The 241,308-nt window shown below is 40.2% G+C and overlaps 3 protein-coding genes, 1 non-coding gene and 1 pseudogene across 14 annotated transcripts; 2 read left to right on the top strand and 3 right to left on the bottom strand.

Moving 5' to 3' along the window:
- Positions 1 to 6,660: 6,660 nt before the first annotated feature.
- Positions 6,661 to 144,542, bottom strand: FBXO34 (F-box protein 34). Of its 8 annotated transcripts, XM_057318739.1 has the most exons (4): positions 73,601 to 88,613; positions 46,768 to 46,884; positions 33,505 to 33,578; positions 6,661 to 9,888 (listed from the first exon to the last, which is right to left on the bottom strand). In XM_057318739.1, exons 3-4 carry the CDS (start codon positions 33,519 to 33,521, stop codon positions 7,758 to 7,760), a joined length of 2,148 nt encoding a protein of 715 aa, XP_057174722.1. In that variant the 5' UTR covers positions 33,522 to 33,578; positions 46,768 to 46,884; positions 73,601 to 88,613; the 3' UTR covers positions 6,661 to 7,757. The 8 variants fall into 8 exon arrangements, with proteins under 8 accessions (XP_057174722.1, XP_057174721.1, XP_044233587.3 ...); XM_057318738.1 differs by lacking the exons at positions 33,505 to 33,578; positions 46,768 to 46,884; positions 73,601 to 88,613 and adding exons at positions 140,170 to 140,295; positions 144,477 to 144,542; XM_044377652.3 differs by lacking the exon at positions 33,505 to 33,578.
- An 11,054-nt stretch (positions 144,543 to 155,596) lies between these two features.
- On the top strand, positions 155,597 to 193,105 carry DLGAP5 (DLG associated protein 5). Its single transcript, XM_048220154.2, has 19 exons — positions 155,597 to 155,734; positions 157,045 to 157,283; positions 160,955 to 161,148; positions 163,819 to 163,881; positions 165,345 to 165,429; positions 165,574 to 165,696; positions 166,463 to 166,533; positions 168,657 to 168,931; positions 170,014 to 170,141; positions 170,487 to 170,610; positions 173,203 to 173,288; positions 174,015 to 174,175; positions 178,886 to 178,978; positions 181,756 to 181,975; positions 185,827 to 186,016; positions 187,976 to 188,033; positions 188,850 to 189,099; positions 190,429 to 190,472; positions 192,632 to 193,105. The coding sequence occupies exons 2-19, from the start codon at positions 157,046 to 157,048 to the stop codon at positions 192,770 to 192,772; spliced, it is 2,544 nt and encodes an 847-aa protein (XP_048076111.2). The 5' UTR covers positions 155,597 to 155,734; position 157,045; the 3' UTR covers positions 192,773 to 193,105.
- LOC113242418 (U6 spliceosomal RNA) lies at positions 164,919 to 165,026 on the top strand. The gene has a single exon (XR_003311913.1). It is a non-coding gene; the product is annotated as a U6 spliceosomal RNA (small nuclear RNA).
- A 3,047-nt stretch (positions 193,106 to 196,152) lies between the features above and the next one.
- Positions 196,153 to 213,942, bottom strand: LGALS3 (galectin 3). 4 transcript variants are annotated; one of them, XM_026480341.4, is made up of 6 exons: positions 213,855 to 213,942; positions 206,900 to 206,921; positions 204,788 to 205,207; positions 202,380 to 202,468; positions 199,398 to 199,563; positions 196,153 to 196,454 (listed from the first exon to the last, which is right to left on the bottom strand). In XM_026480341.4, the coding sequence occupies exons 2-6, from the start codon at positions 206,915 to 206,917 to the stop codon at positions 196,299 to 196,301; spliced, it is 849 nt and encodes a 282-aa protein (XP_026336126.1). In that variant the 5' UTR covers positions 206,918 to 206,921; positions 213,855 to 213,942; the 3' UTR covers positions 196,153 to 196,298. The 4 variants fall into 4 exon arrangements, with proteins under 4 accessions (XP_026336126.1, XP_057174707.1, XP_057174705.1 ...); XM_057318724.1 differs by lacking the exon at positions 213,855 to 213,942 and adding an exon at positions 213,099 to 213,372; XM_057318722.1 differs by having other exon boundaries at positions 196,153 to 199,563.
- A 2,779-nt stretch (positions 213,943 to 216,721) lies between these two features.
- LOC113242345 (heterogeneous nuclear ribonucleoprotein A1-like) lies at positions 216,722 to 217,934 on the bottom strand (annotated as a pseudogene).
- Positions 217,935 to 241,308: the final 23,374 nt, after the last annotated feature.

Below are 241,308 nucleotides of genomic sequence, written 5' to 3'. Positions count from 1 at the left end.
ATGCATTTTTCTTCTGTAGCCATCATATGATGCGTGTGTCCTACAGTGACTTGGTGTCTCACAGCAGCTCCATGGGGAGGTTGCCCGTTTGGAACCTGCCCAGACTTCTCAGGACAAGAGAGAAAGCAAAGTATCAGAGGTTAGAGGGGATCTGTAAATTGAGGGAAAACCAAGTAGTTTGGAGAATCACTCCCCCTACTTCCCCCCAACCCCTTTCAGGTTATAGAGAGTGGGTCACTTGCAGGTAGATGGGGACACCAGGAGTGATTTCGGCAGAACTGTTGCCTGCAGAAAGCTACCCAAGGGTTCCCGACTAGGGCATGTGCTTCAGGACTAGTGCCCTTCTGCGTCCTTAGATAACACTTAAAAACACACTCCTATCTAGTGCAGACCCCAGAGTTACATCATGACTGCTGCAGGAATCGGGGGGAGCACATGGGAAGCACTAAGGGCAGCTTTGTCTTTAGTGGATGGGTGGTCATTAAAAGTTACAGCAACAAAATGGAGTAGGCTTTGGGCAAGTCCTCTAAACTTCAGTTGTGAAATATCAATGAGAGAAAGCCACCACCAGCACACTCCAAGGATCTGGTGAGAAAATACCCTGGAAAAAAAAAAGCAAATAATCCTAAAATTTGTGTAGACCACAAAAGACCCCAAATAGCCAAAGCAGTCTTGAGACAAGAAGAACAAAGCTGAAGGTATCATAAACCTCAGATTTCAAGATAGATACACTCCCATGGTGCAGTACTCAAAACATGATGGTTCTGGCACAGTAACAGAGAAAGAGATCAGTGAAACAGAACACAGCCCAGAAATAGACCACATGTATATGGTCAATTAATCTACGTTACAAAGGAGGCAAGGATATACGATGTGGAAAGACAGTCTCTAAATGGGAAAACTGGACCACTTTCTTATACCATACACACACAGAAAAACTCAAAATGGAGTTAAGACCTAAATGCAAGACTTGAAACCATAAAACTCCTCACAGAACACATACACAGTATGGGATTTGGGGACGACACCAAAATAAAAAGCTTTTGTGTAGCAAAGGAAACCATTAAGAAACATAAAGGCAACCTATTGATTGGAGAAGACATTTGCAAATGATATATCCAATAAGGGGTTAATATCCAAAAAATATATATGTACTTCATACAGCTCACAAAAAAAAAAAAAAAAAAAATCCAAGTCCTAACCTAAATAGACATTTTTTCTAAAGACAGAGAGAGGGGTCCCTGGCTGGCTCAGTCAGCGGAGCATGCAACTCTTAATCTCTGGGTTGGGAGTCTCCCACATTGGGTTAGAGGTTACTTAAAATCTTAAGACAGATGACCAACAGACACATGAAAAAGCTCAACATGACATCTCAGAGAAATGCACATCAAAACCACAGTGAGCTGTCACCTCACGCCGGTCATAATGGCTAGTATCAAAGACAAGAAGTAAGTGCTGGTGAGGATGCGGAGAAAAGGGAACCCTTAAGCACTGTTTGGTGGGAATGTAAAATGGTACAACCGCTGTGGAAAGCAGTATGGAGGTTCCTCAAAAAGTAAAAATAGAATTACCGTATGACCCAGTAATTCCACTACTGGGTATTTACCCAAAGAAAATGAAAACACTAATCTCAAAAAGACTTATGTACCCTATGTTTATGGCGGTGTTATTTACAATAGCCAACATATGGAAGCAATTCAAATGTCCATCGATAGATGAATAGAGAAGATATGGTGTATATACACAATGGAATATTGATTACTCAGCCATAAAAAGAACAAGATTCTTGCCTTTTGTGACATGGATGGACCTAGAAGGTGTTACGTTAAGTGAAATAATTCAGAGAAATACCATGATTTCACTTATATGTGGAATCTGAAAAAAAAAGAACACACTCATAGAGAAATGGTGGTTGACAGAGGGGTACGGGGTGGGGGGATGGATGAGACAGGTGAAGGTGATCAAGAGGTACAAACTTTCAGTTATAAAGTAAGTCACAGGGGTGCCTGGCTCACTGAGTAGAGCATACAGCTCACTCGGGATCGTGAGTTCAAGCCCCACACTGGGCGTAGAGCTTACTTAAAAAATAGAGGAGTGGAAAGTACAGCATAGGGAGGAGTATTGCAACAACACTTGAAGTGACAGATGGTAACTATACTTACTGTGGGGAGACTGATTATAGAATTGTTGAATCACTATGATGCATACCTGAAACTAATAAAACATTGTCAAATACACTCCAATCAACATTTTTTAAAAGATGAGATTATAAATGAGTGTAAGTGTATTAAAAATGCAGGATTTTGGGCACCACTGAATCAGAATCAGCACTGTCCAGTGGAAATAATGGAATTTGCACATGTGACTAAATTTTGTTAGTCTCATTAAAAAGGTAACAGGTAAAAAATTTTATATTTTATTCAAAATGCCCAAAAATATTTCAACGTGTAAACAATGTGAAAAAAATAATAAGATGGGCCAGAGAAGAGGGGGCCCGCAGAAGGGTCACACTTGTATTCTTGCCCTGAACCACAAAAATACTAGGGAAGGCTTGCCCCTATACCTACACCTTTATACTAACTCCTCCTTGAATTCGTTCATTTTGGGTGTGCCCCCAGTTTCCTATTGAGACCCTGTGCAATGAAGAACCTCTGCAGAGCACAGACCAGACAGATTAAGGGGCCTTAAGCCAAGACTACTGGCCATGGAAAAGAAAGAGGGAACGGGAGAGGTCCGGCCTGTGTACTGGGGCAGCCGCGTCCCCATCTCTACTTAGGGGGGGTCAGGGCTGCAGTGAAAGAACTGCTGGCGGCAGGCTACGTGCCCTGCAGGAGAATCCCGCTCAACTGCCTCCAGAAAGGAGGCTTAATGAGGAAGAGCAGACTGAAGGCCAACAGCCGAGTCCCAGAATGGGGAAGGCCAGTGGGTCAGGCCTGGCTGGCCCCACCCCTACTCCCTCTGGACTGCAAACAGTTGTGCAAATGGGGATCTAACCTCACAACAGATGGGGACTGACACAAGTACGCTCTACGTTTTACTGACTGGCAACGTAGTTGGAATTTGGTTTTTGAAGAACCGCAGCATACTCTTCATACTACTTAACAGACGCCTGAAAATGCCAGTTCGTACATCAACGGGGGGGGGGGGGGGGGGGCAGAAAGGAAGGAATTTAAATAGCACAGGTGATACTGCCCTGATTAACCGGGAGATGGGCTGTGCCATTCCTCAAGTCTCACTTTCTGCTGTGCACAGCTCATCCCTCAGCAAGAGCACCTCCTCTTTCGTGCCTGACACACTTCCCACCACTATGCGTGGCACAGGTCGTGCTCTACTGTGTGACGGACACAAAGGATTTCCAAGAGTAATTTCAGCTGTACGCCATTTCTCCCCTAAATGCCAACTTTAGAAACTAATTCCTGCTGTGTTTCATTGTTCCAAAGCGAATTTGACACAAAGGGTCTCCGTACTCATTCGTCCTGAGGTCTTTTCTCTGCTAACTGAAGAGTGGATGGGAGGGCCTCTGGGGAGGTGGAAGGGTTCATTCTGCGTTTTTAGAGGAACATCACGTCTCACAAGGCTTGCTGCGGCGCAGAAGACCGTCCCCTCTCTGTCCTGACCCCCAGCTACCAACACTAGTGGCTGTGCTGCTCTAAGACACCACCAAGGTCACATGAGCCACCGAGAATGGGGTGCCGCCTGACCGGTTTTGCTTAGGCATAGATACACTGGAAGTCACCCAAGGGAGCATGACCGCGATGATGTTTGCTCTGCCCATGAGATTGTGCAAACCCCAGCTATGGCCACAAACTCAGGAACAGCATGAACGTCAACAGAAGGGCCTGCACGTTTCTCACAGAGGTACTCTTACCAACTCACAAAGATTGCAACACTAGCTTGTTTGAACCCAGAGGAAGAACAGGGCTAGAAAGGGTCGGCTTCCCCCAGTGCCAGGCGATGTGCACGGCAGAGAACGCATCTCAGTGCCACGGTACCTCTCAGGAGGAGCTCTTGCTACGAGTGCAGTCTGCAGTGTACGGCAAGAAGTCTGGGGCAGACCGGCTTCATTCTGATCTTGAGGCAGGCTGGCTTCTTTTTGTGGGAAAAAGGAGAGGACGAATGGCCAGCCTGCTGAGTGAAGAATGAAGGTGGTGAAAGCTGTGAAAAATGCCTGGGCATACCCACGTCATAGAAAGTCTCTGAGGCCAGTCCACACAGGTAGGCGGGGACGCCCTGACCAGGTTAGAAGGGACAGCTGGCCAGAGCCCAGAAGGGGAGTTCCTAGATATGCCTAACCATCAGCGCACAGCCTTCTGCAGCCACAAGGCCCAGAGCAGCCTGTGGGCAGGAGAGCCACCAGCAACAGAGCCCAGATCATACCAAGTGCACAACGGACAGTTACCCAGCAAACTCAGAGGGCTGCTGTGGGAACATCCCTAACCGAGAATGCCCCCATGGGACCAGATCATCCTCCTCCCCACTTTGGGTTTCTCTTACTTCAGATGGACAATGACAGCATAGCCCAGGGCCATCAGACTGCGCCAGCACCCCCACATTAAGATGGTCACTAGCAGCATGTACTGTGTGAGGCACTGAGCGGATGGCACGACCAAGCTACTCGCTCGGAAGCTAGAGTGGTGGGGGAGCGAGACCAATCTGTAAAATGGGACGGTGGCAGTAGACAGCAGCTAAATGAGGTGGGTGGGACAGGGCAGGGTGGTCCCAAAGGAGGTGACCCCGAGCACAGAGCTAGCAGTATGCTCAGGCAGGGTACACGGTCTGTTTTGAAAGATCTTTCCCATGGCCATTTTAACGCCAGAGTCATTTTGATAAGGCCTGAAAACAAATTTTTTCTCTTTGCCCCTTTCCCATTTCCAGTTCATTCCTGCCTTGGATATCTGGTGTCATCTGTTGAGGAGGGGACAAAGCCAAACTGCCCCAGAGATGGGGGCAGAGGGCTCTCAGAATCCCAGATTTCTGATTCTGATTTTTTTCTAACAGTGGGAAAGGAAAACTAGGCCAGGCACATCAAGGCCTCTAAACAAAAGTCAAAAGGTGGAAGTCTTCTTTATTTGGGTCCCCACGGCAGGGAGGAGGCTAGAGTCCTGGTGTCCACATTGTTATTTCCTTTCTTATGAGTACAATACTACAGCAGTGCAGGAAAGCAGGGAGTGCTGCACTGTTCCAAGAAATTTAAACTGGGCTGTTTTCACCAGCTTGGCACTAGGGGGCTCTGAAGCACAGCATCTTTCCCCTAAGAGGAAAGCTACACTCCTCTAAAGCAACAGCAGGGAGGGGGTGCCCTCTGATGCCACCTGCTAAATCCTCTATCATTCACACAGCACTGGGAACAGGGTCTGGCCACAGTGTTCAAAAGGGGTCATCCGTGATTTCCGACGCCCCCGAGAAACACACGCCAAGATGGGGTTGGGGCAGTCTTACCTTGTCCTCTGCTCTCCATCAGCCCGAGTCACGGCTTTGTGTCCCATGAGAAAACCAGATCCGGAATGGCTGACTTGGGAAAACCAACCAAAACAACCGTTTATCCTGTGCGTCCACCTGGACAAATGCAGAACCAACAGCTAGTAACGACAACAGCTATGTTTTCCAGGCACTCTCCACACGCCCAGCTGTACTCTAAATCCTGTGTGCAGATCTGCTGTATTCCTAAATCATGAGCCATGACAAAGCTCTCAGGAAGGCGTGCTGAGACTGCCATCTAAAGCAACCACAGGGGAGGAGGGCAAGCACTGGAACCTTCAGCCCAGCGCGCTCGAACTGAAAAGTATTTCCAACGTACCTGCACTGGGGCAAGTCACGAGGCAGGGCAGAGATCCCACGAAGGAAAGGTAAGCTTTCTCAGCCTCTCCTTGTCCTGTGTCACAGGCCCAGGCCAAGTGTGGTCAGAGGTATCATCATCATTGCCTGACAGGCACAGACTTGCTCAGCTCTGAGAGACACTTTCCAGTTTTAGTATCCTGCCTTTTCAGGGAGGAGCAGCTTGCCTACCGGTAAGGGGCAGAAGAACCCAAGGCCGATTCCAGTGTGGAAGCCGCTCCACGGCCACCCACCGCCTCTGCCACAGTGACCCTAGCTCCCCCTGGCTCCAGTCCTGTCCCACTCTGCTTGGCTGACGTAGCCGAAGTCTACTCAACCTTTACCTCTACTCTCCTTCGGGGCCATCACCGCCTGCACTCATCAGTCCCCAGCAGCTCCTCCCTGAACATTCATCATGCTTCTCCACAGCGCGAAGCAGACGGGTTCGGGTGATTTCAAACCAACCTAGTTTTTAGGTCCTTCACAGCAGCTTTTTGGGGCCCAATACCCTCCAGCCGCACCCAGCATTACATGACCACAGAATATATCCTCACCGACTTCTTAACCATTAACTAGTTAGCCCAGACAAGCTTGAGAACGTCCTCCGACAGGAGCTGCAGGAGGTATGGGAAGACGACAAATTCAAGATGAGCGTAGAGTGTTGCAAAAATGTAAGCTCATGATGTTAACTGAAGATGCTCTCTTTTCCCAGGCAGAAAAAAAATTTTCTCTCCCTCACCCCCTAACAACTCGAAAAAACTTTTAAATTCTTACGATTCAATTCACAACATAATTCTTCATTATTAATTACCTCAAAGAAGGAGGGGAAAAAATTAGCAACTCAGGTTCCATTTAAGATGCATGTTTTTATTGAATTAAAAAAAAAAATTTGTAACCAGACAGAAAGAGTAAAGTAGACAAGAATGTTATAATCTGACTATATAGTATCTTCTCATTCTTGGTGGATCACTAAAATATAACAAAGGATTGTTCTCTATGCTAATTATAAGGTTGTCCAGTTAAACCATTATTTGGTATCTTCAACAGGTTAACCACTTTTAACTATTTAGAGTTTCTTCTCAGAAACATTCATATATTATACAGGAAACATTCATAGTTTATTTGGGAAACATTCATATTTTATACAGGATGTACAAATTTAAGACGAGACAATTAAAAAAAAACACACACACAATTGTAGCCGCAACACTATCCTAGCTGCATTGTGGGGATTATGTTCAGTCTGCTGTCCACACTATATACAACTGGATTTAATAGTGTTATTTACAGAGGGGCCAAAAGCACTCATCTAAGGTAAAGGCGCTCGGGTTTAATGTGCACTTTCACAGCCCTATGAAAACACAACCATTATGTACACTGTAAACACCACAGGGCATGAAACCCATCTCCAACCACAAACTTCAATCTCACAGATCAAGCATACAAGGGCTAAGGTAAGGTGCCTGACTTTTCCTGTGTAAGCATACTTTTCATCCAAGAGTGCTGCTATTCTTTCCATAGGACACTATTCACTTATTTCAAATATGGTGCCAGTGCTTAAAACATTTCTGGAACCCCTTTTTGGGGATTGCCTGCATAGTCTGCAATGAACTCTTCTGAACGTCCTTGATGGTGGCAAGTCTTCGTCCTTTGAGGATGGATTTGATGTGGGAGGACAGGCATATTCACAGCCAAGTGAATCCAATTGTGGGGTACCACCCTGGACCAGACGGGAGGCGCCACTCTAGAACGACGAGACCAGTTTCCTCGTACAGCTCATAAAGCAAGAGGTTACAAAAATGCCTGAGCAACGGCAGTCCTGATGGAGTAAGTACAGACTCCCCCAGAGTGAGGGCTCTCAGAGGCAACATTCACTTGAACGGTAGAGCTAGGTGCTGTTTTGCAATTTTAAAAACCAGTCCTTTTGTCGCCTCTCACACAGACTAGAATTCCTCTTCAGTTTCGGTTCCCTTTGCTTTCTTATGGATTGCCCGATTGAAGCTGTGGCACGCAGGGACCCAGTGATTGTCATGAAGCCCCAGCTTGCAGCCAGGGAAGCCCTTCTGAGACCGGTGGCAGCACATCCAGTATCCTGGCCCGTAGGGCAACGCCTGGCAATAGGGCTTGGGGTGCCACCGGCACAGGGACACGTCCCCTTTCACGTACTTCTTCTTGCACTGCTTGCACGGGTCCTCTCTATACCGTGGGTCCCGCACCCAGCGCGAATCCGCCGGCCTGATGTTGTAGTATTCAATGATGAACTTGAAATAGCAGCAGGTGCATTTGAGAGCCACTAAGCTCTTGGTGGGCAGTAACCTGAAGATTTTCACCATGAGGTGGTGGGGCAGGAACGCCATGTACTGCTGAGGCTCCAAGAGCTGCTGGATTTTAAACCTGGTCTCCAGAAAGTCATGAGACACCTGCTTCTTCCAACTGGACGTCTCAAGCACCGGTGACGTACCGTCCACAGGAGAGGCTGGCGGGACAAACGCATCCGCGGACACACTTTTTTCCTCAGATGCACTGTCACGCTCAGCAGCATCTTGACGCCGGCTGGCCTGAGAAGACTCCCTTGTGCTTTCACTCAACTGGGGACAGGCTGACTCGTGCTGACCAGGCGGCAAAAAAAACAACATCCCTGGAAGTGGGTCTTCACAGGACTTTAAACTAGAAGGCTGGCCTTGCTCGACCTCGGACACAGTGATACGAATGCACGAAGATTCCGTTCTTCTCTGATCAGGGTTCTGGCCGGTGAGTGGCGCGAGCTCTCTACTCATACAATCAACAGCATCCGTGGGCAATTCGATGGCTGGAGAGCAGGTGTGAGGAGGAAAAGGTGACCCGGCAAGTTCCTCTGTCATTTCCACATCGTATCTATTGCCATTTTTCATAGTGCGCTGATCCGGCTCAAATTTTGTGCTGTCCGTGAGGAAATTCACACTTGCTGGCAATGGGGGACAGCCCCGAGGAGCACTGTCCCAGGACTCCTTCCCCTTAGGAGAACAATGGTCAGCTCCCGAGGGGCCACAGTCCACAGGATTCACCTGAGTGTCTGGGGCCTCCAAGGCGCCTTTGTTTGTTTTGCCTTCATCAGCCTGAGTGCCATCTGCAAGCAACACCCGGCCCACATTTCGACGGAAGCTGTTATTCCTCGAGAGGCTCCCGGGCTCTCGCTGGCTCTGCCGCTTCAGGCACTCAGACTCCAGCCTGGCTACCATGTCAAGGACACGGACTGGCTCACTCTGCGGTTCGCCAACCTCAGGATTTCCTCTTTCCGAGGATTCTTCACAAGCTCCTGGAGCCGAAAAGGGCTCGGAAGCTGGGAGCACACCTCTGGACTGCCCAGGAAACCTCACCACGGCAGGTGAGTTAGTGCAGTTTTTCGTACAAGTAGCTAGCAGGGCACTGGCTCTCTGCTCAAGGAAGGCGACCATCTGTATGACCGACAGAGGCCTCCCGGCATAGATGCCATCACCACTGTCACTCACGTAATGCACAGAGCAGTGCTCGATGCCACACGCGAAGGGCTCAGGCGGGTAGCACCTGCTGTTGACTTCCCTCATCCTTTCTAACTGTATTTTGGCTTTTTTAAGATCCCCTGACTTTTTCCTTCTTTTAATAGCTCTCCCATCGATATCCCAGGAGCTTTTTACTTTCATCGATCCTATCCTGTTGCTACACTGGTGGGCTGCAAAGAATGCAATTTTCTCCTTGGTATTTCCCGGTTTCACAACAGCCCAGATATCAAGAGGCCCTTCCCCTTCTTCGCCCTGGTGGATTGTTGCAGATGGTGCATTCTTCTTGGTTTTAACACTCAAGCTGCTCTCTACAGGGCTCTTCCCACTCATGCTGCACAGGACATTTGGAGAAAGAATCCCACAAGGCTTTCGAGATGATGCTTTACCAAGAGAGGGTGAAGGAAAGACACGTGGTCTCATGTAGCTAGCTTTGCATTCTTCATCATTTATAGCTTCTTGGTGGCTCAGAGGTGTTCTCAGAGTTTCCTTGCTGATTTCCAGAGGTCGCACTTTCTTCGGGAGTTTCCAGTATGGCTTTAGGTGCATAACAGAGGCTCTGCAGGAAAGAAATACATATTTGATTAAAACGTACTTTTGTTTTTAGAAAAGTTCTGATAGTTCTGACAGTTCTAGCAAGTAACAGAAACATTTTGTCAGTTCATTAAATCTTTACCATACCAACTCTCACTTCGGCTAGTTTTTAATGTACAGATCAAGAATGACGAGAGCAAAACAACCACTTTCCGTGGGGTATAGGCCAGAAAATAAACTGGCAAAGTGGAGGCTGAACAGACAGTGAATTTCAGAAACATTAGTTAGCATTCTACACATAAAATCTTAAAAAAAAAAAATTTAAAGGACTAATTTTATCTATTTATTTGATGGAGAGAGAGGCAGCGAGAGAGGGAACACAAGGAGAAGGAGTGGGAGAGGGAGAAGCAGGCTTCCCGCTGAGCAGGGAGTCCGACTCAGGGCTTGATCCCAGGACCCTGAGATCATGACCCGAGACAAAGGCAGACAAGCTTAACCAATTGAGGCACCCGGGTGCCCCAAATGTTAAAAATAAATAAATAAATAACTTACTGAAAACTTCCAAATAGAAGGGACAGCATAGAAGGAAATGAAAAGAACTGGCCAGAATCCCGAGTAGACTGACACTATTTCTAAGTCATCACAGCTAGCATTTTATTGGCTGCAGTCTATCAAAATGTTGTACTGCTTTCTAAGCTATTCTCTTACTGTTGAACATTTTAGATGTTTATAATTTTTTACCTGTTTGCTTATGTACTTTGCCCATCTACTACTCTTGATTTTTTTTTTAAGACTTTATTTGAGAGAGCAAGAGAGAGTGTGCGCACATGTGTGGGAAGGGTGGAGGGAGGGGGGAGAGAGAATTTCAAGTAGACTCACACCAAGCAGGGAACCCGACACAGGATTCGCTCTCATGACCCTGAGGTCATGACCTGAGCTGAAATCCAGAGTCGGCCGCTTAACCAGCTGAGCCACCCAGGTGCCTCCAGTCTTGATTTTCTAAATCATCTATTTGTATAAGCTCTTAATAAGCTCTTAACTGCCAAATTTCCTCCAAATACCTTAAATCAAATACAGAACCCATAATCCTTATTAAGTCTAAAAACCATTTTGAACTAGTTCAGAAAAAGCAATGCCCTGTTTTGTTCCCTGACCAAGGCTGGAAGAAATGGGAGCCATCTTAGAAATTAGAAAGACGTTTACATGCGATTAAACACATTACATGTATGTTTTAGTCTTTGCTGTATCATTAATTAGCTAGACTCATTGAGTTTACCCTTGGACAAGTCACTTCCTCTCTGGGTCTGACTTGAAATGTTGACTGAGGGGTTGGAATATTAAACTATCTAATGATCTCATCCATTTTTACATTAAAATAGCCATTCTTACCAGAACACTGTGCATTGAGAAAAAGTGTTTTGTAGGAATGCCTGGTCTCCTACAAAATAAACCTACAGACAAAAATAAACATCTGCAATCAAGAGGTTGGTGGCAAGAGCCCCCACAAGTCTAAGCCCATGGAGTTTCCCTACTGTCATTCACGGGCACAACAGTTTGGGACACACATACTCATCATCTTCCTCTATCATTCACCTTATAATATTTAGTGAGGCCTGCAATGTGTCAGCCTCTATGATAACTGCTTTCAGATATTAATTTTAATTGTCAAGGATGAAAGTGATCATCCAGAACAAGTCTGTTCACCCTTCAACTCTTGATTCCTTGAGTCTGGGCTCAGCTAAAAGAAGAAACCGGAATATGAGTATCTTCTAGCTAGGTGAAGAGAAATCTTGCATTTAAGAGAAAGTATCTTTTCAAAGATATCCCTGAAATAGATCAGAGACTGGTTTGTTGATGATCTTTGTCAATTTCTATCCTAAATCTGTGATGTCCCCCCTTTCCTGCACTATAGCATTTTTAATAGTTTTCTATCATTTATATATTTAGTCTTACAAAAAGAACCACTGAGAATTCTTCAAGAACAAGATGAATATATATGAATAAAATAGATAAATGAATAAAAAGAGACACACATCTAGAGCTCTGTCGACGATTTTCTGGTTTTTCATATTCCCTTCAACCCTTCTCTTAAGTGAAATGAAAGAAATGGAGGTTGTTGAAAAATCCAATAAATTCTCACATAATGATCTCATTACAGAGCGTCTGTGAATAAATTTAAACTTCAGCAACGTGTGTGCCATTCTGCATTGCACAATATGTTCTCTTTGCCTTCTTCCCCCACACATTATTTTAGGTGCTGTTACTGATAGGCAGGGACATTAAGAAGAACTAATGTCATTATGGAAGGCTTTTGTTTGCATTTATTAACCTGTGAAGTCAGCTCAACTGACACATTGCTAGTGGACAGGGTTTTTAGCAGGATTAAAACAGGAAATGATTCCAGGGAACAGAAGTGAGGGAAGGTGCAACGGGGAAGGAGAAAAGCCAGTGAGGTCTTTCTATGCAATCAGGGTGACTGCTGGAGGGTGGGGGATGAGGCTGTGGGACCCCTGAAGGAAGCACAACTATTAGGCATGGGCTCTTGTCCCCTACTTAATTACAGGTTGCCCAGGATATCAACCTCCCTCCTTCCTTTGCTGGGCTTGAAGGTCCTGAGGCAGAAAACAAAAGCGTTGGCAAGACTTAGAGTGAAGTGAGAAACTGGTAATCTGGGTCTGGGTTGAAATCCGTGGTAGGCCACGAGGATATGACGCAGGGCACCAGGGGCATCTGCCACAGAACCTGTAAGATAGCAACTCTACATCTCTAACACGTGACACCAGATGGTGGCGCTTTGCCCACCCCCACTCACCCCCACAAACACAGGCCGGCACTGTGGAAAGCTCCAGGCAGGTTTCCATGGTTGCCAATCTCTTCATCACAATTGTCCTTTCAAGTTCACCATAATAAAGTCCTGCTCTCTTGCAATTAAATAAAATGAAGGACTCTAGCACCTACCTACCCATGAGTGTTCCTTAGAAAATCAGAAATATCTTTGTAAAAACTTAAGATCCCTGGGCCCAATGAATCAGAATTTCTGGGACTGGATCCAGAATTTCTGCAATCTGTTTTTAACCTTTAGATTTAACTTGGAAGGGATTAAAGGTCATGTGTTAGATCTGCTGTAAGAATGTCAGCGGGGCTCTGGATTGGGCTGAGGGGGGAGGTGGAACTGCCCAACAGAAAGCCCTGCAGGTAGTCCGGAATGAAGCATCTACTAGCTAGTTGAAGACCCATTTTCTTCCTTCTTATTTTCTCCCTACGCACAGAAAAGGTCAATGGCCTTTTTATTGCCAAATTTCCTCCTCAACTCCAACTCCTCAGTTTGACACTGCTTTTTCCCAGCTCTCTTCTCTTCTTCGCCAGCCTTAAACATCCGTGTTCCTCAGAGTTCCTTCTTTTTCTAGACCATTATTACTCAGGCCACATATGTAAGTGCTGTCTTGCAGTCCTACCAAGCACACACTGCTGACTCTCCAGTGGTGTGCTCCCCCAACTTCATATCCTACTGCCTGCCTAGCTGCCTGTCAGAAAGAATCTCAAAAATCAATACAACTAGTTAATGAAAGCATCAAGTACCTAGCCAATCAAGCCAGAAAGCTGGGTCACTTAAAGATTCCTCCTCGCTCACCCATAACCAGTCACTAAGTCACTAAAATGCTCCCGCTTCATTTCTGGCACAGGTGCCCTGGTTTAAGCAGCCATCTTCTCTCTGCTACATGATGTTACCTGTAAGAAAGCCTAACCTCATTATCAATGGAATGCAAAGTGGAGCCCACCCAGCCAACCTATCAGTTTCATTCCTGCTTTGCCCTACCATACTTCACACTTAGGGAGCTTATGCACACTACAGGACCCGGCAGTAGATAAAGGCCAATCATAGCACTTAAGATGCAAATTTTAAAGCAACCAGAACCATAAAACTAACATAAAAGCTTCAACATTGTTTTCATACTAATCACCACCCATTTCCTACTATCTATTTATTATCAGAAATTTACTTAACACTCTGGACTGGCTGGATATTACTGCTGCAATTACGAGTAAGACATAGTCGGCTGCCCTTAAGGAGACAGAAAAGTTAATAAGCAATTACAACCGAATGTGATGTGTGTTTACAAAGAGAGTATGGAGACTGGGAGAGCCCATGCAAGGGAGTGGGGGAGGACAACACACAGAAGGAAGGGGTGTAGGAAAGGACGAGAGGGAACTACCAGCACCAAGCTTAGTCTTGACGGTACAGAAAAAGGTCAGAGAACCCTGATTTTCTAAGCTAAGCCCTAAAGGAAGCTACACAAAGTCCTAAGAGGTTCAAAAGTAGATGATGCTTTCAGGACACTGAGGTTAAGTGAGAAATAGTCAGTCTAGCTAAGCTGTGAGCTTAGAGAGACAACAAGTAAGTGGATTAATAAGCAACAATAGACAGGAATGTTAGCTGCTGATTGTAAGTGGAGGTTGAGGGAGAGGCGTCAAGGATGGGTCCTCAGCTTATGGCTTCGGCAGCTGGATGAAGAGTGGTACCTTTTAGTGAGATAGTGAAAAAGGTGGCTAAGCAGATCTGGAGCAGGCGAAGAGGAGTAAGTTCGGTTTTAAAAAGTGTTGCCTGCAAGACAGATATCTAGTAGGCGGACTGACACAGGTCTGGCCAAGAAAAACTGAAGGAGATCCCTGGTGACCCCACTGTAAAAACTGCAGTGGGTGAGTAGGGCAGAGCCAGAAGTTAATGGTAAAGGAATGACTGGAAGGTAGGTGATAAAGTGAATCTTAGCAACTCCTTCACAAAGCACGGCTGTGAAGGAGAAAGTCATTGCATGTACCTGTCACCTTAATCCTTTCCAGGAATAAGGTGAGATACAACAATGCATCAGTTAAAACCTGAACAACTTTCCTTCACTGAAGCCAAAATTGTTTTCAAATAATTCCAGTATTCCTTTTGGACTCTAGCTTCTGTTTTCAGCTTTAAAAAGCTGGAAAAACTCTCACCTTTAAACAAAGTATACAATCCCAAAAATGGAGCCATGGAAGAGAATTTAACTTCACTTAGGAAAAAGAAGTGCTTGGATAAATCCCGCAGTTGAAAGAGTCATACTAACTTTGGTCTATGGGGCCATAAACTTGATCAATGACAACTGATCAGAAGAGGAGAAAGGATGAGATTTCTCTTAGTGCTAATAATAGGCTTAGTGCATTATAATAGGAAGGCTAAAAATCAAAAGCAGATGCCTGTTTTCTAAACTTGTCACTCTTAGTCTATGGCCTTGCCTATCAAAACAGTTGAGAAGTTATTTCCTGTTTCTTTGTGCTTCATCAAAGGTACAGGAATGCACTTCAAAAAGGAGTCAACTTTTATTAGAATAGTAAGGGGGGTGCCTGGGTGGCTCAGTCCATTAAGCGTTTGGCTCAGGTCATGATTGGCTCAGGTCATGATCTCAGGGTTGTGAGACCAAGTCCCACGTCGTGCTCCATGTTCAGCACGGAATCTGCTTGAGATTCTCTCCCTTTCCTTCTCCTTCCCCCTCTGCCCCTCTCTCCACGCACCCATGTTCTTTCTCTCTCTCCCTCTCAAATAAATAAAATCTTAAAAAAAAAAAAAAAAAAAAGAATAGTAAGAGCCACTCGTCCTTTACAAAAGGCCAGAGGCGGGGCACCTGGCTGACTCAATTGGCAGAGTATGCAACTCTTGATCTCAGGGTCATGAGTTCAAGCCCCACATTGGGTGTGGAGCCTACTTAAAAAGGCCAGAGGAATTAAAATAGACTAGTCCTTGAGAGACCATTCCCATGATACATTTAGAGGGGATAAAAGTATACAGTGAATACATTCACCGTTTCTTTAAAAATGTAAAAGCTTCCAGAGAGGGGTGCCTGGGTGGCTCAAATAGTTAAGCATCTGCCTTTGGCTCAGGTCATGACCTCTGAGTCCTAGGATGGAAACCCCTCCCACACCTCAATTGGGCTCCCTGCTCAGCAGGGAGTCTGCTTCTCCCTCTCCCTCCACCTCTCCCCCTGGTTCCTGCTCTCTCTCTCAAATGAATAAAGTCTTAAAAAAAAAAAAAAAAGCTTCAGAGAACATCTTAAAACCACCTTCTTTTTATGATTAGCAGCTCCAGCAGAATATTGCATGTATACATAATGAAATCTTTGTTTTTGCAAATGAAGCAATAAAGCTAATGCCTTTTGAAGCCCCGCAGCTAGGTAGTGGTAGAATTAGGGTGAGAATTACGTAAGAGTCTCCTGGGTCCCTTTTCCTTGCTACAAAACAAACAAAAAAATATAAAAAACCTAGGTCCATTTATGACACAAATAAAATTAATTCTGACAGCATCTATTCAAAGAGCTTTTTATCTTTCAAATTAGGTCAGTTTTTCTTCAGTGCCACATAAAACCTCTACAAAGAACTGTGATGAATTAAAGCAGACATACCATATCACATAAGCCGCCATATAATCTCAAAGTATGTAGAAACTACGTCCATGGCTGTTAAAACAGAGAAAGTGCCAAGACCAGGAGGATGTGAATACAGGTGGAGGCATAAGAAAGGACTTCTGCCGTCATAAGGCTCGAACATCGACACATGCATCCAACTCCCAGAGCGCCTTAACCAAAAAAACCCTGAACGAACTAAGCCGGAAAGGACAGTAATTCTCAAACTGAGTTCCAAAATATTGGGGGCGGGAGGGGGGGGCAACATTCTGGGGGGAGGGAGTTCACTCCCTTTTTTCGAGGAACATTCTCCGAAGCCATTTCATGGGACCTTTGAACTTTGCCTTGGGAGGGCTGGATGGCTAACAGTGCACAATTTAATGGAAAAATCCTTTACTGTCTAAAGATACCGAGCAAACCAGAGATTAGCCTATGGAAGCACAGTTTTCCAGAACTCACTGCTCACAGCTTTCATCATTTAGAATTCACACCTTTCCCCCCCAGTTTGAAAGTCAGTTGAATTTCTGATGGAGTTTCCTTACAATAGGGTGGCTGGGCAGGGGGTAGCCAGACTGTCTGGGGTTCCAGGGTACGAACAGAAACAAAGTTGAAGGCTGAGGTTGCTGCTATGTCCTGGATGTAAGAACCTGGAAAATCATGTTAATCAAGGAAACAAAAATCCCTCTAAACTCTGGTACTGCTCTCAAAAAAAAAAAAAAAAATTAAATGAACAAAACTAAGATGCCCAAGCCACAGCTCTGCGGAGGATGGGCCCTGCCCACTGCACAGTGTTGCTGTCCTCAGGAGTCCTCGGTCAGCCCCGGACTCAGACGGAACAGGACCTCTCGCTGGGTTCCCCCATCCTTCCTTCGTGTGGGTTCCAGTGATGTCCCTGGGGGGTGGCAAGGGCTAAAGCACTCAACGAGGAGGAACGGGAAATACAGAATATACATGCTTAATGGTTATCTAATATACATTGTGTATCGTGATTAAAGACCAAACAAAGCCAACTTCCCAAGGGGACGCCTGGGTGGCTCAGTCAGTTAAGTGGCTGCCTTCAGCTCAAGTCATGATCTCAGGCTCCTGCCTGCTCAGTGGGGGAGTCTGCTTCTCCCTCTCCCTCTGACCCTTCTCCCTGCTTGTGCTTTCTCTGTCTCAAATAAATAAATGAAATATGAAAAAACAAAACAAAAAACAAAACTAACTTCCCCAAAACAAAAGTGTATGATAAGCCTGATGGGACAATAAAGTACCTAAAACATACCGAAAAGGAGTATTACAAGTTGGGAAGGGTAGCCCCTACTTTGCTCTTCTACTCTGACTGCAATAGAAACAACACCTAACAGTTTTACAGTATTGCAAAATACTGAATGCCTGATCAGTTTACATGGATCCTCCTTTCCCCCTTTTCTTGGAGCAGGGAAGAAGGGGGAGAGGAGGCTAGAGGAAAAACACTTGCTCAGGCTATTCTGAATTATTAAATAACAGTGGGGTGAGAGGCGAACTGAAGTATTAGGTTTTGTTAAATTCACCATGTTTACGTTAATCTAGTCAACAGTTTACAAAGTTATTTCCTATTGTTCCTGTGACATAATGCCAAACACCTAACTCCGGCACGCTACAATTCCTTGTTACCTGAACTGATGAGAAATCTACAGTTTGGTAGCTCCCACTAGAATGAACATCAAAATCCAATGAAACCCAATAAAAAGTTTAGTCCCCCACAAATCATTGATATACATATTGAAAATACATTGAACATTAGCAAGAAAATTTCGCCTCCACAGATTTTCAGATATTTAGCTCCCCTGTTAAAACCCTCTTACTTTTCTCTACCCTCTCGCATACCAAAATGTTATTCCTCGAGTGATCTGATGCTTTTATTTTACTTTGAAACCAGTCCTTCTTCCATATATACATTTTATATAAATTTAACATATTTTTAACGCAGTACTTTGAAAGTAACACAGTACTTTCAAAGAACCAATCAGAGCTTTAACATATATTCTCTTTGACCAAATATAACTTGGACATAAAGATGTCATCTCTCCTAGGAAGTAAATGTTAAAGATTCTAAGGCCAGCCACAAACACAGTTCAAAAATCCATTAGGTGCCAAATGACGTCTGATATGAAAAATCAGAGAACACAAAATCTAGAGAGTACAGGCAACACCGCACCACAAGTCTGCCAGCATACACATCCCCGTGCTGGGCCTTGATCTTGAACAAAGGACCTTAACAACCAGCTGGGCACAGGCTCGCCCATCATGGGCAACTGAATTTAAAAATGGTTTATCCTATGGACTATGAGAAACAAACTGAGGACTTCAGAGGGGAGGGGGGTGGGGGAATGGGATAGACCGGTGATGGGTAGTAAGGAGGGCACGTATTGCATGGTGCACTGGGTGTTATACACAACTAATGAATCATCGAGCCTTACATCGGAAACCGGGGATGTACTGTATGGTGACTAACATAATATAATAAAAAATCATAAAAAAAAATAAAATAAAATAAAATAAAATAAAATAAAAATGGTTTATCCCTCAGCAAAGAAAAAAAGGCAAAAAAGTGAAAATTCAGGGTAACAAATATTAATGCACCAAGCAAAACTGTTTGCAGTATCAAAGCAGACAAAAGATCTGGCAAATTAAGACTTCTGTCAGCAATCCTGGGTGGGGGTGGAAGGGGTGGGGGAATTACTTCAGAAATAGGACCCATGGTATTTACCAAAGAAATAAAGCCGAAGCCACAGTCCTGTGCCCAACTGTTTAGTAACTACTCCTTTTTCTATCACACTCCCCTAGGATGTGTTGAACCAAGACTGAAGTAGCAGTCTACGCACTGGCTGTTCAGGGTCCATTTTGTGAAGAATTACCACTTGCAAAGAAATGAGGCTTATGGTCAAAAGAACACTGAAAAGTTGCTGTTCTAGGGCCTGTTTTTTGCCCTTACCAAAGCCAAGTTAAATCCCGGTGTTAAAAAGGAGTATTCCCAAGAAGTAAATGTGAGAAATCTACACTACACTACACACACACACACACACACACACACACACACAATTATTAGGCACCAAGGAGCCCAAATTGTCTTATTATTGGACAAAAATCACATAGTGGGGTTTATGTACTTGTCTTAAATCTCATAAAACTATTCCTTGAGTACACAGAGGGTCTGTCTTCACCTTTATATCCCCATGGCCATCCAATTCTGCAGAATTTGACTAAGTCTGGAATTGCTAAAGCCAAACAGGAAAGATGACGGTTTACAAACAGGGTATATAGAACTCTCAATTACAGGGTAAATGTTGGGCCTTCAGGACCAGCTTTACATAAATCCAGAATCTGACAAGTCGAGGGTTAAAGTCTTATCCTCTGAAATTCCTAGAAGTATGTATTTACTTAACATGGCTGTAATCATATTACACATAAAATGTTATATTTCCATCACAAGTATTTTCCATGTTATTACATGGTCTTGAAACCCATCAATTGTTAAACGTGTACGTGCCAGAATTTAATAAACTACTCCGTCCAACCCTGGAGGTTATAATGTAAACTTCATGGATGCACTCTCTTATGCATAGAAGATTCCCAGAAGTGGAATTCCTGAGTCAGAGTGTGAGTATTTTTATGACTGGGTATACCTTGCCCAACCACTCTCCAAAGGGTGAAGCTAATTTATGCTGCCACTACCAAGAAAATCATGCCAGTTTCACGGGCAAAAGTTTTGTTGTTTAAAGTGAAAGAAAGCAAGCACTGCAGACCTAGAGACAAAAGATACAAATACGTGAGATGAGAATAATCTGTTTTCACTTCTAGAATAATAGCTCTAACAGCTCTAAAATGATTACTATGTGCCAAACACTGTTCAAAGCTCACAATCCCCCTAAAACCCTAAGAAGTGCATACTCCTACTATCTCTAATTGTAGAAGAAAAAACAAAAGCAGAGGGAGGTTAAAAAACCTGCAGCAAGCACATCAAGGAGTCTGGATGTTCACAGTTAGGAATCAAAAGCTATGCTCTTACCTACCACCTTATGAAAAGAGGAGGGAGAGCAAATGAGGAACACACAGATGGGGTACTCAATAAGCTTATTCTCAATGTCATAGAGGAAGACTGAGAAGTCTAACTGTGAGAAGAAAAAGAATTTGGGTTATGGGTTCAGTTTTGGATGCCTGAATTTGATAACCTACTTAAAATTAATCTATTTATTACAATATTTAACTTCCCTTTAAGTGTTAGATTAGACCTTAGGGCTTCGGCATGAAAAAACAAGACGGAATCCCTGACCTCCTGGCAAACTTGAGAAACATACATGGATCCTTCAGCTTTTCGTTAATTTGCAAATTTAAAAATTTGCAAATTTTATTTTTGGCAAAGAGAAACTTCAAAAAGTGAATGCAAATACAATAGTCTGGAACAGAGGTCTGAGGACAGATGATACTATCAGAGAAGAAGACTGGGTTGGAATGACTGTACAGAAAACACAGAGGAGAATACACACAGATACTACTCTGGTATTGATTTATAACAGACTTATTTATAAAAATTAGTTCCAAAGAACGAAAAATGGTAGAGAATAGAAGAGATGACATTAAAATATAACCAGAGGCATATGGGAAACTATAAAATGATCAAGAATAAGGCCACTATGACTAGGGATATTAATATCTAGTGGATTTAGATTTCACAAGTCCTACCATCTCGTTCCAGTACTATTTATGTGAAGCTATGCACAACACTTCATCATTGCCCCAAAATGCACTGCGGCAAAGAGAAACAGTAACCTTGCTGTACTTTTTATTGACACTAACTACTACCTCACCATGAGTGTGTCCGGTTGTTTGAGCTGTGATACAAAATACCACAGACTGCAGGGCTTACACAACAGAAAAGTTACTTTTCATAGTTCTGGAGGCTAAAAGTCCAAGATCAAGGTGACAGTGGTTTTGGGTTTTGTTTTTTTGTTTTTTTTCCCCTGAGGCCTTTCTCCTTGGCTTGCAGATGGCTGCCCTTTTCACTGTTTCCTGGTCTTTCCTCTTACACATGCCTTTGGTCTTTCTCTTGTGTTCAAAATACCTCTTTTTCTAAAGACACCAGTTAGATTAGATTAGGGCCCAACCTGTCTACCTTCTTTTAAACTTAATCACTTAAAAAAAAAAAAAAAAAAAAGGTAGGCTCCACACGCAGCGAGGAACCCAACAGTGGGCTTGAACTCAGAACTCCCAGATCAAGACCTGAGCTGAGATCAAGAATCAGACACTTAACCGACTGAGCCACCCAGGTGCCCCCTTAATCACCTCTTTCAAAGCCCTCTCCCCTGGGGCACCTGGGTGGCTCAGTCGGTTAAGCTTCTGCCTTCTTTCAGCTCAGGTCATGATCTCAGGGTCCTGGGATCAAGCCCCGCATCACATTGGGGCTCCCTGGTTGGTGGGGAGCCTGCTTTTCCTTCTGCCCCTCCCCCTGGCTCGTGCTTTCTTTCTCTCTTTATCAAATAAATAAGATCTTAAAAAAAAAAAACATAAATAAATAAAAAAAATAAAAGCCCCCTCTCCAAATTCAGTCACATTCCCAGGTACTGGGGATTAGCACTTCAACATGTGAAAATGGGAGCAGCTCGCAATTCAGCCTGTAACACTGGGGTAAATATAAGAAACTCAGGGGTTAGGGCTTGATGTTTTAAAATCACATAAAAGAAAAATAACAAACTATCTCCATACAATCCAAGTTTTTTTAAGAGAACACTTCAAATCATTCAAAAACTCACTGCTCCAATAATTAATACCTGGACAATCATCTTTCTGCAAAATATATCTGGAAGGGAAAAAATGTTACCACTCTTATTAATTCAAATCTCATTTGCACAAAAGGTTATTAATCTTTTTTGCAGGCACTAGAAGCCCTTTAAGATTCTGATGAAAGCACATGGATCCTCCCGGAGGAGAGGGCACACACATATCCACAAAGTCTGGCATGACGGCTGTTCCAGGAGATTCATAAACCACCTCCCTAAAGCTCAGCAGGGTCCACGGACTCAGGTTCAAGAGCACTGACCTAAAGGACCATTTATTATTTAAATTAAAAACTAAGTCTGGGAAGCCTGGGCCGGTCAAGCATCTGCCTTTGGCTCAGGTCCTGATCTTAGGGTCCGGGGACGGAGTCCCATGTCAGGCTCCCCGCTCAGCAGGAAGTCTGCTTCTCCCTCTTTCTCTGCCTGCCACTCCCTCTGCTTGTGCACTTTCTCTCTCACCCTCTTTTTTCTCTCTCTCAAATAAACTAAGTCTATCCAAAAATGGACCAAAATACTTGAAATTGAGATTATCCTGAAAAATACAGGGTAGACAGTAACCATGTTTATATTTAGCTACTTACCAAAGGACTGGAGATAATGAATGATCAACCAAATAATAACAGAATAAATTTTAATCCTATTAGCCAACACTACAGGTGGGCAGAGGGGAGAAGAAACATTACTTCAGAAAATCTAAACTAAGAAAACCTATTGCAATTCAGCACAAAATCTTAGAATAAAAAAAGAGAAAAGCAAGTTTCTTGTTTACTGAAAGAAGATCCATTATTTTCTACATCCCAAACTCACAAAGATAACATCATGTTGTGAAATTTTAAAACCTGGCTTGTCTTCTACTCTTCTCTGTGCAAAGGTACTCTCTGACTTCCCTCAGACAGCAGCTCAGACAATTGAGCAAAAGAGAAACTTACGTAGAATTCACTATTCCACCCGAGAAAACAATTTTACTTAATTATTTCACTAAGATGTAAACTCCCAAGGACGGGGACCCCGTCTGCCTGATTTACCACTGCTGCCTCTGAAGCCTCACTCAAAAATCGTTTGTTGAACTTGAATGGATGCTGTATTCTAGAGGAGACAGCCTGAATCTGGAAAACGGGGTGAGCCTGTAAAACCCATCTCTGCGGCACAAGCACCTCGACGAGATCACTATAGCTTTGTGTTGGATCCACCACGGTAGTAGTGGCAAGACGGAGCCCAGAAAACAAGACTGCTATCCATTAAAGAGATTTACTGTACCATTATTTTCTAGAGAGATACCAAAAAATAACTTGCTAAAGCTCCAGCTGGCAAACTGCTGAAAAACTTTAATTTTATTTCCTGGTCTATTACTTTAATTTCCCTTCTGTGTCCATTTACATGATCAAAAGTCCAAGTTCATCTGTAAAGCGAGCTCACAAAATCCCCCAAGGAAAAGTGAACATCAGGTTTATTCCACTGTAGATTTATCTGAAGAATAAATTCAACAACTTCTTAGCTCTGGTAGTAAGACAGAAGTCAGCTCACCTCAAGAGCACTGAACTTAAACATCTGAAGAGAATAAAGAAGAAAGGCAGTAAAATGTATGAGGGGAAGAAGTTAATTATCTGGTCACTTTCTGATTTATTGAAGAAAACCTCCTCTATTAACCTCACCAGATATTCTTATGAGCTTCATTGACCTGGCAAAACCACTAGGCTTTCAACTACTTTCTAGTCCACGAGCTTTAGATGCTTGCTTTAAATGAAATACCAATGAAGTGACTGTTTTTTTTCCTAAACAAATTCTTTCCAGAAACAGAACTATTGTCATATTATAAATATTAATAGAGCACTATTTGGAAAATCCTCAAAGACACCAAGTGGGCCCCAGACCATCTGATAACAGTCAAATGTAAAATGTGACCATTATGAAATGAGAAAACTGAACAAAATCAGGTTACGTCCCAAGCCTTCCTCCTACAACTATACAAAAGAAAACTGCACAATTCAAAAACCAAGGTTTTTAATGAGTAATACCAAAGTTAACTGTACTAACCAGACATATTTTAGACTTTATTGCTCCTGATTCCAAATCAAGCCTAGAAATGATTTTTAGAAAATTAAGCACTTAAGCTCTTTAAAAAGAAAAACTTACACAAGCAGGTAAGATTTTAAAACAGCAATTTCTAGTACAGGACAGTAGGGGAGTACACACTAACTAGAATGCATATTTATCCCTCATAATTCTCTCTAGCTGGGAAGAACTACCAGTGAGCACTGTAAGACAACTTCCTAACCAGGTGAATGAAGCACAGGGCCGGAGTCGCTCCGAGGTGGCCAGCTACCTGGTGCGCTGTACTGCACGTCTCAGCACCGAGTCATGCACTATATTTTAATCACTGCTACAAGTCAGAAAAAAACACTAAATCAAAACAAAATACACTTAAAGCCATTAAAAGCCTTAAATTAAAATTTTATTTCCTCATAGGTTTTGATTCAAAATAAATGGAAGGAATGACAGAAACAGATGTTACCATTTTCCAACTTTTACTGAATTAATGATCTAGGCATTGATCATTGGTAGCTGTTAACATCACAAACCTGGAACACAGCACATGCTCCCGAAGAAGGGAAAGTAGACATTAAAAAAAAAAAAATTCTAATCTTGACCAGATTGATCCTTTGGAGTCAGCTACCAATTTATAGGAAACACAGGAGACGGAAATACGTTAAACATCTGAGGAATACAAAATAGTAAAACCTAGACTGCAGGAAAACAGAACAAAATAAGGCTAGTTTCTTCAAGCAAATTCTGAGTTAGACTGAAACAGACTGGCAGGGGCGGGGGGGAACTATACATTAAAAGAAACTTAGTAAGGGGCACCTGGCTGGCTCAGTCAGTAGAGCGCGCAACTCTTGATCTCTGGGTCGTGAGTTCAAGCCCTGTGCTGGGCGTGGAGCCTACTTAAAAACAAAATCAAAACAAAAAAACTGCTAAAAGAAACCTAAGAAACCAACTAAATATATGGATGCTGAACCAAATAGACATATTATAAAAATTAATATATACATGTGTATGTATGTACTTTTAAGCCCTCATCTCTTAGATATATACATCTCAAAATCTTTTTAGATGAAGTAATAGGTTGAGATTTCCTTCAAAACAATATGGGAGAGAAGAAATGATTGGGAGTATAGACCAAACAAGACTGGTCATGAGATGATAAATTGGTGAAGCTGGGTATAGGGAAGTGCAGGTTTATGACTCTGTACAGTTCCTTCAGTGGTTCCTGGGTGAAACAGCTCCGCATGACTCATTTTAAGTCCCTCTCCACTAAGCCCCAGGTTATCTGATGTATCACTCCTTCCTGGTTCAGCCACGGACCAATATAAATTCTACTCCACAGCAGTTACTGAAAACTGAACAGGAAATAAATCAGAAAGCAACAAAAAAGATAAAAAGAAAAGCAGACAAACACAGAGTCAAATAAAAAAGAATTGAAAGACAACAATGATCAAGACCAATCATTCCCCTCCCCTCCCCCGCAAAAAAGACTAATCAATCCATTTCTTATTTCAACAGACACAGCTTTCAATTCCCTCATTCTATAACCTAAATGAGCAGTCTAATACCCAAATCAGCCTTATGTATAAATGCACTTAGCTTCCATAACTTTAAAGATAAATATAAATTAAACATTTCAATAAATGCATAGGAAAGTTTGTTATTTAAAGATATCTCATTATAAATGCAATGATAGTATTAAAATATTAATATTATTAATAATATAGCCATTGATATTTACTAAGCACGTATGTGCATTATTTTCATCTTCAGGACAACTCTATAAGACACATACTACTACTACTACTACTACTACTACTACTACTACTACTATTATTAATTCCCATTTCACAAACATGGAAACTGATCAATTAAAATGTAATGAATATTTTTAAATATTTAATTATACAAATAGTTCATCTTAGAATATTAGGGGATGAATCATTTTTTAAAATGTGCTTTATGGGGGTGCCTGGGTGGCTCAGATGGTTAAGCGTCTGCCTTTGGCTCAGGTCGTGATATCCAGGTCTTGGGATTGAGCCCCATGTCAGGCTCCCAACTCAACTGGGAGTCTGCTTCTTCCTCTCCCTCTGCCTCTCTCCTGGCTTGTGTTCTCTCTGTCCCTCTCTCTCTCTCTCAAATGAATAAATAAAATCTTTTAAAAAAATTTAAAGTAAAATATGCTTTATAACATTTTAAAGCTGTGTGTATACATGTGTGTATACGCACATACTGATATAAAAATTAACAGTAAGAAGAGTCAAATGATTTGCTCAAAGTCACCAAATCAGCTGTACAGAGCTTCCTAATTACGAGTACAGTACTTTTATGATGGTATTTCCTAAACCCTTAAATCCCAGTGGTTCTCCATTCTTTAAAAGGAAAATTAAGTCACAGACCAAAGTCATTTTGAGTTCATTTTAAAAGAAATGTTTCTTTTACCCAGGAAATGATCAAAGACTCAAAGATTAACTGAACATACACAGATCCAAGCTGAACAAAAAGCCAAAAGGAGAGCATTACATACCATCAACTCCTTAAGGGCAGGGTCCCTATATGGTATTTTACACATCTCCCCAAGGGATCAAGCACAGAACATCTTACACATAAGAAGAGCTCCATGAAAAGTAAATACTGGGAACTGTTCTACAAGAGAATCCCGGTAGCCCACATCTTCATCAAGCTGGCCTCCAAATAAAGGGGGGGAAATAATGCTTACGAAACTCCTTTGACTCCAAACACCTACCCTTCATTGTCATGTAATCTACTAATGGATCCACCAAACTTGCTGGGTCAGACACCCAGTTTGACAAGGCAATCCCTGCCCTGCTCCAGAGACAATTTCATAAACTCGGTTCTCCAAATCCTACCTCCCACAAGAAAAAATTGTACTACCCATGACTTAATTTCTATACAAAGCCTCAATATCTTCTGTCATCAAAGGTTGATAACTTAGCAGTGGTTCTCCCTTTTTTGATTGTGGACACTTCAGAATCTGAAAAAAAGTCAAAGTTCTCTGCCCAAGAAAAAAGGCCAGAGCACATAAACAATTCTACACAGAATTTTGGGAAATCTCAGGGCTTCTAATTAACAGCTCCTGCTTTAGTTCTTCCTTGCATTTTTCCCTTCACCTTCACAGTGGCCATTTGGCCCTTTTTCCCCTACCTCGTACCACCATCTTTTTCATTCTTTACCCACTGGAACTACTGAATCTGCTCTCCCAGCTGGGCCCCTCCCTGCCCAGGTCTCATGCACTGCCCCACCCTCACCCATTAATATTACGTAACGGCTACTACATGTCTCCCCTGGGACACTTACCATCGTCTATCTTGTCTTCCTCTCCCCTACCATTCTGTAAACTGAAAGGTATGAGTAATCATACTCCTTTCTGTAGCTCTCACAGAGCATGCAGCACAGTGCCTTGTACTTGGCAAGCGTTCATTAGAGTGAATCAATGTCAAACCTAAGGATTTGAAGGAAACCAGCCAATCAGCAACAATCTTTTAAATGGAGCATATGAGTAACCAATTCTTGGGCAGCCCAGGAAGTTGATGCAATTAAGCAACTCCACCCACCGCTTCCTGACCTAGTGCACTGCTAGCTCGGAGATGGGAGGTGGATGAGGTGGAGACACAGAGGCTACTCTCCAGGTCCTGGTCACTTTTAATCTTGCTTACTCTTCTGCAAAGCAAAAAGTAGTTTGGCTTGAGTGGCAGCTTTTTTCCAGCACCCTAGTTACCTAAAACATTCCTATGCTATGTCAGATTTTAAAGAAAATCCTACTCGCCAGCGATGTGCAAATACTTCCACAAAAGGTTTCTAACTTAATACTGTCAGTTTCACTAGAGTAAAAACAACTTTCATGTTGCTAATCACCTCTAGGACAGAACAATCTAGATACGCAGGCATTCAGCTTTGAGTTAGGCAACCTCCGTCTCATTTTCAAAGCCCCAAACCACATCCTTTAAATACTAAAATACACATACACTAAGTCTCAACAAGACACACTGTAAAGTCTCCCCATGATTCTTTACTATATTAAACACAGCTGTCTAGGGTCATGTTTACATAGATTAAAAAAAAATGCCAAACCAACATCAGCACTAAAATATTTCTGATAAATAGACTCTTACACACCCAAACTAGCAAGAAAAAGGTCACCAAGAAGTTTAAAAATACTTTCATCTTTAAGGGCACTAAAAACATAAACTATGTCCTATTACCATGTTTTGGTTATTTTGGTGTAACAGTTAAACATACATTAATTTTAAAGCCACAATGTGTTACTAATTACTTCAACAGAAAATCCTAACTTCCCTGGTTCTAAATTAATTATAAAGTATGCAGAGTTCACACCCAGAACCTTTAGGTACTTCAATTATTAACAAACCAAACCACAAAGAACAACCTGATACCCAAGATCAGACTTCATCGCTGGGTTAATAGGTGGCAAAACTATACATACCAAAGAGCAAAGCCAAATATAATAAAAATTAGAAATGATACAAAACTCCTTCACCCCCAAATTTCTAGCAATAAGCCCATTCCTCTCTTTCCTACTGCCAATCTTATAGGAAACAAACTATTAGTACAAATAACTAATCGTAATTCACAAACTGTTAGCATTTGTGACTCATGGGTCCAACTCTTGTCAGCCTCAAAGCAGAATCCTACACCCTAAGCAAGATGGTCTTATAAGCTAACAAACAGTAGCCCACTGGAAAAAGGAAACAAACATCCTCGCTAAAGATACCAGCACCTGAGCTGTAAGAATTGTTTTGTATCTACAAAGCACTTTTGCAAACATCTCATCTGGCCCTCTTTCTGTTCCTCAGATCATTTGCATCTTGGGTCCTTTGTGCCAGCTGCTCCCCCTTTCCTTTCTTCCCAGTCTCTGTATACCTATCCCCTATGGTCCTCATTATTACCACAAACCTATAACCTTCAGTGTTTTTGTATTGCAGTCTGTAACCACTGTCAGAAAAGAAGATAATAGCTCAGAAACTGAAACTTGCAAAAAATCAGGTAGTGATGTAGCCGTAACTTCAAAGGTCAACATTTTCTGATACACTACAAACTCAAAACACTACATTTTAAGTTATAAAAGATTCAAATAAAGAGGTACACCAAGTTCTCCCTATGAAAACACTCTGCAATATGTTTTACTTCAGGAACCGACACTCAGTCCCATCTAATTTTAAACATTTCCCTCCAACCTTTAGAAAGCAAAGTAAAAGACAATGTGAAAGAGCTTTGTATCCAAAAAGCCTTCTACAGTCATTAGCAGAGAACCAAACATCACCCAGAGGCAAACCAGAAGCTAACCTGTATTAACTGGAATCTAATGGAGAGGTGACAGTGCTAAACCCAGGTTCTTGCGTAAGCAGACCCTTTAAATCAGTTCATTCAGTGTTTTCATAAGACAATGCCCTCCAGGAGAATAACATTTACTATAATTCTTATCTCTACTCTGAGTGAAATGTATAGGTGAGAAAAATATTAAATACCCAAGAATAGTCAAATAGGATATTCTTCTTCAGTTCCTGAATTCAATTGGAAAATAATTATTTAACACCTACATATATGTTCCAATGTGCTTGAAACCCTGATTTAGGGGCACCTGGGTGGTACAGTCGTTAAGCGTCTGCCTTCAGCTCAGGGCGTGATCCCAGCATTCTGGGATCGAGCCCCGTATCAGGCTCCTTTGCTGGGAGCCTGCTTCTTCCTCTCCCACTCCCCCTGCTTGTGTTCCCTTTCTCGCTGGCTGTCTCTCTCTCTCTGTCAAATAAATAAATAAAATCTTAAAAAAAAAAAAAAAAAGAAACAAACAAACCAACCAACCCTGATTTAATGAAGGCAAAATGAAAGCCAGTGTGTGAACAAAGGTTTCAGCAGCAGCCCAAAGGAGAAAAGTAGAGAAGATGAGTTATCACAGTATCTTTAAAATACGACAAACACAAAAGAATTTGCAGAGTGGATGTCAGCATTTATACTGTAATCAATTTAGTTTTTCAAACTTTATTCAAAATAGTGTCAAAAGAACATTAAAGTATTATATATGTTATGTATTTGTTTTCTCTTTTTAGTTGCATAAGACCTAGAAGCATACAGGGTTCACTAGTAACTACATAATAATGCAACATAAAAACTTTAAAATTCTATTATATTAAAGGGTTTCAATAAATTTCTTCTTTTGGATGGGATTCACATGTTATTCAAATTTTCAAAATACTGCTCCAGACCAGAAATTATTCGGTGCAAGAGAGGATGAGAGTAGCATAGGAAAAACTATTAATATATTTATAATATGAGTGTATACCACAGAGATTTGATTAAAACTACATAGAAGGTAGAGATCTCTAAACTCACCCTCATCCAAATCTGCAACACTAACATTGCACTCAAATTGCAACTATTGGGGCACCTGTCTGGCTCCGTCAGTAGAGGCTGCAATTCTTTTTTTTTTTTTTTTTAAGATTTAATTTATTTATTTGTCAGAGAGAGAGAGAGAGCACAAGCAGGGGGAGCAGCAGGTGAGGTTCTCAAGAAGCAGGCTCTCCTCTGAGCAAGGAGTCCGATCAGGACTCGATCCCAGGACCCTGGGATCATGACCTGAGTCGAAGGCACACGCTTAACCAACTGAGCCACCGAGGCGACCCGAGCATGCAATTCTTGATCTGATCTCATGAGTTCAAGCCACATGTTGGGCACAGAGCCTACTTAATTTAAAAAAAAAAAAAAAAAAAAAAAAAAAAAGGCAAGCAACTATCCTGTGGTGCCTAAAGAGATTAGGCCTTTCTTATCCCTGGGAATTTACACCAATCCTTAAAGTTGGTGAATTTTCTTCCATTCCAAATCACAAGTATAAAATAATTTCTAGTCTCTAATTTGAACATTCAAGCAATCATTTCTCCTTCTATTCGAATCTCAGTTTGGGAGTTAAGATACTAAATTAGATCTTTCATTGACTCATTCATTATTTGCTGAGCATCTACTATGTACCAGGCACTCTTCCAAAGACCAGGGATATAGTAGTGAACAAAATATAAAAATACGCATCCTCATTAAATAAACATTCTAGCTGGAAGATAAACAAATAAAGCATACGTACATAAAAGGTCTTTATGGAAAGAAAAGGAAGTACTGAGCATGTGTAACATACATAAATAATATATTTAATGCGTAAGATTTCAGAAAGCTATTTTACAGTCAACCGTATCATGAAATGAAAAAATTCTTAATAAATAGAACTCATTAGAAAGAATATGAATTTACATGACAAATCTAGAAATGGGATAAGAACATCATGATAATAGAAACAAAATGACACATTAAGCAAGGTCTTTTTTGGAACTGAATCTGATCCTGGTCTATGCTCAAACCATCCCTGAAATACTCTAGGTTTAAAACAAACTGTACAAGATTTACGGAGAGACACACGCACAAAAAACTTCAAAGAGATTTTGAGATAACATAAGGGAAAGGAAGAACACCTAGGAATCACATTAAAAAACAAGAGATTATTCTTTAGGTCACTCACTGTGAGCAAAAGAGTACAGTATTTCCTAAGTTTTAAACACTAAAACGAAATTTGATGGAAAGAGAAGACTGATGTCATAGCTATCTGATGCTGAGAACTCAGCTCTAAATTTCTTGCATGATTACAGGAAACACGCAAATCAAAACTACAGATAAGCGCCTTCTATAGGTTCTCATTTGGGAAGACGGCAAGGGGAAAGAGACACATCAATAGAGGAACAAAAAGCAGGCAAATCAAACAGGAAAAGCGTTATCTTTGAACTTAACATGAAAATAAAGGCTAGCCATAAGGTAAAGAAAAAGCTGTACTAAAATTAACATTTTTCCTAGCATGGCCCTAAAAAAAAGGAAATGGGAAGGCTCAAAAGGCAAATTTTATAAGAAAAATCAAATCACTGTGAAATTTTCTTTTTGTTCTTAAACAAATACCAAACGCCTTAAATCCCAAAATGCCTTTTCTAAAAAAAAGGTTGCACAAGTATTTTAATTCTATCCCACTATCACATCTCTACCCACATCCCACAAATCCAGTAAAAGAAAATTCAGTGACTCTCCAAAATAATATTGAATAGAATTCTAGTTAAAATTTTAGAAAGGGAATGAGTCAAAGGCATCAAGAAATATAAAACTTGGTTAAACATCCTTTAAAATCATCCAATCTTATAATTTCATGCTCAAAACAAAACAGAAACAAAGAAAGTGTAATGTTTACTTGGTTTCCTGAACAGAACCCTCCTTACTGTGGGAATTATAAATCAAAGAACCATGAGATGACCACCTAGCCAGGTCTTCATACACTGATACGGGACCAGAAAACCCACTTTTATCACTGTACTCTTGAGCCGACAAGGCTCCAAAGGCTAGCTTACGCTAAAAATTAGTGTTGATTTATTAAGTCATAATGGGGATCAAAATTCCAATTTCAGAAACTGAAGTACCGGAGTCCTCCACTCATATTTGTTTCCTCTCCTGGAACCAATATTATCAAACCAGAAGATTTGGGTTACACGTGAAAAAAGCGAAGAAAGAAAAATAACCTAAGGAGTAATTCAACCAAGCTATGATGAATTCTAACGTACAGTTCTTGACCCACAGCTAATTATACCCCCTTAAAAACCAAAGAACTTGGGATGCCTGGGTGGCTCAGTCAGTTAGGTGTCTGCCTTCAGCTCAGGTCATGATCCCAGGGTCCTGGGATGAGTCTTGCAGCGGGCTCCCTGCTCAGCGGGAAATCTGCTTCTCTCTCTGCCTGCTGCTCCCTCTGCTTGTGTCTCGCTTGTGCAGTCTCTGACAAAGAAATAAAATCTTGAAAAATTTTTAGAAAGAACCAAAGAACCTGCTCAATACAACAAAATTCAGCACCCCCACCCCTTCCTAAAGACAGAACAAGCATAGCTTATAATTTTTTAAGCTCTTCCTTAAAGCCTAATCAACTTCGGTTTATTATATACTTTCTTCAGTGATACAGCAAATGGATTTTAACTTACTAGGTATTCATACTCTTCTGAGCTTGAGCTAATTCCCTTAATTGTTCTAAATCTCTCCAGCTGCTCACTTAACCGTGTTCCTTCAATTTTTTTTTTTTTTAATTTGAGAGAGAAGGAGCAGGAGAGGCAACAAAGAGGGAGAAAGAGAATCTCAAGCAGACTCCCTGCTGAGCACAGAGCCCAAGAGGGCTGAGATCATGACCTGAGCCGAAACCAAGAGCTGGACACTTAACCGACTGAGCCACCCAGGCACCCCTAGATCACGTTCCTTCTAAAGATGCCTGACTACATCCATTACTACCCACCTCTCCCAAATTTTGAGTCTTCACATCTCAAAGCTGAATAGAATACTCACTTTAAAGAGAAGAACATACTGAAGCATTCATTCTTGCAGCAAATGTTATTCCATGGAATTAATTTTAACCATTTCTAAGGTTAAGAATGGGAAGAGAATATTAGAGAAAAATTCAAGATATGCATCAATTTTAGAAATAAACTGCTTTTTAAAGACATTGTGCACAAATTTCCATCAGCCCTTTCCTTGGCCTCCAGGCAGCAATTCTCTATAGTTTTCAGGGCAAATTCTCTACCCCACACTCCAGGAACTTCTAATTAAGTACAATCACAGTCCACTATATGGAGTTGATTGATATATTGGGAAACAATTTTAATGAAAGATTAATCTTGTGTTTGCTTTTGTTAGAAACATTAAGTGTACATTCAAAACTGCACTCAGAGGGTACCTGGGTGCCTCAGTCGGTTAAGCGTCTGCCTTCAGCTCATGATCTGGGGTCCTGGGATCAAGCCCTGCATCGGGCTTCCTGCTCAGTGGGGCATCTGCTTCTCCCTCTCCTTCTATCCCTCCCCTCACTGTGCTGGCTCTTTCTCTCTCTCAAATAAGTAAATAAGATCTTAAAAAAAAAAAAAAAAAACTGCATTCAGCTTATACAGAAATACAGAAATATAAGAAACACAAGCACACATCTCAAACATTTAAAAAAAAAAGTTGGTTTTTTTTTTTTAATGCATGTTAAAGTCCACACACCATCATACTGTTTTCCATGCTGTATTTTAAAATACGTTGCAGCAACACATGTGAATTCACTGAGACGTCGCAGGGCTCCTTAGACAGACTGGAAACTGGCTAAGTGCTCCAACCAAGTCTAATGGCTCGAAGTATAACCTACATGCTGCACCAAGTGGCCAGGCGAACCTCTCTCCAGGCCTCCAGCTTTGCATACTATTCAAAATCTCCACCTGGATGTCTAATAAGAATCTCAAACTCAACATGTCCAAAATCAAAATCCTGATTCCTTGTGCACATGTTCCACCGCCACCCTCCCACAATCTTCCCCATTTTAGTAAACAGCAACCCTATTTTTCCAATTTCCAAAGCCAAAATCCTTGAGTCATCCTTGACCACATTTTTCTCTCACAAACCACATCAGGAATCCCCATTGGCTCTACCTTCAAAATATACTCAGACTCCAACTACAGCTGACCCTTGAACAATGAGGGGGATTAAGGGCACAGATACCTCCCCACCCCTATGCAGTCAAAAATCCAAGTATAACTTCTGACTCCCCCACGACTTAACAGCCTACTGTTGACCAGAAGCCTTACCAATAACACAAACAGCTGTTTAACACATAATTTGTGTATGTATTACATACCATATTCTTACAATAAAACTAAAGAAAAGAAAATATAAAGAAAATCATAAGGAAAATACATCTACAGTACTGTACTATAAAAAATGCGCATATAAGTAGACCCATGCAGTTCAAACCCATGTTGCTCAAGGGTCGACTTGCACCACCCACCACCTCCACTATCACTCTGTTCTAAGCCACCATGGTTTCTCACCTGCATTAGTTCTCTCAATTCTACTCTTGCTTTCCATATGGTCTACTCCCAAACTCAGCAGCCAGTGTAATCCCATAAGGAAAAAGGGAAATTCCATCTATCATTTTCTTCTGTACCACACCCTTGTTAAAAAGAAAACCACAGGCCCAAAATAGCATCACTTGGGCCAGGCAAAGCCACCAAAGGAGGGCTTAATACCTACCCTAACTGCAGTATCAACCTCCCCCAGAAATGCAGTCTTAATGGGTCAGACAGGAATTTTCTAGTTAGCAGAAATGAGGTAATCTGTCACAAGAGCCCACTCCATCCCCCAAAGGAAGACAGAGTAATCAGCATAATCAGACCTCCAGCCCTTCCCTTTAAGGGAAGGGGATCCAGCCCCAAACCTTTTCTTTTGCTAATAGCCTTCTTGCCCCACACTTCTTCCTATAAAAACCTTCTATTTTGTACATATCCTTGGAGCTTTCCTTTACTTGCTAGGTGGGATGCTGCAGATTCATGAATCACTTAATAAAGCCAATTAGTTCAGATGAATTTTGTTTTTTAACACCCAGATATTTACTGTATCACTGACTATTTCCATCTTTCTGCTCAAATGTTATCTTCTCAGAGAGGCACCCCTTGACTATCCACATAAAGGAGTACTATACCCCACTTCCCCTATTCCTTTTATCCTTTCTTTACCTTCCCTGCCACAATTGCTCCCTCCCTCCTGACATGTACCCATGTTGGTGCATCTTCCTCTCGCTGAACATCAGCTCAAGGAGAAGACTTTTGTTCACTGCTCTATGAGGCCCGAAAGAGTATATTATGGACAATATTTGTTGAATAAAAATTATACCATTTCATGAGGATTTCGAAGTTCTAAATGTCAAAAATGCCCCCAGAGTTTGTATTATTGGGAGTTTTTCTATTCTGAATCTCAAACTCTCCTGTTTTCCTGATAATAATTAAGCTTAGGCTTTTTTAGGGGCACTGACTGGCTCAGTCAGTAGAGCATGTGACTCTTGATCTCAGGGTCATGAGGTCAGGCCCCATGATGGGCATAGAGGTTACTTTTTAAAAAATGCTTTTTTTGGGTCATCATTATCCATATTATTTGGCTAGTCCAAAATGGATTTTTTTTTTAAGATTTTATTCTTGGGTAATCTCTACACCCAACGTGGAGCTCAAACTCACAACCCCAAGATCAAGAGTCACATGCTATACCGACTGAACCAGCCAGGCTCCCTTAAATAGATCATATTTTGATTTTCCTAAACTCTTTAATTCTATTCATAAACTAAAAGATTAGATAGCCCTCTATATTTTACTAGGTACCTGAAAATTTGGGGGGGTTTTTTTGTTTGGGTTTTTTTTTTTTTTTTACATCCTCCAAAAATCATGGTAGATGTTTCAGGCGACAAATCTCAAATCCTGATCTATTTTTTTCTCTCTCCACCAACCCTTCTCCCCAGAACTTAGCTTTAAATACAGTTTTAGACACATGTAAGGAAAATCTCTGCGATTTAGGTCCCAAACAACCTTGTTTGGTAGCAAGATCTAACACAAAGCAATTCAAAATCTAACCATGTATTTAAACCAAAGATTACCTGTGACCTTTGCCCACACAATCTGGGCCGAATCTAAAAATCACTTTTTACCTTTACTTCATTTAATTCCCTAGTCCCCCTGACCTTCTCCACCAGTTGTCTTCAACATATATGGCGTGGGTGTGAGGGGTGAATTAATGAGCCTTAATAGGGAGCTACTTGATTATTCTCAGGCAGAAAGTAAAGCCCATCTAGATTTGTTTTGGAGTCTCTGTAATGTGACAGAACCTCAAATGGGGATTTTACCACCTCTCCAAACTATTTCATCTGTGACTTGTATATGCTGAAGATGTTTAGGCCTGTTGTCTAATCTACAAAAAGGTATTTGGATTGTCTTAGGTCCTTCTGAAAAGCAATGGACCAGCATCCTGCCCCACTTCAAAAATGAGTTGGCTCCTTGTTACTATGGTGATGAGCACCCTGTGAACAGAGATAATTTGCCACTTGCTTAAAATTCAAAGCATTTTGTAGCTTTGTTTTTTATCAGGAACAAGGTGGGAGGAGCAGCAGAACCAATTATGGAGTATATTTATAAACACTTAAAGGAGTATGTTTCTTGATTCCGAATAACAAGATTTTAAATTGTTTCGTTTACAGGAAAAAATGAAGGAAATGAGAGGACTGAAGAAAACACGCATGTTGTACTATATTCTAACATGTACAGCTCTACACCATTGCTGAACTTGTCGCTACAGATTTTCCAGAACGGATGTTCTTAGATTGGTTTTCAGATTGGTCACACATACACAAAACACATTAGTTTTCTCACCTGCATTAGTCTTTTACTAGTCTCCTGCCAATATGTTTTGTGTGTGTGTGACCAACCACCAGCCTGGAAGGGAAGAAAAATCCACTCAAGTAACAAGGTAGCAACGAAGTCGTGCAAGCCCAATGCTCCGGAAACATTAACAGTTTGAAGGAAAGATGCCATATCACAATAAATACTTAAGAGGAAATAATGTTCAGCATCTATTCCTGATTTTCAAAAAAATTCTTACCAAACTAAGGATACAGGAAAACCTGACCTTAATAAGAGGAAGCAGAAATTTATAGAATATAGCATGCCCAGTAGCAAAATATTAAAAACAGTCCTATCCTTATAGCCAGGAATAAAAAAAGATGCCAGCCATCACATTACCAAAAAACAAGCACTAAAATATTCAAAGGGAAGAGACAAAAATCTCTCATTATTTACAAATTACAAGCTATGGGGCTTTCCTGTTAAAAATCAAATTAAATATTACTTGGTCTAATAGTTCAAAAACTTACCATACAAAAGATCAAAATATAAAATCAAACAAAAAACACTAAACAAAGAATTACCACATGACCCGGCAACTCTATTCCTAGGGATATACCCCCAAAGAACTGAAAACAGGATATTCAAAGTTGCACACAAAATTTTATAGTAGCACTATTTAAAACAGATGAAAGGTGAAAACAAACCAGATGTCCATCAGTGGATGAACGGATAAACAAACTGTGGTATATACATACAATGAATTAATGAAGTAATGGTACAAATACTTGTAGAGAGCAAGAGGGGGACACCTGGGTGGCTCAGTCACTTAAGAGTCCAACTCTTGATATTGACTCAGGTCATGATCTCAGGGCAGTGAGACCAAGCCCTGTGTTGGGCTCTGCATTCAGCGGGGACTCTGCTTGAGATTCTCTCTCTGCCCCTTCCCCCAAGAGAAAGCAAGATGGAGTCACTTGTGTCAAGCAGGGACCTGTGTCAAAATGACAAAAGCAGTTAAAGGTACTGCAGTTATGATGTATCACGAAGACCAGTACCAGTTAACAACACCCAGAACCGATAACAAGCAGAAGCAGAGGAGATCTGCAGGGCCCAAGACTGATTAAATCCCTTTAAAAAGAGAGAATTTTTGCAGCAAACTGTCAGACTCTTCAGACATTGACCCTTCTACGTCTGATCACTTAAAAAAGGCAGTTGCCACCAAAGGCTCTGCCTGATTGATCTCCAAACAGAACTGAGATCATTCACTCCTTGAACATGGTAAGCAGTAAGTGCTGAGAGCTGACCCAGACAGGACAGAGGCCTCATCTCAACTGCACGCTCATAGACTGCTCAGACTGACTTCTCATTTGGTTCCTTAACTTTCTACTCCCTGTTATCTTGTTTGTTGTGTGATTTGTGTTCTGCTTTGTGCGCCCTGTAAGAAGCCAAGTTAATTATGTGATGAAATGTCACAGAGTTTGGAATCCTGAACCTGCTTTATAATTATGTTAACCTTGCTTCATGAATGAATAAAGCTGACATTGTGGAAAGACACAACTTGTGAGTGCACCTTCATAGCATGCTCATGACAGTACTAAAACATGAATGAACTTTGAAAACATTATGTTAAGTGAAAGAATCCAGACACAAAAGGTCCTCTATTTTATGATCCATCTGTAGGAAATGTCCAGAACAGGCAAACCTATAGAGACATATAGTAGATTAATGGTTGCCTAGGGCCTGTGAGAGAGTTGGGGAGTAAGGGCGGGCGGGGGGGGGGGGGGGGTTCTTTTAGGGGGTGACGAAAATGAGGTGATGGTTGCACAACTTTGTGACTATACCAAACACCAGTGAACTGTCTACTCTTAAAAGGTGAATCTTATGGCATGTAATTTATATCTAAGTTTAAAAAAAGAGAACAGTCAATAAGATTTGTGGTGGGAAAAATAAAACTCCCAAAACATACATAAAAACTAGAGTAATCAAAACAGTATGGCAAGAGAGCAGAAATAAATAGTTCAAGAGAACAACATCTTAAATGATCAAAGTAGGATGTTTGAATAAACTGAGAAAACTGGATATTTGAGTGAAAGGTAGATGCCTACTTCATCATAAAAACTTAAAAGTGCCAGATTGAGTAAAATGTAAAATCCAAGGGCGCCTGGGTGGGTCAGTCAGATAAGTGTCCAACTCTTGATCTCAGCTCAGGTCTCCATCTCAGGATTGTGAGTTCAAGCCTGGCATGGAGCCTACTTAAAAAAAAAAAAGTAAAATCCAATTCTGTCAAATATGAATGATTTCAAAATTTTAGTGGGAAGTAACTCCTCCTTCCTTAAGCAAAATATACAAAATACTGACATATCTGACTAAATACAAATTCTTAACATCAATTTGGGGAAAAGACACCATAAAGTTAAAAGATAAGAAAAAGACTGGGAGAACAGTATTTGCAATATATACAAAGGATTAGTTTCCATGATATTAAAAACTTCACCCAATCCAATGGAAAGGGAGTAAGAGAGAGGGGACGGTACTATAGTATAATACTATTAGTGTAAAACAAAACTGAAAAGACATGTGTAGTTTGCAGATACACAGAAAAATACAATAATGTCCAGCAAACTGGTCAGTTGGGAGGAGAGTTAGGGACTTTTTTTTTTTTTAATCTATTTTCAATGTTTGGATTTCTGACCACAGTATATATATTAATTTTATAATACCAAAAACAATTTAAGAAGAAAAAAGTCTGAGAGGCATTTTTAAGTAGCTGAGAGACACTAAAGGATTTTTAAGGGGAAGTAGCATGGTTGGTTCAGTATTTTTGACAGATCCCTGGAGTAGCTTTATACAGAATGGATGGGAGAGGCACCAGTTTGGAATCAGTATTGATTCACTTCATTCAACAAATGTTAAACACCTACTGGGTCTTGGCACTGAGCTAAGCATGGGACCAGTTAGAAATGTCACAAGTTGTCTCTCCAAAAGGTCATATATACCTACTTTGGTCAATGGTGCAAAGGAAATAAAGGAAAACACCTATTCTTCCTTTTTTTAGTGGGGGCAGAAGTGAGGGATGTAAGTAAAACCTTTACCATTTTAAGACATCTGTGGATAACATCCTTCTGATATTCCTTGTAATACAAGAGGACCAGGTATTTCTGATAAGTATAACCCATATTTTGACAACTCACGGAAGAAAAAAAGCAAAAAAACCCAGTATCAGCCTTGCTCTTATAAGTAACTGTCTTATTGTCAAGATTCTTTGACTTTGGAAAGTCCAAGTCCTAAAAATCTCTAAAAGAAGAAATTTCAAAGCCATCGTTAGTCATTTTCTGCCCTTTTTAAAATTCTTTGGTTTTGTCAAAAGATGAATAAAAAGAGGACACAATATTAACAGCCCAAAAGAAAAACATTTTAGTGAATCATATTAAAGATATTTTAAATTATGATTTAATCTGCATTGGTTTCTTTTTAGACATGTTCCCATTTTATCACAGCCATCTGCTATTTCAACAGCAAGCCAGTTTTAACAAGTTTTAATAAAGACCATGACTGTACATAAAAATTTTTAAAACTTTTTCACCTTAAAACTTACTTAAATGTCCCCTAAGTGAAAGGAGGCAGGAAAAAGAAACTGCTGATAGGGGCGCCTGGGTGGCTCAGTCCTTAAGCGTCTGCCTTCGGCTCAGGGCATGATCCCGGCGTTCTGGGATCGAGCCCCACATCAGGCTCCCCCGCTGGGAGCCTGCTTCTTCCTCTCCCACTCCCCCTGCCTGTGTTCCCTCTCTCGCTGGCTGTCTCTCTCTGTCAAATAAATAAATAAAGTCTTAAAAAAGAAAGAAAAGAAAAGAAAAGAAAAGAAAAGAAAAGAAAAGAAAAGAAAAGAAAAGAAAAGGAAGGAAGAAAAAAGAAAAGAAACTGCTGATAAATTTGGTGAAAAGTTCACCCTACCATTTGGCCTAGGACATTTCAAAATCTGAGGGGTGCGGCAGCAGCTCCTGGTTATACCATTTAGGGCTGAGAAAAGGAGCTCTTCTGAGATTGCTGGTCAGCAGGCAATCACGGTCATCTTGACAAAGCCAACTGCCTGAGTGAACTTTTCTTAAACCTACCACAATGCTACCATAATTCTCCCCAAACCATGCAGACAAGGTCCCTCATGTATAGATTTCCTATTTCATACGCATGATGTGGGCAACAGCAAGCCAAGTGCAAGTCTGTTTCTGAGGAAAAGAGTACGGCAAGCATAGGACCTACATATCTCAAGACAGTTCCAATTTCACAGCATTCTACTGTTTTCACATGAGGTGATTTTTTAAATATGTGATTCAAGATGATTTAACAGTTAGACTCATGAAAGTTTTTTTAAGTGAATAAAGTTCCAAACACGGAAAAAAATCTTTTCAGGCTCTCCACAGCATTTTGGTCCTGAGCACATAATCATATGGAAAAAAAACCTAGCCTAATCCTCCCAACCAATCCTGAGAAAGAAAAGTATTTCTTCCCAGGCAGGAAGGAGATCACCAGAAATTACAAATGATTTTTAAAAATCCAACCAAACAAAAAGAAAAATCCATTAGCATATACAAAGAGTCTAACCTGGATGTATAAACCAAAAACGAAAATCCTCTAATAAAAACACAAAGATGGTGAGAAAAGGAGAGACGAGAAAAAGGAACAATAAGCAGTGGTTGCCAGAAATCCTTTTTGCAGAAATGTTTAATTTACTTAAGATTTTATTTATTTGAGAGAGTGAGCAAGACAGCAAGCGAGAACAAAGCAGGGTGGAGGGGCAGGGGAAGAGAGAGCAGCAGACTCCCCGCTGAGCAGGAAGCCCAAAGCAGGACTGGATCCCAGGACCCTGAGATCATGACCTGAGCCGAAGGCAACCACTTAACCAACTGAACCACCCAGGTGCCCCAGAAATGTTTAATTTAATTTAGCAACTGGATATTGCTGTACATATATCCTGTCAGATATTTATTCTTTTTTTTTTTTTTTAAGATACAAACCCAAAGGGACAAAGAGAACTAGAGATTACAGCCACAAATTTTGGAAAGCTGAAATATAAATGGGTAAAAGGTAAAGGACTCAAATACCCAAGAAAACTGAATCCTAAGGTAAGCATTAGGGAATATCCCCCCAAAAGGATAAGCAGAGATGAAATGGGAAGGGTTAACAGAAAATCTTTCTGAAATGAAATTCTCAGATCCAGTCCTTCAGACAGGCAGATAAATGCCCTTCCCTCACTCTTACAGAAAGCTGAAGGGAACCTAAAGAGGGTTAAACAAGGGGTTATATGGACTAAGGAATCATCAGATAAGACAAGGCAGTTTAAGTTAATGTATGTACTAGATCCCCATCCATGGTGTGTTGGTAAATATAAATGTTTGACAACTATCTGGGGGAAGTGGGGTTGGAGGGGGAGGAACAAGGGTAGTTATTTGTAACATTTGCTAAGATTTTTATGGTATAAATACTCTTACCAGGTTGCTTCAAGCTAAAAAATGATATCACTGTATGCAGAGTTCACAGAAGACATGCATGGTAACCCATCATTAAATAGTATTTCCACCATATAAATTAGATGTAAATAATATCAAGAGCTTCCATAATTAAAAAAATGTAGTAAAATAATTAGGGGGTGGTAAATTTTTAGTGTTATTGATTTATTTTTAATATAATATTTCATTATAAGTTTGTTTAATCTTTAGTAACTGTTATATTTAGTAAATGGCTCACAAAGTTCCTAAAAATTTAAAAATTGTCTCTGATGTGCCAATACTAGTCACCAACCCCAGCCCCCTCTAGCAATAACCTTTCCCAAAAGGCTGGCAGTCAGGTCTTCACTTCCAGGCAGGGGAGATTAGAAGAGACTTCTCAGGAGAATATTATCGATTAGTCTAGGAAAAATATAATGACAAATTCTCAAACAAATTCGGTGGCTCAGTTAGTTAAGTGTCTGCCTTCAGCTCAGGTCATGATCCCAGGGTCCTGGTATCAAGTCCCGCACTGGGCTCCCTGCTCAGTGAGGAGCCTGCTTCGCCCTCTGCCTGCTGATCCCCCTGCTTGCGCACATATATGCGCTCTCTCTCTCTTTCTCTGAAAATAAATAAAATCTAAAAAAATAAATAAATAACTTTTTAAAAAATTCATTCACCCAGATCTTCCTATGGTAAAGTTAACAATTGTTAAGTTCTACTGCATATTCAGAGCTTCTAATCAGCTTTCTAGGATCCCACTATTAAATATCAGCAAGTAGTCAAGAATTGTTAGCCTCTCCAGCATAAAAAAAATGAAAGAGAAAAAACAAGCTGGAAAGGAGAGCAGAGTCAGCTTCACAGGCATGTGACCTAGGCAGTCACAGAGTGCCCTGCACTTAAAAGAGCTCTGTGTTAAGTTTAATGCTCTGTTGTTGTTGTCTTCAAATTCTTCAATAAATGACCCACACTGCCATTCTGTATTCGGCCCTGCAAATTACGGAGCTAGTCCTTACAGAGATTATGCAGACAGAAGAAAACTCTGGGGAAAAAGATACCATGAATATTTTCAGAAACATAAAAGAAAATATGGCAAACATGAAGAACAGTGAGCTTAAAAAAAAGAAAGAAAAACTAAGTGGAAAAACTAAGTGAAAGTGAGCAAAACCATGCCTTATTGGTAATCAAAAAATGCAACAGCCAAAATGAAAAACTCATTAGAATAACATAAGAAGACTGGAAGATCAATCCAGGAATTCCAATATCTGAGTAACAAGAGTTCAGGAGAAAGCTAAGAGGGGAAAAAAAGGAAAAAGGAAGGGAGAAAGTCGGGGTATCTGGCTGGCTCAGTTGGAAGAGCACGCGATTCTTGATTTCAGGGTCATAAGTTTGAGCCCCACGTTGGGTGTAGAAATTAATTAAATGGACTTTAAAAAAAAAAAGGGAAGAAAGTCATCAACAAAATAGTTTCCAGATTTAAAGGCTTCATCAAGTACTCAGCACAATGGACGGAACCAAACCCACACCTTACTATGCAATTTCCAACATTGAGGAACAAAGAAAAGAACCAATCACATAAATAATCAGGAACCTAATGTATTTTCTGCCAAAATAAAAGCATAAACCAATAAGCAAGAAAATAGGAGATCTAGAAAACAAGAAATCCAACACAAAGAAGCAAGAAGTATCCCGAAGAGACTGGTGAAGGGAAGTCCCAGGATAAGAGCTGTGCATAAAAATAGTGGCAACCAGTCCAGATGGAAGCACATTTTTAAAAATATAGGAAACTAAGAGAATACCTGAGTGTCAGAACTTCCTGAAAGGAAATATAGACAAGATACGATCTGAACTACATTAGTGAGTAGTTTCAAGTTGAAAGTAAATAATAACAATGAAAAATAAGAATTTCAGGGAAAACCAAATTGTATAGAAAAGTACAAGTGTTCATAGACTACTCCGCGGCTTAACTGGGAATAGCATGGTCTTTTTTTTTTTTTAAGATTTTATTCATTTGAGAGAGGGAGTATGTGTGCATGAGCTGGGGGTGGGGGTGGGGGTAGGGGCAGAGGGAGAAGGAGAGGGAGAGGGAGAAGCAGACGCCCTGCTGAGCAGGGAGCCCAATGAGGGGCTTGATCCCAGGACCCTAGGATCATGACCTGAGCTGAAGGCAGATGCTTAATGAACTGAGCCACCCAGGCACCCCGCATGTTCCGTCCTAACTGTTTAAACACTGAATATCAATCTACTAAGCAAAGTTATGAACAACTACACTGCGATTGGAGAAGAAGAAGTAAAAAGGGTACCTGGGGAAGCCGAGAAAGAACTAAACCCTGACATAATGGGAAATCAAGAAATACAGCCTGAAGCTGAAAATCAAAAAATCAGAATACAAATATGCTGTTAAGAATGACGGTGTTCAGAACTTGCTACCCCAAAATATGGTGCCTTGGCATATTGAGTATAAACTGAAAAAATTTGAGAAACAGGAGGTGCAGGAAGGACTTTCTGACCTTCCCTTCTCTCCTGAAGTAGGTCCTAAGACCTTCATGTAAGAGATGTCCTTCCTATAGCTAGAGGAAAGGAACATCCTTTTCTGTGAAGATGGAGGGATACAGAGAGAAATCCAAAGGAAATGGCTTTGCTAAGTTTCTCCAGTTTAATACCTTTAGTTTATACTCTCTAATACGATCACATCCTTCTATGACATTCCACTCTTCCATCAAATCTAGTATAAAAATACTAGGCTTAACCATTTCTTTAGGTCTTCATTTCCTTATGAAGCCTCCTGTGTCACATAAACCTTTTATTAAATAAATTTGCATGCTTTTCTCTTGTTATTCTGTCTTTTGTCAGTTCAATTTACAGGGCCCAGCTGGAAAACCTAGAAGGATAGTAGGAAAAAATTTTTTCCTCCCCTACAAGAACACAGATAAATGCAAAAAGAATCAGCTCTAAGAAATTAAAATGTTTGCCTCTAGAGAGGGACAAGTGGGAGAACTGCTGCTTTTCAAAATACATCTTATAGAGCTATTAAATCTTTATGCACATTCAAAACTTTGATAAAAAATACAAAATAAAAACATGAGAAAAACTAGCAGAAAAACTTCAGAATGTTTTAGTTCATGATTCGTCTTTGAGATTATAAGTTTTCTCAACAAGAAATTTTTCCTTCCATTTGTTGTAGTTTTTCCAAATTTTCTACAAAAATGTATTACTTGTATAATAAAAAGTTAAGCATCTTACTACTGTCTAATGATGGAGGAAAGATGTTAGGGTTCGGAACCAATGGCCAAGAAAGAATTCCTGAGATGTCTTTGGTGCAAAAAAGGTGGTTTTATTAAAGCACGGGGACAGGACCCTCGGGCAGGAAGAGCGGCACTTCGGTCAGGAGGCTGATTATATACTTTCAAGTTGGGAGGGGGTTAGGGATAGCTTAAGTCTCTAAGGAATTTCAGAAGCAAGGTTTCCAGGACCTTGAGGTAGCTAGCTGTTGTTAGGAAAAGGTCATGTATTGCTGTCTAATAAAACTTTAGTCATGAGACCCTTCAGATGTAGATCAGTGGGTCATATGCTTGGGGGATGACCACCAACATATATCTTGGGGTGGGGGGAGTAGAGATAACGGAAGTTCCCAAAGGAATTTTTATATGTTAAAGTAGAATTCCAAGATCCTGGGGCGTCAAGCTAAGATTAAGATTCCATTTTGCCCTTAGCAAAGTATTAACATCAAGGCAGCTGAGTTCCTAGAGGACTGTCACTCTGCCTGTTTCAAGAACTCATCAACGGGCTGTAAGTAGTATGGAAATTTAATTTTTCTTTTGCTTTTGTTTCCCACCTCACCTAATATTCAAAATCATCTGTAACTCTAACCATTAGTTAGGGATATTGCTGTGTCATATGATACCTAATATGGCCCAACTCGGGAAAAGGTGATGGCTTACCTTCCAGAAGGTAGTTAGCTCAGCAGTTTATACCAAATGACTCCATATCTCACACTGGGTTTCCCTCTGCAAGCCTACATTCCTTCCAAACTCTATAAAGAGACTTTCCATTTAGCTCTGAAAAATTCAAATAAAATAATTAACTCTAGAATGTGCCTTTAAGAGAGCAACAAATTCAATTTCTTTCATACCTTGACTATTCCTGACACTAAGTTAAAAGCTGTCAGTACACAGAAATTGTAATATACCATATGTTATTTGAACACAACTGGAGAGCATTTGTTTTTATTCTGTCTTTATACAGCTGTCAGGTCAGCTATTAGCTGTTAGCTGTCTAGCTAGCTAGAAGAGTTAGGTCAGAGTTTGCAAAACCCAGTTCAGATAAATAAATGTCACATCCTCTGTTCACCTTCACAATGGATGATGCTGACGGTCATGGTCATCATAGGACGTTTAAGAAGGAATTTGCTTAGCACAGAGAACTGAGCCAATCTGCAAATATATGTAGGCCAGCCAAGGCAGCCAAGTTACACATGTTTTCACTTATTCCCTTAAGAGTGATTTGGTTTGTTTGGATTTGGTATAGAATCATTTCTGGACTTAAGGGAAACTAAACAAGGTTTTACAGCTTGTTATGTTGGCAGGCAGGCAGCCATGAAGAAATCCTAATCTAAAAAAGATTCCTTTTGCGCTTAAAATTAGGGTAGCCTAGACACATATGAAGACATGTTCTACATTTCTCGTCTTCATCCCATCTAATCATGGCAAAGATCATCTTGTCTTCATTATTAATTAGTAAACCCTGGCATGCCAGTGTGGCCTTGCAGGATCATGAAGACCCCCTCACACAGACACAAACCCCTAACACTAGTAAAATACCAAATGTTTCTCAAACTGGCAACCAGAACAAGCTGCTACCAGAAGAATTTTTTTTCCTCAAAGTCAAATTAAATTTTGCCAATGTACACAGAGAATATTCCAGATTAGTGGCTGTTAACCACTTTAACCTTATGAGATTCGAAATTTCTTGTTCACACTAGAGTGCTTTAGGTAAATAATACTAATCTCTTCCGGCTTCTAGAGAGCTTGCAGACTTAGGAAAGTTCATCTGGTTTCTTGCCACCTCCATCCACCCTAGGTCACTGTCTCCAAAAAAGCTGCTTGAGTTTTTTGTTTTGTTTTTGAAACAGCTTGCATCCTGAGTTTTCCCAAACTATTTCAGGGTCCTGACAATTTTGCCAATGACTAAGTCTCCTCCTGGGAATAGCTGCCTCATTATCACTATTAAAAACAGTCACTCCTAATACTGACTGATAAGGATCTGGAAACTCATTGTAACTTCGAGAATGCAAATCCCACCCAACCCAATCCAAAGACAAATGCATTTTAAATGGAATAACAGACTCACCACAGGACAGTACTCCAGCAGGCTCTGTGTTCCAATTAAACTAGTGAGTTTTGTGCATATTCCTAATTCTTACTAATATGAAGAATGTGTTGCCATTTCCTTCCTCATAACTGATTAATACATACATTACTAAGAGCCAAACAAAACAAACAAGGCGAGCAAAATACACACGCAATCTCACACACAAAAACTCAACAGCAAATGTCCTAATCCTAACGTTTTTAAGGTAAATACAGCCTTCCAACTCATCTTCTGTTTCAGAAGTATTTTGTGTAGTACATGTGCTGTGTGGGTAACTTGTTCTTGGCAAGCTAGTCCTCCCGGCTTGGAATATCAACAGCAGATAACCTCAAATAAGAGGTCTTTTCCTATATCCCTCAAATGGAACAACTACTTAAAGACTTAATTCTTGCAAAATGAATATCCAAAATAGAGACGATCATAACTTCATTTCTGACGTCGCCATTTTGGATCTATCTAGCTTCCTTGTGTTACTGAAAAATCACATAATCATAATCCATCATTCTGGAAACCTGAGAGAGTGATATAGAGATGACTCTCCCCTCTATCCACAGTCCCCCATAAAGCAGTATCCAAAAGATCATCAACCACATCCCTCCTGCAGTCACTGAGGAGAACATGCAGTTCAAGGGTACTTCAACCTTTTCATGCCATTCCCTTGGCAGTATGTGAAAACTATCCACTTTTTTTTTTTTGAAAGATTTATTTATTTGAGAGAGAGCGAGAGTGACAGAGCACAAGCAGGAGGGGAGGAGCAGAGGGAAAAGGAGAAGCAGGCTCCTCACTGAACAGGATGCCCCACGTGGGGCTCAATCCCAGTGACCTGAGCTGAAGGCAGACACTTAACCGACTGAGCCACCCAGGCACCCCTATAAACTTTTTTAAAGCAAAAACACACAAACATATACACACCAAGAAAGCCAATTATATTAAAATAGTTATCAAAATATTTTTTTTAAATTCATACAGTATAAAATACATTTACTTTTGTAATATACAAAAAAACAAGCTAATGACAAGTCTATTAACTACCATAATTTCCAAATTATGACCTACATAAATGATATTTTCAAGATATCTGCAATAACTGCAATATGATAAAAGTATCTGTGATTTCACAAAAGTCACAGGGACTGCCTAATAATTTGCTGTGGTTTAAAGGAAATGGTAAATTTAAGTTACGGATTAGTAAAAACAAGTATTTAATATTTTTTTCATTCACACTCATGGACCCTGAAGCTTTTAAAACATAATTATTCTGGAGCATTTAAAGAGGCATTTAGAGATCACCTGGTTCAACCTTTTCATTTTAAAGATAGGGAACTAAGGAGAAATTGATGGTACTACTGCCTGAAGTATCTTAATTCCGAATCACTGGGTTCTGTTTATAGTAAATCACTATTTTCTTCTGAAAACCTGAACTTCACATCTAGCAATACTTATTAGCACTTACCTCAAGCTTGCATCTCAGTTTCAGCATTTATAAAATGAAGATAATAATCCAAATATGGAAGAATCTTAACGTAAAAATCAAATGTAAAAATCCATGTTAAAATACTATAGCAGTACCTTTAAAGGTAAGGCCATTACCAATGAATTCCGTAAGAAATCAAAGACAAGTTATTCTTGTTTCTTAGTATACCTCAAGCATCACTGAATTCTAATTTATTTAAACACATTAAATATTTTATGCTACTAAGTGGATCTCCCAAAGGATAAAACTGATCCTAAAAATAAGCCACTTGAAGTAGAAAATGATATGCTTAGAACAAAAGTTTTGGCTTTGGAGTTGCATTACTAGAAGTTATATGCCTGTAATTCTAGGTAAAATACTTATTTTCTCTGATCCTCCATTTCTGAATCAGCAAAACAGGAATAAATGCTAACAACCATATATGATTGCCATGAAGATCATTAAATGTCAGTCTTCTTCTCTTAAAGGGGCCAATAAGGAATACAAGATTCAAAGATAACATTGCAACATAGTAAGCAAGCTTTTCTGACTTCTGCATTATGGATATTGTTTTCTCCTTACTCATCACTTCATACAGTTATTTAACATAGGATAAAGTACAGCAGAAATAATATCCTTCCTTAATGGTCAATACAGAATCTCTCAGCAATCTAAAACAGAGCTATTCGAATAGCCAGCAATTTTTTCCATAGAAAATCCTTGTTTAAAAATAAATTACACCGTACAGACAGTATTACTCTGCATTGAAAAAGGAAAAGGATTAAAACTAAAGACCATTCCCAAATTTCTAAACAGATCAAAGTAAACAAAGGTGTGGAGGACAAGAGTCACCCGGAATAATTTAGACATGTAAGTATTTAAACATGCAAGCGAAAAAATAAATTCCAAGAGAGGCAAGGCTACTCAACTTCTTTCCACACATTTTGTTTTGCTTGCCTCCACAAAAAAAAAAAAATCAAAGTGGTCGACTGCAGACTTGTCAAAGTTATAGTGACAAATATGCAAACATTTCAGTTGACTAGAAACAATATACAGAAAATACAGTAGGTAGTCCAAGGGCACACAAAAGGCTCATAGTACAAAGCAGATTTGTTAAACACTTGGTGCGGAAAAAAGAATCATTATCTGCCATGCCCTCCTGTCGCACCCTTTTATTTGTAGTCATAACTGCAAGCTGTTTTAAAGACAATGACTACGTTATTAAGGGTACCTTCATGCTGTGCCAAAGCACATATACATAGCAATTCAGAACAATCAGCCTTACTTTCATGAGAGCAAAAGTTGCAGCCAAATGAAATGGGTGGATACCATATTAAACAATCTTGGAATTAGCTAATAGGATATAGGAAAAAATGATCCTAATGCAGATGCTAAATTCTCTTCCTCCTTTACACAATAAAAATTTTTATTATCTGAAAAGCACTAGTGGAGGAAGGTTCCATTTAGTAAGACCTAAATATGGCCTGGGTTTTTTGTTTTTTTTTTTAACGATTTTATTTATTTGAGATAGAGAGAGGGAAAGAGAGCACACAAGCTGGGGGGGAAAGGGGGGAGGGAGAGGGAGAAGCATACTTCCCACTAAGCAAGGAGCCTGACATAGGTGGGGCTCCATCCCAGGACCCAGGGATCATGACCTAAGGTCAAGGCAGAAGCCCAACTGACTGAGTCACCCAGGTGCCCCTAAATATGGACTGTTTTTAAGCACAAAATGATTATTTCCTTGTATAATCTATAAACGTAAAATACATGTGGTGGATACTAGATGTGACATCATATAGTTTTCAAAAGGATGTTATGTAGAAACAACTAAGTAGAAACATTTAAATATAAGCACTGCAACTCTATAGAAAACCATGTGTTTCACAAACACTTAAGTGGAAATTCACTGCAGGCAATAAGTAGCAAAATACAGTTTGGTTTGTAGGAGTAGTCTACTGTTCTTATACAGGTTTAAAATGTGCACTTTATCTGTCACTGTGGTTTGTCAATATTTTATTCAATTTAGATTAATTACATTAATGCTTTACTAACTGACTTCAAGGCAAAAATCAGAAAAGGTATGAAAAAGACATTTAATAATGATATGACTTTATAATCACATCAACGTGGCCTTGTACATACACACAGTACTTCTACTAAGGTGGAGGAAAAATAGGGAATAAAATTCAGGTCTTGGGAGAAATTCCACCATTGAGCTGATTCAATGAAAATTTTTACAAAACAATTTTTAATAGCTTGTTTTTAAAAGTTCTATTTTTGAAACCTTTTTTCCAGATGCAATGCTAATGTATTAACTAGACCTATATTTTAGGTCATTAATTGCTACTGTGAGAGAAATCTATCGCTCAAACTAAAATGAAAGGGGAGTATCTTCTCAGATCGGCTCATCTTACAAGAATCCTAACCCAAGGGTTTAAGCTCTTCTTGGGCACTCCCTCGGCAGAAACAGCATCTACTGCCTTGGTGTGCCAGCAACCAGTCATCATCACTTTGGCCACAAAGAACAAAAACAAAGTAGGTAAAATCCATATTTTTAAAAAATCTTTAAAATGTATTTTGAAAAACAAACCAGTCTCACACAGAGCTCCAAACCTAGAAAGATGATTACAATAAAAATGGGCTGGCCACCTAAATTATTTGCAATTTAATACAGTGACTTTAAACAAAATGGTTTATCATTATTTAAGACTGAGGTCACGTTTTTATTTTATTTTATATTTTTTAAGTTTTTATTTTAATTTCAGTTAGTTAACATAATAGTGTTACATTAGTTTCAGGTATACAGCGTAGTAATTCAACAGTTCCATACATCATCCTGTGCTCATCACAACAAATGCACTCCTCAATTTCTGAGGCCATACTTTTAAACATATCTGGCAAACTAGGTGAGAGTGAGGCAAGAAAGCACTACAAAAAATGGCATTACCAAAAAACTGCCCAAATCGAATTTTTGTAAATTGGCTTCTATCTTCCTCTTCATCTCTAAAAAGAGAACTGTGTAATACCCCCTGCTTTGGGGGGATGGCATATGGACATACATAATAAAGAAAAATATGTACAGTGCTATAAACCTTTTCTAAATTGTATAAGCAATAAATTATTTTTAAAACAAAATAAGATGTAAATGAGAAAATTCAATCTGTTTTAGGTATTTGGAACCTACTTAAAGGTCAAAAAAAAAAAAGAGCTTAACTGAATAGAACATTGAAGACTAATAAATCATTCATTTCAATCAAACCCCCACACCTCACCCACCCTCACTACTCTGAAGTACAGGAACTCTGGTATTCTCTTGACATTTGTAGAAGCTGCAGTTTGGTGTATTTTGTTTGTTGCTTTTGTTTTGCAACTAACTGCTATGGATCAAAGAAAAAAATCATTCAAAAACAAAATTATTCAACTTCACAATAAAATAAAGTGGTGGATGAGAATGGGAGACTGAAATATAGAAAATTCATTGAAAGTTTCCACACTACCTCACCAACACCAAATGATTCAGGATTATGTCTAATCAGTACCCAAACTTATATATTCTGTAAGATATTTTCATGGACAAGAATGGTAGTGATGGTGTTGAGGAGACTGGGGCTGGTGCTTTAAGCATTAGAGAGAATCTATTCCCAACATAAAAAATAAGCACTCAATGCTGGCAGATTTTTTTTTTAAGTTTTTAAGAACAGAATGAGGTTACCATTGTAAAAATTAAATTCACAAGCATAAACACAGACTTAAAGGCAATTGCATCAGAATTGAGACATATACTAACCCATATTAAACAATTTCATCACTTTAGCAGCTGATGTGTCACTATAATTAATAAATAAACCCAAATATTATTCTTTTCCTTGTATATCCTTACAAGTACCAGATTGCTTGACTAATTTTTCTGATGTAAAATTCTAAGTTTAATATACACAAACACATACACATTCTTTATAAATATCTGTTACTGAGGCCTTCTTAAACCCACTTTTTTTTTTAAGTGTTAAATGAGGTGGTATCCCCCCCTCTCATAATTTAGCTTAATCCTAAAAATTTTCCCCCAGGATTGTCTGAAATCTAGCAAGGTACCAACATTTGGTTATTGCACTAGTTTATGGTACTTCTCATACTGAAATTTTAGCATCAATCCACTAAAAAACAAAAACAAAAAGCTGACTCCTAGTCAGGTACAAAATCACTCATTATCAAAATGCCAGTTCTTCTCCTCAAAAGATTAAGCATTCATTTACAGTGACAAAGTCTATGCTATTCAGGGAAGTCACAGTAGTTCAATTTAATATATGTCAAAGCCCTCATTTCAGATGCCACCTTAACTCCAAATCTAGTATTACAGGAAGGGGAACATCACTTAGTAGGAAAAACTCACAAAATCCTCCTTACTGTGGAAATAACCAAAAACAAAAACAAAAACAGGTTCTGTCTTTCAACACCTACTGAGGCTGGCATCAGATTCCCAGAGAGTGGCGTAAATTTTTTGTTTATCAGAAAGAAATACAGAGGTTTAGAAACATGGGACTTGTTCACTGGTTTATTCTTTAAGAATCAATAATGATGTTTTCAAACAGAGTAAACAAACAAAATTCTCCAAGTCTAAAAGCAAATGCATTAAATACTCAGCTACAGAAGCCCAGTTTTGTAATGCTAAACAGACAAGTCTGAGAACTAGGGAAGTCAATCATAATAAACAAACTTATTTAAAGTCTCCTAAACCTAATCTGAGACACTAATTTAACTCCTGGCACATTAACAAAATATTTCAGTTCCCAGCTTTAAAAGAAAAACAAAAAAACTAAAAAGTGTTTCAAGTTAGGTGTTTTAATGCATTTTGATAATAGCTCCTTGAAGTCTGTCTTTCCAAAATCATTAACAATCATCATTAAACACTTAGTACTTCCCAAACCTTAAATGAGACCCAAACAACAAATAAGACAAACAGCACCCCAGCCCTCCTATGGTGCTGACATTCTAACAGAGAAGACAGAAAAATAGTTGGATAACATCTAAGAGCTAAAACTATAAAACTCTTAGAAGAAACTGGGCAATAAATCTTTGATTAGGCAATGGTTTCTTAGATATGACACCCAAAGTACAAGCAACAGAAGATAAAATAGACAAAATGAAAAACTCTGAATTTTAACTATCAAGAAAGTGAAAAACACAACCTCCCACAAGGGGAGAAAATACTTGCAAATCATGTATCTAATAAGGGATTTGTATCTAAAATATATACTGAATTCTTGTAACTCAGTAATAAAAAGACAACCCAATTAAAAAATGAGAAAAGGATATGGATAATTTCTCAAAGGATATACTTGTAACTAATAAACACATGAAAAGATGTCCAACAGGGAAGCCTGGCAGGCTAGGGTCATGATCTCCAGGTCCTGAGACTAAGCCCCACATGGGGCTCCCTGTTCAGTGGCGAATCTCTTCTCCCTCTCCCTCTGCTGCTCCCCCTGCTTGTGCTCTCTCACTTGCTCTCTAATTAGTTAACCAATTAATTAATTTTAAAAAGATGCCCAACACCATGAGCTATCTGGAAAATGCAAATCAGAATCACAATGAGATTACCACTTCACACCCTCTAGGATGGCTAGAATCTAAAAGAGATAAGTATTGACAAGGATATGGATAAACTGGAATTTTCATACACTGGTGTTAGAAATGTAAAACACGCAGCAACTGTGGAAGACAATCTGGCAGTTCTTCAAAAAGGCTAACGTAGAGTTACCACATGATCCAGCAGTTCCACTCCTAGATACGTATATACTCAAGAGAAATGAAAACATACATCCACATAAAAACTTGTACATGGATGTTCACAACAGCATTATTCCTAACAGCCAAAAAGTGGAAACAACCTAAATGCCCTTCTATTGATGAATGAATAAACAAACTGTTTATATCCATATAATGGAAAATCATTCAGCCATTGAAAGAAATGATGTACTGGTATGTACTAAAACATGGATGAACCTTGAAAACATTAGCTAAGTGAAAGAAACCAAACACAAAAGACCACATATATGATTCTATTTATATGAAGTGTCCAGAAAAGAAAAACCAGAGAGACAGAAAGTAGATTTAGTGCTTGGCAGTGGCTGGAAGAAGTGAAGAGTGTACGAAGTGACTGCTAAGGAGTACAGGGAATCCTTCTGCTATCTTCATAATAGCAAGTGACTATGGCTTCTTATGACTTGAGTCAAATGCTCTAAAATACATTTGTGGATAGTTCCACAACTCTGTGAATAGCATTGAGCTATACACTTTAAATGGATTAATTGTGTGGTATGTGAATTATATTTCAATAAAGCTATTACAAAAAATGTTTACAAAGCACTGTGAAGAAGTACAGGGTATTTTTTTTTTTTTTTTTTTTAGATTTACTTTATTTGAGAGAGAGAGTATGCACGGGGCTGGAGGGAACAGTGGGAGAGGGAGATAATCTCAAGCAGAATCCACACTGAGCACAGAGCCCAATGCACGGCTCGATCTCATGACCCTGAGATCAGGACCTGAACTGAAACCAAGAGACAGAAGCTTAAGCAACTGTGCCAACCAGGTGCCCCAAAAAGTACAGGGTATTAAGGAAACATATAAAAGGATCCCTAATCTAATCTGAGGAAACAGAAGAAGATTAAATGAAGACCTGAATGGATAAGCATTTTAAAGATTTTATTTATTTATCTGATGGGACGCCTGGGTGGCTCAGTCAGTTAAGCGTCTGCCTTCAGCTGAGGTAATGATCCCAGGGTCCTGGGATCCAGTCCCACACCAGGCTCCTTGCTCAACAGGGAGCCTGTTTCTCCCTCTGCCTGCCACTCCCCCTGCTTGTTCTGACAATTAATTAATTAATGTTTAAAAAGATTTTATTTATTTGACAGGGCGCCTGGGTGGCACAGCGGTTAAGCGTCTACCTTCGGCTCAGGGCATGATCCCGGTGTTGTGGGATCGAGCCCCACATCAGGCTCCTCTGCTATGAGCCTGCTTCTTCCTCTCCCACTCCCCCTGCTTGTGTTCCCTCTCTCGCTGGCTGTCTCTATCCTGTCAAATAAATAAATAAAATCTTTAAAAAAAAAAAGAGAGATTTTATTTATTTGAGATAGAGAAAGGGCACGAGCACAAGCAGTGGGGGGTGGGTTGGGGACCAGAGGGAGAAGCAGGCTCTCCGCTGAACAGGGAGCTGACACAGGCCTCAATCCCAGGACTTCTGGGATCACGACCTGAACCAAAGGCAGACACTTAACCGACTGAGCCAACCAGGCGCACCTGCATAAGCATTTTAAAGCATCCAAGTAGTGCAATTGCTGGATCACAGGGTAGCTCAATTTTTAACTTTTTAAGGGACCTCCACTCTGTTTTCCAAAGTGGCTGTACCAACTTGCATTCCCACCCTATTATCCAGCAATTGCACCACTGGGTATTTACCCCAAAGATACAGACGTAGTGAAGAGAAGGGCCATATGCACCCCAATGTTCACAGCAGCATTGTCCACAATAGCTAAATTGTGGAAGGAGCCGAGATGCCCCTCAACAGATGACTGGATTAAGAAGATGTGGTCCATATATACAATGGAATATTACTCAGCTATCAGAAAGAACGATTACACAACATTTGCAGCAACATGGAGGGGACTGGAGGAGATTATGCTAAATGAAATAAGTCAACAGAGAAAGACAATTATCATATGGTTTCACTCATTTATGGAACATAAGAAATAGGAAGATCGGTAGGAGAAGGAAGGGAAGAATAAAGGGGCGTAAACAGAAGGGGGAATGAACCACAAGAGACTGTGGACTCTGGGGAACAAACTGGGGGCTTCAGAGGGGAAGGGTTGGGGGATTGGGATAGGCCAGTGATGGGTATTGAGGAGGGCACATATTGCATGGTGCAATATATGCAAATAATGAAACATGGAACATTGCATCAAAAACTGGGGATGTACTGTATGGTGACTAATATAACAATAAAAATTATAAAAAATAAAATAAAATAAAGCATCCAAGTACATGTCTGAATAGCTACCAGTAGCTAAGATAAATTAAGACTGGCTGGAGTAGAGGGATGAAGTGGAAGAGACAGTAATAACACAGCTTACATTTATTGAACCTTTACCTATGTGCCAGGCACTGCTTACTCCAAAGTCTCAAATATATTAGTTTACTTGCCCAAGGTCACAGCAAGTGGTGATACCATGACTTGAACCAAAACATTCAGGCACCAGAGTCCTACACAGTAACACTTCACAACTCATCTTTTCCTGGAAATTGTCTGGATTACAACAGGCATAGCTTTCAATTTTGTAACAGTATATTGAATCCTGTAACAGTAACCAGATACATTATACTTTTATACATAAGTTTATTTGGTTGAGCACAAGATGAATACCTGAGTTTAGAGTCCATGTTTTATAAGAGTAACTAACCTTTAAACTCTGGAATCACACTCAGCAAGGCAGGCTGATTGATCACTTAGCAGCAGCTCTGAGAATTGACATTTCCTAAAAGACTGTCTTACACTTAACTTGGGGGACACTTATTCATTATCACTATTTCGTTTGTGTGTGTGTGTGTGTGTGTGTGTGTGTGTGTGTCCCCTAAACCAGTATAGTGGAATGTTTACAAATACTTGTTAGTATTTGTGTTAGAAAGTGAATCAAGCTTAAGTTTCTAGCATGAACATATGCATGGATGACAGTGCCTATTACTGAGCCCGGGAAAAGATGGTTGGGAGAAAAATTCTGAGTTCAGTTTTCAACAAGTTGAGCTGGAGGAACTGTGAGATAGCCAAGTCAAAATGAATAACAGAAAACTGGATCTGTGGACCTGAAAACTGGATCTTTTGGTCAAAAGAACTAGACCAAAGAGGTAAATTTGGAAGTCTGGGCACAAAGCATGGCAACTTAGGCCATAATAATATAAATGCCTAAGAAGAAAACACAGACAGAGAAAAGGTCTTAAAACACTGGTTTTCAAATATGAGCAACATAATCACATGGAAGGCTTGTTAAAGTACAAATGGCTGGAAGCCATCCCCACAGTTTCCGATTCAGTAGGTCTGGGTAGGGACTGAGGATTTTCATGTCTAACAAGTTCCCAGATAATGCTGATGCTTCTGATGTGGGGAGCCATACCTGGAGAACCAATGGCCTACAACAAAGCCCTACAAGACTCTGATAGTTAAAGCAGAGAATAAGGAACTTACAAAGGCGAACAATATGAGCCTAGAGCAAGGTAGGAGAAATACTACTACAATTAAATTACCACCAAGGTCACCAGTAACCACCAGTGGAAACCTACGACTTCTAAAACTAAATTCTACTTGCAACAAGTATTTATTAAGCACCCACCATATACCAGGCACCTGTTCTCTGTAACCTGACACTATCATCTCTCTTGGCCTCTGAAACACCATTCACTCCTTCTTCATTGTTCCTGCTTCTTTTCTGAACACCTACATACATATCTGTTCTCTTGTTCCTCTCCTTCCACCCACTCAAAACATTTCAAGATTCTCCAGGATTCTGGGTCTTCTCCATCACGCAAGCTCTCCCAGGGCAATTTTACCTAATCCTATAACTCTGAATACCATCTTGTTGCCAATAATTCTCCCGTACCTCATTCTCTAGAACTGACTGCCTCTAGGCCTCAGATCATATTTCCAACTGCCAGCCCAATCAGACATTTATACACTAAGCCCCTTTCTTCCCATATTTTCTCTCCAAGAAGCATAACCATTCATCCAGAGACCCAAACCAGCTACCTGTGAATCTTTCTAAAGTAGTTTTTCTCAACTTTAGCTGCAGATTAGAACCTCCTGGGGAGTGCTGTTTGTTTTTTAAACACCGCACTTGTCGGTCTAATAATATGACAACAGTAATTTTGTGTCCTTAACATATATGCATGTAAAATGCTTAGCAAAAAATGCTTTGAGCACTCAAAAACAGGGAACTATCTTTATAAACACTTCAAATTTCAGCTCATCTGAGGTCTTTTCTGAACAGAATCAAAATTACTTTAAACTATTTCACTAACAACAAAAATTTTAAAAAACTGTTTATAAGTCTCTCTAACGTAAACTTACAAAACTTAGGTTCAAAGTCATATTCCTACTTTTGCCCAATATCCTTTGGTATAGATCCTTATAGCTGGTTCCCAAAGGGAATAGTATAAGTTGTTAAATAGTAATATCACTGGAATCACAGATCTGTATTTGAAATTTGGCCCATGGATAAGACAACATAAACCAGTTAGGTCTATTGCTCATAGAATCATTCACAGAGACACTGGTGAGCCAACCATAAATGGAAAAAAAGAAACACCAATATATTCAAACAAGCTAATAAGAGAAGCCCATTATATGATACAATGTTACTTACAAGTGTTTGCAAATTAGACATTCGATTCCACAGTGATATCAAAGCAACCTTGCACCTCTCCTTAGTGCTATTTTGTATTCTGAGTATTTTCAAAAGAGAATGACGAAGATTTAAAACAGTCGTTATCTTCCAAAGTATAATGCTTTGTTTGTATCCCTTGCCCAATGATCTTAACAAATCTGTTACTTTTTCTTGAAAAGATGTGCAGGGATGGGCAAATGATGAGTCATTAAGTTCATTTAAGGCTGTAGAATTCTGCCACTTTCATCTAAGATGGTCAGTTTCTTATAACCTGAGCATAACAGGAAAGCTCGAAAATAATCTGGAATATGTGAGAAAACCAAGGAATAAAAGCTACCAAAAACTGCGACCAGAATAAAGTACAAAGATTCTTTTTATTTGGTTGTTTGTTTGCTTTAGCTGAACGAATTAGTTTGTCTTATAAATGAATTAAGTTACATATTTTAAAAATAAAATGTGTATGCAAATACCACTTGAGTATATAAACACACTAAAAACAACAACAACAACAAAAAACCACCAACCTTTTCAAAAAATTGACTGCCTGGTAAGTGGAGAGGGACTTAAAGCTGTTTGCTAAAATGGAATCAATGGAGATAAGCTTTATTTACATTTATGATACAGTTAAAAAGGTATTTGGATTGTGGAAAGCAGAGGAAATTTGAAAACCACCCCCTCATTTTTTTAAATAACTCTTATGTATGAAGTAACCATATTTCCAAATAGGAGGAAAACACAGATACTAATTAGAGCTATGAAAACCTAATAATGTGGGTGAGGAATAAAGAAAGAAGAAATTTAAAATCTTTTTCCAGTTTTATTTTTCTAGTTGGGAAAATCTTTAACTTTCACATTTTATAAATGAACAAAATGTGTATATAATCTAAAGGTTACCTATTTCCAATATGACATTTGAGTCCTTTTAATAACCCGGCCCCTAAGAGGTCACACAGCCTCAACCTCTCCTATGGCAGAGAAGACATTCCACCAACAAAGACTGTTCAAATTCATACACCTTAGCCAAAGAACAAATAGCATGCTTTTCAAACTTCGAAACCTAAATGCAAAAGGAGGAAGTTTGTTTAATACCATCATAGTATTAGATCCTGGTACATTCAGGGTCACAAGTTCATGAGGGTATATGAAGCACATCTCAAGTGTTTTTTAGCAGATCACCAAGCCAGGCAACATAACCAAGAACCTTTCTCAAGAATTCACCTGGATTCCCAGTAGGGAAAGGAACTGTCAGAGCTGTAATAGCAACCAAGGAAAAACTTACTAGCTCAATTCACTTATGAATAAATTTACTATTATACATGGATCTCCAAACTGCAGAAATTTAAGGAACTGAGAATTATTCTGCTTTTGTTGTTCTCCTCTATTATATCCAAAGAGTGGTATTCTATTGTATCAGCACCACCCAGGCCACTGAGGGTGCTTTCTACTCCAGGCAATGAATGCACAATGCCCTTGACCGTTTCCTATACTCTGCTTCGCACCAATGTGCTCAACAGACCCCTCACTATAGTTCAAAAAGAAAATACCTCTCACCCACTTGGACACAGAACAAGGGTCTTCCATCAGGTCCAGTGAAACAACTCTTCTTTATATCAGCACCACAGGATCCATATAAATGAACAGTCTTCAAGGGGAACTGAAATTGTCCATCTCTTTACTACCCTTGCACCCAGATTCTCTCTTCTCTAAGGGTATACTTCTTCTCAGGCAGTAACCTGGTCCTGGTAAACACAGCTTCCTGCCCTCCACACTTAATCTAGTTCACAATACCCTTTGCCCTCTTTCACAAATAGGATTACTTTTATCCCAGGAATGGGAATCAAGATGAGGGAGAAAGAAATTAAGGGGACTTTTTTTTTTTTAAAGTTCCCATGGCTTCAAAAGTTCCAGCAACTTTACCACCTTAGAAATAGATAACAGAATCCAAATTCTTACCTTCCCAACAGCTCCCCACAAGCTAACACCTATGAAATGGGAGACCCCAATCCTAGTTTTAGCTCCTACAGGAGGGGGTCAAGGGGAGGTCCCCAGTTATCAAATCCTAATATGTGATATCTGGTAAAAATTAGTAATTTATGATATCACAGCCTATTTAGATAGAGTAATTTACATAAAAGACATCCCCCTCCAATTTTTAAGCAAAATACCACTTCATTTCCTGTAAAGCTTGGATTCTACTCTAAGAGTAGTCATTTTTTCTTCATTCCATAACCTTGGTGAATCACTACTTCTGAGCCTGATATTTCAGAGTTGTGGTGAGGATCAGATCCCTTAGCACAATATTCAGTCAATACTATAATTATGCAGAAAGGTCCTGTCTACTTTGTTCAAAGCAAACCAAAATTAGTGCTCACTCTTGTATAATCATTTTTCAACAGCTGAGTTAGTTCTTGTAATGGTGTTAAGACATAGCTGGTATTCAACATTTCACTGAAAGAATGAATAGTCTGTCCTTAAAAGGGCAGGGGAGGGTCTGTAAAGAGCCCTAGAAATTAATGGATATTAAAACATTTTATCTGTTTATCGAGGTTGTTCTATTGTATCAAAATAACATAGGCCACTGTGGGTACCTTCTACTCAATGAATGCACACTGTCCTTGACTAGTTCTCATATTTCACTCTGCTCCAATATGCTCAACATATTTGTTTGCAGAGATTATTCCGGAACGGGAACATGAAATTATCTTTGCTTAAATTAAGGAACATTAGGAGCAAACACTGGTGGCAAGATTTATTTGCCTCAGAATCTCTCCACAAACTCTGACAACTTAGCTTCCTTACTGCTATTATTCACCAGAAAGAGACACAGATCTAGTTCAAATCACAAGCAAGTCCTTATACTTTGATGTATTTGCCCAAAGACCAGCTAGATTAGATTTAGAAAGAACCCAGTCAATGGAGGAAAAACAATTTCTTAGACTTTAATCAATTCTTCTTTAAACCCAGGAAACACCACACAATTTGTTCCCCATAGCTAATAAGTAACTTAACACTACTTTCTAATTATAAAGCCTATTCTACCCAGAGTATTCCAATCAGCTGCTAGCTATGAGAAAAATAACTACTAAAGGGGTTTCCTTAAGAAGATTCCTCTATCCCTACACATTCCCCCAAACAAGATATGACAGAATCACTTGACGTGAGCCAGGGCATTTACTATTCTTCTTTTTCAACCAGGGCCTGGCAGAACAGCTCCTGCAAAGAGGGTGACAAGAAGATGGGCCATTCTGCCATCATCAAGGTAGTAACCAAAGTATACACCAACAACATTCACACGCACATCCATGGAGTGGGTCTCAAGAAGCGTGCCCCTCAGGCACTCGAAGACATCCGGTATTCACCATGAAGGAGATGAAAACTCCAAATGTGCGCACTGACACCGGGCTCAACAACACTGTCAGGGCCAAAGGAATAAGGAAGGTTCCACACCATATACGTGTGCAGTTGTCCAGAAAACTTAACAAGGATGAAGACTCACCAAACCAGCTTTATACACTGGTCACCTATCTACCTGTCACCACTTTCAAAAATCTACAGACGGATGATGTGGGTGAGAACTAACCACTGGCTGTCAAATAACGGTATAAAACTGTAAAAAATAATAATAATAATAATAATGATTTCTATACTATTAACTAGCCTAATTAACATCATACAAATTTCCTACACAACCAAGCAGAGGCAAGCAAATGGTCATTATCCCAGGTTCTAATGTCTAGTTCTATGAGATACGAAGAAATAAATTCCAAAAGTCCTCTCCATTTGATGTTCTGTTATTCAAACACAGAGGCTTAGCTGGAATGCTCTTACCAATAAACTGTTTCAAGGCCTCATGAAAGAAACCATCATTTAAGGAGCCAGAAATTGCTCCTTCACTTTTGTTCTCAGACTTTCTGCACGTTTCTCCGCAACCAGCTTGTCCTTCCTTGCTGCTGGAACTGTATCTACATCTTTCGGCCACTCTGCTTGCTTGATCCCTAGCTCCCCATGGCCACATCTGCTGCTCTGTCTTCCTAGTAATCCAATCACTGTTTTTCTTGTACTCCTAGAACTGATCTAATGCCCACCTTCTAAACCGTACAATCCGTCAAACAGCAACCAAAGAAGTTGGGGAAAGAGGGAACAGTGAACCATGGGTACATGTAACATGACCTATCTGTTCTAACCAGCTACTCCATAACCTGTCCTAAGTGGCTCGGAGTGTACACCCTGGTTCACTCGGACAGACCTGTTGTTGACCCAACCTAACCCTTTAGACTAGGTATGGTTTCCGTGGCCACCAGCCTTATACCTAAAACTTTCGACTGAAGACAGAAGAGTCTCACAATTATGGCCATGCTTACAGAAAAGGAAATAAACATTCAAAGGTCTCTTCCACACTTCATACTGTGCTAGATGCTTTCTCTCTCAAGACCCACCAAAGGCCACTGAAATACATATTGCCCTCATTTTACATGAGGAAATGGTGTAACTCCAGTATCTGCATATTTAAGAAGATAAGGCTAAGTGTACAAGATATTGCATAACATTAGTAAACAAAATTCTTTTTGATGTTGTCCTTACAGGGCTGCTTTTCATATTGTTCATTATGTGAAGAGTAGCCCACTGCAGTGCCAAGGAATCTGGCTTACAGCTTCTAATTAGCTATCAACTCACTTTACAAATGCTGTTTCACCAAAAAGAGAAGGCCACGCTTTAAACGACTGGTATTATATAGTATTTAAATCAAACTCTAAGATTTACAAAATAATAACATTTGTATCTTCAGATTACAAGAATATTTAGTATGCTCAACGGTGAAAAAAGAACACGTTAAACTAAGCCACATGGATGTAAGCATTAAAATCCAGACTCAGAAACTCTAAAGGACCAATAACCTGGTGTCTCTAATAAATAAATTACAAGGGAAAGGAAAAAAGAGAGGTAGTGAGGGGGAACCTCTAGATTAAAAAGGACTTAGAAGTCATTATCAACCAGCAGGAAGGCAGTGACCTTATGTGGATCCTATTAAAACTATGAAGTTTGAAAAATAAATAATGACATCTGAAATAATTGGAAATTTGAATACTGGATAGTTGATGATATTAAGGAATTGTGGAGGTAAATACATATATACATATATACATTTTTAAGAGTCATTATATTTTTTTAAAAATATTATTTATTTATTTATTTATTTGAGAGCGAGCGAGCACAAGCAAGGGGAGCAAGCACAAGCAAGGGGAGCAGCAGGCAGAGGGAGAGGGAAAAGCACACTGCATACTGAGCAGGGAGTGGGACAGGGGGCGTGATCCCAGGATCCCGGGATCATGACCTGAGCCCAAGGCAGATGCTTAACCAACTGAAACACAAAGGTGCCCCAAGAGTCATTATCTTTTAAAGATACGCTAACTAGACTACAAGTGAAATGATATCTGGGATGTGTTTCAAAATAACCCAGGAGGAAGAAAGTGGAAGAACAGATGAAAGAAAACTGGGCATTGAGTTGGTGATAATTGCCAAAGCGGAGTCATAGGTACATGGGGGTTTATTGCACGGATTTCATCTACTTTTATGTGTTTCAAAATTTCTGTGTTAAGTTAAATTCAAGCACTTGCAAATACAAATATGTTTACGTAAATTTAAAAAAAACAGGTCACTTAAAAATGATACCAATAACTTGAATATAACTGGGTTTTAGATGACATAAAGGAATTTGATAATACTAATATGGAGAATAAAATTCAGAAGCTAAGCATCACAGCAATCTGTTAATTTGTTAGGTAAAATAATGGCATTGTGGTTATGGGGAAAATGTCTCTTTAAAAGACATATTGAGGTATTTAGGGCTAACATAACATGATGTCTAGAATTTGGTTTAAAATTGTTTTTAAACGGGGACAAGAATAAACAACTACGGCAAAATGTTGAAACTAACTGGTAATATATAGGGGCTCACTGACACTACTTATGTGTGTGTTTGCATTTTAAAAAGTAAATAATAACAGGAACAGTAATACATTCCAAGGACTTCCTTCACTATGTGGGAAAAGAAAAAAAGCAACATAAATAATTCAAACTAAAAACCCCCTAGTTCAAATAAGGGTCAAGTTTGGAGGGCGGAGGGAGACAGGAACCACCATACAAGAGTTTTTCTCTTATTTAATTCACCCGAATTTCACAAATAGTCAGCAGAGTGTGGTGAGGAAAGTCTCAGAGTGTTCCAACATAATGGGGAGTACTCGAAAAATATTTTTTTTCAAGAATTATTTCCTCCCGCCAGTCCTGCCCTAGACATCCATTTATAAAGAAACTTTCAATATTTTCTGAAGTCCAAAAAGTAGGATTGTCAGTGTGTTCTGTATGGGAACAAGCTTCCCTAACATCCTGAGCACATATGATTTTGATTGTACATAGAGGTTTCTGGGCATGAAAATAGTATTTTTTCATTCCTAGTTTTCTGGCTGTGTTCCAAGACTACTTTTCTTATCAAGTTATCTTTAGTAAGATTCTTTGTAGGGGGGGAACCTTTCAGAGACTTTTATGAAAACATTTGCACATACACATTTCAGCTCTTCAAGTAATGACACCAAGTGTTTTTTGAGGTTCTAAAGAGAAAAACACATTCTAAAATTACCTAATCCTACCAAAATTTCTGCTGTGGGCAATAACCACCATACCTAAATTACATAATTATTATTGGCAGAGCAAAAAGTAAAATTAACACCTTCTGAGAATTCACTATATGCTAAGTATTTAAGATGTATTTTTTAACTAAATCCTCATAACAACCTTAGTGTTTTTTTTTTTTTTAAGATTTATTTATTTCAGGGGTGGGAAGGGGCAGAGGGAGAGGGAGAGAATCCCCAAGCACACTTCCCACAGAACACGGAGCCCAACACAGGGCTTGATCTCAAGACCCCAAGATCATGACCTGAGCTAAAACCAAGAGTCAGCCACCCAACCAACTGAGCCACCCAGGTGCTCCAGGTGAGTATCAGTATTGTCTGAATACTACAGATGAGGAAAGTGGAGCACTGAGAGGCTAAGTAACTTGTAACTAAGTGGCAGAACCAGATTTGAATCCAACCAGTCAAGCTCCAACATGGGGGCTGCTGTCTGCTATCCTACTCTATACCGTAAAACTTCCTACCGTAAAACATAGGAAAGAGGACTATTTGAACATTTCTAGACCCTAGATCATTGACTCTCTTCATAATCCTAATAATCTTTGAGATTTTACGTTATTAAAAAAAATTTTAACTGGCAGATCCTTCTTTAATAAAATTAAACTGTCGGAAGAGAATTAATAGCAGCTATTATAGGCCTTAGCACCACTCGTCAAGAATACTGAAGCCCCTAACTGCTCACCCTAATGCAAAGCTCACCAGTTGACAGACCCTAGGTAGGTACAGAGATCCCAACCATTTTCTATTGCTTCATTCTTCCATTTGTTTGTTAAATCAGAATCAAACATCTGTATCATGAAAGAGATAAGGAAACACAAAGTTAAAGAAATGTGACAAAGGTAGAAATAGAATTCGTAAAACAGAATAGATCTTGTTAAAAGCCTTCTAAGATCCTCAGAAACAGTTAAGATTTTGCACACATAATGCAAGACAGGATGCTGTGAAAAGGCAAAACAGAATGAGAAAAGACTCTTGGAAATAAAAAATAAATTTAAAAAGGCAATATAAGGTTTGAAGTTGTGAAGATGAAATTTAAAAAGTAGACAAAAACACAAAAAATTATCAAAGGAGACACAGCAACAGTCCAGGAGGTCAGCATATGATCAATAAGAATTCCAGAAAGAACAGGGAATACAGTCAATGGTACTGTAACAGCGCTGTATGGAGAAAGAGGGTAGCCGCACTTGTGAGGAGCACAGCATTACATACAGAGATGCTGCATCATTGTGTTGTACACTTGAAACTAATGTAACATTGTGTGTCAACTATGCTTCAATAAAAAATTAAAAATTAAAAAGAATTCTGGCATGAAAAGAAAAAAATTTGGAGGAAGTTTCTGAAGAAATATAAACTTTCCACAAAAGATGAATAAGTTAATAGATTTATAGAAGTCTTCCAATTAATAGGGCCCACTCAGTGCTCAAATGAATAAAAGCCCAAACCAAGACATATCACTGGAGAATTTGAGACAACAGAGATAAAAAAGATACTACAAGATTTCAGAGAAAAAACAGCTCATCTACAAAGGAACAAGAATCAAACTGGCCTAGGACTTTTCATCAATAATGAAGGATACTAACAGTCAAGCAATGGCTTTAAAATTCTGACAGAAAATTATGTTCAACCTAGACTTCCATTCCCAGCCACACTAACAATCCAGTTTAAGAACAGAATAAAAACCTTTTCAGACAAGGAATTGCTCAAAATTTACCTCCCACACATCTTACCTTAGTATGTACCCTAGCAAAACAAGGCAATAAAACCAAGAGAGATGAATATATGGGAAACAGGAGCATAATGAAGGCAAGTCACAAGATGCCAGTTGAGCAGCAATTCTAAACAAAGCACACAGAACAGAGCAGGAGGATAGAGGGTATCTAGGATGGTAACTATGAAAAAGAGAGATACTAGAAATTTGATACTATCTTTAAAAAATGGAAAAATTGGGCACCTGGGTGGCTCAGCCGGTTAGGCATCTGTCTTCAGCTCAGGTCCTGATCCCAGGGTCCTGCGATCAAGTCCCCTATTGGGCTCCCAGTTCAGTGGGGAGCCTGCCACTCCCCCTGCTTGTGCTCTCTCTCTCTCAGTCAAATAAATAAATAAAATCTTTAAAAACAATAAAAACAAAAAGATAAATTTTTAAAAATGGAAAAATTAAAGGAAGCTATAAAAGCAAATAATACCCCAAAAAAGAATACAACTGGAAATTCTGATACGGGGAGAACATCCTGTTTTATCTTTGGAGAATTACCTTCTCCCCACCCCTAATACATGTGATTCATACAGGGCTGACCCCATTCCCATCTGTAAAAAAAGTATGCATGTTGACCAGGCTCTTAAGTATTCTAACCCATTCTCTCTGCTTTGCCATAACTTGTTTGGAAATAAACACAAAGCCTAGAATCTGTACAGGTGGGTAAGGGGTGGGAAGGGTGTGGAGCATCCTGAAAATAAAGCTAAAAGGAGGAAATCAGACGGGTAACAGCAAGAGAGCAACTCTTCAAAGCAAGGTTTGAGCTCCTGGATCCAATCCTACTCTATCCTCCTGGGCTCTCAGGTCTGGAAACCAATTTGTTTTTTTCACTTAAGTTATGGTTGCGCTGGTTTTCTAACATACAAGGATCCCAGCCTTAAATACTCCTCTTTCAAAGCAGGAAGTCAAAAGATATCACCTACTGTTAGTGTAATAAAAACAAATAGATAGTATTTACCAAGGTGACCAAAGAGCTTAAAATGATGACAGAACTATAGCAGAAAGAAGATGGGAAATGGGGTATAGTCGTGTTGGGAAATAATTCGTAATGGGTCTCTATGTCTTTCAGGCAAGATGCTGTCTGCTCATTGTTCTAGACTGTATTTTCAAGAATGTTCATATAGCAAACAGCCTTGCAAAACAAAATGTTTTCTTCAAGAACAAAAAGCAGGCATGCTTACTGTCTCCCTCTGGAACAAAGGGCAGGCATGCTTACTGCCTGTAATAAAATATTTGAAATCTCTAAGCTCAGAGTTTTCTCCAGTAACAAAACCCACTATGTGGGTATAATAGGTATTATGTGGCCCTCTCTGCAGTATCCTGTGGGAACTGAGGCTCAGGACACGGGCACAAATGAATGCTGATATTCTGACTACTGCTACTGTTATGAGTAATAAACTGTACTTCATCTCTAACACTGTGTCTTCCACCAGCATCCACGAAACTGTGGCAGGCTAACTTGTTAGCTTCAAGTAGGGGAAAATCTCAGATCCCCTGTAATTCTTGACACGTGGTAAATGAGAGCTAAATCTTGACTCTCACCACAGAAAGTCAATAGATAATGCTTAAAATTGGCAAATCAAGAAAACAAAAAAGCATATTAACATGGGGAAATATGAATCAATCATAGAAACAACTGAAGTGGTTCCACTGGAGAGGGAACTAGGTGGGGAGGGGTAAGGAAAAGGAATTACTGTTTTCATCATAAACTCTTCTGAACCATTACATTTTTTCCCTCCACCATGAACATGCATTTGAGAAAGAAGCCTCTGCTGGCCACTTCAAAGGGGCAAAAAGAAGTATTAAGAAAAAGCTTTTGTCAGTATTTTATCCCACTAAAACTGAATGGGGCATCAAGAAAAGCACCTCATTCAGTAGGATGTTCTCATCACAGTGAGAACTCTTCCCAGTGATCATCTCAGGCCAAAAAAGTCTCAACGTATCTCCAAAAGTAGTACCTCATGTCTTGCTCTGGAGCGTTATTTTTAAAATAGAATGATTCTATCTACACAATAATGTCCTACAACTTTTCCTATACACATTACTGGCTTCAGCATATAAATACGTATCCTTAAGCATAATTTCCTGCAACTGTAGATTCTAATTCACACTCCACAAATCACCATTGTTTTTAAAACAAATTAAAATTAATTGTTCTTGAGCTAAACCAAATTCAAGTAATAGGAGATCTGGTTAGGAGCCAGTTCTGGTTTTATTTAAAATATACTTTATTTAAGTTGCATTAGTTAACTTTAACATAATATTACTGTTTCAATCACAGTGGCCTCATTCAATCAACTGAAGTCATGCGAAGCTGGAGCAAATAATGATAAAAGTCTCTGTGACATCAGGTACTAACTTGTTTCTAATTTCTTTTTCACTTCTAGGTGCTCTTCACCAGGAAAACATTTTGGGTAGTGAATTCCGCTACAAGTTTTACTGCTTGGATTTGAATTCCAGCTTCAACACACTTACTGGCTAAGCAAACCGCTTGACCTCTAAAACCTCTTAAGTTTTCCCCAAGAAACAGGGGACAAGAACCCATTCGTCATAGGGTTTTAATAAAGATTAGTATAAGACCTAGTCCAAAGAAAGAAGGAAGCTCTTACTATTGTCATTCCTCACTTTGTGGAAAGCCACCTCCAGCGGGAAATAGGTGTTCCATGCGCACACAGTGGAACACACTCAAACCTAGCAACTTTGTCTTAACTAAACCCACCACTGAAGGCTACGACAAGCAACTTCACCAAAACAGATGCCAGAGGTTTGAAGCAGATGATGTATTTCATCGAAGCTAAAACTCAGTCCCTTTTCCACCAAGAGAATATAGTCCCTAACCTTGCACAGGTGTTGCCTTGGTATCATAATGGAGCACAGTGGTCTCCAAAAGCAAAACTTTTTAAATAATGGATATCTACTTTTAAATAGAAATTTTCAAAATAAGAATTATTTTATAACTTACTTTCTCACATGTTACCTTGTTCCTGTCTTCATTCATTCAACAAATGCTTGCCCAGCATCTATGACTCACTTGAAATACAGTGAATAGTCTAAAGCCCCTAAAGGAACGAACACTGGTGGCGAGAGAGACAGTAATAATCTTAGGTAAATTATATAGTATATGTTTCAAGGAGGTAATTGCTATGGGGAAAACCAGATTAGGATAAGGAAACTCGGAAATACAGGGAGAGGGGAGCAGATGCCATTTTAAACAGAGAGGTCAATACAGTCTTCTTGAGAAGGTGATATATATATATATATGAGATATATATATATATATATATATATATATATGAGATTCAGAGGAGGGGAGGAAGTTAGGCATATATATATATATGAGATTCAGAGGAGGGGAGGAAGTTAGGGAGATTCAGAGGAGGGGAGGAAGTTAGGCATATATATATATGAGATTCAGAGGAGGGGAGGAAGTTAGGCATGAAGATTTATCTAAGAGAATAGTGTTCTAGGCACAGAAAAAAGCCAATACAAATCCTAAGGCAAGCACATACCTAATTACCACCACCACTACCTAACAAACAAGCAAAAACGTCAGCTGGTATAATTTGTCTCTCAACAGTATCTCCCTCTCCACCCAAAAAATGTGCTAGCAAAACCAAAAGAAAGAAATCAATTTATAAATAGTCATTCGTTCAACAAATGTTTACTGAACATCAACCATGTGCTAGACACCACTTTCGTGCTAAGGACACAGGTAAAACATGAGACACACTACTTTCTGTTCTAAATTATGAAGCCCTCAGGAAGGGGCCTGAGGATGACTACAAAACCCATTTATTAAGTACAGGAAATGTTTTTTTTTCCTGTTCTTTGGCTTATTAGGGCCTCATTGCTTAAAAAAAAAAAAAGAGAGAGAGAGAGAGAGAGTTACAAAAACTTGACCTCCAGATATAATGGGATACTACACTGAAAGTATCTTAAAAGTCTCTATCTTTAGAGCACAGGTATTAGCTCATTAAGTTTCTTTACCTAAATAGATGATAATTTCAAAAGTACTAACAATAACATTACATAGGGTGCCTAGGTGGGCAGTCGGTTAAGTGTCCGCCTTCAGCTTACATCATGATCCTAGGGTCCTGGGATCAAGCCCCCCATCAGGCTCCCTGCTCAGCAGAAGAGTCTGCTTCTCCCTCTCCCTCTGCTCCTGCTCATGTGCTCTTTTTCTCACTCACTCACTCTCAAATAAAATAAAATCTTTTAAAAAAATGACATTATATAAATAGCTTCTCCCCCCCTGCCCCTGAAGGACCAATACATTGCTACTTGGAGTCTAATCATTTTTCTACCACTTTCCCAAGATTCACTTCAGTTAAAGAAAAAATGCAATCTACCAAGAGAAAGATTCAATACTGTGTGCTACAGTAGCTCTGCTCTCTAAGATATCATGTAATTTGGGAAAACATATGTATACATCCTTTTTTGAATGCTATTTCCTATTTCAAAAGTGAGTACAGCTCATAATACCACCTGATTGTATGGGAAATTACTATGATTTTTTTACCTCAAGTTCCAACCAAAAGTTTATTTTATAGAGTTAAAAACATATTTTAAAAACACATTATTCTGGGGCGTCTGGGTGGCTCAGTCAGTTGACCGTCCAACTATTGGTTTCAGCTCAGGTCACTATCTCAGGGTCATAGGATAGAGCCCCTCCTCCCTCCTCCTGCTCTGTGCTCAGCAGGGAATCTGCTGGAGAGTCTCTCCCTCTCCCCCACCACTTGTGGGCACTAACAAATAAATAAAATCTTTAAAAAAAAAACCCATTTATTATTCTATAAAAACTACAATTTAGAATATATTTTACATAATTTATCTGAGCCCACAGAGCAACTGGAAAATAAAAGGTTAGAAGAGAAACACAAGAAATATTATAGAAAAGGAACGAAATTGAATATATTTGTTGATTACTTTCTTTTTTCCGAATTAAGTTAAAAGGTAAAGATTGGCTGGAACATGTTTCTACATGTTAAGAAATGTATGTGAGAAAGGGAAAAAAAAAATTACCGCATTTTAACCTTGTGCCCTAATCTACATTTTAAGAGAGCAACTCCTGAAAAACACATTACTCACCTGTCTTCCTGTCAGTTTACTGTGAAGTAGGGGCACATCTCAGAGATATTGCAGGTTCAGCTCAGACCACCAGAATAAAGCAAATACTACAACAAAGTGAGTCAAATTAGTTTTTTCTTTTCCAGTACATATAAAAGTTATGTTTACACTATACTGTAGTCTATTAAGTATGTAACAGCATTAGGTCTAAAAAAAGCAATGTATAGGGACATTTGGGTGGCTCAGTCCGTTAAGCGTCTGCCTTCAGCTCAGGTCATGATCCCAGAGTCCTGGGATTGAGCCCCGCATCGGACTCCCTGCTCAGTAGGAAACTTGCTTCTCCCTCTGCCTGGCACTCCCCCTCCTTTGTGTGTTCGCTCTTGCTCTCTAACAAATAAATAAAATCTTTAAAATAAATAAATAAGCAACATACATACCTTAATTTCAAAATACTTTATTACTAAAAAATGCTAACCATCATCTGAGCTTTCAGCGAGTCTTAATTTTTTTGCTGGTGGAGGTCTTAACCTCTATGTTGATGGCCGCTAACTAATCAGGTTGCTGTGGCAATTTCTTAAAATAAGACAACAATGAAGTTTGCCACACTGACTCTTCCTTTCACAAACAAGTTCTCTGCAGCATGTAATGCTGTTTGATAGCATTTTACCAACAGAATTCCTTTACAAATTGGAGTCAATCCTCCCAAGCCCTACTGCTGCCTTATCAACTAAGTTAATGTAATATTCTAAATCCTTTGTTATTTCAACAATCCACATCTTCACTAGGAGCTGACTCTTCAAGAAACCATTCTTTTGCTCATGCATAAGAAGCAACTCTTTATCTGTTCAAGTCTGACTATGAGATTGCAGCAACTCAGTCCCATATTCAGGCTCCACTTTTTTTTTTTTGAGATTTTATTTATTTATTTGTCAGAGAGAGAGCACAAGCGGGGGGGGGGGGGGGGGCAGGTAGAAGAGAAGCAGGCTCCCCGTTGAGCAAGGAGCCTGATGTGGAACTCAATCCCAGGATCCTGGGATCATGACCGGAGTCGAAGGCAGCCACTTAACCAACTGAGCTACCCAGGTACCCCTTTGGGCTCCACTTCTAATTCTAGTTCTCTTGCTGTTTCCACCACATCTGCAGTTACTTCCTCTGAAGTCTTGAACACCTTAAAGTCATCCATGAGAGTTAAAATCAACTTCTTCCAGATTCCAGTTAATGTTGATAATTTGACCTCTTCCCAGGAACCACAAATGTTCTTAATGACATCCTAGAATGATGCATCCTTTCCAGAAGGTTTTCAGTTTACGTTGCCCAGGAACAACAACCTATTGCAGCTACAGCCTTACAAAATGGATTTCTTAAATAGAGACCTGAAAGTCAAAATGACTCCCTGATCCATGGGCCACAGAACGGATACTGTGTTAGCAATCATGAAAACAACATGCCCATTACAGCTCTCGGGTGGCCAATGAGCAGTGACATTTCAATATCTGACACGTAGGTCTCACTCAATAGCAGGCTTAAAATACTGGGTAAACCATGTCGTAAACAGATGTGCCGTCATCCAGGCTTTGTTGCTGCATTTATAGAGCACAGGCAGAGTAGAGTTAGCATAATTCTTAAGGACCTTGGGATTTTTGAATCGTTAATAGGCATTGGCTTCAATTTAAAGTCATCATTAGCATTAGCCCCTTAACAAGAGAGTCAACCTGTCCTTTAAAGACTTGAAACCAGGCATGGACTTCTCCTCTCTAGCCTACAAGGCATCTTCTTCCAATATAATGCTATTTTATTTACACTGAAAATCTGCTGTTGAGTGTAAGCCACCTTCACTAATCACCTGGGTACTGGCTGCAGCTTCTACATCAACACGTGTTGCTTCACTTTACACTTTTTAGGTTATTGAGATGGCTTCTTAAACCTCATAAACCAACCTCTGCTAGTTTCAAGCTTTTCTTCTGCAGCTTCCTCACCTCCTTCGGGCTTCACAAAATTGAAGAGAGTGAGGGCCTTGCTCTGGATTAGGCTTAAGGGAATGTTGTAGTTGGTTTGATCTCCTATCCAGACCACTAAAACTTTCTTCATATCAGCATTAAGGTTGTTTTGTTTTCTCTTCATTCGTATATTCACTGGAGTAGCACTTTCAATTTCCTTCAAGAACTTGTCTTTTGTATTCATAGCTTGGCTATGCGGCACAAGAGGTCTAGCTTTCAGCCTGTCTCAGCTTTGGACGTGTCTTCTTCACTAAGCTTAATCATTTCTAGCCTTGATTTCAAAGTGATAGATGTGCAACTCTTCCTTTCACTTGAACACTGAGAGGCCACTGTAGGTTTATTAATTGGCCTAATTTCAGTGTATTGTGTCTCGGGCAATAAGGAGACCCCCAAGAAGTGGGAGAGACAGAGGAACAGCTGGTCAGTGGAACAGTCAGAACACACATTTATTGAGTTCACCATCTTATATGGACACAGTTTGTGGCACCCCAAAACAATTAATCAAAGATCACTCATTGCAAATCACCCAAAGAGAATAATGAAAAAGTCTGAAATATTGAAGAATTACCAAAATGTGACACAGACACACAAACTGACCAAATGCTGTTGGAAAAATGGCACCGACAGACTTGCTCAACAGGGTTACCACAAACACTCACTTTGTAAAAAACGCAAAATCTGTAAAGCGCAATAAAGTGAAATGCAATAAAACAAGGTATGCCTGTATTTATGAGTATGGCTAATGAAACATGACTGGAAACGTAGTGAAATGGCAGCTTCTAAAAATCTTCCTATAAAAAGGCTGCCACGTAACCTTTACCCCTTCTTGCATCCTGCAGTGTGAAAGAGGCTCCAATAGCTGGAGATCCAGCTAGGTCAATGAAGACACAGGCAACAAACAGTGGAGCAGTAATAGTATGGAAAGAGCCAAGGGGTGGGGTAAGGAATGAAGATAGGCTAGAGGGCTGGCTCTCGACTGCAGGGTTTGTTATATACAATTGTCAAAACTCATCAAACTGTCTGCTTAATATCTGTGCATTTTACTGTATTCATCATGCCTCAAAACAAGAGAGATACCATGAGTGCTATACCAGCCCTAGACCACATATCTGAACTTTTGTAAGAGAAGTATTTTGTTGTTTAACCCACTATTAGTTTAGATTTTCTATCACTAATACACTCTTCATATTACAATATGTAAAGGACAAAAATCAAGTGAAAAAGGCAAGATAATAGTATGTAGAATCTACTACCACTTATGTTTTTTTAAAAGGTAGGGCAAATAGAATTGTTGCCTCCAGTGAGGGGAAAAGTGTGCCCAACAGAGAGAAGAGAGACAAAAACTCATTTTTTGCACCTTTTGGTATTTTGACCATGTGAACACATTACCTATCCAAAAAATAAATGCTCTTTAATCCTATTAAATATTCCATTTAAATGTTCTGAAATTTTGGTATATGCAGATTTTAATGATTTGAAGACTTATATTGACTTTAGTTTCAACATGATCTCATATTGGACTAATTACCCAGAAAACCACTAGACACAAAAATGACAAAAGAATATGTTGCAAGGAGGAAAAACGCAAGGCGAGTACTGAGAACTCTTCTTTCGAGGAAAAAAGGCAAGAAAACATTTTAATCCAAAGGAGAGGCACTGGGATCATTCTACTGCTGGAAATATATTATTTATCTTTTAATTTCTCATTATTTCCTTTCAGTAAGAACAAACAAAGGCAGCTAACAAAATCAAAAAGGCCAACAGGGTTTTTCTCTGATTAACTGAAACAATCATACAAAAGGTTCTTTCTTGTTAGGCAAGTATAGATTATGAAGAGTTACAAATAGTAACTGTGAAAGTCTGTGAATCAGATTAGAAATTGAAATAAAATGAGGATTTCTGAGAAATTTATCAAACTGACCTTCCCTGGTTTTCTTATCTCAACACTTCTAAAATTTGCACTTTTTCTCAGTATAAACAATGTTACAAATTTTTACCTGATGCTACAGAAAACAAAGATTAGTAATTGTCAGACTAGTCCTTAAGGGATTTACACAAGAAACCAATTAAGACTTTTAAAGGAATTCCCACTGAATTAGATTACTGTGGTCAAGAGGCAACATGTATTTAAACTACAGCCTTTAAACAAGAGAAAAATGCAACAATTGTTCGGTAAAAGAAATCCTTAGAAACACTGGGGGGGCACCCAAACAGACCTTTAATAACATAAAATCATATTTAAGTAGTCCAAAACATGAATTGGCAAGCAGATTTTAATCTTCAAAATTAATTATATCTATTAAAGAAGCATGCTGTCCTTGTTTTTCTGTCCCTTAAAAGAAGAGGAAATCCACGAGATATTCATAATGCAACAATTCTTAAAAGCTTTACAACTCCTCATTCTCTACTAAAAGGGGATAATTAAAATTTAAACAGGATACACAAGGTAGATTCACAAAACAAGGTAGAAACTACAGTAAGAATCACATTAATTTTTTTGGTACTATACTCAATAATATTTTGGGTTATCGAAAAAATCTGTAATGCAAAAGCTAAGCACCTAGACCAAATAAAGAAGAGAGAAAATAATTCATTTTTTCAATTCAGATATAAAACAGTTACTAACATGGCTTAAGTTTTCACTTAAATTTCAAGACCATCAATTTTTTTAAAAAATCAGTAGCTCTAAAATGTTTCATAACCGTAATTTTCAAGTGTAAAAATATTTTATACTACAGTCTTACAAATATATGCAACTTGAATGTAAAGTTATGTTTTAATTTGAAGAAAACTTATAACCTCTTGCTAATTAAAAAAAAAAGTGAACTTTCCAGAAGTTAATATATTTTAATAAATAAATACCCAAACAAAAACAATTTTACTTAATGATATTTGCCAAAAAGAGAGGAAAACCCACAAGGTGTTAAATAATAAGACAAAAGAATATATTCTTAAAGACTGCTATTTGCCAGGGACACCTGGGTGGGTCAGCTGGTTAAGCATCTGCCTTTGGCTCAGGTCCTGATCCCAAGCTCCTTGCTCAGTGGGGAGCCTGCTTCTCCCTCTGCCTGATGCTCCCCTGCTTGTACTCTCTCTCTCTCAGGTAGGTAGGAAGGTAGGTAGGTAGGTAGATAGATAGATAGGTAAATAAATAAATAAATAAATAAATAAATAAATAAATAAATAAAATCTTTTTTAAAAAAGACTGCTATTTGCCAAAGAGTATATAGATCCGTAAAATAGTGCTAAAAGAAAAAGTGACAGACGTTAACTAATGCACTTAACATAATGCCTGGCATCTAAACCATACTGCACTTTTTTTAGTAAATAGTAAACAAGGAGGCCTTGAAATTCCACAAGTTAAAAATGTTGGTATATAGCTATTTTACCAAGATAACCATATAACATGTTAAATATAACACAGCAAAGAAAATATCAAATGAAAGATAGGATTCGTAAAACATAAAGCTATATATGATCTTCTTCAGACTTTTTTCAGGATCCATTTTCGTCATCCTTTTTGTAGTATTCCAAATGAGCTAAAACATTGTAATGGACGGTAGAGCTCTTCAACTACTGCCTGAACTAGAGAAACCTATCCCCTAGGGCTAAAGTGACTAGTGTGCAGAAAGTACCACAAACCTCCAGAGAATAATCCTGATGACTGAACTTGAAATAAAATCTCTTGGCCTACTTAGGAAACAAGTTTGCCACTCTTGGCTCCTGGACAATAGAGCAAATGTGTCCTTTGAGACTTCCTTATCAAACCCAAATTTCATCTTCGGAAACTCCAGCTAATCAATAATTCCCTACTGTAGTACTAAGAGTGATCCTACAGCTTCAAGTAGACTACTTTATAAACAAAATTAAATTCTTTCATTTTCAAGAACCAAATGAATACTTCATTACACAAACTCCTACAACTGAATTTGCTAGAAGGTGTCCAAGTTAACCAGCAGAGAAGCAAACAATTTCAAAAAATTTAAAGGTACAAATTTAAATCCCCCCTTAAAGATGAGGGGGAAAAGGGGCACCTGGCTGGCTCAGAGGAACATCCGACTCTTGATCTCAGGGTTATGGGCTCGAGCCCTACATTGGGTGGAGATATAAATAAATAAACTTAAAAAAAAAGACGAGGAGGGAAAAAGCTAAGCCTTTAACTATGTATCTACAATTTGGAGACATATGATATGAAGCTTAGCATTTAGTAAGGGAGATAAGACTAATAACATTTATGAAACAATAACAATGAACAATGGTAAATGATGAAGTGCTAAGGTGAGGCTGAGTACTCAATATACACAGTGGGAGCTCCGGAAATAGATTATAGAGAGGGACTGGAGAGTCCAAGGAGATTTTATGGGAACAGGCTCCTCATAATGGATGATTACATCTGCAGAAATGGAAAAGGAAGGCACAGCTGGGGAAACTACCTAACTGAACCCCAGGTTTGTTGCAGGCAGGCCCAGAAACATGGGAGGAAGAAAGATGGGATGAACCACCTTATGAAAAGTCTTAAAAGCTACTTTTAAATGTGATTCAGGAAAGTAAAATCCCAGTGGGATTTTTGTTCAATTAACCCAACAAGTGTACAAAAAGACTGAAGAGAGTAAATAACGGATTTATGAAAACTACAGCGACAATTACAGAAATCTAAACCCAGAATGATCATTGGTCTAACTCTGTGCTATCCAATACAGAAGGCACTAGCCACATCTCGTTTTTGAGCATCTGAAATATCACTTGTCTTAACAGAGATGATATTTACATCTATATTACATTTATATTACATGTAAACTATCTCAGTAATTTTTTATATTGACTACGTGTTGAAATCATGCTGTTTGGGATTTATTATGTTAAATAACATTATTAAAATTATTTTCAGCTGTTTCTTTTCACCATTTTTAATGTGGTAATCTAGAAAATTTTAAATTACGTATGGCTCACATTATATTTCTACTGAATAGCACTGCTCTATGGTTAGCTTAACTTTTCTGACACTCCCACTCCCATGATTTGAAGAATTTTAACATGCACCCAACATAAATGTATATTTTTCTAAATTTTACATATATGCATGTACTACCAAACTTCTGTATTTTATATACCGTGTAAAACAAACACAAAAATAAATACTAAAAGGATGTAAAAAATAACTAGAAGTTCTAATACTTTTCTTTTTGCAACCCAATGGACCATCCCATATGCTCCATACTGGAGGCTTAGGATATTAGCAGAGACACTGATCAAGGGAAAGACAAATCCAACTGAAAGATTCACTAAAATTTAATGACTGGTCGACTATGGAAGCAAAGGAGAGGGGATGGCATAATGGACATCTACTATTTGCTAGTAGATGGGCTCAGCATCCAGTAGCCCCCGAATTTCCCTCAGGAAAAAAAAGCTAAGCCACCATGCTGTTTAGGTAGCAATGACCCCAACCTCAGCTCCAGGGGTAGGCCCAGGCTGGCTAAACCAGTTACCAAATCTTATCTGGCCTTACTCATTGGTTCAGAAATGTCAATTTAACCCAAAGTCAATGAGATACGCAAAACATTTGCTGGGGCCCCTGGGAAGAGAGACTCTCTCCTACCTATACTTCTTAAGCTGAAGTGCAAAGATCCCCCAAAACGTTTAAGTATAGAACTCAGGGTGTCTATAAGCTCAGATGAGGGGGTGAAAGACATCTTTAACTTCACTGAACTTAAAAGAAATTTAGCATGTCCTTCTTTTGTGAATCTAGTCAACAGACCTCAATATTAGTAATACCAGTCACTTTATCACCAGCAGAAGTCACAGATAGTTTCCTATCACATTATCACTGGTTGCAGACACCTACAAATAGTGACAATATTCACCACTACTCGGAAATTATTAGAACCATACTAAATCTTATTATAACAAAGAAGCACATACTATCTTACAATTTTTAAAAAACATTTTAATAACAGTATTTTAATATAGCTGCTCTTTGCTAGACCTATGTACTTTATTTAAAATAATTGCGAAGGCCCTTGGCGGGTATTGACATGATTTCTGGTCAGTGCTCTAAATGTCAAAGTGAAGAAATTCAATGAAGCCTGGGTAAATCGTGGGAGTAACTATGACTCTCTTAAGGAAGCCAAATTCCTCGTCATCTAATTAGTGATGCACAGGAATAAGATCTCCACTGTCCCAACCTACTATCCGGCAAAACCAGAGCCAAGGGAACATGGAAAGATGACCCTGTTGAGCTTGACTCTAGTCTGGCATGGTGAAGGGACATGAGAGGTGTAGGATGAGTGGGAGGCCACTGGTGCCCCACCCCTCCACGAGGTGGGATGAGGTTGGCCAGCCTTGAGGGCCACTGGTGAATACTGTTACTCTTAACCGTTTTTTAAAAAATAATAATAAAATAAATAAATAACCGAGGAAAGGACTCCTACAGGCTTCAGACTGCCGAAGGAGTGGAGGAAGGAACAAAGGTCAAGAGCCCTGCCCTACAGCTTCTTCTGAAGCACTCATCCCTCCCGTCTGGATCTGAGGGCATGAGGACCTAGAGCCTGAGCTGCTGACGAACATCCTGGGACCCCAAAGGGACAGACACATCAGAAGCAGAGCTCATTAAAAAAAGGAAAAAGAAAGAAAGATGAGATTCTGATCACATAGTACAAGTGTACCAAGCTTTGCCTTTGGACTTTCCAATATTGTGAGCTAGTAAATTTGAGTTGGTTTTCTGTTATACCCAGAATATAAAAATCGAAATGATACAATTGATTTCAATAGTTTCTATCTCAGGAAACTAGGACAAAACCTATGGTCTTGCACAGAAACAGCAAAATTATAAAAAACTTGACTTTTATAATACACTGAGGGAATCTGGGGAAAATGAGTTTAGTTTTTCACAAACTGAGTGTCACTCGGTACTTACTCCAATCCATTCTCACATAGACTTCCTGTTTTATAGAGACTGAACAACTAAAAACTACATTTTCCAGTTGCCCTTGAAACTAAGGTTTCACATTTGACCTAAGTGCAGCTAAGCAGACATACCTGCATAAGATATGCAGGGCAAAAAAATAACACGTAATGATAGTTCTGCCCAAGGAAGTTAAACCACCTTTTTTTTGTAGGAAGTTAAACTTCTGTCAAGTATGATGGCAGCAGCTTTCTGATTCAACAACATGGTCCCCAATGGCAGTAGCTCCCTTAGCAGGCAAATTCTGCAGTGTCATTCCGGGGTTTATTCCTACAAGCTCTACCTAGTCTGTTCACTCAGCCCAAAGGTACATCTTTCTTTCTTAAATCCTATTTGCTACAAGTATTTAAATGCTCTTGCTACAGACTCTTGAACAAGTACAAAGTAAACAGGGTCATACAAAAAGCAGCATCCTATTAGCAGTTAGAAACCTAACAAGGGTTAACAGCTAAAGAATACAGATGTAGCCATGACCTGGAAAGAATTATAATTGAGAAGCCCTAACAGCTAAGGGTCAGATAACAAAGAGCACAATAAAGAGTCAAGACAAAGCTTTCAATAGTTTAAATCTGGAAGAGAAAGAAATGCCAGCATAGCTGAGAAACCAGATAGGCAAAGAACCAAGAAAGGAGAGAACTCAAAAAAATGAAGAAGTCATCTACACAATTAAATACCAGAGATAACAAACAAGATAAGAATTTAATCAGTTTTTCAAAAGATTTTTATTTATTCAATTGAGAAAGAGAGAGAGAAAGGGCGCATGAGTGTGGGGGGGGAGGGCAGAGGGAGAAGGAGACTCCCCACTGAGCAGGGAGCCCTACTCAGGACTAGATCCCAGAATTCTGGGATCAGACCTGAGCTGAAGGCAGACACTTAACCAAGTGAGCCCCCAGGCGCCCCTAATCTGTTTGTTTGTTTTTTTTTTTTACATTACTTCCTTCTTCAAAAATTATCACTGGGTATAAAATGTTTATACTCATTCCAAAACTGGGTCCCAACCACACTTGTCTACTACTGTTCTTTAATATAATAACTTCTAACTTCAAATCATACAGTTTATTTAAATAAAAAACAAACCAAAACTCAACTCTTCCCTGGATTCTAAAATAGAGGCCCAATTCAAGACCCATACCTAGGAAGCTTTCTCTGGCAGTCCCAGATGCCTCCTCTGAATTCAAATAACATTTACTTATCTCTTTTCAGACACCAACACCTAACTAAAACCCAAAATGAATTATAAGCTTAAAGAAAATAGAAGCTATGTTCTTCATTTCTTTATATTCTGAACACCTACCACGATGCTACTCAAATATGCTAACAAACTAGGACCTTTGAACAGGTAGTTTCAGAAGAAACTGAAGACTGCAGATTAAAAAATTAATCAAATTGACTTGGAAGGTACATGAAGGAATTTTCTCTAGTGATAGTAATGTTTAATATCTTGACAGGGTTATAGGTTACAAAGATGTATGAACTCAAACTAAGGGTACATAAGATTTGTACATTTTACTGTATATAAATTTTACCTTAAAAACAAGTAAACTGGGGCACCTGGGTGGCTCAGTCAGTTAAGTGTCCGACTCTTGATTTGAGCTTAGGTCATGATCTTGGGGTCCTGAGATCAAACCCTGTGTGGGGCTTAAGATTCTCACTCTCTTCCTCTGCCTGCAACCCCCTCCCCAGCTTGTGCACTCTCTCTCCCTTAAAAAAACAAAACAAAAAACAAGTAAACAAATAGTTCATGATGGGCACACTGAAGTATTTGGGGGTAAAAATACAACTAAATAGAAGATGGACTGATGAAAGGATACAGGGAGAGAGAGGAGGGTAGGATGGATGGACAGGTAAGTACATATGGCAAAGTCCGAATTACAAATTACAGAATCTAGGTTTGTTGGTACTTATATATTCAATTGTTCAACAAACAGTTCTTGCAACAATTCTTTTCTGTGTTAAAATTTTTCATAATAAAATGTCAGGGAAGGGACGCCTAGGTGGTTCAGTCATTAAGTGTCTGCCTTCGGCTCAGGTCATGATCCCAGGGTCCTGGGATAAAGCCCTGCGTGGGGCTCCCTGCTCAGTGGGGAGCCTGCTTCTCCCTTTCCCCCTGCCACTCCCCCTGCTTGTGCTCTCTCGCTTGCTCTAATAAATAAGATCTTTAAAAAAATAAAGTGGAAATGAAGGCTGTGAGAGGCTCACGTATTTTGCAGGTTTGTCAAGAAAAGGAATGAAAACAATTAAAAAATAAAAGGAACAGGGGCACCTGGGTGGCACAGCGGTTAAGCGTCTGCCTTCGCCTCAGGGCGTGATCCTGGCGTTATAGGATCGAGCCCCACATCGGGCTCCTCCGCTATGAGCCTGCTTCTTCCTCTCCCACTCCCCCTGCTTGTGTTCCCTCTCTCACTGGCTGTCTCTATCTCTGTCGAATAAATAAATAAAATCTTTAAAAAAAATAAAATAAAAGGAACGGCCTTAGAGAAGAAAGAACGTACATACATGCCTCAGGGTGGGATGTCTGGATTCTACCTCTTCGCTCTAGCTCTAATTTTACACTGCCTACACAGACTATTTCTGGCCTTGTGCTCTTGTTCTTGACTCAAAGAAAGTGCTCACTCACTAAGCTCCATTCATTTTAGAATAATCAATATTTGTGGAGTCTAGACCCTTTGCCTGTATAATAATCCATTCCCCATTCTTTTCACCTGAGTTTCTAAATACCTCCTTAAACTGACCTTAAGATGAGACCTCTGGCCAATCTTGGCATCACATAAATGGTTCGTCCTCTTGGTCCAATTCTGGCTCCTCAAACCCATGGCCCTCCATGGCAAGGGAATATTAAAACAAAGGTCAAGGATCCTTGCAGCAAGGACAATTCATCTCCATGTCACAGTCCCTGGCTGAACACTTGGTATAGAGGTACTCAAAAAATGTTTGTTGGATGAATGAAACCCATGCCTTATAATAATATTTAATCACACATATTAATGCTTATTAGTTTCATATTTATACCTACATTGTCCTGACAGTAGGAAATGTATGTGCTAAAATTCCGAAGTTGAATACTTAAAAGGAGAAGATCTGGAGTCTCCTCTGTGGAGAGCTAACCAGAAGATGGGAGTTGGAAATGGTAGGTTGATAAACTCTCTCAGCTAATGTTAAGAAACACCTACATTTTAACCATTAGTAATGTCCTACATAATATAGTACATCAGCTTCAGAATACCATAAACGTCAACAAAAAAGAAGTTAAATTATACAAAGATAAAGAATGACAGGAATTCAATTTCCAGATAACCTAAATGCATTTGGAGTTAATCTGCTCTTTCTTGTTGTTGCTTCCCAAGGACTGTAGATTATGCACTTGCTGAATTTTGCCTTTGTCACACATGACTTAACAAGGAAGGCATTCATTATACCATAGTAGTGTCCCTCAAGTATCTGGTTCTAAACAGCTGCAAATTTTGGAAGGTAACACTAAATGATGTCTCTAATGATTAGTATGTCCTCCCCCAACAAATATTAAAACGAGATTACGGCTTACTAGATTATCACAACTGTCCAAACTAAACTGAGCATAAATTTAAGTTCAAAAAATAAAGTAGGAATTTTGCATATGAATTTAAATTCTATGTGTTAAAAGAATTGATCCAATAAACATATCCAAAGAATTTGGAAAATTCACAAAGTACAGCACTTTCATTCTTCATATTTGCTTTACCTGTCCAAAAGATGCCATAGTCACAAATGAATGAATGACTTAGTCCTTTCAAATGCAGTAACCGAGTAAGATAACAAAACATTTTAAAATAATAAATCCGATTTCAAATAAATTCCCATTTATAAAAAGTAAAAGCTACTTCCTAGACCCAAATTCAAGGCCTGGGTAGAAAAACATCCTGCCAAAGGTAGAAACAAGCTGCAAAAATGTTTCAGAATAGTTATACAACTCTATACATAAGCTGGCTTTTTTATACCTGTCATTGCTCCACGATCACATCAGAATGCACTAAAGACATTATTCTCCACCTATTATCTCATTTTCCATTAGGAAAAAAAAAGTTATAACTACTAAATACGATAGAGGGAAAACAGCACTGCCAGAGAGGGGCTATTTTATTATCATCATTTATATGTCTTTCAATTTACATTTAACTTGACTTTCATCCCTTCCCATATATACAAGTACACTTAATTTACACAGAGCTACATAGCCTGCCCCAGAAAGGTTACTTGGAAAAAGACACAAGCAAAGTGTCCTTCTGAACTTCCTTCAATTTCATTACATAGTATCTTGCCATGATCCTTTCATCTTAGAGTAGGTTAACACCCTCACTACCAGCAGTTTCACCTTAACTCTATCAGTCTTGAGGATCCAAAGGCTCAAATTTTGTCTTCAGGGCCTTCGATCAACACTGTTAACATATAATTCCTAATTTCTTAAAAGAAAAAAATAACTCTCAGTAGTACACACAATGCTGTCAAATTTCCAAGGTATGGCGAGTGAGGATCAAAATGAGATTTACAAGAAAGCCTCCTTTTGTGAACTTCAGTCAAATCCAACAGTATTTAATGAGGGTAATTTTTGCTTTCATTTCCTGTGTTAATGTACACAGCATAACTTCCACCAGCATGTTGGTGTAAAATCCAGAGAGACAATCCCTTATCAATCACTCTTAAAGAGCAAATGGAGAACAGTAAGTATTAACAACAAAAAACTACCATTACAAATCAAGGTCAATAAGGAAGGACTGAGGAGTTCTACCCAAGCATCCGCTGAAAACCCTAAATTGTAATAACGCTTTAATTTTAAGGCAGCTACCTTTCAAACTAGATTCTATTTAAATGATCCTATAGAGAGGAAGAAATTATATCGATATGCTGAAATACCTGAAAAGGGTCAGTAATGGCAAGTGACTAGCTTATTTTCTGGTCTGGCCTGATCTCGTTTGAAAGCTCTGGAAGAAAAACAGTATTCAGAGACAAGGCACTTAAATGAAATTCTGTCAGTTTCATATTTGAAAGCAATACACACAAAATTTCTTACTTGTCCAGACAAGTCGTCTTGGGATATGTTATTGTCATAACCCAGTCTTAGTAGGAAAGCAAGAAAACGGCTTGCTGATAAGTTATAGCCATAGGAAACCCTTAATTATCCATGATAGCGCAGGACAAAGACAACCTAGATAAATTAAATCGTCAGGTAATTATTATTTAAAAAGAATGTTGGATTAATTCAAACCTCCCTTCCCGCCCCTCCACAACAGAAAAAGTTCATGATCTGCTCTCCCTCTTCCTAGCCACTCTCTAACAAAAATGCAAACAAGCAAATACCGTATATAATTTCAAGACTGTGTAGCAAAAAAGAGTAAGAAATTTAATTATCAGTACTCTAACCGGTTCTATTTCTTCAGCAATTGCAATCACAAACCATCAAACTAGGGGCTCCTGGGTGGCACAGCGGTTAAGCGTCTGCCTTCGGCTCAGGGCGTGATCCCGGCGTTATGGGATCGAGCCCCACATCAGGCTCCTCCGCTAGGAGCCTGCTTCTTCCTCTCCCACTCCCCCTGCTTGTGTTCCCTCTCTCGCTGGCTGTCTCTCTCTCTGTCGAATAAATAAAATCTTAAAAAAAAAAAAAAAAAACATCAAACTAGGAGTTCACCTTCCTGAAAGGCATTTACATTAAACACTCAATCCCCCCCCCCAAACCTCCAGACTTAGATTTTTCTAAATCAAAAGTCTTATATTGAACTGTACTAACAATGCTTGCTTGAAATGTTAAAGAACTTGACAACTATTACAACTGTAAAATGCTGGTACTGAACCGCTTTCGATTCAAATCCGCTGTGATTCCAGTCGTCGGCAGAAGACTGAACTTCCTTTTTCTCCCCTCCCGGTCTTCCCCGCCCTTCCGCGCGCCAAGGTCCTAGCCGGGGGCCTGCTGTGACATCACAGCCCATCTCTTGGAAACCCCTGACGTCACAGACACGAGGACCCAGAGCACTATGACCTCATCGCTGACTGGGGCCGACCGCAGTCGACTTGCGCCTGCCCCGAGGCGAGAGAAGCTTCCGATCCCCTGTCCTGGCCAGCCCCCGAGAAAGCTTAAGGGCAGGCGTCAGCTCACCTGTGCTGGGGCGGAAAGGACACGGTGGCCGAGCCCAGGCGGGCGCGACCAGGCGAGGCGACCCCCACCCAGAGTCCGACTTCCTCGCCGGCCGCGGGTCACGGAGGTTGAGAGAGCCGGTCCAGTGCCTCCTCACGGCCTATCCGTGATCTCCTTAGCTTCAGCCCAGACTGGGGACCCGGCCCGGCCCGCTCGACCTTCCGTGGCCCGCGGGGGCGCTCCGCGCCTGGCCAGTGCGCCGGCTGAGGCCGCCCGGGAGGAGGCGCGGGCCACCGGACCCCTGTCCCAGACGCGCCGAGCGCGCCGCGAGCGGCGCCCCCGCCCCCACCCTCCCCGCGCCCCGGGAGCGCAGGCAGACGGCGGGAGGGGGCGGGGAGCGGCCACCGTGGCCGCCGCCGCAGGACCCCGACCGCGCTGCCCTCACGCCACGCCCCACCGCGGCCCCAACCCACCTGCGCTCCTGCCCCGGCCGGGGCTGCACACCCCGATGCGGCGGCGGCGGCGGCAGCGGCGGGAGGCCTGGCTCGCTCCCCACCGCTGAGGCGGACCGAGCGCCCAGCGCGGCGCGGCGGAACCCAACGCTCGCCCCGAAACCCATTTGTTTGGCTAAAACGGCGTGACGTCACGCGCCGGCCCAATCGACGGTTGGCCAGGGGAGGGGCCGCGGTACCAGAGGGGGTTGCAGCGACTCCTGCCGGGCGTTCTGCGATACTTCGGACGCTGGGGACGGAAAGAGTGAGGGACTTAAAAACGGTGAAGTATTGCGGGCCCCCAAGTGGTGGAGAAGAGCGAAGGCTCTCGAGGACGAGCTGTAGCGAAAGGAATCAAACCCGCAGGCCAGCCAGAAGGGTAGCGACGCCAATGTTTGTTCGGTCAGTAGACACGACCAGTTTATTAGCACTCATAGGTGGATCTGGAGCTACGAACGGTATTAGATACTATTAGATATCCTCGTAGACTTGGGTTCCACTTTTGGTTCTGCTACCAGCTTGGAAGGCTGGATTTCAGAGTTCTCATTTGTAAGAGGAGAGAATCCCTTCTGTCATTCGTTTTTATGCAAATCATGGCAGGACTACCGCACAGAGTTAAACTTTTCTCAAAATGTGGTCTGTAGAAACTTAAGGAATATATAGAATAGGTTTTTAATACTTTTTAAATTTAGTATTTTCAAATCAGAGTGCCAGTGAGGAAACTTTTTATACCCAGGCTTTAAAATAATCGCTTTCATGGGGCGCCTGGGTGGCACAGCGGTTAAAGCGTCTGCCTTCGGCTCAGGGCGTGATCCTGGCGTTATGGGATCGAGCCCCACATCAGGCTCCTCCACTATGAGCCTGCTTCTTCCTCTCCCACTCCCCCTGCTTGTGTTCCCTCTCTCACTGGCTGTCTCTATCTCTGTCAAATAAATAAAAATAAAATCTTTAAAAAAAAAATAAAATAATCGCTTTCATTGTAAAAATAATTTTAACTGCATGGTAGAACATGAGCACAATAAAGAAAAATTCCTTCACACAAACATGGCCACTCTCAGCATCTAGTGTATTTTCTTAAATTTTTTTTGTCCTGTGCATATTTCTTTTACAATGTTGTTATCATAGAGTGCACACAGTTTTGGGGTCCTGTATTTTCACGTTTAAGTATTTTTCATATTTCACCTAAGCTTCATCAGCATTTTAACAGCTGAATAAAATTATATTAAGTGGACATGGAAAATTTACTTAATTCTCTATTCTTGGACACAACTTATTCCCTTCTCTCTTTGCCATTACAAAGAAATCACAGGACATTCATGAATGTAGATTTTTTAAGATAAATACCCAGAAATGGAATCATTAGGTAAAAGTGTATCCACACATTTATAGTTACTAGTAAAACTGTGAAAATGATTTTTTAAAGGTTGTACCAAGTTATACTTAAATTAGCAGCTTTGATTTGAGCCAGCCCTTTAAAAAGTAGTTTTGTAAAAAATAAAAGAAAAAATAAAAAGCAGTTTTGTCCAATTATAAAACTACTCTGGTAAAATACATATTTATAAATAATATATAATATATAAAATAATATAATCTCACCACCAAGAAATAATCATTTAATTTCTCCATCTAGGCCTTTATATAAATAATTTTAATAAAAATTGGGGACGGAATCATACTGTACATATTGACATCAAACAGCATGTCTGATTTAATATCTGATCAATATTAGCTTAATGTATCATGATCATTTGAAACTTCTCTGTGTCATATTTCTTTCAAAGTTCTAAAATGTCAATCCATCCTTTCAGGTTCATCTCAAACACTGTCCTCTTTAAAACCTCTTGCTTCCTTGGAGGAATCAAGAAAATTGATCTACCTCATTTTTTCCTCCAATGGCCTTGATTTTACTCCACACACATCTTCCATGTGTGTATTTAATATCCTCTGCTAGATTCTAAACTGCTAGAGGACAAAGATTATATCCTAGTATCCACCAAAAGGTCTTGTACTTGATACTGCATAAACGTTTAACGGGTAATTATAACATGTTAATCTGTACTTTTCTCCTGGTAGATAAGTATGATCTCCATTTTATAACAGTGTTACTGCAGCTCATTAATATCCAACATTTATTGCATTTACAATGTTTGATCAAGACACTATTCTGTGTATTACATACATTCTTTCATTTAATCAGAAGAACAACTCTCTGAGGTGAGTACTGTTGTTATTACAGATGAGGAGGCTGGGGCTCGAAGACTTAAAACATTTGGCCAGGATTGTAGGTGTCATAGAGACAAACTTAGCAAAGACTCCAGCATTTTTACCATGTCACTGTATCGTTTGGGGGAATTTCAGATCAGTTAAAGACATTGAAACTACAAAGCATAACAGAGATATCATTAAACTAAAATGACAATGGTTTGCATGTGGATAGCACATCTTCATTTTCAAAAGTCCTATTAGAGTCTCTGTGGTCTAATTCAGTGTTTCTCAAACTGTCTGTGGTTAAGGACCAGTTTGTTTTTTCTCTCAATACATTGTGAACTGATTGTTTTGTAAAATATGATAAAACCACAAAACTATTAGAAAAATGAAAATTAGGGGCGCCTGGGTGGCACAGCGGTTGGGCGTCTGCCTTCGGCTCAGGGCGTGATCCCGGCGTTATGGGATTGAGCCCCACATCAGGCTCCTCCGCTATGAGCCTGCTTCTTCCTCTCCCACTCCCCCTGCTTGTGTTCCCTCTCTCGCTGGCTGTCTCTATCTCTGTCAAATAAATAAATAAAATCTTAAAAAAAAAAGAAAAAGAAAAAAGAAAAATTAAAATTAAAAAAGACAAAATAAAAGCCCAAATTCTTTACTATTAAACTCAGCACACATAAAATTACTCATAAAATTTCTAAAACTCTTACTCTCAATTTCTGTTCTTCAAAGATTTTTAAAAAATTTTTTTAAAGATTATATTTATTAGAGAGGCACAGAGATAGCAAGAGAGAGCACAAGTGGGGAGGAGAGGGAGAAACAGGTTCCCCCTCAGCAGGGAGCTTGATATGGGGCTTGATCCCAGGACTCTGGGATCATGACCTGAGTGGAAGGCAGACACTCAACCAACCAAGTGAGGCACCCAGGCGCCCTGAATTTTTTTTTAAGTAGTCTCCGTACCCAGCATGGAGCCAACGTGGGGCTGGAACTCGTGACCCTGAGATCAATACCTGAGCTGAGATCAAGAGCTGGACATTTAACCAACTGAGCCACCAAGGCACCCCTTCTTAATTTCTGTTCTTATCACAGACTCATCATAAGCTGGCCAGTGGGCCATGCTTTGAATATCACTAGTTTGGGAGAAATAAGATTAGGTGAAGAGGCAGTGAAACCATTTTAGGCAAGTTGCTCCTTTGAGTCTATTTCTCCATTTACACAATAGGAAAGATCAAAAAAAAAAAAAAAAAAAAAAACAAAGCTACCAGAGCCAGTGCAGTGGTCAGGCCACAGACCCTGTGACAGGCTCTCAGGAGGGAGCTCCCCAAAAAAGGTGTCAGTGTGGCACAGTGAGGCCACAGGACTGATAAGGAGCTGAAAAGAGGAACAAGATTAAGATGACCTGAGATGGCACAGCAGCAGGAAAGTCCTAAATATAGGTCATATACAACTTCGGTTATTCCATCAAAGATTAAAACTTAATTACCTCAAACCAGCAAACATTAAATGAAATGGGCCTGTTTGTATAGATTTGGTTTCATCACTCCTCTCTGCTCAGAAAACAACAAACAAAACTAAGAACCTTCCACTCATTAGTAAGCTCACTCCCACCTCCAAAGGAAAAATACCATCTCATCTTCCTCCACACCCCCAAACTCTTCATCCTTTAGATGAACTAACTTTATGGTGACCCGCATGCTTATAAAGGAAGTAAAAGAAATGCAGGGTGAGGAGTGACAGCCTCCTCCAGTGAAATGCCATGGCAAAACCCAATCAAGGTCCCAAGTTCTTTCCCTGTGCTAGAGCTCTTAGAAGCTCCCATTGTTTTCAGTGCCACTTGACATTTCAGATGATGGTTTCTACAACACCAACCCAATGGTCCACAGCAATTTCTATGTGTATCCCACTTCCCGATGCATATAAAATAGGCAACCCCCCCCCCAATTCTTCACATTCTGATCATCATAATTAACATTTGGGTAGATTGGATACCTGGCCATAATGGTTTCTAAGTCCCTTCTTAATGTTTGACTTTTTACTAGAAATCTGTACATAAGCAACAGTGTACATTCCTGCTGTTCCTCTACGTAAAATCTCTCTGTAGTCCACAGGATCCAAGTACTGCATTGCAGCAGGAAACAAGGAAAGCATTCTGTTAGCTCCTCTATCAAGTCGGGCAATCTCTGTTCCATCTACTCATCCCTCAGCCTAGAAGGTTCCTCTCCCCTCTCTGCTACTGGTTAGCCCTGATGCAATCTTAGATACTGGCTTAAAGTCTCCACAGAGCACTGGAAGCACCAGAATTTATATTCAGGAGGGTCTTGGGAGGAGGAAGGAGGTAAGCTAGGGAAGCATTTGCCTAACAAGTCTAGTTTTTACTTAGATTTTATTTTCCTTTGGGGTGACATGAAGAGGTGGGTAGAGCCTCTTCAAACCAGGACTCCCCTAGCCATCCTTTCACAAAATTTTGTAATATTAATTACACCAGTTATTTATTTATGTATTTATGTATTTATTTAACCTCCTGCAGAGGGGCAGCTTCAAAATAATGGAGACTAGACTTTATTCATTACTATATCCTACTGCCAAGCCCAGTGTCTGACACTTAGAAGTTACTCAGTAAGTAATGGTTCAATGATCTCCTTTAAATCCTAGAAATACTTTTCTGCAAGGGCAGCAGTGATCTATATTAAGAGTGGTTTAATTCCTGCAGTTATGGGAGATGGAAGATGTTTTTGAAAGTGGGGCAGAAAAAATAGAGGGATCTCACTGCTCCTGGAAGAATTTTCCTAGTGGATTTTCCCCAAGAGATGTTCTCTCCATAGCCAGTGGAGTAATACCAAAAACAATGGTCCAGATAAGGTCAAAGACCTATAGCCTGAAAGCCACTCATGTGGGAACATTAGGTCTAAAGCTAGAGGCTGGGGCTTCTTAGAGAACCAGGAGGTCTAAGCTGTGCTTGAGACACTGAAAGCCAAGTAACAATGCTGCCTTAAGAAACGGAAAGGGGGAAAAATCACAAAAGGAGAATGAAGGTTTACATATCCCACAAATTGTTATAGCACAGAAGAAATTAAACTCAGCCGAGAATTAGAATTATACTACATTCCAAGTACAAAACACAACAGACAAAAGGAAAGCAGTTCAACACACACACACACACACACACACACACACACACACACCATCCCCAAGTCCATCAGTTCTTTTTCCTGATCTTAGCATAAAATCGGAACTCCTTACTACAGCCGTTATATAATCAGACATGTTCCCTCCCTCAATCTCTCTCCATTCACCCCCTTTTCTTGGCTGAAATGTTACTTCCTCAGAGAGCTTTTTCTCTAGTCTCCAATGTAATATTTCAGCCATGTCACTTTCCTTCATAGTACCCATGCCTGATGAAAGCTACTCAATAGATGGCCGTTGAATTAGTAAAAACTTCATACTTTTTCTCACCAAATGATTTAATCCAGGATGCAAGTGTTCAACACCAATGGGTGACAAAAACGACAAGAGTAGAAAGTCTTACACATTATAAACAGGACCCGAGTTAAGGGAGAATCTAAGGTTGTGCTGCAAGAGCAGGACCAAAAGTAGGGACACCAGAGCCCTACGAGCCCAACCAACCTACCAGTCATGATTTGGGTGCTTCAACGCACATTAGCCTTGGTTATATCTTCTAGATTACCAATTGGATGTAAGAATATTTGTATTATCCACTTGGCAGTTAGATAGGAACTAGCATTCTTTGGGTAATACCAGGTAACTCATTCTTATAGCTTTCATATTTCCAATAAGTCCCTGATCTGTTTGTTGAAAAATGGCAAGAAAGAAAAGGGGGGGTGACCCTGCCCACTGACTACCTCTCAAATAGCAATTCCCTTTTTCTTCCTTGTTAACAGAATCCTGATCTCGGGCCTTCTTTGTGCTTCAGGGGAGGGGAGCCTAACCCTTGGAGTGAATTATGATTGATCTAAGCCAGTGGTTCTCAATGGGGTGGTTGATTGACTTTGTTCCCCAGGGTGCATTCAGCACTGTCTGGACAACTGCTGATGCTCGCATCTTGGGAGAAGTGCTATTGGCACCAGTAGGGAAAGACCAGTGATGCTGCTCAACAGCCTCTAAGGTACATTCAGCTGCCCCACAACAGAGAATTATGTCTCTCAAAATGCCGACAGTGCCGAGGTTGAGAGACCATGCTCTGAGGTCATCAGTGTGGTCCCAATCTCCTTGTCAACGACTGGTTCAGGCGTGGGTGTGTGATGCAAATCTAGCTCACAAAATGCAATGGGAAATCAACTGATATACTTCTGCAAAAGGCTTTTCTTACCCTTAAAGGAAGATATTCATTTTCTGTTGCAATGCATTACTTTCCTAAGTAGAACCATATTTACCAACAATGGGAGACAGAAACATACAAAAAGAAATAGTCCCTCATGTGCTGCTAGATGTCACTGTGTCTGTGTTTAGTGTCTGGAACTGCAATTGCTATCTTGGGGACCATGAGGGTTGTTAGCTGAAGAGAGCAGAAGAGAATGGCCAAGCAGTAAGGTGGAAGTAACCCGCATCCTTGATGTCATCATTGCACCGCTGACTTACCCAATCCTTGAGTCTTGTTACATAAGATAATCAACGCTACAACTATTTAAGTCATTTATTTTATAGGAAAGTAGCTGGAAACATCTTCATTCACACTATATATATATTTGGGGAGGTTGTATAGGAAATAAAATGGGTAGGTGGAGACACTAACCTGTTTCTTTGGGAGCAAGCTCTACAATAGACTGTTATAAAATAATTTTGTTTTACCATGCTCTCAGAATAATCAAACTCATGATATCAGCAGTAGATATAAATCAGTGGGAATAGAATCTTCATTAATGAATATGTTTGTATTCTTTGAAATCTTTAAGAAAATTACATTTTCCAACCACTGAAATTTAATTTGAGGGAGACTGTCTGCATAAAACTAGCCAGTCTGTCCTTATTCTCCCTAAGTTCTATATACCTAATTCACGGGCACCTGCTACAGCAGAGGAGACACAGCCTGGCTAAAATAACCTAGTTACATCAGCTTGCTAACATCGTCCAGGGGATAGATTTTGCTCAGAATTGAGTTCCTTTAAAAAGCCGCTAACTTATTCTGCAGTTTTAAGATTTGCTGACATTCTCTACCAAGTATAGCTATGCTTTTAATGCCTAGCCTTGTTTTGAAATACCAAAGTACAGAGCTGTTACCAGCATTTCCTTGCAAAAATCATTTGTTTTATCAATTAAGTAGTGTACTCGAACTAGATTTTCCTTGGAAACGTGTACAGTGGTTGGGCTTCTTTTGACTGCCCACCGTGTGCATTCTGTCCCACCACTCTACAGTTTACTGTTGCTCTAACAGAATCCCACTGATTTCTCACCACACCTCTCCTCTTGCCCCTTTCTGAGACTGTGAAGCTATGTGTAATTTGTGAGTGTGCGTACCTTCAGCAAGACACCTTCAGCAAGATCTGAAAAGTAATATATACATGTATTATTAAAGTAAATTGGGGCACCTGGGTGGTTCAGTTGGTTAATCATCTGCCTTCGGCTCAGGTCATGATCCCAGGGTCCTGGGATGAAGTCCCGCATTGGGCTCCCTGCTTGGCAACGAGTCGGCTTCTCCCTCTGCCCCTCTCCCCTGCTCATGATCTCTTTCTCTCATGCTCACTCTCAAATAATTTTTTTTAAAAAGTAAATTGAGCCTGTTTTGTCCTTTTTCTAGATGTCCCTCCCCTCAACAAAGCCAAAGTGTGCCTTCAAAGTGGTATAGTGATGACCTTATAAAAGGAAGGGGCATCTGATTGTTCCTCCTTGTTCAGAGCTACTCCAGAGCCAACATTTCCACATCCTGACTACATGCTCCTTAAGGCTTCATGGCTCCCATGGCTTTTGCCATATGTTGCTTTTGCCGTTGCTACACCTCTCTAGCTTTCTGTATGCTTTCCTTCTCTCCTCTACTATACCTCCCATGTTTCTTGACTTTCTTACCAAACAGCTTGACTTTGACAGGCATCCCTAGCTGAAGACAAGACTCCTCTTGGTGAGACTCCCTTCAATCCATATGTACAATCACTCAAGCCTCTGCATCCTGAGTGTAGGTTTGAACCCTCTCCCCTTGTGAGTCATTTCCTTCATTCTCTGCTACGCAGAGGCTATTTTCACAGGGCAGCATGCATTGTCTTTTTTTACATTTCTAGTCTCAGCAAGGCTCTAAAGCTCCACTCTGAATAAAATCCATGTGTGATTAATATGTGTGGTAACAGTCCTGTTCTTAAGTTCACTAAATATGTCTCAAAAATGTCCTCAATATGTTTTCACATATGTGTTATTCTGGATATTGTCATATCTGATTCCCAATTTCCTGTGTTGAGGAGGAAGCTGTGCTCTGATAATAGAAGCCCTGTTGGAACATCACAGAAAAAAATGTTTTCCAAGCTCCAAAATTATTGGCTAAGCCTGCCTTCCTTCAAAAAGCTGCACAAACCACAAAATGAATGAAATTGGTAATTTTCATTTTTTATGTTTCCACCATTGTTCTTATATATGGGTAGTTCTCAAGCCGTCCAGAGAAGAGGCAAGCACCATAGTTCACACAAACATGTTATCCACCTACCACAATATCATCGCCCTTATGACTTCTTCCCTAAAAGTAAATAAAATTACTCATCCCCATCACATATGATCTCATGGTACTTTGTTCCACTTTTGCTATTAAACTTCAGACATTTTATTTTATTTTTTATTTTATTTTTTTTTAAGATTTTATTTATTCATTTGAGACAGAGAGCCTGAGTGGGGGAGGGGGAGGGGCAGAAGGAGAGAGACAAGCAGACTCCCTGCTGAGCACAGAGCCCAAAGAGGGGCTCTATCCCAGGACCCTGAGGTCATGACCTGAGCCAAAGTCAGATGCTTAACCGAGTGGTCATCCAGGCACCCCAATTTTATTTTTTTTTTAAGATTTTATTTTTAAGTAATCTCTTATACCCAACATGGGGCTTGAACTCACAGCCTCGAGATCAAAAGTCACATGTTCCTTTGGGTGCCTGGGTGGCAAAGTCCGTTAAGTGTTTAACTCTTGGTTTCAGCTCAGGTTGTGAACTCAGGTCATGGGATTGAGCCCCACATCAGCTGGCTCTGTGCTCAGAATGGAGTCTGCTTAAAGACCCTTTCTCCCTCTCTCTTAGCCCCTCTCCCCTGTTCTTGCTCTCTCTCTCACTTTCTCTCTCTCTCAAGTAAATAAATCCTAAAAAAAGAGTTCCATCAACTGAACCAGCCATCTCGCACTTGAAACATTTTAATGTAATTTATGTCTAGAGATTACCTTCTCCCTCTGTGAGCTCTTTAAGGACACATACTAAAGATTTATTGAATCAGAGAATAGATGAACGGGAACAATTTCATTTACTATATCAAAATATTCAGAGGGAAAATGCCTTTTCATCGAGTGCAATGATATTTGAATCACTGAACTTGTCGATTTTAATAACAAATTAATATAAAGCACATGACACTCTTCAGTGGTCATAGCTCTGTGATCCTTTTCTGAGTAGTTAACTAGTCTTTGTGGCTGGAATGTTGCTGGAGTGAATCTTGCTGGTCTTTCCAAAGGCTCACGTTTTCCTCAGTGCCTTCTCAAAGGTTCTCTCTAGAGAGCTTGATGTCCTACGTTAACACATTGGGCCTTATACTGGACTGGACTGCAATTTGGCACACTGTTGTCAAAGATAAATAATGTGAATCTTCTTAAAAATTAGTAAATTACATTAATGAATTTGTGGTTGGCTCCATACCCTCCAGATCTGTACACAGAACAAGCACGGAAAGATATAGCTAGCCTATTACAGAGAAGTACCACTCAATGACTAAGCACAGTGGAGGATGGTAGGAGCCCAGGCATGCATATAGAGAAACCCACATAATTCCATTATGTGTCTGATGGAGCTGTGGCAAAGCCATTGTCTGACTACCACACCAAATACCCAGGTCTTAACCCCTATGCTTCATATAAATTTCAAACATACTGTTACTCTACGTTTACTCAGCAAAGCTCTAAATAAAGAACTGAATGATAATTAAAACCTTTTATTTTGCCTAGGTTTAAAAATCTTATGAAAAAAATAGTCACCACTTATTTAAAATGAGTTAGTGCCAGAGACCTATGTCAAAAGGAGCATCCAACATAAAGAGAGCATTCTGTGATCATTATTAGGTATCCCATGGTAAGGAGACCTAGTAACACCCAAATATACTCAGGAGGGATTTCCAGCTGTGAAAAAGCCTGTAGCTCTGTGCAAGACAGTCTGTAATCTTTTTCACATACTGTTGCTTACTGCCTGGGGGGGCGGGGGGAGAGAAGTCCCAGAAGATAAGAACTCAGAACTTGATGAGGTCGATGTGTTTTTCCTTAAATAATTATTAAGGTGACATCTAAAAGTCTCTTCCACAATAAACAGATCAAAGTCTGATTGAAAGTATTTACATGCAGTGGTTCTGAACCTTAGCTACACATTTAAATCATTTAGAAAGCTTTCGAAAAGTTGGATGTCTAGGTATCACCCCAGACCCACCGAAACATGGTCTCTGGGAAGAGGACCCGGGGCATTTGTGATCCTGACACACAGGGGAGGTTAAGAATTACTGCCCTAGGGCCGGGGATATGTTGGTAAACTGACTCTTGGGGATGAGGCTCGATTATTCCAGGGAGCTCTGTCTGGAAGCTAGTGTGTGCCTGTGTTGTGGTGCAAATACTCCCACCAAGGCCAAGTTTAAGTTACTGCTGTGGAGCTAATGGGAACAGGTGTGTACAATTAGCTCTCAGGAGCTTCTGGGTATCCATTCCAGCACTACCTTTAGGGGTTCTTGTTGAGGAGGTTATAGTTAGGGGTAAGAAAGCAATATATTATATCCCTAGGCTTTTTACATACCACACATTCAAGTCCTCAGAGAATATAAGGAAAAACTCACATCAATAATTTATTTATCATTCATCAGTTTTTGCTTGTTCCACTGCTTGTAAAGATCAAAATTTATTTTAAAATATCAGTCTTATAAAGAGAATTACTATCTTTTTCTACTTTGCTAATAATTAATATTTGAAATTACCTAATTTTTGAAATAAAAATTTACTTAGACATATCAGTCTTATAACTAGAGTAAATTCAGTCTTTGGTATACAGAAATAAACTTTGAGTTTCAAATGTCTCTGGTTGTGACCACTGTTATAAGAGTACATGTTATGGGGGGCTTTTTAAACAGAAACAACTGAATTATTATCCTAACATCATCTGGAAATAGAAGGAAAAAATTCACTTGTGAAAGTCATTTTTAAATAAACTACATTTACAAAACACCATCCTTTGAATTATAATACTATTGAGCTTATATCTAAGCAATTGTATAATCACTTAACACAGAGCAGAGAAGGTGAATGAGAGAAAATTCAAAATCATTTTATGAGAGACCAAAAAATGCTGTTTCTGGATCAAAAGAGGACACTTGTTAAATAGCAATACAAACTATGATACATTATCTAGAAATCAAAGAAGATGGAAATAGTTTACTAACAAGATTCATGCCTTTTGTTTTTTGGAAGGGTGGGGGCAAATGGAAGGGGGGGAGAGAGAATCTTGAGCAGGCTCACTGCCCAGTGCAAGCCAGATGTGGGGCTCAATCACACAACCCTGAGATCATGAACTGAGTCAACATCAGGAGTCAGACGCTTAACCAACTGAGCCACACAAGCGCCCCAACAAGGTTCACACCTTATGTAGTGTGCATTTACAAAACCTAAGAATTATACCTATCTAGAAAACCTATCTAAGAATAACTTTCCATTTGAGTTATTGTTTAATCAAGTAAGCAATAAAACCAAAAGAGGAAAAAATTTTATTTTATTTAAAGATTTTATTTATTTATTTGAGAGAAAGAGAGTGCGCATGCGAGCACATGCGCACAAACCAGGGAAGGAGCAGAGGAGGAGAGGGAGGGAGGGGCGAAATCTCAAGCAGATTCTAACTGAGCAGGGAACCTTAGGCAGGTGAGATCGCATGACCCCAAGATCATGACCTGAGCTGAAACCAAGAGTCTGACGCCCAACCAACTGAGCCACCCAGGTGCCCCAAAAGAAGTTTATTTTAGAAGATAAAACTTCATGTGTTTCTGATTTATTTTACTGAACTTATTAATAAAAACAAAAATACTGGACTACTAACTATGCAATTAATTTTCAAGATCACATTTGAAATATAGTCGTAAAACATTATCCTAAAAATTTATAATCCTATCAAGTTCCCATTTGAGTCACTGTATAATCACGTAAAAGAAAAAAAAATCTAATTTACTGTCATAGAGTGAAAAAAAGTAACCTGCTGTAGGCTTGGGCCTTCAGAAGTAGACTCCTGGAAAGTGGTTCATTTCAGAAGGTGATTCATTGTTTTCAGGCTATGTAGACAAGAGACTGAGTCTAGCCTTGGCATAGGCACTTCCTGTTGCCAGCAGAGAATGTGCTGGGTCAGAAGGCCCTAGGAGGAGGGGAGAAGGGATTCCTGAGGACCTTCAGCCTCACTTTCCAGAATGAGGGAAAAATAGGGAGACCTACTTCTCAAGAATTTCCCTCTGTCCCCTCTGCAACAGCCCATCCCTGACAGGAGGATGAGAGAGAAATTGCGTGGGCCAGATGCTCCCAGTTCAGGTGGGATGTTGAATTACAAAAGATCCTGAGCATCTGTCAGTGTGAGGAACACAAGGTCAAGCTCTGTCTTGCTCCTGTAGGGGGATCTGTGTCGATGGAATTGGCCTGATTGGAGGGACCCTTTTTCTGGGATCCTGACCCAACGGGACTGGCATCTGGTCCATATACGACATGGGATCCTGGATCTCCACAACATCACAGATGGTTCTTCTTCCTAAGGAACCTGGTCATCCAGAGGATTCCCTAGTGGTCTCAGACCTCTCCAAATATCTCATTTGGAATGTGAGGAACATAAAGATTTCCCCCAAAATTTCTCAATGCATGTATTTTCTCTTCTTAAATTATCAAGGTTTGATCTCAGCCAACAGAGCTCTCAACAACCATTAGTATGAGCCTTTCTTTCATGGGGAAATTAACTTCGATAAATCAGAAGTTTTCTTGAATTTTTCTGGAAGAATTTTTGTTTCTATTTTATAGGTGTTCACTCTTCACACACATGGGTGATCTTCACATCTGCTTTTAAAAGATTCTCCTCTATCTTCGCAGGGTAAATTCTCTCCACATTGGTCATTTGGTGAAAATTCATTTCTTTTTCTTTTTTTTTGTTTTGTTTTTTTTGTTTTGTTTTGTTTTTTTGAAGATTTTATTTATTTATTTGACAGAGAGAGAGACAGCAAGAGAAGGAACACAAGCAGGGGGAGTGGGAGAAGGAGAAGCAGGCTTCCCACTGAGCAAGTAGTCCAATGCAGGGCTCGACCCCAGTCCTGGGATCATGACCTGAGCTGAAGACAGACGCATAACGACTGAGCCACCCAGGTGCCCCCATTTCTTTTTCTTGGTGCAACTCAGAAAGAAATTTCTGCCAGAGCTTTGACCTCTCCCTTTCAGTGTTTTTTTCTAAATGCAATGACACTCATTTGGAGACTTCTAATATGATCTTTCAATGCATCAATTCTTTTCTCTATTTAATTTAGTGGACATTTGGGTTTTTTTTTTCTTTGAGAGATTTTAAATAAGTATTTAACTCAGCTGTTTCAATCCATTTCTTCAAAACTCCTTTCATTCATCTTTCAGGAAGTGGTCATTTTCTAATGGAGTCACTATATCCAGGTTCAAGTTCCCACCATCTCTGCTGTCTTCTCCAAGAAGGGCCATCTTGAGCACATGTCCCATCTTCAGCACATGCTCACCAGAGGCTTACTCCAACATTCTCTACCATTTAGCACCTGTCCCATGTGCACTTGAGCATTTTCTAACTTTTTCTTTCTGTTGGATTCATTTGTTCACTCTTCTTTTTCTTTCCTTTTCTTTCTTTTTCTTTCTTTCCTTCCTTCCTTCTTTTTTTTTTTTTTTAAGATTTTAATTTTTTTGACAGAAAGAGACAGCCAGAGAGGGAACTCAAGCAGGGACAGTGGGAGTGGGAGAAGCAGGCTTCCTGCCAAGCAGGGAGCCCGATTCAGGGCTCAATCCTCAGGTCCCTGGGATCATGACCTGAGCCGAAGGCAGACACTTAAGAACTGAGCCACCCAGGCGCCCGCATTTGGTCACTCTTCTGTTCTTCAATTTTTCTGTGAGTGCAGTTCTATGCTCCCCCGAAAATCAGATCTCTCATTCAAAGCATTTTTTAGTGTTTCTGAAGTTGATTTTCACTCTTGTCATGTATTTTGAAGGCTGTTTTGGTTGTAGTTACTTGCAATTTTATATGTTTTGATGCAACTTCTAAAGAATGAATCTTTCTTATAATGTCAGTCATCAGCTTGACTGGTTTTAAACAGTTAGCTTTTTCTTCTTTTAGTTCTTTTCTCAGAATCTTTATTTTAAGCCCAAGGAAAGAGATGGAAATTTTCAGCTCTTTATTAACGGCCTCCAGTTTTTATATTTCTGATATTTCTGATTATTTTTCCTCAAATGTGACATCCATCGAAATTGACTCAAGGCCTCTAAATTCTTTTTTTTTCCCCTTTTCCTGAATTGTATCCTTTATTTTGTTGTAAAGGATATTACTGGGACAACTGATAAAATTTCATGGGATCTCAGGATTTGGTAGTATTATCAATGTTAATTTCCTGATTTTGATGGTGATATCAGGATTTTATAGAAGAATGTCCTACATATATCCCCTAAAGCATTCAGGGGTGATGGGGCACCAGGTTGGCAACGTGCTCTTAAACAGTTCAAGATCAAATGCTACCTGCATTGTATTTGCAACTTTTCTATAGGTTTAAGATTTTTTAAAAATTAATATACTTTATTTTTTAGATCAGTTGTAGGTTCAGAGCAAAATCAAACAGAAAATACAGAAAGCTCCCATATACCCCATATTCTTACACATATACAACTGCCTCATTATTAACATGGGACACCAAAGTGGTACATCTATTACAAGTGATGAACCTCCATGGACATATCATCACCCAGAGTCCATAACTCACATCTGGGTTCACTCTTGGTGTTGTAGGTTCTATGGGTTTTGACAAAGTATAATAACATGTATCCACCATTGTAGTATATATAGAATAGTTTCATAGCTCTAAAAATCCTCTCTGCTCCACCTATCCTTCCCTTCCCCCAGCCCCTAGCAACCGCTGATCTTTTCGTCGTATCCAGTTTTGCCTTTTCCAGAATGTCCTGTGGCTGAAATCATACAGCATGTAGGCTTTTCTATTCTTATTGAACCAGGTTAAGCTTGTCAAAAACTTGATATCTTTCTACAGAAGGGCACAAACCCCAGTGGCCAATTCGTTGTCTCTGTCTAAAGTAAGCTTTTAATAATTAAAAATATGACTACGAATATAAATACATCATTTCCCACAGCAATCCGGGAATATCTGGGTCTGGTCTGCCATCTCCTGTTTGTGCTGCCACCTCTTGGCACAGTGTCTCCAGGACCAATGTGACATGAAGCATCGGGGCTGTCACTTTGACCCCTTCGAGATGCCAGGACCCTGGGGCGCCTGGGTGGCTCAGTCAGTCAAGCGTCTGCCTTCGGCTCAGGTCATGATCCCAGGGGCCTAGGATCAAGCCCTGCATCAGGCTCCTTGCTTGGTGGGGAGCCTGCTTCTCCTTCTCCTCCCTGCTTGTTCTCTCTCTCTCTCTCTCTCTCTCTCTGTTGCTATGTCTCTCTCTTAAATAAATAAATAAATAAAACCTAAAAAAAAAAAAATGCCAGGACCCTGCTGGTTACCTCAGATTGCAGGGAACACTGGTGAGCATCTAGCCCAGAACCAAAGAGTTGCTAGCAATAGGCACAGACCTCAGTGGAGATGGGGGAGGAGAGACCATAAGACCCTGGTCAATGATGCTCCCTTTCTTGAATAAACATTTTATTCTGAGACTCTAGAGGCCTTGTCCTGCCCACAAAGTTCACAGAAAACTCCCTATTCTCACCTCCCCTTCCTGATTTATATCTGGCTGGCCTTGGCATGTGTGTGGCGGTGGGGGAGAGGGGATGCTAAAGGGGTTATAGAAGGCCCCACAAAGGGTTTCAATTTACTTTGCTAATTTTATCTTTAAAAACTAAGGAAGAAGCAAGTGGTATTTTCAAGGTCTTCACCTTTCAAGACTGTGAAGCCCCCCTGTGAGCAAAGAAAGCATGATATTCAAACTATTCCTACACATAGTGGTGAAATGTTGGATGACACAGAAGCCCTTCAGGGTGCTGTTGTTCAGAATGAGAATCTTAGGGGATATTGGGTGCTGACGGAGCTTTCCTCACTATGGCAGGAGTATTGGGCCATGTGAGCATATCCTCAATATAGAGCCTGGCTCTTGAGCCATAGATGTGGGGATGGGGGGTGGGTAGAGATCCAGGCCTTGTCCAGCTGAATCTTGTTGACAATTAAACTGTGGGTCAGCTGGGAATTAGCTGATTTTAACAGGGAGGCAATGAGTAGATCTGCTGACCCAGCTGGCTTTGCTCACATGTCTCAAGGTTACCTAGAGGTCAGCTGATCTGGCCGGTGTTACTGACCTTGCCTAGATTTGCTCATGTGCTTTGGGGTCAGCTGATGTAGGCTGAACTGGGCTAGACTAGCTCAAAGTATCTCGGGGTCGTCTGGGAATCAGCTGAGGAAGATTGGACCCAGCTGTGCACTGGGCTCTCCCTACCCGTCTCTCCTCTTCCTCCCAGGACAGCAGAAAAGCCCAGTCATGTCTTCCCTTGGCAATGGCAGAGGCACAAGAGAGCCTTTGCATTTTATAAAAAGTTTGCCTTGGCTGTTAGATGTCCACAACTGTCTTGATGGCCTTCTCTTTTCTGCCTATGAAGTCCTCATCCTCAGGGAGACTAAAGGCTGTTTGGAACTGGGATATAGAGTAAGAGCAGATGTGCGTGCTCATTTCTTCTGTTTCTCTGGTTCACTTCACCAGCTCCAGAACCATACCATCTTTGCCAGGATCTGCGCCTGCGAAAAGCGTACCCTGAATTCTTCCTCTTCCCCTCCAGTCTGTAACAAGGTCTTAAATCTGATGAACAGACTCCACATCACATGTCTGCACCCTAACAAGAAGGAAAGCTGAGGAAAGGAAATGGTTCTACATGGGGAAGCAGGATTTCCACTGTGAAGAACTATGATTTGGGGGAGAGAATGTTCAGAAGATTTGGGGTAGCCATGAATGACGGTTGCTCAGTACAGTTGCCATACTTGTGTTGTGTGACCTGGCTATTCAGGACATAACTCTGCATCTATATACTAAGCATAATAAAAAGTTACCCTTTGAAGTGGCTTATAGATGAACCCTTTCTCATAGGGACAGAGAAGGACAAACTGGCCCAATTTATATTCTCTCAGAGTATCTGAGAGTGAGACATAGAGAGAGGTCAACAGTTAGCAGAGAAAGTGGGGTTACAAGAATGGAGAGTGACAAGAGCAGGGAACAAAGAACCACAACTACCTGACTCAGAGACAATTCTCACAAGAGCCACTGGTTTGCCACTAGATCTGCCGCAGTATCTGGACCAAGAGTCTAGTTTTATATGGAACCTGATACAGAAATCACATCATAAGAAAGGCCCTGAACACATCTCTGCACCTGCAATGTGAAAACATGCAGCACCCACCGAAAGCATAGCAAACCCTGTGTCCAGTGGTTGCCCACCAGATTTGAGCTCCTAAAGGGACCTGGGTTTGGTTAATCTGTGTACCATCCCAAAGCACTTTTGGAAAGCACTCAGGAGATGTTTGTTGGAAACTGAAATGAGAGTATAAGCAGTAAATGCTATGGGATTCAGAAGACAGAACAAACAGTTATAAGTCCAGTGTGCTAGGTGTTCTGGGTTTGTCCTCTCACCACAGATCCTATTGTCTACTATTCTCTGTCCTGCTTTCTGTGCCCTAGAAGGATGACTCCAAGAACTGCATGCCCTGTCCTCCCTTGTCCTGTGGCTTTCCACTGGGAATAGTCCCTTTTTAAACTCTTCAGTTACACCCATTGAGTATGCCTTTTAATTCCATCTGGCACTCTGATACATTATACTCATATTCTAGAAAGGAGAAGATGGTACTGTACTTGTCCCCAAGCAGTCTTGCCACTTGGAGGCAGGTCAAGTTCACACGGTCTGAAAGAATATATGAAATAACTGTTTACCTCTAGCATTGGAGATACGAGTGACTCCTCTGTTTTCTTTTTCTTTTCTTTTTTTAAAGACTTATTTATTTAATTGAGAGACAGATCACGAGCTGGGGGAAGGGCAGAGGGAGAGAGAGAATCTCAAGCAGACTCCCTGCTGAGCACAGAGCCCAGAGCCCAGAGCCCCGAGCCCCAAGCAGGGCTCCATCTCATGACCCTGAGATCATGACCTGAGCCAAAATCAAGAGTTGGATGCTTAACCCACTGAACCACCCAGGCGCCCCTCCTCTGTTTTCTTTTATCAGTTTCTACTCCTCAAATTCCTTCACTGGGGCCAGACCTCAACCTCTCTCTCATCCACCTTCTTATCAGAGAAGCCTCTTCCCCTGTAGCTACAGAGTTTTGTTTTATTTTGTTTTAATCTCCCTTTCTCCTGACTCCAGGAGCCCATTGCTACTTGTGACAATTGTTAGTCTTTTGATGCAGTCCGGTTTCTTGCCAGATGGGGTTGGGGTTCAACCCTGGAGGCTTGAGACAGAAAGAGAAAAAACAGGCCTTCTTAGTGGTCTGCCCTCAGGTTTTGGTATCTATACAATAATTACATAGTGCAGGGGTAAGGTCAAACATCTTGCAGGTGTTTCCTGCACTTGCTGAAAGGTTTGCTAAAGGCTAGATGTCCTCTGTTTAGCTGGCCAGACATGTATCTGACTCTGGGAAAGAAAGAAAGAGAGAAAGAAAAGAAAGAAAAGAAAGAAAAGAAAGAAAAGAAAGAAAGAAAGAAAGAAAGAAAGAAGGTGAAAGGCACCCTCCATCCACCTTAGAAACTATTTCTTTGAGGAAGCAGAACTTGATAGCTTTAAGGAAGAAATGAGATTAAACAACAGATAAGAAGGAAGAGGGCATTTCAGGAAGTGGAGGATGTGAGCAAAGAAGAAAGAAACATGGCTGTTGGGAAGATATGAGTGTACCTACCATTTTGCTGATTGATGTGAGCAATAGAGGGATATGGGTTTGGAGAGCTGAGTAAAGAACCAATCCAGAGGCCTGAATACTGGGAATTAAGGTTTTAAGGAGTCTTTAAAGGTTCTTAGCAAGACAGTGCTTCAGAATTCACATATAAAGCAGATTGGAGCGTTAGAGACAGAATGACAAATTAGAACATAGGTGTAGTTATGCAGATATGAAATTGTGAAGATCCGTGCCACAGTAGTGTTCCTTGAAAACATCACAAAGGAAGAAATTACACGTTGGTTATAGAGTAAACATGGTAGAAAGTAGAAGATAAGGATGGACTTCAAAGTTTTGAGATTGTGAGACCAAGAGAATGATGGGGATGGAGGGTGCAGCATAGAGGATACAGTCAGTGGTGTTCTAATAGCGTTGTATGATGACAGATGGCAGCCACACCTGTGGTGACCATAGCATAACGTATACACTTGTCAAATCACTACGTTGTACACCTGAAGCTAGCGCAACATTGTATGTCAACTATACCTCAAAAAAAAAAAAAAAAGAAAGAAAGAAAGAAAAGAAAAAAGAAAGCGTTCTTAGAGAGCAGTAGTTTTAGATGAGAGATAAGTTTGGTTTTAGGTATACTGCATTTAGGTGGTGACCGTGCCTCCAGGCAAAGGTAGAAATGGAGGCATGAAATGCAAAGAGAGGGCTGGAGACATGAGTTGGAAAGGTAACTATTTGAAGTCAGAAGAGTGAGCGTCTTTCTCTGAGAAAGACATTACATCAAGGGGTCAAGGACCAAGCCTAAGACATGTATGTCTACCTTTAGGGGCTAGAGGAGAAAATGGAGAAAAGAAAATAAAGGGGCCAGTATGGAAATAATCTGAGAAATGGGTAAATAAGCACAGAAATGAAACAGCATAAGAAAACCAGAGTGTTGGGGTGCCTGGGTGGCTCAGTTGGTTAAGCATCTGCCTTTGGCTCAGGTCATGATCTCAGGGTCCTGGGATGGAGCCTGTGTCGGGCTCTCTCCTCAGTGGGGAGCCTGCTTCTCCCTCTCCCTCTGCCCACCTGCTTGTATGCACTCGCACTCTCTTTCTCAAATAGATGAATAAAATCTTAAAAACAAAACAAAACAGAGTGTTTCCAGAAAGAATAAGCTGTACATTTGATTTTTAATCATACTCGTTAGCCTTTCCGAGATTATCCTTCAAAGACTCTGAAAGTAAAATAAGAGAATAAAGCAACAGAGTTAATGGTGTGAAAAAGTTGTGTTAAATCAGGACTTCCTGTCAAAAAGACTTCTCCAGAAATGTTGATCTACATTATTGGATATTGATATAATCCTGAAGCCACTGGAAGGTATACCAGTTAAGACGTCTTTGGGTGCAGTTAAGAGAAAACCCAATTCAAATTAGCTTTAAATATATAACAGGAAGTTTGTTGGCTGGCTTTCCTGAGAAGACTACAAGTTGGCCAGGCTTTGGGGTTGGTCCAATCTGATGGAAAGCACCATTTCCCCACAATTTTCTTTGTTCTACCTTCCTCCACAAGCCAGCTATATCTTCAGCCTGGTTTCTCTAAAGCTATATGCTTTACATCTAGGGTCACATCTCTGGGAAGTTCTCTTCCCAAGACTCCCAAGCCTCACACTATTGGTATCACAACTGAAACAACCACTGGGGCCAGAGGAAGGCTAGAAGCTGTTTCGTTTGTTTGTTTATTATGTTCAATTAGCCAACATATAGTACATCATTAGTTTTTGGTGTAGTGTTTAAAGATTCATCAGCTGTGTATAACATTTGACTGCACTCATGACAAAACCAATCACTACCACATGTTGAAATTACCCAGACTGGCCTTTAATCAGACAAGGCGCCCTCTAGATGTCAGGTGTGTGGGCAATCTCACTCAACCACCAGGCTGCTTCATAATAGGAGAAGTTTAAATGAATGTTGAGAAGACAACTAGAATTCTACAGATGGGTACTGAATGTATACATTAGGACATGATTGAGCAAGTCAAAATATCAATGGCTTAAACAAAGTAGAAGCTCTCTGTCTTGAACTTGGCAGTACAGGATTGGTACAGCTGCTCTGTTGCATAAAGTCCTTGGGACCCAGGAGTCTCCTTCTAGCTCACCACCCTGGTGACATTTCTAGGGTGTAGCCCTAATTTTCATTATCCAAGGGAGGATCTCTGCTCCAGGGAACAAGATGGAGGAAGTGACAAAGAAGAAGGGGCAAAGGAACACATTTGGAGCAAGAATGAACTTTATACTGGGTGACCATTTTCCTGGCTAGCCATTCCATTACTGAGGAATGAGGGGAAAATAAATATTGGGGACAAGCACTCTCTGCTACTCTGAAGAAATAAGATCTGTTAGAGTTGACTGAATGATCTCAGGCTGTATGACTAATGAATAAATTATTCGAGAAAGTAGTTATCCATGTGTAATCTGGCAAACAGGACAGGAGTGAGAAGAGGGGGGAAATTCTAATTCAGAGGATTGAAATAGTGAAAAGGAAACAATAAATTATGCATTAAAAGAACTGTGTTTACACCCCATTTTGGCCACCCAGCTGTTGCACAATCATCGACACGTTGCACAACCTCTATAAGACTGTGATGTTATCTGTAAAATGGAGATTAAATCAACTAATTCACAGAGCTGGAAAAAGATGAACAGAAATAATAGTTGTTAAGTGTTTTGTGAGCAATAATGCTCATTCAGATAAAACATTGTTATTAATTATAACAAAGCTTACAATAACATGGTTAATATTGTAGAAACACATTAATTGAGTTAAAAATGAGATGTGAGACTTTCATTAGCTTTTTAAGAACACTTTTTAAACGCCACAAACTGATTTTTGTGGTTAATTGAATTTTTAAAAATTCTCGCTTTTTTTTTCCCCTGCTAGGCAGGTCTTATTTATCAAATTGTTAGATATACATCCAGAAAGTAGTTGAGCAAATATTCCCACTGTGCCTTAACAAACTCCTAAACACAAAGACAGAGATTTCACATAAAAATTCCAGTTATAATACTTATGGCATTAATTTCTACAGTAAAATAAATTTTTCAAAATTATAATAAATTACATACATGGAGTCTCAAATTTCATATATACTCTCTTTTGCATAAAGAATAGAAATGAGTTTTTTGAAAGTATCTCGTCTTTGGATGATGCAATTTATAAGTTATAATGGCAAGAGCAATGGAGCTGGACAACTGAGAAAGTCCTCATTTCCACCACACAGTAGCCTCAGTGGGGAGGGGTTGGAGGGGTGGGTGTCTTGATCTGCAAGGCAACCATTAGGTCAGGGGATTGGTTACAAATAGGAAGATGAAGTAAGTACACTGAGATAATGGGAGCCGGACTTCTCACTGTCAATTATCAGTGTGGAAAGGGAGAAAACTAGACCCAAAAGAAGTGATCCCCTAGTAGCAATGAGCACACCTACACCCAGATGGTAACTTCTGAATATCATTCTCCACTAAAAGAATCTAGAATTCCTTGGAGAAATAGTTGAATTTAGAATCGGGACAGGGAAAGTACAACATGTTCCTGGAACATCTTGTTGAGTATGAAAGTAAGGAAGTACTCAAAGAACAATGAGGACATGTTAGAAGGACAAGAGCCAGATTGAAGGGCTCCATTGGCTAAATCTGGGGCAATTTAAACATAAAATGAAAAATGACAACAACAGATTATGGCCCATTGAATAAAATAGGAATCCATGAATCCATCTTGATATAAATATATGTGAATAGATAAAAAAAGAGAGAAAAATAGAAAGCTTTACCTTATAGTACAATGCCAACCAATGACTGTAGAATGAATGGTGGACTTAGAATATCACCCTTTGTCAGCCATTATAGTAATAATTGATTCAGAGAAGAACCAACAATGGACACTAAAACTATGAGTGAAAATGTGACGAGAAACAAGATATTAAAAAAATATCAAAGTAGCTCTCCAAAAAGTACATATTAATAACTCATTGATTAATAAGTATATAATACTTACTAATTTTACAACTAATTTTACATCTTAACAAAGTGATGGGAGTCAACACTGACAGAAATAGGACTGGGGTGCTTGGGTGGTGCAGTCGTTAAGCGTCTGCCTTCGGCTCAGGGCGTGATCCCGGCGTTATGGGATCGAACCCCACATCGGGCTCTTCCACTATGAGCCTGCTTCTTCCTCTCCCACTCCCCCTGCTTGTGTTCCCTCTCTCGCTGGCTGTCTCTATCTCTGTCGAATAAATAAATAAATAAAAAATATTAAAAAAAAAAAGAAATAGGACAAATTAACATTTGTTAATTTGCTTCCTGATGATACACTGAGAAGAACATAGCATCATGTCTACAGTATCCCTCCCAAACAATGAATAACCTGAATCTAATCAGAATAAGTATAAAGTAAACTCAAATTGAGAATATTCTGCAAAGTAACTAGCCTATTATCTTCCCAAAAAGTCAATGTCATGAGAGACATGGAAAAACTGAGCAATTGCTCCAAAGAGACTAAAGACATATAACAACTAAATACAACACATTACCCTCTATTGGATCCTGCATTAGAAAGGAAAGAGTGATTATACGGTATATTATCACCAAAATTTGAATGCAGCTGATAGATTGGATGGTAGTATTTTAACAATTTTAATTTTTTTATTTTAATGATTTTACCAATTTCTTGATTTTAATGATTTTATTATATACTATTCAAAATAATTGAGAGAGAAAAAGAGAAAGAAAGATAAGACAAATATGATAAAATGTTAATAACCAATTAGAGAATCTGGCTAAGGTTAAACTAAAATCCTACATATTGTTCTTGCAATTTTCTCCAAGGTTGGAATCATTTTTTTTTATTTTAAAGATTTTATTTATTTATCTGACAGAGAGATAGAGAGCACAAGTAGGCAGAGTGCCAGGCAGAGGGAGAGGGAGAAGCAGGCTCTCCACTGAGCAGGGAGCCCAATGCGGGGCTTGATCCCAGGACCCTGAGATCACGACCTGAGCCGAAGGCAGATGCTTAACCGACTGAGCCACCCAGGTGCCCCGACAATCACTTTTAAAAGAGCATTTTTGGGGTGCCTGCGTGGCTCAGTTGGTTAAGCATCTGCCTTTGGCTCGGGTTATGATCCCAGGGTCGTGATCCCAGGGTCCTGTGATCCAGCCCCACATCAGGCTCCCTGCTTCTCCCTCTCCCTCTGCCTGCTGCTTCCCCTGCTTGTGCTCTCTGTCAAATAAATAAAATCTTTAAAAATAAATACATAGGGGCACCTGAGTGGCTCAGTTAAGTGTCTGCCTTCAGCTCAGGTCATGATCTTGGGGTCCTGGGATCGAGTCCCACACTGGGTTCTCTGCTTAGCATGGAGCCTGCTTCTCCTTCTCCCTTTGCCCACCCCCATTCATGCTGTCTCTCTTGCTCTCAAATAAATAAATAAATAAATAAATAAATAAATAAATAAAAATAAATAAATAAAAGTGAATTTTGAAAAAGCATAATGTATACTATAAAAATAATCAAACTTCAGTTCATCGAAGATTTTGTCAGCATCTAAAAAGTGACAACATAGTGTTTGCATCTTCTCAAATTCCTACATATAAACAAAGAAATAGGGGGGCGCCCAGGTGGCTCAGTTGTTAAGCGTCTGCCTTTGGCTCAGGGCGTGATCCCAATGTCCTGGGATCGAGCCCCGCGTCAGGCTCCCTGCTCTGCTGGGAGCCTGCTTCTTCCTCTCCCACTCCCCCTGCTTGTGTTCCCTCTCTCTCTGGCTGTCTCTCTCTCTGTCAAATAAACAAATAAAATCTTTAAAAAAAAACAAAACAAAACAAAAAAAAAGAAATAGGAAAGTAAAATAAAAAAACCCATGGATAACATTTACAACAAAACAAGATATCTGTAAGGTGTCTCCACAAACCACAAAATATAAGCAGGTAGAGGAAAATCACTAACAACAACTATGATACTAGAGTTTATGCAAGACAGAAGAGAGGGAATCAATGGGATACTTGATGGACCTGAGAACAGAAGAATCTCAAAGAGAAACAGATATTTACTAGAAAATACATTGGGTCAATCTGAGAATGACAACAGTAACTGGGAGGGGTTTTGCCCATTCCAATAATAGATAGGTCCACAGGGGCTCTGGTAAGACCCAAAAGGGTAGGAACAGTCTTGTCCCTATGAATTCTCAATACTGACCAGCCAAAGCTCCCTTCTAGGACATTAGCTCTGAGAAGAAACCACTGGTCATAGATAAAAATTGATCAGGGCAGGGGCGCCTGGGTGGCACAGCGGTTAAGCGTCTGCCTTCGGCTCAGGGCGTGATCCCAGTGTTATGGGATCGAGCCCCACATCAGGCTCTTCCGCTATGAGCCTGCCTCTTCCTCTCCCACTCCCCCTGCTTGTGTTCCCTCTCTCGCTGGCTGTCTCTATCTCTGTCGAATAAATAAATAAAATCTTAAAAAAAAAAATTGATCAGGGCAGGGACAATATAGAAGTAAAGAGAAGATCCATAGCAAAAGTGGTTGAGGAGGGGGAAAAAGTAGTTGAAGGAAATGGTCAGAAAATCTCAGAAAGTGGGGCACCTGGGTGGCTTAGTCAGTTAAGTGGCTGCCTTTGGCTCAGGTCATGATCTCGGGGTCCTCGGATCGAGCCCTGAGTTGGGCTCTCTGTTCAGCAGAGTCTGCTTCTCCCTCTCCCTCTCCCTCTGTGCTCTCGCTCTCTCACTGTCACTCTCTCACTCTTGCTCTATCTCAAGTAAATAAACAAAATCTTTAAAAAAGTCTTCAAAAAAATAAAAATTAAAAATTAAATCTCAGAAATCAAGCAGTCCTGTTTTTCAAACATTACACAAAAACATGAAGTAGCATCACTGTTGAGTTTTAAAAAGCTATTGGAACCAAGCCTCCTGCAGAAAGTTCAAGAAAATTCATTTTACTTAAGAACAAGCAATAGAGAAGTACCAAGGTCAAGGTTACTACCACCCCCACCCTTGGCAAAGATAAGTAAAGTAAGGAGCAGACTAACATCCTTACAAAGAAACAAAAGCATATCAGAAAGACATACTCGAGAAACAGCTAAAAATTGTACTATTTAAAAATGAATTTTAATAAATTAAAGAAATGATTCAAGACATGAGAAAACAACATAATTCAGCATTAGAAAAATTCATAAATTAGGTAATAATTCTCCAAGGAGAATTTGAAAAGAACTCATTTTAGAAATAAACGCTAAATTAGGGGGCGCCTGGGTAGCGCAGTCGTTAAGGCGTCTGCCTTCGGCTCAGGGCGTGATCCCGGCGTTCCGGGATCGAGTCCCACATCGGGCTCCTCTGCTGGGAGCCTGCTTCTTCCTCTCTCACTCGCCTGCTGTGTTCCCTCTCTATCTGGCTGTCTCTCTGTCACATAAATAAATAAAATCTTTAAAAAAAAAAAAAAGAAAAAAAAAAAAGAAATAAACGCTAAATTAGAAGAAAAAAAGAGCAAAACACACACACACACACACACACACACACACACACACACACACTGCCAAATAATGCCTTACAAGAAATAAAGATGAAAAGGACAATTTTAGGGGCACCTGGGTGGCACAGCGGTTAAGCGTCTGCCTTCGGCTCAGGGCGTGATCCCGGCGTTATGGGATCGAGCCCCACATCAGGCTCCTCTGCTATGAGCCTGCTTCTTCCTCTCCCACTCCCCCTGCTGTGTTCCCTCTCTCACTGGCTATCTCTCTCTCTGTCGAATAAATAAATAAAATCTTAAAAAAAAAAAAAAAAAGAAAAGGACAATTTTAAAACTAAAAATAATGAATGCTTTTTAAATAAGAAAAGAGACTAAAAAGGATTCAAAAGCTGTCAATATGGAAGATTGTCAAAGAAGACCAACATGCAGACAAAGGGGGTCCAAAGAAGAAAACCAACAGAAAGAACAAAACAAATACTGTAATTGAGGACAAGTTTTCTGAAATAAAAGACTTGAAATTAATATCAAAGTAATACCTTACGCACCTGAGAATGTTGATCAGAACAACCAAAACCAAGATATATTCTGCTAAAATTACTGGACTTTAAAGAAAATAAAATTTTTGGTACTGAGGCAAAAAGAGCATGACTTATGATAAAGGAGAAATAACTAAGTTGTCATCAAACTTTTCAACAGCAGCCATTACGCCAGAAGAAAATTGAGTGTGGGCTGTTTTTTACGAGATTCAGAAAAACAATTATTAGCCAAACATTTATATCCTGCAAAACTGACTTGCAAGTATAAAAGGTACAAATTATTTTTGGTAAATCTCAAAAAAATATTGTTCCTATGTTCTCTTCCTAAGAAACTGCATAGAGAGTGAATTTTAGTCAACCAAAATGACTGCAGATATATTAACATACGGACAAGAGGTGATTATTAAATATATAGTTGTTTGCAGAACTAAGACAAGATAACAGTTAGGGAGGAGATTCTAGTATAATGCTAGATGATCTCACCATGTAGGTCATACATGGAATGATACAAATATGCCACAACAATTTTTTTTTTTTTAAGATTTTATTTATTTATTTATTCAACAGAGATAGAGACAGCTAGCGAGAGAGGGAACACAAGCAGGGGGAGTGGGAGAGGAAGAAGCAGGCTCCTAGCGGAGGAGCCTGATGTGGGGCTCGATCCCATAATGCCGGGATCACGCCCTGAGCGGAAGGCAGACGCTTAACCGCTGTGCCACCCAGGCGCCCCAGCCACAACAATTTTTAAAATGGGGGGAGAGTGGAGATAGCATATACTCATTTTAATTTTTTTTAGTAATTGGTGGTGATATTAGTAATATTAATCATCAGTAGTAGTATTAGTACTGTAATTCTGGGACTGTTTTGGGGGTCATGTGGAAAGAAGTAAATGAAAAATATGGAATATTCTATCATTCCCTGTTACTTTGAGAAACAGGGTTACTGGTGTGAAAGACAGGAGATGAAGATATAACACAAAAGAGGTGAAGTAAAAACCTTGTGGTTCTGATTTTAAAACAGAAATATTAGTATGAACTCATCAGGTAATATATATATCCACTTCCATTAAAGAGGCTCAGACGCAGCAACCACATTGTGAGCTTGAAATATTTCCCATTGAAAGAGATCAGGGTCCTTAGAGAAATGGCTGATTCCAGGAACTGAGGTCTGGAGTGGAAAATTGACTATTTTGACATATCAGCTATCAAGAAAGCTATAAAAAACTATTAGGATCAAGTCCAAGGAGGCAATTTGAAGAGTACCCATGGCTGCAGATGAGACAGTTGGAGCTTCAATAATGGTAACAATTGCAGTGGATTGAAATCCCTCAAATATGTTTAAGTCCTTGAGTTCACTGTAATAGTTTAAAAATCTAAACTTATGAAAGATGACAGGGAATCAATTTGTTGCATCAAAAACTGGAGAGAGGTGCCTCGGTGGCACAGTCGGTTGAGGGTCAGACTCTTGGTTTCAGCTCAGGTCATGATCTCAGGGTTGTGAGATTGAGCCCTGCCTCAGGTTCCGTGCTCAGTGTAGAGTCTGCTTGAGATTCTCTCTCCCTCTGCCCCATTCTTTCTCTTTCTCTTTCCCTCTCTCTCTCCCTCTCTCTCTCTCTCTCTCTCTCTCTCTCTCTCTCTCCCAAATAAATCTTTTTAAAAACCTGGGGAAATAAAAGGGAAAAACTCAAACATTCCTGTCTTTTCTGTAATAAAGTGTTTCATTGGATAACCAAAAAGAAGACAAAGGGATGTATCTCATTATACAATCGTTCAAAGTAATAGATGAAAGTAAAATGGTAGAAATAGAATATCATCCTTTTGCAAGCTCCAATTAATAAACCTAAATATTAAGCATCAATGGCCGCCAACATGACAAAGAAAAAAAAAATGAGCGGAAAACCAGATTTCTGAAAAAAGAACACAAAGGGATGGAATCTGAACTTGATGAAACGTCTAGATCCACCCACCAATTTCTAAAAACACAAAAGACCCGGGACCATGTTAAACTATACCATGAGGGTGCACTCAGCAAAACCCAGACTGTAAGATACTCTGTGTGTCAGACTTAGTCTACAACAGATAAAGCATAAGGAAAAGAAAGGGTGGAGGAGAACCTGGAGATTAAAGGAAATGTAAAAAAGTAACAAGGTGCTTTCTTTTCAACTGGCAAGACTAAACTGTAGCCTGAGGAAATGCAAGACAGTGATTGCTATGAGTCAGGATATTGGTTATTTTGGAGGAAAAGGGGTGGCTGTGAATTGTCTGGGGCTTTTGGGGGGCTTCTGAGATGACTGGAAAAGTTCTGTTTCTTGACACGGGTTGTGGCTACAAGGGTATTCACCATACAATTATTCACTAAGCTCTACATTTGTCTTGCTTAGCTTTCTGTTTATGTATGTTTCTATTTATTTTGTTAATTTAAAAGTTTTAAAAAGTTTTAGTGGTTTACAGAGATAAATCGACCTGGAAATGGTAAGAAAAAAAGTATGTGCAATAGGCCCTTATTATAATAGAGTTATTGTTATGTATTTAAGCTAGTGCAGGTCCATTTGCGTCTTCGAAAATGTAACCATATAAAATAAGAACTACAACTGATATAAAATCATAGAACATATATAAAAACAGAACAACACAAAGAGCTCTTACAGTTTGGTATTTTCTAAAACTGGCTTCTTGGGAATATTAATTCCACAAGAGGTTAATAGGTGTTATCCCAAAAATGAAAAAGAAAGAAAGAAAGAAAGAAAGAAAGAAAGAAAGAAAGAAAGAAAGAAAGAAAGAAAGAAAAGTTTAAATGGTCAAGTCAGGAAAATACTGTTAAGCAGAAATTTTTATTGTCTAATATCATTTTTGGATCCTTAATAAGCGTGTGTAATTTCAAGCAATAAGAAGAACTATCGTTGCATTGTTTTCCAAATTTGACCACTGTGTTTTTCTCTTTTCTAAAAACACAAATACAGCAACTTCATTAAGTAAAGTTATGCCTATCTCTAACAGCGGCACAGAAAGGATGTTATTGTTTTATAATGCCCTCTGCTCAATGGGATCAGGAACTTAGTTCTATTTATAACTCTACCTTCAGTCCGTAAAACAGTGTCTGATACACAGCAGACGCTCACGAACTGCTTGATGAACGAATGAATGATTTCTCAATGTGGAAACATAGGAGAGATCTCTTTGTAGAAAATTAAAGTCAAATTCATTTGTAGATTTTGCAGAAAATCGAACAGTAATGGCCTGATTAATAAAGAGCATCTGCTGTTATTTTGGTGATTTAATGTGTATCTTTCACATTATTGCATTTCCACCAATACATTTACAGGGACGATTATTTAAAGAAAGCTCTAATAGCCAAGTGTTTATTTCTATTACTTTCACGAATGACATAAATTAACTGCATTTAGAATTCACCTAAACTTTCATTTTATTGTCCAAACACTTGCCTTTGTACCTTACAGATCTGGGGAGGCAGTAAACATCATGGTTAATTAAGGTCACAGGCTTTGGAGTTAGGCAGTAACACCCCATTCTACTTACTTCCTTCTATTCTTTCAGGAGGAAATTTTAATACCATAACATATTATGACATCATGCTAGAAAAGGAACCAGAGATCATCAGTTGAATTAACATGTGAACCATAGACTCGGCCACAGCGATTGTGTTTCCACGATGTACCAGTGTTCCATTTATTTCCGTTTGGCATTTTGACAGAAAAAATGATCTCATCAGCACAGCCTTGAACTAAAATTAGAGGGGTATTTTTCATTTCCAGTGCTACCTCTGATAAGCCCTATTACCACGGGAAAATTATTTAACTTAATTGCATTTATTTCTTCATCTATTGCAATGACAAAATTCTGATCTTCGGGAAAGCAGATGATAAAAATTTTTTTATCTCAGCATATTAAGGAAGCAACAGGGTGTGGTGGTAAGTGTGGCAGGCTGAAGAAAACTGGATTCTAGTTCTGATATGTCACTAGATGACTGGGTAGTCTTGTACACATTACTTAATCTCTGGGGGTTAGAATCTAGCTGCTAAATGATCTCTAGGATCCTTTCCAACTTTTAAAATAAGTCTAAGATTCTTTTTTTTTTTTTAAAGATTTTATTTATTTATTTGACAGAAATAGAGACAGCCAGCGAGAGAGGGAACACAAGCAGGGGAGTGGGAGAGGAAGAAGCAGGCTCATAGCGGAGGAGCCTGATGTGGGGCTCGATCCCATAATGCCGGGATCACGCCCTGAGCCGAAGGCAGATGCTTACCTGCTGTGCCACCCAGGCGCCCCTTAAAATAAGTCTAAGATTCTAATCATTACTGTAGGGATTACTATTGTGCATATCTAAAACTTCAATAGATTATTCCTTCTATTGCCTCATGCTGGAGTCTTTGAGGGGGCCAACAACTACCATCCCTCTCTCATGCCCTAATCCTGAATCAACTGAGAATATAGAGTATAAGGCCTTTAGGGACCAGCGGGAGGCAAAATATCACCTCTAAATATTTTTATTTTTACTTTTAATTTGTTGTTGTATTTTTTTAAGATGTATTTATTTATTTTAGAGAGAGCGAGTGCAAGAGTGGGAGGAGGGGCAGAAGAAGAGTATCTTCAAGCAGACTTCCCGCTGAGTACAGAGCACGTCGTGGGGCCTGATTCCACACCCACGAGATCATGACCTGAGCTGAAACCAAGAGTCAGATGCCCACCAGACTGAGCCACCCAGGCACCCCTATATTTTAAGTAAGCTCTACATCCAACATGGGACTTGAACTCATGATCCAAGATCAAGAGTCGTATGCTCCACCGACTGAGCCAGCAAAGTATCCCCTTTATTATTAATAAATACTATAGTAGATAATATGGCATATACCTGTGAGCAGGTGGACTTCTTAAAACTGAACCCCACTAAGAAGATAGTTTCACCTGTCCAGGCCCAGATACTGGGCTATCCCAAACCTCCCCACCTTCCCCTCTGAGAAAGCATGAGTTCCCTAGAGAAAGTTTTTTGTTGATATCTTCTACTAGGCTGAGGAAGATTCCTTCTATTCCTGGTTTATTGATTGTTTTTAGGATAAATCGATGAATTCTATCAAATGCTTTCCCTATATCTATTGAAATAGTTATGTGGTTTTGCCCTTTATTCTATTAATAGTATGTTCATTTTGGATACTAAAGTGACCTTGCATTTCTGGGAGAAAGCTCTCTTGGTCATGGTATATAATCCTTTTTATATGTTGCTAGATTCAGTTTGCTAGATTTGTTAAGGATTTTTATATCTATACTCATTAGAGATACTGTTTTCTAATTTTGTTTTCTTGTGATGTCTTTGGTTTTGGCATCTAACACTGGCCTTATAGAATAAGTTGCAAAGTTCTCTCCTCTTCCATATTTTAGAAGAGTTTGTGCAAAATCAGTATTAATTTTTCTTTAAATGTTTGCTAGAATTCACCAGTGACGCCAGCTTGGCCTGGACTAAGCCCTACACCCTCTTATAAAGGCCTTCCAATTGATTTAAGTCGGGGCTACCCAGGATAATCTCCCTTTTAATTTAAGGTCAACTAACTAGGGGTTTTAATTACAAGGACACAATCTCTTTACAAGTAACACCTAACGTATGTTGGACTGAATAACTGGGAGAAGATATGTGCATGTTACAAAATGGCTGCTGCCTCCCTTCCCTCCTCCAGTTCTTTCAGGAGACGATCTCTTATCATCCACTCTAACAGGAAGCATACTAGAACAGAAATTCTGGGGACTGAAATTCAGCCTGGTCAAGCTGACAGATCACAAAGCCATCAGTTTCTAAAGCCATAACTTCATCAGAATCATCAAGAACTTATTACAAATACTGATTTTTGGGGGGACCACATTGAAACATCCTGAACTAAAATTTCTAGAACCTTTTTTTTTAAGTTTATAGAGTATTTTGATGCAGCCAATGCATGCACTAATATTTGAGAATCACTGATTAATAAGTATAATAACACAATAATATATGTTTAATCCATACTACGTGCCATGCACCAGGCTGAGCACTTCATATCAATTATCTCATTTAATCCTCACAACTGCCCTTCAGCATAGGCACTACTAGCATTCACATTTTTATATATGAGGGAACTGATATTTACATAGGTCAAATTATGTGCTCAAGGTCACACAGTTGAACTTGAGCTCACAAACCAGGTGAACAACTTTTCAGTCACTAGCTCTAACCATCAATTATATACAGAGGACTGAGGAACACGTGAAATGACACCAGGGGAATTCAATGAAAGAATCCAGAGTGTGGGAAATTCTGTAAGACAAATGACTTGGGTTTTTTTTAAACAATTAAATTTTAAAGAATGAAACAGAGGGAAAAGAGATTCTTAGACCGGCACTGCCCCATAATATGGTGTGCAGTGGTGCAAATGTTCTGTATCTGCACTCTCCATGTGGCTATTGCAACCGAGGAACTGAATTTTTAATTTTATTCACTCTTCATTTATGTTTAAATTTAGTTGCATGTGGCCAGTGGCTACCATATCAAACAGGGCAACTGTAGATTAGACTAAAGAGATCCCAGGACTCAAATGCTAGATGGAGACTTACGTAGATCCTGAGTCGAATAAAACAATGGTAAAAAAAAAAAATGTATGAGATAATTGGGGAAATGGACACTGACTGGATATTTGTTAATTTTTAAATATGATAACAATTTTACAGTCATGTTTAAAAAAATAATTTAAACATTTTTGGGGTTCCTGGCTGGCTCAGTCAGAAGACCATGTGACTCTTGATCTCAGGGTTGAGAGTTCAAGGCCCATGCTGGGTGCAGAGATTACTTAAATGAATAAATAAATAAAAACTTTAAAAAAATAACTTACCTTTTAGAGACATGTACTTAAATATTTAAGGATGGAAATGATATCTGGAAATTGTTATTCACTATCCCTTTTGGAGGTGGGGGAGCTCCAAGTGGAGTATAGATGAACATCATTGACCATGAGTGGATGATTGTTGAAGTTGAGTCATAGGTAATGATTGGTACAACCCTTCTGTCAGTCTTTGAATACATTTGAAGTGTTTAATAATTAAAAGTTTTTAAAAGATATTTTTGTGGTGCCACGGGGGGCCTGGATGGCTCAGTCCTTAAGCATCTGCCTTCGGCTCAGGGCGTGATCCCAGAGTCCTGGGATCAAGCCCCACATCAGGCTCCTCCACTGGGAGTCTGCTTCTTCCTCTCCCACTCCCCCTGCCTGTGTTCCCTCTCTTGTTGGCTGTCTCTCTCTCTCTGTCAAATAAATAAATAAAATCTTTAAAAAAAAAAGATATTTTTGTGGTTCTTGTCCCCCCATGTATTATTTCATCTAATCATTGTAACTGTCTTGGGAGGTAACTGGAATGACTCTATTTACAGATGAAGAATTTGAGGCTCAGAGAGATCAGATAACATGCCAGAAGTGACACAGCTAGTTAGAGGCCTAGACTCAAATCCAAGCAATAGACCTCCAATTCCCATGTTATTCTATCACCCCATACTCTGTATGATAAGTTGCATAATCATCAGGGGTTGCTTAATAGACAAAGCAAGAAGGATCAGAGAAACAGATTAAACAGCTTTGCTCTCATTCAGAATGATAAATTTATAGCATGTGCTTCTCTAATTAGGAAGAGATTAAAACCAAGCACCAGCTGCTAGGAGCTCCTAGCGAGTACAGAGAGATGCATACTACTGCATAGGACTGATCTGTAAGTTCCAGATGTGAAAGTGAGGATCTATTAACTTTTTTACTTTTTTCTGTATACCATTAAAGATGATAGTACAAGCAGCTTAGGCATTAAATGCATTGACCAAAATCACTCTTCTCGGGACTCAAAGGTTATGTTACACTCCTTTTCCTTCAAAATACAGTTAATACACACCAAAAAAAACCAAAAAAAAAACAAAAAAAAAAACAAAAAAAAAACTATTCAAGGTAGTTTCTGAAACAGGGACAAGTAATTAATTCAATTTGCATCTTAATACATATAGTGTCATAGTAAATGACTTTTATCTTTTTTTTAAATTTCTTTTTTTTATTTGAGAGAGAGAGTGTGAGCAAGAGAGAGAGCACAAGCCAGGGGGAGAGGCAGAAGGAGAAGCAGACTCCCCAGTGTTCAGGGAGCCCCATGTGGGACTCAATCCCAGGACTCTGGAATTGATCCCAGGACTCTAGAATCATGACCTGAGCCAAAGCAGACACTTAGCTGACTGAGCCACCCAGGTGCCCTGTTTTTTGTCTTTGATCCCTAGTGAGTTCCTAAAAGGCCTTGTGCCTATTCGATATGATAGGACAGTACCCTTATGTTTCATACATAGAAGATTTCACAGCAGGCACACAGCTCAGCCAGTGCTCCCAGCCAACATTTTCACTCCTTGACAGTTATAATGCAGTGAAGTATCTTAAGCTAAGAAATTAACCACTTGACATCCAGTAGGAACTACAAACAAGAGACATGACTATACCGATTGCTGCTCTTTGAATCCAGATCTTTGGTCTAGGCTTCACTACTTATAAAGTAGTATTCTACGGTAGTAGTCATTCAGCAACTGAATGAATAACTACAGGTAACTTCATCTCCTCTAAAAAGATTTTTTAAATGTTTGACTAGTTCTGTAAGAATGTAATAAAGGGGACAAAAGACAATGGAGTCTGAAATTCAGGAAAAAAAGAGTTATTAAAGTCAATCTTGAAACAAACTAAGTGTCCTATAGAATGTTATTCCCAGGCCGTGACAGTAGTTGCCTTAAGGAACTTTGGCCTCCTTGCTCAGACCAGATGCCTGCTTCCCAAGCAGCTGCTCTAAAGCCAGCATCTCTATCATCTAAAGCAACAGCTGTTTCCGTCTTTGAGTCTGAATTTACCCATTTCACTTGAGAGCTGACGTACATGGAAGGTAGGAATCAGGGAGTCAGATGGTAGGTGAATGGCAGGCAGATTTATGAAACATCGAGCTCCAATAATTGAATAACCAAAGGTAATAATAAATGGAAGATACTACAACACAATTGTTGTCACCCAAGCACCTTGGAGTTTGCAGTGGAGAGAATAGGACTATGAATACGTCACCATAAGAGCCTGAGAAGGGCTGGGGATGTCTTTCCATGTGTCTTGAATGAAGACTTGAGTTCTTTAAACTCTCATTAAAAACCCAGGTGTGGCCAAAAAGGGTTAAAGACCTTGCCACCTTCTAAAAATTGTTAAATATTAAAAAACAAATTGAGGAGGGACACCTGGGTGGCATAGCGGTTAAGCGTCTGCCTTCAGCTCAGGGCGTGATCCCAGCGTTATGGGATCAAGCCCCACATCAGGCTCCTCTGCTAGGAGCCTGCTTCTTCCTCTCCCACTCCCCCTGCTTGTGTTCCCTCTCTCACTGGCTGTGTCTCTCTCTGTGTCAAATAAATAAATAAATAAAAATCTTAAAACAAAACAAAACAAAACAAAACAAATTGAGGGGCACCTGGCTGGCTTAGTTGGTGGAGCATGAAGCTCTTGATCTCAGGGTTTTGAGTTCGAACTCCACATTGGGTGCAGAGATAACTTAAAAATTTTTTTAAAGTTAAAAAAAAAAATTTTAAAAATGACTTTGCTTATGCAGAATTTAAACTTTCCTAAAGTAGTTGGGCTCTTTTCCAAAAAAATGTCACATTTAATTGGAGGAATGTACATCTTGAGGCAAGAATTCTCCATTTAGGGACATTTAGATGGTGAAAGAAAAAAATCCCCACACACCCAGAGATAGTATCAGAAACTGTTGTTAGACTTTATACTGTTACAAAATAATGTTTTATAAAAAAGATTGAATGTGCAAAATAAGAAAATGCCTCCGATTGTTCCAGAAGTAAAAATATCAGTTTATGTCAAAAAGCCATTCCTGATTTACCACACCTGCCAAATTCCTTGTTCACTCTGTAATTTATTGCTTATTTATACAGGACAGCTCAGCAGATGTCACATCTGGTTATCCTACTGGTTTGTAGTTTTCGTTTATTTTTAGCTGGGATGGTATAAGAAAGTTTAATGCCCTGGATAAGCTTACACCGCAAAAATTTTTAGCCTGAACTTTGTTATATCTAGGACTTTCCTGAAACTTTAAGATTTGACCTGATAAGAAAGAGAAATTGAATACTATTCAGAAGAAGTAGGACAAGGAAGATTGGGGAAGAGAAGCATCAGTCCTGGAACCCTCCAGATTAACTATTCATCATGGACTTGATATAGTTATTAATACTACATTACATAACTCAGTTCTGTGCACTGAGGGAAAACCTCTCAATGAGAAAGTGTCTGCTTATTACACGCAGTGATCAGCACAGTATCCCAAACACAATTTTTTTGAATTTACATAACTTTACTGTTAGCCCCTCTTAATACTTGGCAGGCAGAGTGTTGTGCAATCTGGGTAGAATCACGCTGCAGGATTACTAGGTTCCTGGACTATTAGTGCTCTTCTTTTTCAGCACCCTCATTAGGAAACAAAACGAACAGCACCACTGTAATTGCAAGTTAAGCTGCAATAACCATTTACTGCCAAAACTAAACATAACCCCAAACCCCTCTAAACATGAGAACACACACATCCCACCCAGAGGCCACAAGGCAAGAGCTTGATAAATGATGCTATTACTCGAATTCATACAACTCCAAAACAAAAATACCAGAGACAGAAAGGATACGAGAATCCTCACAAAAAGAACCTTCATTTACTGCTGGGGAAAGTATAACTTGTAGGATACACCATTTTGAAGAGCAATCTGGCAACACGCAGGTAAGAGATGCGGGGACTCACAGTCGAACGGTGTCCCTCTCAGATACATGAGAGAAATTCTCAGACACGTTCACAAGGAGATATGTTCAACGCAGCATTAATTTTTACTAGAGAAAATCAAGGGGAATAATCTACATGTTTATGAATTTTAAAATAGACAAATTCACAAAAGGGAATAGTATGCAGTAGTTAAAATGAAAAATCCAATCTGTATGTATCAACATGGATAAATGCACAACTCATGCTGGAATAACCACAGAGAATCGCAGGATGATACGCACGGTATAATGCGATTTTTTTAAACTTTGCAATTTTATAAAACCATAGATGTTTTCTAAAGAAATATTGCTATGTTTTTAAAAAGTGTAAAACCATACAAGTATACTCAGGTGCTTGTCAAAATCAAAGGTGACTCCCTTGTTTAGGCAAAGTTTAATGGGGGTTCTTTTAAAAATTAGCAGTGAAGATGTAAGTTTCAGAATATCGAAAGACGAGAGATTATTCAAAGAATGTTTACCTGTCTTTTCTTTCTGCAGCAATGTTCAGACATGACCACATTGATTTCTTCACTCTAAGATTACTTCTTCATTTTTCATATGTCCAAGTGGATTTGAACACACCCAACTGCCACAAGCTCACTTTTTATGGAAACGGACACAAGGGCTTTGACCCCAACTAATGTCTGCTCCAAAGTGAGCAGAAAGAGGTATGATGGCCTTTTTAAAAATAACCTCTTCTGGGGCAAAAATAAATTACAATGTAATATATCCTGTCATAACTCAGTGACCTCATTTGAGGCAAGTTGGATGGGCAGATTCTCCTCTGTTCCTTACTAGCAACATTAACCAGAAGACTGGCACAGTCTGTGAGCGGCTTCTCCTGGGAACTTTGCAAGCCTTCCTATGGCAATAATGTGAAATTCACATCTCTTAGAAAGATGCCTACAGATTCTGGTAAGACTTACTTGAGAACAACTGTTAACAGTCTATTTGTTATTGCCGCCTCTTTTTTTTTCCCCCTGAGAGACAAGAAAATATTTAAACCTTTGGTGCATCTGAGGGGATTTTCAGGTTTATAGTCTCCAAAAACATGCACATCGCCTTCAAGGCGGTGATTACTTCTGGGGAGAGGTGGACAGGAATGGGATCAGTGGGAGTATAAAAGCAGCAATTAATCCGCAACATTTTATTTTTTTAAAGAAAAAAAGGTGTGGGGCACCTGGGTGGCTCAATTAAGCATCTGACTCTTGGTTTCCACTCAGTTCATGATCTCAGAGTCGCCAGGTAGAGCCCGGCTTTGGGCTCTGCTCTCAGGTTGGAGTTGAGATTATCTCTCTTCCTCTCCCTCTGCCCCTCCCCCTGCTTGCATGCTCGCTCGCTCTCTTTCTCTCTCTCTCTCAAATAAATAAATTAATTTAAAAAAAAAAAGAAAAAGGTGAGGCAAATATAGTAAAATGGTAACATTTTAAAACTGGACGGTGGGCACGTGGATGCTCGTTATATAATTCTCTCCTGTCTCCTGTCCACTTGAAATGTTATACTTTAAAAAAAGAAAGTTGAAGGACAAACAAATTTGGAAAAATATATTTAAAATATGTATGATGAAAGGATCTATTTTCATAATATATAAAGACACATCAATAAAGTAAAACAAATGACCCAATAGGAAAAAAAAAAAAACAGAAAAATCAGCAAAGGCTTTGAAATGGGGTAATTTATAGGACAATCGTTAACAAATTTATAAAATAGCCTAAACATATGTGATTTTTCCATATGTGTCTATGTGTATATACTCATGAAACAAATGGAAATCAAGAAAACAATAGGCTTTTCACTATCATATTGGTAAAATGTCTTAAATTTGACAAAACTGTGTTAGCAATGATGAGGAAAAACATTCTCAGGTGTTTCTGAGAGGAGTATGAATTGGTATAATCATTCTGGGGGGCAAACTTTTAAAAGCACATTCTCTTCGAAAGGATAATTTCATTTCTGGGTTTTTCCTTTGGAAATAGTTGTGTAAGTGCACAAAGCTATATGTACAAAGGACCATTTATCAGAGTAAAAACTTGAGGAAAAAAAAATCTCCATCAATGGAAGACAGATTAAACTGATGATGATACATCCAATTTACAGAATATTATGCATCGACAAATGAAGATAAATGAAGAAGACTTACAACATAAATCTAAAAAGAGCGAGTGGTAAAATTGCATGTACAATACAATCCTATTTACATATATGTAAAGTATGCCTTTTGATGCATATATATATATATATATATATATATATATATGTCTGAAAGAAATGTAAGGGTAAGGGATGAAACTGAGATTGGGAATGTTCAGTTAAGGACTCTATGCTACAAATGACAGAAAATTGAAACTCAAACTGCCCTAAGAAGTGAATGAATTTATTGGCTAAACTTAACTGAAAAATCTGGGGGCGGGGGTTCAGGTTTCTCTTGAACAATGTCACCAAGATGCTTTTCTGGTGTTGACTTCATCTTTTGCACATGAATAGTGCCCTCTGGGGCGTGTACACTTGATGCCCTGGTCATCTGGACTGGTCATCTGGATGGCTCCCTTCAAGTTAGCACGTGGTGACCATTACCAAAGGCAAGAGTGAATGCTTCTCTTTTCCAGAAGCTTCTATTTACTGGTGTCATCAATTCTAATTGGATTATATGCCCATCCTTGACTCAAGCATTGTAATTTTGGCAAGTGGCTTAGGGTCAATTCTACCCAAACCATATAATATAAAGGGGTTCTGGATGATTTCCCCAAATAAAGAGGACTGCTGGGCCCCAAACAGCAAATATCTACTATTGCTGGGTAATGTTTTACCAAGGGCATATAATCTATCTATCTATCTATCTATCTATCTATCTATCTATCTATCTATCATCCCCTAGGGCCTAGACTTTGAGCTCCATAGGAAGGGACTATGTCTGTGTTGTTCATAATTCTGTTCTTTGAGTGTAAGATGGTTTCCTGGCCCATGGTAGGCTGTCAGAATATTTGTAGAATAAAAACAAAACAAAACGACCTGCCTTGCAACTTCATTCCTAATCATTGGCTACTAACTAGAAAAACATTAGCCACAGAATGAGCATTGACAGGCGTCTTTCACAATACCTTTATCTAAAGTGATCAGAAAAGAGACTGATGTAATGAGAGATACACAAGTTTTAGGGGAAACACTGATGGCTCTTTTAAACATTTGCTGATACTGTTTTTTATTAATAGGAATTATGCAACACATCATGTGGATTCATTATTCCTAAACTACTGCAATAATGGGTGAACTCAGCAAATTTAATTACTCTGTACTTCAAATAGGAGTTTAGGGTCAGACTAGTTTATTTTAATACTTCTTCCAAAAAATAAAAATAATTAAAATTGATTTCAAAAATAAAAAAGACTTCTTCCTCCTCTTCCCTTGACCCTTCTCTGGGTACTCCACTCACTGAGAACTGCTTCTGCCTGCGCAATTGGCCACATAATTAAGGTTGCCAGACAAAATACAGGATGCTCAGTTACACGTAATTTCAGATAAATGGATTATTGTTCAGTATAAGTATGTCCCAGCTATTGCATGGGACCAGATATCACATGGGGATATACTTATACTTAAAAAATCATTCGTTATCAGAAATTCGCACTTAACTAAGCATTCTATATTTTTATTTGCTCTAATTTCTTGTTTTTATTTGCTAAATCTGGTAACCCTACACATAATGCCAGGTGCCTGTGACTGCTTTCAGTTTGTCAAAGGGTAAACTGCTGGGCTTCCCGGACTATAAAATACCTGATAATTGGATCTTCACTGTTTAATCTGCCTCTTTTACCTTCGAAGAGCAATTACAAAGTAAACTCCTGTGTGACTACCACCCAGGTTAAGAAATAGAACAGAACAACACCAGTACCTTAGAAGCCAGCTCTGTTCCTCTCCTCTGATGGCATCCTCCTGCCGCCCGTCAAGGGTAATCACGGTCCTGACGTTTTATTATCACTATCTGGCGTCTCTTTAGGTTTGACACCCATGTATGCATCTACAAACAATATATTTTGACTGTTTTTGAATTTTATGTAAAAATGTATGTATCTGTGATCTTTGCGACTTTTCTTTCTTAAGATTTTATCTATTTATTTGAGAGAAAGAGAGAGAGCACCAGCGTGGGGAGATGGAGAGGGAGAAGCAGGCTCCCCACTGAGCAGGGAGCCTGACATGGGACTTGATCCCAGGACTCCAGGACCCTAGGACCATGACCTAAGCCGAAGGCAGACACCCAACGCACTGAGCCACCCAGGCGCCCCTCTTTGTGACTTCTTTCACCCAACATTGTGTGTAAGATCTATCTATGTAGCTGTGCTTCCTTGATTCTCGTGGCTAATGTTTCAAAATGTGATTATGCCCGCGAGTCACCCATCCATTGTACTGTTTTCTTGCTGATGGTGCAGTTTTCACTTAAACTGACAATCTTGGAATCCTTTAAATTTATTGTAATAAGCTGAAATAACTATCGTAAAATAGTTTCATACTATTTAGGGAAATGTCTCATACTGAGTAACCCCTCTGAAATTTGTTATTGTGTTGAGTACTAAGGCAAAGTTGAAGGTGGCCTTTGTAAAATGGTTCTCATTCAGGCTCACTGAAATTTTGTATTAAGGTATAAATGTAGTCGAATGCACCAATCTTAAATACATAGTTTGATGACTTTTTACAAGTCATCATATGTAACCACTCCCCAGATCAAGATAGAGAATATTTCCAGCAGCCTTTTAATACTACTGTCTTACAGTCCTACAAGGCAGCTGTCTGCCTAACTTTTTTGGACACATGCCTAACACGGGCCTGTATGATGTTGGTTTCTGGGCTTTCAGCTGCCACCATGTGGTGAGTCTGTCTACTGCTATTTGATGCCTTTAAAGAAGGACTCAAGCCATTAGATTTCTAAAATGAAAAGCAATTACACAGATTCTGATGAGGTGAACAAAGTAGGTGAGCTATTGTTTCTATTAAAGAGGAAAAAAGATTTATCTTCAAAAAGGAGGATCTAAGATCATATAGATGATGATATCACTTATAGTTAAATTGAGTATATAACTTCCTGCTTGAATATTTAGCATATAAAGAAAAAAATGACTTATTGCAAATATTAGCCACTAGCTGTGAAATGCCTTGAAGGTGGTGATGTACAGAAAGGATACGAATAAAATTACAACACTCCCCGCCCCCTTCCCCACCCTAGCCCGTCAGAGCACAGCTTCAGGATCCACAGATGAAGAAGCCGTGACCTCTTTGCCCTGGGTGTATCTACAGAGGAGTTTGCTGGCCTGATCTGATCATTTATTTACAAGAGCCTGATCTGAACTGGTCCCTGTCCTGGCATGAGGGGGAGTGGATCTCAGAATCTTCTGTCTCTAACCAGACCCTGTAGTCTGTTTCTGCTGACCCACGTCAGGCCCGACTTCTGCACTCTGCCCCTCGCCACTTTCCATAAAGGGAAGAGCCTGTGGCCTGGAATGGAGTCTTCACTAGCTCAGAGGAGTGCCTGTGTCATTGTGCAGACGGCTATGGTTGGACTTACATAACGATGCTGTACTGATTCTCCTGAACTTAAAACCTTGGAATTTGTCACCTCTCTACCCTCCTGTGGCCTGTGTACTCTTTTTGTCTTCCTTCTGCCCCTCTGTGTCTTTTCCCTCTTAAAGTCCAGCCCAAGGCTCTGGACCCTGTGTTCTCCCATAGAATCCAGTGGGCAGCTGTTTCTGAATCCCTAGAGCCCTCATTTTTGGTATCACTCATTTTAACACTTAATCACACATAGCCAGGGTCCCCTCAAGCACCGCTGGGAAACTGACCTAGAGATTAAGGATTTCTTGTTATGAGAAGCTTGTTTCTGGGGGAAATAAAAAAAAAAGAATAAAATTACATGCAGGTAATTTATTCAAACCTTTGAACTTACTGATATGTTTATTATTGTTCTATATTCTGACTACAAATTGTTATAATTCCCTTTGGAAGTATACCATTCTATCATGGCTACCTAACACTAACATCTTGAAATGTTCACTGAAATTTTTGAACGCTCGCTAGATATACATCATTCAAATAGGTCTTTCCAGTATTTTACATATTCAGGATGGGGGAAAAAAAGAATTCCAGCACTGAAAATTTTAATAAATATTAAGGAAAAGTATACAGATAAGTTAGATGATTAAATGATTTCAGCATGTAAATGCGTGCTGAAGAATAAGAGGGGGGAGAAGAAAATGGGTGCACACTAAGCAATGTTTTATTCCTATAAGTGTGGAGCTTAAGATCCTGTTACAGGAAAGATTCCAGGTCAACGTGTAGACTGTGACAAATGATTCATCCCACCCCCCTTCCACCTCCCACTGAAATTCCAAAGAGAGATCATTTTAAAAGCACAAATCCCTATCAGTAGAGAACAATTACAGTATCATCAGTATACCAGAAATTTTGAGAACTACTTGGGAAATAGAAAGCAAATGGGTTTGAATGTCCTGAAAAAAAAAAAAATCAATAGAGAAGAAACTGCATCTCAGGACACCAAGTCCCACCATGTTCTTTCTAAAAAGCCTCAGATAAGATCCAGGGTCAGTATCGGCAAATTCAAAGAGAGAAGTTGGCTGTAGAACAACTCTCAGTGTAGTTTATTCAAGATGCTTCCTGTTGAGATATTGGGGCCTGAGAGAAAAATCAAAGCCAGCCTTGTAGTAACTTAAGAATTTGTGCCGCGGTGCCTGGGTGGCTCAGTCAGTTAAGCATCTGCCTTGGGCTCAGGTCATAATCCCAGGGTCGTGCATCAGGCTCCCTGCTCAGCGGGGAGGCTGCTTCTCCCTCTCCCTCTGCCCCTCCCCTACTCGTGTGCACTCTTTCTCTCAAATAAATAAAATCTTTAAAAAAAAGAATTTGTACCAAAAAAGCATTAAACAAGATAATTTATAATAAAGGCAGGAAAAAACTATTAAAGGCTGAATTCACAATGAAAATAAATCTATGCACCAAATAACAGCATCAATAGTCATAAGGCAAAAAACTATAGAAGATACAAGGAAAAACAGAAACACACTAGAAGATACAGACTTCAATTCACTTCCCTTCATCTGTTAGAGCAAGTAGATAAAAAGAATATAGAAGAAAGTAGAGTAAGGTCTTCAAAAGGTCCAAAGGGAGATTTAAAAAACAAAAAACAAAAACTTAGCCTCATTGCTAAATAAGCATGAGGACGAAATAAAGACATCTGGGAATAAAACATTTACCATTCATACTCTCTACCTGAGAAAACATTACTAGAGGAAGTTCTTCAGCACAGAAATAGGAATCCAAGGCATCAGGTTATACAATAATGGTGACAACTAAGTAGAACCGGAAAAAATGAAGGAAAGATTTAAGCAGATTTTTTAAAAGAGCTATTTATTTGAGAGAGAGCGAGAGCAAGCAAGCAAGAGTGGGGGGCAGAGGCAGAGGGAGAAGCAGACTCCCTACTGAGCAAGGAGCCTGATCCCAGGACCCTGAGATCATGACCGGAGCCAAAGGCAGACGCTTAACCAATTGAGTTACCCAGGTGCCCTTACGCAACAAATTTTTAATATCATAGGATTTGGTTTCTTTCTAAATTAGCCCAATCATAGTATTTGCTTTATAGGAAATAATACTTTTGTAATCATAGTATCATGCATGCTGTTTATTGGCTCCATTTTGGGGTGTCGAACAACGCCCAAAGTACAGGAGATTCTGTCACAGAGTAGCATGTGAATGCCATAAACCCTGGCAATTTAAAAATTACGTGGCAGGATATAAACCTGAGCCAACAAACTCAAGTACGTAAGAAACATCACTTTATCTTCCACACTTCGATTTAATTTCTGCCTCTGAGGAATATTCCCTTTATCCCCCTACCTCCCTTCTAAGACCTGCTTGATGGGAAATGTAAACACAAACATTCTTGGGATTTCTCTCTCCTCCCCCGGGTCCCAAAGTACACAGGTACCAAAGCATGAGAGAGAAGGGGACCCTCCAGTCATCAGTGATCTGTGCTCAGGTAACAGCATCAACAAATGGTTGTTTCCAGTGCCGCAGATCTCTGCTCCTTTGGGGCCCCACATGTGGTATGAGGGTCCGAGCTGAGGTTAGGAACCCTGTGCCACTGTCCTGCCTTCCCCAGGTATCTGACGCGGCTCTCTCTTCTGAGCTTGCCCCCCTCTTCACAAGGCTCCACCACGGAGCAGTGTTTGACTCTCACACAGCTTCTCTCCCCCCACCCCATGAAATCTCCAGGAGATCTCGTTCTCAAATCCTATGCAACTCAGTGAGTTTAGGCTATGGAAAACAAAAGCCAGGGAAAATTTTGCAAGTTAATTTTGCTTTCCTCCCTGTCCTAAACCTGCCCTGAAGTGATAAAAGGTGGAGCCCATTACTTGCTTGAATGGAGAAATGGAAAAGAGAAACTATAAATTAATATTATACAGTATTACTCAGGCACATTAATATAGCTAAGAAAAATTGGGAGGTAGATAGAAGTAGAAAGATGGGGAATATTCTCATTTTTCATTGCGGGTCCTCAATCCACACTAAACTCGATAAGCCCAGAATTAAACATTTAAATACGTTATTAAAGTAAATAGGTAAATAAGGCAACCACTAGAAAACATTTATAAATATAAAAATATAAGCAACAAAATCCAGAGGTAGAGGGTAGTTAGTTCATGATAAATTCATCTTTCATAACAGAATAGCAATAGATCCTATGTAAACTTGATAAGACTTGAAATATGATAAACTAAAAGCAGAAGCTATTAACAAGAGTGATTCCAGGAAAAGAATTAGGGACTGGAAAGGAGAGGATAGAGTTGGGGAGAAGAGGGGGACTTTTTTCTCATTTTAAGCTTTTTTATTCTAATTTTTTTATTATGTGCATGCAATTCTTTTCTAACAAAAAAACCCCCTAGATTAATTAAAAATAAAGACATGAAGCTATTTTAAACACACTGTCTCATTAATATTTATGATACATTTAATAAAGAACTCACATTAAAATTTGCCTATGGGCACTAAGTCTGTATTTTAAAAATTCAATAATTCCTTCTCATATTATAGACCTGCTAAAAAAAAAAATCCACATTGTAAAACAAATCTCCTTACTTTTATGCAGATGCACAATAATTTACCCAAAAAGAAACACTTGGGAAACAACTAGGAGGAAACACTAACAAAAATTAACAAGAGTAACAAAGCAGTGTTAACGAGTATGCAGTCTCTCAAAAGAAGAAATCATCCAAACATTTCATTATCAGAGTCACAAAAAGATCATCCAGTAAAACCCCTTTTAATAATCTATTCCAGCTGTTAAATAAAATCACAATTCCCATCTATACAATCAATATAAACCACATTATATAGTCATGAAATCTCAACTTCCTGTAACACATACACACTGGTCCTGAATGTGAGCAAGTATCTATTGTAGTGAGAACATGGACTTAGCACATCCATCAGACTAAAAATTCCTTCAGGAACTGGGCAAATTCCTTTATTCCTAGCTCTCATTTTCTTTTTTTTAACAGTTACTTACCCACTGGTTGCTAGTTATTATCCAGAGAAATTTATTATCAGTTTCCTTTTAGATCCCAAGCTTCCCTCTGACATATTAATTGCAAACATTCTGCCGCTCCACTGCTTTTCCTTTTAGCTTTGTCCTCTTCCGTGCAAATGTTTCTCACTTTACACGGACGGTATCTGAATTTTTCCACCTTGTCACTCATAATTCCCTTTAATGTTTCTGTAATTTCTAAATTATTGGAGCCCTTGTTACTCAGTAATCTCCCCATCTGGGATTCTCTCCTAATAAAATAGTCAGAAATTGTGGCGCCTAGGTGGCTCAGTCAGTTAAGCGTGTCCAACTCTTGATTTCAGCTGGGGTCATGATCTCAGGTTCAGAATCTCACCCCACGTAGGGCTCTGTGCTCAGCAGGGAGTCTGCTTGAGATTCTCTCTCTTTATCTCCCTCTGTCCCTCCCCCCACTCTGTGCTCTCTCTCACTTTCTCAAAACCAATCAATCTTTTTTAAAAAAAGATCCCTTTCACACTGAAAGGGATCACACTCAGAAGTAGGTGGCAGTGGGGCGCACAGGGGTGGTTCAGTTGGTTAAGCCTCTGACTCATGGTTTTAGCTCAGGCCATGATCTCAGGGTTGTGAGATTGAGCCCCAAGTTGAGCCCTGGGCTGAGCCCTGTATCAGGGTCCATGTTCAGCAAGGAGTCTGCTTGAGATTCTGTCCCTCTGCCCCTCCCCCCCAAAATAAATAAATAAAACCTTAAAAAAAAAAAAAAAGGAGGTGGCACTAGTGGGGAATGACTAGTGGTGATGTAAATGTAAACATTTTGCCTTCACAGGTATTTTTACTTCTTTCCTTTTTTAAAAATAGTTTTAAAAAAAATCTGTCACTCTTTCTCCCATTGTAAAGACCAGGGAAATAAAAAAAAAAAAATGTTGAGATATAAAAGAAAAGCTGGAACAACACCTGACATTTTAAAAGTTGTTAAAGGATTACATATAATAGGGAAATTAAAAATAGCTTAACTAGCTAATAAAAGAATGATTAATTTGTAATATAACATATATAAAATATAATAAATTACTCAGCACTTTCTTTTAAAGAAAGATGTGGGTTTTTTAGGTGTGTTTTTTTGATAACTGAAGATTTTAACATTTAATTAGATCTTTAGGGGCATATGGTTAGATTGAACTATTTGCAGGAATCTTTAAGCTACTATTTATTGTACAAAAACTGTTATCACAATACTTGCAGAAATTACAATACAAGAAAGCTCCACGCGATCTTGCCACATCACACAGTTCCGTCCGGGATTTGTCAATATGTGTAACGTTTAAATAATGGCAATCTGTCAACTCTGTATTTATATATTTTCACAGATAATTTTGCAGGTGTGTGCTTAAATTTTACAGAAAATTTGAATAGTGTTTTCAGTCACTTTGAACCGAGTTCACAGCAGCATAAAAAAAATGAACTCCTGTCACTTTATATAGAACATCTACATAATAAAAATGTCAATCAACATTTTTTTGCATTTCTGCTATGTTTTCTAAGACCAGCTCTGAGGGAAGAATCAACAGCTTTTCATGACTGGTGACAGAAAGCAGCAATAAGTGGAGAAAAGAAGTCTGAAGGAGTTTGACTTTCCTTAAATTTCAAAATGGACATGGGTGGGGGGAAATGTTGCTCTGAAGCAATGGCTTACAGAGCTGTGCATTAAGGAAAATCCTGCCCATCCTTTACCACGAGTGAGACTGCTAGGGAAACATCTTCAGTGCTTGTTTTCTGGAAAGACTCTACCAGTTTATAGTGGTGACCAACTAACACTAAATTTCGCCATTTTTACTAACTTCTGATAGCAATACTTCTTTGCTCTTCATTTCTTGATATTTTCATCAGATATGCACATAGTTCCTATTGGCAGGTCCAAGGATATTGTTATTATTGACATTGTTAATATTTTAAAGTACCATTTAATGAAAATCTATTATTTGTCAGGTACTTTGTCTTAAAATTCCACGAGGAAAGTATCATTATCAAAGGGGGCTCAGGAAGAAGTAAGTCTCTTGACCAAGACCATATGTAGCCTTTAACCTACGGATTTAAAAAGTGGCAGGATTGGAATTTAAAGCCATGTCTTTATGGGGTCAAAGCCCACACTCTTTTCAGTACTACCCTATTCTCATCCCGATAGCCTGCTAATCCAAGGCTTGGTTTACAGGGACTCTGGAGCCACCAAACATTAAAAGTTTATTAGGCATATAAAGTAAGGGCATCTTTAAAACATGGAAAAGCAGGAGCACCTGGCTGGCTCAGTTGGTTAAGCATCCAACTTTTGATTTCAGCTCAGGTCATGATCTCAGGGTCCTGCGATTGAGCCCCACATCCGGCTCCGTGCTCAGCAGGGAGTCTGCTTGAGGATTCTCTCTCCCTCTACCTCTACCCCTTCCCTCGCTTACTCACTCTTTCTCTCTTTCAAATAAATATATCTTTAAAAAATAAAACATGCAAAAGCAGAACAAATTTCTAAAAAGGAGAATCCTTTATCTGCAATTCCTTCATCTTCTGATTCCAAAGGAAAATTTAGAGCCCCTTTTGCCTTCCTTTAACTTTAACTGATCAGGCAAGTTGATTAATGAATTAGGTTCCGTTCACCACCCTGCCCCCACTTCCTGCCTTGCCAGAAACAGAGTTGGTCCAGACAACACAGGAATGCCCACAGGAGTTGGTCCTCACACTAACTTTCCCCTTTGCGGTCAGCTAACAGTAAATACCATTTTAAAGTGCTGGCTGTATGCCAGCTTCTATGCCAAGCTCTTTAAATAGGGCGTTTCATTAAATCCTTACCACCTTATGAGATAGAGGTTTCGATATTATTCACATTAATGAAGTTTGAGAACAGAAATCGAGTAACTCCAGGCTTACAGCCCAGGTTGATTAGACTCTAAAACTGCTTTCCACGCTTTACATTACAAATTTTTCTGGAATCAATGACTAATTCATCTTGCTCCTTTTTGGTAATTCCATTTCAAGATTTCAAGACTCCATTTCAAGATGTCCACAGATAAAGTTCCTCAGAGGAAGACCACCAGGAACACACTTGTAGTTCAAGTTGGGTTTACTCACCTGTGCTGCACGGCCTCTCCTGGATCCTGGGCTGTCTGGGCAGCAGAGGCTTGGGAGGGGCTTACCTCAGGGTTGGAGCGCGTGCTGAAGGGCTCTGAAGAGGGACCGGGAGAAGTGGGGATCGGCTCTGAACTGGTGATGTCATGAAGCAGGAGCAGTTTAGCAACTGAGGTTTCTCTGCAACTTTAGTTCTGAAGGCAACAGGAACAAAGCACAACAACGGATATCACTGATTAAAAGAAAAAAAAGAGTAATCACTCCAAAGGACAGGGTCGGTATCACCAGAGGAGAAACATTGTTTACATGGCTTTGGCCTTCCCTTGGAAACATTTTAGAAGTTCTCCTAGGAATATTCTACTCTGATTTGTAGTTTCCAAGGAAACAGGTATTTAAAAACCTCTTATCTGAAGCTCTTGGTTAGAAATTGAGGCTGTTTCCTTGTGTTAAAGTAACCCATAGGGCTCAGATCTTCTGAACAGGAATGAGACATTCCATTTTCACTGATATTTCAAATAGCAATGTTTCTCATAAATATGACAGCTTTTCCCAATAGAAAGATAATGCAAGCCACACACGCAATTTAAAATTTTCTAATAGCCACATTAAAAAAGAAACAGGTGAAATTTATTTTAGTAATAGGTTTTAACTCAATGTATCCATAATTTGTCCAAAATATTTCAACACAGAATATAAAGAAATATATATATATATTTTTTGTACCATGGCTCCCAAATCTGCTATAGGAGATCTCAGTTTGGACTTTAGATCTTTATTGGAAAGCTTGATCTGTATTTAGACGTCATAAAATTTAGAGTTGTAAAGTATATCCCCATACCCAAGTTGTTACAAACATACCTAAACGCTTCCCAATAACTGAATCAAATTTAAACTACTTGAGATGAAGTAAAATTAAAAATTTAGTCCTTAGTCACTCTAGTTCCATTTCAGGTGCTTAATAGCCACATGTGGCTGGTGGCAACCACTTCGGACAGCTTGGGTGTAGGATTTTAGAGCATACGTTTTCTCATGACCAAACCCTTGACAGTAACTAACAAAAGCAGATTTTACAGGTTCACAATTACCCTTACTTCTTTTTTTCTCCTATTTGTAGAGTCCTCTTTCAGGCAAACACGTTGAACAATGGAGACCTGAATGGGGTAGAAGGGCCCACAGTGACCACTGGGCTGAATATAAACGGGCCCATTAGGTGATGCACCTCAAAATATCTGTTAAGCCCTAGCTGACCAATGAGCTACTTACACCACACACAGGTACCAAAAAAGGAAAATTCCATAGGTCCCCATACCTCCTCACCTTCCCCCAACTACCACCCCTTGACAGACAGTGTCCACTTTGCTGTCCTGCGCGCTGTTTCCTTGAGGTGTGTTCAGCGAACTTCTATCTCCTTTCTTCTCCCGTGCTGCTGGGTCCGCTCCATCATGTCACCCCACACTTGGCGGCCCCCATCCAATCAGGAGACCCCACACTATTCCCTTCTTTTATTATTTTTTTTTTATTTTTTTTTTATTCCCTTCTTTTTATAACCACAAATTCTCTACCACACTAAATGAACTCAATTTTCTTGGATTCCAGTTTTTCTCTTCAGCTGCAGGGCAGGCTCAGTCACCTTAAATTGAAGCTCAGGGCTGCTTTCTCAGCCCTGTTTTCTCCCCTTCGTCGCAGAGATTCCCTCATCATTGTGAGCTAGGAGCATTATCTTTCACTTCTTCCAAGTGCAACCCTGAGAGCATAAAGAATTATGAAGTTTTTCAAAGCTCTTCCCTGACATTAGATGCCGTTACAAGTAAAATACACTTTAGGTTCTTTGGGGCAGAAATCATTACAAGTACCCTGAGTCAGCATTGAAGAGTTTTGCCAGCCTGGGGGCAGCCTTCCTCGCTACTGCAGTCTGTTAGGATAAGGCCTCAGAGAACAGGCATGTGTGTAACCCATGAGGTCTCAATGGCGGAAGTATACCCACGTTCACGTTTCAGTTCTGTCTTTGGTTAATTATGAATTATCAGTAAATCATTTAAATCAGCATGTTTTCCGGGGTGTACCCTGATATTTGCTTCAATATTGCATGAACAGCTTTAGTTTTCAGAATACAAGAAGCCAAAGAGAAACACTGGTATGATCATTTTGAGAGGCAGCATGGTATTCTAGAAAAAGCACAAACACTGAAGTCAGAGGTGTGGATTCAAACCTGTAGTCAAGTAGTCAAGGCATGAAGAAGTGCTATCCCTTTAAGATGGGCCAGCCGTGTGGCTTTAAAGTGGGGACTTGGAATCAAAACCCAGCTAGTAGCAGTCTTGCTGAGTCTGCAATGCTCTGTTTCTTTGGGTCAGAATTAGATTAATATGTATTAGATTTATCCTGAAGAAGTTTTGTGTAAAGTTACATTCTATACAGTATGTGTGCAACTGGCAATAGGCTCAAAATGCAAGCCTAAGGGTTTTTACAGTCACTGAAGGAACATTCTGACATCATTTCATGTCCCCATTTAAACTATAAGAAAATGTCATCAAATAGTCAATACAAATACTCCTTGCAGGGCGCCTGGGTGGCTCCAACAGGTAAGTGACCGACTCTTGGTTTTGGCTCAGGTCATGGTCTCAGGGTCATGAGATGGAGCCTGAATTAGGCTCTGCACTGGGCTGGGAACCTGCTTAAGATTCTCTCTCCCTCTCCCACTGCCCCTCCCCCACCACGTGTCCCCACTCTCACGCCTGCTCTCTCTCTAAAAAAAAAAAAAAAAAAAGCTCTTTGTATGCTTATTGAAATGTATTGGCTTACAGCACTCCATTTGCTATTTTACTGAATAATTTTAATGACAGTAAAACTTGAATATTTTTAAACAGTTTTATGATTACAAAACAATTTAGGTTCATTGCAGAAAAATTAGGAAAATATGGAACCAAAACAGAAAATGAAAATTACCTGTTTTTACTCTCTCTAGATCTAAGAATTATTGGAATTCTGACATTTCCTTTTTCCTTTGTCCACTTTCTCTGTGTGACCTGGGGCAGGTTCCTTGTCTGTATCTCAGTTTCCTAACCCTAGCTACCTCATAAGGTTCTTGTGAGGATTAAATGGGTAAAGCACTTTCAAAACAGTGCCTGCCGCATAGCAAGAGCTTATTAACTATTAGCAATTATTATAATTAAAGTTAGATATTTTACTTTCCAAAACTGGATTAAAACTATATAGTTTTGGATTCTGCCTTTTAAAAAAACTTTTTATTACTCTGACAGTACTTTCTCATCTTTTTTTTTTTTTTTTTAAGTCCTCATTGATAAAGCTATTGCTCCATGTAGCAGCAGAATTCTCTTCTTGGAAAAAAGGTTTTGAGATTTTTATGGAGGACAGCTCACCACTATCTAATTGAGACAGTACTCATTTAAAAAAAAATGTTTATTATAGGGGCGCCTGGGTGGCACAGCGGTTAAGCGTCTGCCTTCGGCTCAGGGCGTGATCCCAGCGTTATGGGATCGAGCCCCACATCAGGCTCCTCCGCTATGAGCCTGCTTCTTCCTCTCCCACTCCCCCTGCTTGTGTTCCCTCTCTCACTGGCTGTCTCTATCCTGTCGAATAAATAAATAAAATCTTTAAAAAAATGTTTATTATAAAATATAAAAGAACTACGAGGGGCCCTTGGGTGGCTCAGTCAGTTGAGCGTCTGACTCTTGATCTCAGCTCAGGTCATGATCTCAGGGTCATGAGTTCAGGCCTCACATTAGGCTCTGTGCTGGGCGTGAAGCCTACTTAAATAAAAAATAATATAATATAAAAGAACTACTATGAATTAAAAGACTGAAAATAGTGCAATGTTCGGAGGTTACTAGTGTACATTAAAATCTCACTAATTTTAGTTTAGTCATTAATAGCCGGCCTTCACTAAGCGGCAGCTGGGTTAGCTGAGTAAGTGATTGCTTAGCTAAAAAAGTTGATTAGTGCTGAATGGGATCTCCATAGCTCCTCTGGATTTGATACAAGGTGTTTGTTTACAAGCTCACCATTGGAAGAATAATTTGAGGGCAAGAACTGTATCTTTCTCATTTATGTTGTCCCCAATGCTTAATTATAGTACTTAGTTCTTAGGGCTCAATGAATGTTGAACTAAGTTCTACAAAAAGCCTTAAAAGTTAGATAACCAGTTATCTAAATTTGGTGACTTCTATAACTGGTATTTTAAAGGTAAATAGACACAGATTAATACTACAATTTGGCTCATCGTGGGTTATTGAGCTCCTCCCCGCCATCCTCCCCGTTAGAAGGTGGAGGATTCTCCAAACTGAGAAGGTACTTTGAGATAGAAAAATGATGCAAGCCGTTCCATACAGTTTAGAAAGCTTCATCCAGGGTAACTTACAGACGGGAAATCCAGTGGACAAATGATCCAAGCGCCACTCAGCTGTCCTCTGCCCTGTTCTCTGCCCAGTCCTGACCGTAATGCCCAGGCTTTATAGAGCGAGAGGCGTGGCGGTGAGGTCACAGGGTAGTTATCTCAAGTGGCATCATGTGCGCACCAGAGGCTCTCCGCTCGTTATCTAAAGCAGTGCCTTCTGCGCACCAGTCATGCCTAATACTTATCTCAAGTGCGCCGTTGGTGCACCAGTTTAGGGAAGATCAGAACAAGGCTTCCGGCGTTGCAGTCCGGGCTGGCGTTAACCTCTGGGGGCCTGGAACAGATAGCCCTGAGGGAGGTCATTTCAGGGCATGAGCAAGACGGAGGGCCAAAAACGGAGTCCGTGCTGTCAGCACCCGGACACCTCCACTCTTTACCACTGGCTTAATACCCTTTCAGAGTATTAAAAATGGCTATGCAACTGGAGTAGAGGAGCAAGTGTCCCACTTCCCAAACTATATCAACACATTGAAATCTGATCATCCTCAAGTCTCCAAACAACCACTGAACATGTCTAAAATTTATAGTCTCTGTGATCTTTCTTAAGATTGACATTGTGAGGATAATCTAACACATTTGTAATTGTAAAGTAACGGTGCCTTGCGATTAGACATTTCGAAGAAAAGAGGAAAGGAAAAAGTCTTCTCTAGCTCCTCTGTAACATGGCTATTATAATTTTGCTATATTCCTGTTCACTTTTTCAACAATGAACAAGCATTGTCTATTTCATTTCACACTAACATTATATTATATACATTTTTCTATGCTGTTACTTGGCTTTCACGGTTATGTTTTTAGTGATTGCACAGTATGCCATCAAACACATTAGATTGTTTACCAAACCATTCCCCAGCACTGACAGTTAAATTGCTTCCCGTTTTCCATTGTCTGGATACCGGTGAACATCTTTAAGCATATGATTTTATGACAGATCACCAGGCGTGGCATTTTGGGGTCAAAAGGCTCTGAAGTTTTTATGGCTCTAGCACATACTGCCCAAGTGCTTTCCAAAAGGATTATATTAATTTACAGTGTCATCAGCTATGTAAAAATAATTCACCATCTACACACCTGAATTCATTGTTATAAATATGATTTTGGTATAATTTCCCTGCCACATAGAAACATCACCAATCACAGCATTCTTTCTTCTACATATGTGTATTCATTTACCCTAAAATACATAATCATGAATTTTGATGTATTTTTAGGTGACACAGTGACCTCTTTTCCACAGCCTTTTTCTTTTCTTTTTTTTTTTTTAATAATGATTTTTTATTATATTATGTTAGTCACCATACAGTACATCCCCGGTTTCCGATGTAAGGCTCAACGATTCATTAGTTGTGTATAACACCCAGTGCACCATGCAATACGTGCCCTCCTTACTACCCATCACTGGCCTATCCCATTCCCCCACCCCCCTCCCCTCTGAGGCCCTCAGTTTGTTTCTCATAGTCCATAGTCTCTCATGTTTCATTCCCCCTTCTGATTACCCCCCCCTTTCTTTATCCCTTTCTTCCCCTACCGATCATCCTAGTTCTTATGTTCCATAGATGAGAGAAATCATATGATAATTGTCTTTCTCTGCTTGACTTATTTCACTTAGCATTATCTCCTCCAGTGCCGTCCATGTTGTAGCAAATGTTGAGAACTTGTTCTTTCTGATAGCTGAATAATATTCCATTGTATATATGGACGACAAAATTTTTTTTTAAAGATTTTATTTATTTATTTGACAGAGATAGAGACAGCCAGCGAGAGAGGGAACACAAGCAGGGGGAGTGGGAGAGGAAGAAGCAGGCTCATAGCGGAGGAGCCTGATGTGGGGCTCGATCCCGGAACACCAGGATCACGCCCTGAGCCGAAGGCAGACGCTTTAACCGCTGTGCCACCCAGGCGCCCCTGGACCACAACTTCTTAATCCAGTCATCTGTTGAAGGGCATCTCGGCTCCTTCCACGATTTAGCTATTGTGGACAATGCTGCTATGAACATTGGGGTGCATATGGCCCTTCTCTTCACTACGTCTGTATCTTTGGGGTAAACACCCAGTAGTGCAATGGCTGGATCATAGAGTATCTCAATTTTTAACTTTTTAAGGGACCTCCACACTGTTTTCCAGAGTGGCTGTACCAACTTGCATTCCCACCAACAATGTAGGAGGGATCCCCTTTCTCCACATCCTCTCCAACAATTGTTGTTTCTTGCCTTGTCTATTTTTGCCATTCTAACTGGCGTAAGGTGGTATCTCAGTGTGGTTTTGATTTGAATTTCCTTGATGGCTGATGATTTTGAACATTTTTTCAGGTGTCTGTTAGCCATTTGTATATCTTCATTGGAAAAGTGTCTGTTCATATCTTCTGCCCATTTTTTGATTTGTTTATTTGTTTCTCGTGTATTGAGTTTGAGAAGTTCTTTGTAGATCTTGGATACCAGTCCTTTATCTGTAGTGTCATTTGCAAATATATTCTCCCATTCTGTGGGCTGCCTCTTAGTTTTTCTGACTGTTTCCTTGGCTCCACAGCCTTTTTCTTGACAGTTTTTTCAGGGTTTCTACAACTACAAGAACTGCTGATTCATTAATTTTTAATACTGAGATATCATTCTGATTTTAGGTCATCATTATTTTAAGTTAGAATGTATCGTGAATGTTGCACAGCTAAAGTTTATAGAAAGGACAATAATTTTGCAGACTTATTAACTTAAAAATATTTCTTTAACTGAGAAGATGGTGTCCCTCTGATGATAAAAATCTCAACTAAAAGAACTGTGCTATCTTTACCAATTTCATTATGTAGTTTCATCTAGAAATGCTTACATATAACACAGATAAATAAAATGTCATAGAAATTCAACAACTCCTTTTGTTCCAGATATTCTATTTCCTTCTATCCCTATCTCATTTGTTGAAACTACTAGCATGTTTATGAATTTGTTAAAAGGAACAATAACTCCCAGACAATGACTCTTAGAAAACATGTATCTCCTGGGACTCCTGAGTAGCTCAGTCGGTTAAGCAATTACTGACTCTTGATTTCAGCTCAGGTCATGCTCTGAAGGTCATGAGATTGAGCCCCATATTGGGCTGCATGCTCAGCAGGGAGTCTGCTCAAGATTCTCTCCCCTCTCTTTCCACCCCTCCCCACCCCCACACTCTCTCTCTCAAAATAAATAAATAAATCTTAAAAAAAAAAAAAAAAGAAAACATATATCTCCCAAAGATCCTATCTCAGAACTAGTTATTTTGGGGAAATAGTATAGATAGACTATGTTATTTATAAACATTTTCTTGCTTGCTTGCTTGCTTTTGCCAGTTAAAAATACCTTAACAACAACAGCAGGGTTTTTAAAAAGATTTTATTTATTTATTCATGAGGGACTGAGAGAGAGAGGCAGAGGCACAGGGAGAAGGAGGCTCCCCACTGAGCAGGGAGCCCGACACGAGGCTCGGCGATCCCAGGACCCTGGGATCTCGACCCAACCCAAAGGCAGACACCCAACCATCTGAACCACCCAGGTGCCCAACAACAGCAGGCATTATCTATACAGAGCTTTACAGTTTTCAAAACATTTTCACATGTATTATTTCCATTTTATCTTCAACACAACTCTATCAAGTGTGTATGTAGGCAGACATTATCAATCCCATAGTTTGTATCTGGGAAAACAAAGGTTCAGAACCACAAAGGGTCAGGTATCATTTGTCCAAAAACAAACATCTCATACACCTAATCACAGGAAATTATGGGGCATCCTCCCGGGGCATCTACATTTGCTGAAAATTTTGGGAATAACATACCACTTTAATATTACAATAAATTCCATATAGAATTCACATTTTACAGAGAAAAATGCATCAGTGATTTTTAAGGAAAAAGATGAGACTTTGACTAACTTTAGAATGTGATGGACCACTCTGGGCTGCTGCCTCAGACCACTGGAGATACCACCAACACTTCTCTACCCTTAGATCTTGGCAATGGAAAACATTTAAGAAATACAGCCGAGACCACAGACATGAAGCAGAGGTGAACTGTCCCACTAATATCTGCCCAAATTCCTGAACCGTTGAATCAAGAGCAAGTAAAATGGATACTGTTTGATGCTACAAACATTAGGATAATTTGTTATGCAGCAGTAGATAACTGGTATAATTCCCTTTAAATATTTGCATTCATGATATTATTTGTATATGCTTTTTGGACCCATCCTACTAGCATTTTATCTATTTTAATTTTTGTAAAGAATCAAGTTTTAACTGTGTTGATTTTTTTTTAGCAGTGTTGATTTTTTTCTTTTTTTTAAAACGATTTTATTTATTTATTTGACAGAGAGAGACAGCCAGTGAGAGAGGGAACACAAGTAGGGGGAGTGGGAGAGGAAGAAGCAGACTCCTAGCAGAGGAGCCTGATGTGGGGCTCGATCCCAGAACGCCGGGATCACCACCTGAGCCGAAGGCAGACGCTTAACGACTGCGCCACCCAGGCGCCCCAGCAGTGTTGATTTTCTTAATGTATCTTTACTTTCTATTTCATTGCTTTCTTTTTTTCTTTCATTATTTCTATTTTCTTTCTTTTTAACTTTATTTTTTTAGTAATCTCCACACCCAATATGGCCCTCAAACTCACAACCCTAAGATCAAGAGTTGCATGCTCTTCCGACTGAGCCAGCCAGGTGCCCCTATTTCTTTCCATTTTCTTTGGCTTTGTTGTTTTCTTTCTAATTTCTTAAGAGGAACACATAGCTTATTCATATTGATATTTTCTTCTTTCCTAACTTAAGCATTTAGGGCTCAAAATTTCTCCCAAAGCATCTATTTTGCTTTCTCCCACAAGTTTTGATAGCATTTTTTGATTACCATTTAGTTTTAGGCATTTCAAAATTTCCCATATAAGTTCTTCTTAATCCAAGAGTTATTTAACAAGAATTTCTTAACTTACCTCTTTGCTCTTAATGTCTAACTCTGTTGGATATTTATTCACTGAAGTTTGTTGAAGTTTTCCTCATGGTCTACTGTGTGATCATTTGTAACTGTTCCATGTGTGCTTGAGAAAGATGGATTCTCTGATTGCTCCTTGTCCCTTTGGTCAACTCTGTGAATTGTTTTGATCAGATCTTCCATATATCCTTGCTAATATATTGTCTGTTTGGCCTATCAATAATGAGAGAGGTGTGATGAATCCCTCACAATAAAGTGGATTTATCAGTTTTTTTCCCTGTAATTCTATAAATTTTTGCTTCATCCATTGTGAATCTATTTTATCAGATGTTTACATGTTTCAAATTACTCTACCTTGGCGAATAGAATCTTTCATCATGACACTGTGACTCTCTCCATCCCTAACAATGTATTGGATTTCTTTTTGGTTAGTATTTGCCTGACGTAATATATAACATTCCTTTATTTTTCACTTCATGTCTGTGCTTTGGGCATATGTCTTATAAACAGCATATATCTGGATTTTAAAAGTCCAAGATATCTTCTGACTAGTCAGTTTATTCCATTTATACTTACTGTAATTATTGATATATTTATAAATTTTTCTATCATCTTAATCTGTAATTTCAGTTTATCCCACATTTTCTATTTCCTACTTTTAAAAAAGTACTATATGTGAAAGCCCCTTATTAGATGAGACTTTTAGTACATCCTCTTATCCCTTGTTTTCTCTTTATTCTGACCTTCCACATCTTGATATTATCTAGAGACTTTCTAGGTTATTATGAATGTATCTTCTCTTTCTTTTGATCTTAGCAGTTTTTAAACAGCAACAAATACTACTAATGTATTTGTTCACTTTCAAAAATCTATTTTCATATTTCTCTCTGTATTTCCTGGAGATCTTAGCTGCTGCTATGTAGGAGCAGGCACAGTGTGTCCTGAGAGAATGGTAGCAGAGACGCAAAAGGCAAACTTTCACAATTTCCTATTTTATTCTCCACTGTCTCCTGCCCCAAGCTGTATCTATCTTCCCATAAACACCAGTTCAGAACAGCCACATTGCCCCAGAATTTTCTCTTTCCTTGGTATTTGGGTGTTTCCTAGGTAACCTGGCATTTCCCCTCACTCTGTAGCTCCTTTGAGGTTGATCTTGGAAGAGGGCGCCAGCAATTTTACTTTGTCAGCATCTTGGTGGGAAACAGAACTGGAACTCATTATTTTATTTAATCTTCCCAACATTCCTAAGAGGTAGATAAGGAAACGGAGGGTCTGAGAACTTGCACAACGTGCAGTTGCAATTTAAAAATATATATTTATTTGAGAAAGAGAGAGAGTGCCTGTGCAAGCCAGTGGAGGTGGGATGGGGGAGGGGCAGAGGGAGAGGGAGAGAGAGTCTTAAGCAGACTCCATGCTGAGCCCAGAGTCTGACACAAGGCTCGATCTCAAGACCCTGAGATCACAACCTGAGCTGAAACCAAGAGTCAGACACTTAACCGACTGCACCATCCAGGTGCCCATAAAGCTGCAATTTTAAACCCCATCTATTTGACTTCAAAGACCATGTGCTTTTCCATTCTCAAAACAATATTGAAACAAGCCATATTTTCAGCCAGGAAGACGAAAACACCTAGGTTTGAGTCTGGCTCTGCTACTTAATTACCTGTGGGATCTAATGTAAGTCATTAATCTTCAAAGTCCTTTCCATCACTAAAAACTTATTTCTTACTTACACTCTCAGCTTGTGTTCCACTAATTCCCAGTGAAGCTTTAATTCATTCCAGTATGGTTTCTGCCACCATTGCTCAACTACAATTATTCTCACCAAAGTTGCCAGTCTCATCCTTGTTGCTAAATGGATTGAATATGCAATGTTGTGTCCTTCCCATATATCATGCTTTTTAAAATATTTCTTAATGCACTAAAGTACTATACTTTTAGTTAACTCAGAAAATCACCTGAATGGCCATTTCATTTATATGTGGTGCTGGACCAGTGAGACAAGTGAGAAAAGATTGGAGATACCACACACAAATTAATTTGAGATGGGTCACAGGCCTAAACATATGAACTAAAACTACCAAATTTCTAGAAGAAAACATAGAATGACTTCATGACCTTGTGGTAGGCCAGTATTTCTTAAAGAAACAAAGCACAAAAGATAAAAGAAAAATTTGATAAATTAGACTCCATCAAACTTAAAATGTTTTACCTACCAATGATGCTATGAATAAAATGAAAAGGAAACCAACAGAGTTCGTTTTCCAAGTTTTCTGTTCTTTGAGTGGAAGGTTACAGATAAGCAAAGGGAGGAAACTAGAATGATCTATGCGGTAGTAGATTACAATTGGAGACATCAGCATGAATTCATGATTAATTTAACATAGATACAGGTGGTTATGTACAGAAATATTTATAGATATGTATATGCATACCTTAGTATAGAAACAGCTATATATATGGGGCTCCTGGGTGGCTCAGTCGTTGAGCATCTGCCTTCGGCTCAGGGTGTGATCCTGGAGTCCTGGGATTGAGCCCCGCATCGGGCTCTTCTGCTGGGAGCCTGCTTCTCCCTCTTACACTCCCCCTGCTTGTGTTCCCTCTCTCGCTGGCTGTCTCTCTGTCAAATAAATAAATAAATAAATCTTTAAAAAGAAAGAAAGAAAGAAAGAAAGAAAGAAAGAAAGAAAGGGCTATATATCTTTGGTCTGTCAGCTGAGAGACTCCCCAGTACCAAGGAGCACACCTAATAACCAGATCTTGGTTTCTAGTACCATTCTTCGTAAAAGGAATCAAGTCTCCTTGGAGAAATGGCTGGTCCTGGTAGTGGGCAGTGAGTATACAAGACATGCCCAGAGCATTTTGTAGAGCCACAAAGTAAGGAAGTACTAAAATAAACAAACAAAAACAAACAAAAAACAGCAACAAAAAAAAATCCCTCAGTCATGAAGATATATTAAAATGACAGAGGAACAAACTGAAAAAGCTACCAATGGACAAAGTTAGAACAATTTGAGCAACAGAATAAAGTAGTATTAGAGTATGACCCAAAGTATAAAATAAATATCCATGGGGCACCTGGTGGCACAATCGGTTAGGCATTTGACTCTTGTTTTCAGCTCAGGTCATGATCGCAGGGTTGTGAGATCAAGGCCCGTGTTGGGTTCTGTGCTGGGTATGGAGCCTGCTTAAGATTCTCGCTCCCTCTCCCTCTGCCCCTCCCACTCATGCTCTCTCTAAAATAAATAAATAAATCTTTAAAATAGATATCTATGAGTCCTGATATAAATGATTAAATAAATAAATAATAGAGAGGAGACAAATCTCCCATGCAAACCATTCAAAATAACTCACGTTCATTGTGTTTGTCCTTAAGATGGGACATAACCTCTTGTTCCTTAAGTGTAGGCTGTCCATAGTTATTTCCTTCCAAAGGGAACAGTCTGGAAAGGGGGAAAATTCGTAATTTTACAGTAAAGAATCCTGATAAACACTACCTCAACCAAGTGGTCAAGCTTAACATTAACAGTGATAAGACATGTTGATATTACATACTTGATGTGATAAAATGGGAATGATGCTTCACCTCTATGGTCTTCCTCCCAAAAACCCATAACCCTGGTCTAATCACGGAGAAAACAGCAGACAAATTCCCACTGAGGGGCATTCTACAGAATATCTGATCAATACTCCTCAAAATTGTGAAGTTTACCAAAAACAAGGAAAGATCTAAGAAACTGTAATGGGGGAAATGGATGTGGGGCTTATAAGAACTCTATTATTTTTGTAATTTTGTTAATCTGAAATCATCCTAAAAGTTTATTATTTTAAAAAAGTCAACCAATAGCCTGGAAGAATATATTCAAAATACATACATATATATATATTCAAAATACATATATATATATATTCAAAATACATATATATATTCAAAATACATATATATATTCAAAATACATATATATATATTCAAAATACATATATATATTCAAAATACATATATATATTCAAAATATATATATATATATATATATCAAAGGACTTGTACCCAGAAGAGATAGAACTACTACAAATGAATACTTTAAAGACAACCAAATTTAAGAAGATAACCCCCAATTTTAAAAACAGGCAAAAGACTTGAAGAAATATTTCGAAAGATATAAAAATAGTCACTAAGTACATGAAAAGATGCTCATCCTCATTAGACATTGGGGGAACTACAAAATTAAAACTAAATACCCACTAGAGGTGTTTCAGGATTTCTTTTCCTTCAGTGCCCACAGTTCTTGGTCACGCCACTTCGAAGCATAAACAGGCAGACAAGATGAAGAGTGCTGGGCAGCAAAGCAAAATTTATCGAGTGATAGTACAAAGCTCCCCAAGAAGGAGGGGACCCAAAAGGGTTGCCATCAGAGTTTTAAGTCTAGAGGTTTTATGAGAATGTTGGGGGGCTGTTTTAATCTGATTAACCCTCCATGCTCCTGTCACCCAATCAGGTTTTTGTCCACACGCTCATCTATCAGGTAGTTGCTCGAGTGGGAAAAGGTGGAGGGCTCCTTCCAGTGTGCCTTAAAATCCTTTTGAGGGTAGTTTCCTCTTTGGGGTGTGCTCCGTCCCTGCCTGCCTTTCTTACACTATTCTCCATTTGAGGGGTTAAAATTAGAGTGATGACTCCAAATGTTCGCAAGCATGTGGAACAACTGGGGCTTTTATACATCACAAGTGGGAGTGTAAAATGGTCCTACCATTTTGGAAAGCTGCTTGTCAATTTCTTATAAAATTAAGCTTACCTACAATGACCCAGAAATTTCACCCCAAGAGAAATAAAAAACGCCCACAAAAAGACTTGTATAACCAAAAACTGGAACAATCTAAATGTCCATCAGTAGGTGAATGGGTAAGCAAAGTATGGTTGATCTTTAAACTACAGGGGGTTAGGGGTTCCAAACCCCCTCACAGCAGGAAATCTGAGTGTAACTTTTGACTTTCTCAAAGCTTTACAAATTGCCTATTGTTGATAGGAAGCCTTACCAATAACATAAACAGTTGATTAATATACTTTGTACAGGTATTACATCCTGTATTCTTACAAGAAAGTAAGCTGGAGAAAATGTTAAGAAAATTATAAAGAAGAGATAATACATTTATAGTACTGTATTTATAAACAACAACGACAACCACATATAAATGGACCCACGTTGTTAAAGGGTCAATTATATACAATGGCATTCTTTTTGACAATAAAAACAACTAAATGTTAATTCACTTCACAGTAGGGATGGATCTTGAAAACAGGAGAGAAAGAAGGCAGATGTGAAAGAATACCTACCACCTTTATTTTTATGATAAAACTTCAGAGGAGTGGTTGTCTAAAAGGTGGGAGATTGGAAAGGGGCTTGAAGGAACTCTTGGGTGATGGTTACACAGCTCTTTACATTTAGTAAAACTCATCAAATCTACACTGAAAGAAACTGCTTTTCTCTGTATTTAAATTTTACTTCCATTAAAAAAAAAAAAACGGCGGGGAAAAAAAAGACTGGCAGGGTGCCTGGGTGCCTCAGTGGTTAAGCATCCAGTTCTTGATCTCAGCACAAGTCTTGGTCTCAGGGTCCTGAGTTCAAGCTCTAAGTTGGGCTACCCTTGGGAATGGAGCCTACTTCAAAACAAAACAAAACAAAACAAAACAAAACAAAACAAAACAAAACACAAAAACTGGCACCCTTGAAAAGCTGACACTAAACAATGAAAGAAGAAATTTGATGTGCTAAGTCCTTCCTTCGAAACGTTGAGGAAAACAGTCCAATAAACTCTGATTTTTGTGACTAAACAGGGACATTAAAAATCCCTGGAAGCTCTAGGCTCCTTCTCTTCCCAAAGCCTAGGCGCTTTCTCAGATACCGGAAGCCCTGGGGGCACGGGTCACTCCTGGGCCGCTTACACTGGCCAAAGCCCGGAAATCCCACTGCTCCGCCCCTCATCAATTGCAGACCTGCCCGTTCATTCCACTCACACCAGTCCTTTAAACCGTCCGTTCACCTTTCAATCAATTCAAATATCGCAAAGAACAAACCAATCGCAAGCTTCTTCGAAGGGAAGAGGCGGGCATTTCCCCGGAAGCGTTGGTTAAAACCCCTCCAATCAGAGGCTCCGTGCGGGAAGTTTGAATTTTGCGGAGCTCTTGGTTGTAGGGGTTCTTGCTTCGGAGGCGGCAGTGGTTCTTCAGACCCGAGGGTTCCTTGACTTTTAGTTCTGTTGAGGTATTACTCCAGAAGCTGCCTCAGGTAGGCGGGTGCTGGGGAGCTGGCGGGAGGGAGCTGGCCTGCTTTGTAGAAGGTCTAGAAGGGTCGAAGGACGGAGGCGGTGGGCGGGACGCAGCTCAGGGGAGTCTCCTTTAGGACCGTGTTACAAGTCCTTCCTGTAACTGATGACGCAGTCTTCCAGGAGAGTAAATTTGTTTGTTACCCTGACCTGTGTAATAGTCAGCGTTTTGCCACCGGGGCATAATTAGCCTTTGGGGCGGGACCAGTATTTAGTAGGTACTGCTAAGATTGTTGGCCCCAACATTAAATTCCAGTAGCTCTTCTCAGATCCCGTGAAAACTGAAAACACCCCGGTTGAGAACTTCTAGGCAAGCAAGACTAAGGCATTTCTAGATTTTCAAGCTGGAAGAAACTCCAGTAAGTCAGAGAACGAGCTTAGATGTATGTGAAAAGCCAGGCTGCCTGACTTGGGAAGCCAGCTCCACCACCCTTTAGCCGTGCTAACGGGAGCAGTTAATTTACCTCATCTGTGTAAGGCGCGAATACCATCTTTTAGGGTTTAAGTGATTACTAAATACCCTGTTAGTTCTCTTTCTCCTTCCTTTCTCTCCCGTGTATAATGCTATGCTGTATTTTAAAATAACTAGTTGTAAGTTTTATTTTTTCTTTAATATTTAGCAAATTAATACTTGGCAGGAGGTGACAAATCAAATAGTAGAGGAGGATTCTTGAAAAGCACAGTCCTTGGGTGCCTGCTGGCCCAGTCGGTAGAATGTGGGATTCTTGATCTCCGGGTAGCCAGTTCAAGGCCCAGGTTGGGTGTAAGGTTTACTTAAAAAAAGAAAACAAAACACAGTCCTTTGTCACTTCCCCATGGCTCTTGAAGAAGAATCTTACTGGAATCCAGGTCATATGCATTCTCATTTTTAGACTCTGTTGATTGCTTTAAATCATGTACCATTTTACTTTGTTGCATTTCTTATGCAGATTTTTCTTTTATCTGTTTTCTGGCAGATTTCTTAGTTATTCTTGTTGAAGAATGTAGGGCGCTTATGATAAACTTCCTAATGCCTTTTGTTTATATTCTGGACCATAGCTTCTTGGGCTTCATTTTATCTCTCAAGCAAGTTCCTATTTAGAACTAAATGAAAAATGTGTTTCACCTTTTGATAATCTCCTTCCCTCTCTTTAGTGTTACATATTCCTTTTTTTTTTTGTATTTTAATATTTTTATTTTCAAAGACTCTGAGATAGGACAGGAATTGAATTGAAATCTTAATTTTTTAAATAATAAAAATCCACGGAAGTTGGTCTCTTTTTTCCTCCAATAGGATGTCTTCATCATATTTTGCCAGTCGACACAGAAGGGATTTAAGTGTCGACATGATTAGAACCAGAATTGCTCATAGGAAATCACTGTCTCAAAAAGAAAACAGACATAAGGAATATGAACAAAATAGACACTTTGGTTTGAAAGACGTCAACATTCCAACCTTGGAAAGTAGAATTCTTCTTGAATTAGATGAGACATGTCAGAAGCTTGTTCCAGAAAAGGCCAGTGTCAAGACAAGTAAGTAAAGGTCTATTGTAACTTTAAATGCTTTGAAGAGTGAATAAAATTTGGTTTAATACCCGAGGTTAAGAAAACCCTAAACAGAAGCATGGAGTTTTGAAACTTCATTCTAGGTAACTTGCTATTTTCTACAACTAAATGCTGTTTCAGGTAAAGGCTGTGCAAGTCCCTGGCTAGGCTAAAGCCCTTCACCTATGAAGTATTATAACACTGTATTATCTATATTGCCTAATAGGAATCCTAAAGTTCTTACTTTTGGAGATTGGTAAGATAACTGTTGCCAAGAGAAATTGATAAGGGGCATTAAAAAGAGAACTGATTGAAGAATCCATTGAATAAGGATACCTTATCAATGGGAATGTTTCTCAAAAGAGCAAAGAATTCACCCTTGCAATTTGCTAAAAATTAGACTTGGAGTCACTAGGAAGGAAAAAACCAATTAAAGAAGAAAGGAATGATCTCAGCAAAAGATAAAAATAATAAAAGTAGAATGTCTTAGAAAGCAAGGGATGCTAGACAAGAAGGAACAGAAGTGGGAAATTACTTTCAAATTTTGCCAAAAGGAGTAACTGGATTCCTATTTAGTTGCATTTATATAGCAGGCATTAGGAGCTGGATTGCAGTGAAATAAAGCAGGGATAAATGCTGAATAAATGACAGAGATAGTCTTTTTTAGAAGTTTAATAGAGAATGAAATGGGGTGCTAAGTTAACTATCCACTACTTCAATTTTATTATTTCCAGGACCACTGTAATATGTGGCACTTACAAGACACCCTACATATTCAACCTTAATTCTGTAAATGAGAGTGTTGGGCTAAATGATTTCTTCTGGATTTATCATGTTTGTGATTCTAAAGGAAAGTGAGAGAAAAGAATTGGATAAAAATGTTATAGGATTTTGTTTTTGTTTTTGAGATGAAGTGATCCATGCATGTTTGAAGGTCAGAGGAAATGGGCTGGTAGTTGAAGGGGTGAAAGTAAAGAACAACATCTCTTAGGAGTTGAGAGGAAATGAAAATGGGGTCATAGAATGATAGCGGATGGCTTCTCAAGGAGGAACTAGACATTTTTTGTCTGGGAAGCAGTGATGTTATGACTCCTAAGTCATCTCCTTGCCTCTTCTCTTGCTGCCTCAAATGCTCTATTCCTTGACCAAAATCTCAAATCGAAGGACTAGAAGTGGGAGTGAACCTGGTGTGTTCCAGAGAAAGCAAGTAGACAAGCATGGCTAGAGAAGAATGAATAAGGGGTAGCTCCCATCCCTTTGGAGCCTCTGAGTGAAATGAAAAGTCATGAAGGGATTAATAGATGTTTATATAAATTTGATTAGTGTATTAGAAGCATCACTTTGGCTGCTCTGTTGTGAATAGATTGTAGGGTGGCAAGCATGGTCTCAGGAAAACCCAAGTAGGAGACTCTTGAAATAATTTAGTTGATGATGGCTGATCAAAGTAGTAGCATTAAATATAGATGGTTGCATTCTGGATATACTTAGAAGCTTGGACCAATAGGATTTCCTAATGGATTAGATGTAGGGTTGATAAGAAAAGTCAGGATGACTCCAAGGTTTTTGGCAGCGCCACTCAGGACATAGTCTTGCCCCAAAAGTTGAACTTGAGTCTAATCAAAACCTTAGATATAATTTCCAGTTTATAGGAAACATGAATGCTAGAGGAATGAGTAAAAAACTTGAGAAAGCAGATAAACAAATATACAGTGCAGGACATTCCGTAGGACAACTGACTAGCTTTCTTCAATAGGACCATAGCATGAGAAGTAGGGTGCCAATTGTGTTACAAATGAATACAGGTGTGACAAAATATTGATGTTTCTGTAAGGACCTGGGTTGGTCAGAGATCTCTCTCTGGTTGGTTGTGTTTGGTCATAAGCAGATCTGTTTGGTCCAGTGTGGTGTCTAAATGTTATCTTTTACATGTGTCACAACATGAGAAAGATTGAAATACTGGCATGGATGTGACCATCAGGTGATCATTGGAGGAAAGAAAGCCTAAGAATGGAGAAGCCTGCATATTGGAGGGGTCATCAGGATTTGTACAATGATAGTGATGGAGACAGTGACAGTGAGCTAGCAGCTAAAGCCTTCAAGGGACGAGAGGAAACCTAGAGGGCCTATAGACAACAAACCAGGGTACTGGATAGTGTGATCTGATGACATGAAATGTAAAGATGGGATCTTTTAGTGACAAGGAGGAAATCACTGGGAAGCAGCGATGAGAACACCTCCCCTCTTTAGGTCTAGTGATAGCACCATTGTGAGAACAAAAAACAGTCAACTGTGTGAGAGGACAGCTGGGGAGACTGTCTTCAGAGAGAGCCAGGTTTCTGTTAGAGAGATGAAGGCAACATTTAGAGAAGAAGTTGAGGATACAGAGGTTTTATCGGTTAACCATTTCAGCATCTGAGCTTTTGCATGTTCTGTTCTCTGGCTTTTTTTTTCTTTTTAACAACTTTAGTGAGGTGTAATTTACATGGCATAAAAAATCTACCCATTTTAAGTACATATTTCTTTTTTTTAGCAAATTTACGTAGTTGGGCCGTTATCTTCATGAATTATTTTTAACCCTTACCCAGCAGGCAAACGTAGACTCATTCTTCAGAACCTTTTTCAGGTATTCTCTTTTCTGAGGAGCCTTTCCTGATCTTCCCACATGGAGGTTTATTCTGATTTCTATTGTGTGCATTCTCCTATTTGTTTCATACTAAACCAGACTGAAACTGTTCATTTCTCCAGGATGCTGTGAGCCCTTCAAGGGCAGAAGTTCTCTTATTATTCATGCTGTCTAAGCATGTCTTGCACATAGCCCCTTATACTTCCCAAGCCAGTTAAAACAGTATGTAGGTGGAAACCTAAGTTGAACTAAAGAAACTGACTAGTAGCCCTAATATTGGGGTATCTGTTAACCTAAAACTTAGTGGCTTGAAACAATAAACATTTATTATTTCACACAATCGTTGTGGATCAGGAATTTGGGTGCAGCTTAAGTGGGTGGTTCTAGAGGTTACAGTCAAGATGTCATCCGGGGACGCATCTGCGGACTTGACTCAGACTGAATGATCTGCTTCCAAGATGACTCACTCACATGACTGGCAAGTTGATGCTGGCTTTTGGCAGGAGGCCTTAGAACTTTGTCATGTAGACACCTCCATAGGGCCAATCAAGTCCCCTTAAGATTCTACAAGGCCACTGGCTTCTTCCACAGAGAGTGATCCAAGAAGGGGGCAAGGCAAACACTTTAGTGTCTTTAATGACCTAATCTTGGGAGTCACCCTCCATCAATTCACAGTGCTTTGTTGGTTATCCAGGTCAGCCCTATTGAGTGTGAGAAGGGATGACACATGGGCACCATTGCCAGGAGGTGAGAATCATTGGGGTCAGCTTAGAGGTTGGCTATCATACAAGTTCATTAATTCAAAAGTGAAGTAATACATGGTTAGTGTGTAGCAAGCAGTTAATAAATATTTGAAAAGACAAAAGCAAAATAAATATAAATTTTAAAAGAATAGGGCTTGAAATAACTTGTGGTTAGAGTGCTAAGGAATTAACAAAAGTTACTGAAAGCATTTCTTAACAGCAGTTGAAGTTAGAAGTTAGACATTTGCCTAACTTTTTTTCTGAAATATATACTCTGGGTTTTTTCTGCCTAGGGTCAATGAAAACTGTTCTAGTTGATCAACGAAAGCAAATGCTCCAAAAATACAAAGAAGAAAAGCAGCTTCAGAAATTGAAAGAGCAAAGAGAGAAAGCTAAACGAGGAGTATTTAAAGTGGGTCTTTATAGACCTGATATGCCTTGTTTTCTGTTATCAAACCAGACTACTATGAAAGCTGAGCCAAAAAAGGTAAATTTACTATCCTATTTTGATATAGAGGAATAGTTCTTTTAACTGGAATTTTCTTTAAGAGATTAAATAACTAAAATAACTACTTCCCCTAACTCTCTTTATTCATTTAACTTGTTCGTAGGAGATGGGAATGACATATTAGTAACTCAGAAGTTGAAAATCGGGTCTCTTGATGTAGTTTATAGGTTCTTGAGATAGGAAAACAGTGGGCAGAAGTCAGGTTCCAGTGACTGACTGAGGAGGACTGGTCTGAGTGTCTGGAGTGCTGAAACCCAGCATAGAAGGAGGGGTGATTTAAACGAAACGGTCAGTGAGTCAAGAATGCTGAAGTTTGAACCGGGGCAGTGGGATTTGTAACTTAGTCACTGGTGATTTGCTCTTTTAAAGATATGTATAAAAGATCTTAGACTGTATACTCATTCTTAATTTAAATATGAATTGAATAATATAAAGGCATATTGAATACTGCCTGTTTTTCTGGGCTTCATGCATCTCATTGATTTATTTAAATGATCTTTGATTATTTGATTATTATCTGTGTATGACCTTAGGATAAGGTGGAAGGGACCCAAAATTAATACAATAGTGCTCAGGTGGAATGATATAGATAAATATATTCTGTATATTAGAGGAGGGAGAGATTATTTATGTTTGGAAGAATGTCAAAGAAGACCTCTTAGAAGGGGTTAGATTTAAGCTGGCTTTTTGTTTTTTGTTTTGTTTTGTTTTTTTATTTTTATTTTTTTTATTGATAATATTTTTTTATTATAATATGTTAGTCACCATACAGTACATCCCTAGTTTTTGATGTAAAGTTCCATGATTCATTACTTGCATATAACACCCAGTGCACCATGCAATACGTGCCCTCCTTAATACCCATCACCAGCCTATCCCATTCCCCCACCCCCCTCCCCTCTGAAGCCCTCAGTTTGTTTCCCAGAGTCCATAGTCTCTTATGGTTCATTCCCCCTTCTGTTTACTCCCCCCTTTCTTCTTCCCTTTCTTCTCCTACCGATCTTCCTATTTCTTATGTTCCATAAATGAGTGAAACCATATGATAATTGTCTTTTTCTGCTTGGCTTATTTCGCTTAGCATTATCTCCTCCAGTCCCGTCCATGTTGCTGCAAATGTTGAGAAATCATTCTTTTTGATGGCTGGGTAATATTCCATTGTATATATGGACCACAGCTTCTTAATCCAGTGTTGAAGGGCATCTCGGCTCCTTGCACAATTTAGCTATTGTGGACAATACTGCTCTGAACATTGGGGTGCATATGGCCCTTCTCTTCACTACGTCTATATCTTTGGGGTAAATACCCAGTAGTGCAATTGCTGGATCATAGGGTAGCTCAATTTTTAACTTTTTAAGGGACCCTCCACACTGTTTTCCAAAGTGGCTGTACCAACTTGCATTCCCACCAACAATGTAAGAGGGATCCCCTTTCTCCACATCCTCTCCAACATTTGTTGTTTCCTGCCTTGTCCATTTTTGCCATTCTAACTGGCGTAAGGTGGTATCTCAATGTGGTTTTGATTTGAATTTCCCTATGACTAATGATTTTGAACATTTTTTCATGTGTCTGTTTAAGCTGGCTTTTTGAAATAAGATAGCAATCATTGGTCTAAACTATAGATAACTATTTAAAAATATGTTAAAAATATATGTAGGGGGAAACAAATGGACAAAGGAAAAAAGAGAGAGAGAGAGAGAAAGACAAACCGAGAAATAGACTCTTACCTCTAGAGAATAAACTGATGGTCACCAGAGGAGAGGTGGGGGCGAGGGTGAAAGAGGTGATGAGGATTAAGGAGTGCACTTGTCATGATGAGCACGAGATGATGTGTGAAATTGTTGAATCACTATATTATGTACCTGAAACTAATATAACACCGTTTGTTAACTATGCTAGAAATAAAATAAAAGACTTAAAGAAATATAATGTTATAGTATGTATGGGGGAACAAGAAACCCATCATGGTGTTAAGTAATAAGATTCACCTATAATTGTTTTTTATTTTATTTAGATAGCCATTGTTGAATTCTTATGACCCTGCAATCTAGAGAAAAGCCTACCTTCTTTAGCACTAGATTTTCCCTGAGATTTGGATTTCTCCTTATCTAGGGGAGAAATCTGATTTTGTCTAAGAAATTTTACAAAGTTGATAAATATGTTAATACTTCTTAGTCTTTCTCATGCTAGATTTTTTCCACATTTTGTGATCAAGTCTCCATTTTCTAATTGACAGTGGTGAAATGCATAATCATGAGACTTGAAGGCAAACTGTCAAAGCTGGGAGAGTAAGCTGTACAGTATCTTTTCATTAAACAGAAAACAAAAGATCTTAATACTCTAGTCTGTTCATCTAACCCCTTCTACATATGTCCAGCTAATCATATTAACAAGGATTCAAACACCAGGAAAATATGGCTTGAGATTTCTTTCAGCTCACTGAGAAATAAGTTTTGAAGCTATTAATTTAAATGTAATTTAAGTCAAGATAGAACCAGAAAAAATAAGTATTCAAGTTGACAGCAAGTATCTTTTTGCCATAAATGATCAAGGATAAAATTTAACTTTAAAATAGGAACTTTATTTCATAAAGAGACATGGAATTAAACTTTTGCCACTTCCTTTTTTTAACTTTATTTTCTTTGTTCTAAGGCTGTTCCATCTTCTATACAGATTACAAGGTCAAAGGCCAAAGACCAAATGGAGCAGACTAAGGTATAGTTGACACTTAGTAGATAATTGTTACTAAGATGACAAATTGTACTTTTTTTCTCAGAGTTAATTTGTTTTTAATCTAATACCAGTTTTAAGTGTGGTGATTAATTTGCTAGAGTTAATAGTACAAAATCAGTATTATTGGTACGGTGACCTAAAACCATCTTGGCTACTAAGGAAGTACTCACTTAAAATATCTTTGCCTGACATCCCTTGTGAGATGTATGCTAAACCTTGTGTCACACTCTTTTGTTTGCTTCTATTATGCATTCCATGTCAACATAAAATGTAGATAGGGATATAAAGCACATAGGGTGGGTGTTAAAAACTTATGGGTCTTCAAAACACCATATGATTAAAGTTATTAGGAAGATTACTAAAATAAAGGGATGTGGGCAAGGACGAAAATAGTATGCCTCTTCATCAGGTGAGGAAGCTGAACTTCATGTATTCAATAAAGTTTGAGTCACTACCATGTTTCTCTGTAGGGTATAGTAGTGAACAAAATAAACAAAATTCCTTGTTTTCATTGAGCTTACATGTGAGATAGGCAATTAAAAAAAAATAAGTATACAGTATGTCAGATGGTCGTAAGTATTATAGAGGAGGTAGAAAAAAGACTGAAGGGAGAAGGGGAGTACTAGAGTAGGTGTCTGGTGGAATTTTGATTGGGGTGGTCAAGCAGGGCCTCACTGAGATGGTGGCATCTTGAGTGAAGTCTTTAAAGAGTGGAAGGGTGAACCATGGGGAAGAGCTTTTGATCCAGAAAAAGTTTCTAGATGTAATTCAAAGGTCTTGGAGTGAAAACATGCCTGGTATGTTTAAGGATTCTCAGATTATAGTCAGCTATTTTTAATAGCTTAGGTTATTAGCATTTTCTGAAGTCTGGAATTCTAAAGAAGCTGTGAGGAAGTTTATATAATGGAAAACTTTTTTCTTCATCTCATTTTATTTGGGGAAGTATTTTTGTTGGGTCGTTTACAATAGTCAGATTTCAGATGAGGGGCTAGTTTACAGATGAATATGTGGCAATTTGCGTGCTTGCTTCGGTAACACATCTGCTAAAATTGGAATGATGCAGAAGAAGTTTAGCATGGCCTCTGCACAAGAATGACACGCAGATTCATGAAGTGTTCCATACCCCGCCCCCCACCGCCCTCCCTACCACTGCCCCAGCTTTGTGTTGTATTTGCGGTTCCGTTGCCCCTCATTTATCCGTTGCTGTTTTTGTGATGTCTCCCCCCACCGCCTTTTATAAGTGGCTCCTGGGGGATGGGGTCTGCTCAATCCTTCTCTCTCTCTCTCAGTCCACTACACTTCGGAAGAAAGTGGGGGTAGCAGAGATATGGTGGTGGAGGTCTTTGAACTGTTGAGTTAATAAAATGACTTGAAAACTAACCCCCCTCCAAAAAGTGGCAATTTGATTCATAATGCAGTTAAATAGCACCTAATCTTTTGAATAGATGAATAATGGGAGTGATGTTCGAGCAGTCCGAACCAGTCAAAGACAAACTTCTGAAAGAAAAGTGTTGGACAAAGAGAAAAAAGGTAGGAATTTAGCAGATTATATTATATTATATTATATTATATTATATTATATTATATTATATTATAATTTTATTATAAGCTCTGATGTTGGCACAACAGTAATAATTACAAAAAGCATTTGATGTGATTATTTTTTTCCCACAGTTGTACAGCCTGTAATGACCACATCGGTGAGAATGACTCGATCAGCCACTCAAGCAGCAAAGCAGATTGCCAGAACAGTCTCGTCTACTACGACAGAAAAGCCCATCACAAGAGCTACTCATGGTGAAAACTATTTCTGACCAGTGACTGATCTAGAATGTTTTGGTTTGAGGTTTTTGTCTTCCGTTTTAAAAATTATCATGTTCGACTCTGAATAAGAGATGAGGAAATAGGAGACTCCAGTTCCTAAGGGAGGTTCCATGCCTCAGCATCCCATTACACACAGTGGGGGCTCGAAGGTGGAAGTACCTGAATTGGTGTTAGCAGCACTTCAAAGAGAGAAATTAATGGCCCCCCAATAATTATAGCCCATCCATTTGGCAAAATACAATGTAAACATTGAAGAACAGTGTTGTGAAAGAACATGATATATTAAGTGGGCAAAGAATAACATCAAATTCTGAACAGTATGAACACAACCCTAAAATATGTATGTGAATATGTGAGCCTAGGATAAAACCGGAAAATCATACGCTAAAGTGTCAACAGTGATTGTTAGTGAGTAATGTGATCTTGGGTTATTTTTTAAAATTTTGTGGGTTTTGTGCTTTTCTTTTTTTCCCTAATTTTCTGTAACAAATATGTATTTGATAGAGGCAAAAGGTAAAATACCTCAACACCTTGGTTTTGTTTTGAAAACAGATGGCCTGTACTTGGCAGGAAATTTCATCTTTTTTAATCTCATTTTATAATATGACTCTTAATCAAAAAATCCTTTAAGATATACATTCCTTTTGTTGCCTTTTTTCCTTTTCCAAATTACCTAGTACTTTAAAAGTGGCATTTTCTATCTAGTAAAAATGGTTGTCTTATTTCACTTTTATTTTAGATAATGAAACAGAAAGAAAAGCACCAAATCAAGGAAGACCTGCCAAAAAGATAGAAACAAAACCTGACAAGGTAGAGTATAAACATCTGTTTATTTCCAGATACTCTGAAAATCTCACTGCTACTTTCATAAAGTTGAAATTAAGCATACAGAGCTGCTTCAAGAGGGTTAAGCTACTTGTGTGTTAAAACGTCTTGAGCCATAAAGAAGCATCAAAAGGATTTATTGTTGTTGTTGTCTTTCAGGTATTACGTCCTCAGAGCTTTATACCTAGAGACAGCATAACTTGATTAATGGGAGATAGAGAAATACAATAACACAGCTGACAGAAACCTTCACATGGAAATTCACTAAGAGATAAGATGGAGTAGGGTGAAATGTATTGACTTTGGATTCATTTAGGCATGAGTTTGCATATTGTCTCTGCTTCCAATTAGCTAGATAACTTTGGGCAAGTTATGAGTTTGTTTTCCCATCTTTAACATGCAATACTTACATAAAGTTTTAAGAATGTAATAACCTAGGGGCACCTGGGTGGCACAGTCGGTTGAGCATTCAACTCTTGGTTTCAGCTCAGGTCATGATCAGGGTCCTGGGATTGAGCCCCGCATGGGACTCCACGCTCAGCATGGAATCTGCTTGAGGTTCTTTCTCTCCCTCTGCCCCTCCTGCTCATGCTGTCTCTCTCTCTCTCAAATAAATAAATAAAATCCTTAAAAAATAATATGAAATAACCTAAATTTCTTTCTCTTTTTTTAAAGATTTTATTTATTTATTTGTCAGAGAACGAGCGTACGCGTGTGAGCACAAGCAGGGGAAACAACAGGCAGAGGGAGAAGCAGGCTCCCCGCTGAGCAAGGAGTCCAATGTGGGACTTGATCCCAGGACCCTGGGATCATGACCTGAGCCGAAGGCAGATGCTTAACAGACTGAGCCACCCAGGCGCCCCATGAAATAACCTAACTTTCTGATAGCGCATCTAGCATAGAGCCTAGTAGAGTCTTCAAAAAGGAGCCACCAATTTAAGGGCCCAGTTTCTTGGCTTATGATCCATGTTACAGTTCCTTCACCTTAAAAATAAAAGTTTTGCCAAAGTCTAAGAAATCTGGCTAGATTCATATAAGAATCAAACCTAGTTCCTCCAATGTGGGCAGTATAGGATGACTCTTCACAAGCAAGTAGCTGGATCGCATAGTTCTTCCCTTAAGATTGATTTCCTCCTTAAGGATTAACCTAGGTTTTTACTTTCACTGCCATGTTGGCCTCAGGGACAGTGTCACCCTTAAATTCTTGTCCAGGTTGAAATACTCTGGTTTCTGTTTATATCTTGTTGAAAATCAGAAACGTAGAAACTTCTAAAAAGTGTGTTTAAATGAGTGCATGAAATGGGTGAGGGGGGTCAAAAGGTACAAACTTCCAGTTACAAAATAAGTCAGTCCTGGGGATGTAATATATCACATAGTGACTGTAGTTAATAATTCTGTATTGCATATTTGAAAGGTGCTAAGAGAGTAGACCTTAAAGGTTCTCATCACAAGAAAAAAAATTCTATAGCTATGTACGGTTGTTAACTAGACTTATTGGTGATCATTTCACAATATATACAAATATTGAATCATGTTTTGTATTTTAATATAATGTTATATGTTAATTATATCTCAGGTAAAAAAAACCAAGTAATTAAATTGACTTGAAAAAGAAAATATGCTTCACATTTTATATGGTTCATCTTATTGTGTAACACTGAAAAATAATTTTGCTCATATGACAAGGTTATTTATAATCAAGATTATTTACAAAAAGGATTTGGTACTTGACAATAGTAGTTATCTAATAAACATTGGATTCTGAAACTATTGTAATTATCAGCATAATCTAAGTAAAAACAGGTCTGTATTTGTTAGGTGAGTAAATTTTCCACCTTAGTTTTCATATATTTTAATTTGTTGTAACACCTAAAACCTATTATTTATTCCCATAATGAGGATTGGTTCTCTCTTTCTGGATCGTAGCAATGGTTTAGTGTAGCTGGTCTTCTGATTCCTTGTATACATTTCATTGTATTTGTTTTTGTCTCTTTAAATTATGTTTGTGGGACATATTTCTCAGCTTCCACATTTTCAGCCCTGTAAAAATTGGTCAAATATATCCCCAGAGCAGGAATTCTCACTCTATTCTGTTTACTCACAACTAGGTCGTTTCTTTTAAAGTCGATAGTGAAGAAAATCCTTGGGATTCGCAAACCAGTGCGACAGATGGAATGGATCCAGATGGAGTCTTACCAAAAATGGAGACCTTGCCTAAGACAAATACTGCACAAATGAAAGGGAAGAATTCCTTCGCACCTCAGGATTTTATGTTTCAGCCACTGGATGGTCTGAAGACCTATCAAATAACACCTATGACTCCCAGAAGTGCCAGTGCTTTCTTGACACCCAGTTATACCTGGACACCTTTAAAAACAGAAGCGTAAGAACGTAATGTTAATCATGAATTCCTTGCAAAGACGGGTAACAAATGCCTTTCTTAGATTTAGCCTGTGCTTCTCAAAAGTTCTTATGTAGTTAATTTAATGATAAATAATGAAAATTTGGTTTTTAAAAAGATTCGTCAGAAGCCTACAATAATCTGTTTGACAGTTTTGATATTTCCTATGTACTGTTATTAACATTTTCACAGTACAATTTGTTATTGCTTTTAATAAGTGACTTTATTATAGCACTTAGAAATAAATTTTTAGGAAGAAGTTATTGCTGTAATACTGTAATTCAGACATGGGTTTTTGTTTGTTTGTTTGTGTTTTTTTCCTGAGTATTACTTTAGAAAAATAACCTCTAAAGGTAAAAATGATTAACTTGCAAAGTGGGGGCGGGGGGGGCAGGGGGCGATCATTTGGACTCTTTAAAAGGCAAGATTGTTTTGCAGACTAGCTGTTGACAAACTTATTAGAAATTGCTCAGCAGCAGCAAGACTATTAAGTGTTTGTTTCATTAAGAGATTTTCAAAATCTTTAGATCTCATTACAGTTAGTAAAGATGGACATCCCCACTATATGGGTGTTTAAATTTTTTGGCTCTGGAATAGATATATTATTTTTTTTTTTTAATTTTATTTATTTATTCGACAGAGATAGAGACAGCCAGCGAGAGAGGGAACACAAGCAGGGGGAGTGGGAGAGGAAGAAGCAGGCTCATAGTGGAGAAGCCTGATGTGGGGCTCGATCCCACAACGCCGGGATCACGCCCTGAGCCGAAGGCAGACGCTTAACCGCTGTGCCACCCAGGCGCCCCAGGAATAGATATATTATTTTTAAAATGAACATATTTCTAGAGCACCTGGCTGGTTCAGTCAGAAGAGCATGCAACTCTTGATCTGGGGGTCTTGAGTTCAAGCCCCACGTTGGGTGTAGAGGTTAAATAAACAAACTTTAAAAAAAAGTAAACATTTCTATTTTTATCCCTGGTTTTTAAAAAGCAATGTAATTTTGAAATTCTTCAATTAGATGTATAGGATTCATGCTTCATGAAGTGTACTTTTATTATTGTTTTTAGCGATAAGACTCAAGAAGTGACAAAAGAAATTTTGGCTCAGAAATGTAAAACTTACTCTGCAAAGACAGTACATCAGGATTCAGATAAACTACAATGTCCTTTGGGTTCTCTAACAGTTTGGAATAAAGGTATGGTATTTTAATTAAATTTTTATTTGCCTTCTGGATTGTGATTTATCAGAGATTTGTTTAGAGTCCCACAGGATCAGAAGAGATGGGAAACATGCGGAAAGACATCTGGACAGAGAGTTGGAATGAGGCCTGACAAAAGGGTTCGGGAAATAATGTAAATTTAAAGAGATGAAATTATCGAGCCATTTTAGAGGAGATGTGGTAAATGAGATCATTGGAGCAGAAATAAAATGTTAAAATTCAACAACAAAAGAATGGAAGGATTTTTAAAATTTGTCTTTTGTGGGGATATCATTTAAAAAATTGCTGCTTTGAAATTTATATGTGGTGTTTTCTTTGTAGAACATGTCTTAAATAAAGATGAGACTACTAAAAATTCAAACGGCCTTACAATAAAAGAAGTCCCGTCACTTGAAATAAATGAAGATCGGATATCTCAGGCCCACCATGATGTGCCATATTTCAGGTTCGTCCATTTGTTCCTAGTGTAAGAATTTGTATTAATGTGTAGATATTTAAAACCGAAATTAAACTGTATTAACCTTAATATAATAGATGAATTAGACTCTGGGTGATTTCATTTATTTTTTAAAATTTAATTATTTTTTCAGTAGCTAGTATTTTCACTCGTGTGGTTTCTAATTTGAAAGGTAGAAAAAGGTACAAGTGAGAAGCCCTTTAGCAACTGTCTCCTAACTCCACAGTTCAAACCTTCCAAGGAGGCAAGTGTTATTCACGCTTTGTGAAAACTTTCAGAGAGATAGATAACATATATAGAGAGAGAGAGAGACAAGCATATATATTTTTTTCCTTTTTTTATACAAACAATAGCTTACTATTCTGTTTTCGTTTAATGTTTATTGTGGGAGACATTCCATTTTAATACTTAAAGAGCTTTTTCATGTTGTTGTTGTTTTCTTTGTGTGGATATGTGTGTGTTTGGTGACCATATAGTACCCAGTTATGTGGATGTACCACAATTTACTTAGTAGTAAATTGCTGTTGCTGGTTATTTACATTGAGTTCAGTCTTTTACTAATACACTGCAAAGAACAACCTTGTATACTTTCCAATTCTCTCATGCGAAAATATGTAATGACCTCAATTTACATTCCCTTCCACGAGGTATGGGGAGTTCCTATTTTCTCATACATTTTCCCCCCACAAACCAAGTTAATCTTTATTTTACAAAAGAAGGATAGTGGGAGATGGTAGGAAGCTCTTTGGCCTGCTAAATCATGAGATAGGATTACTTTTCTCCAACTATGAAGAGTGAAAATTAACATCATGTTTGGGAAACCTCAACCATGTCACCTACAGGCCTTGGAAATAAATCAGAGGACTGCATTTGGAGAAAGGCCCCAACATTCCACATTACACAGGAAATTATTACATGCTGCTATTTTTTTTTTAAGCTTTTTATTGTGGAAAATTTTAAACATATATGAAAGTACAGGGACTTGTACACTGGACCCCCATCGCTCATGGTCAATCTTGTTTCATATTTATTCCCATATACTTCGGACTCAAGATATTTAAAGAAAATCCCAGATAATCATATCACTTCATCCATAAATATTTCTGTAGGTATTTTTCGAAGTTAAAGACTCCTATTAACATAACCATAATGCTTATTGTGGTTAACATAATCATAATAATTACTTAATGTCATAAAATATCCAGTCAGTATTCAGATTTTCCAAATTATAGTTCACGTGCAGGCATGGACACATATATGTTTATGTGCATGTTCTTTTTTTTTTTTTTTTTGAGAGAGAGAGCGAGCGTGTGTGTGTGCGAGCAAGGGGCCGAGGCAAAGGAAGAGGGAGAGAGAGAATCTTAAGCAGGCTCCATACTTAGTGTGGAGCCTGATGCTGGGCTCATCTCACAACCCCAAGATCATGACCTGAGCTGAAATCAAGAGTCGGATGCTTAACTGTCTGAGCCACCCAGACGCCCCCATTCTATTATTCTTGAATGAATGTAGCAAGAACATTCTCATACCTTTTCCAATACAATGTTAACAGTTTTTTGAGCTTTGCCAATAAAGTAGATAAGAAATATTATCTTGCCTGTAGTCTTAATAGTTATTCTATTATGAATGAATATTTTTGTATATTTGAAAGGCACTTCAATTATTTTTAGAGCATGAAACTTTAGAATTGTGAAGAATTTTAGCATTAGCTAATCCATTGCGTTTTCAACTATGAGATATTAAGATAATAAGCAATTTACCCAACTAAATAATGTCAGATCTAAGCCAGGTCTCCTTTCTCATAAATTAAGTCATCCTCTGTCATGCCATTAGATATGAACAGCTTAAGCTTTCTTCTAAGAAACAAACACTATCCTCAGTTTCTCCTGCGAGGATGCTTTTTATAAAGAAACAGATTACGTTTACCTTAGGCCAGTGTTTCTTAACCGTGGCACTCTTGACATCTTAGGCAAGATAATTGTGGGGACCATCTTCCGCATTGTAGGTTGTTTGGTAACATCCTTGGCCAGTAGCGCTCCTCCAGTTCATGATGCAGAAATGACTCTAGACATTGTCGAATGTGTCCTAGGGGCAAAACTGACCCCTGTTGAGAACCACTGCGTTTGGAGTGGCAAGCAAAGCCTAATAATTCAAGAGAATCTGTAAGGCTCTATCACTGTAATTTCATACTTGCAGTTTTTAGCTTCAGCTTACTCTTGAGAGATGGGTTGGTCTTAGTTCCATGAGCAGTAACAGAGAACTAGTAACAGAGAAGTAAGGAACATCTGATTCTGTAAAGTCTCTAAAAAATAAGAATGGAAGAAATTGGAAATATTAGCATGAAAAGTGGGCTCTTAGCATTAGCATTTGCTTAAGTTTTGGGTGAAGAGAGAGGGACATAGGGTATCAACTTGTATTTTTGCATTTTAATATATCACATTTCATAAAATCGGTATCAACTCTGAAAAATTACCATTGTGACTATCTTTTATATCTTCCTAATGTTACATGTGTCATAATGCTAATACTTAGATATTAGTATGAGAAACATTTGTAAAACTGAAATGTATGTCATAATTTTAGAAATATTCTTCAGTCAGAAACTGAGAAATTAACTTCGCACTGCCTTGAGTGGGACAGGAAGCTTGAATTGGACATTCCAGATGATGGTGAGGGAGCATTTATATTTTTGTGTTTTAGTTTTGTTTTTTTAAATATGGTTTTATTTATCCCAAACATAAAGATCTAGGGTTGTCCAACTTAATGGTTACATTCTTATTCAAAGCAGCAAGAATTTTTCATATCTCAACATGTTTGCTAATATCTCTACTTAAAAGATGTAAGTAATTAGAATATTGATTGTTATTCCTGATAATTAGACAATTTGCCTATTATTAGATTGATATAACTATGAGTGACATCTGTAACTGGTATTGTCTATTGAAACAAAAATATTTTTCTGAATGAAAATTACCTAAATCAGTATGGAACAGATTTTCAGAAAATTTCCTTAATCTTACTTATTCGGGGAAGTTGTTTGGAAAAAAATCATCTGTGTTCTGTCAGTATGAAGTCTTGCATAGATACTGATGTGTGATGAGTTGTTCGTGGTTAAATTCTTATTAAACACAAGGAGAGGTATAGTGCTGTTGATGGTGCAGCATTATGTATGAGAATGAATATTGCTAATTTTTAGCAGGAATTGAAGCAGATAGTGAATGCTCAGTATTTGTAAAACAAAGTTACGTAATGATATTTTTTGTTTTGCATTAAGGTAAGAATTTGATTCCATAAGCCGTAAGGTATTTACGGTGAGGTCTTCTTATCAGCTGGTGGGCTGGCAATAAAGGTCCAGTTTTGTCCTTTAACTTTTAAAAACCTCATATTTCCTTTAGCTAAAGATCTTATTCGCACAGCAGTTGGGCAAACAAGACTCCTTATGAAAGAAAGGTTCAAGCAGTTTGAAGGGCTGGTGGACAATTGTGAATATAAACGAGGTGAAAAGGAGACGACCTGCACAGATCTGGATGGATTTTGGGATATGGTCAGTTTTCAGGTATGTGGTCAAGCATTTCCAGGGTGTTAACTCTGAGTCGGTCTTTTTGAAAATGAGGTTAGCAAAATAAAATGGGGGTAATGGGAACTGCCTTTTAGGTACCTGTAATATTAAATGAGATATTAGACGATATCTTTATAAACTATAAAGCACTGTCTAAATTTTAAAGATTTATTTATTTATTTTAGAGAGAAAGAGAGAGAGAGAGCGGCAGGAGGGGTAGAAGGAGAGAGAATCTCAAGCAGACTACCCGCTGAGCATAGAGCCTATCACGGGGCTCAGTTTCACAACCCTGAGATCATAACCTGAGCCAAAACCGAGAAATGGACGCTTAACTGACTGAGCCATCCAGGTGCCCCAGCACTGTCTAAATTTTATAACTAATGTCCATTTCTTCCCCATGTTGTCAGGATGATTTTTATATGGTTTGGAAATTGAGATTATATTCAGCTATAACATACACTATAATGACTCTACATTTGAGAAAAATGAGCAAAGTTAGTGTTTACTAGTTCAGATCATCTAGCAATTACTGAGTTCTTACTGTGTGGCAGGCATTGTACCAGGAGTTGAAAAACAAGGCTCATTCTCTGTCGCAGAGAAGTTTGTAGCTTATTAGAGTCAGACACAACATACAATTTCACTCTGATGTACAAAGTGCTATGATAGAGGGAATCACTAGGAAGATCAGGAGAGGTATGCGAGGAGATGACGCTTCCTAGGTTTTTTACCTTATTTTAGAAATGAACATATGGGGCACCTGGGTGGCTCAGTCGTTAAGCATCTGCCTTCGGCTCAGGGTGTGATCCCAGGGTTTTGGGATCGAGCCCCACATCAGGCTCCCTGCTCAGCGGGAAGCCTGCTTCTCCCTCACCCACTCCCCCTGCTTTTGTTCCCTCTTGCTGTGTCTCTCTCTGTCAAGTAAATAAAATCTTAAAGAAATGAACATATAAAATAGTATTCCAGGAACTGGTAGCCAATAATCATTAGACATTTGAGGAAAGCCTCAAACCTGGGGGGGAAATAAAAGAAGTCAAAGCACCCCAGGAAGAAAGCTTTTTGGATGGAGGAAATGAAGATAATAAAGGAGAAAAGAACTTTTAAATGCAAGTGTTAATATTCTCAAAGAGACCAGACATTTCATCTGTCAAGTAAGAACAGGTATTAAAAAAAGAACATTCCAAGAACAACAAAAATTACTCTTTGAAGTTAAAAGCTATGAGAGCCGAAATGTAAGGTTCAATAGAAAGATGGAATATGAAGTTAAGATCTCCCATAAAATGGGAGAGATGTAAAATAGGAGAGACTGAATAAGATAAGAAATAGATAAGAAGATTAAGTGGACCAGTCTGGAAAGTATAATATCCCAATAATAGGAATTCCAGAAAAAGAGAATAGAAAAAATAGCAGAAAGGAAATGATCAATGAAATAGTTTAAAATTTTCCCCAGAACTGGAGGACCTGAATTCCAGATTGAAGGAGCCTATTGAGTGCCTAGCACCGTGAATCAGAGTAGACCCACACCAGTGCACATTATTAAATGTGATTGTACAACTTCGGGGATGAAGAGAAAAATCTAGAGGCTGCCAGGGAGAAAAAAACAAATTTTATACAAAGGGTCAAGAATCAAAATAGCCTTGGATTTCTCAACAGCAGCACTGAAACACTGAAAGCTGAGCGAAAAATGCCGTCAAACTTCTGAGGGGAAATAACTTCCAACCTGGAGTTTTGTATCCAGCCAATCACATGAGAGGGTGAAAGGCAGTTTTTAGACACCCAAAGTCTCAAATTTTACCTCCATGTTCCCTTTCTTAGGAAACCAAATGAGAATGTATCTCACAAAAATGAGTGAGGGACTAAACCAAGAAGCGGGAGGAGGTGGGACGGATCCCCAGATGGGGGCTGAGGTGAGTTGAGGTGTGCAGTTAGGAAGCAGTAGTTGAGGTTCGAGCAGGAGGGCGACAGGGCTCTGTGAGATTGCTCTCTGTGAAGCTGAACCAAATAATACTGATTTGTTTGCTTTTTAAATTGTGTTAGGCGGTTTATACAGACTTTAGAAGTGAATTGATGATAGATACATAAAAACTAAGCAAATAAGCAAAACCAATGATTCAGTAGAGAAAAAGTGAAGGAAACATAATGTCCCTTGCTGTAGAGCCCAGATATAAATCGTGTGTAGGTCATGATGACGTGTTGCTGTATGACCAGTTTTTATGTATTTACCAGTTTTCATAATAATGAGTTGATTCACTACCGTCCTTCAATAGTGACCAATTAATTTTGAGTTTTCTAGTGTTATTAATAGGTAGATTTGAAGGTTTTTGATGTGTTTGTATTGTTGACATTTATCATCTATCGATCATCATTTCCCAACTTTGGCTGTTGGGAGCCTCTTCCAGTTGGCTCCCGGGACCTCTTTTTTTTTTTTTTTTTTTCAAGAGCTGTTTTGAGGTTTAATCTAATACCATAAAATTTACCAGTTCCAAATGCACAATTCAGTGATTTTCAGTAAATTGGCAGAGTTGTGCGCAACCAGTGCCACAATCCAAATGTACAGTGTTTTCCGCCTAAAAAGATCTTCTTGCCTATGTGCAAGTCAATCCCCATTCCCATTCCCAGCCCCAAGCAACGGACTCTTTGTGGATTTGCCTTTTCTGGACGTTTCATATTAAATAGAATAATACAATATAGAGTCTTTCGTATGTAGCTTCTTTCACTTAGCATGATGTTTTCGAGGTTCCTCCATGTTGCAGTGTGTATCTCTACTTTGTTGCTCTTTGTTGCTGAGTAATGTTTCATTGTCTAAATACATCACTCTAGTCACCAGTTGAGGAACACTTAGATGATGATGAATAATCTGCTATGAATATTCACATACAAATCTTAGGGGGTAGACATTTGTTTTCATTTCTCTTGGGGTAAATATCTAGATATTGCTGGAACATATAGTAAATTTACATTTAACTTTTCAAGAAACTGCCAAGCTATTTTCCAAAGTGATTCTAACATTTTACTTTCCCATCAACAAGGTATGAGTTTTCCTAGGACTCCACATCCTCACCAGTATTTGTTATTGTCTGTCTCGTAGAACCATTTAGGTACAAAGTATTTGTTGTAGTTTTGATTTGCGTTTCTTTAATGAGTAATAATGTTAATGATCTTTCATGTGTTTATTAGCCATTTGTATGTCTTCTTTGGTGAAATTTCTACTTAAATCTTTTGGCCATTTTTAAATTGGGTTTGTCTTTTTTTTATTGAGTTGTAAGTGTTCTTTATTCTGGATACAAGTCTTTTATCAGAAATATTATTTGCAAATATTTTTTCCCAGTCTGTGGCTTGTCTTAATTTTTTTAATGCTGTCTTTTGAAGTGTAAATGTTTTTACTTTTGATGGTGTTCAATTTATCAATTTTTTTCTTCTGTATTGTGATTTTTGGCATCATGTCTAAGAACTCTTTCTGTCTAATGTCAGCTCACAAAGATTTTCCTATTTTTTTTTCTAAAAGTATTGTAGTTTTAGTTCTACAGTCAGGTATCCAATTCATTTGGAGTTCATTTTTGTGTATGGTATAGATAAGAGTATAAATTCATCTTTTTTCTTGTGGATATACAGTTTTCCCAGCACCACTGAATTGCATTGACACATTTGTTGAACATCAGTTGGTCATAAGAGTAATCTTGAGTCTTTTTTGGAATTTACATTTTTTCAGGAGAGAAATTGAAAGTACATATGTGTATAAATGCATAGTAGGGGGATACGAAGCATGTTTGCTAAACTATTGACCGTGGTTACTTCTGTGGAGGAGATTGGAAATACCAGATGGATGAGGACCATACACTGACGTCACTGACTCCATCTTTGGCCCTCCGTCTTGTTTATGCCTGCACAGTGACCTCTCTCTCGGGGCTGTGTGTTCTAGGCCCAGTGGAGGTTAATGTCAGCCCTGACCAGAATGTGGGAAGGCTTGTTTTGATCTTCCCTAAAGTGGCGCACAGAGGGCACCACTTTAGATAACTAGTAGAGATGAGGATCACACCAGAAGGATAAGGATCATACTTCTCATCCTGCTAGTGGATCTATTACTTGAATCTTTTAAAGTGACATTGTGTCAAGAGAATGAGAAGGCAAGCCACAGACTGAAAGTATTTGCAAAAGACATTGTGTTAAAAAAAAAAAAAAAAAGACATTGTGCTCTGTGTTCACATTGTATAATTAAGGAAACAAAAACATCTAGAGTATGTCCTACATTTAATGGTCAAAAATAAATTCGGACGGTTCTTTATATTTGACCCTCTTTATGTAGATTTTGGAAGCTTGTAAAACCAAAAATAACAGTGAGCAATTTTACCGTAAGAATTCTTTTTTGGGGGGGATGCCTGGGTGGCTCAGACAGTTAAATGACTGCCTTCAGCTCAGGACATGATCTCAGGGTCCTGGGATCGAGTCCCGCATTCGGCTCCTCGCTCAGCGGGGAGCCTGCTTCTCCCTCTGCCTTCTTTCTCTGTCTCTGTGTCAAATAAATAAATAAAATCCTTTAAAAAAAAAAGAGAATTCTTGATTTGAATATAAATTGAGAATGACTTAGTCTAATTTATATGCCACCAGTCCAAGTCACCACTCTCAATTTTTTTTGAAGCTTCTGTTCATTAGTTTTTAATTTTAATATGGTTATCTTTAATCTGACAAACTTATGCTTGATTTTTTTAACAGATAGAAGATGTAAACCAAAAATTCAACAATTTGACCAAACTTGAGGAATCTGGGTGGCAGAACAACAATAATATAAACAAAAAAGTCTTTCGGGTAAGTTTGTGGTTTTATGTCGGGTAAGTATGTGGTTTTTATTTTTAAGCTTTAAAAATATTTAGTTTCAGATTTTTCATCTTTTTACAAATAAAGTTCCATATATTACTTACAGTGTCCTGATTGCCTCTGAAGAAAGAATAAGGAAGTGGTCAACACTACTAAATTCAGTGTTCTTTCTGAGGGTAGTAAGGAGGGAGGGAGGGGCTATAATTGAATTGGGACATCTAGAGGGCTTCTGAGTCACTAAACGGGGACTTTGCACGTTCGTGTTATACTTCAAACTGTACATCTCCGTTCTGATAATAGTGCTACTACATAATAATATTATGCGTAGTCTGTGCCAAGTGTTGTTCCGTGTATTTTACTCGTATAAGCTCATTTAATCATCACAACAATCCTGTGAGGTGGGTTCGTTCTCCCCATTTTACAGTTGAGGAACCTGATGTCCAGAAATCACTCGCCAAAGGTGGAGCTGAGTTTCAAGGCCAGACTTTCTCATTCCAGAATCTGTTCTTAATCAGTACACTAGGCCACCTCTTTGTTTTATATTCTCTTTTGAGTGATTTATTTCAAAATGAAAGAATTCTTAAACAGAGAGGAACAATGGCTCTTCAGAACATCTCTCTTCTTCCCTATGCTTTATCGTGTAAATTTTCTTATTTCCTCTGTAAAATTTGCGTTGTTAACATGATTGATAGATTCCATTCTTGTTTCTTTGTTTCTAGTAATGTTTTGAACTCAAAAGTTTTTGGTCAGGTGGATGCTTCTCAAACCACCTTACAGTGTCGCCAGTTTTTCTTTATATTTTAGAAGAATACCTTTGGTTGTAGAATCAGATTTCTACATTAGCACTTTATTATTATGTAATCCAAATAAAATCTCTGTTTTAAATCCTATGGTAGGAGTTTAAGATGGTAGAGTATTAAAAGAACCTATTACAGTGTCATTTTACTAATGAAGTCTCATGACACGTGACTAAATTAAATGAATGGATTTCAGATCTATTAAGCAGTGAAGAATGCGGGAACATTTTGAAGCCGCTGTGGGTATTTCTTATTGAGTACCTGGTCCTGGAAACATTAATATCATTAGTGCTGCAGATAATGGCTATGTCAGTATGGCATTCTCTCAGAGCTTTGTAATTCCATCCCATATCACCAGGTGTCTCTCTCTCCTCTGACTTTATTCTACAGACTACTGTTAAGATCTTGGAACAAAGAAACTAAAACTATTATACTTTGACACCCTTCCCTCTCACCTCTTATTCATTGATCTCTCATTCCATCAGTTAGCCTTGTTTTCTCTCTTCCCCTCTCTTTTCCATCAGTTTCTAGACGTGTCAAGGTTCTTATCTTTGTTTCCATTAAAGACAAAAACAACATATGATGTTCCCAGCTCCCAATCACAGACAAGCTTCCGGAAAAAGTTGTCTATACTCTGTTGCTACTATTTTGGTTCTCACTTACCTCTCCAACTCACTGCAATTCAGCTTCACCCCTCTCTCTGCATTAGAATGGTTATCACCAAGGGTATTGATTCTCTAGTTGCTTAATTATTAGATACTTACTGATAAAATCCAGTCCCTCTGCAGGATTTAATATTGTTGATTCTTTCCTTGAAATTATATTCTGATTTTCCTCCAGCCTCTGTGCCCATCCTTCAGTCATGTTTGCAATTTTTTTTTCCATTTATCCCTTCTATGTTTGTGATATTCACATTCCTACCTCAACTCTATTTTTTCCTTCCACATTCTCCCTGTACAGTGTTACCCATCCTGTGATGAATCCCGAATCTATATTTCAAACCATGCTTACTGCTAAGCTTTAGCTCTATATATCCTGACTCCATGTATTTTAAAATCCGTATGCCCCAAACTGAAGTCATCTGAACACATGTCACTGTTTCTGCATCTCAGAGGATGGTATTGGCATCTCAGTAGGTGTCCTACTGGTGGAACAAGGTGGAAACCTGGCTATCTTCTTTACTCCTTTCCCTGTTTCCATCTCCACCCCACACACATCCAGTAGATTGCTAGTCCTCTCAATTCACCCCCTTAAATATCTCTTGAAGCCATTCATGTTTTTCCATTTTTCCTCCTTAATCTAACTACTGTCATCTTTCCCAGTATCAGTGCAGTAGTCTCCTTCCTAACTGGCTCGTAACCCTCCAGTCCCTTCTCTGGGCTGTAGACAGAATGACCTTTCTGAATCACAAAGCCAGTGATGTTAATCTCCTAATTAAAAATCATCAATAAGCTCTATGCCTTTGTTCTCTATATAAATGTAGCTTCTTAAAATGGTTACTGCAAGGGATGTTATAATCTAACTGTTGGTTACCTCCTCCCAGTTCCTCTGCGCTTTCTTTCACTTCCGGCTTTGCAAACATACTGTTCTCTGCACCCAGTCCTTTCCTCACTCCATCTCGTAGCCTGGCTAACTGTGATTCCAGCTCCGGGGCTACTTCCTGTCGGCCTTTCTCGATGACTCTGAGGACTGATTTAGGCGATAGCCTTGTGTTGTCTTATAGCCGTCTAATTTTGTCTGTATCATGACATTTATTATTCTTAGTGTCTATATCTAGCCCTTCCTTAAGCTGTGAATGCCTTGAGGGCAGGCGCTTTGTCCTTTACCTTTGGCCCCCAGTGTTTTTAAGTACATACGAGGAACCTGATTAGTATATGATGAATGTGTTATATATTTTATGTATGTTTTAATTATTTTTCTTATAAGATGATAAAGAGAAGGTTTAATACATTTCATAATTTCTCTTTGCAGAAGAAAGTTGTCTCAGGGGTAGCAAGTAAACCCAAACAGGATGATGGTGGAAGAATTGCAGCTAGAAATCGCCTGGCTGCCATAAAAAATGCCATGAGGGAGAGGATGAAGCAGGAAGAAACTGCCGAGGCAGCGGCATCTGTAATGCCAAAGGAAGTTGATAAAATAGTGTTTGATGCTGGATTCTTCAGAATCGAAAGTCCTGTTAAATCCTTCTCAGGTTAGTTTTTCTGCTAAGACTCCTCGAGAGAAATATTTGGGTTGGAAGGGAGTTTGTCTAAGAGGTCAAAAATAGTTTTCGTAGGAAGGCCTACGAACTCTGAGTCTGGGAAATAGACGGCATGCTCACTCACACATGCAAGGCAGGTTTGGATTGTATGACTAGATTACTTTAAGTGTGCTGTATCCTCTAAAATGGCTTTTATGTTTTCTAAGTGGTTTCACATCTGTTATTACCCCTTAATCGCACAATCCTGTGAGGTAGGTCACAGGACCCCAGGAGGTAAGGGGCATGACGGAAGCATGAGAAGTTAGGTGATTTTCTTCTGGTTCGTGAGTTGGATTAGAATTTAAGATGCAAAGCATCTCAGGCACCAAAGCCTCACCTTTCTTTTGTTGTGCTTTAAAATGAAGCTTACGGAAAGTGGCGTTTGGTTTAATTTTCATTTGTATTTAAAACTTCTCGGATTTTACGAGACACAGTAAATGTCCTGATTTCCTAATTTAAAAATATTCCAGTGAAACCAGCTTTTAATACTTCAGGAAACCATTCTTCTTATGATTTTCTTTTTTTTTTTTTTTTTTAAAGATTTTATTTAGTTATGTGACAGAGAGACAGCCAGGAGAGAGGGAACACAAGCGGGGGGAGTGGGAGAGGGAGAAGCAGGCTCATAGCGGAGGAGCCTGATGTGGGGCTCGATCCCAGAACGCCGGGATCACGCCCTGAGCCAAAGGCAGACGCTTAACGACTGCGCTACCCAGGCGCCCCACTTCTTATGATTTTCTAACTGATTTCTAACTCTGGTCTTCTTATGATTTTTCTTTCTTATGATTTTTCAATAGCTATTTTTCATAAGCTATGTTTATTAGGTTGAATTTATATATCTAGATGGAAATTATTTATAAGCCATGTGATGAGAGGTCATAGCTAAAGTAATCTCTTCCGTAAATCTCGGACACTTCTATCAGTGCTTTAAGTGCTATATGTTTGTTTTCAAGGAGAAAGGGGCCAAGTCCTGTTCGGTACCAATCGGCTGAAGGGATATTTTTTCTCTATTACTTAACTGTGTCCAGGGGGAAATTTTCTGAACATAATCTTGAGCTGCTATCTAATATTTACATTAAAATGTAAATTTGGGGCGCCTGGGTGGCGCAGTCGTTAAGCGTCTGCCTTCGGCTCAGGGCGTGATCCCGGCGTTATGGGATCGAGCCCCACATCGGGCTCTTCCGCTAGGAGCCTGCTTCTTCCTCTCCCACTCCCCCTGCTTGTGTTCCCTCTCGCTGGCTGTCTGTTGAATAAATAAAATCTTTAAAAAATAAATAAATAAAAAATAAAATGTAAATTTATCACCTCAAGTATGTTATAACCTTCTTGTCAATTTAGCTATTATATCTGGTGTGGTCTGATTTGTGTCTTTTATTCTAAGCAGCTACATTTCCTAGGAATCCAGAAATTGCCTCCTCCTAATAACACAGATACTAGCCGCTAACTTCCCAAGGAACTCGTCACCGTCTAGTCTTTCTTGTACCCAACTTGGCATTTACAACTGGGGAGATTAAGGTTTATGGCCCAAATCTATTTTGTTAAGACTGAGTTTTAGTTGCAGAGCACATGGTTTGTATGAGGCTTCTTACAGAGCAGAAGTCCCCCAAGAAACCCCTCTCACCCCATTTGTCACTCCCTAGAGGCAACCACTTTTAGTTCTTTTTTTTTTTTTCTTAAGATTTTATTTATTTATTTGTCAGGGAGAGAGAGAGCGCGTACACAAGCAGGAGGGAGGGGCAGGCAGAGGGAGAAGCAGGCTCCATGCTGAGCAGAGAGCCCAATGCAGGGCTCACCCCAGACCCTGGGATCATGAACTGAGTGGAAGGCAGACGCTTAACTGACTGAGCCACCCAGGCGTCCCAACCACTTTTAGTTCTTAAAGGACTCTTGGAGTCCTGAGTTGTTTGACTGTGTAGACTTTTTTCTCGAATTGTGTAGCTTTTGTGTGTGTGTGAATTGTTCCTTGGATTTACTCTCCTTTAGTCCTCTCTGATCTTTCTTTTTAGAAACATCTTTTTTGGGGCGCCTGGGTGGCTCAGTCGTTGGGCGTCTGCCTTCGGCTCAGGGCGTGATCCCAGTGTTATGGGATCGAGCCCCACATCAGGCTCCTCCGCTATGAGCCTGCTTCTTCCTCTCCCACTCCCCCTGCTTGTGTTCCCTCTCTCACTGGCTGTCTCTATCTCTGTCAAATAAATAAATAAAATCTTTAAAAAAAAAAAAATCTTTTTTTTTCTTGGTAAATGAACTATTTTTATAATTTTTCCTGTACTTGTTTTTTACTTCCTTATTTCCTCAACTTTCATGTTGGCTCTTATAGTTGTTGTTTTTTGGTTTTTGGTTTCGCTCTCATGGTTTAAATTCCCAAGAGCTCTTTCTCATTCTTGGAATGTTCCATTTTATAACATTCTGTACTTGTTTGGTAACTGCACTGTCTTACCTTTCTGAGGATGTTAATGATAGCTTTTATGTTTTCTTTCCCTTGTACAGTCAATATTTGTTCCAAGAAATTTTCATTTGTTTGCTTTTGATTTTCATCTCTTGTATTGGAGGCTTCCCTTGGCTGTCTGGTGATCATTCACTCCCTGCTTGTGGTTAAGAGCAGGTCTCTGCCCGGCAGCACATGGGTAATGGGGGCTTTAGTGTGGGGTGATTTAGCCGTGCCATAGCGCTAGGAACGTACACATCACTCTATTTAGTTCTTTTCTCGTGGGCTGGTAGGATTCCCCAGAAAGGATTCTTCCAGTCTGCTGCCTAGAGGGTGTAATTCTGGCTGTCAGCCTTTCAGGAGCCAGGTGGGAGGGAGAAAATTGAGCATCTCAACAGTGTGTTTGTGGTCCCCTTTTTTCCATATAGTACCAATCTCTTAACCTTGCCTGGTATCCCCTAAGCCAGAGACCTTCTCCTTCACCTCTTCCAGGAAATAAGCCTCTCTAGTTTTCTGGTTTGGGTGGGGGAGGGAACATGCTGACAATTGCCTACCTGTGCAAAATGAGGAAAGGGCTCCATTCGTTGTTTAAACTGACTTTGAACCGATCTTCCTGTTTTTAGCTCCCTTTTCATCTCTGCTTCCAGACATACTTGAGGCCACCAATTCTTCTGAGGGATGCTGTGGTATAAATTGGGTTAATTATCTTTCCTGATTGGTGACTGGTAGCTTAGAATTTATTTTCTTGGGTCTACTAAATAATATCCCACTCACTCATCTACATTACAACTTCCAAAATTTTCTGGTTATTGTTGTCTCTTTTTTTACTTCCCTTTGTCCTTGAAATTGTATTTCAAATTTAAAAAGCTGAGTAGGAGTCCCCGGGTGGCTCAGTCAGTTAAGCATCTGCCTTCGGCTCAGGTCATGATCTCGGGGTCCTGGGATTGAGCCTCACATCAGGCTCCCTGCTCAGGGAGGAGTCTGCTCCTTCCTCTGCCACCGCCCCCGGCTAGTGCACACATGCTCTCTCTCAAATAAATAAATAAATAAATAAATAAATAAATAAATAAAATCTTTTAAAAAAATAAAAAGCTGCTGAGTAAAAAAAGGCAGGGGTCATCCTTTGTCTTTGTAACACTCTGCCTTTTAAGATGATCTCTGTTACTGCTTATAGTAGTGGGATGTCAGGAGGAAACAGAATCTAATGTGTGTGTTCAATACTATCTTTAACTGAAAGTCCCAGGCATTTGTCTTTAAAAAACATACTATGGAAGAGGCTAGTTGGTCAGGTAATAGGAAGAACTTGCACTGTCTTCCTGGATATAATGAAAAGTGAATGAAAGAACTTTTTGATATTGAAATGATTTCTCTCATCTTCTAGGACTTTCTATCTCTTCTGAACGTCTTTCTCAAAGACTTAGGACACCTAAGTCTGTCAGCAAAGCTGTGTCTGAGAGCAGGGCTGAGATGGACCATCTACAACAAACTGTGTCACCACAGAATCCTCGTCCTCAAAGTACCAAAAGTGAGCATGTTGATAAGAATTTGCTTTCGACTATTCCTAAAAACAGGTATTTCTTTCATGTGTTATTATTAAGTGTGTAACAGATGCTGGGGTGCCTCCGTGGCTCAGTCTGCTAAGTGTCCAGCTCTTGGTTTAGGCTCATGTCATGACTCCATGGGTGGTGGGCTCGAGCCCTGCTTCAGGTTCTGTGCTCAGCAGGGACTCGGCTTAAGGATTCTCTCCCTCTGCCCCTCCCCCCACTCATACATGGGCACATATGAGCGTGTGCTCTCTCTCTCTCTCTCTAAAAATAAGTCTTTAGAAAAGAAATATAACAGATGCTGACATTAAATACCATTTGAGATTAGCGCAGTAAAATATGCGAGACCTCTATTTTTAATTAGATTTCACAATGACCCTGTAACGTGTAAGAAAGACTTCTATTTTCTAAATGAGGGAAGTAAGGCTTACAATTTCAGATAGATAATTAGTTATATTTAGGTGTACAACGTAAATTCTGCAGAACTAAGAAGAAAAGAAGCAATACAGTGTTGTTTGGTGCTAAACACAATGCAACTTTGGTGCTTGGCAGGTCTGAGCTCAAAACCAGTTCCATGGCATACCAGCCTTGAAACTTTGAAACAACTTTAACTCACTTAGCTTCAGTTTCATCATTCACGGAACAGCAGTGCCAATACCTCCCTACAGGGTCCTTGAGAGGTAGGGCACTTTTGTACCAGCCTCTATCGAAAAAGTGCCTTGTGATTGCTATCTTGCGTAAAGGGAGCGCTAATGTGCACTGAAGAATTATGCGCTAGACATGGTTCTAGGTTATTAACATGTATGATCACATTTCATCTTCAAAACAACCCTGTGACGTACTAGATCCCCATTTTTCTAGTGAGAAGACTTGAAAAGTTAGTAGCTTACCCAAATGCAGCTTATAATTGGCAAAACTGGATGCTGCCTCTATTCTTTCTGCTGCAGAGTATGGCCTCTGTACAAATCCATCAAAATTATATAGTCCTTGTTCATGAAACATAAATGTACCAGAAACCTGATAGGAAAAAGATACTTAAAGGTAAGTAGAAAATAAAATTGTAGTCTGGAGCCAAGAGAGGACTATTCCTTTTATTATTAATCTGGAGATGGGATTGCATTGAATACTCAGTCATTATAGCAAAGAAGGTTGTCAAAAAAAAGAAAACCTTGTGAATTGGAATAGAGGAAACAAATGAAAGTTTCTGCTCTTAAATATTTCATGGAACAAATTTTAAAATTTTGAATTTTTAGTACAAACCAAGATATGTTTAGCCTTTGTGGGGACTAAATATTTTAGATGTCCTAGGAATCTGTGGATTATAAAATATCAATTTATTGTCCTTTCTTAAGTGCAAGTTGCTTTACTTTATTTATATCTTCTAGTTTATTATCTTGTGCTAAGAAGATGCATAATTGTATTTAAAAGATATTACAAGTATTCTTTAAAAATTTTTTTACTTAATTCCCAAAAATAGTCCTGAAAGAACATCTTACACATAAACAACTTTGTGCAGTGAAGGCGAAGTGGAGTTGAAAACTAGAGAAATAGGAAAATTTTTTTTTTAAATGACTTGCAAGAGGTTGATACATATTTCTAATGAAATACTAGTTACGAACTTCGAGATTGGAATATATTAAGCTATACGTAACAAGTAAACGTAGCCAACATCAGCTATACAATAACTGAGTTGTTGCTTTGACCCCCAGGAGGCGGCTTTATTCTAACCTTTCCCTAGTATGTGTGTAGCTCTGGATTTGGCAAGGTTCAAAAGATTGCTGGTGGACTGAGCAGCATGGTAACAGGCTGCGAGCTTTCTGGGGGAGAGTGTACCCAGTTGGCATGGCCATCCTGCTATAGCTGTGGTCCAAAACTAACCTCTTTGGACCAGGTCCCATCTTTGACCCGTGAAGAAGAATATCAAAATACAAGTAAAAGGATAGCAGTGTGTTTAATTTTCTGATTATCTACTTTTTTCTCTTTTAGGAACAGCATAGAAGATGCTCAGTGTCCTGGATTACAAGATTTAATTGATGTAAATTATGTAAGTCCTACTCCAGTATAGTAGATAGCAATTTATGTCGTTATATATAGTAACTCCATAAACAACTCCCAGAATTTCCATTGGAAGTCTAAACCAGTCATTAAAATGATACTTCTTGTCTTAAAGGCCTTTGTCTTGTTTGAAACCATAGTCCCATTTTGTGTTCTTTAACTCACATCAAGATTATTTTTTAAAATAAAGTTTTATTATAACACAGCCATACTCCTGTATTGTATTTGGCCGCTTTTGCAATACAGTGGCAGAGCTGAGTAGTTGTGGCAGAGATTCTGCAGTTCACAAAGCCCAAAATATTAGCATCTAGCCCTTCACAAAAGAATGTTTGCCAGTCACTGAACTGGAATACCACAGACAGTTGCTGAGAAGCTTTCCTTCAATCATACCATTGCTGTAATATTCCTTGAACTAATTGTTCAAGAAGCAAGATAGGAGGGGCGCCTGGGTGGCTCAGTCGTTAAGCGTCTGCCTTCGGCTCAGGGCATGATCCCGGCGATCTGGGATCGAGCCCCACATCAGGCTCCTCCGCTGGGAGACTGCTTCTTCCTCTCCCACTCCCCCTGCTTGTGTTCCCTCTCTCGCTGGCTGTCTCTGTCAAATAAATAAATAAAATCTTTAAAAAAAAAAAAAAAAAAAAACAAGATCGGAGAATTCGGAGAGGTTCAAAAGATTGCTGGTGGACTGAGCAGCATGGTACAGGCTGTGAGCTGTTCTTTCGCCTGTGTTCAGAATGTCATTCTACTGTTTTTATTTTTAATAGCAATGAGACTTTTTCTCTTTTTTCCAATTTTTTACTTCCAGGATGCAAACAAGATGAACTTTGAGATGGATTGTTTATCCAGTGAAAGAATGAATTTGCCTCTACTTGCTAGTGAAGTGGCAGATGATAATAATACTAATAAAAAGGAAGAAATTCCAGATGTAGAAGGCATGGAACTGCATTCTTCATTTACAGCCCAGGATGTTTTGATGAGCAGCCCTGAAAAAAATATACCATCACAAAATGACATCTTATGTCAAAATGAAGAGAAAACTAAAATTTCTCAGTCAGGTGAGGTCTTTTAAATATATTTAGATGAGGCTTTGTTAAAGGAACTTGGACTAATACATAGATTATTGTGAATACTTTGGGGTACCAGTTTCTAAGAGTAAAGGTTGAAAACTTGGGCATTCACAAAAACTACCTTATGAGAATCTGTACGTGTCGTAGTACCCCACTCTGCTCCTCGCACCTCTGGACGTATACCTAGTAAAAACCACGGCCGCTGATCCGTGTTGGAAATAAGTAGCATTTTACCTTAGACCTATTTGGATTCTTCATTGTTTGTGAAGACTCAGAGAAATTCCCCGAAGTTAATTTTTCAGTTTACCTCCTTGTCAACACACATCCTCAAACCTTTCTTTAAAATGCCCTATTTTTCTTTCATCATGCCTTTTCTTATCTACTTTGTTGTGATTGTTCTGCAATAGGAAATGGCTCTTGTACTTTTGTCATAGTTTAGTGTGTGATAGTTTCGCCTGCTATTTTCATCTGCTTCTCAGTGATGCTGTTCTGGCGGGGGCCTAGGGCAAAATAAACGTAACCTTGGCCAGACATCTAATGTAGTCCAGCTGTGTTCTTCACCTAGCATCTTTTGGGTACCTCTTTTTTTTTTTTTTTTTCCCTTTCAACCTTAGTATCTTGCCTATTTATTATAAAAGATTGTAGCTCACGAATAACCACGTGAAAGAGATGCATAGGGCAAGGTATGGGGAAAGGGTACAGAGCTTCCACGCCTTCCAAATGCACCACTCTCCCTACGTCTCCACGTGTTTGCCAACCTGGCTGCTCAGGGGTACCTTTAATATTGCAAGCTTGAGATTTGTTTATTTTTATAAACTCCCGGCGTTCCGGGATCGAGTCCCACATCGGGCTCCTCCGCTGGGAGCCTGCTTCTTCCTCTCCCACTCCCCTGCTGTGTTCCCTCTCTCGCTGGCTATCTCTCTGTTAAATAAATAAATAAAATCTTTAAAAAAAAATGCTATAGCATAAGATGACCTATATTTTTGTCTTAGCATTTCATATATGGAGGTTTTCATCATTTTTGTCCATTTCTAACAACACTTGACTGCGAGGATATTTGTTAAAAAGCTAAAAGTTGGGGGGCGCCTGGATGGCTCAGTCATTAAGCGTCTGCCTTCAGCTCAGGGCATGATCCCAGGGTCCTGGGATCGAGCCCCACATCAGGCTCCTCTGCTGGGAGCCTGCTTCTTCCTCTCCCACTCCCCCTGCTGTGTTCCCTCTCTCGCTGCCTGTCTCTCTCTCTGTCAAATAAATAAATAAAATCTTTAAAAAAAAAAAAGCTAAAAGTTGGATTTTTGTTTCGTTTTGTTTTTTCAGTATTTGATATTAAAAGTCTCACTACTGAATTCCATCTTGATTTGGTAAGTTTTCCAATTTAATTTGAAAAATTGCTTTATATTCTAGATTGGTTTTATAAAATGGTATTACTTTTCAGCTTATGTAAAAAGTTGGTTTAAAATTTACATGTTATTGTTTCATTTACTATGAAATCCATTTGTTACTCAGTTTTCTCAAAATGGGAAAAAATGCCATGTTTATAAACTTTAAAATATAGCATGTTTTAATACTAAATTCTGAAGATTTATTTCCCTATATAATTTATGTATCAAATTTGTTATGACATATTGGTTGAACACTTAAATATCTAATTGTGGCTTGGATTATACTAGGCATCTCTAAGTGATGTAAGAAAAAATAAGGCAAGGTTTCTGCCTTTAGAAACATGCAGTTGGGTAGATAATGTCTATCCTACTTCAGTCATAGCTGGTTATTTTCATTTTGATTCTTTTAGATTACTGTATATATGTCCTACTATTTTATTTGGAGGCTCCCCAGCTTTACTTTTGGTGACTTCTTGCCTCTACATCTAGTTCAAACCTTAGTCCTTCTGTGAAGCCTTCCTGGAAAAGATTTCGTCTCTCCCATATTAATTTATATATAGATACAGGTGCACAACGCACACGCTTCATCTCTTATTAGGAATATAATATGAATACGTTACATTCCTAAAACACATTATAATTTTAGGGATCTCTTTCCCTTATTATCCGTAAATTCCTCTTTAGGCCGAGCCGTCTGATTCATGTTGGTGGCTGCTGGCACAGTGCCATGAATGAAATAGCGTTCTCTTGCCTACTGTTCACAGCAGTGGTTTTCAGCCTTACCCCCAGATATTTTTTTTTTTTTAAAGATTTTATTTATTTATTTGACAGAGAGAGAGAGAGAGACAGCGAGAGAGGGAACACAAGCAGAGGGAGTGGTAGAGGAAGAAGCAGGCTCCCAGTGGAGGAGCCTGATGTGGGGCTCGATCCCATAACGCCGGGATCACGCCCTGAGTCGAGGGCAGACGCTTAACGACTGAGCCACCCAGGCTCCTACCCCCAGATATTTTTATGTCAGCAGTCTGGAGTAGGACCTTTATCAGGTGATCCTAATGTGTAGCCAGGTTGACAATCCCGGGCTATAGCCTTACCTTGAAATTTTCCAGGGCCAGTTGCTAAAATGGGTTAGGAAACGGCCTTGGTTTGCTAATTTTTGATCTCAGAATATAAAAAATTCATTAAGACAAATGTAGGGTAAAAGCAATAATTTTTGTTAACCTCATAAGCCCTGGCAAATGCTTGGCTTCCTTAAGCCACTAATTCCTTAAGGACATCTGTATATGTTGGCTTTCATTATTTTCAAAGATGCCTTCTTTTTATGTTCAGGCTTCTGGGCTGCCCTGTGTCTCAGGAGCAGAGTGAAGTGTGTCAGTGTGACCTGTACTCTGTGCTTTCTTGATCTTAGAGTCAGGGATTTCAGCATAAGGCCAATTGATATAAACCTGATTTAATCCTGTTCTCAGATATGAACTCTGAATGCTTGGTTCTGATAATATAGGATATTACAAATAAATTTGGAATTTAATGTATCATAATGTTTTGTACTAATATTATGATTAAAAATGTTTCAGATATCTTATACATTATCGTATGACAAGTCTTAGTACTTTATAATTTAGTCTCCCTATGAATTCTTTTCCACTTTCATAAATTATTAGAACTTAGACTTTTTATTTTATTTTTTATAGGTCCACCTATTTTAGACCCAAATTATTACTTGCTTTTGTAGCATCACTTGAACCTGAAATAGGGTTTGAGGGAGAACAAAGAAAAGGATCCCAGTAGGATCTCATTAGTAAAAAGCCTGTTAAGTGAGTTACATGGATTAGGATTTGTGGAATCTGTGTAAATGGCTGAAGATATGGTCTTAATTTTATTCATCTTACGTATACTGCTGAAGTCCATTTACATATTACTAGTCACCTTCAAGGTATATGTACCTAATATACCTTTTCAATTAAAAAAAAAGTATATATTTGAAATTAGATCCACTGGTAAGTAGCAAAATCATTAATAGTTTTATTGCTATATGTTAAAATATTATTTATGTGATTAATTAACCTGCTATTAACTTGTAATGTTGAAGGCTTACTTGGTGAAACCCTTGATTTAGTGACTTCTCTGAATTTATTCTTTAGCCAGGCCTGAACTGGAGTAATACTTTCGCTCAGGTGGAGAGGAGACATCAAGATCATGCCAGACACATTTCCTTCGGTGGTAACTTGATTACCTTTTCACCTGTAAGGCCCCTCCGTGATGAGCAACCAGAAGAATTTTGAATTTAAAAATAAATCCAAATATTTTTCTTCCTATTATCAATGTGATATATTGTTAGCATATGGAAAATTGAAGAGTATTTGTGTTCGCTTCTAGTCAGTTTATATAGCGTCATAAAATGTTTTAATATTCAGTGTTCATCAAAGTGTGTTAGATATGATAGTGCTTCTTGAGGGAGGTGGGGATGTTTTGTACGTTAACTATGCAGAATAAAACATGTACTTTACCTCGCCTCTCTTGTTTCAAATGTATCAGCTTAAAGTTAAGTGTACTCACTGAGAGCTTATGAACCGTCTTCAGTCTAATCAAAATATAGTATTAAACTTTGACAGAAATATTTGCATCTTTTTATGCTTTATTCTTAGTTTGGGCTCTTAAATTTGTTGATGTTGAACAGCTTTGCATATTGCATTTTTCAGAGTATAGTGAGTTTCTTTAAATGAGCTTTCTGGAATCTGAAGTCGTTTACATGCTGCACTTTCAAATAGTTAAACTATTAGAGGGACCCATTAAATCTTTGCCTTTTTCTTTTCATTTTTCCCCTCACATAACTGACAGCCTTAAAAGCAAATGCCTTCTTCCCTTGAAAAGAATTATATCAATCACTTAATGTGTTTGAAATATTTTCTCTTTTATAAAATTCTTAATTATAGGATTGTAGAAGACAGGGTCATAACAGCACCAAGAAGACTTGTAGTAGCTAAAGCTTATAACCAGACCTGGTCCAGTTATTTCTACCTCTAAATGAGTTAGGGTTGGAGGCATTCACCAAACAAGCAGCAGCTTTATAAACTTGTAAGATTAGGGGTTTTCAAAAAGAAAAGAAAACACATCCACTTTTGTTGTCAGAGAAAGGTATGTTAGGCTTGTGGGAAGACAGTATTTATTATCAAGCCCGTATGAGCAGTTAGGCTATGTGAGTTGCTGGCTTAGAAGAACGTTCTCAGAATGCCTATTCTTACCAAAAGATAAAAGCAACTTTAATAGCCCATTAATGAATAATTCAAGCAAAACATGCAGAACAAAGAAACGCATATAAAAGTTACAGTTTTTTAAGGGCCCAAGCATATGAGCATGCAAAAGAAGTTGGTGCAAAGTAACCCAAAGACTTGGAATCTATATAAAGCAATATGCAACATAATAAAATAGTATTTGCTCTCAAGGATAAAGCAGATGAGAGTAGAAACAATGTCAGTAAATGTGATTTTCTTGTGGGTTAATAAGATGTACTATTGTTCAGAGAACTTTTGGCTGTTTAGTAATAATAAAGTGAACAAAAACTGGCTTAATAACAGGGAAGTTTATTATTTTTACAAGTTGCCAGCGTGATTCCAGGCGCTTTACAATCAACAGCTCAATGATGGGATCAAGGTCCAACATTATGTTGATAGTTCCTTCTGTCATCCTTGGTGTCGGCTTCCCTGTGTCTGGGTCCTTTTGGGGTCGCATATATTGTTGGGGTATTGAAAATTGAAGAGTATGTGTTTGTGTTCACTTCTATTCAATCAATTTATACAGTGTCATAAAATGTTTTAATATTCAGTGTTCATCAAAGTGTTTTAGATATGATAGTGTTTCTCGAAGAAAGTGGGGATATTTTGACAATCCGTTTGATATTGTCTTTAATCAGGATTCCTTATTTTATCTAGGATTATACTTGAATAAAACCATGACTATTAGGAAATAGGGAATGGATGGGCAAGCGGCCATCAATGTGCCCTACAACTAGACAGTGTTTTTAGGCTATCGGACTCTAGAATTATGAGGTATTAGAAAAATCCTTAAGATACAAGGAAAGAATATTGCTTTGGTAAAACAAATGCCTTTCCGAAAATGGAAAAAAAAATTTTTTCTATTTGTTGTGGAAATAGACTGTTGTTGCCTCCTATATGTCAACTCCACTGTGAACTTTATTCAACGATCACAGTAATCCTACAAAAGGTGTATTATACCACCATTTTATAGACAAAGGAACCAAGGCTCAGGATTTAAGTATTTTGTGTAAACCAAGTCCCTCTTTTTTCCACAGCTTATGTTTTTCCACTTAATCGTAGATGTGGAACAGTCAAGATGAGAATGTTAAGAGTAAGGAATTAACATAGTTTTTGAAATACACTGTGATGTGCTGCTCACGTTCCTCTTCAGGACTGAAAGACTTTTTCCTTTAATTGCTAGAAATGCTATTAGACGGCTTTCAGATATCATCCCCACATGAGAACCACCTCAGGTGAAGAGAGCCGCTTCACCCAAGATGATAGTGTTTCTCAGGTAGCTTGTATTTGTTCGTTGACTGGTCAATGTGAAGATATAAAGGACTGTTCTCCTCTTGACAGCCCTAAAGGATCATCCGGGCTTCAGAACCCCTGTAGGGTGGGCTGAGGCATCGATGCCCAACTTCTCCCTCTGCCCCATTGTGTGCCTTCTCGTCCCCATAGCTGTTGATCGCAAGGTTCTCCCCCATAAACCTTTTGGGTTCTCATCTCTGCTTCCTGGGGAACCCAACTTGTGAAAATAAAAGTATCTGAGAAGATGGTGTTATAAAAACAATAAATAGACCAAACAGTATTTTGATAATCTTTTATAAAGTAAGTGCTATGACCGCACCCTAGTTTTGAACTTGTATGACTCTTTGGGCCTTCAGGTAATGAGGAGGGGCAGAAAGGCATGGTTAAGAATGTTGGCAATGAGAACTATTAAATTTTTCAAGCTGATGATATATCTAATTAAGAGCTTCATTTTCCTCTACAAATATGGAGATTTCATAAAAAACCAAAAGAACCTACAGCAAGATTGTCTCATATTGCTATCAAATATGGATTTGAAAACAGCTTAGCTTAGAGAGAAAAAGTAGTTAAAAGGAGTGAAAAGAAATACACAGAATGCTAACAGTAACTGTGGGTCACCAACAGCTGCACTTCGTGCTTTTCTCATTCCTGAATATATCCTTCCTTAAGTAAAAAAATGGGAGAATGATTTCCTTGTAGCATGTTCTGGTTTTTATGAAACTCTGAAAGACAGTAAAACAATATTTTCTTTAAAAATATTTTAGTAAGTATAGAAAACCGTGGGAGACTCAAATGCAGTATTGATATTGCCACATATTCCTTTTCTACTGAGTCCATTGTGCGTTATCAAGAATAAATTGCCCCAGGGGCGCCTGGGTGGCACAGTGGTTGAGCGTCTGCCTTCGGCTCAGGGCGTGATCCCGGCGTTATGGGATCGAGCCCCACATCAGGTTCCTCCACTATGAGCCTGCTTCTTCCTCTCCCACTCCCCCTGCTTGTGTTCCCTCTCTCGCTGGCTGTCTCTATCTCTGTCGAATAAATAAATAAAATCTTTAAAAAAAAAAAAAGAATTGCCCCAATTAAATGATACACAAAGATGAGGAACTCTTAGAATGTTTATTAAATGGATGATTTACAAGGACAGTGATGAATGAAGGTAAAATTTTTCAGTCAGGAAACATGAAGTTTCAACGTGTAAGGGTTTATATTCAATTTCTTTTTTTTTAAATCCTCCCCTTTAAGATTATATCATAGCGTGTGAAGCACTGGTGAGATCTATGTCCCCAGAAATTCCCAGTTTGCGGATTTCCTGGAGATTTCTCATCCGATGATTGTACTGCAACAAGTGAGCATCATTGACTGCAACCTTGAAGTGGTCAGGTTCAACCAGCACTTGTATCTGGAATGGCACATACACAGAAGTGTTAGAAATGCTCGTTAATTTCAAAGCCGGTCTGGCCCGAGCTCAGGATGCCCCACGTTTCATCTTTATGAATATCTGTGGAACTGACTGAAGTCCAAAAAAGGAACTGTGGGGGCACCTGCGTGGCTCATTTGGTTAAGTGTCTGCCTTCAGCTCCGGTCATGATCCTGGAGTCCTGGGATGGGGTCCTGGGATCGAGCCCCGCATCGGGCTCCCTGCTCAGTAGGGAGTCTGTTTCTCCCTCTGCCTGCCTACTCCTCCTACTTGCACACTCTCACCCTCTCTCTCTCAAATAAAAACAACGAAACAAAAAGCAAAAAAAAAAAAAAAACTGCAGCAAAAATAAACTCCACAGATTGATATTCAAAGATTCAAGCAAAATAAAACGAGAGAGGGAAAGATAAGGTGAAGCCATAAAGGTAAAGACTAATAATGTGTCTCCATAAAAACAAAGTTTTTGTATGGCTAACACCTAAAAGTAAAAATACAAATACGCCAAGTGCTGGCGAAGATGTGGAGAAAAAGGAACACTCACGTACCCTTGGTGGGAATGTGAATTGGTGCAGCTGCTGTGGGAAACAGTATGGAGGTTCCTCACAAAATTAAAGATAGAAATACTATATGATCCAGTAATTCCACTACTGGGTATTTACCCAAAGAAAATGAAACACTAGTGTGAGAAGATATATGCACCCCTATGTTTACTGCAGCACTGTTTATAATAGCCAAGATATGGAAGCACTTCAAGCGTGGATCCATAGATGAATGGATAAAGATATATGGTATATAGACTTCTATATAGATGCAATGGAATATTGCTCAGCCATAAAAAAGAATGTTATCTTGCCATTTGTGACAACATGGATTGACCTAGAGGATGTTATGCTAAACGAAATAAGTCAGAGAAAGAATGAAATGAGTCAGAGAAATACCATGATTTCACTTATATGTGGAATCGAAAAAATCAAAGGAAGAAACAAATGAACAAAAAGCAGAAATATACTCATAAATACAGAGAACAAACTGATGGTTGCCAGAGGGGAGGGGAGGTATGGGGATGGGCAAAATGGGTGAAGGGGAGTGGGAGGTACAGGCTTCCAGTGATGGGATGAAAGGTGCAGAACAGGAATACAGTCAGTGGCACTGTAATAGCGTTGTATAGTGACAGGTGTAAGCATTAGCGTAACATAGGGATGATCACTGGGTTGTACCCCTGAAACTAGTGTAACATCCTGTGTCAACTGTACTTCAATAAATAAATGAAAATAAAAATACTAAAGTAGGAATCCTCTGCTAGGGTGACAAATGTTGTGAAGATTGATAACCAGTTTGGGCCAGAGTAGCGGAAACATTCTTCCAACAGTTAGTGAACGTGTTTATCCTTGCGGCCTTTTGGAAGCAGTACTTGCGCAATATCTTATCTAAATTTTAAATATGTACATTCTTGAGGGGCTCCTGGGTGGCTCAGTCAGTTAAGCATCTGCCTTCAGCTCAGGTCATGATCCCAGGATCCTGGGATCAAGCTCCACCTCAGGCTCCTTGCTCAGTGGGGAGTCTGCTTCTCCCTCTCCCCCTGCTCCCCGCTTGTGCTTCTCTCTCTTTCTCTCTCGCTCTGTCTCAAATAAAATCTTTTTTAAAATATGTACATTCTTGGAATAAAATTCTTGTTCTAGGAAGCAAAAATTTATAAGGACCATTATTACAGTATCTAAGTGAAATAAATAAACCAAATAAAGTTTTATTTGTTTGGAGTATTTCCATACTCCAAATTATCATCCATAGGGTACTCATAGACTTAGCACATATCTAAGCCATGAAATGCTATTAAATAACAACGTTCAGGGGCGTCTGGGTGGCACAGCGGTTAAGTGTCTGCCTTCAGCTCAGGGCGTGATCCCGGCATTTTGGGATCGAGCCCCACATCAGGCTCCTCCGCTATGAGCCTGCTTCTTCCTCTCCCACTCCCCCTGCTTGTGTTCCCTCTCTCGCTGGCTGTCTCTATCTCTGTCAAATAAATAAATAAAATCTTAAGAAAAAAAAAAAAACAACGTTCTAATGTGAGAAGATGTCCACCAAATATAGAGTATGGTCCCTATAAGTCCCCGCCCTTGAGGAGCTTACAGTCTAGTTGTTTCATTGCCCATTCAACCGTCAACCTAACCCAATACTGTGGACCTAGTATTTGTTTAACCACTGCTTAAAAACAAAGTGTGTTGGGACAGTTGGTAGAGCATGTGACTCTTGATCTTGGGGTCATCAGTTCAGGGGTAGAGATTATTTAATAAATAAAAGTTTTAAAAATGGTGCTGTATGTCATAGAAAATACTGGAAAGATATTAACTAAGTTGCAACCTTTGTGAGGTTGGGAGAAAGGGGAAAAGATGGAGGTCTTTTTAATTTGAAAATCTATAAAAATTTTTTCATAAAACGTCTTAATTGTAGAATTTTTAAAAATTAGCTTTGATTGCCATGCCAATTATGCTGTATTAAGGCACTAAGTCTCAGCCCAACTGTACTATTGAGACCTTCTGCCCTTTTTTTTCTTTTTTAAGTGCACTCCACGCCCAGCATGGAGCCCAACATGGTACTTGAACTCAGGACCCTGAGATCAAGAGTCGGACACAACCGACTGAGCCGCATAGGTACCCCCTTCTGCCTTTTTTATTAAAGATGCTACTTTTCTCATTTCCAGAAAAGCTTAAACTCAAAGGTGTGGTAACAGGGACAATGGTGAAGGGCGGGAATGGAGCTGGGGAGTGTGCCAGTCCTGTTGCGCCTGGGCCCCCGGGGATGGAGAGTGGATGTACCCGTTAGGTGTCCCAGGATAGCTGATAAATTCATTTCAGGTGCCTTGTGGTTGTAGAGTGATTCCCCATTGATGATATGTGTTATCAATATATAATAGTAGCAATAACTTACTTTGAATGGTTTACCACTTTCGAACGGGAAAGCCATCTGTCTTTCTTCCTTTCCCCAGATGTTATCCAGCTTTGTATTGCAAACAATGACTCTTTTGTTGTCCTCATTGAAGCGCGGGTTAAAGTGGAAAGCAACATCATTCCCTCTCTTGAAATCTAAAGCAAGTCTGTTTTAAACCAAAGACCAGAGTTAGTAACATGATTCAAGTTGTACATCCGCATCAAGTGAAGAACATGTAATTATCTAAAGATCCAATTATTTGATAAAATACAGGAACATTTTCGAAACGGAAGCAGACAAACCAGAGCATGGCTTCAACTGGAACGTATACCAGGCCTGGTATTTAATGTGTTCTTGTAGGATGTGAAAGTAAGTGAGGCACTATGTGGTCCTTTTTTTTTTTTTTTTTTTTTGGCCTCATTGTCTTTGGTCACATCATTCCGTTCAGCTGTCATTCCCTCTTTACTGCCTCTACTATGAAAACTCTTCAAGGTCTCCTAATAGAAGCTTAGGGCCGCCTTGAGGGCACTTTATGCTTTACATGGCAAATAATAACGCTTACCTCGGGCCTGCCCTGCCAGTTACTTTTAATACCTATTAAAGGCAAGCCAGTCACATAAATGGAAGCTATCAAATACCTTGCTTCCTTATAGTTAACCAAAAACCGAGTCCTAAAATAACAGGCATGAGATAAACATAATGTTCAGTGTCCTGTTGCTATGTTGTAAAGTCATGGCAATAAATGTGTTAAACATTCCCTGACGTCACGTGGAATTAATGGAAGTGCTGGCTTAACTTTCTGACCTTGTTCCTTCTCCTTGGACGTTAATGCAAACGTGAGGCCTCGGACTGTTCAAGTCTTAACCCTATCGCTCAGCTTCTCCAAGTGTGTTCCCTGGAACACTAACATCAGAATCAGCCGGGGCTCTCATTTGAAAGCAAGGTCTACACTCTAGACCTATTAACAATGATTCCTTGAGCATTTTCATTTACCCAGTAACAGACACATACAACCACAAATGTATCTTCCAATGATTAAATTCCCAGGGAGAGGACCAAAATAGTCAGATGGCAACAGCATTTGTGTTTGACTCAAAAAATCCAATGGCTGTATTTTCCCTGCAGTGAACAGGAAGATCTTGCCATCTCTATCACCTTAAACATTCTTTTTTTCAGGTAATTCCTCACATAGATTTTGCAGAACCAAGCAACCATTTTTTCAGTTTACTACCATCTTCACCATTTCCACCTAAATGAGTTTTAATCTGCCACAGTCTCTGACTACACCTCTAGCGTTACTGGAGCTGAAGTTTCTAGTGCAAAAACCCTCAATAAGGCCAACGCACCACCGTGGTTCTGTGTGAATGTGGCTGAGGGAGGAGAGCAGATACTCCCAAATCGTGAATGCTGGGTGCTCAGGCTCAGCTGTGCTGCTGGGTTCTGTGTTATTGGGGGAGGAAAGATGGATAAGGACAAGGGCAGGGGATATATACATTTGGTAACTGCCTGTGAGACAAGCTTTATTGTGCAAGTAAGCACTGCGTTTAGAGAAGCTCTATAGGCTGTGTGGAAAGAAGGGGGGGGGTTAGGGTACTGGCTACCACACAGAACCAGAGAAGGCCGGCTGGAGGTACGTGTGAATGGGCTAGCTGAATGTAAAAGGATTGTATCAGAGGCTGAATCCATTTCCTGTAATAGAAAAGGGGGTTCCCATTGATCCACCAGGAGCAAGGGGACAGATTCACAGAGGTTGTTTACGGATTCCTGTAAACCTGTGCACATAGCTTGGACTTGTCCCTTTTGTGCACTGTCTATAAAACCCAGAAACACAGATTAATTTATGGCTGCAGGAGCTTTAATGGTACCACTAACCTCAGGGACAGGCACACTGGATGTTTTCAGGACATCCTTAACCTGCTTGTGTTACATGTAAATATAACCAGTGGTACTAACAAGGGCCAGCCACCCCAAGGCAGCCATAGATCAGCATGGATTTCCCTAAATTAGCTCAGAGGCTCACTCCATCCTAGCTCACCTCCATCAGACCAGTTCCAATGGCAAAGGTTGACTTCTTTTGAGGAAGTCTTTAACTTGTAGGATCTTTTTAAATCTTGACGTAAATAGCGTCTACTCAGAAGACTGGGGTTCCCCCATCCCGCCACTTAACATCTGTAGACCTGGCTGACCCCATGGGAATCTGTGACTCTGCTGATGTGCCCAGTAGGAAAGTGGAAATGGAGGTCAAGCTCACCAGATCTGAGACGGCACTGTGACCTGCACGACTGCAGGGTCATCTGTACAAATATGAGGAGACAGTGGTATGATGAGCAAGCTCTCAGATCAACTCAAAATGACGCCCACCACCATCTTTGTGTTTCTGACCCTAATTTTTGATGGGCACCTAGATATAAAGTGCATGCTTGGTTTTTTAGACAAGATATGGCTCAGAGGTGGAGGGATGGCCAAGCATTACATGACAAAGGCTGTCCTTCCCTTAAATTCTTAGGTTCTCACTGCCAGGAAGAACCTAGGTTTTTCTGTATGGATTGTCTGCTCTTTCTCTTCGTCCTCACAAAGCAGAACTGTTTCAGGGCGCCTGGGTGGCTCAGTCGGTTAAGTGTCTGCCTTCAGCTCAGGTCATGATCCCAGGGTCCGGGTATCAAGTCCCACATCAGGCTCCCTGTTGAGTAGGGAGCCTGTTTCTCCCTCTCCCTCTGCCTCTCCCCCCACTCATGCTCGTGCTCTCTCTCTCAAATAAATAAATAAAATCTTAAAAAAAAAAAAAAGAGTAGAACTGTGTCATGGTGGTTCTGGGAGAAAAACAAGATTTAGTGAGGGATATTTTGTCCCCTTGGTGGGAACACACATTGATTTATGTGATAATCCTATTCGATGGTATAGAATTCTCAATGCATAGTTTTAAATATTTTATTAAAATTCAAAATAGACAGATATATTTGATTTGCTAATATTGTTCTTTACCTGTTTGCTTTGGGCTTTACTGTGCCCAGAATTGTTATCAGCATGCGAGGCATGACTCCTCCAGGCAAAGGTAGGTCATAAGGCACGGTCTGGGAATAAAAAACATAACACATATCAATAAAGAGTCATGTCTTCTTGGGGAAAGAAAAAAATATATGTTGCTAATATGACTAACACATAACGCTAATTTAATCCATTTTTCCGGACTCTCGGGTCACCCTGCCCAGGGCCTAAAGGGATAAGGCTTCCTACCTGCACAAGTAATAATCAAGAATAAAGCCATCAAGGGGCGCCTGGGTGGCTCAGTCAGTTAAGCATCTGCCTTCAGCTCAGGTCATGATCTTGGGGTCCTGGGATCGAGCCCCACATTGGGCTCCCTGCTCAGCAAGAAGTCTGCTTCTCCCTCTCCCTCTGCCCCCTCCCTCTGCTTGTGCTCTCTCTCTCACTCTCTCTCTCTCAAATAAATAAATAAATAAATCTTAAAAAAAAAAGGAAGAAGAAAATCATCAGTTAATTGGTGCCAAAGACAGAACATATTTCCTTTTGGAGCACTGTATCTCTCATTACTCAGGCAGTCCCAATCTATAATTCATTCAGTTGGACTATTTTTCAGAAAGGTTTAAGCTAGACCTTGCAATCAACATTAACATTTTTGTGCCACTCTTCTTTATTTAAAATTATTTTTATTGAGATATAATTGTATCGGTTTTAGCTATACAACTTTGTGCCACTCTTTTTTTTTTTAAGATTTTATTTACTTATTTGACAGAGAGAGAGAGATAGCCCGTGAGAGGGGGAACACAAGCAGGGGGAGTCGGAGAGGAAGAAGCAGGCTCCCAGCAGGGAGCCCAATATGGGGCTCGATCCCAGCACCCTGGGATCAGGCCTTGAGCCGAAGGCAGACGCCTAACGACTGAGCCACCCAGGCGCCCCGTGCCACTCTTAAGAACCTGGTCACACAACATTCTTCATCACAGTCATTTACTCCCTGAGGGCTTGTGAGTTCTCATAAGTTCTCCTTACATGGCATCAACAGGGGGCTCTGAACATGGCAGATACTAAATATTTGTGGAATGAACACTGTTCATTTAATACATTCCCTAGTTCTCCCACAAAAATGTATTAACGATCTAGGTTCAAGGTGCTGTAAATATTCCCCAAACTCCCTTTGGCCTCTTCTCTCTTCCCTTAATAATTTCTTCACCCCGGGTTCAACCACCACCCAAGTCTTTTCTCTCCGGCCCCATGCCTCCTCCTATCTGAATTTCCTACAGATGCCTTAAATCCAACAGGTGTGAACTGGAATTGTCTCTTCTTCTCCCCACCCCCGCCCCGTCTCCTTCCTGAGTTCCCGGTCTGGGCTGACCCGTGGCTGGTGCTCCAGTTATCCAGCCTTGAAAACTCCATCATCCCGGACTAAGACCTAATCACTCGTTCCTGGGGCTCCTCCTCTGCAACCTCTCCCACATCTGCCTCTTCCTTGCCACAGCCTCCACGTCCCCATCTACCTGCAAATGACTAACTGTAGTCAGCTAATGCCTGCCCAGTGCTGCCCACACTCCCAGCGCCTTCTCTGTACTCTCCTCTAGGCTGACCGAAAAGCAGGTCAGACGCTACTTGTGCCAACGTCCACACGCTCCTGGAAGGGTCTGATTCCAGGCGGCTACTGAACAGTTTCCCCACATCTGTATATTATCTCCCGACTAGACTATACATCTGGAAGGGAGGGATCTGTGTCTGAGATGTGTCTAGAGGCCCCAGGAGTTAGGTTTTACCCTTAGAATTTATTTACTAAAATAGGTTTTAATATAAATGAAAATTCAATCCTTAGATCACAAAATTATCTTTAGAAGGTTTTTCAAAACCACATTACCTTGGTTTCCCTACACGTTCCCCCATGACCCCAGACAAACTGTATAACTCTCTCTTGTCCCCTTTCCTCGTGCGTAAAGTAGGGACAATAACAGTATCTTATGGGGCAGATATGGGGTTAAATGAAATCATCCATGTAAAAGCACACTGTCGGCGTGAGTCAGTGTTTATCAATAATACTAACCAAAGTGTCCCCCCATTACTGTGATCTTAACTTCATTTATATTAAAGCTGCTTTACAAATGTCTTCAAAAGATACACTAGCTTCTCTTTATACTAACAGAACATATACTAAACTCAGTACAAACAATGATTTTTTCTATTGGGCTGACATACACCATGACTGGTCCTTGAAAAGTGGCTCTAAGCAGCGAGTTTACAGCTTCCAGTCTCTCTGCAGCCCTCTGCAGGTTGGCGCTCAGAACCAGCTCCCAGCCAGAGCACAGCAGAGTAATGGCACCAACACGCCAGACAATCTCTGTGTCGGTTCCTCATTAGCTTTGTCCTGATCACAATCACGCCTGATTCCGTCTTACCAGTGGTCCAGCAGGGATGCCAAAGGGGCCAGCAGCAGGGTGGGCTCCAGGAGCACTTGGCTGCCCAGGAGGCGGGTAGGCCCCAGGCCCACTCGGTTGCCCAGGGTAGGCTCCTGGTGCAGGTGGTCCAGGATAAGCAGGTGCTGTCGGGCCAGGGTAGGCTCCAGGGTAGGCACCAGGAGGGGCTTGACCAGGATAGCCGCCAGGAGGGGCCTGTCCAGGGTAGACTCCTGGAGGTGCCTGACCAGGATAGCCGCCAGGAGGGGCCTGACCAGGATAGCCGCCAGGAGGGGCCTGTCCAGGGTAGGCACCAGGATAAGATGCCCCTGGGTAGCCCCCTGCTCCAGCAGGCTGGTTTCCCCATTGACCAGGCCATCCTTGAGGGTTTGGGTTTCCAGACCCAGATAAAGCATCGTTAAGCTGGAAAGAAAGACATCGACAATTACGGGATGAAAAACACTCACAAAAACAGAATTTTCAGGAAAACAGAAATATGTGATCTAAGTAGAGGGCTATGGTAAGGGTATGAAATTCGTATCAATAAAACTTTTTCCACCTATTAAATAGTTCGCAGTTCCTAAAACTAAAATTAGACTTTGAGATTATATATACTTCATCACTTTATTCTTTTTTTTTTTAGTAGTAATGTATCAGTACTGGTTTATTAATGGTAACAAGTGTACCATACTAATGTAAGACATTAATAATAGTAGAAAGTGGGCGTAGGGTATACGGGAACTCTTTGTATTATCTTTGCAATTTTTCTGTAAATCTAAAACTATTGTAAAATTTCAAAGTTTATTTGTGTTAAAAGGCCAGATCATACCATTAAGTAAGTGGGATTCCAGATTGATTACTGTCTGTATGGAGAGGAAGAGAGCCATATAGAAAATGGAAAGCAAAGCAATTTACAGTTCTCAACATGACTTGTCTTTCCATAAAGAGTGCATTTTATTGATGGATTATTATTCTAATAATGATTGCTATATTTTTTTGGCCCTATAAAGTCAATATATTAACTACATGGTAAAGTTAATACAACTATCCAATGGCATAGACTTTTCCTTGCAAAGAACAAGGATGGCTTAATAAGAGTCTCCATCCCGGTTTCACAAGACCATTCCAGAAGAGGATTTCTGGAAGGTGTGGTCCCCTTCTTAGTGGCTCTCAAAGGGCTTCTAGTCCCATTTCTGACCTCTAACAGAACCACAAGTCTGTCTCTGGCAGCCACAACAGGTTCATGGCCACGCACAGTGGTTTCTGATATAGGCCTGTACTTGCCTTACCTCTGTTTTTTTGACCAAGGCTTATCACAGTCAAGCAACTATATGGTTCAGATGAAAAGACGCCCTACAGCAGGTGGTCAGGGTGATGGGGCTGAGTTCTCATAGTTCCATGAGTTCCACGTTTGACAGCAAAGAGTCAGTCCTGCCATATTGCCAATGTGGCAATGTACTGGTCAAATCCATCCCTCTCCTTGCCTGGTGCTGATACAGGGGAGCTAACTCCTGCAGATGGGGGTTTCCAGGCTTCCAGATGAGTCTGACTAAGGGGCAGCATTGGCAGGAGACTAAAGAGTGGAGGAAGGGAGAAGCCGGGGTAGCTCCCTGCTTCTTTCTGCCTCATGGGGTGTCTGCACAGTTGCTGTATCTCCTGCCTCCCTTTATTCTTGCTTCCCATCATCTCAGATCAGGAGGGCTGCCTTTCATAATCTGCCAAAGTCAGGAGCTAGCCTTCCTCTATGTAAAAGCACATCCTCTCTAACTGACATGAGAAGAATAACCGCAGAAATCAGGATACTCGGACTGCACCACACTCCCTTTGCTCATATTATTTCTCAGCTCCTGCCCACAGAATCTACCTGTTTCTGTCCCAGGCTCCTCAGTGGAGGAGTTACTGTTAGTGAGTCCCAGGCCTCTATCTGCCTGGCTTTCTTCCTGAACCTACTGCTGGAGAAACAGGACTTCAGCTAATAAGCCCTTAGTGGGCAGGTAAGGCCAGAGGAAGCCGCAGGGTGAGAGAATTAGAAGGGGATGTCTGGTGGTAAAGAAGAAAGCCCCCAACCCACATGGAGTGTATACTATGGTACGAAAACAGATATAAAACACTTACTGAAAAACTGTCTGCCATTTTCCTGAAAGGGAAAAAAAAGACAGGTTATCATTTGATCCTAGAAGATTTTACCAGTTTCTAGATAACATCACAAATAGTTCCTTGGGCAGTTCTAGGTGATCCACAGGCATTTTTCTAACCAAGCGAGTTTATTCCCCAAATATGCCTAAACCAATAGTGTGGAACCACAAAGCAAGCCCTAGCAGGGATGCAGTCCAGCTAGATCACCCAGCCCTATTTAACTCATAATTTTAAACTCGAATCATACCAGCCTGGGTTCTGAATCCTGGGAGTAAGAGGCCATACAACACAGGAGAGCGATGAATGAGGAAGAAAATGTTCTGCTCCTTCCTTGGTGAAGACACAAACAGTCCTGATTCATCTGTGGTCCTCCTCACCTTCCTTCCTGGATGCTTTTTCCTCCACCTCTTACAAAGGGTTTAGCCTCTTAATATCACCCACCGCCCCTTTTGTTCCCAAGATCAACCCCCATGCCCTCGTCTGGGTTTCAGCAGGAAAGCAGAGTTGATGGATTCCTCCTGAGATTTGAAACCAATGCCCCTAGATGCAGTTGCTGCCAATTATTGATTCCCTCGTTTGCGCATATTTATGCCTGCTCTGGGCCAGGCACTGTGCGGGCTCTTGCTTGGGTTTGAAGATGGATAGGCCAAGATCTGTATGGTCAAAGGGCTCACAGGCCAGCAGGGATCACAAGGGATCAACGCTGTGAGCCAGACTATGTGATGGGGAGTCACAACTAGAACTATTACTTTTTTTTTTTTAAGATTTTATTTACTTGTTAGAGAGAGAGAGAGCGCACAAGCAAGGGGAGCAGCCGGCAGAGGGAGAAGCAGGCTCTCCGCCGAGCAGGGAGCCCGATGCAGGACTCGAGCCCAGGACCTGGGAACATGACCTGAGCTGGAGGCAGATGCTTAACCGACTGAGCCACCCAGGTGTGCCTAGAACTATTACTTCTAAGAAGGGAAAAGGTGGTGTTTGAGCTAAGCCTTAAAGGAGAGGTAAGATCCGGGTGTGGAGCAAAGAAGAAGAAAGGCAGGTACAAGATGCATCTGCTTTTTTTTTTTTTTTTTTAAGTTATTTGTTACTCCAAATGGAACTCTGGCAGTATTAACAAACTAGGGTGAAAAGCAAAGAAAAGACAAGAAAGGAAAAGAAGTCAGGCAATATGAAGGAAAACATATTTGGGTAGGATGCTACCAAAGAGAGTCCGCTTTGCCCAAAGCTGACTCAAGGGGTGGCCTTGACACATCACTCCTTCTCCTCTCCCTATGCCAAGTCTCTAATCATGTGAGATGTTTTATACCTGCTCCCACTGCAGGTGTCCTGGCAGTGAGGGGAAGAGGGCAGCTTTGGACTCCTGAGGCCTGGGTGAGTTGTCTTGGGTCAGGATCACCTGTGCTATAGCCAAAGTGGCCTGGATCTTAAACAATCAGAATCTCTTTTCCCTTGACTTGCCCACTTGTGATATTTTCTCAATTATTTTAAGAAATGACATTACCCCCCGCCAAGGGATACTAATTGATAGGTCCTAAAAATCTAAAATATTAGACTTTGGGGGAAAAAAAAAAGGCAGAACTCCTCTTAGGACTTAATGTCCTCCATTTATACATCTCAGATGGTTTATCATTCTTTGCTGTTACATATACCACAGTTAAATATTACCTTCTACTAAGGTTTGTTTTTTTTCTTGGCACATCTTTTTTTTAAAGGTGGGCATTCTCAAACATTATTTGGAAACAGTTTAGGGTATCACTGTATCCATCTTCTTTTTTTTTTTTTTTAAGATTTTATTTATTTATTCGACAGGATAGAGACAGCCAGCGAGAGAGGGAACACAAGCAGAGGGAGTGGGAGAGGAAGAATCAGGCTCCTAGCGGAGGAGCCTGATGTGGGACTCGATCCCATAATGCCAGGATCACGCCCTGAGCCGAAGGCAGATGCTTAACCGCTGTGCCACCCAGGCCCCCCACCGTATCCATCTTCTAACATGGGAAACTGCTGGCAATTTGACTGGGAAGTCACAGTGACCCTCCCAGGGCTTATGTTCCGTATTTCCTGTAGCATTTGATCTTTGAAAGCAGAAGTCAGGTGCTCCTCTGCTTCAGCTTCCTTCCCCAAAAGGCTTCCGCTGGTTAGAAAGTGTGTTGCCACCGCAGGAGGAACTTGAGAGAAGCATTGTTACAGAAAAGGAAAAGTAAGGACCTTTCTTTCTTTCTTTCTTTCTTTCTTTCTTTCTTTCTTTCTTTCTAAGATTTTATGTGTAAGTAATTTCTACACCCTCACGTGGGGCTCAAACTCGCAACCCCAAGATTGAGAGTTGCACGCACTACCAACAGAGCCAGACAGGCGCCTCAGAAAGGACACTTTCTTTTCAAGATTTTTATTTGTTTATTTGAGAGAGAGAGAGAGCACAAGAGCTTGAGCAAGAGTGGGGTAGAGGGGGAGAAGGAGAGGGAGAGGCAGACTCTCCACTGAGCAAGGACCCTGGACGTGGGGTTCTATCCCATTCGATCCCAGGACCCTGGGATCATGACCTGAGCCAAAGCCAGATGCTTAATGGACTGAGCCACCCAGGCGCCCCAAAAGAGGCATTTCTTTTTTTATTTTTTATTTATTTATTTGACAGAGAGAGAGACAGCCAGCAAGAGAGGGAACACAAGCAAGGGAAATGGGAGAGGAAGAAGCAGGCTCCCAGCAGAGGAGCCTGATGTGGGACTCGATCCCAGAACGCCGGGATCATGCCCTGAGCTGAAGGCAGACGCTTAATGACTGAGCCACCCAGGCGCCAAAAGGGGCATTTCTTAAGCAAACAAAGCCTCTCTCATTTTGAACGCCAGCAGGAAACAATCTTGAACTTCACAGTTCAGTTCGTTTGATTACACAAATTTTTTCCATTCCTGCACAATGTACCAAAGACCCAGACTTATAACTTTATAAGTGTTTTGACTTGTCTTAGATATTCCTGTTCTGTAAAGGCTTCGTGCTGACCCCAGCACCTCTGACATTTCAGGTGGGATACTTCGGGGGAGTTGAAGCTGTTTTGCGCATTATGGGACGTACGCCAATACCCATGGCTTCAATACACGGGACGCCAGCAGCACAATCTCCCACCTCCCAATTGTGACAACCAAAAATGTCCTCAGATGTTGCCGCATATCCTGGGGGTTGGGGGGAGAGGGAGAATTGTGCCTGGTTGAGAAGCACTTGTCTAGGCTGATCGGCATGTGTAACCCTGCAGAAGCTGAGATACGCAGGTCAATAAAAACCAGAAAGTTAGTTTCACTAGTTAAAACTAGCTAAATCTGTACCATGGGCCTAAGAAGGTGTCATATTAATATAACTCCAATCAAACTAAGATGTGTTTTAAGGCTGATTACAACTAAAAACTAAAGACAGCATTTTTAACATTTCAAAATGTAACATTTCTTCTAGAAGTCTCTGCTCAAGCATATTCAGCTTATTTCCAGCTCCAACCAAGACAAGTTGAGGAACAAAGCAGATTTCACTTTCTTTCCACTGTGTTTCACAGAAAGCCTTGGGTGACAGTCTGCATCATGTTGTGACACACTAGACAAGCCCATTAGAATAATGACACCCTGCATTAATGTGGTGCTTTTCAGTTTATGAAGCACTTTCCCATACTTTTCCTATTCTCATTCTGATAATGATCTTATAAGATTTTCAGGGGAAAGTTAATATTCCCATTCTAGAGGTAAGGAAACTGAGGCTCAGAGAGCTAATATGGTGGCCCAAAGTCATTCTGTTCTTAGCAGGTCAACAACCAGGGTCCAAGCATCCTCACTCTTAGTGCAGGCACATTTTACACTAAATGTAAAACCTCACTCTGAAATTTTAAGGCATAGTCCTTTATTTTTTTTAATTTTTCTAATAATATTTTTTTATTATATTATGTTAGTCACCGTACAATACATCCCTGGTTTTTGATGTAAAGTTCGATGATTCATTAGTTGCGTATAACACCCAGTGCACCATGCGATACGTGCCCTCCTTACTACCCATCACCAGCCTATCCCATTCCCCCACCCCCCTCCCCTCTGAAGCCCTCAGTTTGTTACTCAGAGTCCATAGTCATAGTCCTTTAAAAGTGTTAATTACTTCACTTAGAAATTAATTCTCTGACTTATTCATTCAGAACTACATAACATGTTGAAATTGTAAGCAAATTAAAAAAAGAGATCATGTTTTTGTCAGAAAACTAGCTGGGTGACTCATTCAGTAAGCTTCAATACACACAGTATTGAATACCACGATGCCATTTTGCACAGTCACTTTGCTAATTATAACCACATTTAAACCAATAAAGTGTACTTCTCCAAAAATCAGGTATGCACTGTTTTGATATGTTAATTCTCAACCATCAGTTCTCTTTTTCGAAAAAAGACCATGACTGATGCTTTTTTGAAATCAAGGTTAGCAACCTTAGAACTTTAAAAAACATCTATTTGGATAAATATCTTTCTTGCCTGGAAAATTTCTTTTCCTTCCTTCCTCCCTCCCTTCCTTTCTTCCCTCCTTTTAAATGAACTAAATTATATAGAGACACAATCAAATGTAAAAAAAAAATCTTCTCACCCTACAGATACTACAGACATGTGAACTCCATCCTGCCATTCCCAGAATCAGAGAATTTAGAAGAGCCAGAAAAGAAACACTACATTAAAGCAAAACAAAAAATTGAGGAAATACTACCTGACTCTTCACATTTGGAAAAACCTACAGGAAGTAGTTCAGTGTTGCTTTGGAATAAAGAATTTAAACGTGAGTCAGAATGTAGACCTTTTAATTGGCTGTTAATTGTAGCTTTTCCCTCTAATAAACAGTGGCTATCTACTGTACTATGCTATTCTAGGTGCACCTAGCAATTAGTCCAGGGGCTGGGGTTCCTGGGAGCACTTCTGAAATTTCTGCTCACAAAGGGCCCTGACCTTTATACAAGCTGAAAGAGAAGTAGATCATGAATGCATTTCCTCAGAACCCCAAGGCACAGCCCACACTCCTCTGCAAAGAACACAGGAGAGGCAGTCTACTTCCTGCCCTTGCTGAAACAAGTCTACTTTCCAAAGCCAAATTCGGTGATGTTGAGTTGGAATAAAGGAAACTGGTCCTTTACTAGGCTTTCTTTCTTATCATAGTTCCTCAGTATCAAGGAAGGTAAAGTTACTTTGTGCCTCTCAGTTACTGATTGTTTTCCCCCTATGGAAAAGCTGAACACCAGTCAAGAGCGAACACATGATACTTAGTCAGCAGCAAATTGGAAGTTTACAGCAAGCACTGCTCTGGCAGGCTTACCACTCAGAATTTAATCAGAAGAACCAGTTCGGGCACTGGACACCGAATGTTAACCCAGCTGTCCTCAGCAGCAGCCTCGTTCCCAAACCATCACAGGTGAGGGAGGCTATGTTTTAGATCCGTTGCCATGAGTCTCAGATACATTAAGCTTAGAAGAAACTGTAGTTAAGGTCAACGCGAGATGCTCCAGTTATATAATATATGAATGTAGGTTTCTGCTGCAGCGAAGACGTAGAGTCCGGCTGGCGAGGTTCTAGGCAAGTAGGTACCTAAACCATAGGTGAGACCAACACTGGCCTTTTGGCCTCACTAGCAATAAGTGAAAAGTCTTCATAGTAAAGCACTGATGCAAGTTTGCAGCATAAGGAGACATCATTGATTAAGGACCCCTGCAAAAAACTAGCTTCGGGGGTCAATCAGGCAGTGTTCCCCCTCTTCGGCTACTTAAGTAACCAGGTGAGGCATTCTTCTAGCACTTCTAAGCTCAAAACATTCGAAAACCATCATCAAACTTTTCCCCAGGACATGGAGTAGGTGTGATTCTAAGTGTAACCCCCAAACAAGCAGTTCCCATCTCCCAACCATCACAGATGAACTGTCTTCCATTCCTTTCCCAGAATCCCAGAAACAGACTGCGTCACTGTGGTTCAGCCCTCTTCACTGTCCAGCAACCCAACTCCCAGGAGTCACTTTACAAAGATTCCACAGTATCTGGAATGGGAATCACTGACTTAAAGGGGTGGGCCTGAAGCCGAAGTCACAGCCTCACCCTCTGTGTCCCTGACTGGCGTTCAGCGCCTACTCCTCAGAGTGGACACATTATAGTGTTTTCATTTCAGCACTCATAATTCAGAATACATCTTCAAACCTGTTTTAACAGCTGTCCCCCGCTGCGGCTCTGCACCTTCGGACCAACATTCTGCCACACCCTACGCGTCCTCAGCACAGTCTGGGATAATGCCCAAATTAGCCCATCTGGGCAGGGATGAGTCACTGATTTGCAAAAGTTTGGACGTGCACTGTTTGCCAAGCCAGACCCATGCCCACTCAGGCCCTGGGGCATCACCATTTTCTGTGCGATCTGCACCCAGAGAGAGGCGGCAGCCGCTGCGGGGGCCGGGCCTGGCCCAAGAACTCGTGCGCGCCCCCCAGTCCCGCGGCCGCGCAGCCCAGTCGAGGGCGCAGGACCCGCCTCCAGAGTCCCTGGGCAGGCCCCCCGCGTGCAGGGAAGGCGGACCCGCTTCCTAATCCCAAGCGGGGGCGGGCCGCTGGGGTTGCTGAACGCCCCCTCCCCCCCACAACACACCCGCTCGAGGGCGGGACGCCGTGGCCGAGGCTGCCAGTCGCCGCGGAGCTGCCCCGCGCCCTCACCCCCGCCCGGGAACTTTCTGTAAAGCGCCGCTAACTTTCCCTGCGTCTCAGACGGCGCTCTCTCGAGGGGTCAAAGGCGACGGGCCCTTGCCCAGGACGGTGCCCGGCTCCTCACGCGACGCCCGCCTCTCCGCGGCCGCCCGCCGCCCCCGACCCCAGGGCCGGCAAGCCCCCAGCCCCCGCCCGGGCGCCCTCGTCCCTGCCCGGCCGCGGCCGCCAGCAGGACCCCCCGCGCCCCGCCCCCGCCGCTCACCCTACGCCTCGGCGCTCGCGCGCTTGCTGCGGGGCCGGCTTCTGCTGAGGTGGTGCGATCCCTGACCGGGCGGTGGCTCAGCGCCTCAAATAGGCTCGGCCCGGCCCGCCTCTCCCGAGGCGGGGCCGCCACCCCCGCGGCCCGGCCTCGCCCCACCGCGCGCCCGGCAGCGCGGTTCCAGGGCGCAGGTTCCAGGGCGCCGCTCAGAAGCTCCGGATCCGGAGAGCGGCGGGTGGGACGCCTGCGGGCGGCCCCCAGCCCCGCAGCCCCAGCTGGTGTCCCGCGTCCACCCGAGACCGGGAGTGGCGCCACGTTCACCGCCCTCTCTCCAGATCACCTGGTGACTCCCCAGCCTGGGACCGGGAGAGTCAGCGAAGCTTTCAGAGCGTGCTGCTTTGAGGAGTTTGCTTGCTTGCTTGTTTTAACCGGGTTTGCCTATTTTCTGCCTGAATTGCAGACGCTCTCGTCCTTTCTGCATTTATTTTACCCAAGTCCTCTCTCAGTGTCAAAGCCTTGCCAAGAAGTGCACAGTGACTTGGGTCGCTGGGAGGGCCCTGTCAAGTTTTCTGAGGTGCTGGGTGGGGTAGGTGGCTCCATGTCCTTGACCTTGCACTCATTCCCTATCTGAACCGCGATGGGGACCCACTTCACGCTGAGGGCCCGAAATTGTTTTTGTTTGCTCCGCACCGCATCCTCAGCATCTTACCTAGGGTTTGGTGTGTAGTGAGTTCTCAGAAAAGCTTTGTTTCATGAATGAATGAACGAAATAATGAATCCTTTCCTAGAGAGCCTGTTTGTTTTCTCAAAGATCGGGGAGAGTCCGGACGAAGGAGGGAACAGTTAAACACAAAAGTGGCTTTGGTAAAGGCAGGAATAGGATAAAGCTACCACTCTAAAAAAGGTTCTTATAACAAACAGTGATTCTTGCAAGAGAGAAGGTATTTATTTGGTATTTCACTGGATAATAACTGAGTGAAATGGTTAAGGACATGCTAGATGGATTTTTTGAAGTTCAGATAGCCATTCTATGGATATTAAATTAACTTGCAATGGATAAAAGGCTTAATTATAAGACCTCAAAACATAAAACTCCTAGAAGAAAACAGGGGCAAAGCTCTTGACATTGGTCTTGTCAATGAGTTTTCAGATATGACTCTAAAGTACAAGCAACAAGGGCAAAAATAAACAAGTGAGACTACATCAAACTAAAAAGCTGCATAGCAAGAGAAAATCAACAAACGAAAAAACAACTTACAAAACAGGAGAAACTATTTGAGAACTATAGATTTGATAAGGGGTTAATCTCTAAAATACATAAAGAATTCACAGAACTCAATAGCAAAGAAACCCCCAAATAATCCTATTTAAAGAATGGACAAAGGACCTGAATAGACATTTTCTCAAAGAAGACATACAACCAACAGGTACATGAAAAGGCATTCAACATCACTAATCATCAGGGAATTGCAAATCCAAACCACAATAAGATATCACTTCACACCTGTCAGAATGGCTGTCATCAAAAAGAGAAGAGATGAGTGTTGGCAAGGATGTGAACAAGGGAACCTTTTATGTACTGTTGGTGAGACTGTAAACTGGTACAGCCATTATGGAAAATGATATGGAGGTTCCTCAAGAAATTAAAAATAGAGCTACCATATGACTTAGCAGTCCTACTTCTTGGTATATATTCAAAGTAAATGAAATCACTATCTGGAGATATCTGCATCCCCATGTCTATTGTAGCATTGTTCACAATAGCCAAGATACGGAAACATCGTGTCTGTTGATGGATGAATGGATTAAAAAATGTCTCACACACACACACACACACACACACACACACACACACACACACCCAGGGGAATATCCAGGCTGTGAGAAAGAAGGAAATTCTGCCATTTGCAACAACATGGATGTACCTTCAGGGTATTATTCTAAGTGAAATAAGTCAAGCAGAGAAAGACAAATACCATATGGAATCTAAAAGAACTCATAGAAACAGAGTAGAATGATGGCTGCCAGGGCCTAGGGATAGGAGAGAAAATGGGGAGATGTTGGTCAAAGGGTAAAAACTTTCAGTTATAAGATGAATAAGTTCTGGGAACCCAATGTACGGTGTGATGACTATTATTAATAATACTGTATCATATATTTCATAGTTGCTGAAAGAGTAGTCGTAAATGTTCTCACCACACACAAATGAAATGGTAATGTGTGAGGTGATGAATGTGTTAACTAATTTTACTATGGTAATCATTTCATAATATATATGTATATCAAAAAATAAAGTTAAGAATAATAAAAGCTAATATTCTTTGAGCACTTATGTGCCTTGGATTATACTTAGTACACATATGCCCATATATGGGCAAGCCCCCATATATGTACACCCATTTTATTTATTTATTTATTTATTTATTTATTTATTAAGATTTTTTTCCAAGTTTTTTTTTTAATCACCCAGTGCTCACCACAAGTGCACTCCTTAGTCCCCACCCTTTATTTTACCCTTTCCCCCTCCTCTCTGGTAACTGTTAGTTTGTTCCTTATAGTTACAGTGTGTTTCTTTGTTTGTCTCTTTTTTTCTTTTCCCTTTGCTCATTTGTTTTGTTTCTTAAATTCCATGTATGAGTGGAATTCATATGGTATTTGTCATATGGTATTTGGCTTAGCATTATACAGTCTGGCTCCATCCACATCATTGGAAATGGCAAGATTTCATGCTTTTTTATGGCTGAATAACATTTCACTCTGTGTATATATACCACATCTTTTTTTTTTTAAAGAAATATTTATTCAGTGTCATGAGCAGACTATTTAGCAATCAACAGCATGGGTGCAAAAAAAAAAAAATCTACATTAAAACCCTTTGTTGGAATGCTTTACACTTTCCACAGTACAGAAACTAAAATAACCTGTTATACAATTAGTCACAAATACAGTCCTCAAGTTTTTTGCCCGTACACATGAGTATTGTCTAAAACATGTCTTCTTTGTAGCAGCTAGGCCCTGCCACCACTGTGCTTGGCTGAGTTCAAAAATCTGTTGTAACGTGTAGCTTCCCTGACACTTCTCTGGCTCTCCTCTCCTGCTAAGCTTTGTTTCCTGGCAGTAATTAAAACCTTCTGCCACTGCTGTAGCTACAGCTGCTGCTGGAACCACCATAGCCACCTTGGTTTCGTGGTTTGGCAAAGTATTGGCCTCCACCACCATAGAGGCCAGAGCTTCTGCCTCCAAAATTTCCTCCTGTCATGGGCCCAAAATTTGAGGATTGATTGTTGTAATTGCCAAAATCATTATAGCTTCCGCCACCTCCAAAGTTGCTTCCATCATTACCAAATCCGTTATCCCATCCCCACCGCCACCATATCCACCACCACCTCGACTGCCGCCAAAGCTACCTGGCCCACTGAAGTTCCCTCTGCGACCAAAATCGTCATTCCCACCAAAACCACCTCAACGACCACCACCAAAGTTTCCAGAACGACTTCGACCTCTTTGGCTGGATGAAGCACTAGCCATCTCTTGCTTAGATAGGGCTTTCCTTATCTCACGGTTGTGGCCATTCACAGTATGGTATTTTTGAATGACTATCTTGTCCACAGAGTCGTGGTCATCAAATGTTACGAAAGCAAAACCTCTCTTTTTGCCACTGCCTCAGTCAGTCGTGATCTCAATCACTTCAATTTTCCCATACTGTTCAAAATAATCTCTTAGATGGTGTTCTTCAGTGTCTTCTTTAATGCCACCAACAAAAATCTTTTTCACAGTTAAATGGGCACCAGGTCTTTGAGAATCTTCTCTTGAGACAGCCCTCTTTGGTTCCACAGCTCTTGCATCCACCTTGTGTGGCCTTGCATTCACGGCTGCATCCACCTCCTCCACAGTGGCCTACGTGACAAACCCAGAGCCTCGGGAGCGCTTGGTGTTTGGATCTCTCATTACCACACAGTCCGCAAGTGTTCCCCATTGCTCAAAATGGCTCCTCAGACTCGCATCGGTTGTTTCAAAGCTCAAACCTCTGATGAAGAGCTTCCGCAGCTGTTCAGGCTCTTTGGGAGACTCTGACTTAGACATGACGGCGATGGGAGGGGAGACTTTAACGATGCTTAAAGTTAAAGCGACATCCACGGGCAGAAAGCTATATACCACATCTTCTTCATCAGTGGACACTTGGGCTGCTTCCATATCTTGGTTATTGTAAATAATGCTGCTATAAACATTGGGGTGCATGTATCTATCCTTGTGAATTGTGTTTTTGTATTCTTTCGGTAAATACCCAGTAGTGTGATTGCTGGATCTTAGGGTAGTTCTATTCATAACTCTTTGATGACTCTCCAACTGTTTTCCAGAGTGGCCACACCAGTTTGCATTCCCACCAACACAGCAAGAGGGTTCCTTTTTCTCCATATCCTCACCAACACCTGTTGTTTCTTGTGTTTTTGATTTTAGGTGATATCACACTGTAGTTTTGATTTGCATTTCCCTGATGCTAAGTGATGATGAGCATGTTTTCATGTGTCTGTTAGCCATCTGTATGTCTTCTGTGGAAAAATGTCTATTCGGGTCTTCTGCCCACTTTTAATTGGATTATTTGTTTTTTGGGCATTGAGTTTTATAAGTTCTTTATGTATTTTGCATACTAACCCTTTATCAGATATGTCATTTGCAAATATCTTCTCCCATTCTGTGGGTTGCCTTTTAGTTTTGTTGATTGTTTCTTTGGCTGTGCAGAAGGTTTTTATTTTGTTGTAGTTCCAACAGTTTATTTTTGCTTTTGTTTCCATTTCCTCAGAAGACATATCTAGAAAGAAGTTGCTACAACAGATTCAAACCAGTTACTCCCTCTGTTCTCTTCTAGGATTTTTATTGGTTCAGGTCTCACATTTAGGTCTTTAATCCATTTTGAGTTTATTTTGGTATATGGTATAACAAAGTGATCCAATTTCATTATTTTGTATGTTGCTGTCCAGTTTTCCCAACATCATTTGTTGAAGGTATACTCTTTTTCCCATTGGATATTCTTTCCTGCTTTGTCAAAGATTGACTATATAATTGTGGGTTCTTTTATGGGTTTTCTGGGTTTTCAGAGTACAAGTCTTTCACCTCTTTGAATAGGTTTATTCTTAGATATCTTATTTTTGGTGCAATTGTAAATAGGATTGTTTTCTTAATTTCTCTTTTTGCTGCTTCATAATTGATGTAGATTTTGTATCTTGTGACTTTACTGAATTCATTTACCAGTTCTAGCCGTTTTTTTGGTGGAGTCTTTCAGGTTTTTTATATATGGTATCATGTTCTGCAAATAGTGAAAGTTTTACTTCTTCCTTACTGATTTGGATGACCTTTATTTCTTTTTATTGTCTGATTGTGGTGGCTAGGACTTCCAGTACTATGCTGAATAAAAGTGTTAAGAGTGGACATTCTTGTCTTATTCCTGACCTTAGGGGAAAGGCTCTCAATTTTTCCCCATTGAGGATGATGTTAGCTGTGGGTTTTTCACATATACCCTTTATTATGTTGAGGTATGTCCCCTCTAACCCTACTTTGTTGAGGGTTTTTATCATGAATCGGTGTTGTACTTTGTCAAATGCTTTTGTCACATCTATTGAAATAATCAGATGGCTCTTGTCCTTTCTTTTATTGATGTGACCTATTACGTTGATTGATTTACGAATATTGAACCTCCCTTGCAACCCAGAAATAAATCCCACTTGATTGCGGTGAATGATTTTTTTAAATGCATTGTTGGATTTGGTTTGCTAGTATTTTGTTGAAGACTTTTGCATCTATATTCATCAGGGATATTGGCCTGTAGTACTCTTTTTTTGTGGTGTCTTTATTTGGTTTTGGTATCAGGGTAATGCAGTTCTCATCAAATTTATTTGGAAGTTTTCCTTCCTTTTCTGTTTTTTAGAATAGTTTGAGAAGAATAGGTATTGACTCTTTTATTATTTTTTTAAATTAAGTAGGCTCTACATTCAGCATGGGACTTGAACTCACGACCCTGAGATCAGGAGACACATGCTCTACCGGCTAAGCCAGCCAGGTGCCCCAGTATTAACTCTTTAAACGTTTGGTAGAATTCGCCTGTGAAGCTCTCTGGTCCTGGACTTTTGTTTGTTGGGAGTTTTTTGACTACTGATTCAATTTCTTTTCTGGTAATTTTTATCCCCATTTTAAAGATGAGAAAGCTGGGTCACCTAGGTGGCTCAGTCATTAAGCATCTGCCTTCAGCTCAGGTCATGATGCCAGTGGCCTGGGATGGAGCCCCGTCAGGCTCCCTGTTCAGCAGGGAGCCTGCTACACACTCTCCAGCTCCCCCCTGCTCGTGTTCCCTCTTGCTGTCTTTCTCTGTCAAATAAATAAACAAAATCTTAAAAAAAAAAAAAAAAAAGATGAGGAAGCTGAGGCACAGAGTACTTTTAGATATGACCAAGATCACAAAATAGATCAAGTGGAAAGTACGTCAGGGTCTGAGAAATAAGTGTTTGGAAATGGGATATTTGCCATTCAATAGATTGAGGCAAAGAACACAAAAGAAAGAAAGAAAGAAAGAAAGAAAGAAAGAAAGAAAGAAAGAAAGAAAGAATTAAAGAAAGAAAAAATTAAAGAAAGAAAGAATAAAAGAAAGAAAGAATTAAAGAAAGAAGAAGGAAGGGGAAGGGAAGGAAAGGAAGGAAGGGAGGGAGGAAGGGAGAAAAAGAAAGAAAGAAAGGAAGGAAGGGAGGGAGAGAAAGAGAAAGGGAGAAAGAAAGGAAGGGAAAAAGAAAAGAAAAGAAAAGAAAAGGGAAGGAAAGGGAAGGAGAAAGAGAAGGGGGGAGGGAGGATGGGAAGGAGAGAGTTGTGGAAGGAAGAATAAAAACACTAGCAAGAAGAGGTCACCAAAAGTAGAGAGATTCTGAAGTTGGAAGGAGTCATTCAGAAATGGAAGGAATAGGGGTGCCTGGGTGGTGCAGCGGTTGAGCGTCTGCCTTCGGCTCAGGGCGTGATCCCGGCGTTCTGGGATCGAGCCCCACATCGGGCTCCTCCGCTAGGAGCCTGCTTCTTCCTCTCCCACTCCCCCTGCTTGTGTTCCCTCTCTCGCTGGCTGTCTCTATCTCTGTCAAATAAATAAATAAAATCTTTAAAAAAAAAATGGAAGGAATAATTGACCACAAGGTGAAATGATCTCTAAGACAACAAAGGAACAAAGTTGCTCTGTGGATTCGTGTTTTAATTCTATGGAACAGTTTTCCTATCTCATACCGGATTCTGGGTCTGGCTAATAGTGTATGTGAGGAAGCCTCTGTATATGCTTGATCTATGTCTTGGAAGTTTCGAATTTTGGTCTAGAGGAGGAAGAGATTTTGTGCTAAAGAATGGAGTAAGAATCAAGGACTAAGGAGAGGAAGTCGGAACCAATCTCAGTCCAGCCTCTTTCACTGAGTTGGAGCCCGAGAGAGAAAAGAATGTGAAAGCTTTGAGAGAAGCCACACCAAGGCCCAAGTGAGAAGAAATAGTCCTCCGATGTGAGGCCGCTCTTGTTTCCCCTTCTCCATCTACCCCCGGGCTGTGCTGGCTCTTTGCAGATTTCCAGAGCAGATTCCTGAGACAGACATTAAGGTTCTCACTGGGGAGAACCACTAGCAGTGTCACTGGGAGTTCCCTCAAGGAGAAAACAGACATTTCTCAAGGGGTGGAGCAGATCTGCAGCTGATGGGGCTGGCCCACTAGTTTCCTTAGCAGAAGCACAAAGCAGGGGAGAGGACTGTGGGGAGCTTATGAATGACCTCAGTGGGACAAAGGAGGCCTGGCTACAACTGGCCAGCTGGTGGTTGTGATGTAATTTGGTGATACAGCCGCACCCGTTCTATACTTTGGGCAATGACTTCACTCCGTAAAGCAAAATGGAAAATTGGAAATGTGGTATTGTGGTATAATATCATGAATACAATGTGATCGAAGGGTGGGAATTAATGAAAAGTCCAAATTACATTTTATCAAAAAAATTATCGATACTGATATATAGATAGATAGATTTAGATATATAGTATATCTATGCATCTATAAGTAACTCTAAAAAACAAGATATTCTTAAATGTTCCAAATAAATGTTTTTAAAATGTATGATTCATGATGGGTTGCAGTGTTCTTATGAACTTAGAAATCATGTAAAGTGACCCAAGTAGCTTCATAATGTGGGCTATTTGGGATTCTATGATGTCAAGAACAATGGATATGTGATGTATTTAGAGCTGTATTGCTACAAAGAAAATTAGACGAAGCAAACATTTCAATTTGGAGTTTAACTTGGACTGTCCCTCCTTGGACTCTCTCCTTCACTTACCTGACCCTGGCCACAAGGGCCCCCTGGCTCTTCCTCCTTGATCACAAGACTCACTCCAATTTTGCATCCTTGCACAGGTGGCTCCCTATGTCTGGAATTCTCTTTTCTCATTATCTACTAAATAACCCTCTCGCTTTCTTCAAGTCTTTGCTCAAATGTCACCTTATCCAAGAGTCTACTGTTGTATCACCCTATTTAAAATTGCAATTCGAACTTTTCCCAGTTCCTCATGCTGTTGATCCCCCCTTTACCCTACTCTAATTTTTCTTTTTTCATAGTATTTATCAATTTCCAGCATGGTATGCAATTTGCTTATTTCTTGTGTCTACTGTTTTGTTTTTTTTTTTAAGATTTTATTTATTTATTGGACAGAGAGAGACACAGCGAGAGAGGGAACACCGGCAGGGGGAGTGGGTGAGGGAGAAGCAGGCTTCCCGCTGAGCAGGGAGCCCGATGCGAGGCTCTCCTAGGACCCTGGGATCATGACCCAAGCCGACGGCAGACGCTAACGACTGAGCCACCCAGGCTCAGTCTACTGTTTCTTGTTGATTCTCTGTGCCTTTCTTCTGTCCCCTCCCTGACTGCAGTGTTATTCACTATCTGCTGTGTGATTCACTGAGGGATCCATGTGGCACATAGTAGGCCCTCAATATTTGCTAAGTGAATAAATTCATAGTGTGGGCTATAGAGAAAAATCCTCTAGCTGTTTTATTTTATCACTTTCAATGCTGTTCCTTCTAGTTCACTATTTAATGTTCCTTAAAAATGATTTTTAAAAAATTAAGAGTGAAAAATTCAATCAATAGGTTGTTATGTTTGTAAAATACAAAAAGAAATGATATCTGTTCCCCAGGGCACTGATTCAGGATTGACCACTTATTTTGGATAAATAGACCTTGTCTCAAAGCAACTTCATTATGAAGCAGTTGTCAGTTTCCTTTGCAAAATGTATTTAAAGGGTTACTTTAATACATTTTGCAAAGGAAATTCAAATTATGTATACTCTCCTTTTAACTTTGTCTTATCTTTTTCTTGGAAGAAACAGGTAAGTATTATTGTCTCATTTTTACTGTCAGGAAAAGTGATTTACTTATCTATGCTCATCCATGACTAGGAAGAGAATCTAGAAGTTGTGACTTTTACAACTCATCTAGAAAAACACCGACCAAAGAATCTTCGCAGGGACTGGCTTGTGTAAACTAGGGAGAAAACCAGGTATAATCTGGCTCATAAATAATTCCTGCACTCCCTAAAATAACCAACTAATTAATAACTTGTGTAAAGATAAATTATTTCATCCAGTTTTCCACCATAGGAGGGAAAGGTCCATATGAAGGACTCACTTGCTGGAGTTGAGAAAGTGTCTTGGTATCCTCTAGGATACATCTGAAAGTGCTTTAGTGGCTGGCACTGATCTTGCATCGTTGTCTCCTATAGGCTTGCACAGAGAAGTCACTGTGTGCTGGGGATGAATCACTGTGTGGGTAGGAATTAGTTACGAAAATATAATCCCTTCTCTGAGGAGGGAATCTGGGAATGAATTTACTTGAATGGGTCATCCATAGTAAATGGCTAACCTAAATACATTCAAAAAGGAGTTACCCACAGGAGTGGTCTTTGTCTCTTAAGAAAATCTTAAGATTAAATTAAATCTTAAGACTTTGAGTCATGAGGCCACATGGACTGGTGGCAAGGCACGACTTCCCTTAAGGGGTTAGCCACTGGTACTAAGAAAAAGAGGTAGCCAAATAGTTGTTATGGAGACGAAGGATGAGTCACCCTCTTGCCTTTCTTTCTGGTAATCTTGAGTCATTTTAGAGCTTGATAAAGCTCATGCCCTTGCTACTTAGCGGACTTACACCTAACTGTAGGATCAGACATTTTTGAGCTTTACTTCCTTACTCACATGTCCCCATGCACCCCCTTTTGGTGCTGGTTTCATGCCCCTTAAAGCTAACAAAAAAATTTTGCTGTGATCAGGGTGTTCCCGGGAATTTATAATTTCTACATATGTGGTAAAAAGGGCTCATGAGTATCCAACCTGAAGCCTATATGAACCCTTGTAAGATAAGTGTAAAAAGCAATCTAATAAAATCATTAAAAATATCATTGAGTAACTTCTATGTACAGATCACTGTGCAGTTTGAAATAAGGGACAAGCCCAGTATTAATCCTCAAGCAATAGGCCGGCTGATTTCTACAGATACAGAGATTTCAGGACCATCATACAAAAGCAAGAACCCTAGAAGAAGCATCTCTCCAGGACGGGGAGGCTCAAACAACATGTTCGTCTTCTCACAGTTTTAGAGGCTGGAGGTCTGAGGTCAAGTTGTCAGCAGGGTTGGTTTCTTCTGAAGAAAGAAGCTCTCTTGGCTTCCAGATGGCCATCTCCTCCCTGTGTCTTCACATGGTCTTTCCTCTGTCTTTGTCCAGATTTCCTTTTCTTAGAAGGACACCACTCATATTGGATTAGAGCCTGGCTTAATGACCTCATTTTAACTTAATTACTTCTTTAAAGCCCTTATCTCCAAATACAGTCATTCTGAGGTACTGAGGATTAGGACTTCAACATATGGCGTTTGGGGTACACAACTTAGCCCACAACGGAGAGAGAAGGGGAAGGAGTGGAGAGGGGACAATTGTTACTTTAGCTAGCGTGGTCAGGGAACATTCCTCCAAGGAGGCCATATTTGAGCTGAGACCTAAATAAAGGGGGGGGGGGGCAGACATGAACAGATGTGAGGAAAGGGGGCGCCTGGGTGGCACAGTAGGTTCAGCATCCATGTCTTGGTTTTGGCTCAGGTCGTGATCTAGGGGTCATGAGATCAAGCCCCGTGTTGAGTTCTGCACTCAGCGCGGAGTCTGCTTAAGACTCTCTCCCGTACTCTCTCTCTAAAATAAAAAAATCTTTAAAAAAAATGCAAGGAAAGAGCAGACAGCAAGTTGAATATCACTGAGACTGGCGACAGAGACAAGTGCCAGAATAGACATGTATCAGGGGTCTTCTGCCCCGGAAGCCCTCTGCTTGACACCTCACAGGGTGGCTCCCGGCAGCCGTGTTAGTCCTCTTGATCCCTCACCTCAGCCGGAGTTGAGAGAATCAGGAGTGAACTACTGAAACAGGCTGAGCGCTTGGATTCTCTCACCTGGGAGCTGGGATCTGGGCCCCTGAGAGACCATCAGTCACTTGGTACGTGTGGCTGTGAGACAAGACACATGGGGAGATCTGAAGTATTTAAACTCCTGGTTCCAGGCCTTATCAGAGGCCTCGTCTTTTTTCTGCATTTAGATTTTATGTGTCATCCTTGCTACCGCCCCTGCACCCCCTGGCTTTTTAAAATCCTTTATTTCCTCTTAGGCTTGCTGGAACTGGTTTCTGTCACTTGCCACCACGTGACACCCTAACACAGACTCTAGGCCCTCGGGGGCCTCCCTGGAGTCGGCTTGATTGTGGAAGGCTGGGTCCTCCAGCTGTTCCTCTCTAGAATTGCATGAGAGAAGACGGGCTTTCCGTGATGTCACCTTAGCTACTGCCATTTCACTCCTGTTCCAGAACCTCCCCCACTGAATCTCACACTGCCCACCCAGGGGCATGGGAGACACCTGCTACTGGGAAATCTTTTCTGGGAACCTGACCTTGGGCTGCACTTTCTCTGCACGGCAGCCTGTCTACTGTCAGCTCAGGCTTGCTCGGATCCATGAGTTTCTGGTCTTCAACCCTAACAAATCCCCAGGAGTTCTGGCCTCCATCCTCCTGTATTCTGCTTCCCACCTATCCCTTAGCACATTCGCTCCTCTTCTCTCCCCACCCCCCCAAATCATACTTCCTCTCACAAAAAAAATACATTGCTTACTTTGTATAGTTTTCCCCCGGCCTTTACTAAAACTGAAACCGTCAAAACACTCTGGCTGTGGCCTCTCCAACTCGCCCATCTGCTGGGTTGGGGAAAGAAGAGGTGAGGAGGCCAGCTGGAAAGTGCATTGGACCCTACTGATAAGCATCGCCTCCCTGGAGCCACAGACGGAACTATGGGCACTGCCGGGGTGTGGTGGGGTGGGGCAGAGCAGGACTGACAGGCTCTTGCAGTGATCCTTCCAGATCTGTACATTGGCACCGTGCTGTGCATATTTTCAATGCATCTGCTAGTCAGCAACCATAAATAACTCTGTGGAATGACCTGGGGAGGTCTGGTCTGTGCAGAAAATAGGAGAACGTGAAGGAGGGTTTTCCCCTCTCTGAACTTTTGAAGGGCATGCTGTATGCCCTGAGTGCACAAGGGCAGAATCAAGGTCATTGGACTTGAGGAGAAGCTAAGAGGCATGTGCTTACGGCTGGCTGTTTACTATAAACCGTCCGTTGCCCACAAAAGCACATTCTAACCCATACTCAGAGCATGAGACAGCAAATGGTGGTAAGTATTTTTCAGAAGATGGCTAATTCTTTCTAATCCAAGTTGTAAATCAAAGCTCTCCAAATCCCTTATTATCATTAGCTGCAATGATAATTAACGATCCCGGGACGCTCAGAACTACTTGCCCATGGTCCCATCCAGTGTAAATGTCAAAGGTGTTACAATTAAATAGGAAGCTTCTGTTAGTTTGTTCTAAATCTAGCATCGAATTGGAAGTAGGGTAGGAATTAGGCCATGAAAAGTGAAGTTCTCGCGTTTATAGAGATGAGAATGGGCATTATAACCTTGAAGTTAATAAAAGCCCTTCCGGGGGGCAAAGAAAAGTCAGAGCCGAAGGACTGATTCCTGGTGATGTGCTGGTATAAGAGCAAGGAAGATTTACCTCCTGCTGGTATCGTATTCCGGGAGATGAACTGTTATTATCTTCCTCACAGATAAACAACAGTTTCACTATAACCATTATCACCCCCACTGCTCATCCTGCGTCTGCTGCCTGCTGGCTCGTCGTGGCATCCTTCGCTCGGGCAGAACACGTCTACTGTAGGCACACAAGGGGAAGGCGTGCTCTCTGCCCTCGGGGAGCTCCCGGCTGTTGGGTCAGACACCCACATACATAAACAACTCACTACCGTGCAATGTGGTCATTGCTGGAGCGGAGGAATATGGCACATGCTATGGGAGAACGGAGCAAGAAAGAAGTCACTCTTCTTGGGAGTGCAGAAAGGTGGGGCAGGGCCATGCAAACAGCCTGACCAGGGCCGCCGAGGGCTAAGTGAGCTGACGTGGTAGCAACAAGAGGAGAGAACACGGACACTGGGTTTATTACATGCCAGGAGCTCTTCCCAGGCATTTCCTATACTCGAACTCATGCAGTCCTCACAACCAATCTGTGAGCTAGGTATGATGATTCTCCTCACTTTGCTGATAAGGAAACTGAGACTCAGAGAGTCAGATAACTTGCCGAGGGACACACAACTCGTGAGTGGCAGAGTTGGGGTTTGAAACCAGGCAGTGAGGCCTCACAGTCGTGCTGTGCCCCGTGATGCTCTTCCGTGCTTCCCTTGAGAGCACACAGGACGTGTGGTGGTGGGTAGGTGTGCTGTTGTCAGATCCTGAACGTCCTTTAGTGCCTTGTGCCTTATCCTAGTATGAGGGAGCCTTTGTAAACAGACATGATCAGGGGCGCCTGGGCGGCTCAGTCAGTTAAATGTCTGCCTTTTGCTCAGGTCATGGTCCCGGGGTCCTGGGATTGAGTCCCGCATCGGGCTCCCTGCTCAGCGGGGAGTCTGCTTCTCCCTCTCCCTCTCCCTCTGTTGTTCTCGCTCTGTGTGTCAAATAAATAAATAAAATCTTTAAAAAATAAAAAAAATAAATAAACAGACATGATTAGGTAGATCTTTGCTTTAGAGGAATAAAGCACAGGCTGGATGAATTGGGGGAAGGAGAGGCAGAAAGGAGACAAGGGGGCATAAGAGACTATTGTAATACCGAGAGAGCAGCCAGAGGAGTGGCCATGGCAGCAGGGAGAGGTTCTCTCCATTAGTTCACCAGAGACGGTTTAGAGCTGAGTAGCAGGATGGCAGATACCTGGCATGTGCACCACCACCCGAAGCAAAACTGGTAACTGAGCACAGTACTTTTTCTTGGTGAGGTCAGATGCTGCCTCAGAATCCTTCTTAACACAGTGCTCTCTGCATAGTAATAGCAACTACTAATTGATCAGAGTCAGGACATTAGATGAAACCTATTTGCTGTCCCTTGCTGTGACAGACATTTCAGGCATGAACTCCAGTAGGACTCAATAGCAGATGGAATGCCTGAATGAGGGAAAGAGGATGGTCACAGATAACCTGGAGGCTTCTGACGGGTGCCTGACCAGAACGTGAGGCTGTTGATTCTGATAGAGAACAAAGGAGAAACAGGCTGGAAGGGGAAACCATGACCTTTGTTTTGCAGGTACTCAGATCTCAAATTCAACAGGACATTCACGTGTGAAGCTTGAGGTGGAGTCTGAGCTCAGGAGAGACTAAACTGAAACTCTGATTAGAAGGAGTATCACCGAGGTGTGGAAAGTGAACATCGTCTCCCAAAATGGGTAGAATAGAGGAGGGCTAAGGATGAAACCCTGGGAACGCCAGTCCCTCAGCACTGTAAGGAGAAAGAAGAGAGCACTGTCTGATAGGGAGAGAGCATTAGCAGACGGAGGTAGGCAGGGGTGTTAGACCCTGTGGAGAGGTGAAGAGCAATGATGAAGGTTGCAACGAGGATTCGGTAATGGGGAGATCCTTGTCGCCAATCTTGAAAGAGCATTTTCTATAGTATGGGGTGGGTGGGAACCAACTTACATGGTTTGGTTTCTGAAAAGAAGGTGAGGAATATAAAACTATTCTGTCAAGGGTTTGGAGGCAGGGTTAAGGGAGTAGACCAGAGGGCGTTGCTGATGGGCAGGAAGGATCAGGTGAACAGGAAGAGATCAAAGTTGGAGAGGGGAGGCAGCAGGTACACACGAAGCAAGAAGAGATGAATTAAGAACAAGGAGGAGGGGGCGCCTGGGTGGCACACAGTTAAGCGTCTCCCTTCGGCTCAGGGCGTGATCCCGGCGTTATGGGATCGAGCCCCACATCAGGCTCCTCCCCTGGGAGCCTGCTTCTTCCTCTCCCACTCCCCCTGCTTGTGTTCCCGCTGTCGCTGGCTGTCTCTATCTCTGTCAAATAAATAAATAAAATCTTAAAAAAAAAAAAAAAAGAACAAGGAGGAGTCCTTGGGAAGAACTGACACTTACCGCAGAGTGTAATTTTATGTTTATTGGTGTAATTCATACCACAAGTCCAAAGTTCTTTTCTGGTCACTATTTTATCCCCAGTAACCACGTTTATTGGTGTAATTCATACCACGAGTCCAAGGTTCTTTTTGGTCACTATTTTATCCCCAGTAACCACGTTTATTGGTGTAATTCATACCACGAGTCCAAGGTTCTTTGTTGGTCACTATTTTATCCCCAGTGACCAGTAAAACACCAGGCACTGAATAAATACACAGTGAATAAAGTGAATGAATGGCTGAATGACATCACTTCTTCTTAGTCGTGAAGGAGGGAGTCACCAGGGTTAATGTTCTTGGTGGTAGGGGATGGAGAAAATCATTTTTAGCTGGTGATAAGTGAATTTGTATAAAAAAGCTCCACCAGAATTTTCACTCTTATAGGCAAAGAAAGAGGGAAGGCAATAGTCATCATTTCCCTTAGAAATACACACTAAAAGTCGTATGAGGATTTCTGAAGGTCAATAATTAGTGATGGAGGTGGTACTTCCTTTATAATTTCCTCCTCTTTCAAGAACTAACACCCACGATAAATACTAAGTAAGCACCTCTGTCTTCTAGCATTTATCTGGTCGACCGAAGCTTTTTAGAATATATACACTTTAGAGGTGCACTACTTTTTAAAACCTCCGTGTGATCAGGTCTGGGCAAAAAGTGTTCCTTCCACTTGTGTCTTTTCTTTCCCCTTGAGATTAAAACAATTTTTTTAATGTTTTCCCTCTGCCGTAGCCTGTGAGGAAACAAAATTACATAGCTGTTTGCCAAACACACAATAGTGGCAGCAACATTATCATATTTGTGCCTCTTTATAATTAAGATGAGATTGATATGAAGACATATTTTTATTCCTTTCATGATATTATAAATTCTATGTCACTCCTGTGCTCTTTCTCATCTGCTTATCTGCTCTTTCTGAAGCATAGGCACTTTCACACATCAGTAATTCCCAGGCTACTGAGTTTTTTAGACAGCTCTCTCTAACTGCGTCACTCCCCGTTCCTCACCACCTCTTTATATGTCAAATGTCAGCGGACTCTGAGGCAGGAATCAGGTGCACCGCAAGGACACAAAAAAGGCCCGAGGGCCTCAGATTTCCCACTTCAAGAAGGGATGGAACCCCTGTTCTTTATGGGGATTGTATGGTTGAGTGCTAAGTCCTTTATGCTCTTGAAACAGGCATGAAATTCTTAGAGGAAAAAGCTGCGTAAGGGAAACTCAGCCAAGTTTTGACTCATAGATCAGTTGGCCTTGCAGAGGCCTCCAGCTTCAGCCCCCCCAAAGCCGAAGAAGAAGCAGAGTCCAAAGAAATGGGTCCCATGACCCTTGTTCCCTAAAGCTGATATCCTGTAGAGCAGATGCGTTCATGTTTTGAGTTAGGTCTCTTTGGCTGCTTTTTAAAGGAGGGTGCTGGCAGTTCCCCATATTATCACAGTAGAAATCAAATCATGTGCTTCTGTGTTTGGACATCAGGGCACCTCCTATTCCTGGCTCAGTGGGTTTAGAGTCGTTTATTATGTGCCCAAGCAAAAGAGCCTCTGTGGGGAAAGCCCTTCCTTTCCTGCTGCTACAGGTAAGCATGTCCACACATTTAGAAATAGGGCGTTCTCACAACTGTAGTGCATGTGGGGAAATCATAGATGGAACTCAAGCCAAGAAGCAGTTTATTGGCTGAGTTGGCAGTAGAGGCTCTCACCACCCAGAAGACTAGCTTCAGACAACTATGGAGTCTTGAATCTGGGTGTAGCCCCTCGGGTAGATCAAAGCTCCAGTCTCAATTTGAAGTCAGAGGGAGCGTCTGCCATGGAATGGAAGCAGGGGATGGTGTGGTTTTAGTCAAAGCCATAAGGACCTGCAGTGTAGTCCTCTGAACATAGGGCCTGGTAGGGGACAAAGGGGGCACTCAAGAGTGGGATTGGGGTCAAGAAATCCAGGTCCCGCAAAAATTGACAAGGCAGGAAACAACAAGTGTTGGAGAGGATGTGGAGAAAGGGGATCCCTCTTACATTGTTGGTGGAAATGCAAGTTGGTACAGCCACTTTGGAAAACAGTGCGGAGGTCCCTTAAAAAGTTAAAAATTGAACTACCCTATGACCCAGCAATTGCACTACTGGATATTTACCCCAAAGATACAGACGTGAAGAGAAGGGACATATGCACCCCAATGTTCAGAGCAGCATTGTCCACAATAGCCAAACTGTGGAAGGAGCCCAGATGCCCTTCAACAGATGACTGGATTAAGAAGATGTGGTCCATATATACAATGGAATATTACTCAGCCATCAAAAAGAACGATTTCACAACATTTGCAGCAACATGGATGGGACTGGAGGAGAGAATGCTAAGTGAAATAACTCAAGCAGAGAAAGACCATTATCATATGGTTTCACTCATTTATGGAACATAAGAAGTAGGAAGATCGGTAGGAGAAGAAAGGGAAGAATGAAGGGGGGGGTAAACAGAAGGGGGAATGAACCATGAGAGACTGTGGACTCTGGGAAACAAACCGAGGGCTTCAGAGGGGAGGGGGTGGGGGATGGGATAGACCGGTGATGGGTAGTAAGGAGGGCACGTATTGCATGGAGCACTGGGTGTTATACGCAAGTAATGAATCATGGAACTCTACATCAAAAACTAGGGATGTACCGTATGGTGACTAACATAACATAATAAAAAATTATTATTAAAGAAAAAGGTGAGGAAAAAAAAAGAAATCCAGGTCACATATCATAAAGAGCCTTCCATTTAGCCTTTTGCGCTATCTGCAAATGAGGTTATGAATTGAGACATGAAGTTGTACTTTCAGAAGGGAAAAAAGACAATGTTCATTATATCATTTTAATTTTAAAAGCACAAACATTAAAATAGGCTACAATTTGAAAATCTTGGTTAACCACGTGCACATTTTTTTAGTACACCAAGAGGCTCAAAACTGGGACTGATCTGCCTCCCCTCTGCTTTCCGGCTAGCAAAGGGGCTTTTAGTAAGTGTGGACTGAATAACTAGGAGCCATATATTCTGAATAATACAGACTTATGGAGAGTTTACCAAGAGAAACCGTTCTATACCCTTTTCCTGGCAGTCAAACATCCCCTGTCTGCCCCCAGGAGTGTGTTGACCACAGGCAGCTTCTCCCGCCCGTGCTGGGGCTGCCAGAATGACAGTGGTGGGGTCCACACGGATCCCAGCAGCATGAGACTCAGCTTCCTCCCAATGCCGGGGGCTCCTTGAGTGGCTCCACTCATCTACTGAGCACCTTGGGCGGTGGGGAGACCAAGATGTTTATGGTATATCTGGAAGAGGGCACATGAAAGAAATAATAATAGTGCTGGTTTCTTCCTCTGTGTGGGGAGAAACACATCTCATGAGGATTGAGAGTTCATGTTTCACCACAGAGCTGAGCTCTCACTATCCCCAAGGCCTTTGGGATGAAAGACAATAGGAGCGCCCATTTCTCCCTTGGTTGTTCACACATCATCAGTCACTGACGCTGCACCGTCAGCCTTTCATCTAGAAATACGCTGAGGTTAATGAGCTCGGCGTGTCAATATAATCAGCCACAGAGCTTTGGTACAAAGCATTCAGTTAAACGGTGTAAGGCCCAGGACACCAAGAATGGTAGACAAACAAGCAGTGATATCTTGGGGGGTGAGAGGAACAATAATCCTCCTTTAATTCAAACCAACAAGTTTTATCTAGACGTATGTGAGCACTGTGCAAGGTCCCAGGAAGAGAAAGAATTTGCTGCTTGTCCTCAGAGACTTTGGCGACAGCTTGGTGTCTTTCAGACTTCAGGCTTTGGAGTCATGTGAAGGTGCTTGACAGAGAAATTGTCACATACAGGACCTGAGTAAAGTGGTTCCTTTTCTTTTATGCCAGAAGCTTTGCTGTGGCCTGCCGTCCCAAGGACTGGCCGCCTGTTCCTGAGTCCCAGTTCCTGGCTGTGTCTCTGCAGTGTGCTGCCAGAGCCTGCAGAAGCCAGGCACCTTCTTGGCCCTTTGCTCAGTCTGCTTCTCATACCTCAACACTCTGTGTTCCTTCTGCTCACCAGCTTGCTTGTCTGTGGCCAAAGCCTCCTAGATGCTCCCTGCCTTGATTTCTCAGTTCTGTCCCTGGTCTGTCCTGTCCTGGTACCACTTGGCCTATCCTAATACATCCAGGCTAGATGAATTTTACTACTGAAATAACCTCGGATATCTCCAGCTCCAGACAAATCAAGTCTTCTTAAATCTTACCTTTGATCATGTCATACCTGCTTTGAAACCATTAATGACTCCCATGGCCTCTAAATTCAGATAAAACCTCAGCCTGATGGGAGATGGGGTAACTGGGTGATAGACTGTAAGGAGGACATGTTATGTCATTACCCCAGTGAATGCACTGGGTGTTACAAAAGACTGATGAATCACTGAACTCTACTTCTTAAACTAATAATACACTCAATGTTAATTAATTGAATTTAAATAAAAAATAAAATGTAAACAAACAAACAAATAAAAAACCTCAGTCTGAGGGTCTCAGCCTGGCATGATCTAGCCCACCCCACCTTTTTAGTTTCATCTTTCTTTCCACCAGTGTATAACATACCAGCCTTAGTCCACTTCGTGGACTCATTGCATTCCTTGCATATGTCCTGGCCTTTCCTTCTCGTGTACTTTGCTTTTGCTGAACTTTGATGGGATTTCAGCATAGGAAGACAAAGGGAGATAGAGAAAGATGACTGAAGGGAACAACATAACCAAAGACATATACAGGGGTGGGAGAGTGGAGACCAGAGAGGAGACAAGTCTGGTTACTGGATACTGGGCACTTACAGTCCCAGGCTCATAGCTCTTAGAGAGGAAACTAAATGGATCATCTGGTCCACCCCTGGCTTCAGGCTGGGAAAACATTTTTGTTTCCATTCTTTATATTAGGCCATTAAGGCCCAGAAAGGTTAAGTGACATAAATGGGGGTAGGGCAAGAAATGTTTAGACAGACAAAGTGGGGTCATCCTATAGAAGCCTTTAATGCCAGGTTAAGGCTTATAGTAAATTCTGTCAATGATGGGGACTACTGAAAGCTTTCACTGGGGTAATGACAAAATTATAACTGTGTGGGGCAGTGTTTTCAAACTGTGGGATATGACCCGTTAGTGGGTCACAAAGTCAATCTCTTGGGTCATAAATTTTAAAAATGTCAGACTGCAGTATTGCTTTGCAAATTTTGCATGTGTGTAGTGGGTTGTGAAGTAAAATATATTTCTTATTGTGTATCGTGGCCAAGAAAGTTTGAAAGCTGCTGTTTTAGGAAGATTTATCTGGTGGCAAATCATAGGCTCAATTATGGGTACAGGGAGGAGCCTGGAGTCTGGGAAACTAGTTGGGATGCTCGATCTAAATAGGAAGGGAAAGGAGGGGAAAACATGAAAGGTTTTGTGGGATAAGAGTCTCCAGATGTGGGACTAGGATTGTAGGGGCTCAAAGGGCTTGTGGGGGATCAAAGGGAGGGAAAAACCAGTCAGGGTTGACTGAAAGTCATATTCAGGTGCTTGGGAAAATGCTGGTGCCCACAGACAAGGTGGAGAAATGGGGTGAGGGGACTGGTTTGAGGACGAACACAAAAGATAGATGGAAAGACACACAACCACTGTCAGCTACTGGATCAGTCCCAGCAGGAGAAAGAATCCACCGAGACCGTTCCAGTGCAAAGACCTGAAGGAGAAGAGGACTTCCAGGGCTGTTGGTCGGCTTAAAGGAACCGACTTGCATGATGAGGAGCCCAGAGACTAACCACAGCAGGAAGCTCTTCCTGTCAGATTCTTCTGGCACCCAAGCTTGCAGGGCACCACCTCCCCACTCTTTTACTCTCCCACCCCTGAGATGAGTCTATGACTGTAGTTTGGTTTGTCACTACCATTACTCCTCCTATTGCTATTATTTCTACCCTCACCATCACCACAGACAAACATCTATTGAACCCTCATCTTGTGCCAAGGGCTTTACCTGTGTGGTTTCATTTAATCATATTTACCTCATGAATTGGTCCTATCGTTATGCCAACATTACAGATGAAGAAGTAGAAACTTGGGGACACTTAAAAACCAAGTTCGCACAATTAATAAGTGGCAAAGCTGTAATATGAAGCCAGGCAGTCTGATTTCTTGACCATTCTTCATCACTGCAGTGTACTGCTAATTACTGAGAAATAGAAGATAAGGAAGGTAGCAAATGATGGGTAGTTACCCACAACGAAACTTAGAGTAAGTTGCTGTTGATGTCATACTTTGGTACAAGTGGGACTAGGCATCTCGTGTTCCTACATCCCTAATTCCTTCTTAGAAGCTCTGGTGGGACTTGTTGGTCTAGGTTTTATCTAGAAAATCATCCTCCTACGCATCCACTGCCTCAGGGTTGGATGCTAGAGTCATCATCTTCAATTTTAGACAGGGGCAGGATTGGGTTGCCCTCATGGCCTGATTGTGGGCTGTGCAGCCTCTTCCAGAAACTTCTCAGATTTTACTCAGGTTAGGGCTTCTTGGTTGCCCTTTGGCCATTCTGCTCTGCAGTTGTTTGAAACTACCTCAGGTCGTGAGCCCAGGGATTCTTCTCAGGGCTCGGGCCCCCGTGCCAACTAGAGTTGCCTTCCTTTGCATGACCAGGTCCCATCTCTGTGCAATGTGCCCGTAGTGTGTGTTACCCAACCTAAGATTAAGGTTGACCCTGCCTTCAGTCCAATTTCAGACAGTCCAAGTAACTTTCTGGACCTCACTTTTCTAGCAGCTGAGTGGCCCCAGCCAGGATCCTAGGACCTGTTCGCCTTCCACCTGTACCTCCAAGAGCCCCCAGCTGACTGCCCTCCTATACATTCACTGGGTATGGACCTCTCACTAGGTCCTTTTCTCAGGTTGGAAGGACCTGACATCCTACTCAGCTGATGGATGTGAGTCCTGTGAGGATTAAGCAAGGCTTCCAGCTCACACCCACAGTCCCGTGTTCTCTCTAAGCCGGCTTCAGATGACTCACTGCCCTCACGCCCACGCCTTCCTATTTACTTCAGGAAATGGTTTTTGAAAATGTTCTTTTTTAACAATAGAAAAGTAATGTTTACCCACAGGGAGCAAGAATGATAATCCCCAATGCTGTTAATAATACACACACACACACACACATACACACACACACGCACACACTCAGAAAAGGAGCTTTCTAAAACCAGATTTACAAAGGAAGAGCACAGGTGGCGTTCTCCTGGTGAAGGTGGTGGAGTGTTAACTACTCTGTTTCTTGCTTCCACAAATAGAGAAAGTGCTTCCAAGTGGATAGGAAAAAAAACAAGGCAGTCCAGAAGAATGCAGCCTGAAGTAAATTGCATGTCAGGAAGGAAAAAAATCTTGCTACTTTAAGGGCCAACTCTCTATGCCCAAATTATGTCCTAGAATGTGGGTTGCAAACATTTTATTTGTATAATTTATTCAGACAAATCTTATATGAACTGTAATTTTAAAATATTTATAAAATAGTTTATTTGTATACATTTTTTAAATTTATTTTTTGTATACATCTTTTAAAACATTTCACTTTATTTTTTTAAGTAGGCTCCAACCCAACGTGGGGCTCGAACTGACGACCCTGAGACCAAAAGTCACATGCTCTACTGACTGAGCCACCCAGGCACCCCTATTTGTATACATTTTAAGTTAAAATTTATTTAGCATTCACTTATAAAATTAATATATGAGGGAACATTACTGTTTCGATGAATACCAAAATTTAAAATAATTAATGTAGGTATAACCATTGCAATCTTGATAGTAGGCTTGCCATTTAATTTATTTCTCTATATCATTTTAGTTGCAAAGAGTAAATAAATACATACATATTTTTTAAATCAGCTTGCCTTGTGATCTTTTGTATAAACAGACCCAGAAGGTTGAGAAAGTAATACCAAAACAGATTTAAATATTTAAATCAAATCAACACTGTTCAATTTCTTGTCCTAGATATGAAAGTCAGATGTGAAATACTCAACACTTTTTATAAGCAGTAGAGCCATGTAGCAGAATATGCATTCACTTTCAAAAGCCCACTGAGGCCTAACAGGGACCAAATAGATGATTCTTTTTTTTTTTTTTTTAAGATTTTATTTATTTATTCGACAGAGATAGAGACAGCCAGCGAGAGAGGGAACACAAGCAGGGGGAGTGGGAGAGGAAGAAGCAGGCTCATAGCGGAGGAGCCTGATATGGGGCTCGATCCCACAACGCCGGGATCACGCCCTGAGCCGAAGGCAGACGCTTAACCGCTGTGCCACCCAGGCGCCCCCAAATAGATGATTCTGAGCTTCGTGTGACAGTTGACTGAGCACTGAATTCTTGGAACAGACATGAAAGGCCAGTGCACACCCATAACCTTCCTAATCAGTGGCCTATGACTAACTAGTCTATGGTAATAGAGTCAGATTAGTGATGGGTGGCAGGGTGGCAAGGGCTCGTGACTTGAAAGGGGCACGAGAGAACTTTCTGGAATGCTGGACATTGTGTAAACCTTGACATGGGTAGTGGTCGTAGGGAGTACCTATGTGTGAAAATTCATGAGCTTAAGAATTGTGCATTTTACTGTAGGTTAAATTATACTTCAAATCTCTGGTAGCCAAAAGAGAGAGGAAAGGAGGGAGGACCTGAATGGCTCAAAAATATGTCAGCAGAAATTGATGTGCCAGTATTTCTATTGTGCTATGTGCTATAATTTGGTAACTAGCTAACACATGTTTTTTTTGTTTTTGTTTTTTGTTTTTAAAGATTTTATTTATTTATTTGACAGAGAGACAGCCAGTGAGAGAGGGAACACAGCAGGGGGAGTGGGAGAGGAAGAAGCAGGCTCCCAGCGGAGGAGCCTGACGTGGGGCTCGATCCCAGAACGCTGGGATCACGCCCTGAGCCGAAGGCAGACGCTTAACGACTGAGCCACCCAGGCGCCCCTTTCTGTTTTATTTTTTAAGTAGTCTCCACATCCAGTGTGGGGCTTGAACTTACAACTTTGAGATCAAGAGTTGCATGCTCTACCTACTGAGTAGTCCAGGCGCCCTGCGTATGTTTGTGTGTTTGTTTTTCACCTTTTTTTTTTTTAGATTCATTTATTTATTTGAGAGAGAGAGAGAGAGAGAGCATGCGTGTGCAAGCAGGGGGAGGGGCAGAGAGAGGGAGTGAGAGAATCCCAAGCAGACTCCCTACTGAGCACAGAGCCAGAAGCAGGGCTCGATCTCATGACCCTGACATCATAACCTGAGCCAAAATCAAGAGTCGGTGTTTAACCGACTGAGCCACCCTGGCGCCCCTGTTTGTGTTTTTAATTATAGTTTTTAAAAATAGTTTAAAGTGTATTTTAAAAATGAAATCCATGTATACAGTTAACCTTTGAACAACACAGTGGTTACAGTCACTGACCCCCTGTGCAGTCGAATTTCTGCCTATAACTTTTGACTCCTAAAAACTTAACTACTAATATCCTACTGTTGACCAGAAGCCATACTGATGATATCAACAGTCAATTAACATGTATTTAGTGTGTTATATCTATTATGTACTGTATTCTTACCATAAAGTATGCTCAAGAAAAGAAAATGTCATTGAAATCATAAGGAAGAGAAAATACATTTACAGTACTGTACTGTATTTATTGGGAAAAAAAAACCCTGTGAATAAGTGGACCTGCACAGTTCAAACCCATGTTGTTCAAAAGTCAACTCTATTTTAAAAATAAAATTCAAATCAAATATATTTAAAAGATGGACGTAAATCATGACCTTACAATTACTCCTGGCGATCTCTGACGAATCGTGGAAGGTTGAAGAAGCACTGGGTGACCAGGGATGACAAAGAACAGTACGCACAGTCCTGTGGAAAGCACACGGGCCTTTGTACATACCAACCTGGGTTCAAATCCTAGTTCTGCCAGTTACCTAAGGTCTGGTGGCTAGTACGCTATCAAAGTTTCCGCATCTGTAAAATGGGTCTAATGTCACCTGCCTCAGAGCTGTTGGGGAGTAAGTGAGAACATAACTGTGGTGTCCAGCACACTTAGCCAGCCCCCAAATGCTAGTTGTTGTCTCTTCTGTATCCCATAACGTGGTAAAATATGCTGGACTAAGAGGAGGTCTGATTGCCTTTAGAAAGGTGTGCCTCTTGTTTTTCCAGAGGCAAAGATGGACTTGCATCTGTCTGTCCACAGCCACACCTGGCCCTCCCTCCTGCCGATGACACATTTGCAAGACTGTACATAGGCCCCTCGGACAGAAACATGGCACACAAGTGGAGGCGCCGGCCATCCTCGTTGTGGAGAGAAAATGACCAGCGTGTGAGTGGGCAGACCAGCCAGCCCAGGCCCTGGCCCCCCAGGCACAGGAGCAGAACAGAAATTTGTCAAAGGATGGAGGGCCTTTTGCTCATCTTCCTGGGCTTCTCCTTCCCTTTCTTCTCTGTCTCTCTCTAGCACAGCTCAGGAAGCAGGAGAAAAATAGCCAAAGGCAACAAGGCAGAAAGCGTCTGTCTCCTCATACTTTGATGGTGAGAGTGAAAACGAATGTCTCATAGCTTGTTAACTGCCAGGTCTAAGATGTCCGCTTGGGGACGTAGGGTATGATGTAGGGTGTGGTGTAGGGTGTGGCCATCACACCCGTGCGTTAGTCTGGCCATCTCTTGCTCCTCGCAGGCTCCCACCATTTGGTCTATTGGAAGCATTAACTTGTAAGCCTGAACATTTAGTTTGGTCTCTGGGCCAGGTGTGTACCTTTAGACCACTGCCTGAAAGACCTGGTTTGAGCTATGAGGAGAGTAAGTCGGGCCTGCCTCAACTTGTCAGTGTGACCCTTCATGTTCTGGCACACCTGCCTCCCAGCTGCTCCGGACCCCTAATAAGGTGGATCTGCACCATCCAGTGTCAGAGCTCAGAAGCAGTTCTACCCTGGGAACAGATCTCAGTCTCAAAGCACTCCTCCTCTCTGCCTGGGTTCTCAGGGGGATGAAGGGCTACGTTCTGCTTTGCTAAATCCTATCCAGCTAGGAGTTCAAGACAGGAGTAGTCAGACCTGGAGACCAGAGGCTTGCAAGAGACTTGCTTGGGTTCATGCCCTCCGTCTGCCAGAGCCTTCAGGCCCCGGAAGAGGCCTGTTCCTCTGCTGTCTGGGACGGCCGTGGGCTAACCTGACCTTGTGGAGTTCTAACTGGCCTGAGTCTGGGGCTCTGCTCACCTTTCTTGTCACGCTCACAGAGCTGCCGAATGCCTTTGTGAACTGGCCTTGAAAATGTTTTACAGAATCCACGGTCTAGATGTTCTCTGCCTGTACTGTGTTTGCTTGTTATGTTGCAAGAATGTGGCCCAACAGCCTCCACACCCTGATGACTCAGCCTAGCTCTAATGCGTGGTGTTTTCCAGGCCTTGCTGGGGGCAGCGCCTCCTCTAATGTTGGCCAGGTGCTGCCCCCCAGCTGCCTGGAGTGAGCCAGGATCGGAGTTAGAAACACTGCCCACAGGTTAGGCAGAGGGAAAAGGAAGACGAATTCTGGTTTGTTCCACTCTCCAAAACTGCTGTCACTCTTGGCCCTCCCCAGGCACAGCCCAGGACGTATAAATTGGAGGTTAGGAAGAACTTACTTAGTGGGAGCAATCCGGAAGGGAGCAGGCAGAGTGGCTACGTCTTACTTTGAGAAAAGGCAGTTGATACCCACTTAGGGGTCATGTGAAGAAGCCTGTCTTACTTTCAGACCATTGATCTTTGATTTGTGGGGCATTCATTTTGCTGGGGGGAAAAAAAATCTGACTGTTAAGCTTCTGGGGACAAACCAGAGGAAATCACGTAGCTAACAATTCAGAGATTCTTAGAAACTTTGACCAAAAAAAGAAATGACGGAAAAATC

This window comes from Ursus arctos, unplaced genomic scaffold, assembly GCF_023065955.2.
Source record: "Ursus arctos isolate Adak ecotype North America unplaced genomic scaffold, UrsArc2.0 scaffold_25, whole genome shotgun sequence".
NCBI lineage: Eukaryota > Metazoa > Chordata > Mammalia > Carnivora > Ursidae > Ursus > Ursus arctos.
Note: the sequence above shows the minus strand (reverse complement) of the source record. Positions and strands in the feature narration are given on the sequence as shown.

Bases quoted from the DNA above. Each gene is read 5' to 3' on its own strand.
- FBXO34 (XM_026480334.4), bottom strand. From the start codon at position 89,259: ATGGGTTTCGGGGCGAGCGTTGGGTTCCGCCGCGCCGCGCTGGGCGCT. The intron at 9,889-89,113 runs GTGGGTTGGGGC...TCTTTCCTGCAG, and splicing joins CGGCCGGGGCAGGAGCGCAG to AGCCTCTGTTATGCACCTAA.
- DLGAP5 (XM_048220154.2), top strand. From the start codon at position 157,046: ATGTCTTCATCATATTTTGCCAGTCGACACAGAAGGGATTTAAGTGTC. The intron at 178,979-181,755 runs GTAAGTTTGTGG...TTCTCTTTGCAG, and splicing joins TAAACAAAAAAGTCTTTCGG to AAGAAAGTTGTCTCAGGGGT. The intron at 186,017-187,975 runs GTATTTCTTTCA...TTTCTCTTTTAG, and splicing joins TCGACTATTCCTAAAAACAG to GAACAGCATAGAAGATGCTC.
- LGALS3 (XM_057318722.1), bottom strand. The intron at 202,469-204,787 runs GTAAGACGGAAT...TTTTATTCCCAG, and splicing joins GCATCCCTGCTGGACCACTG to ACCGTGCCTTATGACCTACC. The intron at 199,564-202,379 runs GTAAAGAACAAT...GGTTTAAAACAG, and splicing joins GTAAAGCCCAAAGCAAACAG to ACTTGCTTTAGATTTCAAGA.